Source organism: Tympanuchus pallidicinctus, unplaced genomic scaffold (genome assembly GCF_026119805.1).
Source record: "Tympanuchus pallidicinctus isolate F22 unplaced genomic scaffold, pur_lepc_1.0 scaffold40, whole genome shotgun sequence".
NCBI lineage: Eukaryota > Metazoa > Chordata > Aves > Galliformes > Phasianidae > Tympanuchus > Tympanuchus pallidicinctus.
The window spans coordinates 1,113,758-1,357,550 of record NW_026294759.1 but is presented as its reverse complement, the minus strand read 5'-3'; the positions used below and the strand labels follow the sequence as shown (position 1 = coordinate 1,357,550).

At 39.7% G+C, this 243,793-nt stretch overlaps 4 protein-coding genes and 1 long non-coding RNA gene across 6 annotated transcripts in view; 4 read left to right on the top strand and 1 right to left on the bottom strand.

The window, feature by feature from the left end:
* Positions 1-5,569: 5,569 nt before the first annotated feature.
* On the top strand, positions 5,570-142,422 carry MAN1A2 (mannosidase alpha class 1A member 2). The gene is made up of 13 exons (XM_052701638.1): positions 5,570-5,933; positions 41,525-41,780; positions 58,422-58,518; positions 76,398-76,516; positions 77,844-77,924; positions 93,786-93,880; positions 95,710-95,833; positions 96,250-96,343; positions 112,110-112,225; positions 118,632-118,851; positions 124,896-125,068; positions 134,317-134,432; positions 137,707-142,422. The coding sequence occupies exons 1-13, from the start codon at positions 5,626-5,628 to the stop codon at positions 137,837-137,839; spliced, it is 1,932 nt and encodes a 643-aa protein (XP_052557598.1). The 5' UTR covers positions 5,570-5,625; the 3' UTR covers positions 137,840-142,422.
* On the top strand, positions 11,089-21,717 carry LOC128089835 (uncharacterized). The gene is made up of 2 exons (XR_008210701.1): positions 11,089-16,287; positions 20,565-21,717. It is a non-coding gene; the product is annotated as an uncharacterized LOC128089835 (long non-coding RNA).
* Positions 142,423-152,310: 9,888 nt separating the features above from the next.
* LOC128089900 (late histone H2A.2.2-like) lies at positions 152,311-155,577 on the bottom strand. 2 transcript variants are annotated; one of them, XM_052701752.1, is made up of 3 exons: positions 155,395-155,577; positions 154,757-154,965; positions 152,311-153,569 (listed from the first exon to the last, which is right to left on the bottom strand). In XM_052701752.1, the coding sequence occupies exon 3, from the start codon at positions 152,894-152,896 to the stop codon at positions 152,360-152,362; it is 537 nt and encodes a 178-aa protein (XP_052557712.1). In that variant the 5' UTR covers positions 152,897-153,569; positions 154,757-154,965; positions 155,395-155,577; the 3' UTR covers positions 152,311-152,359. The 2 variants fall into 2 exon arrangements, with proteins under 2 accessions (XP_052557712.1, XP_052557711.1); XM_052701751.1 differs by lacking the exon at positions 155,395-155,577 and adding an exon at positions 155,124-155,376.
* Positions 155,578-169,450: 13,873 nt separating this feature from the next.
* On the top strand, positions 169,451-207,709 carry LOC128089847 (ovostatin-like). Its single transcript, XM_052701650.1, has 35 exons — positions 169,451-169,547; positions 171,083-171,266; positions 171,877-172,033; positions 173,381-173,433; positions 173,904-173,924; positions 176,574-176,742; positions 176,928-177,012; positions 177,708-177,825; positions 178,578-178,698; positions 178,940-179,049; positions 179,771-179,929; positions 181,513-181,740; positions 181,940-181,997; positions 183,197-183,342; positions 184,238-184,387; positions 185,244-185,414; positions 186,031-186,163; positions 187,964-188,051; positions 188,423-188,651; positions 189,238-189,364; positions 191,125-191,246; positions 191,891-191,942; positions 192,242-192,325; positions 193,256-193,432; positions 197,056-197,137; positions 198,007-198,163; positions 198,624-198,698; positions 199,960-200,125; positions 200,894-201,114; positions 201,626-201,841; positions 201,973-202,097; positions 202,385-202,475; positions 204,876-204,947; positions 205,250-205,352; positions 206,278-207,709. The coding sequence occupies exons 1-35, from the start codon at positions 169,483-169,485 to the stop codon at positions 206,328-206,330; spliced, it is 4,368 nt and encodes a 1,455-aa protein (XP_052557610.1). The 5' UTR covers positions 169,451-169,482; the 3' UTR covers positions 206,331-207,709.
* A 12,814-nt stretch (positions 207,710-220,523) lies between these two features.
* Positions 220,524-243,793, top strand: part of LOC128089848 (ovostatin-like) — a 34,691-nt gene continuing 11,421 nt past the window's right edge. Inside the window, 30 exon segments of the mRNA XM_052701651.1 lie at positions 220,524-220,549; positions 220,551-220,643; positions 221,141-221,324; positions 221,690-221,846; positions 222,685-222,737; positions 223,077-223,097; positions 224,060-224,228; positions 224,770-224,854; positions 225,421-225,532; positions 226,476-226,590; positions 226,804-226,913; positions 228,682-228,840; positions 229,251-229,478; positions 229,985-230,042; positions 230,547-230,692; positions 232,274-232,423; positions 233,890-234,060; positions 234,431-234,563; positions 235,180-235,276; positions 235,759-235,987; positions 237,295-237,418; positions 237,758-237,876; positions 238,334-238,385; positions 238,633-238,716; positions 239,332-239,508; positions 240,034-240,115; positions 240,555-240,711; positions 241,218-241,292; positions 242,775-242,940; positions 243,058-243,275. Of these exon segments, the coding sequence (XP_052557611.1) occupies positions 220,524-220,549; positions 220,551-220,643; positions 221,141-221,324; positions 221,690-221,846; positions 222,685-222,737; positions 223,077-223,097; positions 224,060-224,228; positions 224,770-224,854; positions 225,421-225,532; positions 226,476-226,590; positions 226,804-226,913; positions 228,682-228,840; positions 229,251-229,478; positions 229,985-230,042; positions 230,547-230,692; positions 232,274-232,423; positions 233,890-234,060; positions 234,431-234,563; positions 235,180-235,276; positions 235,759-235,987; positions 237,295-237,418; positions 237,758-237,876; positions 238,334-238,385; positions 238,633-238,716; positions 239,332-239,508; positions 240,034-240,115; positions 240,555-240,711; positions 241,218-241,292; positions 242,775-242,940; positions 243,058-243,275 (3,750 nt within the window).

Below are 243,793 nucleotides of genomic sequence, written 5' to 3'. Positions count from 1 at the left end.
AACTGCATTTCACACTCCCCTGTACCCACTAACAGATCTGGGCTAGAATTTTAAGTAAAAATATGAGCCTTTCAAACATGGTTTTTTTGATCTTCCACTGTTGAATATTGCCCATATCTCATTATGCCTCTGGCAATGAAAGACAGGTTTTTAATTATGTTTCTAAGGGGGTTCTGACTTTCTTTTACATACAATGTGGAAAATCTTTATCTTGACTTTAGTAACAAATTTGGCAACAGGAAACTCTAACCTATTTACTTAGAATACTCTCATCTCCATTATTGTAAAGATGTCTTAGTGATTCTATTTTTAGGACTGTGCAAATAGGGCATTAATCTTGCTTTGCTTTTAGAGCAGATTGTCTTTGAATGTAAAATGTCAGATGTGTGAGATTTGTGTCCATCTGCGCAATCAGCATGATTTTTATTTCCAGAGATTGCTTCAGTCATCGAGTCCCATCATCTGCAAACCCAGGGCACCATGCAGATGATGCATGTAAGTCATTATACATTTTCTTCCATGTGTTTAACAAGCTCCAATAATTTTAGGATGTTTCTTCCATGGCACTCTATATGCAACCATTTGGTTTCAAGGTCCTGAAACAATGCATTTTCTGATACTTGTTTCTAAGTGTATTTGGAAAGCTTATTTTCACTTCCTCAGCCAAAGAATGGCACTGCTGCTGCTGATCCCAACTCGCACTCTGAGACCTCACATTTTCTTTTACAACCCAATATTTGTGCCAGATCTGTACCTCTGTTCAGGAGTTATTGTGCCAGAGTTCAGTTTTCATAGCTGCAGATTTACTGGCAGAGTGTAAAGATCTTGCATGGTTCCAAAATTCTTTTTTGATGTGCAAGTTTCTTCATGCCTTAGGGAAGCACAGAAGAAAGCAAGGGAGTACTTGATACAGTAGAAAATGTGTGCTGGAGGCTGATACTATAGGAGGAGCTGGCATCTTAATAGTGAATCAGAAATGCTAAGAGAGAAGGATGTCATGTCAGCAAAGAATGGGAGGATGAGAAGTTTGAAGTAAAACAGCAAAGACAATTGCATGCAAAAAAAGAAAAAAATCTTTCTGTTAGCACTTTGAATGGAGCAGAAAAGTGCAAGACTGCCTTTGTGAGAAGCACACTCAAGGCCTATGGGGAAAAGTTTGGGTGAGGTGATGAAAGAGAAAAGCTGTGTCTTTGATATGTTACATAGAAAAAACTCAACAAGGTGTGATTCAGAGCATGGATATGAGGATATAGGGGCATTTCAGAGCAGAAGATCATGAATGGGCTATGAGCCTGAATTAAGAGAAAACTATATGCTCTACCTTGATCAAGTAAGGAAGTAGGAGAATAGGATTAGGGAAGTGTTAATCATCCTATAGCCACACTGAGGACAAACAAAGGCTAGCCTTCATCATGCAGGTATAAGGGTAAGTGGTGTTTAGAACAAAATGGGGTCTGAATTGAAGAGGTAGATTTGTGGAAAGACTATATAGAAATAACAGTAAAATATATATTTATGCACGTTCAACAGCACAGGGAGTATGCGTATAAAGAAAGATAATAGCCCAAACACAACATCCTGCGGAAAAGCTTGGCTGGAGTTTTTTCCAAAGCAATGATGATTGGAGGGATGAGATGAGAAATGTGAAAACAGAATCACAGGAACCATTAGAGACAAAATTTCACGAAAAGTCTGCTCTCTGGAGTCCAGTCACAGTCAGTTTGGATGCTATTTTGAGCTCTGTCAGATTGGCCACAGAACTTCGGGATCAGAGGAAAGCCTGAAAAATATTTGGGAAAAAGAAGCTTTGAAAATAATGACTGAAGACAGTGTGCCCAGATTGTGAGGCTTAACAGGACCTTTCTGACCATTTCAAGAGCAAGGAAAGAATATGAGAACATTGTCTGAGCCATCTGTACTGTCAAAGGAAAATCAGACTTATATTTTCTACCTTTAGGAAATGTGAACTATCCTATTAAGTCTCCAGAAATGTTGGCTTGAGGAAATTAAGTGACCTCAGTGCTGATGAGCAAGCATTTTTGTACTTCAAACTCCTGGTTACACAAGTAGTCAAAGATAACAAAGTGAATACTGGAAATTCCTGGTTCTTATGAAGACTTTTAAGTTTCAGCACAAGGCATTTATGAGAAAGTTCTGGGCATTTATGAAAAAACACAAATAGATGCAGAACCTATATATTGTATCACAAGCTTATGAAAACAACTAATTCAATATCATTCTATATTTAATGTTGTTCAGCTACAGACCAATGCTACTGCAGTGTGGAAAATCCCTGGCAGGTTTACAGGGATATGCATATTACCCAGTATGACAGAAACAAAGGATGAAAAACGACTTCTAGACTTTGGTGAGAGCAAGAAAGTAAAAGTATGCACAAAATTGAAGAAAAACTTCATCATAGTTTAGACACAGTTTAGACACAGATGCTTTAGAATTTGGAAAGGTCATCATAAACTCCGAAGCCTACAGAAATGTCATTTCCTCGCCATGAGCTAAACATGAAGAAACATTTTATAAAGAAATTGGAAGCTTCTGCTCAGTCTTTTAAAGACTACAAAGCAAAAGAAAAACTAGTAGCTGGCAGAGAAGATTGAAGTAAAGGCCAAAATGCTGGACAACAAAGGTCTTCATGGACTGATCTATTTTTTTCAGACTATAATAAGCAATTTAACAACTGAAGAGGGGAACATATGTGAAGATATATGGCTTCACCAGATCAAAGCTAGAAGACAGATGAAATGGCCAAAAGGCCAATTGAAACCTGTTGATCAACCACACTCATCCTGTATAACAACAAAAAAATGTTATCTTTAGATGCTGTGATAGTTGGAGTGCATCATTGTAGCTTTTACTGATCTTTTCATTTATGCTCTTTCTCTTGTATCTCTGTCTCTTCAATTTTTATTACCTCATAGCAGAATTTCACACTTTCTTCCCATTTTTGACTAGCATAAGATTAGTGACCAGAGTTCACCTGTCTGCTGCACGGATTTGTTATAGGTTCAGACAGTAAAAAACAGCAGAGAAAGCAAGAACATGAACTGATGGAAAAGTTTAGCTGGGTAAACATACTGGAAAGGCCATTCTCTATGGCACACTCTGCAAAAACTCTGCAGCAAGGTGTGGGTCAGAGCTTGGATGTGAGGACATAGGGAACTGACTTGAGAAGAAGAACTAGTCTCATGCAGAAGATGGCCTCCTTCACATTAATCAGTTAATTTCAGGTAATCTGAATGACAAGGTTTATCGATCTGGATATTTCTGACCCACGCTTATGCCACTACATCTGACCATTGCAGTTTTTCAATTAGCTGAGCTGCTTTCCTTGCCTGGAGTTGTCCCACCTCCTGTGGGATAATTTCCATGGTATACCAGACTGAGACCAGAAGCCGAGCATTATTGTTCATTAATGCAGCATGTCTTGCTTGACTTGGGATATTTTTTCATATGCCAACATAATTCCTCAACTTGGGATGCTGCTGCACACCAAAGTTTGAAGTCCTCTCCAGACCAGGTAACTGTACTTCTGCAGGCTGGGCCAGCCTCTCTGTCTCCTTGGCTGTGATTCAGCCCCTTTTGCTGAGCTCACTAAGCACAGCCCACTCAGCATAAACTGGAAATACTCAAGACTCCAGTGATCTTTGAAATCTAAAAACACCCTACTTTGAAAAGAGATGGAGTTGCACCTCATCTCCAAAAGTTATGGACTTGCTATTGCTCTTTTAGCTCCTCTGAATAAGGCCCTGCAGAGATCTTCTCCAGGCTTTTACCTCCCTATTGAGTTCTGCATGAAATCTTTCACAAGGAACTTGGATTTGTGCATGCATGCAGGCAGGGATGCATACCTGCACGGGGAAATAGGGTCATGTTTAGTATTTGTAGAAGATAACTCAGGTATATTTCCAATTTTGTTTCGGGAACTGAACGTTTTCCTTGCTAACTATATGGTTAAGTATTACAGTTGGTATTCCCATGTACAGAATCTTCATCTGATCCACAGATTATTACCTACAGAGGAGGTAATTTTATCATCTTTAAATGTTCTATTGTGGGTTTTGCAGGAAAAAAATATTTTGCATAGGAGCTGTCTGGCCAGTTTTGCAGAAAAGGACCTAAGAGTCCTGCTGGACACCAAGCTGAGCGTGAGCCAGGAATATGACCTCACTGCAAAGGCTAGTGGTTTTCTTGGCTGCTTGAGGCAGAGCACTGCCAGCAGGTCGAAGCAGGTGATCCCTCCCCTCTGTTCAGTGTTGGTGAGGCCACACCTGGAGTGCTGGATCCAGTTCTGGGTCCCCTGGTACAAAAGGGACATGGACATCCTCAAGAAGAGTCCAGAACAGAGCCACCAAGATGCTGAAGGGCCTGCAGCACCTCTCCTGTGGTAAGAGACTAAGAGAGGCTGTTCAGCCTGGAGGAGGCTCTGGAGTATCTCATCATCTACAAAGATCTGACAGGAGGATGCACAGAGGACAGATCCAGGTTCTTTTCAGTGTTGCTCCCTGCCAAGACACTGGGGCAATGTGCTCCTGCTGGGACACGGGAGGCTCCCTCTGAACGCCAGGAAGCACTTCTGTGCTGTGCAGATGATGGAGCACTGGCACAGGTTGCCCAGAGTGGCTGTGGGGTCTCCTCTTGGAGATCTCCAGAAGGCACCTGAAGGTGGGCCTGGGCACCTGTTGTGGGTGTCCCTGCTGGAGCACGGCGTGGGCCAGACTGTCCCACAGGGCTCTGCCAGCCCCAACCGTGTGACTGTAACTTTCTGCCCTCAGCAGAAACCTCAGCCCTCTCTCAGCACTCCTGCCCCACCATTCCCACTTGTCTGAAGCTTTCTAGTCTCTCGATGCGGCCCGGACAAAGGCGAACTCTGCCGCACACGCGCGGTGAGACACAAACACTCACACTCTGTGAGTCGCTATCCCAGAGACCATCAGAGACCCCCAAAAACCAACCGATCCCCGCACCCCACAGACAACCCCCCCAACACCAGACCCCGCCCGCCTCCTCTCCCTTCCCTTCGCTTCGCCTCCCCTCCCCTCCAGCCGAGGAGGCGGGCGGCGTTGGCCGGGACTTCCCGGAGTCCTCGCTTTCTTTATTGCGCTTGCGCCGCCTGCCGTCTTCGCGCAGGCGCAGGAGGGGCGTGGAGCGGGTCCGGAGTGCAATTGCGGCGACCGTACCGGCGCCGCTCGCCGTTCGCAGCGGGGCGGTGGGGATGAGCCTCTGCCCGGCCCGGTTCAGAAGGCGCGGGCAGAACGGCACCGCACGCCAGACCGGGCCCCTCGCAGCCCGCTCGCCGCCGCCAGCCCGGAGCGGGGTCGCCGCGGAGCTCGAGGAGCGGCGCTGAGCGGCGCTGAGCGGAACCGCCCGCTCGGGCCCTGTCGGGCGGCGGAGGAGCGGGAGCCGTCGGGGCGGCCAGGCCCTCGCTCCCCGCGCGGTAGTTGGTCGCGCTAGGGGGGCCGCGGCCCGGCGCCCGCGGGGAGGATGGTGAGGCCGGTGGCCGCCCCTGCGCCGGGCCGAGAGGCGACGGAGCCGAGGCGGGCCCGGGTCGGCCCCCGCCGGGGCTGAGGGGCTGCCGGGGCGCCCCGCAGCGCGGCCGTGAGCGGCAGGATGAGCGCTCCCGCCCTGCTGCCGCTGGCCGGGCGCAGGCTGCCCGCCCTCAACCTGGGCGCGTCGTCCTTCCCTCACCACAGGGCTACCCTGAGACTGTCGGAGAAATTCATCCTGCTCCTTATCCTGAGTGCCTTCATCACGCTGTGCTTCGGGGCGTTCTTCTTCCTGCCAGACTCCTCGAAGCACAAACGCTTTGACCTGGGGCTGGAGGACGTGCTCATCCCTCACGTGGACACCAGCAAGGGGGGCAAGCACCTGGGAGGCTTCCTGATCCACGGGCAGGGGCACGACGAGCACCGGCACAGGTGGGTGCCCGCGGGTTGCGGGGCTGGGCTGGGGGAGACCGCGGTACGGAGGGCTCCGGCTGTGGGCTTCTCATGTTCTTTACGCCTTCTCCTCTGAGAACGAAGTCCTCTTTTGTTTGGCGGATGGAAAAGTTAGGGCTGCTTATCGTGACTGGCGAGACTGTCGGGCTGTCAGCTGGAGACGTTTCGTCGATGTGGCTGTGAAAAGTAAGAGCCTTTCACATGTTTCCTGTGTCTTCTCAGCATGTAGTTTCTTAGTGCTATTCTGTCTGCCCTTATGTTCTCTGGATGAATGCAAACATATCTTTTTTTTTTCTTTTTTTTTTTTTTCCTCAAGGTGGTTTAAATTGTAGCCTGGCTAGTGAGGGCTGCAAGGATCTGAGCTCTTCTGCAGTGCCAGTGGTTATTTTCTCACTCTGGACCAGTAGTATCAGTCATGGGGGAAAATGTGTTTGTGTGTGGGGGAGTTACATTATGGTATTCGGAAAGGTAACTTATGTGACTTCAAAACTGCTTCATCTTTTCAATAAGTTTTACTTGCTTGCTCAACACATCAGCTTGTTGGTGGATAGTATAAATTGAAAAAAATCTGGTAAAGCCTCAGAGCTTCTGATTGAAATCTATCAACCTATGGTATGCAGGAGGATATTGAGATAGCGTAGAAGGCATAGCCATCTTTTTTGGCCCTTAAAATCCACTGTTATAATGTTATTCCAAGCAGTTGGAGATGTCTGCAGTTGAGTCTTCTTAATTGTGTTAGTATGAAGAAATCAGAAATAAAATAGTAGTTAACAGTACCAATGATCAACAGCATCCTGGTGGTAGCTTTTTGGGGCCACCTGAGGCTGCGTGCAGTGCAAATGTCTCAGTGTTCAAGACTGAGTTATGTGAAGCTGTCTTCAAAGCTGAGATTTCAAAACTTAAATGCGTGGTTTGCAGTATATTTGCTTCTAATACACTTTAATTGCTTAAATCACACCTTTGTGTAAGATCTCTCCTTATGCTAAGGGTGTGTAAAATATGGTAGCAATGGGTGATAGAGTATCTGCTTTTCAGTATTTCAATATAGTGGAATTTAAGGAAATGTTACTTATGCTGATAGTATTCTTTCGAGAATTATTTAAAATAAATCCAGTTGACATGATATTAGAATTTCTTGAAAGTTATTTTTGTAGATTAAAAGGGAGGGGTGTGATTGCCTCTTATTGAGAAAGGTCTACCTGAATGCTGTGATATTTTTCCTCATGCTACCTCTGCTGTTGGATGTCAGAGTTTATCATGAGCTCTTTCTTGCCGACTGAAAGGATATGGATGCTTAAAATTTAACAAGAACCTCTTTTGTATGTGATGTTAATTGTTGGTACGGTTAAATGTTGCACAAACCGTGGGCTTTAGTGGTCTCTAAATATACTGTTGAAGTTCTCATCTTTCACTGTTTTTTTTTCTAGTGATCTCATTTCTTAGTTTCCCCAGTCACGCTAGCACATACTGTCAAAATCAAATTTTAAAATAGAAGATGAAACAAAACGGTCAAAATTAGATTTTGAAATAGATGACAGATTAAATAAAAACGAATTCAGCAGCAGTTTTCCAAACTCCAGCTGTGGCTGTTGTATCTTATGTTGCCCAGTAGATGGGCCATAGAAAAAGGAGTTTGTTAATGCTGGCAGTTCTGAAGTGATGCTCCAGATTAACCTACTTATGTGGATTCTTTTCAGGGTAGCTTTTTAAGTGTGATTACTGACACTGTGAGAATATACAAGTTTTATTTCACAGATAGATAAACAAAATGTGCTTAGCTCTGGTAATAAGTTAAAAAACAGAGTCCAAATAAACATTAAAAGCAGTGGTTACTGTGTCATTGGTAGACTCCTCCTATAGTTCCTCTATAAGCTGTGAATATGTACTTTTCCCCACCCCCATCCAGAGTTGTCTCTGTCATGTGCAGGTTTTATGACTGCCTTTTGTGTTGCAATTGAGCAAAAATAGGTGCTATTCCTATTATTTAAGACCTGCAAGCCACTAGAAAACGTTAAGCATATCTTAACTGCTTAGAAATGCTTCCTACTTGCAGGACGCAGTGGGAACACTGCGTTTAGAGATTAGGTTATGTACTTTCCTTCTGGAGCAACTTCATTGGCTTGTTACCTGATAGTGTTATCAATAGATATTTGCTTGTGTGGGGTTGGCATGGTGACTGTTGTCCTGTAAAGCAACGCAATTGCCTGCTGACGTTTTCAGTGTTTACGTACTGCACCTGGATCCTAGGAATCTTGACAGTGTTCTTAGAAAGCAAAGGATCTTTTAGATAACTTAGTTCGGGATGAAGAACTTTGTTCAGCTTACCATCCAGGAGTAAAGCCAAACATCAACTTCTCTGTAGGTGTTACTTTTTGGATGGTACCAGGGAGTTGAAGCAAAAGATCAAGGTAAAATAACCTACTGGATTACTGCTCAATGTGTGCTCTGTAATGTAAAGCGTAATAATAAATTGATAACCTTTTTGCAAGAGCTGTGGGACTTGAGAAGGAACCGGATTAAGTGTCATTTATATGAGGTATGCACTTTATCATGAAGTGACAGGTGTGTTTGTTTAGTGGTTAAGGAAAGTTTATTTGGTGACAGTTGGTATTGATGCAACTGATATTTTTGGGTGTTGGAAGGACTGCAAGCTGGTGCTCATTTTTAGCTATATATTTCAGGGGAAGCTCTTTGCGTGTTCTTCCAGGCTAATATGTAGGGATATTGGAAAGGTTTGCATTGCAAGATCGTGCCCTGGAGAGGAAATGATGAGGACTTCTGAAGTTAAGCACATGCCTGTGCTTCTTAAAAATCCCCTTCATTTCCCCCGGATGAATTTCTCTCTGTTTCAAGTAGGATATTGCAGAAGTTCCGGAATCAGAGAGGTACAGCATTGAAGAAAACGACATCTTTGCCAGACAAACTTCTGTCATTCAAAATTTGGGAGAAATGATGGCTGTTTAACACCACGTGGCAAACTTATACATCTTCCTTGACACGCACACAAAAAAAACCCTCCACCAAAAAATAACAATAAAAAAACCCCAACAAATGTTTAAGTTGCTTCTCACTTAACAGTTTCTTTCCCACTATTTTAGGTAATTTATTCTTCAGTGCTGTCTGAAAAATAGCTAAAAACTAAAACATTATAGTTTCTTGGCATTAATGTAAACAAATGAGAATGCAGAGACCCTGTGATCTAAATATATTATATATTTAATCATAGAATCACAAGGTTGGAAATGACCTACAAGATCATCTAGTCCAACTGTCTCCTCATCACCATTGCCACAACTAAGAAAAAGTTCATCTTTAATAAGAAATTTGCAAAGCCTGTGTGTTGAGCTGATAAGTTGCTGTGTATTGCTTCAAGTCATGATTCCCGCCTGTGCTTAAAAGTAAGGATTGCTCTCTTGTCAGCAGCCTGATAACAGGTGCCAGTAACGCAGCTGACCACTGCTCTGCCTTGGCCTTGCTGTGTGAGTGGGTACACATCAGTCTAAATCCCACCTGTGACACTGCTCCTATGAAGCTAAGGTATATTGGCTTGTGTGTTACACAGAAGTGATAAGCTCAGCAGTTTGATGTGGCCAACAGTGGGTCAGCAGCTGGGTGGCAGTAGTTTTAAAAGCATTCTTTCAGTTCTTTGTTTTAAACTAAGACAGAAGGTTTAGGGTAGATATTAGGAGCAAGTTCTTTGCACAGAGGATGGTGACACACTGGAACAGGTTGCCCAAAGAGGTTGTGGATGCCCCATCCCTGGGGGCATTCAAGGGCAGGCTGGATGTGGCTCTGGACAGCCTGGTCTACTAGTTGAAACTAGATGATATGGTCCTTTTCAACCCAGGCCATTCTATGATTCTCTGATTCTTTGTTCTTGATTTCTGATTACTTCTAAAGGGCAGTAGCTGCTACTGCTGTACTTCTCAGTGGTGTAAGCAATAAAAGTGATTGTGAGGAACTTCTTTATGCATTGAAATCCTGCTACTGTTCTTAATTTGAAAGACTTAATGTGGTTCCTTTGGCTTCCCTTACCTTCTGTGGTCTATGTGGCTTAATTAGACATATAAGTGGGTAGAGGAGTAAACTTAACCTTTATTACTCAGTGTGATTTGTGTCTCTTGTCATCCTCTTCCTTGCCATCGAGAAATAGGTGCATAAAGCCAACTTCTGCTCTTCTCCCCCTATGTGTACTTGAGACACAGGTCATTAATGCAGTTACAGGTATTGAATGTTGTGATTCAGAGAACTTGCTTTTCCCTTGAAAATTCAGAAGCAGCTGCGGCCTCTGGGACTAAAGTCATAGTCCATCCACAGAATCACAGAATCACAGAATCACCTGGGTTGGAAGGGACCTCAAGGATCATGTAGTTCCAACCCCTCTGCCTAGCAGGGCCACCAAATGTACACATTCAGATCAGGTTGCCCAGGACCCCGTCCAACCTGGCCTTGAACACGACCAAGGACGGGGCATCCACAACCTCCCTGGGCAGCCTGTTCCAGGGCCTAACTACTCTCCTTGTGAAGAACTTACCCCTAACATCCAACCTAAATCTTTCCTCCTTCAACTTGGATCCATTTCCCCTAGTCCTGCTGTTGTCAGCCCTTCTGAAGAGTTTACTCCCCTCCTGGGTGTAGGTTCCCTTCAGGTATTGATAGGCTGCAATGAGGTCACCCCGCAGCCTTCTCTTCTCCAGGCTGAACAAGCCCAATTCCCTCAGCCTGTCCTCATAGGGGAGGTGCTCCAGCCCCCTGATCATCTTAGTCGCCCTCCTCTGGACCCTTTCCAAGATCTCTATGTCTTTCTTGTACTGAGGGCTCCACACCTGGACACAGTACTCCAGGTGGGGCCTCACAAGAGCCGAGTAGAGAGGGACAATCACCTCCCTCTCCCTGCTGACCACCCCTCTCCTGATGGAGCCCAGGATCCCATTTGCCTTTCGAGCTGCCAGAGCGCACTGCTGGCTCATGTTCAGTCTCTCGTCCATCAGGACTCCGAGGTCCTTCTCTGCCGAGCTGCTCTCAAGGACCACTCCTCCCAGCCTGTACGGGTGCCTGGGGTTCTTCCGGCCCAAATGCAAAACCTTGCACTTTGCCGTGTTGAACCTCATTAGGTTCACCCGAGCCCAGCCCATCCAGTTTCTCTTTACATGATGCTGAGCCTGTTGTCAGAACACATTGTGTAATGTTTCTACAGTATGGGAGTCAAGTGCAAGCTGAGGTGCTTTGTAGAGAAGAGAGGGCTCCCGGGGTGCAGGAGATGCAGGTCTTCCTGGTGACCCTGATGGAGCTGAAGAGCACAGGAAGAGTGAATTCCAGGTTAGGGGTCAGAAACATCTGTATTTCTAGCACAGAGAAGTTCTGTCTTCTCTGTCTTAACTAATAAAAGTTTTGCAAGAATGCAACTTTTGCTACTTTTTTTCAGTTGGAGCTTTTAATAGCCAGTGTTGAGAAGTGATGCTGGTGTTTGGAGACTTCCAGAAGTCTGTTTTCTTTAGATTTCTTCCCCCTTATAGCCTTAAACTTGATTTTTTCCTGAAGTTATACTGTGCGGTGGGAGAAGAGGTCCCCTCTTGTCTTATTTTGCAAGGTTGTGCTGAAATAAATGCATGTAGTAGGCTGAGAAATGCTTTCATCTTTGAATTACAAAATGCAAATTCTAGACCATCTGTATAGATGTCCTTCCTCCGCTCCCCCCCATCTGCTTAACAGCCTACATCAGATGTAGAATATTTCTTCGAGTTATCATGCTGTACTCCAGTTTGACAAAGCATTTCTTGCACCATGGAAGAGAGTTGAGAGCTTATTCTGCAGTTCTTATCCTTAAAAAGAAAGAAACAACACATTTTCTGTATTATCTATGCTTTGTATGCATCCTGGAAAATGATTAGGCGTGGGAAAACTGCAGAAAGCCTGCTTGCTGGATGTAGGCCAACTAGTGGGTGGGAGGCAGCAGCACTTTGGAATTTCATAGATGGAAATCTCCGAAGAATTGTAATGTGAATGTGGCTTTATGGCGTTTGCAGTGGTATAGGCAGTAGTAAGCAATGTGAGCATGGTGTGCCCAGAGAGTTCTTGCTTTTTTTTTTTTTTTTTTTTTTTTTTTTGTGACTACAATATATTAAATACAAATATTTCAGTGTTTCTCTGCTAGAAGTTGTAGGCTGTTGCTTCCTTAAAGCAAGTGTATGTAAATTTAATTACACCAAGACGTCACCAAATTTGTATGTGTGCATGATTTTGAAGCAATGGAATGGAATCTTAATATTGGCAAAAAAGAGGGAAGACCTTGGAAAATTTTACTGCTCTTTTTATCTTACTGCTTTCAGTTTAAGTAAGGGAAAGTTTGGCATTGCTCTGTACATGAAATGTTTGAGCACTACAGCATCGTATTTTCAGTTGATAATCCTTTTAGGAAGATTTCATTAATTCATAACTTATCTCTGAAATTTTGTGGAAGTATATGTTAATATTTTGCCTTAGAGATGGTTAGAATTTTTTTTTCCCCCTTTTTAAGTTCTTCCCCCAAGAAGCCTCTAAACTCCGAAATGTGATCAGGATCTACTTCACCATCCTGTACTGTTATTGTTATTTGAATGTTCAGAGACATTTGGTCTGATGCTTAGAGAGTTACTTCTCACAGCAAAGACAAAGTAGGAACTACAATGCACATGTTTATAGCTTGTGGGATTTGTTCTTTTGCCTTTATTTCCAGTTGTGGAGTCAAGTGAATGCTATAACATGTCTTAATTTGGCACTTCAACACTTCATTACTAAAATTTAGAGGGTGTTTTTGAAAGCTAATTGTTTTAGAAAACAGGAGTGTTCAACAAGCTAAAACTTGGGCAATGGGAGAAATAAATATCCCTTCCACACCTCCTTGAACTTTGAAATGAAAAGTCTGAGGGCTCTAAATGCCGCATATGATTTTAGCTTTTTCAAAGCGCCTGCGTTTACAATGTAATTGTATCCCTCTGATTTGATCTATATGACTTCTGTCTTTGAATTTTAGAATTCAACCAATAGCTTTTATTTTTTAGTACCTGACCAGGTTTATTGATGTTTCCAAAACATTTTGAGAAGATACACTATAGGCTATTTGTTAACCTTCTGTTCTATGTTGGAAGCTGTTCTTTAAGGCATCTAGCTTTTGGTCTTAAGCAAGTAATGTGTGTAACATTGTGCTGTAGGTTTACCTGTAGTGTTGACTCTCTTCTTTTGTTCAATCTTTTTTTCTATGGGAAGCAGATCAAAATAAATATCTATTTACTTGTGCATATCTAATTGCTAATTGTATGAAAGAGAGACTGTAATTAGAGACAGTGTTGAAAGGAAGAGCCCAAGAATCACCCATGAAGCCTGATTAGTTGTTGGTCAGTCTGTCTGGATGTGTTATAATGGTTGTAGGCAACATTGGTCCAGATAGCTGAAGGATACTAGCACATAAAGTGCTGGGCTATTTAAGTTCTGCTCCTTGCAGCGTTTGTTTGTCCAGATGCTGATTCTTATTTATGTTTCTGCCTTGTTGCCTTCAGTTTTTTGAATGTTTTTAAAGACGCTGACTCATGAACTAGATTACCTTGTAATATGGTATTCAGCTTAGTTTGATTAATATTTTATGTGCGTTCTTTTACTTGTTAGTTACCTTTTAAGCCACTGGAGGATGTTGTAAATGCTTCTCCAGCCTCTTGCCACGGCATCTCTGCTGAAGGTTACAGTGGACAGGGAGAAAGTCTGAGGTTTTCACCTGGCTTAATGTTATGCAGCCTGCTAAATATGCTGTAAACAAAGTTGTTTACAGCTTTAAGGGAGCACGTATGATGAAAGTATTTCCTTGCTGCAAAAAGACTTAAGAGCTCTTAAATATGATTATTAACAACTGCAAGAAAAAACGGTAATTCTCACATTTAATGTATGCTGTTAGCAACCAGCAAGGCATTGATAAGATCATGTTCATCACCGTTCAGGTTTAGCACTGTTTGTAGGCTAGAAAGGCATGTGAGGTTTACACAGGCAGGCTGCTTGGGAATGTTCTCCTTCTCCTTACTGCCTTTCTCCTGAAACTGGTGGCATGTTCAGACATCTGAAGTGTACAGTCAGGCCACTTATAGGCAGATGACTGTCAGTGAGTCACACTAATCCATTTCACTTTCTTGTGATACAATAAAGGGTAATTGCAAGGGTGAGGAAGCGACCTCATTTGTGAGAGAGGCATATCTCTTTAGTCTTGGGAATGGGAAGATCACGTTTGCTGTGTTAAGAGTAACTTAGAGAATATGCCATTTCCTCAGCATATTTTTCATGTTGCTATTATCTCCAGGAATTTACTGCATTTTCAGTATTTGCTATTTTCATTATAGAAGTCAGGGATGCTGCTTTTGCTCCAGAATACTTGCATTCTTACTGTAGTGCATGTAACGTTTAATGCAGATCTGTCTTTCTGGACCACGAGCTTCCTGCTTGTTTTCACTGTTTTCATTGCTTTGTGGAATTAGATATTATTGATGCTTTCAAATTAAGCTTGAAACAACACCTGCCACTAAACACCTAACCTTAATCTGAACTTGTGTGGGGTGGGAAAAGTCATGGGAGTGTGGTTTCTGAGGAAATAAGGAAGTTACCTTTCCTAGATAAGATATAGTCTCTTCTACCCCATCAGCCCTGTGTGGTACAGAGCCCCAGAAGTCTCGATTCTGTTGAATCCATGTTCTGCAGTCACGTTTTCTGGTATATAAATTCAGATGATCTTTTATTCTATATTCAGATGAACTTTTCTGCTGTTTTGGGAGATCAGAATACAAGAGCATAGGTCAAAATCTATGGAGATAAGAAATGGGGGATTCTGAACAAACATTAGTGGAGAAAATAATCTAGTGCATTAATACAATTTACTTAGATTTGCAGAATTTCACGGAATATTTTGTAAGTCTTTGTAAAACATTTGTGAGAAAAAATGGTGTGAACTAATTTGACAGAGAACCATGTTTCTAGTGACCTTTTAAATCTTTTGTTAATCAGGTTTATCTTGAAAGCACTGAAGACTGTTTTACTCTAAACATAATAATTGCAGATGATATGAGTATGTCTGTTTTCCCAGTGCTGTAATTGCAAATCCTTAGTCTCCTAAAGGCACCTGTTTTGCTGTCATCAATTTCTATTTGAGTGGAAAATGTTATCCAAATTATTAAATATCTCTTGGATTGAATCCTGAGCTGCAGTATACTATGATCTGGAGAAGAAAGTGCAGCAGAAGAATAAATAGTCTTCTCCATCATAGAACTTGGATTTTACAAAGGGGTAGCTTCATACAGTTAATTCAAGCTTGTATATTTTCTGAATAATTTCACATTCTAGACATTGAAATCCATGGCTGTTTAATGTCTTAATGAAATCTTTGAGGAAGCTACATTCCTGTCAACAGGGAAGTTGAAACAAAGGAGAGATTTTGCGGTTTATGAATTAAACAATTTTTTAAACTATATCCCTGTATCTAATACATTGCTCTATTTTAAATCAGTTATTAATCTGAGCTGTTACATATTGACATTAAACAGTTTAAACCAGCTAAGTTGCATCTACTAATTATACTAAATGAATCAGATCAGTAAGATGAGAATTTTGCCTAGTATAAACATCTTGTTTGTATGGAGGACTAGTAATTAACACTGTCGGATTGGAACTTAAGAGTTATTGCAATGCAGGAATATTCTTAATAGTGATTTGTTTGTTTGCTTTGAGTTTTCTATCTTCATCCTGAGACTGATACCTGTGGAAGCCTGCCAAGCTTTGTGTTGATCTCTGATACTAGGGCTGCTTTGAAAGTAATGCCTCCTATTTTGGCCAGTGGCATGCTGAGAGTGTTTTATAGTTCAGAATGAGCTCCATCAAATCTTGTTGTTATGCTCTTTGTATCTTTTATAGTTATATAAAGTATATAACTATACTTATAGTTTTATAGTTTTTATAGGAGGCATTATGTTCAGAATCATCTAGTATGTAAACTGCTCTATGATAATCAATTGGTAACCAGTTGTTGCCATTGTCACTTCAGTACTCGTGTGTGGAACTTTCAAACACAGCTAATGAGGTGATTGATAATTGTATTGGGAGTTTTTACGAAGAACTTCCACTGTAAATTATAAATTTGTTGCAGCTTTTTGGCCCTCAAGATCTTAAACGGAATGGGAATAATTCCAAGTGTCATGGTTTTGTGTTTTTTGGTTTTCGGTATTCCACATCATAACATCATGTGGGGCACTGGGACTTTAACTGAGTACCTGCCCAGAAGAGAAGAACTACATTCCCCAGGGGACTTGGCGGTCAGGGAGAGGAGGTTCAACTCCTGGCAAGGGCACCTGATGTGCTCTTTCTCGCCTACCCTTCCTCGTGGGCGCTGCTCGTTCTTCCTGCTGATCACCTGGACTGCGCATCTCACCTCAGCGTTGTGGTGAGGCCTATCCACCTTTTGGACATTCTCTCTCTCATTATATTTGATTTATTAGCTTCAATTCTGATTATATTGTATTATAGTGTGTTATCTTGCATTCCGATAATATATTTAGTAAATGAGTTTGTTTCTCCTCAGATCGGTGCCACTGTTTTTAATTATTTTGGGGTTCCCTGTTTCCCTTTTTCCGGAGGCGCGGATCTGTGGATCCCTCTGCCCTGCTCGTCACGAAACCGGGCCGAACCAGACCGTAAACCTTGACATTCTTGGTGGAGAATGCGGGCAAAGCTGCTTTTTAGATTTCTAGAACGAATCTCTCTCTGCTCTCGGAGAGCTTCGTTGGGAAAGTTTATCTTTTTCACCGGTGCTCACTGAAAACTTGACCTTGAAAGTCTAGGCATTCTGCCAGTGTTCTGGGATATTTGCAGACTTTGAGCACTGCTATCTTGCTTCTGTAAAGAGAGAAAAAACATAATGATTCTGCTTTCTCTTTTAAACCTGTTTGCAGAGGGAGCTGCTAATTTCATAGAACTTAGGATTTTTAAGCAGGCTCCCAGTCTCTCCTTTGAATCCTTTACACAGTTTTTGAATGCTCACCTGATCGCATTGTTAATCTCCCTGAATTTACTGTTCATCATTTCAGTCAGTTTTTGTATTTATTGTATTTTGAGGAAGCCTTCCCCAAAACCAGAGAATACTGAATGGCAGGGAGTGTGGAGAGGCTTGGGAGAGATTTTAGAGAGATGGACATCTTCGGTGTCATGGAACTTTACTCCTGAACACCTGAAAGACCCTGAGAGCTTAAGCATTTATTTGAGACAGGAATGTTGCGGCTCAGGCAGATCTGAGGAGGCACAAATGGTTTGGGGCCTGGCTAATGCTTATCGAGCCTTATTCAACAGTATCCTAAAGAGGGAGAGAGTTTGTGAAATTGAGAGTGTCTGAGAGCTGAAAGGGAGAATCTCCGAGCTGAGCGAGAGAGTCTCCAGGTTGAGAGAAAAGACCTCCAATCTGAGAGGGATATCCTCAGGTCTGAGAGAGATGCCCTCCAAATCGAGAGAGACTCCCTGCAATCCCAAAGAGAGAGTCTCCAGGCTGAAAAGGAGAGTTTCCAGGAGAGACTCCGAGCCAAGAGGGAGAATCTCCAGGTCCAGAGAGAGAGTCTTCTAGTTGAGAAACAGAGTCTCCAAATCCAAAGAAAGAGTCTCCAAGGCGAGACAGAGAATCTCTGGGTTGAGAAAGAGAGTCTCCTAGCCAGGAGAGAGAATCTCAAAACCTGGCAAGAGTGTCTCTGAGCTGAGGAAGAAAATCTCCAAGCCAAAGGGGAGAATCTCCGAGCTGAGAGAAGGAATCTCCAATCTCGACAAGATGCCTTCGAATCTGAGCGAGACTCCCTCTAATCCAAACTCGACACCATCTAATCTGAACTAAATAGTCGAACAAGACAGGCTCCAAGCAGAACTAGAGGGTGATTGTGTTGGAACTGACCAACCCGATCAACCACAGGAGGCACCACAATTGATGTCAGTCGCCCCCGTCAGAGGACGGAAAACGAAACAAATCTTGACTCAGTTAGAACAGAAGAAAGAGGAGGAAAGAGGTCCAGAGGAGTGGCTCCAAGGTCTAGGAGAAGCACCCCTGAGTCCAGGGGAGGGGCCCTCAGTAAGACCATGGTTACCAACGCCTACGAGGGCAACAGGAAGTCCTGACAGAGGAAGAGGTGAGCAAGATATTGTTACCCTTGTTGATCGATCTCTGAAAATGAATGAAATTCAAAGTCTGAGAAAAGACTTCTCACGTCACCCAGATGAGCCTATTGCCACTTGGTTACTTTGATGTTGGGCCAACAGGGCCAACAATGTGTGGCTAGATAGTAGAGAAGCTCGCCAGCTGGGTGGCATTGCTAGGGACTCAGCCATTGACAGAGGTGTTGGGATGTGCTAGAAGCAGGCCTTCACCCTCTGGAAGCAGATGTTGTTAGCCGTAAAAGAAAGATACCCCTTCAAAGATGATCTGATGCCTGAGAAAAAGAAATGGACTGATATAGAAAAAGGCATCAGTTATTTGAGAGAATATGCTGTGGTGGAAATGCTACATAGCCCTGATTTCATTCCTGATGATCCAGACCAAGAGCATGATCCTGAGAGAGTCAGGTGTACACCGAACATGTGGTGTACATTCACAAAGACTGCACCAGAAAGGTACGCCAGTACATTTGCAGCAATGTATGGCAGAGGGGAAAGAAGACCCCTTATAAATGAACTCATAAATAAACTTCAAGACTTTGAGTTACATTTAAGCCCTCTACGAGTTTGTGTTTCAGCCATTGCAAAGGTAGCTGGAAAGCTGAACAGAATGGAGAGCAAACAAGAAGATATCATAGACAAACTGTCTACTTGCCTAATGCTAATAGATCCATGGTGGTAACAGATACATCCAGTGGAGATCAGAATTCCCAAGGCAGCCTACTGGAGGGACTGATCAACTTGGTTTCCTTCCAGCCGGTGTCATCCAACGTCTCAGCTATCAAAAGGAGACGTCCTCCTGCTCGAGCAACTGACAACAGTAAGACCGAGTCACGTTTTGCCTTGTGGCATTACCTACGTGACCATGGAGAAGATATGAAGAAGTGGCATAAGCAACCTACTCCTGCACTTCAAGCACGGGTAAAAGAATTACAAGACAAATCAACCACCAAGGTGAACTTCTCCAAAAAGGTGATTGCTCCAGTTGCTGCAGACAATGGAGGTAACAAACAGAGGGGCCCTGCCCCCAGCCGGGGGGGGGAAAGGGATAATAGAGTATATTGGACTGTGTGGATTAGATGGCTTGGCACATCAGAACCACAGAAATATAAGGCCATGGTGGACACTGGTGCTCAGTGCACCCTAATGCCCTTGAGTCACCAAGGGACAAAATCAGTTTATATTCATGGGGTGACTGGGGGTTCCCAAGAGCTGACTGTTGGAGGCCGAAATCAGCCTCACTGGTAAAGACTGGAAAAAGCATCCTATCGTGACTGGTCCAGGGGCCCCATGTACACTTGGTATTGATTACCTCAGAAGGGGATATTTTAAGGATCCCAAAGGGTATCGATGGGCCTTTGCAATAGCTGCTGTAGACACAGAAGGTATTAAGCAGCTGTCTGTTCTGCGTGGCCTATCAGAAGATCCGTCTGCTGTGGGGTTGCTACGAGTGAAAGAGCAACAGGTACCGATAGCTACAAAAATGGTGCACAGGCAGCAGTACCGCACCAACAGGGATTCCTTGCTTCCCATTCATAAGTTGATTCGTCAACTAGAGAGTCAGGGAGTGATCAGCAAAACTCACTCACCTTTTAACAGCCCCATATGGCCAGTGCGTAAAGCCAGTGGAGAATGCAGGCTGACTGTGGACTACTGTGGCCTGAATGAAGTCACACCCCCACTGAGTGCTGCTGTGCCAGATATGTTACAACTCCAATATGAACTGGAGTCAAAAGCAGCCAAATGGTATGCCACTATTGACATTGCTAATGCCTTTTTCTCCATTCCTTTGGCCAAAGAATCTAGGCCACAGTTTGCTTTCACATGGAGGGGCGTTTCAGTATACCTAGAACCGTTTGCCCCAGGAGTGGAAACACAGCCCAACCATTTGCCATAGGCTGATCCAAGCTGCACTGAAACAGGGAGGTGCTCCTGAACACTTACAGTACATTGATGACATCATTGTGTGGGGCAACACAGCAAAGGAAGTTTTTGAGAAAGGAGAGCAAATAATCCAGATCCTTCTGTGTGCTGGTTTCGCTATTAAGCAAAGCAAAGTGAAAGGACCTGCCCAGGGACCTGGGTCCAGCTGATGAGTGATGCAGAGAAACGAGGATGTTCAGTGTGTACCACAAGGGAATTTGATGTTTGGGGGAGTGCAGTCAGTAATTCCATACATATATATAAGTTTGTGTGTGCATGTTTTTTTAATGTTTGGCAATTATTGTTTGTTTATATATATATTAAGCATGATGTACTGATGTAGAATAAGGAGTGGAATGTCATGGTTTTGTGATTTTTGGTTTTCGGTATTCCACATCATAACATCATGTGGGGCACTGGGACTTTAACTGAGTACCTGCCCAGAAGAGAAGAAGAACTACATTCCCCAGGGGACTTGGTGGTCAGGGAGGGGAGGTTCAACTCCTGGCAAGGTCACCTGATGTGCTCTTTCTCGCCTACCTTTCGTCGTGGGCGCTGCTCGTTCTCCCTGCTGATCACCTGGACTGCGCATCTCACCTCAGCGTTGTGGTGAGGCCTATCCACCTTTTGGACATTCTCTCTCTCATTATATTTGATTTATTAGCTTCAATTCTGATTATATTGTATTATAGTGTGTTATCTTGCATTCCGATAATATATTTAGTAAATGAGTTTGTTTCTCCTCAGATCGGTGCCACTGTTTTTAATTATTTTGGGGTTCCCTGTTTCCCTTTTTCCGGAGGCGTGGATCTGTGGATCCCTCTGCCCTGCTTGTCACGGAACTGGGCCGAACCAGACCGTAAACAGTTGACACCAAGAATTCATGGAAAAAAAAAAAAAGAGTCTTTGACAACAAACCAAAGCTAACCAAACTGGTGGAATGGAACCTGAAATCACTCTAGCTTTTACACAGCCTTGTGTTGGCACTGCAGCAGTTGATGGCTGCTTGCTGGCTAGAGCAGGTTTTGGGAACAGTTTACTGATGCACAAAGTAAAATCTAATGGTGATTTTTATTCCTGTGTGTGTTTCTGAACAAACAGAAATTGAAATTCACTATCGCTTCTGCATGTGAACCCCAGGCGCCTGGTTTACTGTGTTTTTTAATGTATCTGTAATTTCATATGTTTACTTTTTTTATAAATGACTTGATCACTAATTTTATTCAGATGGATGCGCTATTGTAGTTATACTTAGCAGTTTGCTTGACAGCCCTTTTCCCCTCCTTAAATGTGATTTACCCAGAATAGCATCTGGCCGTCACACTACAGTGGAACTAGATCATCCAGTCTACTGCTATTACAAAGAAAAATGAGGCTTGACACATTTGTGTCAATTTGGCTAGATCCCTGACTGATTATGCTCAATGAAATATGTGACGTTTCAAGTGGTCGTGTAATGTGCAGGAGCACTTGCAGGAGGAACATCGGGTGCTGCAAAGGAAATGCCACCTTTACTGGTTCTGAATGGCTCAAGTACTGCCATGAGTTACCTGATCAATTCTCGGTTCTTGTCCATTAAGGTATAAAGCAGTGCAAATTAAAAAAAAAAAAAAAAAAAAAAAAAAAAAATATATATATATATATAATATTTTATTTTTGTATTTTTTTAAATTGCTGAGGGTGATCCTGCAGAAATCTAAAATGCAGTTGAATTTAAAAGGAAGAAAGTCATTTCCTTGTTTTTGTTTTTGTTTTTTTTCCTATAACAGTTTTATTCAGCAAGTAAACTAGCAACCACCTCCAGTTCTAAAGTGAAGTGTGTAACTTTTGAGTAAGTCATAATTACTATGCCTTGGTTCCAGGAGGTCCTGGTTTGTTTTGAATCTTGCTGGCTTCATAGCATGAATTTTTTAGAAAAAAGCGAACTATGTAATGTTGTCTAATATTCTACTAAATGGAAAATGCAGAAACATAAAAGATTTTAAATACTCCCTAAATCTGATACATTGTTCTGTTTTTTTTTTTTTCCATCCGCCCTATTTCCACTCCTAAGGATAAATTCTGGATCTTGTAAAAACCCTAAGTCAGGCTCTTCCACTGTACCATGAGACATTGATTTAAGATGTGTCAGACACAGCCTCACCTTTCCAGCTTTCAGGTGGATTCAGTCACGGTTAACATAGAATGTCTTCTGAGATTTCAAAAACTTTATAATGGCCTCATGTTTTGCCAAGGGAGATTCAGTTTGGGTGTACTGCTTTTTCCAGAAGAGTGGTCAGGCACTGGAATGTGCTGCCCCAGGCAATGGTGAATTCACCAGCCCTGGAGGTTTTGAAGGAATGTTTAGATGTTGTGTTGAGGGAAACTGTTTAGTGAGAACCGGTGGTGATATGTGGGCAGTTGGACTGGATGATCTTGTAAGTCTTTTCTAACCTTGGTCATTCTGTGATAAATAAATGGCTAGAGCACCTGTCCTGTGATGACGGGCTGAAGGAGCTGGGATTGTTCAGCCTGGAGGAGAGAACAGTGAGGTCTCCCTGGAGTCACCTTCCAGCAGTTTGTGGGGGTAGACAGTGACAGGACAAGGGGGAATGGCTTTAAAATGAAAGAGGAGTAATTCAGCTCAGTGGAAAACTTTTGTTGGAATCTGATAAGGTGGTGAGGCTGAAACAAGCTGCCCAGAGAAGCTGTGGATGCTCTATCCCTGGTGATACTCAAGGCCAGGTTGGATGGGGCCCTGAACAGCCTGGTCTGGTGGGTGACAACCCTGGGCATGGCAGGGAGGTTGGAACTAGGTGGCTTTTAAAGTCCCTTCAAACACAAGCCGTTCTATGATTCTACGTCAGTCTGTTCAAAGAAACTTGTGGCAGGTAGTTTCTGTTCTTATGTTTTATTTTCAGTATCTGTTCTACCTTTCTTTTTTGTAAGTTGATCACTTATTTTTAGCCATCTGAACCTAGTGTTTTCAGTTTAGTGTTTCAGCAGTTGAAACAAAACAGGGCTATCCATGTGGCAAGTGTTACCCAATGGTTGAGTGGTTTGAAACATATGAAATAGCACCCACATCTCTTCTACCATGTGGAGCTGGGAAGGAAGATAGAAGAAGCTGGAAGAACGCCAGCCATGTTTGTCCCTTTCTTCCATGCAGTTTTTTAGATCAAGTGTCCTTTACCCATAGCCTGTAACAACCTTTTTCTTAAAGGCTAGATGTGGTGTCACCAGAGAAGTCTGGTGATAAGTGTCTAGTACTGACTCATTTTCTTCTAAAACATGAAGAAGGACTGAAGTTTAACCTTTGAGAAGCGTAAGTGAATAAAAGCCTCCATAAAAGTTAAGAAATTCTTAAGGAGGAAAGCTAAATGCGCTGTCAAAGCCTCTTTCTCAAATATTATGCTCTGTTGTTTCCTCCTCCTTTCCGGAATCCCAAACAATAGTAACTAGAAGTGATAGAATATTACAGACTCCACAAGATGGAATTAAGCTTCCATTTCTTAGTCTGGGAGCTTGATGTTCTGACATCTTTACTGGGAAATTGCTTCTAACTGATATTATTTCCATACATAATTGTGGCTGCGAGTGTATGACTTCTGTGAAAGCACTAGTCTTCAGAAATAGAGCCTTTATCTCTACAGCTGCTATGGATATGGTTTCAGCATCTTCTTGCATGCAGTTTCTTCATCCGGGAGATGCACAGCAGTTACTTCATGGCTAAGGCAGTCTGCCTAGCTATTTGGGCTGTTGAGGATTGGTGTGCTTACCAACTTGATGAGTCTCTGCCCGTGGAAAGGTGTAAGGTAGGAAAGCATTTGTTGCCTTTACTTCTTTGAGTGGGTTAATTCTTGATTTAGCTGAGCTGATGTATTCCAACTTTTTTTTTTTTTTTTTTTTTCCTGAGGATTTTATGTCTGTTTGTGTCAGTATTTTTCTCCAGAGTCAAGTTACTGTCTCAGCAATTTTGTTTGTTGTTTTTTTTTCTTCTTATATTTGGTGGCCTTTAGCTGTGAGAGTATCTTCTCATACCTTAACAATTGGATTTTGGTAGAATTGAGCCCAAGCTCACACTGTACCTTGGGTTATAGAGGAGTGAATCTCTTGGTTTAGTGATTTTTAGGACTGTATGCTTGTTTATTCTGTGCTGGTATGTTTCAAATTATTGGGTCTGAATTTGTCAAAATAAGCGTGATCTTGTTGCCTATAGCCAGTGAAGGGAGGAGTTATGGGTTGTTTTTGGTTTTGGAGTTTCCATTAGTCAAACAATGCCATCCTGAGTAATCTTCTTAATTATCTACTGCTATATTATGGATAGTATATCTGTTAAGGAAATGAAGGAGGTAAGAAAGTTGCCATAATCATTTGAGCTAATGAAACAGATTTTAATTTGATCTTTGATTCCAGCTATTTAACCTGCATTTTGTTGAGAATTTAGGAAATTGTATTTTGAAGAGGGTGAGGTGGAGGAAGAAATCTGACTTTTTATACTGGATCTGTATGTGACTGTAATAAGTAGAAAAAACAGAAGATAGCCACTGTATGAACAGTATGTAGTATACACAATCTGAAAAATCTGAGATGATTGTACTGATGAAGATTATTCAATGATCAAATTACCCAATTGGAATGACTTTTTATGCAATTGGGAAGTTGTTTTTCTCAGTGTGAAGCTTACTGCTTGCATTCTCTGCAATTATCCCATGTGGAAGGAAGCTCTGTTGCATAAATTATGGTGTGTCTTCATCCTTGGGGGTGTTCAGAAGCTGTCTGTATCTGAGCTGGCAACCTGCTGTGGATGGCCTTGGTTGAGCAAAGGTTAGACCAGATGACCTCTGCAGGGGTCTATGCCAACCTCAGGCATGTTGTTCTGTGATGAAGACTCTATTTGTGGTCTCTCTTGATTTGAAGGGGAGAAAAAGCTTCCCGTATTCATAAATGCACTAACTTTTGTGAGCACTGAGTTGTTACATATGATTTTATTTTTTCTAATGGGGAGTTGCTGATCCATTGTTGCTTTTCTGGCCTTTTGTAATAGAAAAAAAATCCCACCCAACTGTGTTTCTTGAATCACAACTATGTAGTTAATTAGCAGGGTGGATTTTTTTTAATGTAAAAACTTATTAAAAGCAACTGTAAAGCTAAGTAATTTGCCACACACCCTTGTCTTTCATCCTCTGGTTTATTGACAAGATTTAAAAACTTTTTGAATAGTAAGGTGTGGTTTTGTTCTATGGATCACTGCAAATTTGACAGTGTTGATTCTGTTTCATTGCTCTCTTTTATTATGGGTTTGACTGATTTGCCAAGTAGAAAGGTATAAAGATTTGCTATTCTACTAACCACTCCTAGAGGTGTGGGAGAACTTTCTATAGAGTGTTTACATTTTAATCAATCGGGTATAAGAAGTACATGCACACTGCAGTCTGTCTTCCTATGTAGAATCATTAGGATTGGAAGAGACCACTAAGATCATCTAGTCCAACCACCACCACCATGCCCACTGAAGCATGTCCTGCAGTGCCATATCTACCCACTTCTTGAAAACCGCCAGGGACAGTGACTCCACTACTTCCCTGGGCATCCTGTGCCAATGCACCACCTCTCACTTTCTGTAGGATATCTGAAGCGCTGTTGCTTCTGGGATGTACAGAGCAACTTTGAGTGAGTAAAACAGTGTTACGGAAATATGGCAGCTCAGGTTGGCAGAACATCTGTGTGAGGGTAGCTGCTTCTATAGCACTTTGCAGAACCTGCCAGAGGGATAGTGGTAGTGGTGAGAAGGAGCAGTTAATTTCATTATTTGTAAGCTGGTGGTGTGACCTGCACACAGCAGAATAAAAGGAGATGGGGTGGCTGTGAAATAGTGACTTTTGCTTTCTTTCCTTTTTTCCCAGGGTAGGAAAAGATGAACGTTCTCTGAGGCGTAGGAGAAGGTGGGCGTTAATTGAGGGAAGGTATCAGAGGCTTATGGGAGCGACAGTGGAGAAAGGAATCATTTGAAGCCAGTCCCTGCTTAGTAGGGCATAAATAAATCTTAGGGTAGTAGGGAGTTGGGTTATGGAATGGAGGAGGTAATGTCCTTGGGATAAACTCAAGGAGTGGAAACTAAATGTGATGATTGGGGAGGGAATGATGAGTTAATGGCTGTGTAAGCTTGTCTGCTCTGTATTACTTGAGATCCTTGAATATGCAATTCTGTAACGCTTGAAGCTCATATTGTGTTCTCCTGTGTGGTCAGCCTTTTAATCAGGCCTTGCTCTGAGAGCAATGTTTGGGCATTTGGCCAGCTAGAAGACCTGGTTTGGTGTGATCAGTGATTGGCTGAAGGAACTGGATTTGTATAGACTGGAAAAGGGAACGCTGTGGAGAGACCTCATTATGGCTTTCCAGTATTTAAGGAGTTTATAAACATGAGGGAAATCAACTTTTTTATATGGGTAGATAGTGATAGGACAAGGAGGAATGGTTTTAAACTAAAGGAAGGAAGATTTAGATTAGGTGTCAGGGGGAAGTTCATCACAGAGGGAGTGGTGAGGTGCTGGAACAGGTTGCACAGAGAGGCAGTGGATGCTCCACCCCAAAGGTGTTTAAGGCCAGGTTGGGTGGGGTCCTGGGGAATCTGGTCTAGTACTTGATCTAGCAGTTGGCAGCCCTGCCTATGGCAGGGGTTTGGAGCTTGATGATCCTTGAGGTCCCTTCCAACTCAAGCCGTTCTATGATTTTTCAGTTCAGTCTGGTCAGTTCAGCAAGTCTGACTTGCTTTCTGATCTCTTGAGAGCCTGCATAGTTGGTTTTGTAGGGCGACCAAGTCTCTGGGATGTAAAGTGGTTTGTGCAGAGATGATGATCCACACAAAGAATAGTTATTATATTAATTACCTAAAACAGCATTTGAGCTATTATTGTTGATCATATTACTAATACTGCAGTTCTATGTAAGCCGTGCTTAAATCCATGATGTACATGGATATGCAAGCATCATTCACATGCTGCTTGAACTAGTGCTACAAATAGCTCCTTTTCTTCTCAGTGCAGCAACACCAGAGAAGTTTCTGTATGCTGTTCGGAGCATGTTCCTATGCTGGTGGTGGGCAACTGGCTTTCATACATATGCTCTCACAGGTCTGTGTGTAGCTTCCTTTGCCGTCAGTATGCAATAAAGCCTGTGTCCTCCCCTGCTGGAAACTGGCTCAGTGGATAGGTCCTCTCTGAGACAGCCAGGAGAAGGTCCCAAAACTTAACCTGCCATGGCTTGTGCATGTGTTAGTGGTCTGTGAACTAGGAGTTGTGTGGGTTGTTCAATCAGTTCATTTGTCTTACCATGATTTTATTGAGTAGTTGTCAGCTTCCAGCAGACTCCCTGCCTTATTGCTGTTGGCAATTTAATTTCTTTTTCTTTGTTATGATCACCTTAAAGCTACAATGTGCACATTGGTGTCTGGCTGATCTTTTTAAGGGGAGGCTGTACAGACTTGCCCACAGAGGGAAGATTGCGCTTACTTCTTTCCCCATGTTAGCTTTGACTGTCATCTAACCCTACCACCAGCTAACTCAAGAAGCTAAATCCATGCAGAAAATCTCAGAACAAACCAGTGTCCAGGACAGCACTACCAAGCCCCAGGTAGTCTCCTGTGCTGAGTTCATCAGCCACTGACAAGTACCAGAGTTGGTGCAAGGTTGAGTAGAACTTTGTGCTTGGCAGTAGCCACGTATTAATCATCATAAATACAATGTGGAACTGTAGTCAGTACCACTTTTTACCCCTCTCTATCCACCTGCTGCAAGCTGACGTGTGATACCCTGTCAAGGTACTTTTCTCTTCCTCTGCTGTTGACCTGCATAGTAACTGATAGCAGGAGGTTGTCATCTTCTGTTACCTCAAATGTTATGGATGTAAAGCTCCAGCCTCACAGTCATGAATTACTGAGATGTTAAAATGACTGTCATACTTCTCAGTTATTGCTGCTTGTTAATAGATATAAATATGCATACACACATCTAATTGTGTACAGCAAGTATGTTTTGGCACCCTGTTTTTCCTTTCTAGAGTCTCACTCTCATTTCTTGAGATTACTTATTTTACACTTCAGAAAGTCAGGTGGATATTATTGCTCTGTGCAAGTGTTTTAGTTTTTCATATTGAATTAGTATTTTAAACTAAAGAAAACTTTCAATCTGATTTTAGCAAATTAAAATAAAATTTATTTTTATAAAAAACAAGTTAATACTGGTATGTCCCTCTCCTTGTTCTTAAATTTTAGGACGAGCTTGAAACATCTGTGTGGAGTATCATGGAATTGTAATTTGTCCTATTACATACAGAGAGTGAGGCTGTCCTAGTATATTAAGGATTTAATATGTTTATATTTAGCACTTCCCACTGCAAGGAATTCCTGCAGCTTCCTCTGTGACACTCATACATACTGGTTTCAGCAAGCCTTTGGTCTCTGCTGGAGGAGTGTTTTTAAGCTATGTCTTGTGAAGGTAAACAGGTGAAATCCTGTTTCTCTTTCAGCTTTTCTCTTATGTGTTGCCGCTTCTTCACAAAACATTAGGGAACCTTTGGTAGCATATTAATCAAAACTAATACCGCAGTGTTCTGTTATTGGGCTAAACTGCATGAATAAGAGCGTTCTGTAATTGATAAATGCGCTGATTCCTTCTTTTATCATGTGAGTATGAAGGACAAAAAAATTGAAATAAATAAAACTCCTGCTTTAAGACTGGTTCAGTTTCTGGGGACTGTTCGGGCCTTTTCAATCACACCTAAAGATCTTCCTCATGCCTCTAGAAACTCTTTCCAAATGTGAGAATGAGGATGCTGTCTGTATCGCTCTACATGTGGGTGATTAGAGTTAGTATGTTGTTGCTTTGTGCTCACTTCTGACTTCATCTCCTTCAAAATTTCCTGTACAAAACTGCCTTATGAGCCTGTTGTCCCATCTTGACATGTCTGTCAGGGGATGAAGCTAGTGGAGAGTGTGAAAGAGTAGCAGGTCAGTACAGTAGTGCTGATGGTGTAGTGCAAGCTTTCCAGAGCGCATACTGAAACAGTCACTGGTGCTTCACAAAAAAGGGACTCATGATTCATCTTCTTTAGGTGAAATGTTATGTAAGAATCACATTTAAAAAAAAAAAACAACACACAAACCAACTATGGCGTTTCACTCCAGAAAATGTTAAGTGGTGTAGGAGGTGCTGGTTATGCATGTGTGCATGAAACTTTAATGTGGCTCTACATGTGTAGGAGAGGGTGCAAATTAAGGTATAGTGGAAACCTGTAATCTTGTAGTTTCTTGGTTTTCAGGTGATGAGTCTGTTTTTAATCTAAAATTAGCATCTGAGTCTGACTAATCTTGGGATTCTGTTTAATGTGATATCAGGCAGCTTGAATAGATTTGTGGTTATGCTGGGAAAAAGTTTCCATCAAAGCAAGTTTGTCTTAATCATTCTGAAAAATGAGTGGTGCTTTTTTTTTTTTTTTTTTTTTTTTTTTTTAGAATAGAGAAAAGCAAACAGTGAGGATTGTAGCAAGTTGAGCTCTGTAAAACTTTGAACCTGATGTGGTGTGAATAATATTGCAGTGCTTTGTGTTTTGTGAGAACTTTTGTGATACAGACCTGATTATAGAATGCACCACTTTTTTCTTCTTTGTGTACTTGGCTTTGTGCCTTTTTAAGCTTATTTATGGGATGCTTATTTTTGACAGTAATAGCAAGCTGGCTGTAAAGTAATATTGAAAAACTTGATGCTGCGTAACAGAAAAGCTGTGGTTCCTTTTGTTTGAGAATATGTTTCAGTAACTGATCTGTGCTACTGACAACAGTGGGACTGCTGTGTCCATCCTGTATGTAAATGTGCTTTTTTGTAAAGATGTGTTTTTATTGGGAAACAGATGTTGCTCAGCTGTTGTATGAGAAACCAGTTATGTGTAGTTGCTTTCTCAGTGTCTTAGGACTGGCTATGTATCATTCTTTGATCTAACTCTTAAGTCTTGCAAATTGGAAAGAATCTGTTTGGTCTGGGGAAGAGGAGGCTGAGGACAGACCTTATTACTCTCTTCAAATACCTGAAAGGTGATTGCAGGGAGAGTGGGACTCGTCTCTTTTCACTGGTGACAGGAGGAGGGGAAATGGCCTTAAGTTGCACCAGGGTAAGTTTAGGTTGGATATCAGGAAGAGCTTCTTTACAGAAAGGGCTGTTAAGCACTGGAAAAGGTTCCCTGGGGATGTGGTTGAGTCACCATCCCTGAATGTGTTTAAAAACAGTTTGGATGTGGTGCTCAGGGACATGATTTGGCAGAGGGTTGTTAGAGCTAGGGTAGTATGGTTAGGTTGAGGTTGGAGTTAGTGATCTTGAAGGTCTTTTCCAACCTGAGTGATTCTATGATTCTAATCTAGCATGCAGGATGTTTGCCCATTCTGTGTTTAATAGTCTAAACACATTGCTATATATATATCTATATACATATACATATCTTTTGAAAAACCTGTGTGAGCTGATGCATCTAAACTTCAATAGCAACAGCTGGATAGCGGGTTAGAGTGAAAAATTCTGTAGTTTGACACCATTAATTGAAATAGACTTCTGCAGCTTAGAATTAATTGCTGCTAATATTTTGGTGCATTTTGTATCTTACGTCAAAATAATATGCATCCAGATGCTCATTTCTAACTTCTTTTCTGACCAAATTCTCTATTCCTATACCAGTTTCCTTTTTGGCTTTTCTTCTAGTCCATTGGAAATGAAAATGATATGCTCCAGTCAATATGGTGCTATGAAACAGGATGCTGTTTTATATTCTTACATAGAGCACATGGCAGCATTGCTCTGATTCGGGATTCTTGATAAAATACAAAGAATTCTTAACTTTCGAAGTTTTCTAGTAAGACTTAGACTTTTGAGTATTTTTTTAATGAGACTGATTCTTTAAAATATTTTTTATATTATTAACAAGTGTTTTGACTGAGCCTCTGCACAATCTTAATACGCCGCATTAGTAATTAGCTACAGCCATTAAATTCTTATATAGTGCCTGTCTTTTGATTATTTTTGTGTTGAGGCAGACCTAATTGCATTAAATTTTGCATCATACAAAGGAAAAGAATCTGAAGGAGAAGGTTTTTAATTGAGCTGTAATGGTTGAAAGCTACATTATTGTTGAACTTTATGCATCTGTTGTTTTTTCTAACCTTGCTTTTTTGAGTGACGAGATGCTGCACACAAAATAGTGAGTCTGCGTACACATTGTTGAAAGTGTGTAGTTTGTAATTTGTTTGTTCACTGGTGAAATATTTGTTAATTGCTGTTGAAATGGGAAAAAAAAACCAAAATTGTATATTCCTGCAACTGTTAATTTGGTTCTTCTGAAAAACCTGCATGAGCTGATGCATGAGGTTTCTTAGCTCTTAGAAATATTTAGCCACTATTATGAATGTAGTTGCTGGGAGCTGCTGTTTGCAGAAAATCTCTGCCTTTCTTCACCAAATGAAACTTTAGTAAATGGCTTTCTAGGCACCTGAAAGCTCTGTGATAGCCTATATGGTCAGCTTGAATTTGATCCCAATACAGTGGGATTTTCTGGCTTTTAGTTTTGCGGTGGGCTTGCTTTTTGTGCTTAAGGCATGTGCTTCAACTCACCAGCCCCTTCTGTGAGTTGTTCAGTCTGTTTTTAAAATTCTAAATATATTCTTCAAGAGTTTTATTTATTCTTACTCCAGAGCTGCTTCCAGAAGCACTGCCTAAATCACAAGAAGAAAAATAATTAAGTAGGGATAGAGAAAGAACAGCAAGCATTGGCCTTTAGTGATCAGCCATGGAAATGAGTGAATCTAACTAATAAGTGAAAATTGATCATCTTTTTTTTCTTTCCATCATGCCTATAGAAATATATACCACCAACTAACTCCATTAAAAATACATGGAAAGAAGGCAGAATAATTTAAGTGCAGTAGAGTTCTGGAAAACCGAAGAAATGCTAGAACATGGACAACTTAGACAATAGAAAAATTTCTGCTGTTGAACAGAAAATGTGGGAGGAAGATTAAAGGTTGCAGGTCATTTGACTTCAAGGTGAAACCCAGCTGTCTGCAAAGAAATGTCAGAGGCTGAGGTTTTGGCTTAGATGAGAGCAGGTCCAGAATGGGACGATGGCCCAGATTCTTGGTCCAAGAATCAAAAAATAAAAAGAACAAAAAAACCTAGCATTGATAGGAGGTGCTGGATTCTTCTGGGAACTGATGGCAAGACATGTGGTAATGGCTGTACCAGATGGGTTCAGACTGGGCATTAGGAAACATTCATTTACCGTGAGGATGGTCAAACACTGGAACAGGCTTTCAAGAGAGGTAGGTGGTGCCCCATGTCTGTCAGTGTTCAAGGGGAATTTGGACAGTGCCCTCATCAGTATGCCTTAACTTCTGGTTAGCCCTGATATGGTCAAGCAGTTGCAGTCAGTGGTTTCTGCAGGTCCATTCCAACTGCTGTCATTTATTGTTCACAAGTGAAAAGCTTGTTTGCAGGAAGCCTGTGTACAGTTTATGAGGTGTTATTTAAAACTAAAGGAAGGGAACACCTGTGTCAATGTCTCCTCTTCCTACCACAGCCCAAAGAATCTGATTCATGAAAGTGAGGAGAACTAGTGTTTAAAATGGGATCTGTATCACTGAAGAAAACCTAGGAAGCAAGCTGGCAGAGGATAGCTTGATATGAATAATAGTGAAGTAAAGACAGGAGAGATAGGAATGCAAAGGTTAAAGGGAAGTGCAGTGGAAAGACAAAAACTTCTGAGGAGAGGGGGTAAAGGGACTTGAATAAAGAAGCTCTCATTTGTGTTTGACAAACAGTACTCGTCATGTCCAAATATAACAATCTGCTAGAAATATCTTTCCTGTCACCTTTGTCTGAAAGGAGCCACTGAAGAAACCTGCACTTTTGGTTAATCTCTGGGCAGTGAGAAGCAGTAGATGTCTAACTAGTGTCCTTGCATGGCATGAAGCTGTGTTCTCCATACACTAGGAGAACATGGTGGGCTTGTAATGTGTGTGGATGTTATAAAATTGTATAGTCTATAGATATATATATTTAATATTTTTATATTATACATATATATTTATATATATAAAATTATTGCTGTAAGCCTAGAGGGAAAATAAAGTTCTGTACTTAGCAGGAAATGTTTTCGAGGCACTGAGTCAAAAAATTGTTGTCTACCCATATGCTGAGAATTCAAACAATAACAAAAGCGTTTGTTGTCTTGTGTTGGTAACCCAATGCTGTTCTTCTGTGTGTGGGAGAACAGTTGTTGGTGGCCAGTTTTCCCTACTTCACTCAATTTTCAGTTTGATTTCTTTAAAAATAGAGTCTTGACTCCTATAAACAAGCTTGAAAGCATCTTTGTTATGAATAATTGGTCTGTCAAACAAACAAACAAACAAAAAAAAAACAACCACAAAACAAAACAAAAAAACCCTGTTTTGTCACAGAAGATAGGAGAGACATTAACATTCATCGTGGTATGTGAAGTTTTAGTGACTGCTCTCTAGAAGGTGATACCTCATGCGTATTTGTTGTGTATTGTATCATTTGGTGATTCTGTTATCAAGCCTTACAATTTGTGACCACCTCTGAATGACATCTTGTCTGCTTGTGGAGACTGTACAATGCTCTTGCATAAGCAGCTGCAATAGTTAAGGAGAGTAATTGTTCAAAAAAAGTGCACCTGTTTCTGCTATGCCTTTGTTTCAATTCTTTGAAAAGGTAGATAAAGCAGGACAAGGGAAAATGGTTTTAAGTTGAAGGAGGGAAGATTTACGTTGGACGTCAGGGGGAAGTTCTTTATTATGAGAGCGGTGAGGTGCTGGAGCAGATTGCCCAGAGAGGTCGTGGATGCTCTGTCCCTGGAGGTGTTCAAGGCCAGACTGGATGGGGCCCTGGGCAGCCTGGTCTAGTATTAAATGGGGAGGTTGGTGGCTCTGCCCATGGTGGGGGAGCTGGAGCTTGATGATCCTTGAGGTCCCTTTTAACCTGGGCCATTCTGTTTGGTATCAAACTGTTGGGTCTCTTTATGGTTCTTTCTGGCCAAAAAAACAGTCTGATCCCCAGTCCTTTTGATATTGCTTGTTTTAAAGTTGCTACCAATGTAATTTCATGATATTTGGACCTCTCTATTGTTTGTAGGATAAGCTGTTGGGATCTAGTCTTATTCAACATCTTCATCAGTGACCTAGATGAAGGGATAGTATGTACCCTTGAAGTTTGCTGATGATACAAAGCTGGGAGGATGGCTGTCACAACAACAGGCTGTGCTGTCATTCAGGAGGACTTGGAGAGGCTGGAGTGTTGTGTGGAGAAGAACCTTTCAAGGCTCAACGAGGGCAAGTGTGGAGTCCTACACTTGGGAAGGATTAAGAGTGTGCATCAGTAGAAGTTAGGGGTTGACCTGCTGGACAGGAACTCTGCCGAGAAAGACCTCAGTGTGCTGGTAGACTACAGGATGACCATGAGCCAGCAGTTTGCCCTTGTGGCCAAGGTCAGTGGTATCCTGAGGTGCATTACAAAGATCATGGCCAGCGAGTTGAAGATGATGATCCTCCCTCTCTACTCAACTTTATTGAGGCTGCATCCGGAGAACTGAGCCCAGAGGAGGGCCACAAAGATGATTAAGGGCCTGGAACATCTCCCTTGTGAGGAAAGGCTAAGAGACCTGAACTGATCAGCCTGGGGAGGAGATGACTGAGGGAGAATCTCATCAGTGTTCATAGACATCTTAAGTGTGAGAGTCAAGTGGATGGGGCCAGGCTCTTTGTAGTGGAGCCCAGTGGCAGGACAAAGGGCAGTGGGTGTAAAGTGGGGACATATGTAGGAAATTCTGTCTTAGCATGAGGAAAAAAAATCATTAGTTTGAAGATGACAGAACACTGGAACAAGCTGGAGTCACTGTAGAGTCTCTTTCTCTGGAGATATTCAAAACCTGCTTGGATGCTTTCCTGTGTAACCCGTAGGGAACCTGCTTTAGCAAAGGAGTTGGAATAGGTGATATCCAGATGTCCCTTTCAACTGCTATCATTCAATGATTCTGTGTAGCCTTTGTAGCAGCTTTTGCTTTAAGTAAGTGTTTAGGCTATTTTTCTCAAATTACTCTATAGTGTTCTAGTTTGCTGACGTCCCCTGAGGCAGGGATGTTAGTTGGGTATGGAAACTATTTGATATGTTTTGATATGTGTTTATTTTGCAGTTGTTTCTAGTCTTTTTTAAACGAAGTGAGAATATGTTCTTTGGTCTTCCCTGAGGTCTCTCTGAGTATCTGAGTGCAATGATAATTGCACATATTAATTTTCTTATGCTGGATGGGAAGCTTGTTGGCATTTGGAATTGGAATGCCACTTTAGGGGTAGCAGGGAGTCTCAATTGGTCATGTTTCCAGTATTTTCTTCACAAGTTCATTGTGTTTTCACTTCCCTTGTATTGCTGAAGAACTCAGAAGAAATGTGATACTCATTTTTAGAGATGTTTTTCTTCCAATAAGGTCTTATACTTCAATATATTTGGTAAAATATATCTTCAGCTGGAACATGCAGTGACATTTCTAGCAGCTCAAGCTGTCCATCATTGGTAATTGCATAGTGAATATCTGTATGCATAAGAAGCTTTTTTTTCCATCCTTTGTAAATTCCCTCAAATACCTGTTGACTTTCTCCTTCATCTTACTGTTTTCATATCTTTGTCTCAAAATGTCACTTTCTGGAAGACTTTGGGCTGATCGCACAGTTAGTGCTAGAATTTTTCGTTTCTATTGAGTCTCTGCATGTTTTCGTTAAGCACTTAAGTATTCTGCTGAATGAATGAAGGAAAGAGTGCTGTAATTCCAACTTATTTAATGAATCTAATTGAATTACAGTGCTGTAGGAATCGCAGATTCTGTACGTTTACTTAGTGATAAAAGTGGTAACAGATGTGAGTTCTTGTTTTCTGAATTATAGCTGTTTCATGCAGCTTGAATCTGGAAGTAGGTGAGGATGCCAGAGTGATGGAGCTCTATATTATTACTGTTGGATTCAACACCAATTACTTGTCCTGGGACTGAAAATTACAGGGAAGGATAAAGACAGAATCTTCATGGTGCTTGGTCTTGGTAATGCAGACTTGTGATCTTGTACAAAGCGCATCACCACAGTGACATGTTTCCCTGAGTTAGATTCACTGTAAATACTCAGACATAGTTAATCTTCTACGCACATGCATGTTAACCCCAGGCTTTACCAAAAGGTCTTTTATCAGTGAGAAAAGTACGCTTATTTTAAAGCATCTTCTGCAAACTGGGTTAATGTGGATTTATAATGGACGTTCTTTTTATTAAGTCCCGAAAGACACACAGTTATCATTTTCTTATAAAAATTCACGTTTTTCAGTGAGGCTGATTCTTTGGAAAAAGAATTTAAATGTGTTAGCAAAACTATTAGTAGTTCTTGACAGAAGATAGGCTATTGCTGGTCTGCAGAAGCTGCGTTTTGAATAGGAGAAACATACTTACCAAATACATGAACTGCTCACTGAACATTTAAGAATCAAAACACTTTGGAAAAGCTTTCAGGACTACAGATTCTGGTTTCAGATTTAAAAACTGATACACATTTTCAGCTTCATCCATTACTGAAACAAGAGCATTGCTGCCACATTAGAGTATGAGCAGTTTTTATATAATTGCGAGACAGTTACTGTCTTCCACAAGCGGATCATGGATAATGTAAAAGTCTTTTTCTCTTTTTATGATAATGTTTAGCAACTCTGAAAGTTGTTTCTTTGTACTACATTTGAAGGAATGAAGAACTGTTAACTGTTCAGCAGTATTAATGAGATTGAATTTGATATAAAAAGAAGCTGAGTCATTTTACATTGTTTAAGTGAAATGTGAATGTGCTATGGATGATACTGATAAAAAAGGCTCAAGAACTTCAGTTTGAAAGCCTTTCAGTGAATGCATTCGTTAAAACATTGCATCATTTATCATTCTGAAATATAAGAAGGCAATAATGCTACTATTTTTCTTTTTTTAATGCAAGCCTAATCAGAAAAAAGAAGAAAAAACTAAGTGCTAATATGGCAGTTGGTGTAACAAAACATTTTGCTGAGAACATTCACATTATCAAGTGATGTCAGATTTCATTAAATTGAGAATTAAATGTGCGTTTAAAAAAAGACCTTGAGCTTTTGTGAACTGAAGACTGGAGCCAAGGGATGTATAAATTCTAACTTAAAAAATAGACTGGATATTTAGTGATAACAGTCCAGACTAGTACACTCGGAGTTTGAACTGTTAATTTCTGGAACTGAAAGTTGGATTTACTACACTTTGATGTAGAGAATCCTTAGGGAGATAGCTGCTAATAGTCATACACTTTCCTCAAAATGGAACAGTCCCCAGGAATTGGTATGATAGTATTAAACTAAATGATACAAATATTTATCTGAATTTGACAACTAGTATCCTTACGGACTGTTAAATAATGTGTGTTGCTAATATTGTGTAATTGCTTTATGAAGTGGAATCTCTAAATCTTCTAGGTATCTTTAGCTTAAGTTGACTTTTGAAAGTAGCTTTTAACAAAAACTGTAAATTGTTTAAAAATCAGAAAATGCAAGTTAATACATTAACATTTCATTGAAGTATTTCAGCATGCTTTGTATCATCTACGTGGAGTGATACTTTGGCCCGAATGTTCCTCTAAACATAAGCTTGCATTAACTAGTGCATTTCAAAACATAGTGGTCCTTACTTTACATCTCTTTTCTGTTATAAAATGTAGACTGTAATTGTTGCTTTAATACTTTAAGATTCCAGTTTCCAAAATGATGCATTTGAAGCATCAGGAAAAGTTGGTGACTTCTTGTTCTTCTCCTTTGGCTTCATCTATTTTGCACTAATTAAACTGGTCAGTTTGGCAGGTTCCACAGCAGGAGTGTAACGAGCTTCTTCCCGCTCTAGTCTGCTTGAGTGCCATTTTCTTCTTCACAGTGATGAAAATGTTGGTACTACTTAAATTTTGTCAAAGCCAACATTTTGGATTTATTTCCATTCTTAAACTGTTATGTGATCTGCTGTGTCCTTCTTAAGAAGCATGCTTAGTATGTAGTTCTGAAGGATACCTGCTGTACTTTCTTTTGGAAATCTGAATATTGATGTGCAGTAGCCGGATCATATTAATGAGGGTACTGTTTAGATCAGACCAGCTTTTAAACCAGTAAATGTGATTGTTTCATTCAGCCTTATCATTTTAGGGTAGCAGGTCAAGTTTCAGTCAATCAAGACTGATTTAACAGGTTGCTATGTATACCTCAGGAAAAGCACATCCTTAGACTAGTCTTAATTGTTGCTAAAATATTTTGATTTTTCATTTGTGGGCTGTTTTTCTGCCCCAGTTCAAATCATTCCAGTTCTGTAAATTATCTGGCAAAATCTTTAAATATAAAGTGCCTTGATTCCTCAGGTTTGAGATATGGCTTCTTGAATTTTTTAAATCCTTCCTGTAAGACACACATTATATTGGTACTTGAAACATCCCAGTAGTCATTATTAAAAATGCATTAGTCAGTTTAGAAAGAGCAGAATTACTTTCTTCTAAAACATGTAGGTTGCTCCAAAAGTAATGCCTTTTGTTTATATCAGTAGCAACTGCAACATATACAAAGAGAACAATAATACTGTTTGGTAGAACCAGTTCTCTGCTACAGAACTCTATTTCTAAACAAAGTCTACCACTAGCTATGTATTTTCATAAGCAATGATTAGGAGCCTGCATGCCATAGTCATTAAAAAAAGAAAGCAGCAGCAGAGATGATTTTTTTTTTTCCCCTTCCCCCTCACTTTCACACCTGATGTGTGGATGTTACTGCTAGGAAAATGTTGCCCATGTAGTCCATCTTTTATTGGCCCAAACAGGTGGAAGTCAGGAGGTGCCAAATTTGGACTATACTGTTAGTATGGTAGGACAGTCCAGCCAAAACTGGCAGTATGCTCCATGGTCGTCAAACTAGTATGGGGCCAGGCGTTATTGTCTGGTAAGAGAGAGGTTGTCTTCTCTGGCCTGACTCTGGAAATTTGTGCCTTCAGCTTAGTCAGTGGTGTGGTTTTGCAGTCAGAGTTGATGGATTCCAGGGAATCTAGAAAGCTCACTCTCTTCCTATTCTGAAAGACAGTGCATATCACTTTACTCACTGAAGGCTGCTGCTTGAATGTTTTCTTTGATGGGGAATTCACATAATCACTCTGCAGACTGCTGTTTTGAATCTGGTTAATAGTGGTGGCGTTATGTCTTGTCACTAGCAATTATGTGATCTAGAAAGCTGTCACCTTCAGCCTTGTGTTGGTTCAGTAGGTCCTGAAAAACTTGGATATGGTGTTCTTTCTGTTTCTGTGTCAGCATTTGTGGGACCCACCTGGCACAAGCCTTGTAGTGTTCCAAGATTGCCGCCATAGTTTCTGATGCATGAACGTTGGCTTCAATGCAGTTTCCTGGTAATAATCTGCTAATTTGCACAGATGAGCTGATTGAGGCACTCTTCATTTTGTGGTATAACAGCTGCACATGACTGGAACATGACTTGTCTTTCACATTGTTGTTCCCACTGCTAAAATGCACCACCCACTACATCATTGTGCTCACATCGACTATTTGGTCTCCATAAACATTTAGTAAGCATCAGTAGATGTCACTGAGTGTCATTTTTCCATGTGGAGGTGTTCAGTTCCACACCTTTGCTTCATTTGACACTTCCATGTCAGATTGCATTTTGTCAGACTGCCCCTCTGCTACTGTCTGCTACATGACAACAAAATGCAATGAAATACTGATGGGAAGGTTCAGGCTCTACTACTGTACCACCATCTGCCTCTGATGTTTGGGCAAACATAATAAAATAGGAGACATCACTTTCATAGCAGCCCTTGTATAAAACAACATATTGGCTTTATTCTTTGACTTCTTTTTGGTAAAGATGTAAAGAAGCAGTGTTCTGTAATCAACAGGACATGGTCTTGATGTATGAGCTTAATAAAAACTGTTTTGCTATGCTTTGAAAGCTTGGTGAAGTCTGTCCATATCCCTAAATATTGCAACATAAATATTCTAGCACAGCACCTCAATCTGATACTTTGATTGAATCTCTGGGATGTTACTAGTTTATAATAGATGCCAGATATTTTTAATGAGCTTTATAGGAAAAAAAGCCTTTTCTTTGTAAGTATATAATTGACAATTGTTGATCTAGTGTTTCTGTTTTCTCTGAATTTTGGATTGGCTTTTGATTGTCTTCTGTGAAGTGGTGTTTGCCCCCTTTTGTTGGGGGCAATACTTTTTCAGTGTGTTGAAAGAAGATGTGATTTAGGACAACTTCTAGAAGCTGTTAGGCCCTGGTTGGTATATCTGACTTGGTATTTCTGACTTGGTATGCTGCGTGCCATCTTTGCTTTCTGTTATTCACTATCTTCCTCCTTAATCTTTTTTGACGAATAAGCATTTTTGTCGAGTGTCAGAAGGAAGAGTATATTGTTTCAGTCCCCTCAACTGTCTTGTCTTACATAGTTATTGAACAACTCTGTATCCTTTTAAGTGTAAAATGATTGTGTTAAATTGGGAGTCTAATGTATATTTTTCCTTGCCTTGATGTATTTTTAGGTCTTTTTTCATTTGTCATTAGAATGACCTCTCAACACCAACTTTAAGACAGTAATCTTTATTTTTTTGTCTGAAACTCAACTTCTGTTGTTCATTAAAGATCACAATGGAAGATGTGTTTGAACAAGTTGTTGTTGGCTTCGGCAACAGTGATTTTCAAAGTCATACTTTACTAGAAGCCTGTATGTTCTTAAATTGCTTTATAATTCTCTGCCTTTAACTTGTGAGGTTTATAGACCATACTGTTTGGAATGAAAAACATCAAATAAAAGACAGAACATAACGTGTTGGGATCGCAGTTAATGCTGCGACTTCATTGCTCGTAAAGGGAGTAGTGCAGTTTTCTGTAGCCATTACTTCAGATCTTTACGTATGTACTTGTGTAGAAGGCGAGGAAGAACCCCTTTGATTATATCATTGATTATATTTGATTATTGATATATTGATTAATTGAATATTGATTATATTATTATATTTTTAATACCAATTGGTTGTTAGATGCTCTTATGCACACATCCTGTAACTGAAGTACAGGATGTAGGCCTTTTCACTTTCTAAATTCTTGAGTAGATGAGCAAAGGTGTAATTCAGAAAACTTTTCTCACAATGCTGTATAATGTGTACTACTTATCTTCTGAGATTCATTGCAAAAATAGTGTAGAAACTTGTCAGAATCACTAGAATTATTCCAAGTAAACCAACTTGGAATATGGCTTCACTTTTGAAGCTGCAATTTGTTTATAACCGATGTATTTTTTAGTAAAGAGTTGCTGACTAGCATTTGTGTCTCTAGAGAAGAAGAAGAGCGTCTGAGAAATAAGATCCGAGCAGATCATGAAAAAGCCCTGGAAGAGGCAAAGGAGAAATTGAAGAAATCGCGTGATGAGATTCAAGCTGAGATTCAGACTGAGAAGAACAAAGTAGTGCAAGAACTGAGAAAGAAAGACAGCAAGCCACTGCCCCCTGTTCCTTTACCAAATCTTATAGGGATAAACAGTGGAGAACCAGCAGACCCAGATATTCGAGAGAAGAGGAACAAAATCAAAGAGGTAAATACAACTTGTCTGGTAACAGTTATTTATACAGTATTCAGTTGTTGTTACATGAAACAATATAAGAAAAATAGGACTACAGATCTGCTTAATTAACAGTGAGTCAGAAGTATAAATCAAGTATTTTTTCATTTATCAAGACATTTTATTGCATTTTTTTCTGCTGTTAGTGTTTGTATTTCTTGGGATAACAATTTAAAAAAGTTAAGGATTTCTTGAATTAGGTATGGGGGTCAAAGTTTATCATTAACGAATGGAACAGGGGCAGTGTATTTGACTTTGTCAGGTTCCATTGAAAGCATATGGTCTTTTAGTGTGTCACAAGATAAATATTTAAAGTAGATGGGAAGATGGGGAAAAAATAACCTACTTCTAATATTTGTAAATTTGCCAAGTTAGTATTTGTTTTTCAAATTGAGTTTTAAGTCACTCCTAAAGATAGGAGTTTAAGTAAGTTGTCTCATTTACCTGTAAAATATTCAAACTAATATGTTGGCTTAAGCTTTTGATTATCTGGCAGCCTACACCACAGAATACTGATTCTAATCTTGTCCTTTTCACTTGTGACATTCATTGCAGTATTTTGCCTGGGTAATGCCAGTATCTTATTTACATCAGGCATTTTTCTGAGTCTGTATTTTTAATTAGTCTGACAGAAACATCATAGGCCCTTTTTTCTATCCTCTTCACATCCACCCCAGATCTTATTAGTTTTATGCCCCCAGGTCAGGTTTACAGACAAATGGTTCAGACCAGAAGTAGAGGGACACAAACTCTGTATGTAAAGAACATCTGGGACCTCAGGGCTCAGTTTCACTGAGTTTTGTAAGCTCATATAAATATGTCAGTCATAGAGCTGTCCTAGTTATAGAGAATTACCAAAGCTGGAGTATGTGACATGCAGTGGGTAGGTCACCCAAGTTCAAATTTTACTGTGGATATTAATGATGGCTACATGAAATACATTCTTAACAAGTAATAAGCAATTCTTTATGTCTGTGGAGTGGTTCATTATTTGAACCTACAGGTAGCAAATCCTTTCTGTAATTTTAACTGGAATTTACTGTAGTTAAATACATCTTGAGTTTGTCACTGATGTGTTTAATGGGTAGAAAAATAATTTGAGCAAGCACTGAACACAGCTAAAGATGATGAACTGGTCTAAGAAAACCCTGAAGTTCAGTTAGATCAAACCTAGGACTAGAGGGAAAACTGAAAATCAGAATAGTAATCTGTATTACTGAAGTTTTGTCAGCAGGTATACTTTGTGAGGAAACAATTGCTTCAAGTTAAAACAGATTTTCTTGCTGATAACAAAAAAAAGGGAACTTTGGACAGTTTTTTCTGATCTACACCTGAAGATGTAGCAATTTGTCTACATGGCTTAACTCTTGTGATTCTTGCCGTGTATCTCATGCTGTAGAAGGGTTTTTCTACTTTTTGTTCTAAGTGTGGAAAACATAAATGAGACGTTTTTTCTGCGTTGTTTATGGCTGCTATTATGGCATCTGAAGTGTGTAACTTTTATAGCCAGACCAAAGATTTCATGGAATTATGCTTTAATTAGGTAAGTACTTCAGTTAGGATATCATACCTTTCTACTGAGCGTTCTTCACCAGTGTGACTGTTGTGCTTGATAATTCTGGATTGTACTAGCATGACAAAGATTCTTTGTTGTGTGAGTTGCCTTCACTGAGTCTGTCTTGATACTGATGTTGGTATCCTTCATGCATCTGACAGTAGAATATAAAAATAGAAGGCCCATTAGTCAGAAAGGAACAATGAGTGCTGCTGAACCCAGTGTTGTTGCAGACTCACTTGCTTGGTGACTTCTGTACATACTTCAAGGTTTTGACATCTATGTGCAGTGCATATAATATGACTGAGATAAAACGTTGGCAAAGTACTATTTTGCCTGAAACCTGTTTTTGATATATCAGGTGCGTAAGTGGTTGCTGCAGTGATTCCAGAGATACAGTTCTACATGCTGAAATTTGTTACCATCATTACTCAGCTCGTCTCACTGTTTTTTTTGTTTTTTTTTGGTTTTTTTCCACAACCACTCTAGAGTAACATAAATGGTTTTTGTAGTTGAGATGCAGAAATAAGAACAAAAAAAAATCTAGGAGACAATGTCTCCACCGTAGGTAGACGTCTAGCTATGTAACACTTCTAACACACAGCATAGTTGCCTGGATTAAGATGAAAAAATTGCACAGGGAAGTGCCTTGTGCTACTGAGGCTGCCTGTCAAGCTTTGAAATGCCAGGTGTTCCTCAGGAGGCAGTTGGCTCTTGCCTTGCTTTATTTTGAATTGTCCTGATGCACGTTTTGTGAGCACAGCATTCCTCAAACAGCTTTAGGCTACTTGAATTCACAAAATGAATGAATTTATGCAACCTACTTCACCTAGTACCACGTGGTGAAAATGTAGAATAAACTAGCTGATGTAACAAGCATGTGGGTATTTGCAGTCGGGAGGCAGACTAGTTTCTATCACATTTACAGATGTAAAAATGTATTGCTTTTTCTTTTGAAATACCATTTTGGTGAAGTCTTTTTTACATATTGCTGTATAAAAAGGTTTGGTTTTGGCAATACTTCAATACTTTAAAACTTTTTCTTTCAGAAAAGCACGTGTGAATTAGGATTGTGGAATGCTGTTAAGAGTTTCATTAAGTATTTTGAAAGCTTTAAATAATAGGAATGTTTGCTAAGCACAGAGAGGGATGCTTCTTAAGATTGTGGAATAATCTAGAAGCAGATTCTGCGTCTCTTGCTTTTGAATTTTCTTGTTCAGTTTTGATATTTGTATTTAGTGTGTCACTCTTCTCAGTTGGAACTAATTCACAAAATTATATAAATTTGTACACTGGCTCATCTTGTGCAGTAACAATTTCGAGAATTCAAGTTCTTCTCAACTACTTACCATGAAAGCTTTGTAGTATTTTTCCAGTAAGTGGGTTGCTCTTCTGACTCTAAAAAAGTTAGTATTTTTAAATCAATGAAATCAATTTAAATCAATTTTAATGATAAACACATCTAAAAATGATTATTGTTGGTATTCTTTAACTTTGTGCTGTGTATTACAGTGATTTTTTTTATACTAATGTAAATGTTAAATAGTTTTGTAAAGGGGCAAGCGAGATTTGTCTCATCTTTCAGAAGATTTTAAGATATCTTTTCGAGGCTAATGCAGAGAAATTAGGAATATAACTGTTACTGAAAGTCGTTGGCTACCTTTCACAGTTAAATTAGACATAAATTGCATCGTGAGCACTAGGAGTTTGGGGTACTTAATTTCCATTATGTCCTTTGGATAGCGTTCAGAGTATTTTTGCTTCACTTAAATGTAATCATTATGGATGTTATTCTGGTTTTCAATGTGTTTTGGTTCTTTAAAGAGTTAAGTTTTTCCTTTGTCTGAGTAAATTCTTTTTTTAACAGTTGAAAACTCTATTCAGAATTCAGGTTTCTTTCATTTCAGACTAAGGCTAATTTCACAGTATTGCCTTGCTGCCAGCCTTCAATTAATACACTTGTTAAAATAGAGTATTTAATCCAATAACCCATTCAGATTATTCTGTATATACTTTATTCTAAACAGTGAAGTGCTTATTTTAATCAAGTCCATAAATGGCAGTTGTGAACTGTTGAAATTATGACCATATTAATTCTACATACAAACCTATATGTTTATATTACATACAGTTAATTTTACAAGGATGTAAAGAGTTGAGGAACGCTCATAGGAAGGTCAATAATTGGCTGTAAACACCGTTATGGATTCTATGACCAGGGATCCCCATTTGCAGATGAGCAAGGGAGAGAGGCTCCATTTTACTATGTGAGGTGAGGGTCTCTTTGTCAGCAGAATGGGTGACCTCAGAAGGAGGAGGAGGTAGAGAGAAAGCTACCAGCAGCTCACTGAGGGTGTGATGGACAGGGTTGATAAATGAAAGACCTGGGGCAGTATCACAAAGAGATCACAGAAGTGATGAAACAGGGATCTCTAGCAGGGATGTAAGCAAGGAAGTTTATACAAGACAGTCAGGAGAAATCTAAAAAGCCTCTACTGGGAAATTAGCATGCTGAAGTGTATCTTTGGGGTCCATGTACTGGAATGTACGCAGTGCAGTGAACAAACATAATGAAACAGTGACTTAGGTACAGCAGCAAGGCTGTAGTCTCCTCAGAATCAGGGAGACGTGGTTGGATGGCACCATGAGTGGAGTGTTCTGACAGAATTAAATGCTCTTTAGAAAAGGCTGACTGGGAAGATGAAGAGGTGTAGTTTCCCTTTGTGACACAGCAATTTAAATACATGGAGCTTTGCCTGGGGATGGATAATAAGCTGAGACATTTTTGGTAAGGAGTAAAGAGGAGATGAGGGTGATGCGTAGTGGGTATTACAGGCCACCTGACTGGGAGGAACAGGCAGATGAGACCACTGTAAACTTATTTGCAGACCCTCGGGGGGGGATGTTAGTCAGCCTGATATAGAATAATTTAGGTTGGAAAAGACCCATCAAGATCGTCAAGTCCAATTATAACAACACTACCAACTCCACTACTAAATCATGTTCCCAAGCATGACATCCACATGTTTGTTAAATACTCCCATAGATAGGGACCACCCACTTCCCTGGCCTGTTCTAATGCCTAACCAGTCTTTCCATGAAGAAACTGACATCTAACCTAAACCTCTCCATGCACAACTTGAGGCATTCTGTGCTGTTGTCATCTGACAAAAGAGACTGACACTGCACTGCAGCTTCCTTTCAGGTAATTGTAGAGGGCAAGATCTCCAGTCAGCCTCTTCTTCATGCTAACCCACTAACTTAACTCCTGTGACATCTTGTTTTCTAAAACCCTTCACTGGCTTTGTTACTTTTTCTCTGAATGCATTCCACAGCAACTCAGTCCTTCTTGTAGTGAGGGACCCAAAACAGAGCATAGTACTTAAGGTGTGATCTCACCAGTGCATAGTAGAGGAAAACAATCTCTTCCAAGTTTCAGGATACCACTGATCTTCTTGGCCACCTTGACACACTTCTGGGTCGTGTTCAGCTGGCTGCTGACCAGCAGCCCCAGGTCCTTTTCTGCTGGGAAACTTTTCAGCCACTCTTCTCCAAGCCTACAGTACTGCCTGGGGTGGTTGTGATCCAAATGTACCCTCTGACACATACCCTTATTGAATGCTATTCAGTTGGATGTGGTCCATTGATCTAGCCTACCAATATTCCTCTGAAAAGCCTTTTTACCCTTTCATAGCCTCATGGCGTAATTGTAGTTCTGAAATGCCTATTTCAAAGGTCATGAACTCTTTTTCTTCCTATATTCCAGAAGAAACTCTCTTCATCCAGGTCTGTTGTCTTCTCTGCTCAAGTGGGGCATCTTTCCTGTCAGTTCCCTCACTACTTGTCAGAAATTTGTACTCCATACATTCTGAGAATCTCCTAGTTCCCTTCTCAGCTGTATTGCATTTGGAAAGTTGGAGTCTCCCTTGAGAATGAGTGCTAGCAATCATGACATTTCTAGCTGCTTTTAGAATATTTTGCCTACTACTTCATCATCTTTGGGTGTCACAAATCTGTGGGTCCAGATGGGATCCACCTGAGAGTGCTGAAGGAGCTGGTAAACATGACTGCTAAGCTGTATCCTATCTGTCGGTGGATCTGGTCAAACAGAGAGTTCCCAGATGACTGAGTGAAAAATAGATGCAGAAGCAGAGGGAGTGGGGATGGGTGCCCTGGAAAGAATAATGGGATGCTATTGGGATGTGTTTTGACAGAGTCAAGAAAGCCAAATCACAGGTAGAATTGAACTTGACAAGGGATGTGAAAAACTACAAGAAGAGATTCTTTAAATACATTGGGCAAAAGAGAGTGTACCCCTAATAAATTAAAAAGGAGAGCTGGCCTCTTCAGACATGAAGAGGGTGAGGGTTCCAGTGTTTCACAGAGGGTGGTGGAGCACTGGAACAGGTTGCCCAAGGAGGTTGTGGATGCCCCATCCCTGGATGCATTCGGATGTGGCTCTGAGCAGCCTGGTCTAGTGGTTGGTGACCCTGCCTGTGGCAGCCTGGTTGAAATTAGATAATCATTATGGTTCTTTTCAACCTAGGCCATTCTCTGATTCTACGATATCATCCAAGTGATAGAGAAGCCGGTAGGAGAGATGTTCTGCTAGATCTTGTACCGACAAAGAGGGGCCTGTTAGGGATATGCAGATCAATGGCAGTTGACTTCAATGACTGTGAGATAGTGGAGTTGAGGATCTTGAAGGGAGAGAGCAGGTGAGAAGCAAAAAGCACAGTGATGGACTTCAGGAGAGCAGGCTATGGCCTCTTCAAGGATGTAATTACTGGAATCCCATGGCGTATAGCCCTAGAGAGAGAAGCCCAAGAAAGCTGGTTAGTATTCAAGGATCATCTCCTCCAAACTGAAGATGGATCCATCCTAACAAATAGGAAGTCCAGTGAAAATGTCAGGAAACTTGCTTGGATGCACAAGATGGACCTGGCCAAACTTGATCACAAGAAGAAGGCATACAGAAGGTGGAAGCAAAAGCAAGTAACTTGGAATTAATGCAGTGACACTGTCTGAAGATGTAAAGGTGAAATTAGGGAAGTGAAAGCCCAAATGAAATTGAGCAAGAGATGTCAAAGATGACTAGAAGGGCTAAATGAGATGGGAAGCCGGATTATATAAGAGATGGAAAGGACTGAGGAACTGAGTCTTCTTTGTCTTTCTTTACTAGTAAGGCTGGTCATCATGAATCCTAGGCTCAAAACGTCACAGAGAAAGACTGGAGCAAGGAAGACACTTCCTCACTGGAACAGGGTCAGGCCAGGGAATACTTAGAGTCTGGACATACATAAGTCTGTAAGCCCAAATATCATCACATGGGCTCATGAGTGAGGAGGGAGTTGGCTGGGCCCAGTCTGTTGGAGATCTTAATTAATGATTAGGTTGATAGGGCACGTCTGCTGCTGTCACAACTGGAAGGAGCGACTGGAACAACAGGGGGTTGGCTGTGCTGCCATTATGAGGGACCTGGACTTGTGCTCCATCCGGAGGCTGGAGAAATTGGCTGATAAGAACCTTTTTGAAGTTCAGAAGAAAGTGCAAAGCCCTGTGTTGATGGGGAACAGTCTTACGCTGGAGAGAACCCATTCACTGGTGGGCCATGAAGATGATTATCAGACTGGACCTCTCACAAGAGGGAATGCTGAGACAGCTGGGTCATCTAAACCTAGAGAAGGCTGAAGGGGTGGAATGGGAGTATTGAATTAATGTTTATAAATACTTGAAGGGAGGCACAGAGCCAAACTTCTTTTCCGTGATGCCCTGTGCCACCACAGAAAAAAGACAGTGAGCATAAACTAAAACACACTGAACCTTGCCTCTGAACATCAGGAAGCAATTCTGTACTGGGGAAGCACCTGCAAAGGTTGTTCAGAAGTTTTGGACTCTCCTCCTTAGGGATCTTCAGGAGCAGTCTAGACATGGGCCTGGTCTGTTTGCTCTCAGTAAGCCTGCGTGAGCAGGACTAGGTGACCTTTGGAGGTCCCTGTCAACCTCAGCTGTTCTGTGAAGTCTGTTGTCTAAGCCTGCCAGCTGAAAGGAAGCTTTACCAGAATGTAACAAATGTGCAGTTAAGTGAATGGAGTGAAATAGTTCTTGTGTTGTAGGCTTCAAAGATATATTGGCAAAGTCTAAGAGTCCTCTGGAGCTTTTGTTCTACTTGTCCTGTATTCATTGTGATACACAATCATGCAAGAAGGCAGTCCTAATTGTACCCTTTATTCATTAAAAGGTTGAGTATTGTTCAAAGTTGTGAAGTGAAGGAGATGCTGATTTTGCCTACGCTTGCTTCTTGAGCATTTTAAAAACTTTCTAAGCTTCATGACACAGGCTTGAAAGGAGATTTTTTTAATTGATATTTGAAAAGTTGTTTTTAATGCAGCAAGATTTTGATTCTGTTCCAAAAAGATGAGCAAGACATTTAAGCAAAAGTTGTTGCAAGCCATCGTCAAAGTGTGTCACCTCTGATCTCTGCATGTCCTTTTTAAAACATGACACCTGCAGAAGAAATCACTGTTCAGTTTGGATGCATCAAATGGGTCAGAAACAACACTTTGGTTGGGAAACCGAATGTCTGCCAGTGAAAGTGAACTTAATCTAGACTTCCATAAATCCATTCAAATCTTTGAGTGCATCTTATTTTAAAATGTGAATTCTAATATGGTACCTTATAGAGGACAGGTTTTTACTTAAGAGAGGAGAATTTAATATTAGTGGAGGAAATTTTGGAAATATTTTTATAATTGTACTGAGAAGATAAGTGATTAAAATGTGCTTTCATCATGGTCTTTGTTGCTCAAGAAACTCCTAACAATGTTGAGAAGTAACAGCTTTAAAAGTAGCAGAACAAATGGATTCCTATGGCTTTCTGACTGCCGTAGCCTTATGCCACTCACTGTTCCTCTCTCACACGTACATTGCTGTGAACTTCCTCTTGTCTTCTAATTTGACTGTATGAATTGCAATGTATTTTGTGTTTGGTTTGGAGCCACCTGTGTGCTAAATGCTGCCACACTGAAGAAATAAGGGAGTGGATTAAACTACCTTTCTCTCAGTTGGAGTTGTAATTTGTGTCTATCTTCCTTACAGAGACATTGATTTCCTTTTGTTTCTCAGAAAAATTAGAGGTCTGAAATAGCAGATTCCTCCAACTCTGTGAAATCAAGTTTGAGGTTAGACAATGGATTTGAAGAGTAGTTCACATGTGGCAAGTGGCAGAAATATAGACAGCGAGATTGCCTAAGTCTTATTCTCTTAAGAAATCAAATTTAGAAAAGTGGCAGTCCTGTATCTGAATTCTGTTTTGTGCACTTATTGAGAGAAGAGCTATGAAGAAAAAGTGCTTAATCATGTGGAGGTCTTTTTATACTGCATAACTCTTCTTTTCATAGTTAAACATTCATGGTTTCCATGCTAATCCCATTTATTTTTGTAACTGCGCTATTTCTGTTCTAGCTAAATTGCCTGTTTTCTGTGGAATTTCTTTCAGCAATTAAAAACAAATTGAATGAAATTGCTTTCAATATATTATTTTCATTTTCACAGTCACTTGGCATCTGTTTTTAGCAATGTTTCAGTATTTTGTTAAGATTTTTGCGTTGTATTTTATAGCTTGCTACATCTGCCTTTGATCACAATAAAAATGAACTACTACAAATACTACTACCTACCTTTTTCAGTATTTAAGATAACATTCCCTCTGTGTGTGTGAGTGCATATCTGTGTGTATGTTTTAGTAAGTGGCTCTGTTTCAACACTCCTGAAGTGCTCTGGATTCTCAAGTGTAATTCAACCTATTGAAAGCAGCTATGTTGGCTTTAAGCTAGCTTTGCTGTACTTTTTGATGATTGCCATCTCATTTTTGCTGAACGACATCTACATAAAGTCAAGGTGGACTCATTTTCATCATGACATAGTATAGCCTTTTGGCAAACTAATTTTCAATGACTATATCAGATTGAAAGTTGTTTGATCAGTTCTTTGGCCAGTATAGGTAAGTTTGGAATGTCCCTGTCGCAGATTTGTGTCTGTGCATGCTGGGTGATTGTATGGTATAAGAAAACTATTTTAAAGTCGTTTGTTTAAAATTATGCTTATGAGAAGTCTTGCAATTTGTTGTACTTAATCTGCTCAGGCAGGAGAAGGAAAATAAAACTTCTTATCTGTGTGGCTGGTGCAGTATTACAGCAGCGTGGCCTAGATAGCTTGCTTTGGTTGGTAACTTAAAGCGTCCACTACTTGAAGAATGCATGTGTGTTTGAGGACATTTAAAAAACAAATCAGTTCCTTCAATTTCTAGCAATTGCAGAATTATCTTGCCAATTGTACTGGTAGAAGAATGTTAAAAATTCAAGATATCTAAAAACAAAGTTATCTTCTTTCAGGCCATTGTGACAAAAAATGCTTTTCAACAATGAACACATCCACAGTATTTAAAATTTTTAAATGAGAAGTAAAAATCAAGGAAACAAATACTGTATTTCTCTGATACAGTCAGCCAAATGAAAATAAGCAAAACCCCAGGAAAGCTACTTGTTACAAGAACTGTTAGGTTTCTCTGAAATCTAATGGAACTTCTTGCTGTCTTTTACATTTTGAATTTTGTACTTCCTTTTTTTTCCTGTACTATGGAGATTTTCCTAGCAAAAATTGTGAGTTCTGGTTGGATGGAAAGTACAGTATGTTAGATTTCAGAAGACGTAGAGTACAAAGTGTTTTGCAGGTAGGAAACTCCGATTGGAAAGCAACAGTATCCTCTTAAACATGGTAAAAATTGTACTATCTGCTGGTCATTTTTGCAGGATTTCTTTTGTAGCCCTTTGTCTATTTCCCAGAGCAACATAAAATATAAGAACATTAAAAAATTGTTTGATATAAATACTTTGAGGCTATGTTTCTGAATTACTGTATATCAGTAACTTCATAAAATATCATTGTGTGAACTATTAGTAGTTGATCAGCCAACTCTTTTGTGGTGTGTTCAGCTAACACACTGACTATGTATGTATGCTTCTTCATTACCTGACACTTTCAACAATTAGTGTGTTCTGGGACTTGGATTCTTGGTCTGCATTGCTGGCATCTGTTCTTTTTTTCTGCTTATCAGTGGACTAGAAGGTGATTAAGAAAGTTTTTTTTTTTTTTTTTCTTAAAGGATTCAAAACAGGATCAAAGAACTACAGTCTCCTATGTTTGATGAATTAACTAACAGATCAACAGAAACCAAAAGAGGGAATAAAGTAGTTGAGCACACACCAAAGATTTTCAGTTTTTTTTTTTTTTTTTTTTTTTTTTTTTTAATGATGATCATGGTAATGAAAGAAGGAGACCTTATGGCCATATACATGATAAAAACATTTGGCAAGGTTCAGCTGTCGAACTGAATTAGGTAGTCTTGGGTTTGAGGATGATGTCTCTCTTTTGTCCTGGAGAAACTGGTTGACTGCAGGAAGCAGCTTTGTCAACACAGAAATTCAAAGTAGAAAACTGGAGCCTGACAGAAGAATTGCAGAAAAATCTAGTGGGATTGAATGATTAATCATGTAAAGATAAAATGATCCCCACTGGGACTGGGAGAGGATGAAATTAGAACTTGACACTTACTATGATAAGGTATGAGGTGATTTGTTTCCCACTTGAGAATTGAGAGCTTATTCTTTGGGAAGGTCACTCACAGCGCTTAATACCAGACCAAAAAAAAAAAAAAAAAGTGTTTCAGGAAGGGAAGATGAAATAGACAAAGTTCATTTGCTAGTGTTTGGACATAGCATCTTGTGTTCTTTGTGTAGTTCTAGTCTCTCAGTTTCAAAAAAGTGTGGTAAAACTGCTGAAAGTACAAGAATAAGCTGATGAAGATTGGTTAAATTGTCTGAAAAAGCAAGAGTGGAAGCACTGCTTTCTAGTGGCTGGTGTGCAGTTCTGTTACAAAGATAATCTGTGAGATTTCTGAACACAGGATTAGTTAAACCCGTACCTCTACCAGGTTCACTTGTTCTGTGTTAATAAAAACATAGAACAGATATCAAAAAAACAGATTCACTAGGTTAAAAAAAAAAATCAAAACACTTTTGGCTTTCTTACAGAAATTTGAGCAGTCAGTTCACTGCTGTAAACTTTCCACATTTGTGCCATTGACGTCTACTGTTTCAGTTCTTACCAAACTGCAGTATTGTGCCCTTGGTTCCATCAGATATCTTGGGCTTTGGGTCTTTTATGCATACAGTTAAGTTCTCCATTTTGCATTAATGTGATCGACGTTTTTGTTTTGATATAATAATGGATCTGTTGCTAGTTATATCAGAAAATGAAGACAGTTTTCTGTGTCTTAAAGCGTGTTCCAAGCAGATTTTTTTGCATGGCAGAGGTTTAAATGGATACTTTAGTTTCTGTTTAGGTAGAAATTTGTAGTTTTTGGAAGAATGAAATAATTATTTTTCTAATTATCTTCAAGCATCTGAGTATCAGTACATTGAAAAGATCATTCCTTTCTAGTCACAGCAATTCTCAACAAATTGTTTTATTTGCTTATTTCGTAGGACTAGGATTTAGTCTTTTAAGTTAAATCTCTACCCTGTTTGAGGAACTGAAAAGAGGCCTTAAGGAATAATAGTTCAAGCCAGACTGCTTCAGTGTACTGCAGTAGTGATGAGACTATCCAACAAGAGTCATTTCCGTTACTGTAATCTCCCTTTGTTGTTGAAAATATGATTTTGTTAAAAGACATCATTACAATTCTGCCTTTATGAAATACCAATTTCTTAGCAAGCACAATGGATAAGATCCGATGAACCAGGTGCATGTGCTCTAAAGTAAAAGGATCTAAGTATTTTGTATGTACAAAAGCAGTTTCATTTGAGACACATCCTGCTTTTTGCTGTTCTGGCAGCAGAGTCCAAATTAATCTTTTTGTAGAACTGTCATGCTGTACACGCTCTATTGCCTTGCTGACTTTGGATGCATCCTGTGATAAATATTTTTGAGACTGGTATGTAATGAACCTATTCTAATAGGATTTGTTTTCTGTCAAAAGAAGAATCGGTCGTCTGGAATTAATAGAACCAGTGAGATTCCATCAGTAATATGTTCATTCTCTGGTGGCCATATGATAAGATCTTTGTATTATATGCCATCAAATGCCAAGGGCTTACTATAAGCATGTTACTTATAGTTCCTGAGCCAAAGTAATATCCTCTGCTAGAGTTCTAGCAGTCAGAGGCGTGTCTTCTGCCATCTCCCACACTTCTGTTCCCAGTTAATATAGGTGTGTATCCTGTTACTACATCCGGCAGAAACACAAATCTTACGTTGTTACCAGATCTCTTGGTATATAATGCTTACAGATCTCAATATTCTGTACAAGAGCTGCGGGATTTCTCATGTATGCAGTTGTCTGCTCAGCTGATACGCTGAAGTCTTGGCTCAGTGGTAGACAAGGATATCACCTTCTTTACCAGAATACTTTGCAGTGTTTGTCTGGAACAAATTGGTTGATTTGCTAATGTGAAAATAATAAAAAGATCCTTGGAGAATTACAATTTCAGTTCCTTTGTTTCCTGTTTGGGAGAGGCAGAGGAGATATGGCAAACACCTGCTCATGTTTGTGCAAGTAGCCTATACTCTTCAAAATATAATTTCCTTTCTCAGAATGTTAGTCAGTACAGTCAACTATATCTTAGTCTCTCATGTTTGACAGTGCTTCTGTATCTTCTTAGGTTGCTTTTTCATCGATTGATTAATCTGGTGAAATTAGTTCCTTTAAGATGTCTATCTTACAATTTCTCTTAAGATGACATTCAGGTATCTTAGAAACTTAAAGATTTTTGAAACTTGCAGTGGTGTATACTTTATGCAATGTGTGTTGTTGTTTCCTCAGAACTAAGCGATCTGCTTACAAACTTTTTTTTTAAAACAAAATTATACCTTCTCCTCAGTTTCCCAGTAGGCGTAACAAATTGGAACAGTGAAATATTCCCTGATTAATATTCTGCCATGAGTAAACAACGTATTGCTCTTTCTTTTGGTCTTAGCCAATTTGTTATCTATGCTGATATTTGTCTACAATTTGTCTGAGACTTTTCCAGAGCTAAAATATCAGTAATGACTTGATTCTCAGTTGTGAAAAATGTCGTTGATGCATTTTAAGGTCTTAGAAGCTCATTCCCCCTTTTGTGGAAGAAGATTGGCTAAAGCTCCTGTTGTTTAGACATCCGTTATCAAACTTAGATACAGAGCTCAGTGGTAACTTTTAGCTCTACACTCTAGTGCTTTCTAAAAATACAAGCCTGTTTTTCTTCAAAGTAGTGTTTTCAGGACTTTATGTTCTGTGTGTGATTTTATGCACAATAATTCAGGAAGACCTTGACTGTCCTGTCCCATCCTTAAGTAGCCCCGTCTGATCTCGTCAGTGACCTTGCTTTAGTCTAGAGGTTGGAATAAAGACATTCTGAGGTCCCTTCCAGTCCGAGGGAAGCTGTGATTCTTGATTCTATCACCATAAGTTAATAAAAAGAAAAAGAATTGTTTGTTTCTGGATAATATTGGTAGGAACTCTCAGAGCTGTGCTATCCGTGATCGGCTTTTTTACTGTATTTAGTCATTCTGCAGTTTTCTTATGCTAGTAGAGGTTCTCTTTGACTGAGCCATCTTTGTTTGAGTAGCTGTTAATTATAGAGACATGTGCTTGTTAAACACTAAGGAATGTGTCAGTGCTGATGAAATGGCTCTTTTCTCCTCTTTTAGTGTTCTCTTTTTCTTACAAGTTCGTGCCCTGCTTGTATATCTCTGTTAAGTTCCAGGTTATCACCCAGGCATAAGTTGACTCCCTCCAAGCTCTTCTCCTGTCTCAGTCGATGTTCAGACAAATTATGGCTGCGTGGTTTGGATAGGGTTCTCATGATGGTTGTAGAGAGACAGTGACTTGTACTTTGCATCTCTCAGCAGCATGGATGCAGTTTGAAAGACTTATGTATACTGGATGTTGACTTCCAGTGAGTCCTAGACTTAGTGAGAGAAAAGAGCTGTTGTATGCCTTATGTTCGATAATGCTTATGAGCCAACATCTGCTTGTTGCTTAAGATTTTCTCTGGATATGGTGATGGATTAAAATAAGAATGCTACATTCTTGTAAATCATGCAGTTACTTGCTACAATATAATCAGTTTCTTAAGGGGTTAGCAAAGGTCTTTAAGTTGCATTAGTGTAGTTCTGTTTTTCTTTTTTTCCTTTCAGGGAGCTTTTGTCAAACTTTATGGAAATGATTATTTAATTTCTGTGCATTTTCTGGAGGTTTTTGTTTATTTGACAGTATTTTAATACCACTTTTAAAAGTCATAATAGAAAAATGAAATATGTACAGCACTGTGGATACAACTGCATGACTGTTAATTCAGGAGTCTTCTTCAGAATAAGTTTGTTCCTAACTTCCTTTTGTCTGGGGAAGTGTTTTTAAAGAATCAGATTTTTTCCTGTTATCTGTTCTGATCTGCTTATGGAGCTATTGGAGAGGGTTCAAAGGAGGGCCATGAAGACAATCGGAGGACTGAAGCACCTCTGTGTGAAGACAGGCTGAGGGAGCTGGGCTTGTTCAGCCTGGAGAAGAGAAGGCTGCAAGGAGACCTCATTGAGCCTTCCAGTATTTAAAAGGAGATTATAAACAGGAGAGGAATAAACTTTTTATATGGGTAGATAGTGTTAGGATGAGGAGAAATGGTTTTAAGCTCAAGGAGGGAAGATTTAGATTGGATGTCGGGGGAAGTTCTTCACAGAGAGAGCGATGAGGTGCTGGAACAGGCTGCCCGGAGAGGTCGTGGATGCTCCATCCCTGGAGGTGTTCAGAACCGGGTTGGATGGGGCCCTGAGCAGCCTGGTCTAGTACTAGATCTGTAGGTTGGCAGCCTTGCCTGTGTCAGGGTGTTGAAGCTTGATGATCTTTGAGGTCCATTCCAACCCAAGCCATTCTATAATTTAGGTAAGCAATATGATTATACTGCAGTTCTGTACTTTCAGTTTTACAGTTTTGTGGCTGCAGAATTTCAGCTGTATGCAAACAAAGAAATTATTGCTTAGCAGATGATATGTGCAACTAATAGCCTTGTGTAATGTATATTGGGATAATAATAGCAGGGTGGCAAAGTCTTTGGTGGCAGCAAATGAGAACAAGCTGAAACGCATCAGCTGCAGAGGTAAAGAACTACTTACCTTTGGAAAGTCTCAGGTAGGCAGGGATTTCCAGCAAGAGATGCTCTCACCCCCACTGCTAACCCTTAAATGAGGTCTGGGAGGGGCTGGATCCTGGCTCCACCCCTTCCAGTCACTCAGGTGCATCTTGTACCTCCACTTTCCTGGGTTGGCCCTGCCTTCCCAGTAGGTGCTCAATCACTGTTTCAGGCAGTGACTTAGAATTTCCATTGCACTGTGGACCAACAAGATTTTGGTGATTGTTTTTTTTTAGTAATGGAAACTTCTATTAAAAAGAAAATCTAATGGAAACAGATACTTCAGGAACAGTAAGCTGTAAATAAATTATCTACTGCATCATTCGTTATGCTTCCTAAAGATCAAAGCTTTTGCTGTTTGTCATGGTAGAGTCTGTTCCACAGTATATCTCTGTCAAGTGGGTGTTCCCAATAAGAAAACAAGAAGTACGATACCATTGTAAGATTATGCTGTTGCATCAGACTATGACTAAGCAAATAAATCCCTTTTGAGCTTCAGGTATTATTAGATTTTTTTCTTTCGGATAGCAGCTTAGGAGTTAGGCAGTATTTTTACTAATTCCTTAATGTCTGTGTATGTATTTAAGGCAAAGAAAATGGAAGTGAACTAATACAGAGCATCCTGTAACTCAAGTCAAATAGACTTCTGTTTTCAGAAAATGCTCGCAATATAGCGTTTGATTTCTTTAGCAAGCAGAAATAATGGCAAAATAATTATCAGTATGCTCTAATGAATAAGGAAGATGAAGTCTCAAATAAAGAATAAAATACTGTATTACTGTATTTTATGAAGTAGTTTCAGAATATAACTGAATCTTGGCTTTTTTCCTCTCTCAGATGATGAAGCATGCCTGGGACAATTATAGGCAATATGGATGGGGACATAATGAGCTCAAACCAATTGCCAGGAAAGGACATTCCACCAACATATTTGGTAGGCTATATTTTCTTTTCTTTTTTTTCCTTTCTTTTTTTTTTTTTTGGTCCATGCTGTCCTCCTTGAATGTCTATTCAAGCATTCTGTTTTAATATAAATCTTGAAATGTGGATCACAGAAGTGTGGTTCAGTGGCTAAATGGCTCTTCATTAAACTAGCTATTTGGGAGTAACCTATTCGTATTGTTGCAAAAGCAAAGTTGTGTCTGTGTGCTGTTAATTTTTCTGTATGTATATATATATATACAGCCAGCAGGTAGCATGGTCGTGATATTTGGGGATGCAGTTGATATAAATTTGCCTTAAAACATACAAACAAACAAAGCCCTCACCTCTTCTTGCTTAAATTTTCGTATTTGATTTTTTTGTAGAGGATTCAAAATAGTATGCATTCATCATGCTGAAAAGCTGCTTGCCACATGATGAATTTTTAAGTAGCTTTCAAAAGAGAAAAAAACTCGAGAAGATGAGGACTTGGTTACTTGATGTCTGACTTTTGGATTCTGAGTATGTGGATTGAACAAAAGAAGGCAAAGTTGGAAAATAGAGAAGTGTGGAGCTAGATGATGAGGAAATTCAAGGGATGAACTGAGATTATTTGAGTGATGAAGTGTGGATATAAGTATTACAAATGGTATTTTAAATAGTATAAAATATATGGAAGGTAAAGATAAAAAAAAAAATTGAATAGCCTGTGTTGCATGTGTGATCAGACTTATAACTAGATGGGCTTTTCTTCCTTAAAATCTCAGTGATCTGCAGCAGTGCTACTTTTGTTTTTTAATGTTAAGACAGAATAGGTAAGTTGTTATAGTAAAATAGCAAGGATTTTACTGATCTTCAGATGAGGAAATAGATCGATCCAGTTGTAATCCTTCTCCACAGCAGAGAGAACTGGGTGGACTTTAAGATTCCTTCTAACCTAAGCCATTCTGTGATTTGAAATGCATGCAATCTTTGTTTTTGTTTTTAATTTTCTTCTGGGGTTGATACTATGTTCATCTCTTCTGTGGTATCCAAGAAAGATAGAAACTTGTAATAACTACATTTTATGTCCAGAGTGAACGTGGTTGTACTGTGTATACTTTAAGTATGCTATTTATTTACTTGAAATCAAGGCTTTTATTGGTTTTTCAATAATGTAATAGGCTAATGACATTGTGTGAGGTTGGCTCTCATTGCAGTGGGTATTTATTTTAGTTATCCTGCTTTAGTACATGAATTTGTTGTTTGAAGACTATAGATATACAGATGAGGATTGTGTAAGTATCAGGTTTTCTGTGTTTAGTGGCAGAACCTAAAATAAATTATTTTGGCTTATACTGATATTTTGTTAGCGTTTTGTTTTCATCCTTAGGGGGAAAAATAAACTAATTCTGAGCAGAGTTAAGTAACTAGTTTTAAAAGTGTTTGCGCTGGATTTAGCCTAGATGGTGCTGATCACACAGTGATGTTTGGCTGTTGCTGAGTAATGAGTGTGTGCCCAGGGCTTGGCTGGGCCTCTCAGTTGGGGAAGAGGTGCTGCCAAGATGATCACAGAATTGTAGGGGCTGGAAGGGACCTCCAGAGATCATCGAGTCCAACTCCCCTGCCAAACCAGGTCGCACAGGTAGGCGTCCAGTCAAGACTTGAATATCTCCAGAGAAGGAGACTCCACAACCCCCCTGGGCAGCCTGTTGCAGTGCTGATGTGGGGCAGGGGGTGGTGCCAGGATAGGGGCCTGATTTAGGCCAGGGGACATCCCATACCATGTGGCACCATGTGGAAGGCTATCGCGCTGTGAGCTGTTAGCCATGGGCAACTGCTGCTTGGGGGTTGTGGGGCTACAGTCAGTAGGGATTGAGATGTTGTGCTGGCATCTGGCATTTTAGTTCTGTGTCAGTTGGCAGGTGGTGAGTAATTTCATTTCTGCTGTATCTATTGCTGTGTTGCTTTTCTGTTTTCATTTTCTGTCTCAGTAAATAGTTTTTATTGCAGCTCATGAGTTCTGTTTTGTTTCTAGTTTTTTCCCTCACTCACAGATGGGGAGGAGTGAGCATGTGGTGCTAAACTGGGGTTGGGTTAAACCACAGCAGGATTGTATCTGCTCTTTCTGCCCCTGCTTTCCTTATCTTTTTTTTTTTTATTTTTATTTTTATTTTTTGTTCTTGAAACCGTTCACACATCCTACCAATTATGTAATACTATTTATATCTAAGCTGTTTTTCATCAAATTGGTAAGCTTGATGAACTCCAGCCTTGAAAGAAACTGGAACAGAAGGGAGAGTTTTAACTAGCTACTCTCTCCTTCTGTCTCCTGCTCTCAGCAAATGAGCAAACAAAAACTGACAAAAAGCACCCACAAACCTACAGTGCATGGAAAGCTATTTAAATTCATAGGAGAATAATTTCATTTACTGGAGCAGCCCTACCAGCAGTCAGTTGAATGAGGATTGTTCAACTTTACTGTAAACAAATGGCTTGGAGTCTGGTTAATTCTTCATACACTGGAAGCTGTTTTGTTACACCTGGTGTGTACGATGTGAAAGGTGGGATCTGTTTTACTTTTCTGTGTCCCTGTATAAAGCAAATGGTTGGATCAGATGGAGCTGTCTAGGGTGAAGGTGAACAATTAGGCATGTTTAGGAGAAAAAAATGGGCAGAGTTTGAAGAGTGAAATAGAAATTTCAAAATGCTGTCAGAGCTGAGCATAACACAAGGAGATAATGTGAGGCTGCAGGGAGGAGCAGAGAGCATCAGGCTTTTGCTGTGACAGTCAGAAAGACATTTCTTAGGTTCCAGAGCTCTGTTTGGTCTTCTGAAGTAATTTCTCTTTGCTACCTTTTGCACATTGTCCATACTTGCATTTCTCCCAGGAAGAATCTCTTTGGAGGCATCCTGTGATTCAACTTGCTTTTTACCTGGCTGTATGTCATCAGCAAACCATGGCTTCCCTAGTATATTTTTTCCAGCTGCTAATGATTTTCAGTATTCAGCTACATGACCATGTAGTCCTTGCTGTAGAATTCATAAGGAATTCTATTCCTTAATTTGCTAAGGATGATTTTATGTCAACTTCCGTTTGCAACCCAGACTCTTTATGAAATTAGTTATTTTTTTCTTTATAGGAGGAGCAAACATTTTCTAATGTGTATGGTGCTGTATTTTAAAGTCATTTTGAATTGCAGTTTTACTCCTGGGGTGGAGCGAGGCTGGAAGACCTGCTACTTTACTTGTTTGGAAAACTTTTGCTTTGCAATTTTAGCACTGTTGTCTGAAAGGAGTTGTAGAATTCTCTCACTGATCAGGTCTCTGATGCTCTTGTTCCAGTTAACTGTCTCAGCTGATTCCATAAGTGCCGCTCCTTTTAAAATTCAGATGTTATCTTGTGCCATTTAATTTTTAGCTAAGTCATGCTATGATTGCTCTGTTCAAGGCAATCTCAGTGAAAAACTTTTCTGTAATGTGCTCAGGATGTATCAAGTCTAGAATAGAATCAAGTGTTATTGACTTGGTGGATTGTTGAGGAGAGGGAGAAAAACAACTGGTAGTTCTTGTACTAGGAATATCTAGGCTGTATTGTTACTGCTACTATGTTACCAACCCGTTACCTTTAAAACAGCATTCCCTGTAGTATTGCCTTTATAAAGCATTACAGAACTGTTTTTGAAGTCTGATGCTATTTTTAATAAAAGCTGCTCAGCAAATCTGTTTCTATTATTCTCTCAAAGATTATATGACCCAAATTACTTTCTGCCATTACTGCAGCCCGTCGTACTTCCTTCTCAGTTCCTAGCACATCTGTGACTTGTAAGAAAGCCTCCTGAGTTTGTTAGTTGACCTGCAGCTAGAATCTCTTGCTGGTCTTCTAGAGATGTCTGACCTTGGTGACTGTAAGCTGTCAAGGAGAGCCTGCTAGAAATGTTGCTTATCAAACTGTGTAGCCAGTCAGCTAAAATCTTAAATAGTGCCTTTCCAGTAATGGGGTCAAGTCATTAGGTGCCAGGTACTGCTTTTGAAAAGGAAATTGGGATTCTAAAGATATTTACATGTGGATAACAGAATAGGAACACTTATAGGTTCTGTGTTGGTGAAACACAGCTGATCTTGTGAAAATCTAAGATTTGTTGTTTATTTCTGCCCTCTAAGATAAAATAAGGTATGCAAATATACCAGAGAGGAAGGGTATAACATCTTTGCAGTTACTTTTGATTTGTAGATCTGCTGATGATTTTTTTGCAGCTTTTTTTTTTTTTAAATTATTTTTTTCCCCATTAAAAAAAAAAAAAAAAAAAAAAAGTAGTTTTAAGCAGCTTAAGATGCTGGATTAATTCGACAGCCTCACTGTGTCATTCTAGAGGTAGGGTTTTATGGGATCTTAATCAAGTTCTCATTAGAACACAAAGGGTGAGAAGAAAATACTGGTGGAAAATGATGCATGTAAGATGGTGGCAAATATGGCAAATGTTGATTTACTTTGGAAGGTTATCAGGTTTTAGCTAAAACCACAGCAGCTGCTGGTGTTTTGAGGTTGCCTTGTTTTGGTGTGATCTGGCCGCGTGCTATTTGAGGATGAGAATAACCATCTGAAATACGCTCTTTAAAAGTGGTTTGATCCTGCAGTTGTTTGGTGGCCCCGAGGTGAATATATTTACAGAAACACTGTTAAAATTGCTCAGTCCGGTTCAGAGATATTGTAGCTCCGTATCTGATGGTGTAGTTACTGAAGCACAGGCTTTGAAGACACTTTGTTGTGATTTTAATTGAACAGTTTATACTTAATGGGTTTGTATCAGTCTCCAGTTGTTATTCAGAGAAAAAAAAAAAAAAAGTTTGAGAAGCTAAACAACTAAATGAGAATTTGAATAAACTTGAATAAAAAAAAATAAGGAAAAAAGATCACAGTCCTTGGCAGCACAGAACATTGGCCTCAGAAATCGCTGGTTGTCATCTGACCTGATGCTTTTTGAAATGGGAGTTAAAAATATGCTTGTAGGTTTGGAGTAATTTTAACTAAGAATTAACTAATTTTAGCTAGGAATTAAGTGAGGGTATTTCATTTGTGAAATAGGTGTTAAGTCCTGCAAAACTATAAACATGTCCATAGTACTAGCAGTGCATCTCTAAACTTTGCATTTAGGCAGTTTTTGTCTAGAGATGAGCTGCACTATGTGAAGATGATGTGGTAATATATACACCTAAACATGAGTCTAGGTGTTTCAATAGTGTGAAAATAATAATGTTGAATTTTTAATTAGGAGGTGCTTGTATACAGGTATGCCCGTTGTCACCCACACGAAGTTAACAAAATTGTTACTTTGTGTTATGTCATGCTGGAAACTGTCTCCAGCACCTATGGTACTTCCTTGTTTCTTCTGTTCTTTTATCTCATGTGTCATGCAAGTGGACACTTTGATCTACAGTGTCTTCCAAATGTGTTTAAGATGTATTGTAGGGGAAACTGTAATCTGTGAAGTTGTGTTACAGTTGTATTTGCACTGTTGCAAATTATTGTATTACCTAGTAAAGCTTCAGTGCCACAGTGCAGTGCTGTATCTCTTTGTTAATACACAGCTAATACAGCTGTTGTATTTTATGAGGAATTTGTCTGGTGTGTTCTTTTTTCTTTAGTTTTGAAATAAATTTTTCTTTAGTTTTTCTTTAGTTTTGAAATAAAGTTTGGTCAATGTGTGCTTTAACAAGCAAGATACATTTAAAGCAAGCAACTTGAGGATTCTCATGGTATAGTTAGTAAGCTGATTTTTTTTTTTTTTTTAAACTTGTTAATTTACTGCTTGATTTCTGCCAATTCATTGCATGCATCCTCTTGCCTAGCTCAGTGTGCCAGCCCATCTCAGCCTCTGTTAGCAATAGAATGTCACTAGGCCTACTGTCTGCTACTGCTGCAGCAGCGTGGGAAGCTCTCATTGCTGATTTCTTTGTTGCTGAACCTCTGGGAACTGTCAGGGCGTTTCTCCATGGTGCCAGAGAGCAGGAGCAGCAGTGCTACCAAGGACCGTGGAGGAAATACATTCATTAGATTGTAAGGATGTGAGGCTGTTGCAAGAATAAGCTGACTCAGGCAAAGGAGTTTGTTTTTCCAGTACTTCTGACAAGTACAGGATAGCTTAGGAGATTCTGAGGTATAGAAAATGAGAGGTGGAATGCTTCTTGGTAGTGCTTTTACATGAAAATGCTTTTACAGACTTTTATTTTTTTTGTATTATACTAGAGAAATACTCGTTAGTTTACTGGACATTTTTGTTGTCTTTCATTATACTGGCTATTGAACTGCTTGAACCGGTCTGACATTGTCTGCTATACCACTCGATTTTCAAGGTCATACAACTGAGTGTCAGGTTTTGTAGGCCTTTTCTTTTTCTGTATTTTTAACTGCCATATAAGAAACAAATATGTAAAAATAATGAAAGCAAAACATTTTTACTGGGAGGAAACTTATCGATAAACTCAAAAAAGTGTATCACCCAAAGTACAACCTTTTGAAAATATGGTTAAAACCTTCTAATGTGTCTTCTGATTGTGAAAATCCTGTCAGTTCCTGCTCAATATCCATTTTGTGTGTGTACTTCAGCCTCTGAATCCATGTGGATGATAAAAAAAAAAAACAGTAAAGGCATTATGTATATATGTTAAGAAATTGATTCTTGGCTTCTTATTGGTTTTATGAAAAATAGTTGGTGAATAGTGTTTTTATCTTGACTCTACTTGCATAAATAACCTACCCATTATTTAATTATTTCATGGAAAACAAAAGGAGAAAAACTCCTCTCACGCTACTCTCTAGTAAAGAGAACTAATTGTACAATGCAAATTTCAGCCTGATCTCTGCATTTAAGAAAAATGTTAAAAGATCAAAAATCTATTCAATTGTAAAGTAAATGAAACTGGCCTTTGAACAGCCGAATGCAGCTGTGCAAAAGCAGTTATGAGAGACTACACTGAGACAGTGTTGAACATATGTACTGTGAATGTGTATTCTTTTTGCCCAGTAGCACATTTAGGAAGAAAAAGTTTTAAGAACATAATTCTCATGAATTACTGGCCTAATCTGGAATCAAAACGGTATTCTTATAATGCAAGAAAAGTTCCATCAGGTTGGATGAGAGATGAAATGTGATAATTACTCTTCCACTCTTCCAGTAGGTGCCTGGGAAAGAAATGTAAGAACAGGAAAAACATGTAGTAACTGGGTTTTTCTCTAAGTACTGTGTGAGTTCGTGTGATGTTACTGCTTCAGGAGCCAAAGGCAGTAAGTTTTAGTTAATAACTAGTAGTTTATTTTTCCATTACTTTGTCCATTCTGTTTTTGAGCCTATGCAAGCTTTAGGGTTCCCACAATGTCTTGTTAGAAGTGGTTCCACAGTTTTGATTCCACATTTTGAACTTTCCTGGTTTTGTACTATCTCCTTGTTGTATTAGGTGGCTGGCTTTGATATCAGAGCAGAACCTGAAGAAAGTATCCATTATTTCAATTTTTTTTTCCTTTTCATGAATTTGCCAAACTGTGTCCTCAATTGTCTTTCCTATGTGGAGAGTATTGGTATAAGCTGTTTCTCATACATGTGTTTTTCTATTGTACACGTTGCTATCTCTTTTCTCTATGTTTTTCAAGTTTTCCTACTATTTTGAGAGGAAGATTAGAATGCTTCATTACGTTTTGTTCCCTGTTTCTTTTTAAATTGTATTTTGTGTTTATTAGGCAGCCTCTGGAGTCTAGAAGCTCACAGCAGAGTGGCTGCTTTGTGGTGTCGTTACTTTTCAGTATCCTCATCCAGTGTGTTTAGCCAGTGTGTTTTTCCACATGATTTATTAATATATTGAATAGCATGTATCTAAGCATTCATCTCTGATCACACTGGTGATTTTTCTTGTAATGGTAATTGTAGATTTGTATGTGGTCTATTTCCTGTCTTTTAATCATTATTCATCTGTGGGAGAGCAATCTTCTCTTATCCTGGATGGTTTTTTTCTTAAGAGCCTTTGCTAAGAGATGTTTTCACGTATATACTTCACGTATATATTTTCTGTATATACTCTCCATCCAAAAGTTAATTGACTTCTAAAACACTGATGCTAACATACAACATTCTTTCACTGTAACTCTTGACTCTTCCTCAGTTCGTCTAATTTAGACCTGTCTTATGATGCTGTTAATCAGGCAAGCAGTGTTTTATAAATGTTATTTTGCTCCACTGTGGTAGAAGTGGTGTTTAGTCAGAGTATGGCTATTCTCTGAGACTTCCAAATGAATGCAGGTAGAATATGATCTGGCCATGCATTCCCTCTTATGCTGATGCCATAAAAAATAGCAATAGTTCACTAAGAACATTTTTTGAATGTTACTGCTGTTTTGTTAAATTGTGTGGCTTTGGATATCAAAGTATTTCACTGTGAGCAACCGCTGTTCTTCCTGTAATACAGTATTCCTGTGGAATGCTTTTCACCCAGTCTGTATTGATTCCTACCTTCTCCTTCCCACTGAACTCTTAACATAAAATCCCATGATATTATTCAGAAGATTGAAAATTCTGTCTTTAAAAAAATCTGTAATGAAATGCAGATGTGAAGTGAGATTAGAAAAACATGTCTTTATTTCTGTAATCTGCTTTATAGAATGATGAGGTACACCTCTATGTCAAATGGTTAAGGACAAAATTGCATCATATTGGAGTTCAGGACTCGGGATCATATAGAGAATTTTTATTCTCTCTAATACCACATACTTTCCTGTTTTTTTTTCTTACAAACCAAATGGTTTGCTCAGAAGGGAAAAAAAAGAAAGTGTTTTCCATTGGAAATCTTTGAATTTGTGTTTGTTTTGTCTTTGTAACAATCTAGATTGCTGGGCTGCTATTCCTAAATTTAGGCTCATCTCCTACCATTTGGAACTACAAACAGAGCATGCAGTAACAAATTAAATTAAGCCTATGGAATCTATTTTGGATGCTACTTCAATATTAAGTAAAAAAGCATGACAACTGAGTAAGGGAGTAGTTTTCCAAGTTTTAAAACTAAATACGGAAGGGACAGCATCACAAACATATGCACAAGATTGGAGGTCATTGTCAATGGAAGCCAGCTGTGAGGCAGCTGCAGCATTGTGATTGTGCCTAATGTATCTTTTATTTAATCACAGATTATTCATTCAAGGTTTTTTTGTTTTTGTTTTTTTTTTACCTGCCTGGTAAAATTATATGGGTACTAAAGTGAAATTAGCTCCTCTTTAACTGATTGAGAGAAAATTTGTAATGTGGTTTGGACCGAAGTGTGTAGGAATGGCCCAAACTGTGATTATGTAAAGATGAAAAAGCTTATGTGGCATCATGGCTTGAAGGTTCATTTTTTTGTGATGCTTTTCCCATTGCCTTTCTGGTAAAGAAATAAGTTTTGTTTACAATTATATATAGGAACTTGTATCTTTCCTGTCCTGGAAATCAGTATTTAGCTTGCCTTGTATGCAAGGTTTCTGCAGCTCTGTTTACATAACCGTACTCAAAACCAGGCAGCACTGTGCTGTCATATTTGCTGTCAGGTATCACAGCATTACCTTGTTTGCTGCTGGATTTAACTGACGGTATTCGAATTCTGTGTGCTTTTGAGCCATCATTCACGGATGCTCCTCTTTAGTTTTCCACTTCCTGACTTCTCAGAATTGCTCCAGATCTGTATTTTTGTTTAGCTTTGATTGTTTCTTGTGTGTAGCTCATTGTCCTCACCATTCACTTGCCCCTTATTCTGTCCTTTCTCATGCTCTTCCATCCTGTTGGATTCCTCCTTTGTACAAAATTTACTATTGTCTCCTCTACTTTAATATTTTCTTAATCCACAGCTTATTCTGATCTTCACACATTGCAGCCTTGTGGTTATCATTAGGTTTTGTTCTTCTGCTACCTTGTCTTGGAGTTCCAGCATTAATCTTAACTATAGTCTACACAGTTAGTTCTTTCCTTCTTCTGTTGATGCTAAAACTACAGTTTCGCCTTTATGATTAAAAATGAGATAACCCCAACAAAAGGACATAATGGTAGAAAAGCATAGAAAATTTAAATAGTGGAGTACTAACATGCGATGTCCTATTCAAATTTAGTTTTGAGAATATGCAGGCTTTGTACTAGACAGCCTGCATTCTACTTTTGAATTTTGATTTAAGCTGAAAGGCTAAGAGAGCAAAGCAAAGTAATTATGGGAAGTTCAGAGAAGATAAAGATATACTGTAGTATAATTCCAGGATTTAAAATTTGATTCTTAAGGTGACGGCTATTTAAGCAGCAGTTTGTTGATAGTATCCACCTGCAGGTCCACTTTACAGTGGATTCAAAGAACAACACACTTCAGTGTATTAGCATTCACTTCAGTGATTTATTCCTATTACTTTCTCATTTATAAAATAAAGGAAAGCTTTGTATCAATTATTTTATTTTGTTTATATGCTAAAATGCTTTAAGTGCCTGGCACAAAAGATTGGGAACTTCTTTTCATGTTGTCTATTATCAGCAAATTAACAGAACAAAGCAATCAACATGCTTAGTGTTTTGTTCTGCTTTTTTAATTAGTCTAAAATTTTTAAGACAATCTGTTTCTCTATGGATGCATAAAAGCTTATTTGTTGCATGTTATTGCTGAGCTGGAATTGTATGTTGATGTTTTATATGAAAAGCATTGTTTCATTGAGTAATTTTGAAACACTTGTTTTCAGAGTGGAATTAAACTCTGTTCAAAAGTTGAATTCATTTTCTTAAACATTATCTTGTACATTGTGACTCATTAAGATACTTTACAAGTTCTGTGCTTCAGTTGTGGCAGCTTTTTTGCCAGCGCCTCATTAGAGATAAAAAAAACTGGTGTGATAATTGCTTGCTTTTAATTTTTGTTGTTTATTTTTTCTACCAGGTCTGTAGTTGTCTATTGCATTGAGAAATCTTGCTGCTATAGTTTGGAAACTCAAGCTCTTTGAATCTTTTTTAGTAGAAATTCCAACCATGCTTTTGCTGGCCAGGCAAGAATATTAGTATTCATGTACTTATTTTTTTTAAGACTGTAATAACTCAATATTTAGTATCAGGCTAAGCTTACCTGGGAAGTGTTTTCACTCTAGTGCTAGGGATTAAAACACATCCCTGTATGAATAAAAAATAACAGTGCTAGTCTTACAGGTTCAGTGTATGCCAGAGTGTATGAACTTGAGACTTTGGATTTCCCCTTTTTTTTTTTCTGGAGTCATGGGGATGGAATAGGGAAAATCTGCTCTGTGTTTAGACCCATCCCAGCTATCAGGTTAGTATTGTACTGTACTGAAATCAGGCTCACTTGTCTGAGGCAAAATTTAACTTTGATTTATTCCTTCAAGACTTTGCTCCTCTTAGAGTTCTTTTACAGATTGATTTCCCTCAGTAAAACACGCTGTTAATAAAAAGTGTTCTGCACGGGTAGAAGTAGATTTTCCTTCTGATAGATGGAGTTTGGCCAGGGCCCTGGAAAGAAAACAAAAACAGAAATGAGAGAGAACTGGGTATTGGTCTCTGAGACAAATACTATTTCTGCTACAAAAGGTCAGTTTTGATTTTAAAGCTTTGTCCTTCAGAAGAATCATCCCATCATCTTGCTGCTTGAAAGTGAAAGCCTTGTCCTTATATCCAGATCTCTAGTCTCCGTACATCGCTAACTATATATTCCAGTTTTCTAATGCTAATGAAGAGAATCAGGCTTTCTGGAGTGGGACTTATTTCCATAGCTGGGGTGCATTGACATTGAGATAATTGTTGTTTGTGTGATACAAGGCAGTTACCTTCAATACCAGCCTAACCTCATGTTTTCCTAAAGGCAACTTCAACATTTCCCTTGGCTTTTATGTTTAATGGTGGCATCTATAGGTTGACCGTGTAAACAAGAATAAGAATCTTGTATGTTTCTGTCAGAGGTTTTAGAAAGTAATAAAACCCTACTTTGATTTTAAAGGAACTAATGGTGATTCCACTTTCCAGGTCTTTCATCTTTTCTTGTTAATCACAGACTCACAGAATAGTTTAGGTTAGAAGTGAACATAAAAATACCTATTTACACCTTCCCTTAAGAAAATATTTCTGTTTCAGTCATTGTGTAAGGTAGATGGGAGTGGTTACACATACTTTTTAGGCCTCTTGTATTTGACTTTCCTTGTAATGCCTTCATGGTAGTTTTTCTTTAGGCCTATCTCCTTGGCTTGCTTATTGCAGCCCTGCTTTGAAAGTGTGCATTTTGAGAACAAAGGCTCCTTTTTGAATGGTCTGCATTTCCTTAAGTCTGCGGCATCTATGGTCTGCCAGAACTGTTTCAGCAGTGCCACCTTTCTTTAGTACCTGGTGCAAATTCTTGGCTCAGGTAACAACTCTGCTAGGGAATTCCTGTAATTGGTCTTTGGCTAGCTCCGAAGTGTATTGTATCACCTGTGTGAGTGTGCAGCAGACACTAAAGGGGAAAGAAAAATAAATGTCACCTTTTGTAGTTGTTATTTGGAATCCGCTGGCTGTACAAATTCCAGCTTTGCTTTTTCTCGAATCTGGTCTCTTGGCGTGGTGGGCTAGCCCTGGTCAGCAGCTCAGTACCTCACAGCCCACACTCAGCACAAATGGGAATAGAAAAGGAACATCAAAAGTGAGTCAAGGTAAAGATATAACTAAACAGTGATGGAACGGCGAGAAGGTACAAGGAGTAAAAAGGCAATCGCTTGCCACCTCCCACAAGCAGACCCTTGCCCAGTAGAACGTAAAAGGATGGCTACCTGATAGACCTAGCCCCCCTGCACTCTTGTTGTACTGCTGAGTGTAACATTACATGGTATGGATATCCTTTTTCGTCAGTTTGGATTACCTGTCCTAGCTGTGTCCATCCCCAGCTTACTGATAGGTTGAGAAGAAAAGAGAAGAAGCCTCAGTGCTGTTCAAGCACTGCTTAGCAGTGGTCTGAACTCTGGTAGGTTGTCAGCTCTGTTCTTAGTCACTAATCGAAAACACAGCACTGTAGAGACTGCTTACAAAAAAAAATCACTTAATCTCAGCCATACCCAGGATACTGTCTTGCCCCTCAGCTTGAGCTAATAGAAGTCCCTGTGGAAATATTTTCCAGAAGTAATTGGATTTGTCTGTGATACCTCATTGAAGTAAATAATAGATATGAGTGACAGGTCAAATAATCAAAGTTTCTATGAAGTACCTGCTGGATGATTGCTTTTCAACCCAGGGTACATTACTGCAGCTTGCTGGCGAATAATTTATCATAGAATTATTTGAGGGGATCCTTAAAAGTCATCTAGTCCAACTCCTCTACCATGAACAGGGACATCTATGGCTAAATGAGGTTGCTCAGAGCTTGGTCCAGCCTGACTTTGAATGTCTCCAAGGACAGAGGATCATCTTGCTCCTTCTTTACATGATGTGTCATTTTTGAGGTCTCCTTTCAGTTAATGCACTTTCTTTAGTACCTCAGTGCTCGCAGTCCCTTCTCTTTCCACATAATAGACTAAGCATTGCATCTAGTATCAAGACTTCTAAATGTTTATACTTAACCTTTTGTTATAAAGAAAATAGGCTACTTATTGTCTTCATACACTTTTTGTCATGGAGCACATGACAATGATCTGTTTTCTCATAATCTGGTAGTCTCTTGTGAGACTTCAAAAAGCTGTAAAAAAAACCAGTTCTTCATCTAGCACTTCAGCATATTGAAAGAATTTTAGATAGAAAGGCCAATTTTCTTTTAATATCCCCACTGTTTACAAAGTCATATAATTTGCTAGATATTTCAGACTGTGGATTCATGTACTATCAAACAAGGGAGTTATTTGTCTCATCTCAGGAAACTGAAGTCTACTTAAATATAAACCTGACTTACAATTTGCAGTCCTTTTTTAGTAATACTCGTCCTTAATGAGCGTGCATGATTTGGTTAATAGTTGATGTATTTTGCAACTAGATTTCTTTCATTAGCTCATGATTAATGTTCTGTTTTATTTAGAAGAATGAACATTGCATTCATTTGATAAACTTCATTAAATGTGGAGCTCAAGCAACTAGAACTGTAATTATATGAAGAAGAGATTTCAAGAATTGACACTCGTAAAATCAAACTCTTCTCGAATTGGTTATTATCTTATGCATCGTGACCAACCGAGGCTTTGTACTGAACAGAGGCAGGCTCTGGAGGGAGTGCCTTCAGCTAGAAGTGTTATTATCTATTATGAATTAATTGTTTTATAGCCTTTTTCACTACAATGAGACATCTGCTCTCCGTGCATTCAGAGCAATATCACATCAGATTTGTAGAGGTAGTGGTAAGCATTGTATCCTCCTCTAACTTATTATTTATTTAGAGATTATTTAGAGTTGTTGATTACTTTTCAAACAACTCATGCAATTGAAGTCCATGAAGACTATCCTCTTCTTTAAAGCAAAAATGTATTGATCTTTACGTGGCGATGAAATATAAAAAGAAAGAACAAAAGAACAAAACTTTCCCCACATACTCTATTATAAATGGGAAAATGACTTCTGAGAGTTCAGGGTGAATGGTTTGCATCACCAATAGGAGGAATTATGGCTCCTGTCTGTTGTAGTCTGTTCTCACCATATTACTCTATGCAACTCTAGGGCAGGCCATTGAACTCTTACTTCAGTTTTTAGCTGTTGCTTTGCTGGTACTGTGCGTTTTAAGATGGAAGAAGATAGCCATGACAACCTCACTGCCTATTCTGGTTAGCTTGTGATCTGCAGCAGAAACAAGAATTGACCAGAAGCTTTTCACATTTAGGATCAAGTTAAGAATGACATTTCCCGCACACAAATACCTGGAGTCCTTCAAGAAAGAAACTGAGAGCAATTTGAATTTGAAATTCTGAGCCAAGCTACTGTAGCCCATGGATTGTTTTTAGTTGTACTTACCTTGCTATGTGGGACAGCTAAGGTGTGGGATTGTTATCCTCTGCAGTGGAATTCGGCACAGTGCTAGAGGTGTTTATTCTTACTGTGCTTGTGCACTACACTGAATTCATTTCATGTGAGGTATAGGTATGTGAGGGGCCAGGTTGTCAAAAGATATGTCCCTATGTCCTCCTGATGTACCCTCTGTTCTTGTAGACACAAGATTTCTGAAAAAGAAGTTTACATTTTGGATTCTTGCTTCTCAGTGGTGATTTGAGGGAAGAGTGGGATTTATGTGCCCAATTGACATTTAAGGAAGAAGTCTGGTTAGAGAACCTGTTGCAACATGTTATCTCTTGACTTTTTGAAATGTATTCCCCAAAAGCCTACAAAACAAGAGAGTGGTCTTCTCAGTCTTCCTCAAGAAAGATGTGCAAGGTTTTGCACTTAAGCCAGAGGAATCCCAGGCATCTATACAGACTGAAAGGAGCAGCAGGGAGCTGGACTTGTTTAGTACGGAGAAAAGAAGGCTGTGGATTGACCTAATTGCAGCTTTTCAGTACCTAAAGGGAGCCTACAAACAGGAAAGGAATCAGCTCTTTCAAAGGGTGGATAACAGCAGGACAAGGGGAAACAGTTTTAAGTTGAGGGAGGGAAGATTTAGGTTGGATATCAAGGGGAAGTTCTTTACTATGAGAGTGAGGTGCTGGAACAGGCTGCCCAGAGAGGTTGTGGATGCTCTGTCCCTGGAGGTGTTGAAGGCCAAGTTGGATGGGGCCCTAGGCAGTCTGATCTGGTATTAAATGGGGAGGTTGGTGGCCCTGCATGTGGCAGGGAGGTTGGAGATTCACGATCCTTGAGGTCCCTTCCAACCCTGGCCATTCTGTGATTATGTGATTCTATGTTCTGGTGAGCTGTTAGGATTAATTACTGTATCTGTAAGAAGAAAATGGAAAAATAAACTAAATCCATGTGAAATAGCAAACCGTGATCAGTAGATAAATGAAAATATTTTTGTATGTTGGAATATAGATGCTATACTTAAAGGAACTTTCTAAGAAATGGTTTATCTCTTCCATATAATCCAGAAATTACAACTGTATTGATTTATATCTCAGAAAGAGGCATTTGTCTCTACTGAAGGGAAGTGGCATGTATGAGTACAAGCAACTTTTCTTAGTAATGCTCTGTTGTGCTTTTGTGGGCCTAGGAAAGATAGGCATAAAAGAGGAGAGAAGCAGAAAGTCACACAAAGGAGATTCTGGAGTGCAGCCCAGAAAAAAAAAAAAAAAAAAAAATTAGAGTATGAACCTACACCTTAAATTGACTCTTGGGGGAAAAATGCTGAGAAGTCCTGTTTGTTCTGTTGAACTGTGTTTATTTCTGTGGTTGCAAACAATGGAGAAGATCTTACATGAAGGAGATTGTCAGTGTATTCCTATTTACTCAAACGTCTTGTGTACTTGGAATCATTTTCATTGTGGTTTAAATAAAACAACAGAAATTACTTTGAGTACCATAGCAGTGTTACACATTCTGACTTTACATCAGAACTATCTTGTCAGCTAGAACTGAAATTAGTCTTTCTGTTATGATCCAGTTGGCATCTCTCTGAAGTGAAAAATTAGAACACTGTCATACTGTGTGTATGGAACATTAAAAGTTAAGTGCATTCTGTAGCTCGCCCAAAAGCAACATTCCATCATGAGCAATGGATTTACATTACAGTACTTAAGCACTGGACTGAATTCATTTCCTGAGAGTTATAGGTGTGCCTAGTGGCTAACTTGTCAAAGGGTATGTCTTCTGATTAATCTTAAGAAATGTAGTGTATCCCAATCTGAACCTGAATACTCTAAACACAACACTGAGGTAAGGCTTTCTATATGTAGTTCAAATCCATTAAAGCAGATGCATGCTTATTTTTGAAGAAATTAGTTGGTGATTACGTTGTGAGCAAGATTATTGTGTTTAATTTATTATTAATCAGAGAATGAAATTAAGTTGTAATTAACAGTTACTGAGGTGTTTAGAAAAGTTACTATGGGGCTGTTGACTCACTTAAGTTGCTATTGTGCTGTAGGAATAAATGAATAAACAAACCAATCTTTAAGTAAATAAAATGCAGAAATGAATGAAGAGAAACAACCAGGTAGCAACAGTGCCCTGTAAATATTCAAACATAAAATAAATAAACCTGTAGTAATTCCTGTGTTCCTCCAGAAATGAAGATCTCTGCCATACAAGTGCAAGAGCTTAGACTGAGATGGCCTAAGAATGTTGGAGCTTGCTACTGTTCAGCTGTCTTCTTCTTACAAACTCAGGAGTTGCTCATTGATCAATTGCTTCTGTTTCAGATGGCATTTTAGGATAAAGCATTATTGATTTTCATTTGGCTTCAGATGTTCTTCTTCAATGATAATTACAGAATTCATTAGCATGTCAGAGTTTTGAGGCTCAGCAGAAAGTGAAAAGTCTTGGTGCTTTTGGTTTATCTGTCAAGCCAAGCCAAGGCACCCTGCTTGTCCATCAGTACTTTCAGGCTCTGAGTAGCTTCCATAACTGCAAAACCATTCAGTAGTAAATGGGAAATGCAAGACATAGAGGCATATACAAATTGCTTTGTCTTTTGTGTGTATATTTTTTGAACTCTTTCGTCCTAGAATTCCTAGTAGTATTTGAAGCAGGATACTTTGCTGTCCTTTGTGTCAAAGAAGAGTTACTCACGTTCAAGTTATGAAAACAGATAAGGGATTTTTTTCTGTCTCTTGTTGTCTTTTCTTCCCAGAGTCCAAACTGTGTCAGAGAACTAAAGCTTTGAAAGAGGTGTGATCCTCTTATGTTGCTGTTAATTCCTTGCTCAATTTGGCTATTCCTTGTACTGTCATCTTTTAGTAACTTTGTTTTGCAGCTGCTTGGGTTATTATGCTTGTGATGTTCAAGAAAAGTAATCATCATTTATAACAGAAATCCTTTTTGTGTGTAGGAAACTCACAAATGGGTGCTACCATAGTAGATGCACTGGATACTCTTTATATAATGGGGCTTCATGATGAATTCCGAGAAGGACAAGAATGGATTGACAAGAATCTTGATTTCAGTGTGGTGAGTAGAACTTATCCTATTATTTCTCTAGTCCTTTTCTTGGTATTCTGCCTTGAAGGCAGAATGAAGAAGTCTTTCAGTTGGAATTTGCATCTGAAGTTCAGATGCAAACTTTAATGAATTTCTCAGTTTCTGACTTGATATTTTAAAAAACAAACAAACAAACCCACAACAGAACACCTTTCAAACTCCAGTTATAACTAAAGATACATCTACTATTGTCAAAGTACAAATATAGTTAGAGAATGAAAGAAAAGTGATCAATAAGAATCAGTAGGTCCTCGACAGAAGAAATTAATACAGAAGAAATAAGGCTTTACTAGGTTGTAGTAGCTGGAGCTACTAAGTAGTAACTGAGTTGTGAAAGAGGATTTATCCCCAGAGAATGGAACATTGATATTCAGTCAAAATTGAGCAAATGCTTCTTGTTATCCTCATACTAAATCTACATTTCAGAAAGGATTGTTTTTGTTTTGTTTTGTTTGTTTTAGTACATTTGCTCTCTGGCAAACGTGAAAGAAATTCTACTTAGTATATTTTTTTTAGTTAGTGCCAAATAATTATTCAGTCTAAAATTGAAGATGCTAAATACATCAGAGATGGTGTAGACATAATGGTGCCATCATAAATGTGTAATAAATTAACTACTATAGCTTTCATGTTGTGAGGCTGTCTCTATGAATTTGCAGAATTAATTTATGATTTAGGTGGAATAAATTTACATGTCGCACTGGGGGTTAAATTACAGCTTGCTATGTAATGAAGATTAACAAGTTGCCTTAAATATGGAGGGCTTGAATATGGCTCAAAGTTGCGTTTTTTTTTAAAGTTATTATTTCCCACCATCCCCAGACAGCTTCAATTGCACTTTGTAGTGATAATATGATCAGAGAAGAAGATAAAAGCTAATTCAATTTTTAAAAATCAATTGAACATGGAACTGACATTATCATTGCGTCATGAAGAACACGGGAATTTCAATATGGATTTAGGTAGTGAAATAGTTGGTTTGGGACGTAAAATCATTCAATCATCTAGGTTGGAAAAGGCGTAGAAGATCCTGAAGTCCAGCCAACAAGATGACTTCCCAAACCCCATTACCAAACCATGTCCCTCAGTGCCATGTCCAGGAATAGAGATTCCACCAGTTCTCTGGGAAACCCACTCCAGTGTCGACCCCTTTTCCACTGGGGAATTCTTCTTTTTACCAATCTAAACTGGCCCTATCACAACTTAAGACTGTCTACTTATGTCCCAGTTGCCATGGTGACATTTTTTTCATTGATTAGAGGGGTGGTTAATGACTTACTTTTTCTTCATGTTCCAGAATTCTGAAGTATCTGTTTTTGAAGTCAATATTCGCTTCATTGGAGGCCTTCTAGCAGCGTACTACCTTTCAGGCCAAGAGGTAAGGATACTAGAAAGCATCTGTGAAATGTAATATGTTTTAACAAGTAAAGTTTGCATATGAAGAATTTTTTTTAGGATCTTGGTGTATCTGTAGTTTGGAAACTAATTTCACAGTAATGAGTTGTACAGAGTTTCTTAAAATCTTTAAAACTTGTTTCTGTACAGATGTAAGCTGAATTAGGGTACCTTGTTAGAACTTGGAAACTTCTTTTATTGAATGTTTTCAAAAGAAGTTCACTTCAGTAAACATCAAACTGAAATGTCAAGTCCCTGTTCTATACTGCCAAAAATAACTTGTTCTGATAGTCTGTAACTCCACAAAGGTAGAAATAATCATTTTTGTTACTTGTCTTGCAAAGATAGAGGTTTGCTTCATGAAAGTGGTACAACAATCTCCTTACTATTTTCTTGGTAACAAACAGAAATATCAAGCCAATTTCATCCCAGTTTTAGCACATATTAAGAAAGATTGGAGGCTTACACTTTTGAATGCTTATCCAAAGGCATGCTTGTATTCAAGGCATGCACATACCCAAAGACTTGCAATCATGGACGACTTTGGTCTTTCAATAACATTATGATTTCATGTCCCATTACTTCCCATATTTTCACAAAACTGGAGCCTGACCCAACTTACAGATTAACTCATAGCTCTTCTCACATTTTAACAGCTAGCTGTCTTTTGATCTGTTCTCTGTGTCTTTGATTTTATTTTTATTACTGGACATTCTGTAGTCCACTGCCTGAGATGTTAGGCTTCCAGCTATTTCACAGTATTTCACAGATTAAGGTTTTATACACTTCCAGGTATCCAGGTATTCTTTCCATTTGTTTAGGGGACCACCATGTGAATGTATTAGCAAGTACTCAGGAATTTGTCCACAAGTCTAACAGTAGCTGGGAGAAACCGTGTATTTGATGTCAGTTTAAGTCTTTGGCATCATGCTGGGACACATGAACTTTCCTGTTAGGAGTGACTTTGCTTTGGAAGAAGAGCATAGAGACACAACACAAATCCGGTGGGGATCTTGAAAAGAATGTTAAGTTCATTTTTCAAGTATTTACTCTTCAGCCTTCTTGTCCACGTTCTCCAAGAGCTGTGTCTGCAGGGGGATAAGTTTCAAGCAGTCCTTTCTGTTGCACTGATTTGTGGTCTGTTAGAGGGAGCCTGAAGGAAAAGAGAAGCATGGAATGTTGCTGCTCCATTTCTCTTATAGTGACTTAAGAATTGAGCTTACCTTCATGACAGTGAGCCTTTCTCTGCCTCCAGAATCTGTCAGGCTTAGTTCTTACAGCAGTTTCCTAGGAGCTCAGTACTTTACTCTAGAGATATGACCCAGTGTGGCAAATCAACCTTTAAAACTGATTGCTGTGGCACCTCCTCAGGGAGACAGTCTTCATAGCAGCTTTTGCTTGTGCCAGTGCACATTGAAATTCCAGCCTATTTACTTTACCTTGACAAAAGGCATAAAAATCCCTGAATGATTATCCCAAATATTTACTTGAGGCAAGTGCTGAATTTCATCTACATCAGCAATATTAACCCACCAGTTTTCTTCTGAAGACCTTCAGAATGCAAGCTTTCTTATGCTGTCAGACGTAAGCCAAGTTGTTTAATGAAAAGTAGTCTCAGCTGCTTGTGGTTTTCAATTTGTACCAGGGAGCAGTTGCAACAGCTAAGTTGCGGAACTGTTGCAAGGAGTCGTGATTCCTACTTCAGTGTAAGTGATCTCAGCAGCATGGTGAGGAATTCTTCCTTTCTAGAAATTTTTATTTCTGTCACTTGGACCTCAGATCACATTAAGTACTATGTGATCACTGAAATCTTCAAGCATTGAGCAGCAGAGCGGTGCCACAACGCTTTTCAGCTAGGAATGTTGATCTTGTCTCTGGATAACTTAAACTAGAGCATACCCTTGGAGTCATTTACTGTGAACATGAACAACCTCAGAGGAAGAGCAGCAATCACCAATAACTGGATTATTTGGATAAATCAGTAAATACCCTGGAACTAGCACCTTAACAAAATGCTTTTGCCCCATTGTGTAGATGAGTGTAGCCAAAACTGAATGCTTTGTCTGCATTTTGAGGCTGGGTGTTCTCTTAAATTGTTGCTGCTGAGCTGACTATTGTCTTTTTAAAATATTTTTATGGCATCAGTCTCACCAGTGGATTTTAAACACTTCACAATGTGTCAAAGAACATTTCTGTTAAGCGATCATATATATATATTGTCTCCATTTTCTAATGCAAGAACTCATAAATAAATGTTCAGGCTGCATTTATTTCAAAAAATTTGACATGTAGGACTGCTGCTGGTACTTTAGAGACTACTTGGTTTGCCAAGTTGGATAATTTCTCTGCAGTATATCAGCATGAATGAGATGAGCAAAGAAACTTGAGTCTTTCCAATAATTGAGCCCAGCAGGCAAATATATTCCTCTGATGAGAACTTCTTGGGAGTTACTCCTTTCCCAGCTAAACTACTGAAAACATCTTTTAGATACAATTTTTCAACCTGATCTTCTCCCTTCTATCTTACAAGAAGGGAAGGAATTCATCAGCTCTGGTTTGGGGAATGCCTTATTTCTCTTTATAACCACATTCAAACGTGATGAGACCGTTTTCTGTCACAGAGAAGACAGGCAAGTCTGATCCAAGTATTTGGTGTTTTGCATGATTAGCTTATGAAAGTGTAAATGGGCTTATTCCTCTAAGGGAAGTCTTTCTCCAGTGGTAGGGTATCCTTCATGTGTTCATCAAGCTATCATTTATTTGCTCATATTCCCTTCCTAGCCCATTTTATTGTTTCAGTATATCAGTATGGTTTATCTGTTTGCTTTTCTCCACTGTATGTAGAGGACAGTTGTGCTTGATAGAATTTTATCAGTTTATCAGCTGTAGTGCTAGATATTGGTCATAGCATTTAAATATAGCTATTAGTTTAGATGGAGGTGTCCCATTTACTGCTTAACCATTACTTAAAAATATATATATATTTAGCTTAACTAGTAGCGTGGCCCTGTGGTCTCCATGGTGTATTTCAGGTATCACATTACAGGTCTTGATTAGATCATGCTCAGATGTGATCGTGGTTTTAATGATGCTGTTTACTGTTGATAGTATGCCTATTCTTTTCCATGTGTCAAGTGAGGTAAATGGAGGTAAAATGCATAATGGCTTGTTATCTAAATTGACCAGGCTGTTTCTCAGTAATGCCTGGAACAGTCCTGTAACTTCTGGAGCCACCATCTTCATTATGCTTGAGAGATGACTGTGATACGTTTGATAATATAACAGAAACAGAAATGAAATGTTAATTTTGCCTTCTTCCGAATAAACACTGGATGTGCCAGCTTAGGATCGAAATCGACTTTATCTAAATGTTAAAAGAAAAAAAACAACAAACTAGCATCAAGTAAAGAAAACAAGGCAAATATTATTTAGTGACTGTTGTATGGTGGTGGCAGGAGGATACTAATGCCGTTATGGCATTGTTACTGTCTACTGCTGATTTATCAGTACAATAAAGTAGTAGCTTACAGATTTATTTTTGAAAAAAGTTATTTCCTTATGGCATTTGCAGTGTGAAAAAGATTAATGATTTATTGTGTTTAGCAATACCAGCCTTATATATAAACTCTTCCTTTATATGATTGTTTTTATGGCTTTTATAAACACTATGAAAATGACACATCTTTCTGGGCAAAATGATTTAATGTGTGTGGGTAAATTCAACCTGAAATCTGTCATCTGAAGAGCAAAGGCTGTTATGTACCCAATACTCTATTAACAAGTAATCAAAATAACCTGTTCTGGGTTTTTTTTCCCGCCAGTAAACTGACAGCCAATGTCTCTTGTGTTCAGGAAAATTCTTTAATAAAAATACATTATATATGTGAGTGGATACTCCTAACAACTGACTAACATATATATATAGTATAAGTCTTTATAAGCAAGACGGTATTTCTTTTTGTGAGCTAGTTTTATGTGTCTAACTGTATCTGAAAAAGAAAGTACTTATATTAAATTTGTCAGAAGTTAAAAACTCGAAGAAGATGACAGCATTATGTACATCTCGTCCAATAAAGATTTGCAGGTTATTGCTATGGGATGAGCTACTTACTCATAAGTGTCCAGGACAACTCAAGGTATAACTCAGCCCTAACAACATGAAAAGTTTTTTTTTTTTTTTTACCCTTAAAGCATTACCATGCCTAAATGCAGTTTGTAATCATTTCACAATTTCTGTTTATTTGTTTACATTTTCTTGACTGTCAATTTTTAGTTAGCCTAATAATGTATTGCTGCATGTTACTACAGCGTAGCACCAGTAGATGTGGAAAAGAGGAGAAAACTTAAGTCATAGCATTTTGTTTCCTCTGCTGTAGGTTGATTGGAAGCAGGTTTGCTCATTGGTATAATGTGCTTTAAAGCTGTGAAATTAAAGGATAAGCTGTTTTAACGATAGGAAGTATGTTAACTGTGTAATAATAGCCACTCTTAAAGTTTGGATTGTGTTCACCGAAAGGGTTATACAGATCATTTGTCACTACTTGAATCATAGAATCGCAAGGTTGGAAACGACCTGCAAGATCTCGTCTAGTCCAACCATCCTCCGATTCCTATTAGTACCACAAGCTACTAAACCATATTTCATAGCTCCTCATCCAGGCGCCTCTTGAACACTGCCAGGGATGGCGACTCCACCACCTTCCTGGGCAGCCATTCCAGTGCCTGACCACTCTGAGAGAAAAAGTTTCTCCTCATGTCCAGCTTGCATGCTGAGTATTTCCTGATGGTCATGTCTATTAGTTTTTTTCTCCGTCTTCAGTAGTGTAGCAGTCATACTGATGCTGATGGACACTGCTTTCAGCAAGCACGGTGTCTGAACCTTTCTTAATGTTCATTTACTAGCAGTACTGTTGGTAGTATAAAACACTAATTTCTACCTGCCAAGTTTCCTCTGCTAGCTTCTGCACTAAGGGTTTTTACAATTGGTTTCATTTTGAGAGGAAGTTGGGATTCTTTTTGGTCAGTTGAGATCACAGTTGTTTTTGTTGTTGTTGTTGTTGTTGTTTCAAGCTGCTCTTTTCACTCTAAGACAAAAATAAAATTCAACTCCAGACATGATCACATTTTAGCACAAGGCATCTTTGACTGGTTTTACATTTTGGAACTTGTTTACAGTCAGTGCTTTAGATTTCCATCTTTAAAAAGGGATTTGAATATTGGCTTAGAGAAGAGCAGATACTAAGAGAAACAAATGCCATGAATGTTACAAAGACAAAAAACCAGTAAAAACCAGCAAAACATTACTCAGAAAAGTCATTGCCTCTTAGAATGTGTGATAAAGACGAACTTTTCAAATCCATTAGGTATCAAGAGATTGCTAAGCCAAATGTTTACTGTATGAGAATTTATTAATTGGAAAACCAGCAAGTATCTTCACAGAAATGACTAAGAAGCTCTCTGTCCTAGTAAAATTCATTTTTTTCTAATTCAAAATGTAACATTTCAAATAAATGCTTAAGCTGAAACAATGTATATTCAAAAAAGGCCACTTAAACTGACCTAGGCATCTGTGAATCAGTCCATTTTCACTCTTCCTCTCCAGCCTTAAGGACTGAGTTAACAGAAAATGAGGTCATCAAGCTAATAGACATTTCATAATAAAATTATTCTCATAACAGTGTATAGCTGTATATTGATTTGCTAATGTTGAAATGACAAGTAAGTAGAAAACTATTGAAATTAAGTCGGTTGATAATTTTGACCTGTTACAAATTTTTAATGTTGCCAGTGATGTAGATTCTGGCTGTTAGTTATAAGGAAATAAGGAAACTAAACGAAAAGTAACCCACAGCAATAACCAGTGTTGACCAGATGAGCAGAACAGTGGAATGTGTTTTGAGAGGCTGTGACTTTGAAGATGAGGAACTCACCTCAGCTTGAATTTGAGCTTTTGATATGAAATCCTGTCACAAAAAGCCTGTAAGCATTTGGATTTATGAGGTTTGAAGATGAAGAGGAATTTATTTCTGTTTAAGACATTAATAAAAGTTCATTGTTATGCTATAAAGTTACTGGTAGTAGTGTTTTAAAAAGGATATATAAAAGCATCAGAAATAATAGAAAAATCATGAAAAGGTACAGAAATCTTCTGGATGCATCAATAGTCAGTATATGGGAGAAATGTTTCACTCTGGCAGCAAGTAGTATTTAAAGTTAAGTTGGTATTTATGCTTAGTCTGTTTATTTATACAAAAGATGAGATCACTGCTCTGAGCCTTTCTGATTTTTGATTACAAGATTGAAAGAAGAAAATCCTTGTCTTTTTCTTCTACAAGAAGATGCACAAATTTTTCTGCAGGAATGTAGGGTATTTCTGTTACCGTTTTCCAAAATAAATGTGGTTGGTTTTTTTTTGTTTTGTTTTGTTTTGTTTTTTTTTTTCCTTCCAAGTGCCTTGCAGAATTTATGCAACCATAAGATTTTTTACTTAATAATTCATGGCTCATAGCTTGTGCTTACCACCTTTTTTTTAATAATTTGTATGTATTAGCAGTAGTTAAACTAAATACATCTGTAAATCTTTTGAAAACAAACCAGTTCATCCATTTAAAAAAAGCAAACACAGCAAAATACTATTTAGTCACTTTCATGTGCAATGTAAGGAAGTATATCTGACATTGTGTAAACTATATGTTTTGTAAATGTAAAAGCAATGTGATTTTTTGTATGCTTTTTTTTTTTTTTTCCAGAGTGTGATTTTTGCACTGTAATCTGTCACATCGTACCAATGGGAGGAGGAAGTGTACATAGTATGAGTGTACATGGATGAAATTGCATATTGTTTCACACTGTTTCTTGTAAATGCAAATAAGTCTAAGGAGGACTGAGTCATTTCTACCAAAGTCTAAGGAGGAAATCAAAATTGATTTCAAATTGAAAGCTTGGCAGCACATTGAAGAGAAACGAGAGTCAGGAATAAAAGTAGGAACTGAATCAGTATAAGCACAGCTGAAGAATGAAAGAGATGACATGATAGACAGAAATATAGGAGAAATGAAGAAGGTATTTTACATGAGCAGAGTATGTATCGAGAGCAAATGTTGCCAGAAAAGAGCCAATGATTTATAACAGGAGATGGTAGATGTCTTTTGTTGCATGGAAAGGACTCTCATTAATTACTTTACCTCAGAACTGTTTTAAGTTTCCTAATACATTGTTTCCTTTCTAGAATTTGCAGAGGTAATGGATTATCTCTGATTGAGACTTTTAGGACCACAATATAGCCTGTTTCTCTGCTCTGTAGAACAATTGGTAGTAGCAAAATGTTTTTGCTTGCGGATTAAAACATACTCCATCAAGATAGGGTCATACCGTTTACTTTACCTGGGTACCTTTATCTAGAAAGAGATCTTAAGTGACACATATTTTAGGATCAGTTCTAGATCAGAAGAATCTTCTCTGCTGATGAGGAACCGTTCTGCAATTGTTTCTGTGATTCCCACTTGAGATAAAATCTGGCAAAGGAGATCAAGGATAATAAGAAAGGCTTTTTTGAGTATGTCAGTAGTAAAATGATGACTAGTGATTGTGTGGGTCTGCTACTGAATGAAGTGAGTGTCCTAGAAGCAGGGAATACTGAGAAGGCAGAGATACTGAATGCCTTGTTTGCATTAGTCTTTAATACTATGACTGCCCCTCAGTAATCCCAGGACCTGAAGGTAAGAGTCTGGGGAATGGAATACTTCTGTTTGGTTTAGATGGGTCTGATCAGAGAGCCTTTGGTCAAACAACGCATACAAATCTGTGGGTCCCCATGGGATGCACCCATGTGTGCTGAGGGAGGTGGTAGAAATGATTGGTAAACCTCTCTTTATAATCTTTGAAAGTCTTGGAGAACAGGAGAGGTCCCTGAAAACTGGAGGATGGCCAGTGTCACAAGTCTTCAAAAAGGGTTTGAAGGGTGATCCAGGCAACTGCAGGCCAGTCAGCCTCATCTCCGTCCCTGGAAAGTTGATGGAACAACTTGTTCTGGAACCAGGCTTTTGAAAGAAAAAGTTATAAGAGGTAGTTAACATGGATCACCAAAGCAAAATTGTGCTTGACCAACATAATAGATTTCTGTGATGTCATCACTGGCTAGATGGGGAGAGAGCAGTGGATGTTGTGCTCCTTGATTTCAGCAAGGCATTTGACACTGACTCCCACAGCATCTTTGTAAGGAAGCTTAGAAAATGTGAGATGAGTGGACAGTGAGGTGGATTGAGAACTGTCTGACTGACAGATCTCAAGAGAGTTGTGATCGGTGGCATAAGTCTAGTTGGAGGTCTGTAACTAGCAGTGTTCGCCAGAGGTTGATACTGGGGTCTAATCTTGTTCAATTTCTTCATCAGTGACTTGGATGAGGGGATAGCGTCCTCTTTGAGCAAGTCTGTAGATGATATGAAGCTGGGAGGAGTGGCTGACATGACAGAAGGCTGTACTGCCATTCAGCAAGACCTGGACAGACAAGAGAGTTGGGCAGAGATGAACCTGATGAGGTTCAGCAGAGCTAATGTAGAGTCTTGCACGTGGGGAGAAATAACTGTATGCATCGGTACTAATTATGGGCTGACCTTCTGGAGAATACCTCTGAAGAGAAGGATCTAGGTGTCCTGATGGACAACAGTTTAGCCATGAGCCATCAGCGTGCCCTAGTGGTCATGAAGGGCAATGGTATCCTAGGTGCATTAAAAAGAGTATGTCCAGCAGGTTGAGGCCAGTCTGGAGTACTGTATCCAGCTCTGGGCTCCTCAGTTCAAGAAAGACAGGAAACTGTTAGAGAGAGCCTAGAGGAGGGCCAGAAAGATGATTAAGGGTCTGGAGCACCTCCCATACAAGGAAAGGCTGAGAGACCTAGGACTCTTCAGTCTGAAGAAGGCTGGGAGGGGATCTCATCACATCTCTATAAACAGTTAAAGTACAGGAGTCAGGTCAACGGGGCAGACTTTTCAGGGGCAAACAGCAGTAGAACTCGGGGCAACAGGCAGAAACTGTAATGCTGGAAGTTCTGTACTAGCTCAAGGAAGAACTGTCAGAGTGACAGAGGACTGGAACGGGCTGTCTGAAGAGGCTGTGGAATCTCATTCTCAGAAGATATTGAAAACCTACCTGGCTAGTTTCCTGTGTAACTTACTCTAGGGAACCTGCTTTAGCATGTGGGTTGGAATAGATGGTCTCCAGGGGTCCCTTCTGACTCCTACAATTCTATGACTGTGGTACTTGTGTTTCTTGTTCCTGATTTCTTTCATGGTCTCTTGTTATTACCTTCTATGCTCTTGTCTCCATTCATTTTTCTGTCATTCATCCCCTCCTACCTTTTACTTCTTTTCTTCTGCTCTTAATCATGCCCTTTAATGTATTTTCACTGTTACATCAGCTTGTGTGAGTTGGGAGACAGGAAGCCCCATCTGGTACCACTTTGGCTTTGCTGCTGGTAAAGCTCTGTGCTTCCCTTCGATGATTCTTGTTTTGATCCCTAATAACTATCCAGATACGTTTTATCATCCATATTCTGCTTTTTTGCTCTAAAACAATCTATCTTGCTGCTTGCAACTTCTGGGGGGACTTTTAAGCAGACATTTTCTGTACCCTCACGTCTGATTCCCTGAGCTACAGAAGGTCTCAGCAAGAAGAAATCGTTTGAATGGTAGGTGTTTTAGAAGCCCACTTGCATCTTTAAAGCATGCATGGTTAGGTGTGAGTGATTCTTCTTGGCAAGTTGTGCAAATTCAGGATTGTTACTTCTAGAAGGTAACTAATCTGTCACATTAGTATGCGTAAACTTACAGCAAAGAACTCAGTTAAGACAAGAAGGAATAATAGAGAAAAAAATATTTCCTGGGCTGAAAGTAATTTCCTTATAATAATAGAAAATTAATAGAAGAGAGTTAACTCAAAACAGCCAGTTCCTGGCTCACCTAGACAGTTTGTTATATCTTTCTGGAATTATCTGATTTCGGAGGTATTTATATGCCAAATCCTTATAGCATTTGTTCTGTGATGTTGACAGACTGGTATAAAGTACCTCAGATATGAAGACTCTTTAAAAATGGACAGAATTTAACTTTGAAACCAGTGCCAAGGAAGTGAACAGAAATTATGCACTTTAACTACATGGGTACTGTTAACTAGTGCCAGGTAGTTTAAATGCGATTAGCTGGTTTTACAGTGCATGCCAATTTTTTTACACTTGGATCTTTTAGAGCAAAAATTTCAGATACTTCTAGCAAGTTAGTTATGCACAAAACTTTCAATGGAGATTTTTCATAAATATCAGTAGTATGAAACCACTAGTTCATAGGATGCCAGAGTCAACACTAACTAGATTCCTCATGTCTATTGTCCAGGAAAACAGCTTTGGAAAACTCTAACAAAAGATAGTGTCATTTGGACATTCTGTTTGCAAATTCTTAGGTGTTGGTAGAAAACTGCAGTAGTGTAAATTATGTTATATTGAAGAAGCAGTATTTGAACATATTGTTGCTTTGTAAAATATAAATATGTAAAGTTGTACCAAATTATGTCTTATCTGGATTTAATTGATGTAGTTTTATGCATTTGTTTTTTCTGCTCATTTTTAGATTGAGTGGATTTATATGATAAAACAAGAAAAGCGTCTAAGCACCTAAGGCACTACCACCATGGTAGTTTTCCTGCGTTGTCTTTTGCATCCAGGCTGATGTGATATTATGTTGATATGATAGGTAGATTCTTGCCATCTCTTTTGCCAATCCTTTTTTTTTTTTTTTTTTTAATACTAAACACAGAAACATGACATTTTTATCTCATAACTGTCTATAGCATCTTGGAAAGAAGAGATCTGAGGAATCACAGAATCACAGAATCACCCGGGTTGGAAGGGACCTCAAGGATCATGTAGTTCCAACCCCCCTGCCTAACAGGGACACCAAACATCCACATTTAGACCAGGTTGCCCAGGACCCCGTCCAACCTGGCCTTGAACACGTCCAAGGACGGGGCATCCACAACCTCCCTGGGCAGCCTGTTCCAGGGCCTAACCACTCTCCTTGTGAAGAACTTCCCCCTAACATCCAACCTAAATCTTCCCTCCTTCAACTTGGATCCATTTCCCCTAGTCCTGCTGTTGTCAGCCCTTTTGAACAGTTTGCTCCCCTCCTGGGTGTAGGTTCCCTTCAGGTATTGATAGGCTGCAATGAGGTCACCCCGCAGCCTTCTCTTCTCCAGGCTGAACAAGCCCAACTCCCTCCAAAGGGTGGTATCCAGTGGCACAAAGTCCAGTTGGAGGCCAGTAACTATTATTGGTGTACCCGAGGGGTCAGTGCTGGATTCAGTTCTATTCAACATTTTCATTAATGATTTGGATCTGTTGAGAGAACCCTCAATAAGTTTGCAGATAGTACAAAACCGGGAGGCATGGCTGATTCGTCAGAGGGTCATGCCACTATCCAGAGGGACCTGGAGAAGCTGGAGAAATGGGCTGGCTGGAACCTTGAGCAGTTCAACAGCTGCATAACTGTGGGAAGTGATTTTCCCCTCTGCTCAGCAGTGGTAAGACCACTCCTGAGGTGCTGGAACCAGTTCTGGGCTCCCCAGTATAGGATAGATGTTGGCATACTGAATCTAACAAAAGACTGTGAAGATGTTTAAAGGACAGGAGGATCTCTTTTATGAAGAAACGCTAAGTGTGTTGAAACTGTTTAACCAGGAGAAATGCTCTGGGGAATCTCTTTCATAATATAAATAAAAAATTACATTAAATATAAATACCTGTATATAGATATGAAGGAAGCATACAAAGAAGACAGAGCCAATTTAAGTTATAGTCTAGTTTCAAGTTGATTCCTGTATTTTTCACTCTTAGACTTCTGAGATGGGTTTGAGTTTTTCATTTCCATGTTAATTTTTTTTCTGTTACAATTGAGCAATTAAAATAAATTTGCAGAGCATCCCCTTGTAGGACAAGTCTTCTCCTGTCTAAAAACTTTGTGTGTTAGAAATGCTAAGTCTTGTTTGTCAAGTGCTTGGTAATCATTGTAACTCACAAGAGACAGTGAAAGGCTCTTGGCTAGATTCATGTTTTAACAATATCTGTAAATAGTCCTTTGTTGAACATGTGCTGTGAATCAATATACTCATGTAATTCAGTATCTTCTCACCACTGTACATATTGTAGTTTTTAACTGCCTTGCTCAATTTCATATAAATGCAAATCTATTTTATCCAGGACAAATTCTAGGTGTTACAGACTTCACTAGTTGTTACTCATATACATCTATAAAATATAGCTAAAGTGCATTCCCACTTCTATTTCATCCTATGATACCTTAAATGTTACCTGAATCTTATTGCACCTCCCTCTTGTCATGAGAGGCCTTTCTCATTTTATCTGTGGTATTGATGAGAAGCAAATATTTTAAAAAGGAACATATTTCTTCATTTCTGGTTAGCAGGATACCACTACTTGCAGTGGGGAACTCCCTAGGAATATTTTAAAATTTGGGTGTTCTCTGTCTGAAATGCGGGGATGTTGTATGTCTTTGGAATTTAAAACTGCTCACTTGGCATATGTGCATTTTCTTTCTAAGTGGCATGGCATATATGTAAACAGGCAGTAAAACTTATTAAGACTTATTAAAGGAGTTACCTTTCTTTTTGCAGCAACACTGCTCATCTTGGTTTTCAGCATTAAATTGCTCCGCTGGCCTGTATTGCTATTCATGCAGCAAGTTGCCTAACAGGCATGTTGGATTTTAAATGGGTGGTTAGGTACAAAAAGACTACAAAGAGTTTAGTACTGCAAACTGAATTCTGAAGGTAGAAAAATAACTGTTTTAGATCAGGTCAAGATTTTAGATTGGGCCAAGCATTATTCTTGAGGGTCTGAATGTAGTCTTGCTGTTGGATACTCCCTTTCTTAACTGCATTAAGTATTTGAATGGATCTGTGTTATCATCTGACTTCATGCTTGTTTTTATTCTTCACATCTGCAGAAAACACAGTTATTTCATTTTTCCGTGTATTGGCCTTGTATGTACTGAGAAGTTGCTATCTTGTGTCTTCTCTTGAACGTCATTCTCTAGACTAAGTAACCACAATTCTTTCACCATTTTATGTTTTCAAGGCGTCTTTTATATTTTTTAAATATTTTTTTGTATTTGCTGTATGATAAGTAATCATGCTGTCTGCTGTCATTAGGTTATTTAGAAGTTAAAGCCTAATGCATTTACGCCTGCTCTTGTGTCTAAAACTTAGTAATAGAAGCTATTTTAATTAGCTCAGCAGAGCTATGTTATCCAGAAGTGCTGAGATATTCATAGCACTCTTGGTGCTATGTACCAGGAAGTACCCTAATATAAAGTAATGGTCTGTCGGTGGTTAATTCAAGGGTTTACTTTAATGAAAAAGGTAAACAAAGGTACAATTTTACTCACTGGTGCTAAATCAGTAGTACTTAGAATCCTCAGCTCAACAGAGGTAAAAGGAATCTGTCTCTAATCACAGCAAGTTTTCAACAGGTACTATTGATGCCACTGTCTGAGCAAGCAGTCGCAACTTTCTACTGACTGACTGGCTTTTGAATTTCTCACATGCTGAAATGACTGGCACAGTATTTCCTTCCCTGCCCTTGTTTGTATTCATTAACAGGTAGCTCATCTCAGCCTGCTCTTTATGTACAATTTCTAAAAAACTGCTTCCAAAACCATGTTTTTTTTTTCCCTAAATTGTTGTAGCATGTTTCAAATTGAGCAAAAGCTGTATAATATTACTTAAATAGAGAAATTATTTTAGTGGGGATGTTTCTAGGAGCATTCTCCCACTGAACATTCTTGCCATAATGTTTCAAAATCCTTTATTAATGAGCATAATAGAAACACACAGTCATATGTGTGGAGTTTCCAAAGGGTGCAGGATCCAAAAATGGAAGATAAAGAAATTCATGCCAGAAATGTCTTCCCAAACTTTGTAATGTCTAAGAGGAATTTGTAATTCAGTTATGAAGTAAGCATCAAAGTGGCTCTGCATTAGGGATGTTAACTTACTTCAGGTGATTGTAGTGGCTCTGTCTGGTCTTGACCCATCCAGCATCTAAAAATCTAAAATTTCTGCCTGCATTTTTGATATGCATTTATAGATTCAAAGAAGGTAATCTGTATGTATTTGGGCTGAAACATATCTTTTATTTCTCTTCAGGGCTTCTCTTTTCCCAATTACCGTAGATTCTACCTATACAGTCCCTCTTATTTATAATATGCCTTCCTATTTTCACTTGGTCCTTTATTCAAAGTTAGAGCATTTTATGAATTTTAAGTTTCTGCATTTTCTCAAAGACTGTCTCTTGCCAGTGTTGTTGCTGAAAAGCAGTCAAGCCACACTGCTTCTGTTGCTTCACATTTCCATCAAATTCCATTCTGATGATTCCAATATCCTCTTTTTCAGTTTAGACATACTTCATCCATAAACTCTTTAAACTCATCTTTAGACTATCTGTGTAGAAGTCTTTTCTTGGCTCATTACTTTCAGATCCACTTCCATCTCTCCATAGCCTACTGCATCAACTACAGTTAGATGTCACCGTTAATATTCCTTTTTGTCTATTGCATGTCTTACTAGTCATCTTCTAAAATATTTCAGATATTCATCTTTTCTTACCTTCGTATGAAAAATGAGAAGGTCTTGATTGCTTACTTTTCAGATTCCCCAGTTTACATTTTTTCTTTTCTTCCTCTACTCTTCATAAAAGGGAAGAATATTTTTTATCAGTTCAACAGAACTGTCTTTCAGATTTACCTAAAGCTTTTATTTCTCTTGATTATAGAATATTGATGTGGTAGTTAGTAACTGTGGGGTGTTTTTTCGCGTGTCCACGATGCTTAAGTTACTTAGGGCAACAGTAGCTCCTTTTGTTAAAATGTTTGTGCAGCATTTGTAACTGATAAATAATGTTGTCTCCCAATAAGGAAGATACTTCCAGAGAATATTCACATTGAGTTAATTGTAATGTATGCTAGCAAGTGCCATGCTAGCTGGCAAAAACAGTTTTATGTTACTGGCATTGGCATCTGCCAAATATGCCTTCTTGGAAAAGATTCTTCCTACAAGCTTGGAAGGATTTTTTCCCATCTACTCATTTAGCTCATAAACGTTAGATTCTAAATAAAGGTATTACAGGTTTATGCTCTTATACGGACATGAGTAACAACACTGGAAAGTAAAAGTCATTTTGTCCTGTCAATAAATTGCATTCGTAGTCAGACTTGAGAGGAAATATTAAGCCTTTTAAAATTTTTGTAATGTATTATCAATGAAAGAAGAGTTTTGGGAAACTGTGTATGTGTCATTTTGCTTTGACAGTGTTCATAAAAAGTTAGCAGCTCTGCCTGTATTAAGCATATCATTAATAGGATTGTAAGTTTGTAAATTAAAATCACTTTTGTGTTATGTGGGAGAATTCTCTTTCGCTTTTTGCTTCAAAAGTGAGTATATTTTAAAGATTGCTTTAGATAGCACTTGAAATAATATTGGTGGAAAGAGTTGGGGGGAGGATTGATACCCCTCTTTCGTAGGAATATAAGCAGTGTTGCTGGTGAGCATGGAAGCAGAGACATTAAAATGACAAGTCTTCTTTTCATGTTCAAATTTTAGTGGTGTTCATGAAATGAGCAAGTGAAAATAAATGAAAAGTTCAATTTTTTTTCTTTTTTTTTCTTCATTGTAACGCTTTTCTTATATAAAGAAGTGGGTGGGACAAGGAAATTTCCATCTTTATAGTTCTTGGAGATAAATCAGAATTTATAACTGTCTGCAATTGATCCTACTATCTTAGGTTTTCAAGATCAAAGCAGTGCAGCTGGCAGGAAAACTTCTTCCAGCCTTCAACACGCCTACGGGTATACCATGGGCAATGGTAAATCTGAAAAGGTAATGAGTTTTCTTTTGTGGGGAAGTGTTTTTCTCAACCTTCCCTAACTTGAAAAAACGGCATATGCTATTAGTAATTCTAAGTAGTACAATTGTAGAAGATGGTGACAAGTTGTTATTCCTGGCACTTAAAGATAACTTTAATAGATTTCAGACCATCCTACTTCATTAACTGTAATAAATCGTGACCATTAATATTTTTCCTAATTCTAACTCAGAATTCAGCATGCTGTTAGACCATATTATGGCATATGTTGTCCTAGAGCTTAAACATTAATTCTTTAGTCATTATAAACCATGCTCCTACGAAAAACAGAACTGTTTGGAGGCCACAATTGAATTTACTGGGTTTTATGCTCTTTGTGAGCTGTGTGTTACTTTCAGAAATCTCAAAATGTTTGAGGAAGTATTAATTTATTTTGCAGTTCAGCTGTATCAAGGCGAATGTGCAGATATCCACTATAGTCAGGGGATATGGCTGGGCTCCTATAGGTGGCTGTTCAGAGTACACTGAACTTAGATTGCCTCGTGGAACAAAATTACTAATTTGTCTTGTATTGCTTGTTCAGTGCTGAGTTTTTCCTCAAATTTTGAAAGCACTTTTTGACACAAGGCATTTTTTATATTTTTATTACTGAGACATCAGAACTTTCTTGTTAATTACTGCTGGCGCTGTATCCGCCTCCTGGTATCGTACAGAGCCTGCTGGCATCGCAACAGAAAATACAGTAGCTGGCATGCAGTGAAGCAGTGACAGTGGTGTATGTATGTGTGAACACTTGTCATGAGGCTGACATGCAATAGAAGTAAGGACCCGATAGAAGGATTTGAAAAATGAGTGACTTGTATTTTATTAGTTTTTGTATTTTTAATGTTCATTTTCTTTCTTTGTGAGAGATAAACCAAAGAAAAACTGCAGGCTATAATTTTATTTCTGTAGTCTTTCAGCAGTGGTTACTGCATTTTTGAAGGTATTCTGTCTCAGGTGAGAACTGTAATTTCTGCTCTGTTACTGATGTTTTTTGTTTACATTTTTATTCTTTCTAATTTATAATAAAAGGAATATAAAGACATTGCTATCTGATAGTAGTTTTACTGATAAGTGATCTCTTATTTGAGAGAAAGAACCAATAATCTCCAGGAAAATATGGTTAACTTCACAAGTTAAAGGACTCAATTCTGGAAGGTGGTGAAAACTCGTGAATCAAATTAAACCAGAGGTAATTTAGGAGTTATGACTTACTGAGATGTCTTTGAGTGCAAAAGATTTATGGTATAATGCAGTCTGTTGATTCCTTGTGCCAGTCTGAGGAATTCACAATATTCTGCTTGCTATAGATGTACAGTTTTCCTATGTAGACACAGATAAGGCTCACTCCCATCTTACTGAACCATCAAATATTGACATTAAACGTATCCCTCACAAGTAAGGATAAGCAGATATTTGACAGAACAAGGAAGCAAATTCTGCCACATTCGGTAGTATACTCATCTGGTATTTGCTTTTGATTCTTGTTCTTAGGGATATGGAATGAATAAATGACAATTGAGATAGGGCTCATTATTAAGGCATTGAATCAATGTGTTGATGCACAGAATTACAATCACAGGTCTTTTTGTTGATGAACATATATTTTTTTTTTCCAAGAAGATCTCACCAACTAACCAACCACTCAATCATGCCACAACTCCTGTAATCTTAAGCATTATTATTTTGCTGTTACCTTTTTAATTTGCTGTTGTACTTGTTACTAGCATTCTGTATGGTAATTCTGATTATTTTTTTTTGTTCTTTTTTCTGATTTTCATACATATTTCTTGAACCTCAGCGGTGTGGGTCGGAACTGGGGCTGGGCTTCTGCAGGCAGCAGCATCCTTGCTGAGTTTGGTACTCTACATATGGAATTTGTCCACCTAAGCTATTTAACAGGAGACCCGGTATATTACAACAAGGTGGGTCTCAAATTTAGTTTTTTCAGTCATACAAGTGATTTTTATGCTGTTTCATCATAAATTGCATTAAAGGAAATTGCCTTTTGTACAACATTTTGTAACGTACTGTAATCTAACTGCATTTTAAGTAACAAGTAAATTCTTTCTTATGAAGCAGATTGACTTTTTGAAATACAAATTTTACAGCAAAAGTTCTTCATTTCTTTCAACAAGCACTTAAAAATCATAACTTTAAAAGATGTTTGTGTGTCAACACTTTAAAAGCAAAAAATAAAAAATAAAAAGAGGAAGCTCCCAAGAGAGCTCTTCAGATAAAATTAAGAAAATATATGTCTGAAAAGAAAAATATTAGATTTAACAGTATGCAGAGCAGATTGAAGTTGTTAGTGGTGATCCTGATTCTTGATTTAATTTAGGTCATGCACATTCGGAAGTTACTCCAAAAAATGGATCGTCCTAATGGACTTTATCCAAATTATTTGAACCCAAGAACAGGCCGGTGGGGTCAGCGTAAGTACTCTTATTTTATTCATTCATAATTAAAATTCTATTTCTTTGTTGCTGAGTTGGAGATTAGAAAATTTATTCTGTAGGGCGTGAGTAGCACAGCTTGAAAACATGAAATCTAGATGAATTAATTGGACTTGCAATTTTCTGAAACCAATTTTTACCAGTCATGCTCTTTGAATTAATGTAACTTGATTTTATGTGTTATGTTCTGAAAGCGACTTTCTAAGAAATCCAGTGCATATCTTTTAGTTCCATTACTTGGTAATATCTTCATTTAAACAGAATGAGAGGGAAAAGCAGCTTCCTTTGTTTTGATTTGGTTCCTGTTTTTCTTCTGCAAGTTATCTGGTTATTGGATTATCCTTTGTAGGATTAGCATTAGGTACTCTTTATAGGTGATTGAGGAAGTATCATGTTTGTGGTGGTTAAATTTGAAGTCTTTCACTTGGATGAATATGAGGATTTTCAAGTGATATTAGGGACTGAAATTTTTAAAAATAATTCTTCTCAGTGGCAATGAATATGAAGTGACATATAAGCATAGAATATCTTGAGCTAGAAGGGACCCACCAGGATCATTGAGTCCAAGCCCTGGCTCCACACAGGAGCACCCAGGTTCTGATAGAATTTTCCAAGCACTCCTTGACCTCTTGTCAAATTGGGGCCTTGCCTGCTACCTTGGTGAACTGTTACAGAGCCCCACTGCCCTCTGGTGAAGAACCTTTTCCTAACCCTCAATCTGACCGTCCTCTGATGCAGCTCCATGCTGTTCCCTCAGGCCCTGTTGTTGTCACAAGAGAGCAGAGATTAAAACCTGCCAGTTCTGGTATGAAAATTTAAAAAAAAAAAAAAAAAAAAAAAAAAGGCAAGCTTATATTGCATATATTGCATATATTGCTGACAATTTAGGCAGAGAAGGAGAACACAAAGACATGGATACAATCCTGATTTTTTTCCTTGAACCTTTGTTTTTTTCCAAGAAAGGTTGAATGGTTTAGTGCTTTTGTAGTGGGTGTAATGAAGAGAGTTCTTTTTCCTCAAGGCTTCTGTTCCTTCATCTTTTATGAATATAAGTTTATTTAGAAAAAACAAGGAAAATGGTCTATTTTTGTCTTGTTTGACATCATAGACAGGTTTTGGTGACTTCAGTGGTTGGCTGTAAATAACCCGTTTAACATGCTCTGGCTTGCAAACTGAGAATTTGCTTCTGACTGAATCTGGTTTATGAGGGAAATGAATACAGCTATTATTGCAGTGACTGTGTGTAGATTTGTCTAATTTGATTGTTAAGATCAAAATTCTCCTCAGAGTGCATTAAGTGCATTAGCAGCACTTTTTGAAATGAATTTATAGATTACTGAGATAAATTCCTGAGACATCTAGGCTTGCCAGTGCATCCAGAAAAACAAGTGAGTGAATACAAATAGTCATGTATAAAATGCATAGGGAATGAAACACTGGACTTACAAGCTGGAACATCTGAGACTGAGATGGAAATTTCTTCCTTCTTATTCCCTTACAGAAATTGTATCCTGCATCACAGAAATTGGTTAAGTAAGAGTGATGCCTTCATGCATAGAATTTCAGTTTGCTAGAGGACTCATGTTGGAGCCCATACTATGGTTGCTGACCTTCTCACATTGTTATTATGGGCAAGGAAAATTTTTACATCTTCCTCAGAAGATAATTTCAAAGAGCATTGTGTTTAGCTTGTTATATACCATAGTACTGGAAAGACAGAGACAATGGAAAGCATACATTTTCTTTCAGCTTCTGGAAGAATAGCCCTTTTTGTATTTTTTCTGTGACCTTTAGTTTGATACAACTTTATCAAATTACAAATTACTTTCTACAGTTTCTTAAAATTATTTCAGAACTCTGTTGACCTAGATACATGTAACTCTTGTTTCTGACCTTTCTGGGCTTTCTTGTACCATTATTTCTTTTCCTTTTAACATTTTTCTTCTCTTCAGACTTGGATCAGTTTTATTTAGGTTTTTTGTTAATCTGTGCAGTATTCCAAGTAAGTCATGAAGAGTGTGAAATAGGTAGAATTAATCTGTCACGTACATAAATAGACTGTGTAAGAAATGTGGCAATTTGTTGTTTTTTTTTTCCAGTCTCTTCCCCTTACATACAAGACTTTTTCATACTGATATCTAAAATTTGTTTGAAGTAACTCCTTAGCATATGTAAGATCTTACACCATACTACTTCAGAATCCGAATGTTATGTTGTCCACCAGAACCTTACATAATATGAATTTTAATTCACAAATAGAAAGTTTATATCTCAGCTGCTGGTGTAGGGAAATCAGAGTAATAAAATTTGGTGTGAGATCCTATGGAAGGGGAAAGTGATATTTGTTTACGAAATCATAAAGTAAGCTGATTTTTACCTGCACGCTCTCATTATTTTAAAACTTAATTCAGTCTTGCTGACAGATACCAAGATATATCTGAGTTGTCTGGACTCAAAGAACAAGACAGTGGCTATCCAGTCATCTAGGGTTCCTAAATGATAATGAAGAACTAGTTTTTGGCCTAAGGGTCAACAATTGTTGTGGAGCTTTTATTTTCCTCGAAGACTTTCTGATTTTATCCCATATAGATCTTGCCTATGTTGTTGAATCAGATCTGTTTTTCCACACTTAAACTTTTTCTAAACATATATCCGTAATTTTTCTCTTATTGGGATTAGAGGACGGGGAGTGGTATCTGTGATATGCTGCAACCTTTTCAGAATCTTCTAATGTTAGGATGCTGCTGATGAGTTATTTGTGCTGTGGTGTGATTTACCAGAGAGCAGGCTTTTCAGTCTTGATATAAGCAACACACTCCTGAATTTCATTGCTAGGAAGTGGTGCTCTAGGAACAGTGTCCTGAGACAAGCCATTCTTTTTAATGTCTTGTTCCATTTGCTTCTTTTGGTACTCATGAAGACATTCAATTTCATTCATAATTCACTCATACGAGTCAATTATTTTGGTACAATTACCTAATATAATCAGTGAAGTAAGTGTCTATAACTATTTACACTTTCACCAAGGAGATGACTACAGCTTCAGGTACTTACAAGTTGAGCTGTATAGTGTCATAAATCCAATCTATAGCTATGCCTTTGTAATGTTTATATTTTTATAAGTATAAATTTCCATATTTAATGCATTTCACTTTTCACTTGAGGAACAGTTTTGGTGACAGATTCCCTTCTCTTTCTACTGTTTCTTTTCATCATTTCTTTGCATTTGAATGCCATAAAACCTCATCCTAAAATTTGCCAGGTAAATGACTTACTGGTCACTTTTTCATCTTGGCTTTCCAGCGAAACTACTTTGTAAGGTAGCAGTGTGTCTGGTCCTTAGTTCTGCGTAGCAGGGAGTTTGTTATACCCAGGGTGAAAAAGCTGTCACAGGCAGGCTAAATATTTGTGTAAAAGCTTATAATGTGCTGGTATTACAGCATGAGTGGCACAGTAGACAGCTTTTGAATGGGTTCATTTCAGGAATTGTCATCTTGCTGGGGCTTTTGCTGGAAAGCAGGACTGCAATGCCCACAGGTATGTTGGCAGCTTCAGCTTTTAATTATGAACTATAAGGTGATGGTCCAGTAGAAACAAGTGATTTACATTACTTCTGTCTTGAGGTTCTAGTTTCTTTAAAATCTGAAATAAAAATAGATAGCAGGAAGTATATTCAAGCTTCTCATCTTAACATTCAGTTAGCTTTATTAGCTTTGTTTTTCAATTGTAAGCAATTTGTTTGGTGAAGGCATCAGAACATCATACAGAGGATTTGGATGATTCTCAACAGCTATACCAGTGCTTCCTAGAGAAGCCTTCTATTCAGGTAGAATGTCTATAATTTTGATTAAAAACAAGAGATTACAGAATTACAGAAATTACTTTGTGCTAAAGAAAAACTTTTTTTTAATGAAATGTTGAGTAAATTTAATCCTGGTGTACATTTTTAAACAAGTTAGATGGGAATGCCAACTAAAACAGCAATAGAAAGAAAATGGCAGTCTGCATCAGTTATTGGCAAGTAACAAAATGCCATTTCTATTTGCCATTTCTATAAATTGTGCATTCTTTCCTTCTGCTTTTCACTGCTGATAATACCGTATTACATTTCATCTGGTTCCAACGTTTCTTCCTTTTCTCCTGAAAAGGATCTGAAATCACTCTAGGTTTATATCTCAAATACTGGAACAGATCTTTGTTTAGAGTTACTTGTGTTGATTCTAAAAGTTTTGTCAGTTCTGGTAAAATTATTTTTTAGACAGTATATGGCTTCCATATGTGTGAGTATGAGGAAAAAATACATCTTGTATGCTAGCCTTCTGTGTTCAGTGATGTAAGAGCACATAACAAGTTACTGTAAAGTAAGCCAGTATCCGAATTTATGGCATATGAGCTGGGTGTTGTTGTTAGAAATGGCCAGTACTAAAATTATGCCAGTGGAAAGCTGATTTGCTGAATAATCAGACAGCTAGCTGTTGTGCAGTGCTCTGGTCATGTACCATTACCTAATACAAACCCTTTTAGACAGATTTGCAAGAGGCTCAAGTAAAAAGCCCACTGAAAGGCACTCTGTCATCTGGTGTACAGGGATTTAGCAATGTAGTATCAGACCATATCTGTCTATTTAATGCACTAAATTTAAATGCTTTCTTTCATACGTAAAGCTATGACTGTCATATAAATAAAAGTAAGGGAATTCAGACAGGTGTTTAACCAGCCTTAGCACCTTCTGTTTTCTCACTCTCTTGCATTCTCTGCTTTGGTTGCACAGAATTAGAAGCTCTCAAGGTGTTCAGATGGGAGAAATTTATGTTCTCTGCTTTGTGATTGAGCTGTAGGCTGTCTTATAAATAAGACAAAGCAAATTTCTTTGTGGATGTGTTATTTCAATTTAAGTGGTGGTCTTTCATTTTCAACAACAAATGTTTAAATTAAGTCAAAATAAGCAGTTTTAATTTTAAAATAGGAGGGCTGATCCAAAAGTAATGCCTCCTATTTTATTATGTTGGCCCATGACATCATAGGTGGATGTTGGTGGTATGGCAGTAGAGACTGAACTTGGCCATCAATATTCCATTAGATTCTGTTGCCATGTGACAGATGTCAGCAGAGAGGCAGTCTGACATAGAAATGCAGATGAAGCAGAGGTGTGTAATTGAATTCCTAGATGCAGAAAAAAAGGGCACTGACATTCATTGATGATACTGGAATGTTTGTGGAGACCAAACAGTGGATGTGAGCGCTGTGAGGTAGTGGGTGGTGCATTTCAGCAGTGGCAGCAGTGACCGTGAGTCACTTCTGCTGGTGGAGATTTTTTGTTTGTGCGGACTTTTGTTCATCACTGAAGAAAATGCATAGCTAATGATGGTGACTGTGTTGCAAAATAGTGTGTCTGAGAATGTGCTTTTACAATAATGTTATTGTGATCTTTGTATCTGTTATAGTTTCCATGGAAATAAATAGAAGGCACTACTTTCAGAGCAGCCTGATTTTTATTTGGAGATGGCCTCCATGGGCTTAATTGAGTTGGATCAGATTTACATTTTCTTTAAAATATTGCCATTTTAACATGTAGGAAAAGCCATGAAAACTATTTTGAATTATCTTCATTATATCTGCACAAATAATGGGTCCTAAATTTTTTTTGCCTGCCTGTAGGGCTGGATTTAGACTAATGCTCTCAAGCTGACCTGGATAATTACCTGAACTACTTCATTTAAACTCTTGTAGGTAGTAGGCAAACCATGAGTTATACACCCTTTCTATTTTCATTTCTGATATGAACTGTATTAAATGTACACACGCCTACATTTATTCGTCAGAATCTAAAAGAAAACTGAGAGAAGAACATGTCTCATATAAGGTCTGTAGTACACTTTGTGTGAAAGAAACCCTTTGTGTTAAGAAACTACCACATTCATCAGGCTCTCCACCTAGTGACTGCTCCTTCCTAGCTGTTGAAGCCCAGCCCTGTGCATTTTGGTAGCCCGGAGGTATCTCTGTCTCAGTCCAGGTTGTGGCAGCTGCTAAGCCAGTACATGTTCCCCGGCTTTGAGCCTGAGCATGTAGCACCCACAGATAGCACTCAATGTAGTAAGTATAGATGGCAAAGTCTGTGACCTGTGGCCTGGTTGCAAATGTTTACACCACACAGCAATCACTTGTGGGATAGTGAGTGAGATGGGACAAATATCGGTGAAGAAAAAGATTTCATAAAAAAGGGTACACTGCTCATTGGGTACCTCAGGTCTGCAGACAGGCACTTTTAACCCACCCAGTCTTCCATTTCTTCTTGCCGCTCCCCAGTCTGATTTTTCTCTTTGTCTGCTTTTGGCCCTCCCCTTAACATCCAATTGTGAATTTTGCATTAAGTCACAAAGCCTTTATGCTGTCCCATCTTTTGCACAGCCCAACAGTCTCCTCAAATCTCATATTAATGATAGCCACATTTCTCCCGTATCAGTGTAATATTCAACTTAATTCTCCAGGGCTTTGTCTGAGTAGAATCTTTATGAGCTCATCAATCAAGGACCTGAAGAGTTACAACCAGCTTGTTTACAGTTTCCTTATTTGTTATTTCCTTTGTATTCAGTAGTACTTAACCAGATCATTTGACAAAGATAGTTTTTTCACATTGTAGGTATCCCCACTTGTTAAGTGAAGGATAGGGGAAGATCTGTTTAAAATATGAGTGGCTTTCTTGAGTGCAAACTTTCCCTTCTGCTGCAGAGACTGAGAAGTAAGTGACTGCTTGAATTTGCATTATCTGGACTTTCAGTGTTAAAAATAAGCCAGAGAGCCATTTTTTTCAGTCTTTATCTCTACTTCTGGGAGATTAAAAAACCTGCAATTTGTAAGGTAAAATGGATAATACGGAAGAATGAAATAGTCTTTCAAAAGATTAAAGGAAATATAAATCTAAAAATATAATTGTATAAATTAACAAGTTAATATGTTAGTTATGCCTAGTGAAAAAGATGGTAAAAGTAGAAAATCTCTGTCTTTGCCAATTGAAGCTTTTAATGTTCCCCTTTATGAAATTATTTTATTTTATTTTTTTTTCTTATTTATTTACTAGATGCCTTTCTTAGGCATAGTGGTCTATTAAATAATATTCCAACAATTAAAAAATGCTCAAGAATACCAAGAGGAGTGAAAAAACAAATTTGGAAATGTAGTGTCAAGCCCTGGCAAAGCATCTATCACCTAAAAGGAAATGAAAATCATTGTCAAGTAGGCCTGTATTTTTAAAAAAATATATTTTGCAATTTTTTTTCACTTTGGATTGTTGGACGGTAGTTTTTAGTGCTTTAAACCTTGGGTGATTTTTTTTCCACTTGAAAAAGGAAAAGATTTTCTTTCTAAGGCATAAATGATTCAGAATTAAAATCTTTTATTGAAGAAGTAGTTTCCAGCTTGACTTAATTTCTGCACATTTATTTGATTTAGCAAGAAGATTTCATTTTTTATCTGTTACTGAAACATCAGTTAAAAAACTGAAGATGTGCTGTGTATGTGATGGTTAATGTGGGGACTGGATGCAGGCATTTTTGATTTGAGTTTTGTTTTTGTTGTTTGTTTTCAAACAACAGCAGTTTCAAATCTGCTTTCAGTTCAGTACATTATGAACAAATAAAAATGCAGCATGTTTTCTAGACTTCCAATAGCAGATGTATATACCAGTTGCAGATGAGGTGAGACTGGTTCTTTGCTGTTTAATTTTCTATGCTATCCTGGCATATTTCCTAACTTTTTCTTACTAAAACATTCTGTCTTCTCCTGTATTTTTAGGAATATGCATGTGTTATGAATACAAAATAATCTATGTAATCTCTGATGGGAAATTCTCCTTGCCCTTTTATTTTACAACCATATACCAACGTAATTAACTGTGTTCCAAGAAAAGACTGCATTCAAATTAGATTATTCATTAGAAGTCGAGAACAAGTTAATCCATTAAAACTTTGTTTTAATGAAATACAGCAGAGTGGTTCATTACAAGGAATATGTTTTTATAAGTCTGCAAGGTTAAGATATTTTGCTGTTCTGTTCATTAAAAAACCTAAACAAATATAAGCTCTGTTTATTGAAAATTCTGGGGTCCAGTATCTGTATGAATTATGAATTATATATTCAAAGAATGTGTGTATAAAGAATTCCTAAAGATTTGTATACAGTGTAACCAGGTTATAAAAGTGCCTGGATGCACTGATGTGTAATGAACTGAGTATTTTATTTTGCTGTACTACCAAACTACAGTTTTATACCATGCTATTGATGGGGAGTGCATCAGTATCTAGAACATGTGGTTTGTCCTCTAGCAGCTGTAATTAACATTTGTTTTCTTCACTTTTAATCAGTTTGTATAAATAGAATCCAGCACGCCTTACGATACCACCTGATATTCTTGAGTGTCAGATTGCTGACCTAGAAAACAGCTAATTTAAAATGACTGGGGACTAACAGTGTTATGTTTTGACACCTATTCTGTAAGTTCTTAAAGTCAGAGCTCCTTTGGAATCTGGTATCTCTTGAGTAATTGTTTCTTGTACTAGAGTCTCCTGATATCTAAACTGTTTTCGAGCCAATCTTAACTCATTCATTTCCTATCAAATAAGAGAGTCTGTGCAAATGACTGTTTTCAGTTAAGTCAGAATTGTTTTCAAGAAGAGTAATAGAGTTCAGGTGATACGTAATAGTGCATTTCTTTTCCTTATGTCTTCTACAAGTGAGAGTTTGCATTCTGAGCTATGTGGGAAGATGTACCTTCTGATGGTTGTATAAGAAATACTTACAGTTTGGTGACAAGTGGGGGGAGAAAGTCTGCTTTTACTCTGGATGAAGAATGCATTTCCCTGATGTGTACTTTATGATTTAAAAGTTCTGTTAGGAATTGCCATGGTGCAGAAAAGTAAAATACCCCCTCATCTTGGAGATCTGCATGAAGATATTGCAGATCTTTCATCTGTAGCTTCCAAACTCTTCCACTGCAATGTTCTGTCTGCCTCAAGCTGATCATTTATGTTTTTTGTTTTTGTTTTGTTTTGTTTTGTTTTGTAAGAGCTTTGACAAAAGTGCTTCAACCATTTCTAAATGAAGTTAGAGGTGCAATATTGTTATGCCCTGATTAAAGTTTGGGTTTTTTTTCCTAAGTACAGTTAAGAACCTCAAAAATCATCCTGTTTTGGATATTAAGTGTTTAAGAGAATTGTGTGTTCTAGGACTGCTGGAGGAAAAAAACACCCATATTTTTTCAAGCCTCTGAAAAATATTTATGTCTACTTTCTCCATATGGAGTTTTTAGAGTTCAGCTGCTGAGTTCCCTAGAGTTGTGTGTGCAGAGCATTCGTCATCACACATCCCCAGGCTGGGAAAGCTGAGCTGGTCTTTTCCTCTTGCTTGAATCTGTTGTGACACCAGGCAGTAGAACAGAAAGTAATGTATGCTCAGCTGTCTTCTAATTTCTGAATCTCTGGCATTGCATTTTTAAATATGCTTTTTGAATATGGGTCTTTTATGTGGTAATCTGCATGTTTTTAGAAAAATTCTCATGCTGGTAACATGTTCCTTAGTGATAAATAATTCATATCTAACTAAAAATTGCACCTCCACCTCCTTTTATTGAGGCTGCCTCCACTACAGTTAATTTTGCAATTTTAGGTCATCCATTATGGCTGAGGTTGAATTTCCACTGTGGATTGCAGCAACTGCAGTTTCTAGAGCTTCAGCTTTCTGGATTAAAAGATTAGAAAGGAAACTTGGACCTATTTAGAGCAGCTCAGGGACGCTAAGCCCAACTACATAAAATAAAGATTGACCTGAAATTTTATCAGAGCTACTCAGAAGATAAGCAGAAGAGCAATTGTTTAAAAGTTTTCTATGTAAAAAAAGGGATCTCCTGTAGATTATGCTTTCTGTAAGGTCAACTGATACCAGAACAACTAATGGCAATGGGATGTGTAAATTTCCTAATGAAAGTTCATATTAGCTAAATCACTTCACTGCTCCCCTCAGACAGTTGTCTATTGCACGCTGAAAATCCTTTCCTAACTTATTACAACAATTCTTTGTCAAAGACAGGATGTTAGGAGGATCAGCCTTGCCTTTTATCACTTTGTCCTTTATTACAAAGTAGTTCAGTAATATTACTCTTTTGGTTAAAATGAATCAAGAGTTTGTCCATCTTGGCATTGCCAGTCTGTTGCCTGTTGTGTTACATGCAGACTTAAGTCAGTTTTTCTTATGCTTCAGAGTTGTAATTAATATTTCCTTTTATAAGACTTGAATTTCTTTTACAGGTTTCCAAATTTCCAGTTCTTTGCTTTTTTTCCCCCCTAACTCTATGTATTTTAAAATACTATCTTAAATACTGTGTTTAGATGCAAATTCATAAATTGAAATACTATCATTTTAGCTGATCCTCATCTCCAGCTGCTTGTGCTTACATGCTGGTACAGTATTTGGCTCACAAAATATACTTCTCAGCTTTTATGTTGTCTTCCTCACTCCAGCTGCAATAATAGTGAAAGCTTTATGACTGCAAAGGCAGTGCAGGAAGAGGGGATCAGGAAGGGGCATGGAAATTGCTCTGTGCTGCTACAGTGCCAAAGCATCATCTAGATACTGGGGCCACCCTATCTGTTTTGCGTAATGTCTTGTTTTTAATACAGCACTTGGCTTAGTTTATTCCTGTGCATTGCCAGGAAATGACAGTTGTACAATTCAGGCACAAAGAGAGGGTTTAGCAAATCATGAACTGTTTTTAATTTGCCTCATTAAACGGCCATCAACTGCATCAAGCCATCTGTTTAAAAATAATCTACACATATTTTGTTTGCACTTGAGAGCATGTAGACCTTCATTAGAACAGATTTTATTATTAATGGTATCTTTAGGGGGCTTTATGTTATTGTAGGAAATATCTCACTGCTTGCACCAAACTTTTCCCATAAACAAAAGGAGGAGTCACATGTTGTTACCTTGCAGTCTTGCTGTCCTAACTGTATATCTGGGAAGCACTGCAGTTTGTTTATAAACCAGCTCTGAAGGAAGTTATTTGCATCCGTTAGGTAGATCTGGGTGTAAGAAATGAGAACAAGTTGAGTGAATGCACAGTGTCTGGGTTACCTAATTTGGATTAAAAAAGAGTCCCAGAATTTCATCCAGATAAATTATAGTGTCTCAGATGTGGTTGAGATTAGAAAGCCCTACTGTTTCAGCCTTGGAGAGCTATCCGAGGGAGAACACTATACTTGATCTGTCTCTTCCTGCTTATGTACCTGCAGAACCCCTTCTTGTTATTTTACACATTTCTTACCAGGTTCAGCTCTATCTGTGCCTTGGCTTTCCTAATTTTCTTTCTCCACACATGGGCAATGTCCCTATATTCCTCCCAGGCTACACAACCCTGCTTCCACTTCCCGTACGTTTCTTCCTTTTCCCTTGTTTAAGCTGCAGGTCCTCGCTCAGCCATGCCAGTTGCCTGCCTCCTCTGCTCAGTTTCTTCTGCTGGGAGATTGAGAACTCTTGCACTCTAGAAGGGTATCCTTAAAGAGCTGCCAGCTCTGTTCTATACCTATGCCCTTAAGGACAGTTTTCCAGGAGATCCCACACAACAGTTCCTTGAGCAGCTGGAATTTTGCTCTCCTGAAGTTCAGGGTCTTTTTGCCAGGCCTGCTTTCCTCCAGATCACAAACTCCAGCAGGGCATGGTCACTACAACCCAGGCTGCCTCCAGTCTTAACCTCTCTAATGCTCTCCTTCTCATTGGTGAGCACCAGGTTCAGTAAGGCTTCACCTCAGGTCAGTCCATCTAATACCTGGACCAGGAATTTATCCCCAGCAAACTCCAGGAATCTCCTGGATTGTCTGCCACCACCATGCCACTATCCCAGCAGATATCCAGGTGGTTGAAATCCCCCATCAGGACAAGAGCCCATGAGCACAACAATCTCCTGCAGTTGGAAGTGTGGATGGAGCAAACTTGTCATTGAATTCCTTCGTGTGGAAACGGTTGTGCCGGTTGACATGAACTGACATTGGCTGAACCAAACAGTGGGTATGAGTCCTGTGAGTATGTTTTAGCAGTGGTGATAGTGACAGTGTCACCTCTGCTGGTACAGATTTTGACGAGTGTGGCATGCAGGTTCTTGTTCATCGCTAGAGAAAATGCACAGCTAATGGTGGTGACTGTTAAAAAGTAGTATTTTGTCGCTGAGAACGTGCTCTATCAAATAATGTTATCGTGCTCTTTGTATCCGTTGTAGTCTCCATGGAGATATATAGAAAGCATTACTTTTGGAGTGACCTATATAATTGCATTTGGTTGCAAACGTTGATTATATTCTTTGCAACTGCCCCTACTACCCTTAGAATAAGAATTCCCAAGGAATTCTTGGCTGGAATCACTTCCCTTTTGAAAAAGATCATCTGGGCCTACTTTAAGAATGAAAAGGGGGTGAGGGGAAGGATGTAAAAATCTTAATTTATCTTTGTTTTGAAAAAAGTGATCTAAAAATGTATACTTGTCATTGAATAGAATATGTGGTTTCTGTCATATTGGATATGCCTTCACGCTTCTGTTCTCTTTGCTATATTTGTCTTATATGAAAGAATTTTCCTTCAGGATTTCATTGTAAAATAGCTTTTTACACTAAAAAACTTTAAATGACATAGAGCTGATTACATAATTCTTATAGACCACATATGTGAAAAATTAGATCCATGTTCAAATTTGCAAAATACTTAAACTTTTTAAGCATAATACCTTCAAAGCCATCTAACTGAAGAGTAGTGCCAAGTCTCTATCACAAACTCTTTTATTCAAATCACGACCTCTGTGTTTTGTTCTCTGGATTGGCATGCAAGGTTAGGGCTGATTAAAAAACTTACAAATATCTTATGTGCAAAACATGTTTATGAGTAAAACATTTTGAGCTGAGCTGAATTAAATGTCTGAGTCTGAGTTCTGGCTCAAAGAGCAGAAGAGATAACCACTGTGGACCACACAACAATAAGTTTTGGTAGGGAGCTATCTGTGTAGGACAGAATGATACGTGATATCCCAAATCCACATCTGTGTTTTTAAAGGATCTTGAAAAATATTGCTTTGGCATTTCCATGCTAAATGAGAGAAGCTTGTCATGAAAAGTTGTTTAATTTTCAGTCATTTCTATTTATCATCCTTACATCCTCAGTGCAGCAAATTCTGCTTTGGCAGCTTCTTATTACCCAGAAGATGATCTCAGGATGATATTGCCAGGAGCGCAGCTAACACAGCTTGTAGGAATGGGAAAAATTGCTGCTCTTAAACATCATCTTTCCCTTTCCTGCTGCAGATGAGATGGCACAGAATGAGCTTGCCCTTTCTGACAGATCTTCCCTGAGGTCTAGCTGTGAATGGCACCAGCTAGGAGTGGTGGAGCCTGGTGTTTAATCCAGGAAGGAGCTTTGAAAACAGATGGTAGTTGTGATGCTTGCAAAATGGCAATAAGCAAAGACCTGTTGCAGGGAGCTGAGGCACTCCGGAACTCCTCACTTTACAGTGTTTTTGTCTCTCTGCTTGAACGGGAGGAGAATCTGCACTTGAGAAACTTGCACAGCTCTGTGCTATGAACACACGAAGGTGGTGCAAAAGAGGCGGCTTTGGAGGTGGCTCTGTGCTGTGTCTCCTGATGCCACTGGCTCCTGCGTTCCTTGTGCTTTTCAGCCAAGACAAGAAGGAATGTGGAGGAGGAGGAGAGCTGCTGGCCAGGACAGTTCTCAAATGACTGTCTGAAGAAGCAGGAGTGAAACAGGGAGCATTTCTTGTAATTGATTTTGGGAAGTCTCTTGGGACATGGATTTCCCACTTGAAGAAGGGATTGTTTCCCACTCATCTTCCTGTTCTTGTGCCCTGGATCCAGCTGGAGAGAAATGCTGCTCAGAGACGGTAGCAGCCCTGTTGTGACATCTGTGAGGGACACCTGGTGCACTAGCTGCACTGGCAGCAGCCTTTGAAGTGACAGAACTTGGCTGAAGAGGAGGCAGATGTAGTTTTATGCTGCATCTCAGTTGAAGGCAGTCCCTTGAGTAGTGCTGAGAAGAGCTGTAACTTTGAAGTCCTGAGACGATTTGTTTATTTTACTCTGACAACCATGGACCCTTAGTTCTCCTGTCTCTGTGAGAGCGTAATCGTTCCTTGAAGGAGTAATTTCTGGTGCTTGGACCTGAGGAAGAAAATGACTCATTGCCTGAATGCCCTCTTACAGCTTAGAACTAGAAAACTGATTGTTTTTACTTAAATCACAGAATACTTGGGTATGAAAATCTCAGAGGTGCTGGGATGAGAAAAAAAGGGGTATGAAATTATTTTCCCCAAACTCACAACCGAAACACGTGGGAAAGCTAACAGGCTTTCTGTTTGCCTCTACTTATGTTCAGAAATCCTTGAGTAATTAGCAAAGGAGTTGAAGGGCAGCAAGAAAAATTAGGTAAAAGCGTCTACCTGCTCTGAATTTCTGCTTGTAACTCTGGAGACAAGGAAGCATGCAGGGCATAGCAGTGCTTGCAGTAAAAAATGGGAGAGCTCTGATTTTCTTTTACACCTTTATCCCAGAAAGTTTGTAAATAATATTGCTTTTCTGAGGAAGTTTGAAAGGAAATATTGCATCTTTATTTATGTATTTGTTTTTCCCATACAGCGAAATGGGAATTGCATGATTATAACAACTGTGCATAGGGCAGTGGATTTCTGACATTGTGACAAAGTCATTCTTAAATGTTTCCTCACTCGGTAGTGAGCAGACTAGAACTTCTGATACCAGCTGCTATACTGAAAATGAAGAGGCTATGTGCTGTTCTGCTTGGAAATGCTTATTAAATCTCAGAGATCATAACAGTTTTTGAAAGAAGTGTGTGCACTGAGAGAGTGCTCACCTAGGTTGGAACAGGAGCTCCGAAACACTGTCAGACCATCAGTAAGCTTCATGTGAGAAGGATGTGTGATGTCACCCAGACAGAAAACATAGGTACTTCTCAGGTTGTCTGTCAGCACAGAGTTGCATGTGACGCTACTTGTGAAATGTCATCTCTGCAAGAATGGAAGAAGGTGGCAAAAAGTTATCTGTGCATTAGGAGATCTAGGTTATGTGGTGCTGAATTCAAGTAGTCAGGCAGCCTTGCAGTGTAGCACATGATGTGGCTGCTCAAGCCTAGAGAAACAGAGAAGGGCTTGTGGTGTGCAAGGAGGAATTTAAATTAGAGCATTTACTTTGAGAAATTCATTAGTCTGTTAAGTAACTGTTCTGTTGGAAGTAAAAATCTCCTGGAAAAATTAGATTCCTTTTAGTTCATGGTGATTTATAGCCAGCCACATGGCCTAATTGCATCCTGGATACTGAGCTCTTACACTTTAGTATATATACACGCATACACACATATAATATGTACAACCCTAGCAGCAAAACAGTTAGGTGCTGTGGAATGAAGTAAAAACTTTGGTTAAATTAAATTAAATTTCTGACATAAGGTACAGTCTGTGTAGACAACAAGTAGTGGGCATGGAAAATTACCCTGCCTCCTATGAGTATTCAGATCTATGAAAAAAGTTGGAAGGGAATACATTACAGCCTTGTTCTAGTAAATAGGCTTAAAATAATGATAATTCTACAGTGATATATATTCAAATGAAAGCTTATGTTTTAAGTAAATGAAAGGTGTTATTATATAAGCTCTTCAATTTTTCTTTACCTCTTTTCTTCCTGCAGATCACACGTCTGTGGGCGGGCTGGGAGACAGTTTTTATGAATATTTATTGAAAGCCTGGCTTATGTCAGACAAAACGGACACAGAAGCAAGAAAAATGTACGACGATGCCATTGAGGTGATTATAATTCATTGAGTTTTCCTGTATAGTAGAATTAAAAAGCATATTTAAAGATTGAAAAAAAAAAAACACCGAACAACATATAGGACTTGTTTTGATTATGTAAGCTTTTTCCCTGAGTAATTCAGAAAATATTATTGTGAAATATATCTGATGCAAATTGCTGTGCTAAAAACGTCAGCTCATCCAAAGTGTTACAATGGAATAATCCAAAGAACATTTTATTGGAAATAACTATTAATGTAAGATGGAAATAACTATTAATGTAAGATGTACAAGGTGACCAAGTTTTTGTTTGGTTGGTTGGTTTTTAATCCCAGGTTCAGAGTAATTCAAAAAATTAAAAGTGCTGATTTGTTTTATTCTTCAAATTGTATTCTAAAATGTTTAGATGTTATATTTGATATTTATCTTATAAAATACAATTCATACCTCTTCCTTGCTCTATCAATCTTTTGTAATATGGTCTTGTTTGTTCTCACAAATCAAGTAGTGCCAGCCCAAGGGGACCAGAGGCAGTTCTGGGGGATTTTGGGTAGGGACTTTTTTGTAATGCCTCTGAGCTTTATGATGCATGACTATTCTTCCTCAGTGTGCTCATACACAGGTGTCTTATTTTGTCGGGCTCACTTGTACCTATATATGTCCACGTACTTAAGCTACAGTTAAGAATACAGAATATTATATAACTATAATAATATTATATGATAATAATAGTTAATACAGGTAAGAATAACAGAGAATGACAGTGAAGCTAGCTTCAGTTGAGTTAGCTGTGGTGCAAACAGCAGCAGGGATTGTGTGATCTTGTCCACATGCAGATTGATACTTGCTGCCAAACCTATTCCAATCTCTGTGCATGTCGTGTTGCTTTCAACACAAGCCTTCAAAGCTCAGTTACAGTGCAGGCAGTTTCCTAAAGAAAAATCTCTGTTCTTAATGTTCTGAAAATTCACATTTTAAAAAATAAATGTAATGAAATTCCAGTTGCTTTGAAACTGTAATGTCTTATTTCAGACCTGAATTTCATCAGCTTTGGCTTTCAAGTACTTGAACTTTTTTACACTGTTTTAAAGGATTATCCTATTACGTAGCTGTTACCAACAAAAGTATGAGGCAGGCCCTTCCGAAAGGGATGCATGATATCCTTTTATGTCACATTATAAAACAGTTCTTCCAGACTTTCAATAACTTCTTAAGCTCTAAGTATTTTCCAGTGTCTTTATTTCTGTGGAGGCAAGAATTAGATATGTAGTTTCTGTAATGGTTCTGCTAATTCTAATAACTACCTGGTTTCTTCCTAGTTTCTCCTCTTCACCCAGCTCTTTACTCAAGAGCTGTGTTTGCATTCTTAACCTTTGCATCCCACTCTCATCCATTTCCTAGTTGGTTATATTCTGAAGTTTGTTATAGTATTTTGATTTACTGCTCTCCTGCTGTGATTTACATTCCCAATTCCCTGATGTGTGACCTTATACTTATCTCTGTTAAAACACAATAGTTCAAGTGAAACCTATTTTATCACTTTTTCTGTATGACTTTATAGGGCCTTATCACTATCTGTATCACTGTCTATACCTGCATCACTTTTTGTGTCATTTGCAAGTTTTTCTCACATGTTTTTCTTGTAGATTACTGGTAGAAATGCTGCCTGCCATTGAATAAAATCATCCTTTCAGAATCTTTATAGAATGAGGATTTTTTTACAATTTCTTTTGAACTGTTCTGGTAGCCTGGTTTAGCATTAAATGTGGAGGTTGGTGGCCCTGCATGTGGCAGGGGGGTTGGAGATTAATGATCCTTGAGGTCCCTTCCAACCCTGGCCATTCTGCCATTCTATCAGTCCAGCTATTAATCCACTTTGTACGTGCTGCCTAGATTTTGTTTAGGACCAATGTTTTGTACAATACCAAAGAAACTCCTAATATTCTTAATGATATCAGTATGCAATTGTCAATCAATCATTTATTTTTTCAAACTACATAACTAATTTTATATGGTTCTTTCGGTAACCTTTTAAAATACTGTTACATCATCAATTATTTCTCAGTCTTTATGAATTTTGTTAGCTTTCCAGGGTTTGCATAAATCAGTGTTAATAACTCAAAGCAGTAGCTGAATTCTTTCAGAAGTTTTAGATGCAGATTCTTTTGTGTCCTCTGGGATTTAAAATGGCTGTTTAGCTTTTAACATCTGTTGTGGTTACTGTTTAAATATTTTATTCTGGCGCTTAGATGCTGGACACTTGAAAATTAGAGAACATAAACTTTGATTCTCTTTGATGTATGTCCAGTCTCACAAATATTTTATGTGGGCAAATCTCTGTCTTTTTGAGACACAGCAAAGCAAATTTGGAACTAGAAAGGATAGTGTGCATAGGAGGGAGAAAGAGCCAAACTATTCCTGCTTCCTAAGTGATATGACCTGCATTGCATCAGAATGTTTTCCCTTTGGCTTTCTCTCAGCCAACCCCAGCAGTGCACATTTGAGTCTACATGAGCAATACTGATTTATATGTTTTGGAATATCCTTTTGGATCAGACTTTGTAATTATTTCAAGTCCTACTCAATACTGAAAGAGACATGCAAGGAGTCAGAATGCAAAGAGACATGGAAAGAGTCAGGGTTTTGTCTTACATAATTAAATTTTGAATTTTGAATTAAAATCTCCAATTATTTTCAGAGCCAATTCCTTCACTCTTCTTTTACTGTTGCCTGTACCGTAGTTCTTCCTTCACAGATAATATTTCTTATTGTTTGTTTTTCAAAACATCGAGCCAAGTTTTGGTGTCGTTTATACAAACAGAAGGGGAAGGGTGTAAAATACATTCTTCCTACTCATAGTACAGGGTTGGAAATGTTCTCAGCACCCACCAGACTAAAAGAGGGTATCTGTTCTGCCACACTGCACTCCCTTAGCTTATATAATGAAGAGTGTAGAAGATATAACACCACACCCTCCCTCTCAGGTCTTGCTGAGACATCCCATCCCTTGAGATACTGAGAGGAAGAAAGATGATAATCACACATGTTTTTCAAATGCTATGTTTCCCAATCCATGCCATATAAAGTCTTAGCCAAGTCACCACATAGTTCATAGCAGAAGTGTGAACAAATTCTGTTCTCTACAACCTCTACGTGTTCCTATAACATGAGTATAGCCTTCTACTGCAGAGTATGCATCTTTTCAGTGGCCTGCTGTGTAGATTCACAGAAATTGTGAAATTCATTGAGAATTTTTTGTGGTGATAAATGCTGAGGATGAACTTACTTGCATTCAACATCATCATGTGGACTTTGTATGCAGCCTGGCTTAAAGTACATTCTCCTCCTCACATTGGCTGGAGGTGCGGAAGCTTCCTTTTGATCTGTTCGCTTTGACTGCTCTAAGCTGCTAGATTCACATTGATCTACGCTCTTTGTTATTGCACAGCATCAGATACCCAAAAGAAGAATCCAGCAGTGTGTTCAGCTATCAACAACATAGCAAGTTCTGTTCCACGACAGCCCAGAGAATGCAGTTTTTTTGCAATAGTAGAGTCACATACAGTAGGAACATCAGAGAACATTCAGTGTTTACATCTGAGATAATTGTTTTTGTCGTTTCACAGATGAAAGAGAACCTATTTACAACAGTTAATCTCACGTCTCTGGTGTAAATAAATGTTTTCCTTGGAAGCTTAAGTACACGTGTCCACTCTAGAGCATATGTGCTCATTGTGGTCAGGCTGGATGCTATTGCCTTGCAGTACCTACAGGAGTTTTCTGTGGCCCTGGCCATCCAGCCAAGGGTACAAATGTCAGATCTCTTCCAACCTTCTGAAACTTTTCTAATCTAATAGGATCAGTACTCCTGCAATGCCCAGGTGTTCATTTTTAATTTCTATAAATATTAGTTGTCCTTTTTAGGTTGTTGAATAGTGCAGTATTTTGAGAGGATTGTATTTATTTTCTTGTTGAAAGTGCTTGTTTTGCTACTCTGAAGATGGTACTTCATTATTAGCTAGCTAATATATAGCTAGTATAAAATCTTCAAAGCTCTCTTGTTCACTTAAGAAAACAATGTCTTCCTCAAAAAATGGTGCCTCAAGTTTTATGTACTATATGATCATAGAAGTCCTATCATCTTCTCCTCTACATCATTTTTGCCGCAATCTTTTGCCTCGGTCCAGGACAATTGAATCAGTGCAGCTATAGCTATACATCTTAGCATCATCTTCAGCACCTCCTATCTTTCCTGTGCCAATACTTTCAGGATAGGTGAGGTTTTTTAACAGTTAACTGCACCAGGCATTCTGGCAGTAGAAGCTACAATAGTGTAGCAGTCCTCAATACCAATTTGCATGATTGTTGCACTTTGCAGCCATCAGTTCCTCCTCAGTCACTTATTTCTGCATTCTTTTCACTGGATCCTGCCATGAGCACAAAATTCAGATCTGTCAGTAGTATTAGTGAAGAAATGAACCCAAGATGACTGCAGATCAGCATTTCTCTTTCATTACTTTCAGAATACATGGACTCAGCAGAGGATAGTAGAGGAATTTTACCATCCAAATGATAAGGACCAAGTAAGACGTGGAGCACTGCCATATTATTATACTGTCATCTCCCTGTAATCCTCTGCTTTTATCTAGGGCATACACTTCAGACACATAGGGACTATGAGAGCTGTGTTGGCAGCATAGCTGAGGTAGATTCCAAGCATTCTCACAATTTGGAAAAGTTGCCGCTAGCATTGCAGAATCTCAAGACAAGAACCTGCTCAGAAAACAAAACAAAACAAAACAAAAAAAACATGTACAGCTGTTTCCAATTACTATTTATTTATATAATTGTCTTTCCTGAATGAGGCTCCTAACCTTGGAATTCTGTCCTTTATGATAATAACTTCAAGAATTCTTTTTGGTGTTTTTTTGGCTGCTGGTGGTTGTTGTTTGTTTGCTTTAAAAAGCCATTGGGAAATTTTTGAAGAAAACATTGGAAGACTGTCAGACATTGTTTCAGTCCCTGGATAGTCCAAATAGTGCTGAGTTGAATAAAGCTGCTTTAGCAGCCCTATGGTACTTCAACAACATTAAAATAAATAAATAAAAGTTAACTTGGAGTATCTGTTGTCACAGCTATTTCACAGTTTACTTTAAAATCTGAATTATAAGATGTTAACTGATTAATCCATGTATTTGTTACCTGAATCATGGTAACAGCAAGCAGTAGATACTAGTGATACTACTGTGTGCAGCAGACGTGACCTCCATGTCCAACATAATCCCTGTAGTTATTAAATGCAACATCCTCTTTCTGTGTGGTTTCAGTATATCTCAGCACCTTTGGGCTGTATTATGCTGTAGGCATCAGAAAAGCAGCAGAGAGGAGTAATGATTCACTTCTATAATAGATCTTGAAAATGAGGAGGAGAGTAATAAATGCCTTTTTTATGTCACTTTAATCCTTTGACTCTAATAAGCATTAGAGTATTCTGACCAGAGCTTCCACGCACTTTGGAGGAAGTTGTGAGCCTATCAGATTGTTACAAAAGAGATTTTTAGAAAAAAGGTAGAAATAATGTCTCTGTGACAAAGAAGATATTTATGATGGACTCAAACTGTAACAACATTCTAGTTACAGAACAAGAACTATATAATGCTAAAGAGAGTCAGTACTGCAATAGATGATGGAGGTTATCATTGTCTTTGAAAGAGGCTAAATACTTTTTTTTTCCATGTAGTTAGCAAACTTTCCATGGAATTTGCAAACTTTGGCAAGTTACATCAGCTCTTTTCCAAACAGTGTCAAAAGAGTGCCATTTATAAATCATAGGCAAGAATATACACAGGTACAAAAGTGCAAAAGAACAAGCAGTTCTTTAGTGCTTCTTTGTGAGCAGCTGCACAAACTCTCACCCATTCTTTGACCACGTGCAGTCAAAAAGCTGCTGTGGAGAGGCTAAAAGGAAGCTGGAGCATTCTTTTCAGTTTCTATTAAAGGCTGACTAGGAGTACAGGTGCTGCATTTGCATACATTGCTGACAGAAAATATCCAGCAAATTTGTGTGAATACACACAAACTATGTGGTAGAACAGATATTTACTTCTCATAGGTAACAAGTAGATGAGCAGTCAAGTGAACCATAGAATGTGTTTAATTTTCACATAAAATTGTTGTGTCATCTGTGTTGTGACTTTCCTGTGACATGTCTCATAAACGTAATTTAGTAAGTAGGGTATTTTTTGCATTCACTGAAATTATATTCTTAAAACTGTTTGTTCATGTGGTGCTCAAAAGTATGTTTGATAAAAGAAAGATGTTTTTGATTTGAAAACAGTACTTTATTCTTTTAAGAAGTGTTAGTATGTAAAATTTGCATTCAAAGCATTATTTGAAAGTTCTTTTATTCTTCTTGTAGGCCATAGAAAAACACCTAATCAGAAAGTCCAATGGAGGACTGACCTTCATTGGAGAGTGGAAGAATGGACACCTTGAGAGAAAGATGGGCCATTTGACCTGTTTTGCAGGAGGAATGTTTGCCCTTGGAGCAGATGGTTCCCGAGATGACAAAGCTGGACATTACTTGCAACTTGGAGCTGAAATTGCACATACTTGTCATGAGTCATATGACAGAACAAGTAAGATACATTGCTAGTTATTTCAGTAGCTGAATATAGAAATTGTTGAAATTATTTCTAAGAGTTGTTATGGACTTATTCCTTTTCTAGTATGCGCTGTTTTTATACCAGTGTAATTGTCTTAATGTCAATTGTATTTACTTCTCATCTCCATCATGGTGAGTAAATGTGAAATCTTCCTGTATGTTTGCCCCTATTTTTGCATCACTTGTCAACAATATGCAATGTGGGTGCAGGGATGAAGGGAGTTTTTCATTTCATATATGTTATTCTTACAGTTCTGTAGAGTGAGAAATTTGTGAAAGCAATTTCAACTGATTTTAGTAATAATACATTCTGGCTAAGTACAATTAGAGTAGAGTGGATGGAGATAACTGTGCAAATTGTGCGATGATCAAAGACCTGGCTAATAACAAAGCAGTTGGGCAGGAAATTTCTCAAGTTAGTCTTTTGGATCATGTTCTCTTTTTTTTTTTTGTCTTTAAAGTGACCTTGATGCATAAAGTTGGAGTGTGCTATTTACACTTACTATGGGTATAAAATCGAAAGACAATTAAAACTCAGGAGTCTTAGGATAATAAACAGGAAGACCTTGACTGGACTGTGAGAAGGAAGAAGTTAATAGAAAAAAGACCAGGAGCTCTTTCTGTAAATTGGGAGTTGAAAAACGCTAGTGAAGCCTTAGCCTGCATCAGGTGAAGAATTTTCAACAGAGATAAGAGAATATTAACACTGCCTTAGAAGACATGTATAATTTGTCATCCAGAATACTCTGTACAAACCTGATTCTGAAGCAGAGGAACGCAGAGAAGGACCAACAAAATGATAAGAGTGACAAACCTCTTATCTTACAGTAAGAAAAGAAGTTGGCCTACTTAGATGAGAAAAGTAATATCCAAGAAAATAATAAATTTGTTGTCATATCAGTGGATAAACACTAAAAAGAAATACAGCTATTTTAAGCTAAAAGTAACACGGCTGCATAAAGAGCAAGAATTTGTATGCTTGCTGTGAATAAATATAGCCTAGAAATTGAAAATGTGGCCATCTGAGAAGTGAGCTTCTAAAATAATGTCCTTGTAGAAGTGGTGGGAACTACTCATAGCAGTTTTAAGATGAGAATTCATGTATTTATTCCCAAGGATTACATAGTGTTGTTATAATGTTGCCTTCAAAAAACAAACAAACAAAAAAACACAGAAAAACCCCAAGGATGCTAAGGAAAAAGATAGGAGATAATATTGCAGGTGTTGTTGCTTTTTGAAAACTTGCATTAAAATTTTTAAATCAGACACTTAAGAATTGATAATGCTAAATTTACAGCTGCAAGTGCTACCCTTGTTTTTCTGTGTTTGTTTTTTTTTCCTTCAGATTTTTATTCTGTACCCTAAGTAAGTCAGAAGACAGAGGGATAAAACTTTTGGTTACATATTTAATGACTGTGTAAGAACACATGCAAGGAATAAACTGAAAGTTGTACAGACAGCTGTGAATTTGCAGTGTCCTAGTTTTCTTTTGTTCAGTCCTACAGTCTCAGTAGTTTTTCTGCCCTGATTTTTCTGAGAAAATAATGATCCGCTATGTGTGAAATGTCAACAACTTCTTAACGCTTTAACAGCAGAATTTAGACATAATTGTACATAGTAATGTGAGAACTAACTGGTTACAGAAAAAGACTCTCTTTTGGAGGACAGATAGTTGTCCTCGTTCAGCTGATAGATTTACTTTTGAGTCAGCATAGGCAAATTTTCTCTTTCGTATAGACTTGGGAGAGCTTTTGCCCCATTTGGTGTCCTAGAGGAGACAGCAAGGCTCTGAGGCTGTGTACTGAGGACAGAGCTTTCTTCTTTGGGTAGACCAGAACTCTCCTTTCCCTTGTTATAAACAGAAGTATGTGCCTGGTCTTACTATATTTTAGTGTTGAGATACTACGTTATGAAGCAGCCTAAGTTTATGTAAGGGGCAAGTATTAAAGAACTGCTGTTCCAAGATCCAGTCTTAGCAAAATCAAAGCAGAATTTCAAAGAACAAAAGCACTTACAAAAGAGTGCTTACAAAGAACAGTTACAAAGAACAAAAGCATGGAAGGACATTATATTGCCAACTGTCAGTATGCTATTGTGCTTATGGCAGTATAAAAGCAAGCTTAGAAAAAAGAAAATTCAGTACTACAGATGGCATCAGGCAAACAAAATTCTGTATTTTCTGCAGTCTGTCTTTATGGTAGAATTATCATATCATGAAATTCCATCTCCTGAAATTCTGTTTTGAAATCATGCTTTCCATATTTTACGGAAACAAACAGGAGATTCTTGATCGCATAACAAGTGATTTAGCGCCAAGATTTCTGTGTAATATTATTTCAGATAGATTCCACTGGAGCAGTTCTTGGTCTGAGCAGATTTTACCACTGCAATAGTAAGTAAAATGATCTTGCAGTGACAGCACACCTGCTTATTTGGCACTGAAGTGATTTTATGAGCCTTCTTACTTACTGGAATATTTTAAGACAGTAATAGTATCCTCTCAAGCTGCTTTTCCGCTCTCATACTTACTCTGTATCTTCAGGCAAATTCTTTGACCCTGTGTGAGACAAAGTATTTGTCATGTCTTCATCCTTCTTTAACAAAACAGGGTAATATATCCCTTATTCTTAATTTAATTCTGTCTCTATTCTTATTTACTTGCCTTTGGAACTGAAGTTATCACAACTGATGTAAAAATCACCCAGACTTTCATCATTTCTAAGACCATCCCTATGGTCCCTTGGATTCATTTGTTCCTGTTGATGGCTTCTAAAGACCCTTGAGGTGAGAAAGGCCATTTTGAAGCCCCCTCCATTCTCTTGTTTACCTCTTGACTTCAAGCATTCTGTTGCTAGCCAGTTTTTTCTTTCTCAGCAGCAGATCTTGGTATTTAGGAGTTCTTGCTCCTTCAGTGCAGGCATGTAAGGCCATGGTCTCCCAGCTGTGACAGGTGGAAGAGTATCTTGTGTTTCAAGAATCCCACACACCGTAGCTGGTCTACAATGCTCCCCAATGTACTCTAACTTATTCTCCAACTGAAATACTTTGTCTTGCATCCTTAAACTTATGATAAAAAGGTGTATGGTTTACCATTAGTCATTTGGAGAAGATTGAGGACCACCCTGTAGATAATAAAGCATCCTGCTTTTTCACCTCTTTACTGATGAAGAAAATTGACTTTCTTTCCATTTTGGCAACAGTGATCACTTTCCCATGTAACCAGAAAAAGTTGCCACATGATCACAGTTTTGGACAGTGATACATACTGACTGACTTGCCTTAGAGCTAGCCTCACTGGAACAAGAGCTTTCTCCTGATGTTTTGAGTGTTCAGTCCCCTAGATTGTGTTAGTGATCCCATGCAGAATTTTTGGATGCTTACAGTGAATTACTGAGGCTTGCTGAAGATTTTAGAACTTTTTTTTTTTTTTTTAACTTGATAGGAAGTGTAACACAAGGATACCATCAGCTTTGGGACAGACTGTTGGTGGTGTCTGCCAAGTCTCCCAGCCTCTAAATAAGACCAACCTCAGATCTGTGAAGCTGCCCTATAGAGTCCACAGCCTACTGCACCTACAAGTCCTGCTGGATAAAGCAAAGAAATTCAGTCTCAGGCCATGAGACCATCTCTGTCTCTCTGCATAAAGCCAACAATTGGTGGTTGCTGCTGCTTTAGTCAGTATAAGTCAGTGTGAAGATGCATAGCTTTTTCACAGCATCACATGTGGAGGAAGGATGTAATTCCATTTTGAACTTATAAGATCTGTGCGTTCATATGTAATCTCAGTTCAGATTTGCGATGCTGGGGAACATCCCACCTCTACAGAGAGGAGAACTAATGTCTCTTAAATTTAAGAATGCCTTATTTCATATTTCAATCAAAAATTATAGTAGAATTGGTAGGCCAATTCCAGTTCAAAAGTCAGTTGTTTGGTCTCTGTATAGATCTCATTTCCATAAGGTGTCTGGCCATCGTATTCACCCAAGTTAGTGAAAGTATTTGTTTTTATTACCCTGGAGACTGATTAACTGAAAACATGTTAATCATTACCATCAAGTTAGCTTTGAACAGTTAAAATACGTTGCCATCTTGCAGTTTTTTAGGAGCAAATCGGAAATGACTAGCAGACTTACCTCTTTGGAAAAATTTGCTATTTGCATGCTGTTTTCTCAAGTTGTTTTTGAAGTCTCATTGTTCAAATATAAGTCGGTCTGTTTACTTGATGGTCTTCTATTACACTGCTTGTTACAAGTTTTGCCTTAATCCTTCATGGTGTTACTCCATCATTTGTATTCCCTTTCTGATCAGATTGCATTCTTTCAGCAATAAGTTATCCATTTCATCTCTTATGATGCTGTCTGTGCCATAGTGCTGATTAGTACAGAGAAGTGGAAAGTCCTGTAACTTTTCCTGTTGTATTTCAATCAGCATTATGTCCCAATGACAGTTAGCATTTACATTCACATGGACAGTAATGGATTTATGTTGGAACATAGTCGCTCTGATAAACTGATTCACCTCTCAGTGTTCTCCAAGACTTTCAGACTCCTGAGTTGTAGGCTGGAAAAATGACTGAGGAGCTCAGGCTCTTTCTAAGATCTTTGAAAATCCCTGTAGATTCTATTCAAGGTGATGCTCAACCTAGCAATCCCTGTGAGTTGCCTTTCTGACTCACTGGAAGAAGCTGATGGCCTTTGGAAGATGAAGGTGGAGTATACAGGCATGATTCTGATCTGTCTCTGAGCCATGGAGTAGTGCTACCTGAGTCCACGTTCTCTGGGCATATATATTCCACACGTACTTTGGCTTCATACTTGATCTGCTTTTTTTCTTTACCATAAGCTGTTGATAGATTATTGCTGCAGTCATCCTAAATCTCCCATCCTTTGGCAGAAGATTTCAAGATTTTTCTGTAGTTGGGTGTGCTGTCAAGAAGGCCTATGAAAAAATAATTTCAGATCTCAGATATAAGATGGTGAGCTCTTAACTGACAACATTATGAAAATGCCAACTCTGTGTATCGATCAGGAAGAACAAACTGAGAAGAAACAAAAGAGAGAGCATTATTATGTAGCTATATTAATCTTGCCGGTACATTTAGTTCAAACTAGTCTACACATTTCAATAGCACTGTAGTTGGGTTGGAAGAGTTGCAGATAGCCCTGGGAGGAAAATTAAAGGTACAGAATAATTTCCATTAAAGGAACAACTGAATCAGATAGGATTCTTTCATATGGAAAATAAATGTTTTATGAAATGACAGATTTGCAAAATCACCAGGGGATTGGAAACGTTGGGTGAGAATCAGTTGTTCACTCTCTTCTCCAGCAGGAGAGCTAGGGACTATTGAATAGATCTAGTATCAACCAAGCTGAAAATAGACCTCCAGCTGCTGGCACTGTGCCGTTACGTCTTCCTTTATGGGCAGAAGCAGCAAATCCCTTTGTTTAGAGATTCATTTTCAGATGTGGCTAAGTTTCCATTGACTAGTTGTAAACATTTTACTAGAGGATTGGATTCCCTTAGGAAGCACATGAGCTTTGGTGGCCTGACAGCACTACCCTAAACCAAGAGTTTGAATGAGATAGCTTATTTGGGGTGGTGACATCTGTTTTTGTTGTAAGATCTTTTCCAGCTGTGCTGGGTAGGATGAAAAGGCAGTAAAATAGCTGTTGACCCTTTTGTTTCTTTTGCTGTTCAAGAATTGATATCAGTCACTTCAATTTTATCCCATAACTGAATATATTAATGTGTTCATATTCTTTGTGTTTCGTTAGTTTTCAAGAGGATTAGTGTATGCCTGTAAAGATAGGTAGTTTTCTCCAGGAATTGGATAAGTTCATAAGAAAAGTCCTCAAGAATAGGAAATATTTATGAGACTGCTTGAAGATGAGCTAATTCCTGCTTCTCTCACATGCCTGGGATGTAGCAGCCTGATAACCACCCTTCCTCCTATAGTTTGTCAGGAGTAAAAATGTTTCTTTTTTTTAATTTTTTTTTTCTCTCTTTGCTCTGCAGCATTAAAGCTGGGTCCAGAAGCATTCAAATTTGATGGTGGTGTAGAGGCAGTGGCAGTGCGTCAGAATGAGAAGTATTATATCCTAAGACCAGAGGTGATTGAGACCTACTGGTATATGTGGAGATTCACACACGATCCCAAGTACAGGCAGTGGGGCTGGGAGGCAACACAGGTAACTATTTATTATCTGTCAGCAAATTAATTCCACTTATTTTCCTTTTGTAGCTGAAACACTTCAAGTAATTTATTTTCACAAGTCTCAGTAAACTGGCATATATATGGAAGAGTGTGTTGTTATTCCTGGTTGGGTTTTTTGTTTCTTGTTTTTTGTTTTTTCCGACTACTGAAACAAACAGTAGAAAGGCATGTTCAGCATTGTACAGCTGGTGAGCTTCAGGCTTGGAATACGAGTTACTGATCATGAGTCCTACTGTAGTCAGTGGTCCTCAGCCCTCAAGAGAAGTAATTTATACTGGGAAACAAAAATGTATTATAAATAACTGTTAAATATGTATTAGCGCTCGTTTACTTTAAAATACACTGCTGTTCTTAATGTTTCTTCTTGGTCTACTGTTAAAACTCAGATGGACTGTAGACTGGATAGCATGTAAACATGTGAGTTGGTATCATGGGTTTTTCCTTTCATACTTGTCTAAATGGAAGGAAATCAGATTGCCAATCATGTTTTATTACTCAATTATAGTGAAAAAATCCAGCATTACAAGAAGCAGACCATGAAGGAAAGTGAATAAGCAGTAATACCTAAGGCAGAACTTAAACATTTTTGCAAAGGTGTTTTAGAGATTGTTACTCCCTTGTATGGATGCCTTGCTGGATTTGAATCTGATTGTTATATATCCGAACCAAATTCCTGAGTGTGAAAATGTTCTTGAGTCTTTCTCATTGAAAATGCTTGCACTGGTCTATGAAAGCACAGAGCTTTATACTAAAAATTTGAATCTCTGTGTTTGCGCCCTTCTCTCATTCATCCATCGTATGTAGATGTCTGATAGTTATAGGCTGGTCATATGAGTAACAAGACATCATTTTCATATGACAATATACTATTCTAATTGTAAAAATTATTTATAATCTTGGAAAGATTTCTCACTTTGTATACTTCCTGGAGCTGAACAGCGATCCTTTTCTGATCTCTTATTTCTCACTGCTTCCACCTGCTGGTCTATCCCGGGGTCATGCAAAACTATATTGCTTTCCCAGCAGTTTTCTGGTTCTCTTCAAGGTTTGAGCAGCCAGTGGGCCACTACAACTCCTCCACTTTGTTGCTATAGCTCCAGAAGTCTTTGGAAACATACCTCAAAGCCATTTTCTAACATTAGAATAAACATTTAAGGTAACAAGATGCTAATTTACTGTAGCTGGGCAGATAAGATGAGGAAAGAGCCAGGGAAGAGAGGATTCAAGAGCCTGCAAAAACTTTAATCTGCATGTCAGAACCAGTTTAGCAAGAGAAGGAAGAGATCCAGAAAAAAGTACTTGAAGCTAATGCTGATCTGTTGAGAAGGCAGGTTCAGGGTATTTAGCTTGGCTCATATATATGCTTTCCTCAATTTAGTTGTAATAACATAGAAGAATCATAGTATTTTAAGACAATGCCTTAGTCTTGGTTAGGTTTTGTCTTGTAGACTGTTTGGTTATCACTAGCATCATATTATTCTGCACAGTACATCGCATTTTTATTCTAAAATTCATTGTCACTATCTCTAAAATATGTCATATCAGCATCAACACTAAGCGATATCTTCTCTGCTGCCTGAGCTATAAATGTGTCTAATGTGACAAAGAAATGGATTTAGTAACCTACCCCTTGCTAGTTGTATGCAACAAATGCCTGCTGATCTAACACCAGCTCTTGTCAGAAGCTGTGACTCTGTGATCCAAGATGAGATTATGACTTGTGTAGTAAGTTAAAGAATATACAAATACAAAATTTTTCAAGACAGGATCTGTCTTTATAGTGCAGTGCAGAGCTTTTGTTACACTTTCTCCATCTTGTTCTCATATTTTCGTTCCTACTAATGCTTTCAAACAAAACCCCTTCTTCTTCCTCTGTCTCCAGATTTCTGTATGTGTAGGGCAGGAATTTATTTTATCTTAAGGCATCTGCATTGAAGTTGTGTAAATCAAGCACTCATGGTGTATCTTCCTCTGTCCCTATAGATTTTCTGCTTACTTCCTCAGTAGTTTTTTTATCTGATATAACTGTAGAATGTTTCTGAACTCTTCATAAATGTTTTTGTCTACCTCTCCCTCCCACAATTAGTTTTTCTTTCCCTCACCATAATACTAACAGAGGAGCTTGGGAAGTTTTCTGCTCCTTTCTGTTCCCTGCATAGAGATAATAAGTTCTTGTTTTCCTCCTCACGCCTACACACTGCTTTCTCTGCTTCCATGCCTCACACAGTTCTGGCTGTGCTTGTTCCTCCATTTGTAAATAATCTGGTATAATACACAGAATGGTTAGCTTGCTGCTTTTGTGTAACACAGTCTTTATTCACTTTTCTGTTGCTTTATGACAACTGAATATACTTTGAAATCTGTATTATATAGTTCTCATGGCAATTTTTTTTTTCTCATAAGAATTTTAATAGGTGCTTTGCACTTCAGGGGAGAACAGAACTGTAGGGGTCAGAAGGGACCTCTAGAGATCTCCTATTCCAGCCTACCTGCTAAAGCAGTTTCCCTAGAGTAAATAACACAGGAACACATTGAGATGGGTTTTGAATATCTCCAAAAAAGGAGACTCCATGACTTCTCTGGACAGCCTGTGCCAGTGCTCAAAGTAAAGAAGTTTTTCTTCATTTTCAGATGGAACTTTCTATGTGCCAATTTGTGCTCCTTGTCCTGTTGCTGGGTGCTGTTGAAATGAATCTGGTCGTATTCACTTGATTCCCATCCATTAGATATTTATAAACAATGATGAAATCCCTTCCCAGTATCCTCCAGGCTGAACAGTTGCAGGTCTCTCAACCTTTCCTTAAAAAAAAAAAAAAAAAAAAGACACTGCAGGCCCTTAATTGTCTTTGTGGCCCTGTACTGGATGATTTCCAGTAGTTCCCTGTCTTTTTTGAGCTGTGGAGCCCAGAATTGGGCACAGTGCTCCAAATGTGGTCTCACCAGGGCAGAGTAGTGGAAATGGATCACGTCCATCAACTGCTGGCCATGCTCTTCTTAATGAACCCCAGGACACCATTTGCTTTCTTGGCCATGAGGGTACACCGCTGTCTCATGGCCAACCTCTTGTCCACCGGGACACCCAGATCCTTCTCTGCAGAGCTCAAAATGAATTTTTTTTCAGAATGTGAAACTGTCTTTTTTTTTCCTTTTTTTGTTCCATTGAACCTAAAGTTTGTTGACTGAGTTCTTGGTGATCACCTTTACTTGCTTCTTTGAATTGATGAATACCTGCCTGTCCTCAGAAGGACTGAGAGAACTGGGATCTAGTCTAGAGGCAAGTACAATTTTAGTTCCAAAAAAACCTTGATCTTGTCACAGGCCCTGAAATTTCACATGGCATTGTTTTTGAGCCCAGAAATATGTATTTGGCACGAGTACCATATTGCAATTTTTTCTTTTCTACTATTGATTTGAATAAGTGGAAAACCTAATTTCTCTGGTAGTTTGTTGCATTATTTAATTATTTATGCTGTTAAAAAGATATGCCCTATTTCCCTTCTGAATTTTTCTAGTTCCCTATGGCAATCATTGCACTTTCCTATGATTCCGTGTACCATATCAAAATGTGTTTTATTGCCTATGGTTTCTTTCCAGTTTTCACGGATTATAATAAGCCTGCTACTGGATTGTCTTAAGAAATTGTACTTTCTCCTGCTGTAAAGCATTTTCTCCAAATGTCTGCACCCACCTCAGATGTTCATCCTGCTTTTTTAAAAACGAAATCTGAAATGGTGTATTCCAGTTTTTGTCTTTATCAACAGCCCTATGCAAAATTAAAACTACATGCCTGCTTCTGTTTGCTACCCCTGTGTGTGTACTTGTCTCAGCATCCTAGGAGGAACTCATACTAACTTGTCTCTGGTGGCCACTGGATTCTTTTAAGCGTCTACTTTCCAGACTAATCTGGTTCTGTACTCCCTTTATTCTTGGTTAGGATTTTGTACCTGGCCACACAAAACTCATTTTGTTAGGGCTCCAGTTAGCCCCAGATTACACTGACTGCTGTTATTCACCTATATATCATATTTGCCATCAGCAGTTATACAGTGATTTACTGAAAATTAAGGTGTGACCCCTTATTGAATCTCTGTAAAAAGCAACCTATCCAGTGATGGGTCCGCATTTCCAGTTCACTGTTAAATCACTGTTGGTCACTTTTAATTAAGAAAATGATATTGGTAAGGTATAGTGATATTTTCTTCTTATCATTATGTGTTATGATACAATCTCAATTGCTTTAAAAACATTTCTTATACCTTTGCAGTTTCCTTTACTACTTTTTACTACTTTACTACTTTGATTTCATTCTTTGAAGTCTACCAGTTTGCTAAGAATGATGGTTTCTGTAAAAACCATACTTACCAGTGTCAGTTGTCCTCCTGTTCTTTTATATGCATTTATTTGTGTTTCCAAAATTGTTTGGAACTTTAGATCTGCTATCTTATATTTATCCAGTCAGCTTGCTTCTGGATAATAGCATTCCTTTGATACTCTTCCAGTCCTCCAGGACTTCCATGTGGTCTAAGGTGCAGTAAAAATTAAAAATTAGCATTGTTTTGTTGAGTGTATGGGAACCATTATGTCTTGGCCTGAACCAGTGATTGGGCCTTATCAGGGCCTTGCTTCTCACGAATGAAGAGGACCCTGAGCAGTCAGACCCCTATGGCCCTGACAATGTTGGAAAAGAGAATTCTAAAAAATCTGAACTAGAGGCTCTGGTAGAACTGAACCCTCTAGAAATTCAGCCAGTAGTCATTAAAAAGACAAAACAAAACAACAACAAGAAAATCCAAGAAAGACCTAAGGAGGTACCACCCAAAGAGTGGCTTCTTCCCCAGTCTATGATGCATTTACTGCATGCCCGTATATGGCTACTGAATTGGTGGACTTGGTCCAGTGATTCCAGCAAAGGTCAAGGGAAAGTATCCTGGCCTAGCTGTTGAGACTATGAGATATGGGAGCCAAAAGTGTTGTGATAAATGAGAAATTTCAAACTGGCCTCTATCATGACACAGCCAGCACTTAGGCAAAGACTATATACCACTGTCATACACAAAGAGGAAAATCATTCCTTAATTCAGTTGGTTATAGTAGCCTGTGAACTGATGTGACCTAATAAAACAGATACACCCACCCATAGTGGTTTATGGAATTCTATGGTAGAGCTCCAGAACATCTGGGAGCAAGGTATGAGGGAAGCCATCTGTGAGGACACTTTAAGAGTCATTTTGTGTATTTGATCTCACCCTGTCTGCTAAATTAGATGTACACATAAACTGGGAAGGGTTTGGTTGGGGTTTGTGGCAGCATCAGGGTTCTGTCCTGCGCGCCTGATCTCAGTTTTGGCATGGAGCAGAAGAAAGGTATAGCTTGATTATAACCCAGGAACTGAGTGACTGTGCATTGTACATCTGCACAGATAGATGAGCAGTCTTCTGAGGACTTGCAGTTTGGATTGCTCAGTGAGCTGCTCAGGATCAGACTATCTGTGTTCAACCAACCTGAGGCAGAGACATGTGGTCTGATATCTGGAATGTGGCAACGAACAGTATATATACTCATGCAATCGCCAGGGAATGTTGGACCAATACATTGGCTCAGATAAGGTAGCCAGGTCTGCCAGCAGATAACATTGCCCCATCACTACATAAGAAGTTGTGATCTACTGGGCAGGAGACAACATGGGAAGCAGTAAAAGCATGGGGGCTGCCCATTCAAATGTCAGATATTGTCCAGGCATGTCAAGAATGAGAAGCATACTCCAGGGTACAACTGAGTCCTTTGCCAGAAACAACAGTGCATCACACTGAAGGGCATCATCCGTTGTACAGATTGCAGGTCTTCTACATAGGCCCCCTCCCTCAATCTGAAGGGGCCAGATGTGTCTTGAACTACGTTGACACAGTAAGTGGATTAGTGCAGGACTATCCAGAGCTAAAAGCAAATCAAGCCTGAGCAAATCAAGGTAATAACTAAATGAATGGTAGCATAAAGACTCCTCAAGTCATCCAAAGTGACCAGTGAACAACAGTACGAAAGTGGGCTGAGGAAAACAACATCAAATGGTTGTTCCATCTGCCTTGCAATCTGATGGGAGCAGGCCTGGTACAGCAGTATAATAGCATTCTAAGTGCCACTCAGAAGTCCGATTCTCAGTCCTTGCAGAGGTGGACTGAGAGACTGCACAAAATGCTGAAAGACATGAATGAAAGACTCAGAGATGGCAGCACCCTGCATGTTACAAACAACTTGGGGCTCACCGTAGAGGATCCAAATTATGGGAAACGATATACGATTGAAATCCCAAGTGAGAACAATATGCAGTGTTCTGCTTGTTGCCCATGAGAATTTAGAACCTGGAATCCACATAGTAAGATGGCCTTGGGAAGTGCAAGTTGGGCCAAAACTGTAGAGACTGCTCGCACCATGGGGAAGATTATTAGAAGGGGAAGGAATGGTAACACGGCAAGTAATTGGGACATGGCCATCAGAAATTATAAAACACCCCAATTTTCATGGTGAATGGGACCCTGATTGTATCCCTTTGATAGATCAGAACCCCCTGCTTTGGTACCTGATATAATTATTCAGCTGTCAATATCAGGTTAAAGGGTGTGGTATAAAAGGCCTCAACATAGAATCATAGAATCCTTAGAGTTGGAAGAGATCTCTTAGGGCCATCTAGTCCAACTGTCCTGCAATGAACAGAGACATACACAGATCAGGTTGCCCAGGGCCTATTCCAGCATCACCTTGGAAGTCTCTAGGGATGGGCATCGATCACCTTTCTGGGCAACCTGTTCCAGTGCCTTACCACTCTCATTGTAAAAGTCTTTTTCCTCATACACAACCTAAATCTCCCCTCTTTGAGCTTGAAACCATTTCCCTTTGTTCTGTCACCATACAGACCCTGCTGAAGAGTCTGTCCCATTTCTTACCTGTAGCTGTCCCTTAAGATATTAAAACTCCACTATAAGGTCTTCTCCAAGCCTTCTCCAGGCTGAACAGCCCCAACTCTCTCTCAGCCTGTTGTTGTAGGAGAGGTGTTCCATTCTGTGAATCATTTTTGTGGCCCTTCTCTGGACATGCTCCAACAGGTCCACATCTCTCCTGTACTGAAGACTCCACATCTGGACACAGTACTCCAGGTGAGGTCTTGCCAGCACAGAATAGAGGAGCAGGATCACCTCCATCACCCTGCTGGCCACACTTCCTTTGATGCAGCCCAAAATACATTCGGCTTTCTGGGCTGTGAGGGCACGTGACTGGCTCATGTTCAGCTCCCCATCTTCCCATGCCCCCAGGTCCTTTTCAGCAGGGCTGTACTCAATCCTTTCGTCCTCCAGCTTGAATTCATACTGCATGTTGCCTTCACCCAGGTACAAGACCTTGACTTCAGATTTACTGAACATTGTGAGCTTCTCCTGGGCAAGATTCTCCTATCTGAGCACAGTTTGATGATGACAGAATTGTAACCATCCAAACATTCTCCACACACTCCACACACAAACATTGTCACACTCCAGAGCAGAGATAAGCGTGCATTCTGCACCATTATTTAAAAAAATGAAATAATTGCAAGAGGATGCAGGTTATTTCCTATGTAGAAACCCAAAGTTCTTTAGCTCATGTTTATTTGTATGACACTTGCCTAGCAGCTTGTAGGTCTTGCAAGGAGGAATGAGAAAGTAGTTCTGTAAATCACATGAGCATTATTTCTTCAGAAGTCAAGAAATTCAATTTTTCCTTTTTTGTTTTTCCTCCCTTTGGCTACCATGCAGTAGCCAGCATCACTTATGATGTGTAAGAACATGCAAAGAGACTGTCATGAGTTTGATACTCCTGGGTTAGACATACAATTTTATCTCCAGACTGTAGAAAGAACTTGGTCAGCCTGTATCTTAAAATGTGAATATTCTCAGTATAGTCCTAGATTGCAACAGTAACTAGATTAGAACAGAATTCATGCAGACACTTTCTTCTTATGTGCTCAAACCCCAACAAAAAAGGAAATGTTTCCATCCAAAACTACAGGAAGCTTCACTTAAAATAAGGAAATACGTTGTGAATTACACTTGCTCAGAAACAAAGGAAATCCAGGCCTAGAGCTGCGTGGAGAGAAGCTTCATGCAAACTAATGGGCCAAATCATAGATTAATGAAGTACAGGGAGCTGTGTTCAGTAGTTGGTAATGACACATAGCCTAAGCCGAGCAGTTTCCTTCATCACTCTACCTTTTCTGTCCCCACATGAAACTGTTAAAAGAGCAGTTATCTGCTGAGGACATACCACCAAAACAGCGGGGAGGCAGAAACAATCTGCAAATCATTTCACTGTCATAGCTTTGGGGCTGGTTTTAGCAGCTAATATCCTGGCATGCTGTAAGATTATGTTTGTCAGCCAAATGATGAGTGTAAGGAGCTGCTCTGCACTACTGATGCATTCTTCCCTGTCTCCTCCTCTTCCAGCATGATTTTTCCTGCACTGTGTTGGAGCTGGTTAGCAAGCTGGTTTGTGAATCCAGAATCCATTGGCCCCTCTCTGCCTGAAATGCTGATTGGTTTAAAGTTGATGCTTTAAACATAAAGAACTGTTTTGAAGTCTGGCACATGAGCTGACTTGTGTTTCAACTGTATAAGGGGGAAAGAGAGAAGCATTTATTGGAGATGGAATTGTATGGAGGAAGAGGTAGCTGGAAGAGTACGTAAGATGAAATCAGTGCTTCCCTAAATATTAGTACTGTATTTAATCCCTAACTTCAGAAAGTCTCTGTGACTAGTTACAAATCACAGTCCTGTAACTCTTCAAACTCTCCCAGCTGCAAAATTCAGGAGTGTTTGTCATCTTCCTACACTCCCCATAGCCCATGTTATCTTAACTGAGCAATGAATGTTCTGCACAATGTTACATACAAGCAGCTATGCAAGCTTAAAGTTGAAGTCTGCTGAGGCTGTGTGCTCCCATCAGTATCAGCGAACAGTGAGTGAATACCTTTTTCTAGCTTCTAGTTGTTTGCCAAATGTCGTTAGTAGCCTTGGAAGAATTTTACTTTTCTATGTGTTCAGTCCTCATTTATTAACTTATTTTCCCAATCCACATCATCATCTGACATAACTACAGAGTGGAAAGAATTTCCTCCTTTATTGATCAATCGTGTTATTTTGGTGTTTTCAAATTTTATTTTACAATTGAATTGCCTTTTTTTAACCTCCCTTTTTGCAGGCAATTGACAAGTATTGCCGAGTTAGTGGTGGCTTCTCTGGCGTCAAGGATGTCTACTCATCATCTCCTACATATGACGACGTACAGCAGAGCTTTTTCCTTGCTGAAACATTGAAGTAAGCTGTTTTCACTCTTGTATGTTCCTGTAAAAGCTAGCATGTGTTTTTACAAGAATATGTTGACTAAACAAATAATCTCTTGTCATTTCCAGGGTGGTTTGGTCTTTTTTTTTTTTCCCCCAGCTTTCAGGTCCAAGGTTAGCCTATTTTCCCAGAAGAAAATACAAATAGATTTTCTAATACAACAAGCTTATGCTGAGGGAGTGTTCATTTTTGAGACTTTAATTTGATTTCTGGCATCACAATAGGGAAAGTATCTCCTTTTTAGAAAGCACTCTTTGTAAAAGACATTTTTTAGATGCAGTGACCTATTTTATACAAGTGTGTGCTATATATACTCTGCTACTGTAGAACCTATTTCTCCTGTATGTGCCACTGCAATGGAGTAAACTTGAAAAAACATCCTCTGTGCCCTTGAATTATTTTTCTGTATTTCTCCTACAGCATGCCTTTCTAGAATGTTTTTTGTTGGAAGCAAGAATATCAGGCATATTTTATAGTCTTTTATGTACTTCCAATTTTAGAATATTTAAAATGTTTTTTTAATTCAGTCAAGTCAGCAGAACATCTTCAGTCAGTTATGCGGAGACTTATGCACTCTACTGTATAGTCAGTTCAAGGTAAAGTGTCTGAAGTTTCTTTTTTATAACAAAAAAAAGTTATTCTGCACTGTGCTAGAACATTTAACCACCTTTAACTTGCGGAGTTGTTGCTTACAGTAAGAAATACATATAAAGTTAAGAATATGTAAAGAAGTCTATTATTAAGAGATCGCTTTTTAGGCCTGAGCCAGCTTATCATTGCTACTCATCTCTTCCATTATGATGCAGACTTGCTGTCGAGAGCAGTCTTTTGTCTCACAGTTGTGATCACACTGGGGTTTCGCCCATAAAGCAGTATCTCCAGGGTGTGATTATTTCTTGACAGTTATATAAGTGAACTTGGTAATGCACTTCTAGCATTGAGATCTACCATTGTTTAATGTAGGGTATCTTTCTGAAATCTTGTGAATTGTCTACTTTTGGAAGAAAAGTGCCTGAGCTATTATTCCCTACTCCTTCATCACTTCTGCATAACAGTTTGCAGAACATTGGTTATTTCCATGGACAGAAGCCACTTGGCAGTATGAATGTGGCTAGAGATGCTATTAGAAGCCTGTTGTCTCTGCTTAAGTATCCATGCCAAGGAGTGTATAATCAATGAATATTAAGATGTTATAATTACAAAATAAACAAGAGAGTTAGGCAAAGCAGATTTTGTTCAAAAGAGAATAGATAGAAAGCTTACCTGTATCCTGGGCTCACATACAAAACTCCAGCAGAGTAGATCTCCAGAAGAGATCCTTCCCCACTGGTAACCAGCTCTTAAATGGGTCTAAGAAAGGTGGAGCCAGGGTCTGCTCGTGGCAGTACAGCTGAATTGCCTTCACCTGTGCTCCCAAGGCTGACTCATTGCTCGCCTCAGGTGATCGGTCAGAGGTTCCCATACAAAGAGAAAGTACCTATGTTATTGCAAAAACCTGTCAGCAGTGAGGACTTTCAGTCTTTACAACTCAGTGATATGAAGAACAACAAACAAAAACAAAAATTGTAATAATGTGTCAGCCTAGTATGGCTTGTAGGTTTTTCAGAGTGAAGTGGTTATTTTCTGTTATTAAAAATGGTAATAATTTTTGTTATTTTACAGTATTTACTGGGTTTTAGTGACAGTTTCTGACTGAGAAGATTTGTTTGAGTTACTGGGAGCTCAAAATGCTCCCAGGGAAAAAATAGATCCTGACAGTCGCAGAGCTGATGCATACTTCAGGCACCATGACGTGTCTCACTTGTGTGAAAGGACTCCAAGTTCATCACATCTGAGAGAAGGATATGGTCATTGTGTCCTGCAGTTGAATAATCCCTACCAGACTTCTCTCAATGGTCACAGTACTTTGTTTCCCTTTATTGTCATTACAAAAAGAAAGTGAGCCTCTTTCTTCTGTCATCTTTGTTAATTATATTTATTTATTTACTCCTTTGAGTTAATTTTCTACAGCCTAAAAGCTATACTCCCAAAGAGGGGCAATATTTCAAACATGTCCTGCTGGTTACACAGAGCTTCTTGAGGAGCTGATTCTGTGTCATCCATCTACCTATAAAAGCCAAATCAGAGAGAGGATGAAGTCTGCTCCTGTGGGGCTTCTGTGGTGACAGGACTGACCTTTGAAGTATTGTCAGAATCCTGTCTAGATCTTTCATCAAAAGGAGATCTGAAAGTTCACTGGTGTTTCACTCAGTAACTGGATATTCTGAAGGATAAGCAGTGACATTTGACTGTAGACAGTGGGAATATACAGAACTCACATTCTGGATGTGACAAAGCCCACTGATGGGAGTGACAACTCTTCCTTGTCCCGTGCTGCAAGACCTCACGTTGGTGGAATAGTAGGAAATCAGGCTGAAACAGAAGTTGAGAGGTCCTATATCACAGTGATATTAAGCTTAGCTTGCATGAACACAATCAGGTTTTCTGGGAGAAGGGAACTGCCTTTGGAATTATAGCATTTGAGTTTGGAAGACTTTACAAAGATCTCTGCTGCCAGTGTCCTCTTACAATGATAGCATAACCACATTCAAAATTGTGTATTAAGAGAAAAGGAAACAAGAGAGAATCTTTACACATATGTCCAGAAATGTAACATCATTACATGCTTTATTTGCACTGTGTTTCTTTTTAATGTACAACATTTATGGATCTTCTCTGCAAGCATATTGGCACATTTCCTCCTACCAGAAGCTGCTGATGACTGCCCCGCATGGTGATGACAAATCAAATATCTGGCATGGCTTAGTGGCTTCTTCTCTGCTTCCTCTGAATATTTGATTTGATTTGAATGAAATAGTCTTTTCCAAGTGGGTTTGCTCAATTGAAACCAGTTTTTTGCCTACTTCTGCTCTGCTCCCCAGCCTCCAAAATCCTTGTGCTTGATGTCTTGATGTCTGTATTATATTATACACCTTGGAAAGGAGTCTTGAAAAATAGAAGTTACTTGGAAAAATTAAAATGCTGTCTTTGTAACAAGTTTTTCATTGTAGGGCTTGCCTGTGATAAAAATGACTCTTCAGATCATTATAATGGGGAAAGTTGTGTGAGTGCTATAAAAAGACTGAAAGCAAATAACTTGTTTATGGCTTTAGCTGTTGACTGGTGGGGCATGCAGCTGCTATGGTGCCCCAGTGTCTGTTGCTCAACTTTAATACCCACCATTTTTCTTCTCTGTTTTGATATCTAGGTATTTGTATCTGCTTTTCTCCAACGATGACCTTCTCCCGTTAGACAACTGGGTTTTTAACACAGAAGCTCATCCCCTGCCTGTTTTACATTTAGCAAACACCACACTTTCAGGAAATCCTGCTTATCGATAAAATCAGCTCTAAGAAGAGGAAGAGAGACTTTTCAGCTGTTTTGTTTACATGGATCAACTGAGACTTTAAGCAGGAGAGGAGATGGACACTTGATAAATCTTGACTTCTGAGTCAAGTACAGGCGTGAGAAACAAAGCTCTTCGACATATAGATGAGTAAAACTGAAACAAAGTTCTGTTTTATATATGACCAAAACACAGGTGTGGTATTTGCAGGACAGAGACTTCAAGTGCTTTGAACCCTAGCAAGAAATGGAATCTACTGTCTAAAATAATGCAGCAGCGTGAGGAAGAAGAGCCTTTCCTGTTTAGGGACAGGAACTTGCAGCTGCTGCTGTTGGCTGTTTTAAGGCACAGCATACCAGTCATCTCTTCAGTTCGGGTGGGTTCCAAATACTTTGATTCTTTTTCTTTTTCTTTTTGTTTGATGATGGCATGAACAAAGCAACAACAAAAAGCAACATCACTGCACCAGCAGCATCAGGATTTGAATTTTTTTCTGTACCTGTCTGAATTTTCTAAGGAACATCAGTTTGCCCAGACTGGCAGCCATTCTTGGGGCCTTCAAACTATAAAAACTAAACTATAAGAGCTATTACTTTCTCATTTTCCTTTTCAAAGCAGTGTTGAAGGTTCTGTGTTGTGTGCTCACACTCAAAAAAGCAATGAATAAGCATTTGGTTTGTAGTTTGCTGTCAACAACAAAGGCTTAGCTCATTTTGCAAGTTGTGGTTAGAGTGTGGAGCATAACACTGGGGTGGGATAAGAGACTAAGCGTTCTTTCTTCATAAATCCCATCACGTGGGAAGTCCACATTTTCTTGTTTTTCTTGTTTCTTCTGGTCAAGTTTGCAAAGATAAAAACTTGAGAACGGTCTCATAACTTATATAGCAAGGTACAGGATACGACATTTAAAAGTGCTTCCCTTCAACTAAGCAGCAGGAGTTTGTTGTTTTATGTTTTTCCACGCAATTTGGATTTTTCCTGAACATTAATTTCACTCTTTGGGTAATATTCACAGAACCTTATTTGAAGGTTTGAAATCCTATCTTATCATATTTCTGTGTATGACAGAAGCCAAGAACTGCCTTTGATTTAGTTTAGAAAACTCCTTTCCGTTTGGGTGACCTGCAACAGTGCAAAGCCAACGTGATTGTCTTTGAAAACAACATCTCTTACACATGAGTGGAAAAAGAAACTGCAGATTCTCTTCAATTAGTTGATAAGAAATGAGATGCTGTTTCCTTTTTTTTTTTTTTCCCTTGAGTACTCAAAGGCTGGAGTAGTTCAAATACTTTGAAATTGGGCTGGACAGTATCAGTTGAGCCGCAGTCTTCACAATTTTTGCTAAAGGAAATTTAGCCTTTTCAAGTATCTCTTCATTGATCAATATTTTTTTTTTTAGTGTTGTTCCAGAATCCTTACAGCTTGCATAATTATTTTTACTCCCCCTTATAGCTCTCACATCCGTTTGCCACGGTGACTGGCATTTGTGCTGGAAAAGAGCAGTGAGGTGCTTCTTTCCCTCCTAATTTATGCATGGGTTAAATCTTTCAAGAATTCTGATTGTCTTCAAACTCAAGTGAGTGAATGAATTGTCTTTAGTGAACTACAGCAGTGCAGCACCATGTCTAGAGGGACTGAATACCCTCTCCCCCTAAAGAATGTTTATATATGAAATTTCGTATATAAAAACCTTTTCCCAATATCACATTATAATTTTTCTGACTATACATTGAAATAGGATTTCCCATAGTATTTTTCCTCACTTCTCTTTGACAGTAATTTATACATAGCATTTTTTCCTAGGTCAAGTGATTATTTCTATCAGACTCTGTCCTCCAGACTGTCGCTTTGGTTTGAGAGGAGGAAGACACAGACCTTAGAAAACAATCTGATATCAACATTTTTGCCTTCATACCAATTACTTAGTTATTGTATTTGCAGCAGTATCTTAAAAATAATTTGAGAGCTGATAAAGTAATTGATGTAGTAAATAATACTGATTCAAGCAATTGTTAAGTGAGAAGTATCTTAGTAAATGGTTTCTTCTTATTAGTTGCACATTAATTAATTTCTTTTAAATCTCTCTAAGTAACAAGTAGAAATAAGGAAGATAGATTCCTCTGTTGTTTTTTCTTTCTTTTTTTTTTTTTTTAAGAGTGAGAGAAAAAGCACTTTCCATCCTAGGCTGTCGTCATACACCTCCTGATAAATGCAGATGTAGAATGGCTGCCAGTCTGTTCAGAGAAAAAATTCTGTCGGAGTCCCAGAAACAGCAAATTTCTTACCATTATTGGGTGCTCTGCCACATCCCCCATGTGAACTTATGTGAACACACCCCTCATGTGAAGAGTTACTATTCAAATTAATTTCTCCTTGAATCCCAGTGTGTTAATTCACTGCCACAAGAATGCTTGAATTGAGGACCTAAGCCATTTCATGTTATGGGATGGAATTTTTCTCAGTACAGTACTGCTATTTCTTCTTTGTGTAGACAAGCAGCAGGTACCAAATAAAGGATATTTGTTTCTCATTTTCCAGTTAGCCCAAAGTTTGTCAGTTTCTACTCCAACACTCTTTAAAAGGCAAACTTTCCTTTTCCTACAGAAGCTACAGATCTCCATCTATTCAAAATAGATATCTCCGTCTATTCAGAATAATGTGTTTTATGGACTTACTGCTGTGTCACTCTTAAATCTCTCCATCTTGAGATTATCTAGAGCAAGCCGAAAGTTTGGAGATAATGGATTTTCACTGAGGCATGTGTAGACACTAAACACGGATCTGGAAACTTCTGTCTAAGTGACGTGCCCTTAGTCAGAGTCCTTCACAAAGGTTTTGATCTGCTTAATGGAATTATGTGTGGCTCACAGTTCAGACTCTGGGTTTTCCCTCAGTTTTCCCTTTGGGTGTATAAGGTATGGGTAGAGTATTATCACTTTCATTCTGTTGCTTCTGTCTTACATACTTACATGAAGGTAGAGTGTGAATTTAAGCACAAAATGGCTTTCTAGTCCTAGTTGTTTCTGAATCTTGCACCGTATTCTCTAACAAAACAGTCCTCATTTTCTTTAGGTAGATGTCCCATTTTAGCAATTTCTGCAATGCCTTCTCCTCTTACAGGATGAAGTAAAGGAGAGAAAATCATGTACACTTTTGGCACACTGGATTTGGGCAAGAGCCTGGAAACCCCAGAATTGTCAATATCCTGTTTGCATGCAGTCAAAACAAGGATGCTGAGTTCTTTTCTGAATCCAAGACACAAACTTGCCTATTGGTCAGGATCTGCCAGCAGTACATTTTTTTCTAACACTTTACAGCCTGACAGAAGCCAAATTTATGCACTGGCCACTGTGGAGCTCTGTGTGTCCTGCAGTCCAGAAGTGAATGTCTTAGCCTTGTCTTCTAAGAATAAAACCTTTGATATACTGGGTGTTCATTTTGCTGCACAACGTGGTCCTTAAAGTGGAATGCTTAAAAAGAACGTGCAATATTCTGAGTAACCTGGAGCAAGGAGAAAAGCAGATAGTGTAATTCCCTGTGGCATTCACACCTTTGAAGCTTCTTTAGCCCTCTACTCCGAATTTGCAAATGACCATTTTTTACCTTTCGGTCACTGAGATATTCTCACCTGGAGCTCTACGATATTTGAATGTCCAGTATCTGGAGTTTTGAAAAGTGAAAGCAATTACATGCTCCCTATAATACCATCCTGTAAGATTAAAAGTATATGTTTCATTGATTTATAACTAAGCTGTATCTAACTGTCCTCATTGATACTCTCTTCTGTCCCTGAGGAAATGTATGGTATTATAAACCTTCATAATGTGACTCTTTCTTGTTTGAATGGAGAGATAGATAATAGCATTAACATTGAAAGGATCAACAATGTAATCTAGCACCCACAGAAAATGAGGAGGCAGCTTGCATCTCAGGGCAGTAGTAACAGGCTTTTGGCAAATTGTGCCTGTTACATACATTACTAAGTAGTCCGTGTTTTTAAGGGGACAAATTACAAGGAGGCTTCTTGTTACCAGAGAAAAATGCAAGCAAGCTCTTGATCCACGTTGTAGCTCAGAGATCTGTTTAGCCTAAGCCTTCCCTGTTTTGCTCCTTGAATTCTGAGAAACAGTCTTCTGACTCAAGAGCTTGGGTTGCCATACAAAGAGGAAGCCAAAGCTTTGTTGCAAGTTCTGTGCATACAGCTGTAGCAGAGATGAACAACACTAGCTGCTAAGGCTGTCGGCCCACTCTGACAAACTGCTCTGTAATTGCCTGGAAAAGTTGAGAATCACCGAAATCGAAAAAGAAAGCCTGGCTCATCACGGTGAATTGTTGCCTTTAATCCTAATTGCCTGGTGGAAGTTGGTTTTGCATTCTGCCTTTATTCTTGCTTTGTTTGACAGATTACTTTTCCTCCAAAATAACAAAAGGGCAAGAGTCTTTCTTTTGATGTGGAAACCTTCTGGCTGCCTCTGACCTGGAATCCTGCATATGTACTTTTTACAGATTAAAAATAATATTGTATATAAAAAAAAAAACGAAAAAAAGATTGAATAAAGAATGTCTTTAAGTGAAAAAGTTGGTCTTGTGTCCTTTGCCTGCACTAGCAAGCTGCTGTAGCACTGGACTGTGAAACTCATCCTGTTCCACAAGCTGGTTGGTGTTGTAGCTTTTCAATCCCCTGCAGCTCTTCTGGGGACTTTGTCACCTCGAGCACGTATCAAAACCTACTACTGCAGAATTAAATCCTGCTACCCCTTCCTTTCAACATGTAACTGTAGTGCTCAGGTTTTTCTCAAAATGTAACTGAACCTACAACATTTTGAGGCTACTTCTGTGTGCCACTGTGAAAGCCACCAAATCTCACAAAACTTTGAGCTTCCTACCATTTTGTTACATTTGGATCACTAAAATATTCAAGATCCTTAGTGATCAGGTCAGAAGACACAGGGAGATGAGCAGTGGCACTAAATAACCTGTATTTGGTTGAAAACCTTGCTTTTCATGATAACAAATAGCCAGTGAATCAGCAATTAACTCGTCAGTTTGTCCTTACGTTTAAAGGAAGGTCTTAATTGTATGAATGTTGTTTGTAGGGAAATGGGTATGAAGGAAATCTGCTCCAAGTGACTGATTTCCCCCTGTACCTCCTAATTCACCAGAACTGCCTGTAAATAACTAAATTTGCTTTCTGATTCACATTAGCTGCAGATAATCCCTGCTGTCTGACATCACCCTTACTGCTCATGTGCAGTACCTTGTTTTCACGGTGTGCCATGACTGCCATCCTGTGCATCTTATTCAGTGCTCCATACCCAGTACACCACCTTGGCAAGGTGCTTCTGACTCAAGATGCAGAGTCCTCCTCACTACTGTGTCGAATTATTTCCATAATCAGTCTGTGGCACACAGTCTGAGCCACCAAGCCCTAACTCTGCCACCTTCTTTAGTAGCAACAAGCTCTCTAGCTGTTCCGATACCACTTCTGAAAGTGCCAAAGGCTTTTTTACTGTACTTGTGGCTCTTCTAACAGGATCCTGTCCCTTGTGGTTGCACTGTGTTGCCTCTGCCACTTCAGTAGCAAAGTGCTTCATCCCTTTGCTTCTGCCTCTTCTGAAACACTGTCTTTGCACCTCCTTTATCAAAGCAAGCTTCTCTCTTTCATTTCTCCTTTGGCTCTCTGCCAGGATATCACCATAGCCTCTTCCTTGCAATCTGGCTGTGTGTGTTCCCTCCCGGAGACCACACGCCTTGCCTTGCCTATGCATATTAATTAGCCATACTTTAAAATCCTGAAATTAATACGTAATGGGTTATTTTTAGCCTTCATCTTGGAGCTCTTCCCAGTTCAGTTTGCTCAGTGCAAAGCCACAGACGTGCTGTGTGCCCTGGAAAAGGAAGGTATTCTTGTGCCAGTTCGCATGTGAGATGTTTGATGTTGAAGGTTTGCAGTGGTGTAGTGGTGTGCTTTGCTTTTTTTTTTTTTTTAAATTGAAGAGCAAGTCTGTTTTGTCAAAAATATTTGAGGCTGAGCAAACTCCCATGTGAAAGGGTTTGAGGAGAGTATTTGTTCATACAACCAAACTCCTCACAGGTAAGAATTTGGGGAAGAAATCCGGGAGGAAGAAGAAAAGCACCACGTGTTGTTGTGTAACAACAGTTTCACTGTTTTCTTTCTTGTATGGCTTCCGTTGTACAAGTAGCTGCAGGCAACAGGCATGTCTATTAGGATGCAAATCAGAAAGAATGACTTGTTGCCTAAGATAATGGTATAAGGTGTTGAAATTGGGATCATTTAGATGTTCCATGTGAATTACGTTACTTTTTGTACTGTACAGCACAAAAGTATATGTCTGCATGCCCATTTCTTCACCAATCCATGTTGAAGCTTCAGGAGGAAAATGTCCCAGAGAAGATGTGTGAGATAGATGCAGCTGGCTGCTACACCCTACACAACTGTGTTTCAGGAGGTGAGGTGTAGGAAGACTGTGTGGGTTTGCTCATACAGACAAATAGACCCATTCCTACTTGGCATCTAGATTATGCCTGGCACTCATGTCTCCCTCTGAAAGAGATTCTGCTTTAACTGTCTGAGGCTACAAAACGTATTTTGAGGGAAAAAAAAAATTCAATGAAGATGTAGAATTTGGGGATATCAAAGACAAAAGTTTTTAGATTAAGCAGATACAGAACTTTTTACAACATAAATTGCTTTCCAGGTAAAGAATGTATGGTACATTTCATATATATCTTCAGTAATGTATGCAGTACTGTGCCTTGATGAACCCGAGTATGACTTTGAACAGTAGAGCTACCCAGTGAAAAAGTAACTGGATAACAAAGATACAACAAAGTATAAAGTAGAGAAGGAAACTTCTAGATGTATTCATGAATTTATCTAAATGCTGGTCTTGGGATAAATCTTGTGTAATGACAAGAATTTGTTTATGGTAGAAGAAAATTAGGCGTAATTATCAATAAAGAAGAAGAAGAATCAGGTAATCTCAAGGCCTAGAGTAGCTGAGGACTGGAGAAATTCAAAAAGTCAAATGCAAACTTACTCTTCCATGATCTTCAAATAAAACTTTTTGCTGTAGTTTGGGATGTTGTTAATCTAATGTCATTAACAGTGAGAAAGTTCTGAATATACATTCAGCTATAATTATTCTGATCATCAGTGCAAGGTGAAACAAAGCAAGTGAAAATAAAAGAATGGTTGTGTTGGGTCACATCTGAGGTCTGCCTAGCATCTTGTCTCCACACTAAGAGCAAATTCCTAGGGAAGAGCAGGAAACAGTATGGATTGATACCTCACCAATGTACCCTAAAATGATCTGCAACTCCCTGAGCCACAGGTGGCGTCCTTGTATTTAGTAGCTCCTGATGCTGGGGTGAGTTTTATTCATAGGAGTTAGTTTTATTCATAGGAGTCTATTATTGAATTTGTGGAAATTATTTGAGTGAAGATCCTTACCTATGTAAAGCTGGTATGCATCAAAGAGGTATTTCTGATGAAATGTAGAAAGTATCACTACTGTACAAAGCCTGATGAACATCTGAGGTACAGTGTATTGTTCTGACTGTTCACGTTTAAAAGTGCCGTCTCTGTGGAACAGGGACAAGATAGGAGTATTTAGGAGTTTGTATCAAGAGAGGTGAGAAGAGTTTAAGATGACAAAATGGGGATAACTGCTGTCCACAGCACATCACATTGCTGATCATCTTGTGGGGGGCAGGAGGAAGGGGCGTGGAAAAGAACAAGCACACAAATTGATACATGGAGTATCTGAATGAATTAGAAAATTGAAAAAGATTTCTGATTACATCCTAGAATTAGAAAACTTGTTTATCTACTGAAGAAAAGGATGATGCTGTGTGTTTGCTTGCAATTTCAGGGACCTGAGACATGGAAATAGGAGGTCTCTACCTGTCCTACATACTGAGGTCCTTCCTGAGCTTTGTATCCAGGGCTCAATTTACAGAAGCCCTTTCCTTTGTATTGTCATCTGTTTCCAGTGCTGTACAAGTGTGAAATGCCAATGGATTAGAGAAGAAGCCTTGCTTTTCTACAAGGGTGGCAGTAATTCGTTCACATTTGCTGTGTCGCTTGGATAATTATGAATAGAAAATCACCGAAATACTTGCTACTACAGCTTTCTAATGTGGCTGTCTATTAAGTTTTCACTGCTGGATTTACCATCAGTAAAAGTTTGCAAAGTATTGAAACCCAGGACACCAACCTCTTTTATGTAAAGATTTGTTGTCAAACAAACAAGGAAAAAGGAATACAGTGCTAAATAGAAAAGAGTGGCACAGAACAGAATAATATACTTTTCCACTGCAGAGTCCATTGTGCAGTAATTGTTGCACAGCAAAACAGATTGAGATCATCTGTATCCAAATGCTCTCCAAGGTAATGTCTGTTGCATATGCTTATGTTATTTTTTGCCCTTATTTGTACATCTGGACTTCTATTATCAGTTCTTTCTGCCCTTAATTTGGTTGCATATCTTGTTATTGCTTGAGGCGCGTTATGTCTATGGATTATTGCTATACTAATTACCTTTTATGTCAAGGGGTTACCCTGACAGTTCTCTGACATCTTTGCAAGCAGACTCTTAGATCTGCACACAGTTATGCATAACAGAGTTACATATTTAGCATACTTTAGCTAAGCAAATAATTTCAAAGAAGCAATACATTATTGCTGTTAGTGTGCTTACATCTCAGAACCAGCATTACTTGGGCAGTGACTGACATCAAACTATAACCTGCTAAAACCTAATCCCAATCTTCTGTAAACTGAGACACTGCATTCCTACTGTGTCAGAGCAATGTCAGCTTTTCAGGTTTTTACTCATTTTTCGCATCCAAAATGATTATTTCCTCCAGGAAAAAAAACAAAACAAAACAAAAAAAAAACAACTTTGAACACTGCCAGTCATCAATTTGTAGGATCATCTACTTTCCTGGGATGCAGATTCAGTGGATTCAGTGACAAAGAAAAATGTACTGCCACATCCAGGAGACACTGTTGCATTGATTTTTATTAACTTCAATAATACACAAATACTTCTTTCCCAGGTGTATGGTCTAAGAAAATATTTTTATACACTGTCTCTGATTTCCTGCAGTTCCTGCTCGTCCTATGTCTTGATAGAGTAAAAGTCTGTGGGGAAAAGGTCAGCCTCTTCACTGACCAGGCTGCACAGCCCTGCAAGTGTTCCCTCTAGACTGATTATACTCAGGGCAAGATGCTTGTTAGCAGCACCAGAAGGATGCTTAGAGCCTAAGTCCATGGTTTTTCCCTGCAGTAAAAATTTCTCTGCCAGCTTGATCTGTTTAGAAAGAATGTTGATGTGGCTGGGCTTATCTGCTGCTGGTACCACCTTGCTCAGCACTGCTCACTGCCGTACTCTGTATTCAAAACATATCTGGGATAGTCAGCCTGTCTGAGTCAGGCTGCAAGAAATGTGAGATTACCTCTAAATAATATGTTTGAAGTGTGTTTTATTTCCATATCTTTGGTTGTTTGTGGGGTTTTTGTGTGTGTGTGTGTTTTGTTTTGTTATTTTGTTTTAATCTTTTGTCTAGTTCATTATTTGCATAGTTTAATATTTCAAAGCCCTTTTTTTCCCTTTAGCTCCAGAGTGATGAAAAAATATCCTTAAAAATGAAAGGACATCAAAATTTGACAGATGTCCCAATCTGGCAAAGCTTCTAGAACTTGATACCAGCACCATAAAATAATCAGAAGTGGGAACTGCTGCTTTAATCTTGCCCTGAGCACTGCTACAAATGCTCAAGTAAGGCTCAGGTATTTTTGGAAAGGAAACTTATTAAGATTAGTTAGAGATAGACAAGGATCTATTTTCCCAAGACACATCAGGTGATTACTCCTGTTGCCTGCTGTGGTTCAAACACTCAGTTTGCAACACCCTGTTTTACTGGAGTGGCTCATAGTAACCAAGGACAAAACAATATTGAATAATACAACATCCAAGTAAAATGTGCTACAATGTAATTGTGAGTCCCACAGTTGATTGTGCGTTCTTAGCCTACTATTAATATGTATGTTTTTATTTTTCCTCTCCCAAATGAATTATGAATAGGGCTCATACACTTAGCCTCGACTTGTGGGTTTAATCCCATGGACAGTGGGAGTCATCAACCTACTCGTGTGCCCTTCCCACCTCTTGCACACCTCAGTCTGTTCACCGTAGAGGCACAGTGAGAAACAATGCAGGACTTGATGCCTTGCAAACCCTGCTCAGCCTCAACTAAAACAATGCTCTGTTATCAGCGTTAGCTTGGCCACAGATCTGAAGCATTGCACCACACAAACTGCTGTGAAGACAATGAACTCCCTCCCAGCTAATTCCAGTGCGCTCCATCACCTCCAGCACTTCCACCACTCACTGCAGGAGTACTGGAGGAAGAAGGGAGGAATCTGTGGGTTTGGTTTGCGGGTTTTTTTTGCTTTGGATTCTGTACTCCATATCTGTTTCTACAGAGAGGGTTTGGCAGATTCTTGCAGACTGTCTCAGTTGTGCTTTAGTTGCTCTGTCATCACAGCTAAATATAGCATTACTCCCATTTGAGCAGTCTTTAGAGAACGAACGAGAGACATCCGAATGTTAAACAAGCAAGCTGTCTCACAGACACAGGAAGCCTTGGCATGGCTGTCTGGGAAGGAGAGTGATCAGAAGAGTGATCAGAAGCACAGCACGCAGCAGAAGCTCTAGAGATGGTTGTGCCGTGATCTCTGTCTGTGGAGCAGAGGCCTGGCCAGGTCTGTATTTACACTGGCCTTGCACAGGCTTTTTCTTGAAGCAGCTGCATCGAGCCATTCAGCAAAAGCTACTCTGTGAAATTTGGATCTGAAAGAGGAGTTGCAAAGCACCCAAAAACGTCAGCGGGACAGGAGATGAGATGTAGCCATTAGGCTGAGGGAGGTTGTCGTCCCCTTCTATTCCACTTGTGTCAGACCTCACCTACAGCACTGTTTTAAGCCCTGGGACCTCAGCATGAAAAAAAAAGTGAAACTGTTTGAAGGGAGTCCAGAGAAGGCAGAGAAAGTGGCTAGATGGCTAGAGCACCTCTGCTGCAAAGAAAGTCTGATAGAGATGGGGTTATTTAGCTTAGAGAAGAGAAGGCTCTGGCTTTCTCATTGTGCCCTTCCAGGACCTACTGGAAAGATGGAGAGGGACTCATTATCAGAGTGCAGTGAGAGGACAGGGATAGTTTTTTTTTCTTTAAGCAAAAAGAAGGTAGGTTTCGATTAGACATTATGAAGCAATGTTTTCTCTCAGTCAGTGGAGAACTCTGTGGAGAACTGATTTAACTCCACAGAAGCACTGCCATGGGTTGTCCAGAGAACATATGGGTGCCCATTCCCTGGAGGTGTTCAAGGTCTAGTTGGATGGGGCCCTGGGCGTCCTGATTTGTGGGTGGCAGACCTGCCCATGGCAGTGGCCTTGGAACTGGGTAGGCTTTGTCGTCCCTACCAACTGAAGCCATTCAGTCATTCTATGAATGCTTGCATTTGTATTGGGCTTGATATACTGAACACGCCTTCAGCTTTGTTCACTTGAGTCAACTGTTACTAGCAGCCAGCAGCCAGCACCAGCAACCTGGCTCTGTGTTATTTGTGAGAAAAGTGCAGACTTGATCAATTCAGAATTGCGGTCAGAATATTAGATTGGACTCCGCAGAGTAAAGGGAAATGCTCGCTAAGGGTACCATCTAGTGGTACTAACTAGAGGCAAGGACTTACAGAGGCAGCAGATTTAGAGACTGTAAATGAGAGGTGGGCCTGTCCTTCATGGGCAAATAATTCTTACCCAGAACTATTCCGCATCTCAGAACCCTGTTAGGCAGCGAACAGACTTGTATTTACCAGTCTTCCAAAGAAATTGTATGCAACATGAATAAAATTAAGTGGCCTTGGACCGATCACTTCTTAGACTTTGACAGCTGAAGCTAGCACAGAAGCAAAGCAGGAACACACTGGGTGTTTCTCCCACCTTTGTGCATTGTGCAGTTGTTAGCAAGCAGATGAGGGAGGGATGACTGTTGTTGATAAAGAATGTTTTTCCTGATGCAGGATCGATATGGCCTCATTTTGGTCAATTCTGGAGCCTGGGCTTCGGAACAAGTGGAATGCAAAACATGGCGCAGTGAGGTACAGTGGTAATGATTGTATAAAAGCGTAATTATTTCTCTAGAGTAAACTCCAGAAGGACTCTTTGTGGGTACATGACACAAAACAATGAAAATGAAGCAGCTGCGATGGGAACAGAGAGGAAAGGGGAGCAGTGGTGCAAGGATGCTGGGATGACAGCAGCTCTTGCTTCCTAACAGCAGTTGGGGTCCTGGTGCTGCTTCCTGCTGTGGGGCACCTCCCTGCTCCAGCGAGGGTAGGGGCTGCCTGGGGGCACAGCATCCTGGGGGCAAGTGCATCTTGCCTGCTGTCCCCCACTGGCAATGACGATGCAGTGATGCAGCTGGGTGCTGCTGGAGGTTGTGAGCAAGGAATGGCAGAAGCTGCACAACAGTGTGATGTTCTCTGTCCTGCTAAAAGCGGTGTCAGTGGGACACAGCATGTGGCGAAACCCCCCAGTGCCCCCAACCCAGTTCTCTGTCCCCCGGGGCCCCGCTCAGCTTTTGAGCCCCTGTTTGTCCCCCAGCTCTTGGCTGAGGCTGAGGTTTCCCTGGGTGATGCTGCTTGGATGGGGGCTGCACATTGGCAGTGCATGAAATCTCTTGCAGGTAGGGGAAGACCAGAAGCTCCATACCCCTCCAGCCTGCTTTCCAGGATACAAAGAAGAGCAGAACATCTCAGGTGAGCCAGATTTTTTATTTTCCAGGTGCTCCTGCAGATATGCTAGCTGCTTTGTGCACGGCTTGTCTTCTTACACGTTCTTCAAAAGGATAAGAAGTAGGGAGGATGATGAAAAAGCAGACCATAATGCAGAGCTACCTGTGGAGGAAAAAAAAAAAAGGATGCGAGGAGAAGGGAGCCCTCCACCTGAGGAGGGGACCCCGTGCGTGGAGGAGAGATGGGGCTTAGGGTTCCCCTTGCATATGGGTGGAGCTGGAGTGCCCTCCGCCTGGTGTCAACGGTTGACAGGCTGGTTCGGCCCAGTTCCGTGTCCAATGTCATGCTTTTATGATTTTTGGCTATCAGTATTCCACACCATAACATCATGTAAAGCGCTGGGGGTTTTGACTTCTGATGCTCAAGTTCTGAATGTTTGTCTGACAGAGAAGAACTCTTTTGCACTAGAAAGACTTGTGAAAAAATGCTTCTTTGCACCTTTTAGTGAAGTTCTAAGTGAAAGAGCAACACGATATGCTTAATGGACTCAAGTGATGCCGTTACAGAGGACATTTTGGAGTGACACTGTGCACAGGTATTCTGGCTCTGACCATTGAGCACTAATACGGTTTCATGGATGTAGATTTCCTATCAGTGTATCACCACAGAAAACTTGCTTTGATGTGGCACTATGAAAGCCAGTTACGCTTAGTTATGCTAAGCTTAGGCTTTAAGAAAACCAGGAATACTGGAAGACTTGCTGGAGAAGACAAGCATTTGCAACACTGTGATCAGAGCAATCACCACAGTGGTTATGGGGCCGTTCACTGACAGCTGAGGCAGAACTGAACCCCATCTCTCTCACAGCGTATACCTTTGTCCTTGACTGGTTTGGTATATTTGGGGAGAACCCAAGAAAGGTATGGTACCTTCTGTACGTCACATCTCACTGTGGTTGTTCTGCACTTCAAGTGTACTTCCACAATCTGCACAAGGACCCCTCCTATCCCTGTCCACCTCCACTCTTTCTCCCCTTCTCCCTCTCCTTCTCTATCTCCGTCTCCTTCTCTCTCCCTTCCTTCACCACTCTCTCTGTCTCTGCCTCGCTCTCCTTTTCCCTTTCCCTATTCTGTCTCACCCTTCCTCCCTCACTCTCCTTGTCCCTCCCTCTCATTCCCTCTATCTCTGTCCCTCTCTCCCCCACACCTCCTTTCTATTCCTCTCTCCCTGCTTTTTCCTCTCTCCGTCTCTCTTCCTGTCCTTCTCCCCTTCTCCCCCTCCCTCCCTATCTCCCTCTCCCTTCTTCTCTTTCTCTGGAAGTCATGCTTAGCCTCCTGTACAGGAACCATCCGCATAGGGAAGGCAAAGCAGCAGGAAGGCCCTGGAGGCTCAGCTGCTGGCAAAATGGCAGAAGGCCGTCAGGGGTCCTAAGCAAGTCTTCTACAGGATCTTCCCCACTGTGACACTACCAGGTGTCACTGTTTAACAAACCAGTCCACTGGCAGGGTGCCTTCTGCCCCTGTGTGACAGGCAGTTGTGGTCCCTTGGCCTTGCTCTCCCTATGTTGTTGCTTAACACCTGCAAGGCATGCTCCAGCACAATATGGTAGTGCAAGGACTTTTATTCAACTGTTATAGACCATTTGGCGAATGAGACAGCCCTTGCCATGCCCATCTAGGACAGGAGTTTCTGCTTTCACTTGACAGTGACAGCAGCAGTGGCGCGAGCAGGTGCAGCCTGTCGCCTGTGGCTTCTCTTCCTCCTCTTAGTCTGCTTCCTTTTGGAGGGTGAGGCCATCCGCTGGCTTTGCGGGACAGCCCTGCCACGGCGCTTGGGCCCACTTCCCAGAAGGTGCTTGAGTACAGAGCTGCTCTTCACAGCCATCTGCAAGTGGCATGGAGAGATGCACTGTTGGTTGCTCTTCTTAGAAATCCTCCCAGCCACGTCCATGGTCTTGTGCGTCACCCACTGTAGCACAGCAGCCAGGTAGACAGGAGCGCTGGCTCCAAAGCGTTCAGCAAACTGACCTCTGCGTAGCTGCCTGTCTGTGCGGCTCACAGGGAAGAGCAGCCCAGCCCGGGAGGAGCGGGAGGAGCGACTCTTTTTGGCCTTTGCTTCCCGGCTGGTGGAAGGCTCCCCAGAGCACGTCGCCTCAGGCTCCCTCTTTTGCTCGGGCACAGTGCAGACCCCCTCTGCTTCGGGTGTGCTGCTTCCTCCCATAGGTCTCTCCATGCTGCACAACCCGATCTTCCCGTGCCTCTGTCTGCCTTTCCTGCCTCCTCTTGATGTATTTGCTGGCCCTTGCTGATGTTTTCTGTCTGTTGTGTCCCTACCAGCCCAGTATAGAGGTGTTTGTGGCAGGGTGGCCCCACGTGCTCTGGCAAGGATCTCCCCACGCTGGCCGAGTTTCCCTCAGGAAGGGGTTCAGCTCAGGTCTCCTCCACTGCACGGTGAGACCCTTCACTCACCAGCCCAGTGGGAACCAGAGCACCTCTTGTGTGCTGGAACCTCTTCTGTGATCGCACCTCCCTGCTTGTGACATCATCCCCGTTGGCCCTGCCACTTGGAATGAGCTCAGGGATGGCCTCTGCACCCACCTTCTCCCATTTTCCCATGTCAGTGCCTTTCCCAGTGTATAACTGTACAATGCCAAGTGACAACGCTAATAGTTAAAGCGAATTCTGAACTCTCCTCTACCCTTAATTTTTTTTTTCTAATTATCCACTGCCAGCATTCCGGGGGGCAAAGAAGAGCGGAACACCTCAGGTGAGCCAAATTTTTTATTTTCCAGGTGTTCCTGCAGACGTGCCAGCTGCGTTCTGTTCGACTTGTCTTCTTAATCATTGTTCAACAGGAGAAGAAGTAGTGAGGATGATGAAAACGGCAGACCATAATGCACAGCCTCCTGTGGACGAAAAAAAAAAGGATGCCAGGAGAAGGGAGTGCTTCTCCCAGTGGAGGTGAGATGGGGCTTAGCCCTTGAGTTTTCGAGGGTTCCCCTTGCGAGCAAGTGAATGTGATTCTGTGAGTCTGTGATTCTGTGATTCTGTGAAACTGGGATGCCCTCCGGCTGGGGAGGGGACCCTGTGCGTGCAGGAGGGATGGGGCTTAGCTCTGAAGTTTTCGAGGGATCCCCATGTGTGCAGGTGCAGCTCGGGTGCCCTCTGGCTGGGGAGGGGACCCCGTGCGTGGAGGTGGGATGGGGCTTAGCTCTGAAGTTTTCAAGAGATCCCCATGCGTGCGGGCGAGGCTGGGGTGCCCTCCGGCTGGGGAGGGGACCCCATGCATGCAGGTGGGATGGGGCTTAGCCCTCGAGTTTTCGAGGGATCCCCTTGTGTGTCGGCACGGCTGGGGTCCCTCCACTTGGTGTCAATGGTTTACTGCCTCTTTGGCCCGGTTCCGTGACCCATGTCATTGTTTTATGACTTTTGGCTATCAGTATTACACACGGTAACATCGTGTAATGCACTGGGGGTTTTATTTGTAATGCTCAGTTCCAAATATTTGTCCGACAGAGGAGAACTACTTTTCCCGAGGTGGCTGTGCGGTCAGCAAGGAGATATAACTGTATGCAAGGTCACCTCATCCTTCTTCTTTCTATGCTCTTCTTCACCTGCATCAACTCCAAAGCAATTGAAAACAGCAGCAACAATCCGACGTCAAGCAATGTCGTTTAGCAATCAGCAAAATACAATGAGAGAGATAGAGAGTTTGTCAGGTAGGTAGGTCTTGTCACAACGCTGAGGTGTAGGTCCAGTTCAGTTGAGCAGATGGATAACAGCAAACGGCAAATTGCAAATGGAGAAGTGCAGATGGAATAGAGCAGGCAAAGAAGAAAGATCAGGTGACCTTGCACACAGTTATATCTCCTCGCTGACCGCAAAGCCTCCTTGGGAAATGTAGTTCTTCTCCGTCAGACAAATATTCAGAACTGAGCATTAAAAGTGAAACCCCCAGTGCATTACATGATGTTATGGTGTGGAATACTGATAGCCAAAAGTCATAAAACTGTGACACCTGGGGAGGGGACCCCGTGCGTGGGGAACAGCCCCTGGTGAAGGGGTCTCTCCCCTGAGTGCGTGCCTGTGGTACCTGGTGCTTGTCGCATTTTCAGGCGCTCTGGCTGCTCCGTAGCTGAGGTGGTCTCGCTGCTCTTTGGCCTGTGTCTCTGCTAGCCTCTTCTTGCCCGCCTGCTGGCTGCGGCCATGTACACCTATCCGAGGCTGAGCTTCTCCCTGCCGTTGTGCTTTGCTTTCAAGATCTCTTGTTTCACAAGCTCTCTCTGTTCAGCTCTGTTATATCTAGGTGGGAAGAAATATAATCACCAGTTATTTTCTTGCAACTTCTGTGGTTCTGCATCTTTCTTTCAGAAAGCCCACTCCCTCCCATGTTTATTTTCTGTTAGCTGTCGGTTACAATCTTGCCCGTACTGACAAAATTCTGGTTTTACCACACTTACTTTTTCAGGAAGCTGTACGTTTGCAGAAGCTGGCACAGCTTTCCATGAAAAAGAGCGCAGGAGGAGGAACGCGGGACGGAGATTAGGCTCGGCCTCTCGGCGCCGTGCCCCAGCGTCGCGTCTTCTGTCGCTCAACGGCCGAAGCAGACGGGCGGCGACGAAAGCTGCCGGCTGCCTTAATGCCGGAGGCAGTGCCGGCACTCGGGAGGACGGCAGAGCCCGGCGCTGCTCGGCTCGAAGCGCTCCCGGCCCGCCCGGCCCGTTTCCCCACCTGGCAGCGCGGCGTCGGCTCGGCTCCGGGTGCAGCAGGCAGCCGTGCTTAGCGGCGTCACGGCAAGCAAGCCGCTAGCAACGGCACGCGTTCCAACGGGCTGCCACCCGCACAGCGCCCGCCCCAGCCGCGCGCCGCCGCGACAACGGCTGCCTGCCCTCCTCCTCGCCGCTCCTCCTCTGCCTCCCCCTCGCTCGGCCGCGGCCGCGGCCGGAGCTGCCCGAGGGAGCGAGGAGGTGCGGGCCGGGGCGGGGCGGGGCGGAGCGGGGAGGTGCGGGGCCGCGGCCGTCGGTACCTCCCGGGGCTCCGTCCGCAGCGCCGATCCGGGCTGCGATCCGGGCTGCGTCCGGGGCGCCGGCCTGCGGGCACGGCACCGCCATCCCCGGCTGTGGCCGGTTTTGTCCTCCCGTGATATTGGTTTAGCAATAAAGCAACTTGGATAATGACTATTCAAATAGCGTCATTATTCCCTTAGGGCAAACCGCAGAAGGACTCTTTGTGGGTCGGGGCTGGACATGGCAGTGTGAGACTTTCGCAGCCGTAATGGTTCTGTGATTCTACCATTCCTTTTGAAGTGCGGGTTTACTCCTTGAAGTACCAAACTGCAGCTACAGAGAACACAATAACGCTTCTCCATTCAAGGCTGCTCTTCAAGGATGCCTTTCAGAGAGCACTAGAGCTGTCAGGATCCTTGTATTTCTCAGGTCCCTGAACTCTGCATCCCTAAACCTCTGCGTGGAGACTGGGGGAGTAAATCCCCTCCTTCCCCTTCCCGCCCACTATAAGAGCAGTGCAAGTGATGCAGTGTATACTTGCCTTTGTATTGGGCTTGATATACTGAACACACCTTCAGCTTTGTTCACTTGAGTCTACTTCTTGCAGTTACCAGCAGCCAGCGCCAGCATCCTGGCCCTGTACTGTTCGTGAGAAAAGTGCAGACTTGATCAATTCAGAAACGTTGCAGTTGAGTATTAAACTGGACTTCGCAGAGGTAGGGGAAATGCTCGCTAAGGGTACCATCTAGTGGTAGTAAGAGGCAAAGACTTACAGAGGCAGCGGATTTCGATTCTGTAAAGCAAATGCCAACCCTATCGAGAAGCTGCTCATCAGCTCGCTCCTGTTCAAACAGATGATGCCACTGAGCAGGACTAGGATGAGATCAACGGCACGCGTTCTAACTGTCTGCCACCCGCACAGCGCCCGCCCCAGCCGCGCGCCGCCCCGGCAACGGCTTCCTGCCCTCCTCCTCGTGCCTCCTCCTCTGCCTCCCCCTCGCTCGGCGGCGGCCGCGGCCGGAGCTGCCCGAGGGAGCGGGGAGGTGCGGGGCGGCGGCCGTCGGTACCTCCCGGGGCTCCGTCCGCAGCGCCGATCCGTGCTGCGCCTTTCAAAGCGGCGTCCGGGGCCCCGGCCTGCGGGCACGGCACCGCGATCCCCTGCCCTCGGGCTTCGTAGCGGTCCCGAGCTGAGTGCTGGCCGGGCTGGAGCGGGATGGCATCCGTGGGTAAGGACAGCACAGCCTGGCGTGGCTGCTCCGTGTGTATTCTCACACAAATAAAGGGATTTCTTGATACCTCTGGAAGTGTTCATGGCAGCCTGATGAAATACAGAGGCTGTTTCTGTCAAAGATGGTGGTTGCTTTCCATCCTTTCAGACTACCTCTAGGGAAGACCATGAATCAAGGCCTCTGATATACACGATGGTCTCTTGAGCAACAGACAGTTCTTAACTTAATGTTTGGATGGCAATATCCTAAACTTACATTGGATTTTATTTCCTAGATTTCCTTAGCATATACTGATAAACAGAAACCTACCTCTACAAGTAATAGTCAATATTCCTCAGATTATACTATCCAAGCAGCTCAGGTGAAAGACTAAATTTGGCAGGAGTTTTCTTATGCAACAACAGAACTTGAAAAAATGTTCTTGATTTTCCACAAAGATCTTCTGCCTATTAAGGATATCACTAGTGTATAACTGTTGGGAAGATAGAAGTCTGAAACTTTGCTTTTGCCTCAGCTCGCATAGAACGGAGTCCACTTATTTGTCAAAAAGTAGGTTCAGAGTAAGTAAAAAGCACTACAGGGAGACAGCAGCAGTGCTGCTTCTCTGAAAAGAAAGCTGGAACCTGAACACTTGCTCCGCGAAAACAAAATCCCATCCAATCTGGGGCATAAGAGTTAAGACTTCCTCTTCTACTAATCATTCTGGAAAACAAACAAACAAACAAACAAGCAAGAACCATAACTCTGTTGACGCCCTCAGTTATGGTTTTGAGGAAAAACTTTGCCACACGCGAACATCTGATACCTCTAGATGCCCTAACAAGCAGAAGGTGGCAGCAGGTTCTCACTGAGAGCACCCATGGACAGCTCATTTCCTTTATGAGATTCCCAGTGGCTGATGTCTATTCTACAGGCAGTTATAAGTAGGATACATGGAAGAAGAAAATGCTTATTTTAAAAATTCATTGCCTTCTCTCTCACATAAATACATCAGGTCAGGGAATGCTAACACTCTGGCCTCAAAGATAGTGACTTCTGCACTCAAACTTCTAACCAATTTGCTTTGTCTTTCGCTTTATTTTTCTTTCTATCTATCTGTCTTTTTTTTTTTTTTTTTTTTTTTTTTTTTTTTTTTAGCATTTTCCCCACACTAAAACCACAGAGAGATCTCTTACAACGTTAAGGTTAAGTGCTCTTAGTGTTCCTCCCAGGAGCAGATGGATATGATGACACTTTCGAGATGTCAGAATTTCAGCCCCCTTTCATGGAGGAGACAGCACTGTGAAGCTACACAGATTGTGTTCCAAGATTTTCTTGCCTTACTGCCTTGCTCTTTCTATGGTCAGCTGCATAAAATGTCTCTTAAAGTATGGCTAGGTGAATTACGTTCTAGATCCATTTTAAGTGTAAACAACCACATAAAGCTGAAAATGGATTGACCAAGAGTTGAAAGGCTGGAGAGCAGCCCTATGGAACAGGATCTGGGGATTCTGGTTGACAGAAAGTTGAATCTGAATCAGCAGTGTGCCCTGACAACCAAAAAGGCCAATTCTGCCCTGGGGTGAATCAAACCCAGCAGCACAGTGAGATGGACGAGGGAAGGGATTATCCTGCTCTGTGCTGGTGCAGCTTCACCTCAAGCCACTGTGCTCAAATTTGGGTGCCACAGTATCAGAAGGACATAATACTACTAGAGGGTGCCCAGAGGAAGCCTGTGAAGATGAGCAAGATGAGATGTACAGAGACCCAGATGTATGAAGACTGGCTGAGGCCATTGGTTTGTTCAGCCTAGAGAAGAGAAGACTGAAAGCAAGCATCATGGTGGCCTACAGCTTCCTTGCAAGGGGAATGGAGGGGCATGCAGGCAGGCTTTTCTCTCAGGCAATGAATTACAGAATCACAGAATGGCCAGGGTTGGAAGGGACCTCAGCATCTCTCTTGTGCAGCAATACTGTTCCTTTCCAGATTACCGAGACACACATACCTTGGCACTTGTAGGTATGAAAGAAAAATGAGTTTTGCTTAAGACAGAAGTCTTCTTCCACTTCCAGAAGGATTCACATTCAGCTTTCCTATAACAAATATAGCAGAAATCATATTATTTTTAATATATCTGGGGAGCAAAGCATAAAATTTTAGAGTACAGCTTCTAGTCAGTAAGTTTATCTTGTTTTCTTTGAATTTTCAATTTCATTCTACACCTCTGCAGTTGCTTTCATTTTAAAAAGCTACTCCTCCATGTGTACATTTATAAATTAAGACTGATTCTTTTCTGGAAGAAAACTAAGAATAATCTAGTGCGTCCATCTTTACTACTTTCATTTTACCTATGTTTCCCATCAGTTCCCCCTGCTGCAGCACCCAAGATTCCACACACCAGAAAAGCTCAGAAAGATGATGTAAAGGTGAGCCGAATAAATAAATAACAGGAAACATCTCCTAAAAGCACGCATTAATACAAGGTTAAAAAGCCTTGATCTCTAGTAGAGATCCTTTGATCTTTACTAGTTTTGATTTAGTTTTAGATTCCAGCTAATTCCAGGTGGTGTAAAGCACGCAGATGTATGAACATTCCTACTTGAATCCTGAAAAAATATGCCCTTTTTTTCATCTGAAAGTGAAACGAGCAGAATTAAAGTCCCAAATAAGCCACTGAGATTCAGGCACAATGTAGATTTGTCACATATCCAAATTCTTGTTATACTACAAGATGCCCATTCGCTTTGTCTCCAGCAGTCAAGGGTCCCAGTACCTCTACTTCAACCAGCTCAGCTGAGACTGCAAACCCAGACTACTTCATTAGCAGTTCTCAGTGTCTGTCTGCCAAGAGATACTTGGAGGAGTCCTTGGCAGTACAAGACTAGCTCTGCCCTAACTTGTCCTGCAAACAGCTGCTTTAGATGGGAGTGGTACACATGCATGTCTCCTGCCAAGATTTTTTCACAAGTGCATTCAGAAAGCTGGAGACCAAGGGCAGCAGTTTCTGGAATGATGGAATGTCTGCGGTGCCCACCTCCCTTTTCAAATGAACCCATGCCACTTAAAAATTTTCTCTCTAAGAGTCTGCTAGAATCTCAAAAGTGAAGCAGTTGCTAGATAAATGCCACACATGCCTACTTATGTCTTTGGATGAACGGTCTCTTATTCAAATAGGAAGAATATTTTGAGAATGGGAAAGTTGGGAAATTGTATTTGCTTTGTCTTAGAGCCGATGAGGAAGAGAGAAGGCCAATAAAGGTAGAGCAAAATCAATACCTATGAATATTTCCACCCAGTTAGAATCAACGTCAGCAATCGCAGTTAGACTGATCTCTGAAAATACCTGGCGCACATTATTCCAGTGAGTCCTGTTATCATTCTTATGGTGGCTTGGCCCTGGCACAAAAATAGGCAGACTTTATACATTAACATAACCTTCTCATCCTGAAAGGTGAGCAAGGAAAAAGGATGTTTCTTGGCTGATGTTTCAAACTGTAACAGGCAGTCCCTCCCTCACCTCAACTTCAGCATGTCCTTCCTCATCCTGTTAGGTTTTGTCATTTTTTTCAGAAACTGATGTCAATATATGCTGTTGGTCAAGGTAATAACTAAAATTTCTTACACTGAAATTTCATACAAAACACTGTCTTTTAATTAACCACATGCTGTGCAGACTAGCTCCATGGATACAGAAAGGTTAGTCACCTCTGTTACCGCTCTCCCAGTTTGACGCAGAACTGTATAATTTGACTTGGAACAGGCTTTTTTTAGAGCAATGTTTGAATGTTCAAAAAGCTAAGATGTGCAGGATGTTGCTTGTGAGATCAACCAGTCTTACGGACATACCAGTCTGCTTCTAATGCTCTAATTCCTGTGTGAATGAGTCTTACTCAGGATTGCCTTCTGAAAAGCAGCCTATGCTGTTCAGGATTGAGAAAATAAAAAGCTGTCTGAAATGCAAATGTTTCACAATATTTCAGAAATATTCCACAACTTCAAATCCTGTTGTGGTTCATTTCCATCACTCAGAGAGGAGGCGAGATCTCTACAATCAAAAGCTACCAGCTCAGAATGTATCATATATTTGAGTGTGGTATGCTCACGCTGCAGTTCCTTTTCAGGATTATTTGAAACCAAAGACTATTTTAATGTCCCCCAACAGTAAAATCCCAGTTCCACTCTATTAGGAGTATTTGTAGGTAGCAGTGTCTTTGAAACCTGCCTTGTCGGGAGTACAGAAGCAGCTCGTTGATGACTGGAACAAAGCAAAAGGATGTGGTGTTTGTTTTGTTCAGTGCTCATGTGGAAAAACAGGTCTGTCTCACCTAATATTTGTCCCTCTTGGGTAAGGTAGAACAAAGCCTTTCTTGTCCACTTTGAGATCAGGATAACAGAAATCTATCTTCATGGGAGAGAAAAACCTTCTCATAATTAGGGAAGCTTCCAACATGACCACTTGTCACCTGAGGACAAACATAACCCCTATCTACTGCTGGCGTCATTTCTGCAGGTGCTATCAAATCATTGTGAAACTTAGCAAATAACATCACTGCAAGAATATTCTTCTTTCGCTCAGTTCAACCTAGGGCAAATACTTCTCTGTTGTACAAAGAGACAGCATAAGGAAAAAAGACATGGTCTGTGTCTGAGCAGCACCAAACTGTGTGTAATTCAGTAACCAAGTAAGTGTAATTCAGGTGTCAGTCAGAACCCTCCCAAAGATCAAGCAGCAGAACAGTGGAACAACCTCCCTTTGCTGGATGATGATACTTTACAATCATGACAAAGAAAACTCAGGTGAGCAGTTTTGTCACAGGAATATCGTTTCAAAGCAATCATGTATGCCAAATGCAGGAAAAACGAAAGGCAAAGGCAGGCCCTGGAGACTGCAACATACGAAACAGCTTTACTTTCAGCAGATTATAGACAGCATTTCTTTTGTTTATTTATAAAACACTGTCATTTTTAGATAACTGGCTATTTTAATAAAAATTTAAAACAGGAGAGAATTGAAAACTCAGGATAGATGATCCAGGAGTTTGAGAAGTGTGCCCCTTTCCACCCATTTTGTAGTGCTGAGCATGCTGGAATTACCTTGATCCTCTTGCACTTCTTCTCTAGCTCATTGAGACTGCAATTTCAATCAGTGCCACATGTCATCTAATTGTCAACTAGTGCTACTTGTTGAAAACAGCTACAGTGACTTGGACACACGCTCTCACAGTTGGTGTCTAAAGATCAGAGCTCAACTGACTGATACGTTCTTGCTCTTTAGCAGGGTGAGGAGATTGAACTCTCAATCACAACTCTATCATTAAATCCCTTGGAAGTCATATTTACAGCATCTTTTTGCTGCATATTAAACATATCAATGAAGGAGACATTACTCAAAGTGTACTTTGAATCAGACAAACCATCATCCCAACCATATTCCTCACTGCCAGCCCAGGGCTGGTAGCTTTCCCGTAGCTTATTTTCCCATAGCAGTCTTGGCAGCCCAGCCCAGGGTCACCAGGGGGCCTGGCCTGGAGAGGAACTTATTGGGCTGTTCCACTGGGATTTGCCCTCTCAGCTCTCCTCAGCAACCAAGGACCAGTTAGGGAAGGACAGTGCTGCAAGGCCAGGGGTTCAATCAACAGTTCAATCAACAGCTCCCTTCAGCAGCAGATGAGTTACAGAGACTTTGACTCCATGCACTGCTGCTACGGCAAAGCATGAGCTTCTCCATTCTTCTGGTTGAAAAGCTTTGCCCATTGCTTCTACATCAATGCAATGCAGGGAGGTTTCTGGTGTCATGGCCTTGCTGAGCAAGTCTTCAAGCAGCTCCTGGAGTCCCTGAGACATAGGTTGTCAACTGCCCAGCTCCAGCCTGCTGACAGCAGGTATGCCCACAGTCACATCCACCAACTTTCTGCCTATTCATCTCCTCCCTTTTGTCAGTATATTTTCTCGTCTACCTCCTCTTAATGAAAAGCATTTAAGCATTTGTCTTCAGCATTTGCCAGTATTTGTTTTTGACACAGCGTTTGTTGCTGGAGCATATATTCTGTGACAGCTTTCCATTTATTTTCCCTTTGCTTCCTCTTTACTTGTCCACGCATCTCATGACACGCCTGTGGCCCGCCACTCCCAGTTCCTGGCAGTTGCAGGATGTCATCCAGAGAGCTGTGCATTATAGCTTCTTCATTACTGAGTAGTCATCCCCAGACTGTGAAAACTGTAATCATTTTCTGAAATTAGGCTATCCCTGCACATTCTATAGGGGTGGTTTGGCACTGCTATCCAAAAGCTTGAGGGGAATGCCTACTGTTGCAGCACCATCTCTGTACTAGCTCTGCCTTAGACTGTGGTAGGAGGGCCTCATTCCTCTCTGACCAGGACAGTCCTGAGTTATGCAGCAGGACTAATTCTCATGTTCCCTTGAGGACTGCAATTTTTGTTTCCTCCTATGCAGCCTGAAAGAACAAAAGGCAGATGGATAACCCCACAAAAGTGCAATCCAGGATTATAATGGTTATGCTGAAGATGGCATTCATGGTAGCTTGGGAAATCATACAGTGCCCAGTGTCGTTGGGGTGGTAAGGACTTATTCCTTCAGTTGTAGAATGTGCTTTTACTGTCTGACTCTTGTCATAGAGTCTCTGAATTCAGTACTTTTTTTCCACGGCAGCCATAGACTCCAAGAATACCGGAAGGTGATACTGTCTGTTATAAGATTCTTCAGATTTTCCTTCAGTTGTCAATGCCCCTAAGCAGCTGCCTTCAGCAGCCTACAAGTATTAATAAATTCTTTAGATTTATCCTTGGGAGTACAGAGACTGAAATGCTGGTGCTTCTGTTTTCCTTTCTTCTTAGTAAGGCATGAGTTTACATGGAAGTGGATTGCAAATCATGTAGCATGCTTTCTATTTTTTTTTTTTTTTTAATTTGGTCACAATCTTGCAATACTTTTTCTTTCAAGGTATTGTATTATACAGAAACCACACTCTGGAACATACTTTGTGCGGTGGTCATTGTATCTGTATTTTGCACATAAAACCAAAAAGTGAACTCTCACCTTTTGCCTCAGTAGTCACAGAAGCACAGAGCTATGTAACTTGGATCAATTTCTATTTTTCCTGCTATTTTGGGTTAATTTTCCGGTTTCACTGAATCCCATACAACTGCCATACACTTACCATTTCCTGAGACAGGTAATTCATGTCTTTGATATCTTCTTTTCTGAAATATCATCCCTAATCTATATACAGATCCTTCTGCTTGTGTTTGAATCTAAATATACCTTATATTGGATACATTGTGCAAAATATTTCTTAAAGAGGTCAGAATCTGACATCCCAGCAGAAGTGAAATTATTGCAGCATCTTGTTCCTGGGTACAACCAGAAGTGAAGTTTGTTATTTCCAGTACACATGCAAACAGACTCATGCACCACAATTGCACATATGCAGATGCATAGATGGCTGCTACACAGATCTACACAGAGGCACAGAATGCTCTCATGAACACAAACAGCAACAACAACCTCCCACCCACTTTGTCTTTGTCTGAGTAGGTTGAAAGTTTGCTAGCAGAAAACACATATGCATCTGTGTACTCAGGGGGCACCTCCAACAGCTTGACTCAGACAATCAGTCTGTCCAGCAGTTGCCCCTAGTCTCTTACTTTCTTGGTAGGTAGATATATGAATCTCCAAGGCTAAGCCCCTCATCTGATGCTGGTACGGACCTTCACACAAACACACACACACACACATGCATACAGCTGACTAGAACTCCTCCTTGTCCCTCCAGTAGCAGGCTCTGATTACAACCTGAGGCACACACACACTCTTGCACGCACACACAGACACATACACAGGGTTGTCTGACCCATGGTGCCACTGCAGTCGCTGTCACACAGACTCCCTTGCACACATCTAAAATGGAAGAAGATGGAAAAGAGTTAGAAATTGAATTTAATAGTAAGTGGAGAATGACTGTGCTGGTCAGGCACAGAGAAAGGCCAGACAATTATACTGGCCAGTCAGAGATTTGCATAGTACATAGGACAGGACTTCTTAATTCCAAACTCCTGTACTTTCCTATGCTCTCTCCTCCCCAAACCACCCCAGATCCTGGGGCTAAGACCAGTAGCCCAGCTGAAGTGCATCTACACCAATGCATGCAGCGTGGCCAACAAACAGGAGGAGCTAGAAGCCATTGTGCTGCAGGAAAACTATGTCTTGGTCAACATCACCAAAAAAGTGGTGGGAGCATCCTCGTGACTGGAGCGCTGCAGTGAAGGACTCTAAGCTCTTTAGAAGGGATAGGCAAAGAAGGGGGAGTGGGGGTAGGGAGGGTGGGGATTCTCTTTGTTAGGGAATGCTTTCATGTTGCAGATCTCATTGCTGGGAATTGATAAGGTCAAGTCCTATGGGTAGAATCAGAGGGAAGGCCAACAAAGCTGACATCCTGGCAGAAGTCTGTTATAGACCACCTCACAAGGATGAAAACACAGATGAAGCATTCTTTGAGCAGCTGGCAGAAATCTCTCATTTGCTAGCCCTTGTTCTCACGGAGGACTTCAACATGCCTGACATGTGCTGGAGGTAGCATACAGCAGAAAGGAAGAAATCTAGGAGGTTTCTGTAGTGTGTGGAAAACGACTTTTTGAAACAGCTGGTAAGAGAGCGTAGCATGGGAAGCAATGTGCTAGACCTGCTGTTTATAGAAAAGGACTAGGAGACATGGTGCTCAGAAGCTGCTTTGAGCATAGTGGCTACGAAATGATAGAGTTCTCTATTCTTGGTGAAGACAGGAGTGGGGTCAGCAAAACTGCTACCTTGGAATTCTGGAGGGTGGACTTTGAACTGTTTAGGACATTGGTTGGGAGAATTCCTTGGAAGTCAGTCCTGATAGTCAAAGGGGTCCGGAAAGGCTGGACGTTCCTCAAGAAGGAAATCTCCAAGGTGCAGGAGCAGGCTGCACCCCTGTATCATAAGATGAGCTGGCAGGGAAGACTGGCCTGGATGAACAGGGAGCTTTTGCTGAGATTTTTGGTATTATTATTTAATTCCTTTTACTCATGATTTTTCTCTGCAGCAGAACTGTTTTACATAAATGAGACAAGAAAGTAACTTCTCACAAAGGAATTAATCCTGTTCAAATTGCCCAGTTTTCTAGGTTCTAGGTGATCGGAGAAAGGGAAACATTACTCCCATTTTTAAGAAAGGGGGAAAAGATAACCCAGGGAACTACAGGTTGGTGAGCCTGATGTCTGTGCTTGGGAAGATCATGGAGCAGATCCTCCTAGAAGTTACATTAAGGCACATATGAGACAAAGAGGTGATCTGAGACAACCAGTATGGTTTTGCCAAGGGAAAATCATGCCTGGCCAATCTGTTGGCCTTCTTTGATGGAGTGACAGCATCGGTGGACAGGGGAAGGGTGATGGATGTCATCTACTGGACTTCTGCAAAGCCTTTGACATGGTCCCTCACCACATCCTTCCCTCTAAATTGGAGAGGTATGGATTAGAAGGAAGTACTTAGCTGGATTAAAAATTGGTTGGCTGCTTCCAGCCACAGGGTTGTGATCAACGAACGGTTCTATGTCTAGACGGAGGCCGGTCACAAGTGGTGTTCCCCAAGGGTTGGTCTTGGGACCAGTGCTCCTCAACATCATTATTAATGACATAGATGATGGAATTGAGTGCACCCTTAGCAAACCAAGCTGAGAGGTGCAGTTGATACAGTTGGGGGAAGGGAAGAATCACACAGAATCACAGAATTGTAGGGGTTGGAAGGGACCTCCAGAGATCATGGAGTCTAACCCCCATCCAACCCCCTTCCCCATCCGGGGAAGGCATCCACAGGGACCAGGACAGGCCCATTTGAACCTAATGAGATTCAACAAGGTCAAAGTGCAAGTTGTTGCACTTGAGCTAGGGTAATCCCAGGTGTTTATATAGGCTGGGTGAAGAACCCCTTGAGAGCAGCCCTGTGGAGAAGGACTTGGAGTCCTGGTGGACAAGAAGCTGGACATGAGCCAGCAGTGTGCAATTGCAGCTGGGAAGGCCAACTATATCCTGGGCTGCATGAAAAAAGGGGTGGCCAGCAGGGAGAGGGAGGTGATTGTCCTTCTCTACTCAGCTCTTGTGAGGCTCCATCTGCAGTACTGTGTCCAGGCCTGGAGCCCTCAGCACAAGAAAGACACAGAGCTCTTGGAACGAGTCCAGAGGAGGAGAACTGAGATGATCAGAAGGCTGGAGCACCTCTCCTATGAAGAAAAGTTAAGGGAAATGGGCTCGTTTAGCTTAGAGAAGAGAAGGCTCCAGGGAGACCTCATTGTGGCCTTTCAGTACTTGAAGGGAGCTCATTAGCAGGAGAGAGAATGACAGTTTACATGGGTTGATAGTGATAGGACATGGGGGAATGGTTTTAAACGAAAATGTGCTAAGGGCTCGCTGAAGGTGAGCTTCTGGAACAATTTGTACCACAGTCCCAGAACTGATTTCCACTTCCTTCTCTTTCCTTCAGTCCTTTGTGCCTACTGCTTAGTGGCTATGGCCTATTTGAAATAATACAGGGAGTGTGAGGCATTTCAAAGCTGTAAACACAAACTTAGGCAAACTGCTCCTAGCTGTATTCTGTCCTGATTGCAGCCAATGCAGCTGCTTTCCTCATAGCATGTTTGCTTTGTGTGCACATTTGCCATGCAGCCTTATCACATTAATGACAAGCCATTCTGGGAAGATTTGTGCAATATTTTTTACTAGCAGCGCAGTAGCAATAAACAGTAGCTCCAGCAATAACTTAGGCATTTTTGCTCGTGTCCTCGCTTGGTAATCATAAGTCTTCTGGGAAAGTTGTGTAGGTAAGAAGTTAGACAGGAGTAGTTTGAAGTATTACTTATGCTGACAGAAATAACACGTATGACCAAATCATTAGCATAAATGTATTAGATTAAGAGAAGTAAACATGATAGTCTGTCTTCAACAGTCCTACAGCCATTTTTACAACGTTACTATAACAATTTTCATTTCCTTCTCTATATTCCTTACTACTGAGATAATTGTAGGCCCACTCTACATTGACTAAGTCTTTTTTTCAGCACCCCTATATCTTTTCTTTGTCCCTAATTGCTTTAACATTATACTCAGCTTTCCCTTCCTTTTCATCACCTGCTTGGTTGAGGAAGAGGAAGGGAAACTCTTGCTTCCCATAGGCTGCAGTTACTCACATGTTGATCAGCCACTTTGCTTTTTTTGTATTGTTTTCTTTCTTTTTTAAAGCGAAGTATAAATGCAGTCTACTACCACTACAGATAATTTAGTTTTCTATGTTCAGGCTATATTAGCAAGAAGGTAGTTATCACAGGATAGAAATTGGCACTTCTCGTTTACTCAGCAATTGTGAAATCAGAGATGAAGTCCTATGTCCAGGATTTGCTCCCTGGTACAAGAAAAGCAACGGCAGATAGGCAGAGGAAGGTCAACAGAATAGCTGGTGGCTGGAACAAAGACAACATCTGAGACAGTTTGGTTTAACTCAGCCTAAATTAAAAAAGGCTAAGAGGAAGTATAGTTGCAGTCTTCCACCATGTAAAGTTGGTTTATAGAAAAGACAGATTCTTCTCCAGGGTGCGCACGGAAAGGACAAGAAGCAATGGACATAAGATATAGTAAAATAAATTCTGATTTAAGGCAAGAAAATTTTTTCAAACGATGGATGGTGAAGCATGGAAGCAGATGTCCAGAGCTTATGTGGACTCTTCATCCTTGAGATATTCAAAACCTGATTGGACCTGCTTTGAAGACAGCCATACTTTAAATGAAATCTTGAACCAAACAATGTCAACAGGTTCTTTTCAGTTTAAATTAATTAATGATTTCATAACTTCATTATTCTTTCTCAGTCATACTTACTTAAACTTCACCAAAAGACTTAAAAGTTATTTAATAGAAACTGCAAAGCTGGAGGGAAAAGGTGACTGACAAACACATGAGCGAACAAACAAAATAAATTTGTAGGAGTCCTTTTCCTACAGGTATACTTGTCCTACCAAAAAATGGTAGACAACTAGCAAACACCATTCCTTGCTGAATGATACTGTGTTCAGTAACAAAACCAGATTAGGTTTAGGAGTTTTCTTCTGGACCATACTGAATGCAGATACGGTCTAATTCTGTATTATTACTACCCAGATCCCAGTGCAGGCATACAATCACACTGTTACGGTTACTCCTGTTCGGTGAGATATTTCTAGGTAAGATCTTCACAATACAAGGAAATACTTTAGCAATATTAAGAATTAACATGCTGAAGCATTAAGCAAACTTGAGACAATGACATGATAATCAGAGAGGTAAGCAGCAGTAAAACAAATGGACAGGAACCGGTTTGACTAGCTCTGAAATCTATCTGAAGTATGAGAGTTCACCTAAGCTGTTTGAGAATGTGAGAATAGGTGGGAGAGAGGAAGATGAACCTATGCAAATTTTATGTATTATCTTCTGTTAGAACGTGACGGAAGCTGTGGAGGAGGAGCGTCATTTCAGGACAGTTTAAAAGCCAGAGGAAAGTCTGTCCATTTGATATAAAACTCTCTTCTTCAAGGACAGAGATGTGGTCAAGGATTCTTCTGAGTGTTGTCACCTTGAGCTGGATTGTCGCAGTGTCTTCTGAACTGTAAGAGAATATACCTTGTGCTTTTATGACATAATAGATAAGTTTGTTTCACTTCAGTTAATTTATTCTGGGACATTGCTCTGTAATGTGCTGATTTTGAAATGCGTTTGAAATGAAAATATCTAATACTGAAGCGTGATTTGAAATGATGATCTCCATTACAAAGCTTCTGCAAAATCTGAGTGACAGAAACCTGGAACTGGAGTAGGTTAAGTCTGAAGTGCATGGGTAAGACTGGGAGGAGATTCAAGGCTAGGTTAGCAAGTGATGATCAGGTTTGGAATGCACTGGAAATACATAGAGAGCATGGCATATGAGGAGGTCCTCGAGACAAATACTGGCTGGTAGCAGGGAGCTATGCTGAACTGTAAATCTGTTACTGTTATTCTTAATGTTATTGTTACACCTGCTGTGCTGTGGATGCTTATAAAGCACTGTCAGGGTGGATGGCTTTATGAAAACTGAAAATTTCAGTCGCAGTTTTCAAAAATACACCAACTTGAAAGCTTAAGTCCCCTTCTCAAAAGTGCTGAAAGGAAACACTGTGAAAGTCAGATGCTTCTGCTTTCTCAGATACACTCTTGGTTTCATTAAACTTACTTTTGGTGTTTGCATATCATACAGTCTAACTTAGGCAAGTGAAAATAACAGTAAGTATAATATTAATAAGCAAAGCTAGGAAGGGAAAAAGGGAAGGGATCATATGACCCAGAAAATTTTGTGTGATTCATGCACACCAAACTCATCAATTCTGTTATACATTATTTGGAAAGACTAGTTTGGACATCAGAGAACAATAAGCCAGCAACAGAAACTTAGTCAAATATAGCAAATATCTAGAAATGTTTTTTTCAGAGGAAGAGTTTGGAGAACAAAGGCTGCACTAATTATAGAGGGCATCATATCTAAAAATATCTAATGGAAGAAAAAAGCAAAGAGAAAAACAGAAAAGCAATAGAGCGTGCAGGTTAGATTGAATATGGAAAATTTCCTGGAATATCCTGTATTTTGCATTATGCTGACTGCCTTATGATATTTTCGTTCTTATCTGGAGGGAGAGTTATCCAGAGAAAAAGAACTTAAAAAATTACTGCAACAATTAACTAATATTTTTGCCAATGATTTAAAAAAAATTGTCATTCTTTTTTATGGGAGGTTCCAGAGGGTTAAGTATACACACAAGTTGTCAGAAGATAAGTATATTTATGCCTTTTAAGTGATTAGACATAATTTTAACTGGAAATGTCTAGATACCTGTAGTGAAAAGATGCAATATCATGCTGGATAAGAGACTGCATAAAATGATGCCAGTCCTTCAGCTTACAAAGAGCAATAAGGAACAGAAATGTGTCATCATTTGTACTTGGAATATTATCCAAAATTAATTGAAATAAATGGAAATCCTCCCAGTGGTTTGAGCGAGTCTTGGCCTAAGTCCCACATCTTCTTTCACATGTATAGTATTTCTATGATATTTTCCTCTCTTGTCTGCCCTCACCTTCCTCCGTGACTGATCTGTTCTCATCTTCTTGCAGTCAATATGTGCTGCTGGTGCCAACCGTGGTGCGGAGCAACTCTCCACAGACTGCTTGTGTGCAGTTTCAGAGTCTCCGTGAGCCTCTGTCTCTGAGTGTTGTTCTGGAATACAGCAATATACAGACAACTCTCTTCGAGGATTTTGTGACAAAAAATGATTATTTCACGTGCTGCGACTTCAAGGTATTTTCTTTTTTTTTTTTTTTGAGAACACTGCAGAGGATGTAGAGGCTGGAAATATTTCTGAGTGCCACTGTCTTTGTCAATGATGGAAAGAATGTAAAGAGCAGTCCTGGAATATGACATAAAAAAGATAACTTAATGAAAAAGCTGTCAATAGAGAGAGGAAAAAGAAAGCCATGTGGTCTATATGAGGGTGCTGGAAAATGGCTTTCCATCTTCATTCAGAAATAGAAAAATTCTTTTGATTGCTGTCCCAGGTGCATGCCTTTTCTGTGACTCTGCAAAATCAGAACAGGTATGACAAAAAAATAGCCAAGATTAAGTCTTCTAGAATAGGGCTGGGAATCTTCCCTGTAGGCAGGTAGCTACAGGAGATGATGAAATGCTTAGGACAGAACATAGTTTAAAATCTTGTTGCCTGATGACAGATTAAAGGATTTCCCAGAGCATAGATTCCCAAATGCTCTGTCACTGGCAAATGTGAGTTTTCCCATGACTTTGCAGGAGCTGTTAATGATTCATTTGACAGTCAACTAAAGAACCTGGAGCAGCAGGGTACCTCAGCATGCCTCATTTACCACTTTTTTTCTGGGGTTTTGTTTCTCTCCAGGTTCCTCCTGCTACTTCTGATCCCCTGGCATTCATATCCTTCTCTGCCAAAGGCAACACAGTCAACGTAACTGAGAGAAGATCAGTGGCGATTGAGAATGTGCATAACACTCTCTTCATCCAGACAGACAAGCCTATCTACAAACCAGGGCAAAAAGGTTGCTGGGGAGCTGGAGTCAGCTAGTGAACTAGGAAACTGAGTGCAAGAGTGGGTCAAGAGTAACAAACACTTCTCTTGTGGAGGAAAATTCTGCAGACTGCAGTAGCAGTGTTTAGCATATTGTGCATAATTGTCATTAGATAGTGTATGTTGTCTGACAATGACTTTATCAAAAGTCTATGAAAAATAGAATCAATTCATCAAACTGCCAGAAATGAGTAGAGTTCATTTGTCTTTTCTAAGTTAATTTCGTTTACAGAATCTTGAGTTCTGTTGGGTTTACTGATGTCAGTCATGTAAAGAATATCCTTAAAAATACAGAAAATAGGTTAAGCTTGGAATTAATAAAAATAGATACAGCATATAGTTTCCTGTCAACAGCTCTCTACACTTCACTGCTGATCTAATTCATAAAGCCGATTTCACTACAATATTTAAATAATAACTATCTGTGGTTTGGTTAGTTATATCTTTAGTATAATCATGTTTCAGTGCTTCACAAGGTTTACAGTGAGATAAAGACACTTTCTTCCCCGGCTTTCATTTTTTCATTGAATTGATTTGTAAAGATAGTTTCTGAGGAAATGCTCCGAAGTACTGAGTCCTTAAAATGTTGGTCAGTATTAAAGACAATTCAGATAGTAAGCTTCTTTTCTTTTCTTTTCTTTTCTTTTCTTTTCTTTTCTTTTCTTTTCTTTTCTTTTCTTTTCTTTTCTTTTCTTTTCTTTTCTTTTCTTTTCTTTTCTTTTCTTTTCTTTTCTTTTCTTTTCTTTTCTTTTCTTTTCTTTTCTTTTCTTTTCTTTTCTTTTCTTTTCTTTTCTTTTCTTTTCTTTTCTTTTCTTTTCTTTTCTTTTCTTTTCTTTTCTTTTCTTCTTCTCTTCCCTTCCCTTCCCTTCCCTTCCCTTCCCTTCCCTTCCCTTCCCTTCCCTTCCCTTCCCTTCCCTTCCCTTCCCTTCCCTTCCCTTCCCTTCCCTTCCCTTCCCTTCCCTTCCCTTCCCTTCCCTTCCCTTCCCTTCCCTTCCCTTCCCTTCCCTTCCCTTCCCTTCCCTTCCCTTCCCTTCCCTTCCCTTCCCTTCCCTTCCCTTCCCTTCCCTTCCCTTCCCTTCCCTTCCCTTCCCTTCCCTTCCCTTCCCTTCCCTTCCCTTCCCTTCCCTTCCCTTCCCTTCCCTTCTCTTTTTTTTCTTTGTCACTATCTAAAATAATCAAGTTCTTTCTAACACTCCAGTTCTCTGAGGACTCATTAGTTCTTCCTAAAAGCCTGCACAAATTTTGTTTCAGTCATACGCTGGGATGAACTTACCACTACAAAAGTTAATGATTCTCTTTTGTCCTACATCTTTTCCAGTGATGTTTCGTGTGGTCACTTTGGATAGCCAGTTCAGACCTGTTCAGGAGACAGTAAGTAAGAGCAATAGTCAAGATTTTTTGAGCATGACTTTGGAATACTCTTCATAGAGACTCCCTCACTTGTATGTTGAGTAAAAGGGAGCTGGAATTGTCCCCAGTGTTCTTAGAGAACTGCTGTAATTTCGTACTCTATCCCTTTCCTGCCTTTATAGAAGGCAAGGTTTCTGAAAGCACTCCTGGAAATCTCTGAGTGCTCAGATTTTGTGGTCATTTCTCTTCAAATGCCCCTGATATGTAGAAAGAGATTGGATTTCTTTATGTAAAAGATAGATTCATAAACAGGTTGTATCCTAAAATTATCTCTGAAATTACAGACATGAATTTCAAATTGTTTCCTTAAGCCAGTTTTCAGCATTCAGAGGGATTCAACCGGTATTTTTCAAAGTCCACAGTTGATTTCTTTATGCTTTGATAACTTTTTCTTTTTTCTCTCTCTCTCTTTTTTTTTTTTTCTCCTCCAGTATCCCCGAATCATCATTAAGGTAAGAGATGCACTGTCGTTAAAGTGACAGTTTCTTTGGAAATGCCAATGCTGTCATTTCCAAAACATGATTTTCTCATTTGCCTTTTGAAGTGCATGTTCCTCACTGATTCTACTGTCAATATTAGGCATCCAGAACAAGTGAAATTGATGTGTCCAGTTCTGGGCTCTTCAGTTCAAGAAAGACAGAAACTACTGGAGAGAGTTCAGGAGAACTACGAAGATTATTAGGGGCCTAGAATCTTTCCCTTATGAGGAAAGGCTAAGAGACCTGAGATTGTTCAGCCTGGAGGAGATCGAGAGGGGATGTTATCAACACTCATATCTAAAGGGCAAGCGTTGAGAGGATGGGTCCGGCCTCTTTTTGGTGATATCCAGTGAAAGGAAATGGGTAACAGCCACCAACTGAAATATAGGAAATTCCATATGAAAGTGAGAAATACCTTATTTACTTTGAGAATGACAGAGTACTGGAACAAGCTGCCCAGGGAAGCTGTGGATTTTCTTTCTGCGCAAATATTCAAAACCCATCTGGATGCTTTCCTCTGTAACCTACTGTAGGGAACCTGCAGGGGGGTTGGATAAGATGATCTCCAAAGGTCCCTTCCAACTCTTACAATTCTGTGACTCTGTGATTCGCATCTTCATTTAGGAAATGTATCAGACATTGAGTGTAGCAGAAGACTCACAGAAAAGTGTTCCAAGATGATACCATCTCTAGTATGCAAGAACTGTGCTTTCAGATGCCTGTCACTACATGAAATTCATTCATAACTAATCCTTTGCAAGGGTGTTTAACAGAATTGTAAAGAAAATACAAATCATTTATTCTTACTAGCAGTGTAGCAGTTTCAAGAATTACAGTACGGTCTATTGTCTGAGTCAGACATTACTGTTACTGTTACAACTGATTTGTTACAATTTTGACACGGAACATTTTATTCCAGAGTTTCTGGAACTTAACACTGATATATTCCAGCATGACTTAGCATCTTTTGAGCAGCCCTGTGAAGAAGGACTTGTGGGTCCTGGTGAACAAGAAGCTGGACATGAGCCAGCAGTGTGCAATTGCAGCTGGTAAGGCCAACTATATCCTGGGCTGCATGAAAAAAGGGGTGGCCAGCAGGGAGAGGGAGGTGATTGTCCTCTTCTACTCAGCTCTTGTGAGGCTCCATCTGCAGTACTGTGTCCAGGCCTGGAGCCCCCAGCACAAGAAAAACACAGAGCTCTTGGAACGAGTCCGGAGGAGGAGAACTGAGACGATCAGAAGGCTGGAGCATCTCTCCTATGAAGAAGAGTTGAGGGAACTTGGTTTGTTTAGCTTAGAGAAGACTTCATTGTGGCCTTTCAGTACTTGAAGGGAGCTCATTAGCAGGAGAGAGAATGACAGTTTACATGGGTTGATAGTGATAGGACATGGGGGAATGGTTTTAAACGAAAACAGAGGAGATTTGGTTAGATATTAGGAGGAAGTTTTTGACTCAGAGGATGGTGAAGCACTGGAATGGGTTGCCCAAGGAGGTTGTGGATGCCCCATAGCTGAAGGCATTCAAGGCCAGGCTGGATGTGGCTCTGGGCAGCCTGGTCTGATGGTTGGCAACCCTGCTTGTGGCAGGAGGTTGAAACTAGATGATCTTTGAGGTCCTTTTCAACCCATGCCATTCTATGATTCTATGGTATGATTCTGTGATGGAAAATGTAGTTGTAAAGCATAGTGGTAGAAAAAACATTGTCCCATTCACTGTGTTAACCTGGATAGAAAATAAATATGCCCTGCTGCACAGGTTACTTCTCAAATAATTTTAACAATTAGACAAACCACAGAATCAAACAGAATTTTTGGTTTATGATTTCTTTATTATTTGCTTACATACTTAATTTGCAGCTTCAAATCCAGACCCTTCTGTCTTTACAACCCTGTCTTTACATAATCTCTTCCATTTGTTTTCACAACACTTTCCCCGTTGTGCCACAGCAAAGTGTACATGCAGGTGCTGGCATGTTTAGACATAGCTCCTCTGAGTGTCATTATCCGACAAAGACTCATCCAGAGCACATAATCTAAAGACAAAGAGCAGGAGGAGTCAGCAGAACTGGAGGTGTTAGTTGGAGATGGCAAAAAGTTGTTTCTTTTGTTAGGATTCAAACATGGGTGTTTAGTACTTGTGTTGGTAGGACTGCAGCAAATTCAAATATTAAATAGAGTCATCTGCATATAGGCAAAAAAGAGTCTCTTTCTGAAAATGTCATCTTCTGCTAGAAGCAAGGCAAACATTAAGTCGGTGTTCAGCATTTCATTTCAAGGGGGGCCAGCATAATGTTCCCATTTGACATAAGGAAGAACTGAATCAAAAATACTCGTACTAGAAGAGTTTCAGATAAGCAACCTGAATCATAATCAGATACTATTCATGGATGATCTGAGATCATCTGGCAGTGTAGATAATTTTCAGGTAAACATAGACTTGGGACTGTTTAAGGCACAAAGAGATCTGGAAAACTAATGGTAAGTCATATCACGCATGCCATCCGCTCAGACTCACATTCATTCAGTAAAACATTAAACCAGTACACCAGGACAGAAAATTTAAAATAAGCCAAGAAAAAGGGTGAGAAAAGTTTTGACACTTCTCTTTCTCCCACTCCCCAGGACCCAGAGCAAAATCAGATCTTCCAGTGGTTGGATGTATCATCTATGCATGGCATTATCCAGCTTTCATTCCCATTAATCGAGGAGCCAATTCTAGGGTCCTATCATATCATTGTGGAGAAGAAGTCAGGGGATAAGGAGCATGAATACTTCACAGTGGAGGAATATGGTAAGCAAGCACTGTGAACTTCCCCAAAGGCTGGCTCTGTCTAAGTCTGATACGAGCTATGAGTGCAGAGCTTAAGTGCTTTGAAATCTCCAATTCTTTTTAATTTTTTTTTTTACTGTTTTCCTCTTATGCACCTGTCCATGGTATACTACTGCTGATCAGTCATATTCACCTTGTATTCACAGTTCTGCCAAAGTTTGAAGTGACAACTAGCATGCCCAGGAGGATCTCTTTCTTTGATGAAGAAATCAGGGTGAATGTTTGTGCCTTGTAAGTATAAGAGCTGAGAATAACGTGTAAACAAGAAACACAGGAAAGAGGATAGTGTGAAATGCTGTGAAATAGGGAGCCACTACTGATTAGTGTATAGACTAGAGCAATTTATTTAGCTATGACTTCCATGACATGAAAAATAATGATAACTCTGCTTCATAGCAGAATTAGAATTTTGTGAGTTTGTGTGTCTTAACAGTCTGAAGGTATTAAGTGGTATAAACTTGCTAGCTGTTGATTTTATTATTACAGAGAAGGCGAGAAATAGTAGAGGACTATCATTAAGATTTCTGTGTGACACTGCCAAGGGGCAGGGTAGCGTAAGCCTGAGAAACAAGGACTGCCATACATCTTGCTTCATGTAAGGCAATAATAAGAAAAAAAAAAAATCAAGCAGAAGGAAATGATATCCCAAACATAAGCCCAACATCCCTGTCCAGCTTCAGACCTTAAAGAATGAGTCAACCAAGACAATGGTAAGGTAGGTTTTTTAAAGTCAAAGTCTGCCTAAAAATAATTGAGGAGAATTCAGGTAGGACTAACATGTTCTAATTCCCAGCTACTTTTCTGTTTGTACTCTTGGATCCTAAGGGGTTTAGAGTCTGCACCGCTTTGCAATCTTTCCTGGTTTCATGCTAAGTTCCCTTTTACAGTTGGTAATTATTGGATTCTTATGTCTCATCCTCTACTAGGTACACTTACGGCCAACCAGTGCAAGGGATTGCCCGAATCAATGTGTGTCAGCAACACTTTTATAATCCACGATGTCAGCAAAGCCAGAAACCAACCTGTGAAGCTGTCACTGGATTGGTATGATACAGGGCTATGCCCTTCTTCCCAGTGAACTTTACCACTGAACACATAGCGCAAAGTTTGGAGAACACATTTGTTTCCTGGAGAAGATGAGACAGATAATCCCAGAGGCATATTTTTCTCACTGTTTCACAGACAATTCTGAAAGAACATGAATGTAGTTTTTATCAGTGACCTCATTAGAAGAATGGTTTTTGCCCCTTCTCCTCAAGAAAGCAGGAGAAGAGAAATTATTTTTCATAAGAAATCTGAGTTCTATCTCAGAAGAGCCAGCAGGAGAGAGGAGAGCTTATAAAACTATGAATACGTGATCATTCCTGAAACACTGGATGTGTGTACTTGCCAAGGATAATCAGCTGGCCTCTATTGGGAGTCTTTGAGGATAGTGTTAAATTGATATTTGATTTCTCATCTAGATCAGATTCAAAGTATTTTAAAGAACTAAGCTCCTATCAGAGAGCTCATTCATCATGCAAAACGTGCTTAAGAAGGGATGTGAGTACAGAGGGAAGGGAGGAGAAAGGATTTCTTGTGTGTGGGTGTATGAGTTTTCCAACAATGAACTGGGAAAGGAGCCAAAGAGTAAGATGTTTAATAGAAGAGGAGAGCAAGTAGGTGATAAAAACTAAAGGAAATGCAAGCAGAGGCATGAAGCTCTTCAGAGACCCACTAATACAAGCTTAGGAGCTTGTATTTGTTTTTCCAAATCTTGAGAAAAACAAGTATTCCTCTTTTTGCTCCTTTTTCAGCTGGAAAACAATGGTTGTCTCAGCACTGTTGTCTCCACCAAAACTTTTCAGTTGTACCGCAGCTATACCAGGATGTATGCCAGCTTAAACATAGAAACCATCATCACTGAAAATGGGACAGGTAATACTAAGTGAAAACTGGGAAGTAGCTAAACTGGAAGTACCCTAAATCTCACAGGTGATACCTCTTCGGAGGAATCTCCTGGATTCTGATGTTTTCATCAAATAATGAACAACTACCATTTTATCTGTGTAGCTCTCTGTACAGAAAATCACATCTCCATACAGCTTTTCAAAAGAGACTGTTCTCTGCACATTTTTGATTTCTGCTTCCTTCCCTTTCTTCTGGGTGTGTCTCACAGGTATCCAGATGAAAAACTACGACTATGTTGCAGTCAGCCAAGAAAATGACAGAGTGATGTTCAGGAACATGGATCAGTACTACAGGAGGGGAATTCCTTACTTTGGTGAGGTGAGTAGCTGAGAATATACAGTAGAGCAGAACTTGAGGTCCAGCAGGATCTCTATATTGCCCTTTTTGTAGCCGTCCCTTACCCTGTACTAACAGCTTTCATCAATGTCACACGAACATGACTGCTTCATACATCTGTCACTGTTAGAAGCTTCTAGAGCAAATCAGAAAATGATACCCTAATTCCTACTGTGTAAGGGAGTCTTTTTAGCAGTGATTAGAGAATGACTGAGAAATTAGTAAGTGAAAGGCCACAATGGTGAGACAGGTATGCAAAAAACTATGCTCACAACAGCAGTGCCTAAGCTGAAGGTAGAATTTACCCTACATGGTATCACATCGTCCTGTGGATGTGTACTTAAAACAGTGTAACTGCTGGAACACATCCAAATTCTTCCCAACCTGTACACCCAATATAAACCCTGGCACAGAAGGAAAAATGAAATTTACAGCATTCTCCTGATTCAGAGTGCAGAAGGAAGGTAGTGTCTGGATCTCAAAAGACAGGAGGTGTTACCGAGCCCTGTGTTACACATTTGCCTCTTAAATATCCATGCATTTCACTCTTGAGTTCTACTCTCTCTGCAGATGTCCATAGTGGTTAAGTTACTGTTCTCTGGTGAGCAGAACATTTATCATCCTTTTCATTTTGGGTGTTTTTTTTTGTTTGTTTGTTTGTTTGTTTTTTAACCTGAAACTCCTGTGTATTCTTTCTGTTTAGATCACTGTGACAAATGCAGATGGCAAGCCTGTTGCCAATAGGGTTGTTGTGCTAGAGGTCAATGGAGAATACCAGGCCAACTATACCACTGATGAGAATGGCACGGCAGCCTTTTCCCTTGACACATCCAACTTCTTTAATCCCAGTGTTAAACTGAGAGTAAGTATAAGCTCTAGTCTAATTCCTGAAAAATTTCTTCAGCAGAAAGAAGAATCAGAAGCAAGCAGTGGATGCTGACAGGTTTATTTTGGATGAGAAAAACAGGCAATTAGCTCAGCAACACATACAACCTCTGTGAAACTATTACGAGAAAACTCTAATGCCTGAGAAGCAGAAGATGTACCTCAAGTGTGATCTTCAGCACCACTCTATTTTTTTTTCTCAGCTCTGTAGCCTTTTCTGCAGTCATCTTCCTTCTTTTAATTTCATGAACTAGAGAACCTTTCTCAAAGCCTGCTTGCTTTCCTGACCCAGCCTGGGTGCATGCCAGCCTGCTTCCCTACATTTCTGCTGACACTCATGTCCATTATCATGACATGGTCTTCCCCAAGTTATCATGTGTTTTCTCTGGTGCTATGGGAATAGATGAGAAAAAGCAGGCTGTTTGAGAACAAGGCAGTTCCAAATCACATTAAGTTTTAACAACCTGTCTCAAACTAATAAGAATCTAAAATAACCTCCCTAATATACTGTGACATAGATCATAGAATCATCAAACACCAAGGTGGCAAAAGACATCCAAGATCATCCAGTCCGACCATCCACTACCACCACTATTTCCTCGTTAAACCATGTCTCTTAATACAACATCTAAGCATTCCTTGAACTCCAGAGACAGTGACTCCACCACCTGTCTGGCAGCCTGTCCCAGTGCCTGACCACTCTTTTGGAGAAGCTTTTCCTAATGTCCATCCTGAATCTCCCCTGGTAAAACTTTGAGGCCATTCCCTCTAGTCCTACTGTTAGTTACCTGAGGGAAGAGGCTGACCCCCACCTCACTACAACCTCCTTTCAGATAGTTGTAGAGAGTTCTCCAGACTAAACAATCTTAGCTCCCTCAGCCACTCCCCAGAAGATTTGTGCTTCAGATCCCATGCCAGCTTCATTGCCCTTTCCTGGACATGCTCCAGACCCTCAGTGTCTTTCTTATAGTGAGGGGCCGAAAACTGAACACAGTACTCAAGTTGTGTCCTCTCCAGTGCTGAGTGTAGAGGGATGATCACTTCCTTACTCCTGCTGGCAACATTATTTCTGATACCAGCCAGGATGTCATTGGCTCTCTTGGCCACCTGGGCACGCTAATGACTCATCTTCAGCTGAGTGTTCACCAACATCCCCAGGTAGTTTCCTCTACGCAGTTTTCCAGCCACTCTATCCCAAGCTTGTAGTGTTGCTTAGAGTTATTATGGCCAAAGTGCAAAAGCTGGCACTCCATCTTATTGAAGTTCATCTCATTTGCCTCAGCCTAGTGGTCCAGCTTATCCAGATCCCTCTGTAGGACCTTGCTACTCCCAGGCAGATGGATACTTTCACCCAGCTCGGTGTCATCTGAACGTGAATATATTGTGTCCCGCAATCCCCACACTGTGGACAACTGAAATACAAGTTTTTCACACCAGCCTCAAAAAATTTGTTTTCCAGCAAAGTATTTTAGAGGGAAGATGCTTTTGCCTCTCACTTACCTGCTGGTCTTTTAATTTCCACTTTGTTGATTCCTTGTATATACTTCTCCTGTATCATAGGCCACACAAGCACCAGATGACTGTGCAGATTTCTTTATGTGGAGAAATGATCATGAGTCCCAAGCCTTATTCTTTGTTCATCGTTTCTACTCACGGACCAACAGCTTTGTGAGAATTGAGCCAGTGAAGGAGAAACTAAGCTGTGGCCAGCAGAGAATGATTAATATTCAGTATGTCCTGGGTAGAAAGGGCTACAAAAATGCCACCCACACAGACTTCTACTATGTGGTACGTATTATTACGTCAGTTTCCAAAACATATATTTTCTTCCACCTTTTCTTGAACGCTAAATAAGGCAGAAGTGTTCAGATCAGCCAGTGGCTACAAATCACAGCTTGATTCAAGCCCGTCAGAATACCACTCAATACCAGTGATTTTGTGGGAGAAGGTGCTTTTGATTCTATCTTGTGATTTTTTCTATTCCTAGGTGATGGCAAAGGGAAAAATTGTTCTCAGCGGACAAAAGCAAGTGAGAATCACTCATGGTAAGTTCTGGACTGTATCAATACTGTTTCTTCAGAGCATCATTCCTATCACCAGAACAGTAGTAGCTCATATAAGATGAGACAAAAGCAGGGAACTGTTGCTAAATAGGTATTAATTCTTAAACATCTTTCACCACTCACATTATTATTTGCTTTTAATGCTGCTCCTAACAATAATCAAAATCGTCTTTTGAGTTGAGAGGTGAAAACCTTGTTGCGACTGAACAGGAGGAATGTAATCATTTTTTGTATTATTTTTTATTTATTTCAAAGAGTATTTAAGGTTTCAGATGTTCTGTGACATCCGAGTCTTCACCAATCAGAAGACCAAAAATTTCAAAATAATAAGTGCCTCATTTGACACAACAATTAGATGCTTAGAATTCATCAAAGCTTCAGAAGATTCCAAATACCATGAATGATTCAGCAAACTGAATTCCATTTTTTCATTAAAAAAATGTACTTTCTTGCAGAACCAGGTGTTCAGTAAGAGACTTAAGTAAGTCTCACTCCTACTTACTCCTATGACTTATTTAGTATTGGCCATCTTCTGTCTTTCTCCGGGTATCTGTGCACTATGGCTGCACAGCATGTGCTTGCGTACAGTTTACAGAGGGACATCTATTCATCAAAAGGCAGCCTTGTCATAAAATTCTCCCTTCATTAAAAAAATATCTTGAGGCTATGTGGTCTCTCCATATATCTGTGACTAACCAAAAGCAAGATGCGTGTTAGAATGTGACTTTACAAAAAAAGATAAAGCTTAGTTTCCTGTCTCTGCTCTAGTAGTTGCCATCTGTATTAACAGGAACTTCATAATTCCTGATGTTAAGAGAACACTGCCTTAGCTTAGGTAATTGGTTTATTTAATCTGGTGTAGAAGGAACAAGGTTTGAGCTACAAAGGCAAAGCATTGCTCTTCCTGTAGCAATCACATACAGATTTTCCTATCCAAATTCTGCTCAGCTTAGCTCCCTCTCTGCAAAACACCCTGCTCTCAGCATTGTCTAGTTGGCATCTGGTACGTTGTTGATGGGAATTTTTCCTGAGCCACTGAGAAATTAATCTCCCAGTAGCCAGCATCCCTTTTTTAATGGTGCAGATAGGTTATGAACAAATATGTTGTCCTTCCACCAACGCCAAGGCTTATCTAATCTCTTTTGTTGGCTTTTCCTCTCCTGTTCCATGTACCTTCCCAGCTCCCTGGGGTACTTTTGCCATTACACTGACTGTCACTGAGAAGCTCACCCCCAGTGCCAGATTGTTGCTCTATACGGTTCATCCTAATGGAGAGATAGTGGCTGACAGCTCTTGGATACACAGTGATATATGCTTCAAAAACAAGGTGAAACTTTTGTTTTCTTATCAAGGGCTATATTTGCTAGAATCATAGAATTGTAGAATCTCTCAGGTTGGAAAAGACCTTAAAGATCATCGAGTCCAACCATGACCTAACCATACTACCCTAACTCTTATGATCCTCCACTAAATTGTGTCCCTGAGCACCACATCCAAATGGTTTTTAAACACATTTAGGGACGGTGACTCAATCATCTCCCTGGGGAGCCTATTCCAGTGCTTAACAACCCTTTCTGTAAGTAAGTTTTTCCTGATATCCAACCTAAACTTACCCTCAAGCAACTTCAGACCATTTCCCCTTGTCCTGTCATCAGTGAGAAGAGATCAACCCCGCTCTTACTGTAAGCACCTTTCGGGCATTGGAAGAGAGCAGTGCGGTCTCTTTCCCCAGACTAAGCAGCCCCAGTTCCTCCAGTTTCTCCTCGTAGGGCATATTCTCCAAGCCCTTCACATATGTTGCTGCCCTTCTTTGGACCTGCTCTAGCACCTCAACGTCCTTGCTAGTTTTCTTTCTTTTTTTTTTTTTTTTTTTTTTTTTTTTTTTTTTTTGTGAGTGAAAAGGCAGGAAATTACTTCATCACAAAAACTGCACTCAGGTTGGTGTTTAGGAATGAAAACAATACAGGCATGCCTGATAACACAAGAATCTGTCCCTGGCATTCACACATATACTCAAACTCACGCTAAGCTGTCAGGAAATGATTTGGGGATTATGTGGCTATGAATTTTTGCAGAACAGAGATTCAGAAGGACTGTTAGGCAACAGGAACTTTGCCCAACAGAGAACGGTATTAATGTCAGTGAAAGGTGAGATTTAGATATACTTGTCAAGCTAATTCTCCTAATTTCTATTTTATTGTTTTCAATTTATTCATTTCCAGCTCCAGTTTGAGTTCTCCGAGAAGCAGGCTCTCCCAGGCTCTAAAATCAACATCCGCCTTGAAGCTGCTGCCAACTCCTATTGTGCCTTGCGAGCTGTAGATCAGAGTGTCTTCCTTCTTCAGCCTGAGCGAGAGCTATCTGCTGAGAGTGTAAGCCACATGCCCAGCCCTGTGTTCTTTTAATCTAGGGACATCCAGAATGACAATTCCTATGCCCACCTAATATCTCTTCTGCTGGCTATGTATTTTTTTTTTTTTTCTATGTAAACAGACATTTCCATGATTTAAAAAAAGAAATATTAGCTGTATACTTCAAAGATGATGGTGAAATATTTACTTTTAGAAAGCATAGCAGTGTTAAACAGAGTATGACTAATGTAAAACTTTGACAGTACCTGAGAGTGGCTCAAACAGGCCTTAGACACAGAAAAAAAAGCTGCAAATATCAGCTAGCAACTTGTCGGACTCAAATCTTCTCTCTGCAAAACTCAGCAGTGTCTCTTCATGCTCTTTGTTCAAGTTCACCCTACAAAAGCCATCACAACTCATAAAAAGAGGGATAGAGTCTAGACCTTCTTGCATAACATCAGCCAAATTGCTTATTCATCTGTGTAGGCATTGCTAGCTAAACCCATAATACTACATGGGACTGTTCACATGCCACCATAACTACTGAATACAAATGAGAAAGGAGCATGGGAAGAAACAAATCCTTGTGATTAAAATCATATATATACATACACTATGCATATGTAGTGCTTCTGAAAAAAAAAAATAAATAAGCTGATATCCTGCTTTAAGAGAGGCAGTTTTGTCTTGAAGCAGGAGAGTGGATATGTGCTGCGCAATGAGGATGACAGAAGGAGCTGCACTGCAAACAGACCGGTTTTCAGTGAACTTTCTCCTTTTTCACTCTACAGCCATGAAAGATTTTCATGGTGTGACAGAATTTTGCACCAGCCTGGGACATTTCCTTGTTTTTACATCAGTTGTTCTCACCTCCCAGGTGTACTACCGGCTTCATTTGAGTGATTTGTATGGCTATTATTATGATGGACTCAACCTGCAAGATGACCAGCCAGAGGAATGTACCCCAGTCAAAACCACTTTTTTTGAAGGCTTGTACTATGAACCTGTCAATGTCAGCCATGATGGTGATGTCTACAGGATTTTCATGGTATGTGTTCTGGCTTTTTTTTTGGTTTTTTTTTTTTTTTTTTTCCCCCCCCTCAAATGTTCCAGAAGAATTCATTCACACTAGCATTCAGCTTACTAAGGTGGTTTTGATCCCTCGACTGCCTTCGCTCTTGAGTCATCCAATTTCTACCATCTGATATCCACCTCTTACTCAGGAAGAGTGAGAATCACTACTTGATATGTTCATTGGAATCCAGTCCATACTTCAGTAGATGATTCTTAAACAGGACCATTAACTTTGTTCACAACCTCAGGCATTCCTAGTAAAGCTCTGAGTATATTATGCACACTTTCCTGATACACTTTTCTCCACTCTCACTCATCCTATGAGTTTGTAACTTACTCTGCCCAGTTGCAAAAGACCTGACATGAGCACCACCAGTACTACTTGTGACAAAACAACAGTTGTCACTACCTGCAATACATGCAATACAGCATGTGCCTGTAGCAGAAGAATAACATGACATTCAGAGTTGAAAGGCTGGAATGTGAGAAGTGAGGAGAGAAATGAATGATGTTAACTCAGATAGGAGATGTGGCATGTATTTGTAGCTACTGCATGCACCAAGTGACATGATCAATTCTTTTACATGCAGGAGATGGGCCTGAAGGTCTTCACCAACTCCATGCTACGGAAGCCAGTTCTGTGCAATGAAGACAAGTTGGATCAGGAAGATAATCCTATCTATTTGGATCATAGTGCTAGTGGTGGCAGTGCCTTTGGCAAAGGTAAAAGAATCAGAAAATCGTAGAATGCCTTGGGTTGGAAGGGACCTCAGGGATCATCAAATTTCCCACAGACAGGCAGGGCCACCAACCCTCCAGACCTCTGATCATCTTTGTGGCCCTCGTCTGGACCTTCTTCAATAGCTCCACATCTTTTCTGCAGTGGGGGTTCCAGACCTGGACACAGTACTCCAGATGGGCCTCATGAGGGCAGAGTAGGCAATCACCTCCCTGTCCCTGCTGGCCACCCCTCTTCTGATGGAGTCCAGGATACTATTGGCCTTCCAAGCTGCAAGAGCACGTTGCTGGCACAACATTCAGTTATTCATTCACCAGGACCCCCAGGTCCTTACCCACAAGCTACTTTCAAGGAGTCCTCCTAGCTTGTATAGGTATCTGTGATTACTTCGACCAAAGTGCAAAATCTTGCATTTACTATGTTGAACTTAACAAGGCTCATGTGGGCCCAACTTTTGAGTTTGTTGAGGTCCTTCTTGATGTCATCCCTCCCTTCTAGTGTGTCAATCACGTCACTCAGCTTGGTGTCATCAGCAAACTTGCTGAGGGTGCACTCAAGCTCATCATTGATGAAGATGTTGAAAAGCACTTGTCCCAAAACAGAAGATTCATGCTGTGTCTCCATTTCCAGTATGCCTGGTCTTCAAAACTTGCGCATATAGAAAATAATGGACAGCATGTTAAGGCTTTAGGGAACAGATCTCTGTCTCACATTTTGTCTCTAGTAATCTTTTGCTGACAGTACTCACAGAATTACAATCAGTTCTCTCCCTCTTAGGTATAGGAGGATGCATGTGGAAAAGAGAATTACTTTCCTAAACTGATATTAGTTTTTTAGTGTTTCCCCCTTGCACAACTCACAATTCAATCATACATTTTAAGTGAAATACTAATGTGGAAATATTATGCAAATTAATTATATTAAGAACTCACACAGCACCTAACATACTTCACACATAATCTTGAAAGCATTTATAAATCAGCAAGATTTAAGAAAACAATCCTCCAAGTTAGATTTTAATCAACAAAATAACTAGAGTTCACAGATATTTGTATGGTCATTACTATGATACAGCAAACAAGCCTGAGGAAATCTGTGGCACTCTGAATTGATTGTTTGACACCACAACTGAGGCCATGAAATCATAGAACTAAGTCCTAGGTTCCTAGTCTTGGTCTGTGTAATGAATACACAGGTGTTATAATTAAGAAATATACAAGAGAGCCTGGCTAAACAGGTTGTTATACCAAAACAAATAGGTAAAGAGCCTACCCTTCTCCTGGGCTCACTGGAAAACTCCCAAAGGAGATCCTTCCCCACGAGTAGTCAGCTCTTAAATGGGGTCTAGGAGAGATGGAGCCAGGCTCCACCCCTTCTGGCAGCACAGGTGAATTGCCTTCACCTGCACTTCTAGGGCTGACTCATTGCTTACCTCAGGTGATCAATCAGAGGTTCAAGCCATGATTCAGAAGTTTCCATACAGTCCTGTTGTTTGGCTTTCCAACGGAATGAAAATTCAGTTCCAGTTTATTTATCTGGACAGGGTAAAATTATTGAGTTATAAGGGGGAATTTTTAAAGCAATATATACTGTTAGCCCATTTGCAAATTGTAGAGATGTAGTGATAGAGGAGAAACTAAAATCCCTTACTAATTAGGTGATGTGTCTTTCACTGGAGGAAAAGCTGAATTGTATTGTGAAATGCCTAGATTCTCAAATATTTTCCTATGGGAAGAGAGAACAGATAGTACATTTTTTTTCTTTGTTCTCATAATCTTCCCTAGAACTTTCAAAGATTACTGCTGCTGGTGCTGTTCACACTGTTAGGAAATACTTTCCTGAGACCTGGATTTGGGACCTGGTTCACACAAAGTGAGTATTTTCACCTTCGCTTCTTATCTCTTATGTGGATATTTGAGTTGTTGCTGAGATGAATGCTGGAGGATAGAACATTAATCCAAATATATTGGTTCTGATCTGCATGCTTGGACATTGTGGCATTTAAACAAATGTTATTTCTAAATTTAAAAAGTCAAGTATTTTTCCAAGTGCTTTTTAACACATAATTCATCAACACCTTCATCTTTACCTCCAATTTCATAATTTCTTTTAAATATGGAGGAGAATCCTAAAGAAACTGAGATGAGAAGTCTGAAGTATTAACTCTGTTATGGGCCTATTCTGTAAGTTGCTCTGACAATTCCAAATATCATTTCTCATTCAGATTTTCTTGTTTTCCTCAGTTCTACTGGAGAAGCTAATATCTGCTACACCATCCCTGATACTATCACAGAATGGAAAGCCAGTGCTTTCTGTTTGCAGGATGATGCTGGGTTTGGCATCTCCTCACCTGTTTCACTGACAGCATTTCAGCCATTCTTTGTGGATCTTGCCTTGCCATACTCCGTCATTCGAGGGGAAAGAATTAATTTAATAGCCAACATCTTCAACTACCTTGACAAGTGCATCCAGGTACATCAAATTCCCTTTCAATTTCTGTCCGGTTTGCCTCTTCCCCAGAGTTCCCAGAATTGTTTTTCTGTCCTGCATATTGCATTAAAAATGCAGAAACAAGTACTCTGCTGACACAGTACTCTCTCAGCCTCTCTGACAGGATCCATTGCTGCATCATTAGGATAGTGTGGCCAATGATCACTATGACTGGTACAAAGAAGATAAGAACCTGCTTCTTATCACTAAATAGTTCAGTTATTTTTGCTCCTGAGAGAGAAATTTGAACAGAGAATGTGGGTATTTTGCTCTCCCAAATAATATGTACCGAGTATGAAGCATATAGCAGAAAATCATAAGAAAATGTGACTGATAAAATGAGCACAGACGTCTTGGCATGCTTCTGTATGCAGCTAGTAACAGCAGGTACAAATTAGATAGGTTTGCTATTTCCTCAAACAAACGTCCCTTTCTTATTTCCAGGTACTATCTTACAGAATCAGATGACATGGTTTCACCAGCAAGTGACATTTTCCTGTGCCCTGAAGCATAAATTCAGGGGCAGCCTACTTCGTTTGTAATTTTTCTCTTTCTCTCTGCATCTCAGATCAGTGCCATACTGGCAGAGTCAAGTGACTACAAGGTGGAAGTCCTTTCACCAGAAGTAAACACAGCAAGGGTGTGTGCCAATGAAAGAAAAACTTATATTTGGGCTGCTAGGCTCCTCAGTCTTGGTAATTCTGTCTTTTGATCACCCTAATTCATCTCAATTTTATCTTTCAACTTTTGTCATTTCACTTGTTAATGAAGGATCAATAATCCACAGGCAGGCATTTCTGGACAACTCCACTACGTAAATCTAGTATTGGACTTTCGCTAAAGCTCCCCTATGCATGGATATATGCACTGAATAAGTAGCTATTTGTTCTGGTGTTTTATCTCTTCTAATTTCAGTAGTTTATCTCTTGTCTATTTTAGGAAGAATTGTTCACTTGCCTTGTCATGCTTGGAATACCGTCAGGACTTCATGAGGCTGTAATAATTCAGTTGACAATCTTATTATCGAATCAATTCTATTCAGTAAGAATGAATGAGTGAAGAGGACATTGCTCCTCCCTAGTTTAACCCAGTTGTGTTAATTTACACTATCTTTGAGTCAGCATTGTCTTCAAAAGAAGCATTTACAGCAGCTTGCATGTGCTAGTACATTAAAAATTGAAGTATAAAAAAACTTTAGCAAAAATTCTTCTGAACATGAGCAACAGATAAACCTTTTCTTTAAAATGTTTCTAAATCAGTGTGACTGATTTCCTTCAAACTCAGTGGAAAATTTATAGTAAGACAAGAAGAGGATAAGCAGTGAAATAGTGCTACAAAGCTGAAAAAAATAAAGCTGTGGTCTCTCTAACATTTTGTCCCAAAAGGAAAACTCCTTTGGATCTCCTATTTGCAACGACTTCAGGGGTAAAATGAGCAGTGCCTGTCAAGCTGCTCACTCCAGAGTTGTTCTGGTGTGTTGCAGCAGCACTGAGGCTGCTCTTAAGCATTGCCTTCAGTTAATGAATTCTGTCTGAAGGAAAGAGGCAGCGGCGCATGCTGTATTGCATGTATTGCAAATATTGCAACACTGCCCCTAGGCCAGAGAGAGATAACAAAAGGTCAAGAAGAGGTAGAAACTGTTAGTGAGTACTGTCAGTTGTTTGGCATTCATCAGTATTTCATTCCTTGTACTGGACCCTGTCATAGTTTCAGCTGGGAAGGAATTGTTTTCTTCGTAGTGTCTGGCATGATGCTATGTTTTGGTTCTAGGAGAAAAACAATGTGATAACACACCATTGTTTATAGTTGCCTGCTAAGCAGTATTGTATAGAGCCAAAGCCACTTATAGTGAAGGGCTCAAGGAGCTGGGAGGAAATAGCTGACTTAAATTGGCCAAAGGGGTATTCCATGGCATATGACATCATGCAGAAGGAGCAGTGAAGGTGATGGGTGATGATCTTTTCTCCCACTGCTCAGGGGACTAGCTGGGCATCCGCCAGATATTGGTGAGAAACTGCTTGTACACCATTTGTTATATACATACATATACGTGTGTATATATATGTATATAACATGTTATATATAGGGTATAGAATATATTGTATAGTGTGTGTATATATATAGTCCTAACTATTTTCCTTCTCCTTTTCTCTATCTTAGTAAATAGTTTTATCTCAACCCATGAGTTCTGCTTTGTTCTTTTGATTCTCTCCCCCATCCCACTGGGAAGGGGAGGAGTGAGCTAATGACTGTGTGGTGCTGAGCCTCTAGGCAACTGTTCCTTGCCATCCTTGGAGAGATGTGGAGCTTTAACTAAATTTGTTTCTACTAAGCTGCCTTTAGAGAGATACATTTGTCAACAGACCACAAGACTAGAAGGAGGCAATGAAAGCCAGAGGTAACTATAGACACAGAAAATAACTTTCTTTTCTTGAACTGGTGGTTGGCTCTCCAGGCGAGGTGAAATTCACAATTACTGCTGAAGCCAAACTGAATACTAAAGCTGCCAAAAATAGCACAATAGCAGAAGAGGAGACAATTCGCACGGACACCCTGACTCAAATGCTACTAGTTGAGGTACAATACAGGATTTTCATGTACTCCCTGTTTTTTTGGAAATTCAGTTCTCTTACCTATGATCTGGAAGATATTAGCTGATGTTAAGAGACAAGAAAGCTGACACAGATGGAGATGTGTACAGTAGATTTCTCCATATGAAGCTGAGAGTGGAATTCAGAACAATTTGGCATCCACTGTTCTTTCTAGAACAAAGAGCATAAATGCCCTAAACTCTCTGGATGTCATTGTGAAGAAGGAACCATGCAGAGGGGAAGAGATTCCATTCCTTATCTACATGTGCATTTTGCCTGTGATTGTAATACTGGGGAGAGGAGGGCAGATATGAAAGGAATGAGATTTGTCTTGAGCATCCTAGAGTAGAAGAGACACAATTCTCCCCAAGTCCTCCTCAGAGGCTGGAAATGCCTATTTTATATATGCTTTCTAAGAAAGATAGTGCTCTGCACAGGCTGTGATGTAATAATGAGAGTAAGACATGGACGATGAGATATTCTAATGGAGATAAGGCAGAACTGGGTACAGGGGGATGCACCCTCTGGATAGCTACGTGTATGTAATACCTTACACTATTTAATTGTTTCTGGTTTCATGGTGATGTTTTTTTTTTTTTAATTCTCTCTGACCTGTCTGCAATCAAACAGCCTGAAGGTGTTAAAAAAGAATTGACTCAGAGCTCCCTCATCTGTACAAAAGGTAAGGCAAGTTTATTCATTGAATCCAGGAAATCAGTAGAAAGAATTCACTGCTTTGTTGTTTTGGTCCTATGAAATCAGAGACCCTTCCAGAGGAGGAAGAATGGTCTCAGGGTTGAGGAGATGAGATGGGCTACAGCTCAGGATTTTCAAAAATACCTCAGACTCATTGGGCATGGACTCTTCAGCAGTTTCATTATCAAAACAGCAAATAGTAATTCTAACTGTAGTCATGCTTAGAAAGTAAAAACTTCCAGAAAAATGATATTTTCAACAATTACTGTTATGTTTTCTTGTTAGGCACAACAGTTTCTGAACCAGTGCTTCTCAACCTGCCAACAAATGTAGTGCAGGGATCAGCCAGAGTTTATTTTTCTGTCATTGGTAAGTGTAACACCTAGACTACAACTGAAAGTGAAGTATTTTTTTCCTCCTGTGTGGCTTCCAGTGCTATCATGTATACCTATGCAAAACTAAAATAAATTTGAGGTGAATCTTCATCTTGATTTTAAACAAATATTTCCTACTTTCTGAAATGAACAACCATCTTTCTTTGTCAAAATTCTCTCCTATTGTATCAAAAAAGGATAGAACAAAACAGTAAAGTTATTTCCATTTATATTTCATTTCAGATAATATTGCGTTAGCTATCCTGTTCTGTGCAGTAAAACTGAAAAGTAAGCAAAAGCAGACTTCTTGAAAAAAAATTCACATTGTTTTGATTTCTTCGATAGAAGACTTCAAAAATATGCTGACTGCATAATTCAAATTATGCTTTTGCATAATGAAAAACATTTGTCTGTTCACAAATATCTGTAGAATGAGACTTTCATATCCCAATCTGACCTACTAATCTTAAACTCATTAAGAATAAAAGTTCTTCTTAATGAAAAGTTTATGAGATTCTGAATGCAGACTGCTTTCTAAAAACAGTTGTTTTCCGTGCCAGAGACAGTGTGGAATGTACTGGTACTGTGGAATACAGCATATGTAGCCCATCAGCAACATATGATCAACTGTCATTTTCACATATGCACACCAAAAAGGAAGCATGCTGGAAAAGCTAGGGAATACTAACTCAGAAGGGTTGATAGCTGATTCTCAGAAATCATTCCAGTCAGTATCAGTGCTCGGTTCCTTCTTAAATTTACAGTTTCTCAGGTGCCCAGCATCAAAATCAAAAATCATAATATTCTTTGACTGCTGTGATTATTATGGACTCAAAGGCAATGGAGTAATGTAACATAAAGCAATGTATAAAGCTGTGTAATAAAAAATAAGCTTGACCTAACCACTCGTATCTTTAATTCTCAGGAGACATTTTGGGTACAGCCTTAAGGAACATGGAAAACCTCCTCCATATGCCTTATGGCTGTGGAGAACAGAACATGGCCTTGTTCACACCCAACATCTATGTCCTGGATTATCTGAATAAGACTGGGCAGCTGACTGAAGAGATTAGAGTCAAGAGTACTGGATATTTAACCACAGGTGACAGCCTTTCACATTCTTTCATCTAGTATTGTGCTTAAACTTTGGAGCTCTAATTGGTGAACGCAGATCTCTGAATTCTAGCACCACATGTGCTAGACTTTGAGGAGATCAGCTCCAGAGCAGAGAGTTGCACAAAGGTCCTCTCCCAGCAAAATGACGTTTAAAACTGCAAAATCAGAAGTGTAGTGGCTGTAACAAGAGGCAGCTCTGAGACAACGCAGACAGAACCAGGAGGAACAGCAGCACTATAAAAGTCAAGACAACCTCAAAGACTTCCTATAGAAACTGGTTTCAGAGCGTAGGCTCGTGCCAGAGGCCTTTGCCAGCGAGGCAAAACCACAGTGAAAACCGCTAACTCAAGAACCCTAGAGCCTCTGGGGAGAGGCAGCTATAATACAGCATGGGTGGAGCCAGGAGAGACGGCGGAATCTGCCCACATGTACAAAGGCAGCCCCTAGGAGCACTAGTGACTAGGAGCAGGCAGATAGGGTATGGTGTGGCAGTAGGGAATGTTGCGGCACTGTGCAAGGCAGTTTGCTCAGGAAGAGCAAATAGACAGAGCCAGCACCCTTGGGCTAGAGAGGTAGATTCAAAAGGGGATTATTGCCTTCTAGGTACAGGGCTATCCTGTGATTGGAGTATGGGATTAACGTCCCCAGAGAATAGAGACCCTAGTCAAGGTATCCACCCGATGGAAAGCGAGGAAAGATGCCAAAACTCAGCTTGATCTCTAAGGCAAGCATACGGTCATCCAGGCCTCCAGCTGCACGGAGTGCCTGAGCCTTTCTCTGACATCCTTTGGCAGCCGTGAGAGCAGCTGTGTGAGGTGTGAATGGGTGGATAATTTGTTCAGCATAGTGGAGAGGTTATGAGATGAAATATATAAGTTTAGAAGTGTCATGGGGACCAAGAGGACTGAGCAGAGGAACTACATTGCCCTTGCAAAAACAGGTCTACCACGGAAGAAGGCAGAAGATCCAAAGAAGACTGTATCCTATCACTCTGAGGCTGAACTCAAAGAAAGGAAAGGAAAGGAAAGAAAAGCTGGAAGAAAATCTGTTCTCAGAACTGCAGAACTCATTCACTCTAAACCCCCAAGTGCTTCTGTATAACAGTACAAGGTTCTGGATACAGAATGCCTGTCTTTGGGTGTTAACAGCCCATTTACACTGGAGGAATAAATAAAATCAAAACAAAAAAAGCCTTCCACCATTATCAAGGCTACGTCTTCAAAGAAGAAAAGGAGGTTATTAGTTATAGAGAGCTCTTGCCTGCAGAGAACTGAATGCCCAATACTCTAAGCATATCTCCTTCTTAGAGAAGTCATCTTAGAGAAGTCTCTATGGGGCTCAGGTGAAGGATATAATGAGATAATTACCTAGCCTGGTATGGCCAACATCACTGCTTTTCCACTTGGAAAGTGATGAAACGCTACATGCAATTCAAAGGCCATCAAAAGGGACTTCAGGGCTTTGGAACATCAGTTGAAGGAACTGATGGCACAGATAATCTTCTGTTCTGGGTAACAAAAAAGAAAATGAAAGATCCTATTGATAAACAGCTGGCTTTGTGACTGCCTCTGCTAGAACTTTGGGTTTTTTGAAAGTGGAGCGGCCTATATGGCACCAGGCTTGCAGGAGCTAGATAGGATTATCCTTTCTCAAAGGGGGAAGATGGTTCTTGGCAAAAAGCTGTCAGGGCTCATTGTTAGGGGGAGGGGGGCTATAGTGAGCCTGCCCATGATAAGCTGTGGGACAGCATAGTTAGGTTAGAGGAACTGGGTGCTAGTGGGGGCTGTCAACCTGCTGCACGCTTGAGACCTTGTGGTGATGAAAGCAAGAGGAAGACTCGAGGTAGGTAATTAAAAGGAATTAAGGAGTTATCCTCAAAGAAATTGACAAGACTGGCTGCCCAGCTGATATGCCTGTACACTGATGCAAGAATGGTTTTTACAGCTACATCAACGAGAAAAGGAAAGTCCAAGAGATACAGGACAATCCAATACAGGACAGCTTAGTAACAACGAACAGGGAGAAAGTTGAGGCAATCGACAATTTTCCTCATTCTCCACTAATGATAGGTTTTCGTACAACCCTTGCGTAGATGAGTCAAAAGGTGAGGACTTGGAGAGCAATGCCCCTCCTGCTGTAAGTGAAAATCAGGTTCATAACACAGAAGAAACCTGAACACCCATATATTTATGGATCCAGTGAGATGTGTCCCAGAGTCCTGAGGGAATTTGCTGATATAGTTGCCAGGCCTCTCTCCATGATATTTGAAGAATGATGGTGGTCAAGTGAAGTGCCTGATAGCTTTTTTTTTCTTAAAAAACAAAACAAAACAAAAACAAAAACAAAAAACATCCATTTTTCAGAAAGGTTGACCCAGGAAACTACTGACTTCTGTACCAGGGAAGATCCTCTTGGGAGCTATGCTAAAGCACGTGGAAGAGAGGGAAGTGATGCAAGAAAACTAGCATGACTTCACCAAGAACAAATCCTCATTGACCAACTTAGTGGTCTTCTGTGATGGACTATATCAGTGGAAAAAGGAAGAGCTGCTTATGTTATCTATTGGGCCTTCAGTACGGCCTTTGTCACAGTCTTCCCATAAAGTCCTGCTCTCCAAATCGGAGAGATGTGGGTGGGATGGACTGACCATTCAATGGATGAGGAACCAGCTGCAAGATCGCACCCAGAGGATAGTAGTCAATGAATCAATGTCTGGATAGAGATCGGTGACAAGTGGTGTCCCTCAGGAATCTGTACTGGGAATAATGCACTTGAGTATCTTCATCAAGTATATTGATAGTGGGATTGAGAGCACCATCAACAAGTTTGCCAGTGACACCAAACCTGTGTGGTACAATTGATATGAATGGGAAATGGGATGCCATCCAGAGAGACCTAGACATGCTTGAGCAGTGGGCTCAGGAGAACTTAATGAGATTCAACAGATTCAAGTGCAAAGCATTGAAACTGGGTTACTACAACCTTCACTATTAATGGAAGCTGGGGGATGAAGCATAGCACTGCTGAAAAGGACTTTGGGTTTCTCATGGATTGCAAGCTGGGCATCAGCCAAAGAGAAGGCTTCAGGGAGACTAGACAGAAGCCTTTCATTATCTAAAGGAGATATAAGAAAGAAAAGGGCAGATTCTTGGGAGCCTTCAAGGGAAATGGTTTCAAACTAGAAGAGAGGTTTAGATTTGATATAAGGAAAAGGGTTTTTTTGTTTTGTTTTGTTTTGTTTTGTTTTGTTTTGTTTTGTTTTTTTTTACAATAACAGTAGTGAGCCACTGGAACAGGTTGCCCAGAAAGATGGTGGATGTCCTGTCTTTGGAAGCATTCAAGGTTAGGCTGAATGCGGCTCTGAGCAACCTGTCCTGTTTCCTGCAGGGGCATTGGACTAGATGTTATTTAAGTGTCCCTTTCACCTCAAGTCTGTGATTCTATATATTGCACAGAAGCCTGTGATGGCAGCAAGCCAAAGAAGCATTTAGTACTGTCAGGAGCATAAGTGGCTAGAATCTTAGTGTTAAAACACAGTGTGCTTCTGTTGAATAACGACCATAACTAGTTCTTATCTCTGATAAGAAAACATCTTTATTGTATTTTCAGGATACCAGAAACAGCTGTCGTACAAACACCAGGATGGCTCCTACAGCTCCTTTGGGACACGAGACAAGGAAGGAAATGTGTGGTAAATGATGACACTTTCTATTTCCCTAGTTCAGAATCTTTAGGCTTTGAAACGTTTCTGGTGATTCTTATTTTTAATGGACTAAATGGACATAGTTCAGTTAATTTGGATCTCCCACTAAGAGAGATGTGAGTAAAACTGGAGATGTTGCAACAGAATGACAATAAGATGATCAGGGTCTGGAGCACATAATGCTCAAGGAGAGACTGAAAGAATTGAATTTGTTCATCCCATAGAATGGGAGGCTAATGGATACCAGCCTTCTACCACTTAGATCAGGGCTGTAGAAAAGACAGTCAAACTCTTGTCAGAGGTGCACAGAGTAAGGAAAACAATTTTTCTGTATGCAAACTGCAGCAAGGAAAGCTGGATAGAATTAAAACAAATCTTGCCTAGAAGAAGGGTGTAGCATTTAAGCAGGTGCCCAGAGAGGGTGTAGAAAATTCAGTTTCTGCAGATTTTTGCCATGCAGCAGGGCAAGACACTGAGCAATCTGACTGAGCTTTGATGCTGATCCTAGTTTAAGCAGGTGATGGAACTGGAGACTTCTAGAAGTCCCTTCCTACCCAGTTTATTTTATAATAGTGTTGGTTAAAGTAAGAAATTACTACCATCAATCATCAAGCTGTGTCTATGCTTTACTCCAGCTCTGAAAGAAAGGTTTCAGTGCAGTAATGGAGAAATCTCAGGTCAGTTTGTAATACCAGAATTTAAACTATTTATTTAAAATGTACAAAACACTTGTTTCTTTTACCACAGGCATTATGGATTTCATTCTATGTCCATTTCTATTCGTATCCAGTTACTGGTATACCTTCTCTTAATCTTGTTCACACTTTATGTGCTTTCTGATTCTGGTTAACCTGTAGGCTCACTGCCTTTGTATACAAGTCATTTGCACAAGCAAGACGGTACATCTACATTGATGAAAACGTCCAGTCTCAAACTCTGATCTGGCTGGCAAGAAAGCAGAAGGCAGATGGCTGCTTTGAAAATGCTGAGTCACACTTCAACAATGCTTTGAAGGTAATTGAGTTCAGTATACTTTCAAACTTCCAGTCCTGCCATTGGTATCGATTTGGATAATTTCAGCTAGACACAGGCTAATCACCAGACCCATAACTCTCCCATTCTCTGATGTCTGTTATAAAAGCAGGGCATGAGTATTGCCTCCCATTGATGATGAGGTAGAAACAAATAGAATTTTCTAAGTTAGACACCTCAGGTTTTTTTTTCCACCACTGCATTTAACTGCAGGCTATACAAGATATTATATGCTTTATTACATGTGTAAAGCCAAGAAAAAGCACGCTTTTGGCTTTATCCTGACTGAACTCTCTTTTTCTTGTGCACACAGGGAGACAGAAATTGATTCTGATGTCTGTTCTAACTATTATGTAAACTATCATTAAAATCCCATCTTTTTGTTTTCTAGGACACATGTACTGACTTTTTTTTTTTTTTTGCTTGTGGCTTTTTTCTTCAGGGTGGTGAAGAAGGTGAATACTCACTTACAGCATACATTGTGGCAGCATTGCTGGAGGCTGGACACTCTGTTCAGGTAGGTAGTTGATGCAGTTGTCCTTTTTTTTCAGTTTGGTCAGCCGCACGTCAAGCAATGAACAAGTCTTTGTACTCACATGAATTTATTTTTAATGTCTTAAATTCTTGTGCAGTATGGTCAGCTCAGGAATCTGTTTCCAGAACCCTGCAGTTGCCATAAGCATGGTTATTTGTTCAATTTGTATGGATTCATCTGATCGCATAGAATCCCTGAGGAATCCAGTTGTGATAAACAGTAGTAGTCTATATGCATGCATCATCCATACTGGGTTTACCTACCCCATTCAGAGTTCATTCTGAAATTCACTCTGGATTTGCCCAGTCCCAAATCCAAGATATCCAAATCTCCAGTTCTACAGATCATCTCTGTACATTTAGATCCATGTTGTGTGTCATTGTTAAAAATGAAAGGAAATTATGAGCTACTGGTTGGAATACTTACTAGGTGTGGGAGAGTGAGAACTGAGTTTTGTTCTCTGTAATGTACTTCTTGAATATCTTTGAGACCTTGACCCGATTCTTTGTTCTTCTGTAAAACAGGGATGATTATAATTGTTCGCATTCTTACAAAAGTGTTCTAAGCATGCTGAGTTTTACAAGGGCCTCAGATACTGTGGGATGGGACACAATTTATGTACTTAAGGTAGACAAGACAAACACATTGTGCAGCACTGAATAGTTCTGCTCCTTTGAGGGCTTAGTTCCCAATATCTTTTATAAGAAGCTCCAAAGCCTGGTGCCAACCTCTATAAGTGAGACTGCATAGACAACTGCTACTATGGTTATTAGTGTGCTGGTGATATACCTAAGCTGAACCAGGGCTCACAAAGATAATCTGTAGGGATAAAAGGTTGAAGAGTTATCTTGATAGCTATAGCTTGCAAATGAGTAATTTGCACCCATATGAGAGAGCTTGCTTCATTATGACTTTACAGTACACTTTACAGAACTCTGTAAAACTGATCCCACTTTCTAGATGAAGCAATCAAATGTCGAAGGGTTCTCTTGCAAAAGATCATCTCACAAGTCAGGAGAAGGAACAATACTCTGTTAGTTCTCCAAATGAAAGTAGAAACAAACTAGCACTGCTGCAATATCATATTTTAAAAGAGATACATTGTAGGCCCCTAGATGTAGAACTGATTATGTATATTTTAGAGTAAAGAATCATATGGTAGCTTGAGAAGTGATGAAGGTCTTTAAAGGGAAGCTGAGACACGAACCGGAGTACCTGATGACTCTACTGTATTTTGTCCTAGCATCCTGTGGTTTGGAATGGCATGAACTGTTTGGAGACTGCATTTAGCAATGGGGTCCACAACCTGTATAACCATGCCCTCTTTGCCTACGTTTATGGCTTAGCTGACAAACAGGAAAGGTACCAATACTTTCTTGAAAAGCTGGACGAAAGAGCTACAAAAAAAGGTGAGTGCAATATGGCCATGGTGCAAACAATAAAGCTGATGGCCTGGTGTAAGTTATTCTCACGTACCTATTTCTCTCTCATGCTGTTCCCCTCCCATTTCATGTCAGAATTTATTTCTATGAACTTCTCTCTCTGTCTTTTGGCCTCACTATGGATTGAGCTGTGGACTGATGTTCTTAGAATAGTTAAATAATCTAGATGGGAAAAGACCTCAGGAAGCCTCCCCAGTCCAACATTATGGAAGACTGCATCTAGTTTTCCCATTAGCCTTCTCTTCTACATGCTCAATTAGTTAATTTTACTGTGTCATATACTCCAGCTCATTACCATTTTGGCATCCTTCTGCTGCACTGCTTTCATGTCATAGAATCATAGAATAGCTTAGGTTGGAAGAGACCCCAGGGATCATCAGGTTCCATTACCCCTGCCACAGGCAAGATCACCAACCTCCAGATCTGGTAATAGAACAGGCTGCCCAGGGCTCCATCCTGCCTGGCCTTCAAAACCTCTAGGACGGGGCATCCCCCATTTTTACTTGTACTGCTCCCTTTTATTAATTTCCTTTCTGTTTTCTTTTCCTCCTTGAAACTGACACTCATACAGCTTAGAACATCACAAGCTAAAAAACCCTTTTAGATAAAGGAAGGGTGGGAATTGTATGCCTGTCTCCCATGTGTAGTGAATTAACTAGCAAGTATTTTTTTTTAACGCTTTTTGCATTGTTGGGTTTTTTTGTTTGTTTGTTTTTATTGTTGTCCTTTTTTCAGGTGGTTCAGTTTACTGGCAGAGAGAAAATAAGCCACCAACAGAACATTTCCATGCTTTCTATTCCCGTGCTCCTTCTGCTGAGATTGAAATGACCAGCTATGTGCTTCTGGCTATGCTCAACAAAGCTGAACTCACATCAGATGACTTATCATATATCTCTCGCATTGTGTACTGGCTTGTGAAACAACAGAACCCATATGGGGGTTTCTCCTCCAGCCAGGTGACAACTGGGTGTGGTAAAGAGAATACCTTTCGGGAATAGTGCAGCCTGCAAGGTGGATGACATTTCTTCCTCACTGTACATTCAGTTGAACAGTATTTCATAAGTGGTGCCTACATAAGTCTTGTTAGAGCACATTGAGCTCTTTCTTGGCAGCTCCATTAATATATATGTGTGTGTGTGTGTATAAAAATATATACATACATATAAATATATACATATAAATATACATTTTTAGTATTATATATATATATATGTATATGTATATTAGAAAATAGCAATTCATCTGATTTTCAAGTTAGCAGAAGACAAAAGTAACTGTTGATAGAGCATTAATCCTGGGATAATTCATGCCCGTTGCTCCAGAACTTGTAGCCTCTCTCCTTGTCTCTTTACAAATTCCTCCAGCATTTATGTGCACTGACAAAGGAAGATAGCAGCTTTGCTAATCTCATGTACTATTTCACAGCTGGATATCTACCTAATTAAGGATAATATTTTTTCTTTTCAGGACACTGTTGTTGCCCTCCAAGCTTTAGCCCAGTATGGATACCTCACCTTCACTAAGGAAAGTCATAATACAGTTAAGGTCAACTTCATGGAAATCCCCAAGACGGCTTTCCAGGTGAATGACAAGAACCGCTTCTTACTGCAGCAAACTTCTCTACCCATTGTTCCAGGGAATTACAGTGTGGAAGTGTATGGCACTGGCTGTGTCTATATGCAGGTAAATAAGCTGGAAACTCACCACCATCCTACTGAGGACTAAGCAGGAGTCATCTCTGCCTCATTCCCTTCTGTACCTCATGGCAAAGCCACTAGAATCTGTGACCATCTCACACTTTTCCTCTCTTTTAGACAACCCTGAGATACAACATCCATTTACCAAAGAAAGCTGCAGGATTTTTTCTCTCTGTAGAGTCAGCCAATGTGTCCTGCACAAGCAACTTCCCACCAAAGTTTGACCTTGTCTTCTCTGCCAGGTAACTTCCTTTTACTGATCTACCCTTTTGCATTTCAGTTTGGTGAAGCATCTCAGGAAGGATTTAAGTATAGACAGTTAAGTGCTACTGCGCAGGAAGACAAACAGGACAATATCCTGAAACACTTCTGTCCTTCATTGCTAAATTTTTCCTATATGCTATACATCACTGGGACACCAGGACGATCCAATAAAAAGATTATCTGAGTTGTCTATGAGTTGGAGCTGAAGATGTCTTTCAGTGGTCTCCTCTCCAACTGCAGATTAACAGAACTTTTCTCATTTCAGTTACACAGGAAATCGTAATGTCTCTAACATGGCTATTATTGATGTGAAGATGCTCTCAGGATTTAATCCCGATAGAACTTCCCTGAAAAAGGTAAAGAATGAGAGCAAAATGAATAGTAAACCCTAGAAATATAGGAAACTGATAAAAATATGTCTGATCAGTAAGTTGTGGTCCCATGGGACTTCTACAAAAAGCCTCTGTCTTCTGTCAACCTCTGTGTCAGACTTGCAGCTGCTCATCGAATGAAAACAAGTCTGTTAGGAGCTGCCAAGTCCAGTAGCCTGAAAGAGGTGAAAATGTTGTTGCCATGTCCAGCCAATACTAAGGCTAAAGATGTATTTCCAGTAGGTACACATGGACACAACAGACATATACAACTGTATTCATATACGCAGCTGATCATACAGATCAGCTGAGACAGAAAAGAGCATTTATACAAACATATTTAGCCCAGATGAACTTACCATCTTCCCCTTTCTGTCTGATCAAGATGAAAGATCATCCATGGAAAATATATTTTCTACACATGCATAAATGCAATGTGGTTCTCTCTAGTAGCTGGCTCCAGTTCAGTCTGACCAATAGCTGCCCTTGAACTCTTGGTCTGACACAAATTGCCTTATGTTGACACCTGCATTTATATATATATGCACCCTTGAGGCCCTGTGCACCTACACATATGTATAGTGGATAACTCCATCAATTGGCCTTAGACATACTGATTCGGAGGGGTTTGGATCCCATTTTCCCAGTTGTTTTACTAAGACATACACACATACAAGCACACAGAGATTGGTTTCTCTGCTAGCTAGTCCAGGTGACTGGTCTGACCAATATGTGGATCTCAAGAACCTACTGGTTTCTCCAGTGACAGGTTCAGAAATCCTCATAGGTCAAATCCTGTTTTCTTCAGCATTGGCTCATACTTACGCCTGCTTCCATATTGGGCTGCCAAGCCACATAGTGTACTCTCACACTACTCCATCTTTATATCCACCAGCAATCTCACACTCATTTACACACCTGCACACCCTTTACATGCACTCTGGACTACTGGAACCCCATGCGTATATTCCTCTTTGATTCGTGTTCCCTTCTTCAGCATCTAGTAGTCTGGGCATACACAGAGAACAGAAAGTCCCTCACCAAGGAAAAAAGTTTGAGTTTAATAAGAATGCAGGACAGATTGCAGTGATCTTAGAGAAGATGCTGTCAGACAAGTGTACCTGTTTAAATGCAACTGGCCTCTTTTGTCCTATTTTCCTTCTATTTCCCCATACTTATTCCTCCCAGTCTAACTTCATCCCTTCCTTCGTTACTTCTTTCCCTGAACATTCCATAATAATTCTTTCTCAACCTCCAGTACCCCATACTCAGTCCCATGCCCCTGCAGCATTCTCTTCTTAGTCTGCAAGGTGATCCAGCAATTTTCTGTTATTGATTCCTCTAGTATGCCTCACTCCTGCATGGTGGGGCTGCTCACTCTTTTCTCCATTCCTTTGCACTCCTTTGTGTTTGTGGATATGATTATTTAATCACACAGCCCAATAGAATCCAGATATGAAGAACTTCTGCTGTAGTTGAGTAAATGAGCATTTTACAAGTTTAGCTCTTTGATTTGTTTATTTGTTCCTATACACACAGTTTAAAGGGTAGAAAAGAAGCAGGTATTCCTCCTCCTTCATCTGTAAGTTTGGTCACGATGTTGGTAACAGTGCAGAGAATATTGTTGATAACTGAATTTTACGTTCTGGAGTGATTTAGGCTTTATAACAGATATATCATCTTCAAGTCATGAAACTTACCCCACGAAGTTGATAAAAATAAGAATGCAATTTATTGTACAATTTTCTCATAGTGTGGTGCATTGGTGCATTTAAAACCAATGATTATTCAGGTTTGAATTCCTCCCCTGCCTCTGGAACTGTAAGAAATTCTTTGTAAGATTTTTTGCACTGAGATGTTATACTGTTTCACACCCTACCCTTTGCATCCACATGGGAAAAATGAATGGTTTTAATATTTGGAACATTTTATTTTCATGCATTTTCATAGTAAAATAATTTTTATCATACTGTTTTCTACAAATTTTAAATTTGGGGTTTTTTAAATTACGTAATGCACTGAAAAATGAGTCATTTTGACCTGTAGAAATGATCATGCAATCCTAAATTTTTACTGAAATGAGACAACTCTCAAGTTGATAATAAGAGAAATACATACCAAATCTGACTAGTAAATCAGGATATATTTTTTTTTCACTGGTGATTTAATTGTACTTGCCATCTTGTGAAAAGTCAACTTTTTGGTTTTTTTTATTTTGGTCACAAAGTGTCGTGGTGGCACAACTGGAGAATGGCAGCCACTTCAGACATATTTTCCTCAGAATTTTTGTAATCATTTTTTATTTATTATTAATTATTAATCAATTAATACTCCTCCTTGGCAAGTTACCTATGCTGAAATTGATATAATTTGTTTTATTTATAGCTTCAATACCAACCTTCTGTTGTGGATCATGTAGACATCAAGAATGACCACATCTTCTTCTACCTTCAAAAGGTAGGTTTGGAGGTATTTTCTTTGGTTTTGTTAAACTGGAAGTTTAAAATAGGCTCCCAAATAGCAAAAAATGTCATCAGAAGCAGATTAGGAATATGAAAAAGAAAAGAGCAAAGAAGTTTTGCAACAAAACTTATTTAGTAACAGCATTTAAACAGTTATTTGATTTGACATGAAGTTCACAATCTTGAGAGGGCTGTAGAATGGCACTTTGTCACCCACTCTGACACAAAAACGCAACTGAACCTTACGCGTGGGAACAGACATGAAAAGTCTGCATCTTTTTGTCTTGCCATTTCCAGCTCTCCCAGAAAGAAGTCAACTTCTCCTTCAGTGTAGAACAAAGTCTGCCTGTGTCAGATATCAAGCCAGCACCAGTACATATTTATGATTACTACGAAACAGGTAGGTGACCTCTATAGACTTTAAAAACCTGTGAAATCGAGGTATTTATTTCAGCATTTCCTAGGTGAGGACAGTGGATTTTCCTTCACTGCTTCTGTGCAAGCGTCTGTTTATGTTTCTGCATTTGCAGCTTTTATTCCTCTTTGTTAGAGAGCAAACTAGCAATTTTTCTGCTTTATGTTGCTGGACTGCAAGGAGTTTGCAGAAGGATAGAAAGAAGCTGTCCCCCATCTTTTCATTTCTTGCTTCATTTAGGCATAAAGCAGATAAGAAAGTGGTGTGTCATGATTTGCTTTCTAGTAAACTACATATAGAAAGAAGTGTGGTTCCACTTTCCCCAGCCTGGACATGATAATAACACAAAGGCAGCAGTGTTCCCAACTTCCCCAAAATAGCTTGTCTCATATTTTTAACATTGCCATAATAGGCTGTGGTCAAAGAACTATTCTGGATTTTATAGCTTAAGTAGGAATGACAATTCTATTGAACTCAGCAGGAGTTTAAGCACCTAGAATATGAAATGACCTCCTTTCTATGTCCAGCCTCAAGGAACTATAAATGCATCAGACATTACCAACTGTGACAGATTTGTTATCAAAACTGTGCTTTGAGTTCCATAAGCTTTTCTGAACATTGGTATAACTTCTCAGCAGAATAGCAGTAATATCCAGAGAATTCTTCCCGAATGCCTATTCAGCCACCTTATCTATATTTCATGTGGTCACAACAATGATGCATCTTAACAAACATTGTCAGAGGAGTGCATTATGCACTGACCATGTAAACCTGCAAGTGAGCACCTTGAAACTGGAAAAACACCACAAAATCTATCAAATGTTTTCTGATTCAGCATGGTACACATGGACTGGGGTCAGAATGATTTCTTACTTTAATACAACTGTCAGATCTCTTTTTTTCTTTCCAGATGAATATGCCTTTGCAGAATATAAAACACCTTGCTCCCCACCTTCCAACTGAAATCAGATATGTGCCAGAAGTAATGGGATAGAAGATATCAGGCAAACATTTGTAGAGGAAGAAGATAAGAGACTTGGTTATTTCTGATGAGGGCAATGGAAAGCATGTAGAGGAATAAGGAATAAGCAAATCCCAACTTTCAGTCTTTTAAATTGACTTATACTGACCCAGGCACCAAAAAAACCAAAACCAAAAGCAAAAAACCTTTGGATCAGTGTGGATCATAAACTCTAAATAATGTGGGTTTCCTAATAGGAGAGGGTCTGTGCAGCCATCCACCTTTTTGGAAATATATGCCATAATTTCAGTGGCAGCTTTATGTAGAAGAAAACTCCTGAAACATGCATTCTTGGCTACAGATTCCTCTTAAGAAACCTAACATTTGGGGAAAAATCTGCTGCTGCTGTTTTTTGTGGGTTTTTTTTTGTTTTGTTTTGTTTTGTTTTTTTTTTTTGTTTGTTTGTTTTTTGCTTTTTCTATTCATCCTGTGGAAAGACTCAAGAAATGACATTGATTTCCACGTTTTTCTGTGATTGAACTTGGGGAGTATTTCTTGCAGATGTTAAATTTCTGGTCATAGGAAGACAACTTTTACACAGTTTTTGCTTCCAACTACAAAGATCATCTCCAGTTTAATATCTCATATTTTACTGTTCCTTGAAATAAAATGTTCTGATTGGTAATACTGTTTTTCTCAGTCATCACTCTTTGTTGTGTGGGTGCTATACGATTTTTCATTAAATAAAAACTCACACCATTCATAGGCCAACCATTGACATCTTGACACCAGTGACATCTTGCGACACAAAGTATCGAGGCTTTGGCTTCTGTGATGGAAACTTTATTGCCAAAGCGTGATAGTGTAGAAGAAAACAGAGATGCAACACAGGAAGTCTTTTGAGAATGTTTTAGGGAGGAACAGTGAATTTGTGTTTGGAGAGAGAAAAATGAGAGCCACAGGGAACTTAAGATGAGGCAGGGGTGAACTACAAGAGATTTCCTGTCATGTTTTCTTCATTTAATGAATGAGTACAGCGGACAGCCACACAATGTGGCTACTGCCCCTCACTGTCTACGGTAACCAGAAATGACCTTTGTCCTGACTATCCCACACTGGTGAAAGGACATAGCGTATCCATAACAATGTGAGTATAAATCTGCCAGTTGAATTATATCACTGAAGTATATCACAGGGTGCCAAACACTGACTTGCTGAATGCAGTTTTCTGCAAGTCCAGACCTGCGATAGGGTTTGTGTCCTTCAGCATGGGCTGGATTATTACAGCTTTCTTTGATTTAGTCCATGGTTGTCCAACCTTTTGACTTGCCTGGGCCACATATAAAATATATAATAAACTTAATGTATATAAGTAACAAAACTTATTTTTTAATGTCATTTTTATTAAAATATATGAACAGGGAGGAAAAAACCATGAAACTAGTGGGATATTTGACCTTGTTTTTGTGAAACTAATGCTTCAGGCTGGTTTGATGGCAGTGCTTGCCATATCTAGTGAGTTCTTAAGGTGTTTGTCAGAGATTTTTGAAGAACTATTGCTCTTCCCATTCTTCATTCTTGACAATAATTCTTCTCAAATGTATATACTGCCAAATATGATGACATGAATAAGGTGTGACTGTGAAGCAAGGGGTATATTTTTTTCTGGTAAGACAGAGATTATGAAAGTCTGGTAAAGAAATATGACCAAATTTTCGTTGAGTTGAATGTCTGATTGCAACTCTGTACATTCCATGTGTAAAATTACAAGTATGTGTTTATGTTGACTGAAAATGGAGTTCCAAATATTAAAAAAAAAAAAAGACTATTTTTGAAATCTTAAAACCTATTCTGAAATTTCTTTGCCAAAGCAGAAAGCACAGCTATGTATTTTTCACTGTTTGCAGGACTGTGTTCAGCCAATGCATGAAATTGTTTGCCATAACTTGACTTTGCCATTATTTAATTTCAAACACTGTTATAGTCTGAAATATAACACAGATAAGGTGATTTTTACCTTGAAGATTCTTGTTTAATTCATTTAAATGAGCAGTCAAATCCACCAAAAATTCTAAATCTGTAAGCTATTTTTAACCTTCACATTCTGGCACAAATTTTCCTTTTGGTTTCATAAAGGACTTGATGTCACTTTGCATAGTTTTTTTTTTCTAGCATTTTATACTGACTTAACCACCTTCCTTCAGAAAAGTAAATGATGACCCCCAAATCAGAATTCAAACTTATAAGGAACGCTTAGAGTTGGTGATGATTCCATTCCTTTGACTTCGTGAAATTCGCAGCTGCGATGACTATTTGCATGACATTATCCATTGTTAAAGCTTTTGGACATAAATTTTCCTGATGTCAGATGCAGTGATATTTCATCAAACAAGAGCTACCAGTGCTAACTGCATCATCTCCTATTGATTTTATAAATCTCTCTTTTTTTACCAATCATTACCACAGCACCATCAGTAGCTATACCAGATACATTGACAAAGGTTAAAGGAAATTGTTTTACTTTACTTTTTTACTGCTTCATACAATTCAAGAGATTCAGTTATGTTCTTCAGTGGCACCAAAGAAACCATTTCTTCAATGACACTATATTCATTATCAATATCTCTAATGAAAATGGCAAGTTGAGCCATATCTGTAGCATCTATCTAGAGATGAAATCATCTGTCACCAAAGCATAAAATTTGGAATTAGCAGCTTTAGTCTCCAATTCTTTTTTTCAATAGATTTTCCTGTTTTTTCTCAGTGTGCCTGACTTATACTCTGGCTAGACAAACTGATTCTAGAAAAATCTGTTTGTTTTTGTTTTGTTTTTATCAGGACACATTACACCTGTTGTACTTTCCAATACATTGTTTAACAAATTCACCATAAGGAAATAGTGGGTTTTTGTTTGTTTGTTTGTTTGTTTTTTGGTTTATTTGTTTTTGCAATCAGATTTGCTGTCACCTAACTAGTTTTTATAACAGAGTCTATTTGAGGTTTGATTTTTTTAAAGAAGACTTTGTTGAGCCGAGATGTTTTTCCGGTTCATGTTTCTAAATATAATATTTTCTCGAATTGTAATCTATGAAAACTGACGCGATTTCCTTGCCAATTAAGCACAGTGCCATAATATTTTTCGGCACTGCCCTCCGCTCCCCACGTCTCGAAGTCGGGCCGGGCCGCTTGCCGCCGCAGAGCTGCTGCCGTGACGATGTGGCAGCAGGGGGCGCGGTCCGCAGTGAGAGCTGAGCTGAGCCGCAAGCATCCGGAAAGGTGCGGGTTGTATGCGCCTGGTTTAGCCAAACCTAATACGCTTCATTATAAGCCTTGCCTGTGTGATTTAGGTGATTTGGGGGTGGGGGTGTGTGTGCAGTAACTTTTCTTGCATTGGACAGCACTAGGAAGAAAGCAGGAAAAGATGTACTATCCAATTCAGTAACAGCAATTTACTTTCTTATAGCCCTGCAATAAACACTGAAAGGCCATCTCCTTGGGGCCCTCTCTTGTGCAGGCTGAAGATCTCTAGCTCTCTCAGCTTGTCCTCATAGGGAAGGTGTTCCATCCTTTGCATCATTTTTGCATCCTTTCTTGGGATGTACTTCAAGAGGTTCATGTCTCTCCTATATGGAGGACTCCACATCTGGATGCAGTACTCTGGGTGAGGTCTTACCAGCACAGAGCAGAGAGGCAGGATCACCTCCCTTGACCTGCTGGCCACATATATTTTTATATAGCCCAGGATATGGCTGGTTTTCTGCTCAGCTCCCTTGGACTTGAGGGCGGTTTCCCAGTGGGCTGGGGCAATCCCAGGTGTTTTTACAGACTGGATGAAGAACCCCTTGAGAGCAGCCCTGTGGAGAAGGACTTGAGGGTCCTTGTGGATGAGAAGCTGAATTTGAGCCAGCAGTGTGTGCTTGTAGCCTAGAAGATCATCTGGATCCTTTTCAAGTATGATGGAGAGCAGTTCAACAACCACATCAGCCAGCTCCTTTAGGACTCTGGTTGCGTGCCATCTGGCCCAGTAGACTTGTGTATATTCAGTCTCATGAGACGGCCTCAGACTTATTCTGCTGCTACAGTGGGGGGATTTACTCCCTCATTTCCAACCTAGAGGCCCAGGGATGAGAGCTTCAGGGACATGAGAAATACAAGAATCCAGGATTTCAGTGAAGGCAGAAGCAAAAAAATCATTTAGTACTTCAGCCTTCTCCATGTCTGTCACAGCCAGTTCTCCTTTCTCATTTACTAAATGAGATAAGCTCTCTTTGGTCTGCTTCTTCTGGCCAATGTATCTATAGAATCCCCTATTGTTATTTTTAACATCCCTTGCCAAGTTTGGTTATCCTGTACCTTGGCTTTCCTAAACCCCTCTCTGCCAGTCTGGACAGCAAAAAATATGGAACACTTCACAAATTGCATGTCAACGACTGATAAAGTCAGCAGTGTGGATGGAGCACTGGAATGTTTTCTGAATACCTTTGGCAGAAGTTTATGTAAGGGCTGTCCTCTTCATATTATCAAAGGCTGGATCACATAAAACTAGAGAAACAAGAATTACCCCAGATTATTTTATTTAGATTAGTTTTCAGTGTCTGTTTTTTAAGTATCACTTAGTCATCCTAGACTACATAAATATAAAAGGTGCTCAGATCAAGCTAGTCCATGTCCTCATTGTTTGGTTGAGGTAGAAAAGTAGGAGTGTAATTTGAACAATGCCAAGTCACTGAAACTTCTCCCAACATTCACATCCAAGCAAAACAAGCATCAGTAAGAACTGAAAAAAAACCTCATAGGACAACAATGAAAAAAGTCATGATAGTTAGCTCAGCCAAAAGGTTTTAACTTCTGAAAAGTCAAAGAAAAAATGCACTGAATTTACAGTATCTGCTAATGATAAAATTCAGAAGGGTGCTGCTATACTCACTGCACTCATGCACATAATCTCTTTTTTTTTTTTAATAGTTATAGGATAGCACCATTGTATCAGATCTTTCAGAAACTATCTGTCAGAGGAATTTGGGATGCTAAGCTGTAAGAGTCACCAACTAAGAAAATAATTTTTAGTACTTTACAGTTTTTAATACAAAAAGCATAACATAGCTGGATCCAAGTTGAAGGAGGGAAGATTTAGGTTGGATGTTAGGGGGAAGTTCTTCACAAGGAGAGTAGTTAGGCCCTGGAACGGGCTGCCCAGGGAGGTTGTGGATGCCCCGTCCTTGGACGTGTTCAAGGCCAGGTTGGACGGGGTCCTGGGCAACCTGATCTGAATGTGTACGTTTGGTGGCCCTGCTAGGCAGGGGGGTTGGAACTACATGATCCTTGAGGTCCCTTCCAACCCAGGTGATTCTGTGATTCTGTGATCTGTGGTAGCTAAAATGAGTGCAGAGGGCAGTTATAAGGGAAAGGACCCATGCTATAGATTAAGGATTATGATAAAAATAATCCTCTATTTTACATTTTGTGACTTGAGGAGCTTTCTTCTGTCGTTAGCTCTCCCTACAGAGAGGAACACTTGAACAATCACTGAACACGGTGGAATGAAGGAAATTCTTTAACTAACTAGAGTGTCATTCTCTTGCTGTCTCAGTGAGTAGCTAAGTGTGTTTAGCATGCAAAGACTTAACAACAGAGAGCCTGACAATTTGACAACCTTCAGAAGTTAGCTGTCTTGTTTTCTTACTTTATTTTAGTTTAAAAGATGCTCCAGAACCTTAAGTATAACGTGAATCAAACTTTAATTTTCACTGTAAGAAAAGGTTACCCACTTACTCCCACTTTTTCCAGCAGGTCATATAGGATCCATATGATGGAATCCACATGTAGGGATAAGAGTTTCTGGAGATTTTTCTCAGAAGTGTGAACAGCTAGGCCTTTGGCACTTGGCAGAATATCTATACATTTTATGTAAAGCAAATTGCTTGTGCTCTCCTGAGGCGACAGGATGTAGAGGTGACATTATATGTGGATGTAACTCTTCAGTTACTCACTTATCTTGACTTAGTGCTCTCCAGGAGATGGTTTTGCCAAGTACTGGTAGTTTATTAGTGCAGCTTTAAAAAATATCTACCACTTTAAAAGGAAAACAATGCAACAGGGACTTACTCTGACTCACTGTCTAAAGCTGACTTGTTATCCTTTATCCTAACTAATATGACTTGAATGCTTAGAAAGATAACAGAAGTTAATGAAGAGTAATAGCTCTTCTTCATGGCAATTTATTCCAACTTGTTCTGTACAGTGCTCAGCAGTTCAGCTACAGCGTATATTCCATTGGAGAGCAAGGAGAAATATTTGGGAAATTAATACCAAAAACTTCCAGGCATAAGATTAGGTTGTGGAAGGCACAAATACAGGCTCCCTCTGGGAGGTATCCTTGAAGCAGCACAATTATATCAGGTAACATAAGTGTATTATTCCACTGCCAAATAGATAACAATAAGAGATAAGAAAGAGAAAGCAGCAGGGTCTGAGTAGCCTTTGCATACCTCCCATGATGCATCTGGAACAAGTTCAATTTCTGGGATGTCATGGTGGAGAGGAAAACTCATTGAAATAAAACAGATTTGAAAGCTAGATATTGGTCAATGGCAAAGGCTTGAAGTGGTTCCTGTATATCATAAGGGATGAGGGTCTGGAAAGCAGTTGGAACCCATGCCCTGAGAAGCACACTGTGAATGCAGGGAATAACAAGCATACGCAGCAAGGCTGATCAGAGCACTGCATCAATATCAGCACCACCAAAAAAGGGCGGAGAGTCTTAGTAATTGAGGAATTCCTGCTGGGAGGCACTGAGGCTCCTATTTCCAGGGGCGCATGTTAGAGATCATATGTAAAAGATATGGAGATAGGCTGTACTGCAGCTCATTAAACTCGAAGACCACTATCCTTTTATTGTCATTCAGGCTGGGTCCCAGGATGCTGCAATGAGGAAACTAAAAAAGTGTATAAAAGGACTTTACATCACTTGGAAAGGTGTTGAAGGGATCAGGGGGGCAGGTAGTGTTCTCCTCTGTCCTCCTGATGGTGAGCTGGGGCCCAGAAAGAAGGAGGAGAACAAGTCAGGTAAATGACTAGCTGAGGGAGTGGTGTCTTGATCAAGTCTTTGGGTATTTCTATGTTGGGGAGGCCTTTGAGAAATTGGGTATGTGAGCTTCTGATGGACTTCGCCTGAGCAAGTGTGGCACAAGTGTTCTGGGGAGCAAGCTCCCTGAATTGATTATCAGGACTTTACACAAGGTTCAAAGTGGAAAGGAAAGGGAGTTAGATGTGACAGAGAAGGCCTGCAGGATGCTGTCACTATTGTTACTGTTGGAGATTGCAGGGAATAACCTCTGAGTTTTCCCATAGGATTGTGCAAGGGCTCCTCAGAGAAGGTCATGCTGCCAATATCCTTTCCAAAATCTTCTTATATCCCTCTAGGTGTAACAGCACCTGCTGCTTCCCTGAAGTGCCTGTATACCAATATGCATAGCATGGGAAATGAACAGGATGAGCTGTAAATCTGTGTACAGTTGCAGGGTCAGCTTGCATGACTGGAATGCTGTCATGGAGGGCTATGTCCTTTTTAGGAAAGACAGGCTGGGGAAGTGAAGTAGAGGAATTGCCCCTTATGTGAGAGAGCAACTAGAATGTATCAAGCTCCACCTGGGGGAGGGTGAAAAGTGTGGAGAGCTTGTGGGTGAGAATTAAGGGGCAGACTGGTATGGGTGACACCATTGTGAGGCCGTACTACAGGTCACCAGATCAGGAGGAGGAAGTTGATGAGGCCTTCTACAAGCAGCTGGAAGTAAGCTCACAATCCCAAGCACTGGTTCTCATGGGAGTCTTTAACTATCCAGACACTCATTTGGCAAGTAACACTGTCAGGCACCTGCAGTCCAGACAGTTCCTGAAATGTCTTGAAGATACAAAATATGTCTTGAAGATACAAAATGTGTTGAAGATAATTTTCTGATGCAGGTTTTGGAGGCACCAACAAGGCAAGGAGTGCTTCTGGACCTTGTTCTTACTAACAGGGATGGGTCTGTTAGGGATGTAAAGGTTAGGGGCAGCTTGGGATACAGCAATCATGAGATGGTGGAGTCCAAGATCTTGAGTGGCAAAAAGGTAAGGCAAAAAGTAGGATTGCTACTCTGGACTTTCGGAGAGCCAACTTTGACCTTTTCCAGGACCTACTTGCAGGTATCTCATGGGTGAGGGTGATGGAGCACTGGAACAGGCTGCCCAGAGATATAATGGAGTCTCCTTCTCTGCAGATATTCAAGACCCATCTGGATGCTTACCTATACAGGCTGCTTTGGTGATTTCTTTGGTGTGGGAGTTGGAATTGATGATTTCTAGAGGTCCCTTCCAACCCCCACAATACTATGATTTTGTGATCATAAAGGGACTGTAGTCTCCAACACATTATGTTATCAAGCAGCTAAGACAGACCCTTAAATTCCGCTCATTTTTCGCGTTGGAACCAAAGCGATATAATGACTAAATATAAAACAGAAGAAAGAAATTTCAGCATCTGCTCCTAAAGATAGAAGTCTAATTTCTTGGATTTGTCTTCTATGAAGTCTTGGTTTTGAAAACACCATTTGATGACCCTGAAGTGACTGCACCAATATTCACACCCCTCTGCTAGAACAACCAGATAGCATCCTAAAAATGGAAAAAAATGTCTGAGAAATGAAGCTGAAAGCCTGGCAAAGTGATATTTCATTTTGTGAAGCTACAAAGCTGAATTCAAGTGGGCGTATTTGAAGAAGCATTTAAAGACATTCTTACTACACTGTTTGCTTTTCACAGATCAGGTTTCTGCTCAGAGGAATGCTGGAGATCTGTTATGTCAATAACATCCACAATTTCATAAAAAGGCTTTAGGGATACAATTAAATCAGTCAAGCCTCTGTAGGTTTTGTACTTGATGGACGAGATCTCAAAGTGAAGCAAAAGTCCTGGGTCTTCCCTCTCAAATTCAGCAAAGAAGGAAGCCCAGCCATGGAAGGGTACTCCACTGTGAAATAGTGGAGGGAAGGAGAAAGTAACAACAGGAACTAACCAAGAATTCTGAACACTTACACATTAAAACTATTGTTACTATGTGTTTGTGAGGCATTTTGCAGAAGAAAATGAGGAGTCAGGTTTTCCAAAAAGTAAAGAAAAGTCATGCCAATTTGAGGGCCTCAAGCATCTAGTTCTTTCTACATGGAACAGTCAGGAGTTGCCAACTCAACTCAAAGCAACTCAACCTATATACAGATTGCAGAAGTTAGGGCTCAGAAGACAGGGGAGTTGTGTGTGGTGATGAAGTATGAATGAGTTCATAGATACATAGAACGATGATCACCAGACTGGTCAGACATAATTTACCCTTGGTGAAGTTAGGCTGGCTGTCACACAGATCACCTTCTCATCTTGCCTTAATACAGCTTCCAGGAGGATCTGTTCCATGATCTTCCTAGCCTCAGATGTGACACTCACTGACCTGTTGTTTCCCAGATTTTCCTTTCTCTTTTTCTAAAAACTTTTTCCAGTCACCAGGGACTTCACCTAACACTCATGACTTTTTGAATATGATGAAGAGTGACTTAGGATTTTCCTAACAAGGTGAGATGTCAGAGAATGTGTTTGGCGGTGTTTATCATGCTGAAGAGGGCTATTTTAGTTTCGTGTATTCTGCTAGCCAGGAGAGTGAAATATATGGAAAAATCACGTGCAACTTGTGTCAGCTTTTTTGTAAACAAGGTCTCTCAGTACCAGCCATGAGCCGAATGCTAGTATGGGAGTTTTAGAGAAGAGGTGCACAGTCGACTCATTGTCTCACTAGAGAATAGGGATTAACTAGCTGTGGTTTTGGAATTATATGTCAAAAAATTCCCATATTTATATATGTCATTAAGTATTTTCTTTCCTTCTCCCTCTAATAGAATCTTTGTTCACATTTATGTTAGGGATGAACTTACTATGTACCAGGTATTTTATGAGGGACGTATGCAGTTGTTTTATTAGTAAAGTCTCTGTGTCTGAACCCAACTATTGCTGACGCTGCCTGTCAAGTTCAAGCAGAAGGTGTTAAATAACTCTTGGTCCTGTACATGTAAGGAGAGCAGTGAAACAGCAAAGTCATCCCTAATCAAGCGCTGGCTAACATGGTAGCCTGACTGTACTACTGTGTGTATAGCTTAGCCCAAGTTCTTTCAGGTAAACTGTGTGTATGTAGGAAACAATTTCTTTTTTAAACCTGTATTCACCCCCATGCTTATGCAGCTGTAGTGTCAATAATCAGCATCTAACTCTACCCAACTTTGACAGGCATGTTTACCAGGACTGCAAGGACATAGGAAGGACAAGCAAGTAAGACTGTCATCTTACTACTTCAGCTCATACACAGCTATTTCTGCTCAGACCTAGACTTCATTACACAAAGAGATATGAAAATACTGAACTCACCAGCACTCATGTGAGTTACAGCTGTGACAGACTCCTTGCAGCTGCTTGACTATCACATACCACTGCCTCCACTGCCTCCTCTAAGAGTGTAAATGCAGACCACTGAAATAAACTGTTACAGTCTTTCCTTCACTGCATTTTGTTGAGGTAAGCTCTGTCACATATCACTGTCAACTCTTACTCTTCGTCCAAGGATTTATACATTTTTGGTAATGAGCTCACCACCCCATTAACTAGCTTTGCTGATGAGAACTTTCCCAGACCAAACATCACTTAGAACAATGAAAGAAATACTCTATACTTGACTGGAGAGATTATTGGTCAAACAAGACTTTACCTGCAGTTAGAATATTTCAGCATTGTTCCCCAGCCACCTGGGCCAAACCAAGCATTTCGACCTTTACTCTCTTAATCAAATCGTTATGATCTAATCTGCTTGGAAAAAGTTTTATAGGAAGCAGTCATAGACACATATCAGTGCTTTACAATTTATTTTCACAGCTCCAACAACTAAGTTTCTCTATGCTGATCGTCCTTTGAATGCTTCAGTGAAAAAAGAAAGAGAAGAGAAGAGAAGAGAAGAGAAGAGAAGAGAAGAGAAGAGAAGAGAAGAGAAGAGAAGAGAAGAGAAGAGAAGAGAAGAGAAGAGAAGAGAAGAGAAGAGAAGAGAAGAGAAGAGAAGAGAAGAGAAGAGAAGAGAAGAGAAGAGAAGAGAAGAGAAGAGAAGAAAGGAAGAGAAAGGAAGAGAAAGGAAGAGAAAGGAAGAGAAAGGAAAGGAAAGGAAAGGAAAGGAAAGGAAAGGAAAGGAAAGGAAAGGAAAGGAAAGGAAAGGAAAGGAAAGGAAAGGAAAGGAAAGGAAAGGAAAGGAAAGGAAAGGAAAGGAAAGGAAAGGAAAGGAAAGGAAAGGAAAGGAAAGGAAAGGAAAGGAAAGAGAACAATAACAACAATAAAGACCCAACAACTACACAGAGCTCCAGAGACTACTGGATTTTTCTAAAGCCGAATTGTTACTCTCATACGAAAAAAAAAAAATAAAAAAATAGGGCTCTTTACAGTAATAATAACGAATGAAAATTGAGGTCAGATCATTCCTTGACACAGAAGTCATTGTGACCAAACCTCCATGAAAAGAATTTTACAGTTCATAGAATCACAGAATGGTTGATGTTGAAAGAGAGTTCTGGAAGGCATTTTGTCCAAGCCCCCTGCACAAGCAGGGACAAGCAGAGCAGGCTGCCCAAGACCGGGTCGAGGTGACTTTTGAAATTCTCCACACAACTGCCCTGGGAATCATGTGCCAGTGCTCTGAATAGCAGACTATTATTACCAGAGTTGGGTAGTATCACTATAGTATACAATATTAAGGCAGTTTTTATTAGCAAAGATAACTTTTTAGTGATAAAAAATATCCAGCACCTCAAATAATGCAACTTGCATATGTACAGGTGAGTCAAACAGAATGGATAGGGTTTGAAGAACAAATAGGTATAGTTAAAAAAAGAGAAAAAGAAAAAAGTGTGACAACAATGATTTTGTATATATTTATCTTGAAAATTATCCTTTTGTTGTATCAAGTGGAATGTTGTTTGATTTATGTTAATGCTTATAACCAAGATGATGAGTTGGCCTTTTGCTTTCTTTATTGTGATGAAGTTTAATAGCTACCATTTTCTCATTCAAGGTACTTGACTATGAGCATGTAAGTCCATAATACTGTTTTCTGGATAATTTCATAACTAGATTTCCCTTTTCTGTTATGGTTAGCAGAGAGTTTAAACTAGCATAGTGAATCCAACCTATATGTGGGCAAAAAAAGTTCACTGTAACAGAAAGTTACAATTTTCACAGCTACCCTGCCCATCTATACAATATTTGAACATCACCTAACTCATTTGGCACTTTATTTAAACTTAAAATTAGTTTCTGGAAACTTCTCTCTGCATAAACACCTGGACTGGATTGAGTAACAAATAGTAACAGAATAGGCCTGTTTGGGGTGAGTATTTCATTATGTTGCAATACATCATTACCTGAGAAAGTCAGAAAGAGTAAGAATACACAATATTTGTTAGCTACTTATTTTAAAATGTCAACATGAAGCCTTTGTCAGTGAATTTCTATTCTTGACAGATCGTGGTGTGGGTATCATGTGGTGGAGAAAACTGTTCAGAAGCTTGATTCTAAGTGAAGCTCCTGAACTGTTTGCATCTGATAGTGACAGGACAAGTAGGAATGGTTTTAAACTAAGAGTGGGAAGATTTAGGTTGGATGTTAGGATGAAATTTTCCACTCTGAGGGTAGTGAGACACTAGTACAAGTTGCCCAGAGAAGCTGTTGATGCCCCATTCCTGGAGATGTTCAAGGCCAGGTTGGATGGGGGCCTGGGCAATCTGATACAGTGAAAAGTGGGAAAAGAGGCAGAGAGGATGGAACTGGAAGGTTTTTAAGGTCCTTTCCAGCCCAAACCACTCTGTAGTTTTATGATTCTATGAACTGTTAAGAATGGTTGAGATCCTCTTCAATAAAAATGACAGGGAGCTGGGCTTTCATAGCAGAATGTCACTGTGTTGTCTGTGGTCTAAGCAACCACAAATGTGATAAGGAAATCTGGCTGACAACTGGCTACTCTGCCCTGTTTCATTTTCATATGATTTGATACTTCTTCAAAAATTTACAGGCATGAAGGAAGACATTTTCATAGTTGTCAGGGTGGCATATGTTACCATTCCCTGCATCATACTCCAGCAGTAAACAAGAAGAGTTAGTTGCACCTTTTTTTTCAGGAGAAAATTATGCTTCTATGAAGATGCTCTGCCTTTGATATATAGACCTAGCTTCAGGTCTATAAAATTAACCATGCTGCTAACATGCAATGAAGTTTGGCACTTCTGGAATCCTCTCTGCCTTTTGCTCACATGCTTCCCCCGGACATTGGAAGAAATGAACAGAAGGAATGTGAAAAGACTTGGTTGAGATAAAGACAGATTATTAAGAAAAGCAAAAATACCCACACAAAAGTGAAGAAAAAAAAGAGGAATTTACTCTTTAGTTCCTTCTGGCTAAGTGCTCAACTTACTGTCTTTTGGATGGAGGAGGAGAGAGAGCAAATCTTGACAGTGGGCAAGTATAAAGTAGAACCCTGTGGAACTAAAACATTTGTGGATGGATTCATCAGCTGGCTATTTTCAAGCTGAAATAAACAACACTGCAAAGTGCTTAATGGCATCTTCAATATACTAAATATTCTAAATCTCTTCAATATTCTAAATATGTGCAAAGGAAGTGAAAAGAGAAACCACTACATTATTTAATCAGAATTAGGTGTCAAAGTATAGGAAGTCAGTTTATTTTACTCAGACTGTGAACCCAGGAGGTAAATTAACAAGAACGATGAGGTGAACTCTCAAAATATTAATGTAATTTGACAGATCACTTCTGTTTTAGGTCCCTTTATGCTTTTCTGTTCCAAATATCATCATAAGAGCAGAAGCCCCTCACCAGGAAAATATGACTGCTAAGAACATTCAAAGAACCACTGTAAAATCTTGCCATCTGAAGACAGTGAACTGGTTTAGGTTGCAGTGGAGTTAGGGGAGGTTCTTCAAGGAAGGACAGACAAGGATCTCCACCCCTTGCTGCAATTATAAATGCACTAGCATTTAAAGAAAGAGTCAGGGAGGAGTTGAAGGGCCAACTCCTTTCCTCTGAAGCTCTCAGTGAGGAATGCTGCAAAGCTGTTAAACTAATAGGCAATGCATTGTTTCCTCGGAAGATAAATTCTCTTTCTTCTGTCTAACAGTAAGAAAAATGTGGTTGAAGTTTCTTCTGGCTATTCTTCTCCTGCATGCAACAGCTGGAAAGGAACCTGAGCCGTAAGAACTACCGTATTATTATTAGTAGTACTAAGAACTAGTAAGTTTTTGAAGACAAGTCTAGTTGATGCCATTACTTCTACTCTAAATATTAAATACTGTGAAACCTCATCTTTCATATTTGGACAATTAAGTTAAACTGGAATGTGAATGTCAAGTGAATAGCTCTCATTTAATACCAAGTAGACCTTTTGCCTATTGCAGAACTTTCATAGAAATGGATGTTCATGCTCAGGAAGGACAGTAGCAGTAGTAGTAGCAATATAATTTTAGTAATAAGCTGAAGGGTAAGAGTGATGGGTGCTGGTAGAGTTGTATGGGGAACCCAGGGCTGGGATTGTTGGATGCTGAAAAGGAAGAGTAACGGGCGTTGGGAAGAATGTCCAATATTTATTCCAAACAAAGTAATGAGTGTTGAACAATACAAATATTTTGTTTCTTCCTGTTGAGGCTCCACTCTCCACAAGATTGATTACTGTGGTGTTTGTATCTTGCAGGCAATATGTCCTAATGGTGCCTGCTGTTCTCCAAAGTGACTCTCCAAGTCAGGTTTGCCTGCAGTTCTTCAACCTCAATCAAACAGTATCTGTCAGAGTCATCCTGGAGTATGGTACCGTTAACAGCACTATTTTTGAGAAAAACACAACGGCAAACAGTGGTCTACAGTGCTTGAACTTCACGGTAAATTAATTTGAATTCAAGTCCCAATGGAAAAGTCAAAGTTGTTGTAATAGCTAATGTAAGAAGTCTACAGGAAATATAAGGAAGGGCAAGAAAGATAGAACAAGAATTAGCAAAGAGAAACAAGCACTGGAAGGAAAAAAACACACTGAATTAAAAAGGAAGTAGAGGAGAGATGCGGTGACAAAAACGGAGAGATTTTTAATTGACAGAAGAAAAGAGAAAGATTCAAGAAAGATGTATCAAGTGATGGGAGTGAGTTAGATTTCTCTTTTTAGCTGTTCAGCCCATAGATAGAAGTGTTCCACAAAGTCTGGGGAAATTGACTTCAAGACTAACATCCTCCACTTTTTCTGTTTCCTCAGATTCCTCCTGTCATTTCTGTCCCATTGGCTTTCATTTCCTTCACAGCCAAGGGCACAACTTTTGACCTGAAAGAGAGGCGGTCAGTGATGATTTGGAACATGGAGAGCTTTGTCTTTGTGCAGACAGACAAACCCATCTACAAACCAGGACAGAGTGGTGAATATTTATTTAGTTCATAGCACAAGAACATTGTAGAAAACACTGACAGACTATTTCTTTCCAGAGGTCAGCCAAATAGCATAATAGACTGGATCAGCTATATTTTAATTATGGATGAGTATTACCTTAATAAACAGCATGAAGGAAAGAAATTGGTGCCACAAAGGTGTCCTACAAACATAGCCTGGTTATTTCTCAGATTATTTGGCTGGGAGGTGGGAAAATAGATTACATTAAATGCTGAAAACATAATGCTTTTTAAGGATATTTTTGAGGCATGTTTTTTGTTTTTCATTATGAAGTAATTCATCATTTTCCTTTTAGTTTTCTCTAGTAAAGTAAAAAAATCTGAAATCCTGTAGAAGAGATGAGAACAAAGTGCACTAACAAGAATTAGGCTGCATTAGAAAAACAATGTCAGTTTATCTAGCCACCAGCATATTTGAGGCTGTCAAATATGCAAAGCAACAAACTTCACTTTGAGGTGGTATACTAGAGAGAAATAAATTTGTCTACTTAATGCAGACAGACACTAAATTAATTGTGCTTCTCACTTGAGAGTGTGTGATCTGCATAGCAGTGCAGCCATTCCTTTTCTCTGAGGTTAAGCAAATTTTCATGTGAAATTACGAGAATACAATGCTGGCAGAAGTGCATTCTGCAAAGTCTCTACAAAGTAGGATTCTTTTGCCTCCAGATGCATTTTATTATCTACATCCTGTGCAAGTTGGGTTGTTAGAAGAACCGATGAAACTAGAAGTGATAATGAGTGCAGAAACTCATGCTCAACTAAATAAACTGGTTAATTCTAATGCCTTGTTCTTTGTCTTTCCAGTGATGTTTCGTGTCGTTGCTCTGGATTTCAATTTTAAACCTGTTCAAGAGATGGTAGGTGATCTGAAATACCCCTCTGTATTTAAATGGAGAAATATAAGGGAAAATATGTACTGTGAATGTTTATCTTACCAGAGGCATTACTAATTCTACGTACTCAATGCTCCTGGATAGCACTAAATCCAGTATGATTGGAATCTGCCCCAGCATCTTCATTTCATCAGTTTTCTTTATGTAATCTGATTGAAGTTGAGCTACTACGTAAGCTGATTGTAATAAGAGATGACTATCACTGTTATTATTATTAGTTAGGTATTTCTCACAGTCTTGGGGGGAATAATAAATTGTGTTTGTTCAGATATCTAATCTCTTCTCCCACTTTTTTCCTTTCAGTACCCTTTGATTGCAATTCAGGTAAGAGATTTTTTCTCTTTGTTATATATCATGCTTATAAAGATAAAATCTAGAGCACATATGCTTACACTGGTATGCACACGTTTATACACAGTCAAATCTTACTCCTAAGCACACTGGCAGAAATTAACAGAAACTGTAAATTTCCAGGATACTTTCAAGCAAACTTTACTAACACAGAAAACGTATCTACTTTCATCTCAGCAGTCTTAAAAGTCAAACTGTTCTTGTGCCTGACTTTGATCCTACTCGACTCCCATCAGTTTGTTCAACTTGTTTGGAAGTAAATAATCCCATAACCTCCTGAAAACTATGAACAAATATAGGCAGTGGATAAAATTAGTAGCTATAGTGGTGCTGCCATGGCTTTTTGCAGTGGTTTCTAAATAGCAAGCATAGCCCACAGCTAGACAATATTCCTGAAAGATTTTGTTATACCTAATCCTTTTGTCTACATTGAATCATAAATATTTGGATCTTCACAGGTTGTTTTTGTTTGTTTGTTTGTTTGTTTGTTTCAGTCCCTAGTTTAAAGAGTTCAAGGAAATGCTGTGAATGAGTGTTCTTTAACCAGACTAGCATAAAATACACTTGAGGAAAATGACACCTCACTGGCATCTGAAAAAAAAAGCTAGGCTGCAGGGGAAGCATAAAGGATGGATTTTCTCTCCTTCAACATGAAGCCAGAAAATATATGCTTAAGAGTGGAGAAGAAAAGTATAGTGTAACTTTTTCTGATCATTGAAGCTAATAAACAGACACAACAAAGGATAGTTTAATCTGAAATCAATAGATGAGAATCTAGCAACATTAATAACAAGTACAAGGTATTTGCATTAAATAACTTCCTCAGTTAGTAAAAGCAGCTTGGTCTATTTGCTTCATTTTTTTCTGGTTTTGTTAGCTAATTGCAGAAGATTTCAAATGCAAACAAACTGTGGATTTATATTTTTTCCCCTCAGGATCCACAAAGCAACAGGATCTTTCAGTGGCAAAATGTGACATCAGAGATTAACATTGTCCAGATTGAATTCCCACTAGCTGAAGAGCCTATACTAGGAAACTACAAAATTATAGTAACAAAGAAATCAGGAGAGAAAACAAATCATTCATTCCTTGTGGAGGAATACGGTAAATGCTACCTTCTGGTTTTAAATCAGAGTAGAAAACATGAATAGAGATAAATCTTCATCAAGTAATCCTTTTGATTGGTAACACTTTAAACAGCTCTCTAGCAAATATAACACCATATAGCTGTCATTAAAAACTGGAGAGAGAAAGAAGAAAAGAGACAGAGAAAAAAGATTAACCATTTTGCACAGATTCAGCTGGGAAAAGAATCTGCATAACAGATCAATGAACTGATGGAAAAATCCATTGTGACGATGTAACCTTCTTGCAGCCTGGTCCATCAGCTTTCCTGGCCAAAGCTGGGCAGCCAAAGCTTCTAGACATCACAGAATTCACCATTCATAAGTTTTGACTTTTCTTCACAGCTTTCAAAAAACAGCTACATTAGTCTTCACGTGTCATATTGCTTCTGAGGCATATTGACCCCCCAGTTTTGAGCTGGTATTCCATCTCTGACTAATGTTATAACCTCATTCTCTATTTTATCTCAACCTGCAAGTTGACAATAATGCCAGTGTTGGTTTATTGTTGTTTGTTGTAGTGTTGCCAAAATTTGATGTTACATTCACTGCACCAGAAAGTCTTACAGTCATGGATTCAGAATTGACAGTGAAAATCTGCGCAGTGTAAGTACCAAGTGCAGGATATGGTTGGCTTCCTAGGCTGTGAGTGTGCACTGCTGGCTCATGTCCAGCTTGCCATTCACCCATACTCCTAAGTCCTTTTCAGCAGTGTTGTTCTCCATTCTTTCATCCCCCAGCTTGTAATGATAGTGGGGATTGCCATGACCCAGGCACAAGATCTCATAATTTATTATAGAAGGCTGAAGTCTTGAACCACTTGCAGTTACGAGAAGATTCATTTTGATCTCAATAAGTCTAGGACTTCACTCTAAGATAAACAGTGGAGAAAACAGTCATAATTTAGTAGTAATTTTTGACCACCAATCTTATAGATGTATTTATTTTGACATTTACGGCATAGCTTTGGTTTGTGAGTGAAGTAAAACTTACCAGTTTTTCAACTTCACATTTGTATTACCCTTCTGGAAGGAGAATCAGGAAAATGCCTGTGAAATTACTCCAGTCCCTGGCTTGCCAGGTCACTGGTCATCCTGGGTCTATTCCTGAACAGGTTAATTTAAGTCAGTTTTTCAAGCATCGTCTCATAGATCCATTTCTTCTTCTCCCAGGTACACCTACGGCCAGCCTGTTGAGGGGAAAGTCCAGCTCAGTGTGTGCAGGGATTTTGATTCATATGGGAGGTGCAAGAAAAGCCCAGTTTGTCAATCATTTACCAAAGATGTATGATGCATAATTATTGTTCTTTATGCTTGCTCTCTCCTCAGTGCTACTGCATCTCTTCCTTTGCTGGCAGCACTTTTTTTTTTCTTTCATTGTTGCTTTACTTTACTCTATTCATCTATTTGCTTCCAGGAACTCAGAGCATTTAATTATCTTCTTGGTTTTAGGCCTGATGAAGTACAGACATGTTCTTTCTCAGTTTCCCACCTGAAATGTGCATAATGATCCTGTCCTGTATAATAATTTTGAAAGTAATGAGAGAATACTGCCTTTTGAAAGCTTTGGAAAATTTTCCTCTTGACAGCAGAGAACTGATAAAATTCAGTAAACAATTTTTGCCCATTTTCACTCTGCTGTGGAAGGCCTGTCATTTATCAGGTAGAATAAGTGATCTGTGGATGTAGGAAGTATACAGACCCAAGAACTTTACTTTCATTTGTCTCACTGATTAAATATCATTGTAAGCAGAGATGATCTGTGTTCATTCAATACTATGCAACACTGTGTTTCTAAGACAGTGTACTAAGAAATTAAAAAGTAATGGAAAGAAAAGAGAACATGCAATGTGCTCACGATTGATTCTGGATGCATCAGTATTCTCCCAGACTCCCCAGAGTCAAGAGCTGCCTGACAGGGAGAGTAAGATAGAACAACTATTTGCAAGAGTTTCTTGGTCTCCTCTCCTGTCAAAACTGATGGGAGTGTCATTCATCTCCCACTGTTTCCAGGCAATGCTGGACACTTCATAAGACAGAAAAAATGGGAGTTTGATGGACTTATGAATGCAGCATGCTGTCCTGGATCATAGGTGTAAGGCAATGTCACAAGAAGCACAAGACTTCAGTAATGGTTAAAGACATCAGTAAATAATGGTCTTGTATATTACCAATATCTTTTATAAGCTGTGATTCTTGTAACAGGATTAGTTTTCTTCACTTTCCAGCTGGATACAGATGGCTGCCTCTCCCAAGTTCTCAGCTCCAAGGTTTTTGAACTAAATCGCGTTGGTTACAAGAGGAATCTTGATGTGAAAGCCACTGTCACAGAGAAAGGAACAGGTAATCCCTTCTTCACAATCTGTAACAACAATAGTGGTATGATCAAAAAAGAAAGGAAGGAGTATTCAACTCTTGTTTTTTGAGCACAAAGATATATTTTTGAAGAAGGATGTCCATTTTTATAAGCATATTTCCATGCAAATGTTAAGTCTGATGAAGATACAAGATGCAAGACAAAGTGCATTTTCCTTTGACTCTGGGCATGTCTTACAGGTCTGCAACTTACAGCTACTCAGTCTATTTCCATAACTCAAGTGATGAGCAGTTTACAGTTTGAGAATGTGGATCATCACTACAGAAGAGGAATTCCTTATTTTGGACAGGTAAATGAGAGCATAAAGAGATTGTACTGAAGATGACTGAGAGTAAATAACAAGATAACAGTGATGGGAAAGACTGGGAAATTATTTTGGGGAACTGTTTTCTCCATAGGCTTCTTTCTTTACATATACAATGCCCTATCAGTACTTCTGAATACAGATGAGTATAAGATTGTCTGGGTTTGTGTCTGCCCGAAATACTTTGGATCAAAACAATCCATTAATCAGCATATTTCTAGCTTGTATTTTCAACTTGATGTAAATCACTGCTTCTCTCTTCAGAAGCGACAAATAAAAATGGAGAAAAAAAAAAGAAGTAAAAATACTGGGATATGGTGGAAGACAGAGTGAAAGAAATTTTACTTAAGAAAAAAAAGAAAGGAATTAACAACAGTTTCTGCTTCTAAAAGCCTTTTCATTATTTTATGTTTAATGACAAATCCCACATCACTCTCAGTGATTTAAAGGGTAGATATAAATCTATCTTTCTTCCACTTACATCCAGTTCAGATTTTTTATTTTCAATGAGGAAAGGCTTAGGGGTCATTTTATCAGTGGCACTGAAAGGAAGGAAGTGATTGTTCTTTAAGGAATTTTTCTCCTCTGGTAGATGTTCATATGACTTTCTCATTTGTTCTCCACTCCCACCCCATTCTTCAGAGTGCTGTGCATCTCCCTTACAATTACTTACCAGAGGAGAGTGGCTCAACACGCTCCCTGGTGCGATGTACCACAATCAATTCATGAAATACACACATTTCCCCACATGCTAAATGTTGAATGTAGAAAGACATATGGTAGGAGGCTGGGATGCCTCCATCTCAGAGACAAAATTCTTTTCAATTACAATCATTTGGCATTTTCTTTGCTTCTGTGGAAGAAAAAAAAAAAAAGAAACAAAAAACATAGAACTTAAGATCAATGCAGCTGCCATAAAAAAACTTTCTCAAAATGCATCCCTTCCTGATCCTGTACTTGTTTCATCTCATGCCATTTGCAATTCTCCCCCAGCACTAGGAAATATTTTTTTTTCTATGTTATATGCCTTCACTTTTGTTGCATTCAGTTCACTGAAGTCAACGTTTATCTAAATGACTTTTAGTTCGCTATTTGCATGTATACTTCAGAGGTAATTTCTCTTTGCTCCATATCTGGACAGCAAGGTTAATCAGTATATTTAACATATCGTTACTCCTTCTGCTCTTTTTTGTTGTTGTTGTTGCTTGTTTGCTTTTAATACAAATGAATGCTCATTTCAAGCAACCCAAAATTTATTGAATTGTTTCTGACACCTCTTATTTCTTTGTTTAATTCTTTGTTTAACATGTTTAATAATTTCTTTGTTTAATAAATAGAACAGATAGTGGAGAAAAAATGAGAAAAATGTTCAGATCAATGATATGAAGAAAAAGTCTTCAGACTTGGAAAGTAACAGCATCAGAAACTAAGAAAGGAAAAAACAGAGAAAAGTAATTGTATATTTAAACTGGAAATGTATAGTCAGGAAGGAGTGATGTTTAAAGAGATGAGACTTAAGAAATTCTTGCTTCTCATTCAGTGATGCAACAGCTGCTGAGGAAGCTCCTTTTGCATGCATTAGGTAGCAGCCTAGTAGCCAGACAGTGAAGATAAACATTTTTCTTAAGTATTAATTGGAAGGGAAGAGAAAAAAACTATTCTGTTCTGTGGAGAAAGAATGGCTGTAAGTTATGCATATCTATTCATAGATATCTAACAATATAAACATATTTGTCATTTTCTTCTCCTATAGATCAAGCTGGTAGACAAAGACAACTCTCCTATTTCCAATAAAGTTATCCAGCTATTTGTTAATAACAAGAACACAAACAACTTCACCACTGATGTTAATGGTATTGCTTCGTTTAGCATTGACACATCCAAAATGTTTGATCCTGAGCTTAGTCTGAAAGTGAGTACAGAACAAGATGGGAGGGGAGGGAAGGAGAGGGATAGGATGGCAGAGAGGGAGAGGGAGATGGAAACGGAGACAGAGAAAACTGATCTTAAACTGAACTCCAAAAGATGGGATGAGGTTTGTATTCTGGTAATAAAATGTGATTTGTCTTACTTCATGTTCTAGAGTTCTCAAAAAAAAAAAAGCCATAAAAGAAGTGAGGAAAGTACCTGAGTTGTTGCAATGCAATGTCTTGCTGCAAGGCTGCAAGATCATTGTGCTACTTCTTCCTTACCTGTTTTGGTTTACATGTGATTCTTAAATTTGTGGATTCTGTGAAATAATCTTTCTGATGTACGTGACAATGATTTCCCTAGTGAGCTATGCTTGTTTTCCTTTTCTTCCCTTCTACCTCTCCTAATCAGGCAATATACAAAACCAGTGACCAGTGCCATTCTGAAGGCTGGATAGAGCCTTCCTACCCAGATGCATCTCTCTCTGTCCAGCGTTTGTACTCCTGGACTAGCAGTTTTGTGAGGATTGATCCACTGTGGAAAGACATGAGCTGTGGGCAGAAGAGGATGATCACTGTGTACTATATCTTGAACACAGAAGGATATGAGAAAACCAGTATCGTGAACTTCTACTATGTGGTGAGTATAGGTTTATTGCAGTTCCACTGAAAGGGCTTTACCAGGAATTTATCTGGCAGTCCACCTACAGCAGTTATGGTAGTGAGCTCTTTTGGTTTCTGGAAGCCACTTCAATGACCAGTAACCTAAGATCAGAAACAGTACCAAGCTGACTTAGAAAAACTACTTAATCGGGCAAAATAATCTAGATATCTGGCCAGGTTACTTAATGTTATAGCAAGTAGCCACCTTTAACCATTTTTATACTGTCTTAGGCCATGGTTCATTTCCCTTCTGTTCAATAAACTCTTTTTCCTTGCCCTACTCCCTTCCATCATTTTTTCTTCTGCTTTCTGGCCAGTGGCAGCAGTAGTGGCAGCATCTAGCATGCCTTATGGCTGATATTTAAACATTTGCCATGCCAATGTGCACGTATCAATTGTCATGTTGATGCATGTTGAATTTGATTGTCACTTTCTTCTTCCAATCTTTAATAATCCATAAACGTATTGCTATTTTCTTTACAGGGCATGGCAAAAGGCAAGATTGTCCTCACAGGGGAAATTAAAGTTAATATCCAGGCTGGTAAGTTAAATTGTCATCATCACGTTTCTGCATTTAAGAAATAAATGGGTAAACTGGAGAACTGGGGACCAAGACAACATTTCTTGGATGTGCACAGCAGCTATGGAATGGCTGTATTCCTTTTCACCAATGCATGTGTGCATGATTCTATCACTACCACTAAGAGCAAAATAAAATCAGGTGTAGTTCAGAAACCAGTGTCAGGTGAGTCAAGATGCAGTGTCACGTAAAGATCTTCCCGAAGGATTAGGGAGGGAATGCAGTGTCTGGTCTGGGGGGCTGTCTGGCCACGTGTTCAAACTCACAGTAAATCTGAAGGCATCTGGATCTAAACTCTGACATGTCACCTCCTGGCCAGTATCCGTTACTCCAGGATTTTTCACTTTATAGTCCAACTGCAGATTGTTCCATGGACTGGTACAGATGCATGTCTGTCTATATGGTAGCTACAAGAGCAGACCTTCATGTTTGTCTCTGTATTAGTCTCTTCTTCTCAAATAACAGATCGAAACGGCACTTTCATGATTCCACTTGTGGTCAGTGAGAAAATGGCTCCAGCCCTTCGGTTGCTTGTATATATGTTACACCCTGCCAAGGAGCTGGTAGCAGACAGTGTCCGACTTCCAATCGAGAAGTGCTTCAAAAACAAGGTGAGAAGTGCTAAGAATTTGGCTGTTGCCAAATAAATACAAATCCTTTGTGCACACATTTATTTCTTCTTCATTCTTCTTTTTTTCTCTTTGGCCTTGTATCTTTTCTTTACCTCCACCTATCCTCATTGCCAAAAGGTAAATCCTCTAAAATTAAAATCTACTTTTCTGAAAACACACTACACTCAAATTCTACCAGCTTCTCTAAAACTATACTAGCGTCCTATATAGTTTGGAGTGCCTGTTTTTTAACCATAAAAATGTGTTTTAGTCTTACTCCACTTTACAGTGTAATCTAATTTTTTACACTTTTTCTGATGAATAAAAATGCAGTTTATGCTTACCACAATTAAATACACAGGTTGCTCCAAAAGTAATGTCTCCTATTTATCTCTATGGAAACTACGACAGATACAAAGAGCACAATAACATGGTCTGACATAACAATAATATTCTCAGCTACAATATATAGTCACCACCACTAGTTATGCATTTTCACCGGCAAAGAACAAAATTCTGCACGCCACAGTCATTAAAATATGCACAGTCATCTGGAACATGGTTTGTCTTTCATGCCATTTCAGCTACTGCTGAAATGCACCACCCACTGCCTCACTGTGCTAACAACCAATCTTCAGTCTCCATAAACATTCAAGTAAGTATTGATGAATGTCAGTGGGTGCAATTATTTCACCTGGAGGAATTCAGTGATTCACAATTGCTTCATATGCACTTGCACATCAAATGTCACTTTGTTGGACAGCCACTCCACTGCCATCTGTCACAGGACAACAAAATGTAACAAAAGACTGGTGGGAACATTCAGCCTCTACTGCCATACCACCTACATCTGCTTCTGAGGTTGTGAGTCAACATAATAAAATAAGAGACATTACTTTCAGGACAGCCCTCATACATACAGGAGAAAAAGTTGTTTTTTTGGTTTTTTGGTTTTTTTTTTTCCCCTCCTTTTAGAAAAACCTGGACACTGATTTTGAATTGAGATTTCAATTTTAAGGTTTTTCTTATCTTTTGTTCTTGAAAGCTAAAAGATATTCAAACATGAAACAAACGATCAAGAAGATAAAACAAGTGGGTCTAAGCAAAAGTTTTCATTTATCTCGTGATCTCCAACTACTACTTTTTCCCTCTTATCTAAAACAAGTATCAAGTTCTTTTTTTTGCTTTGAAAAAATTCAAAACAAGATTATTTGCACTGTAATTTTTAAGGCAGTACAAACTTGTAGTAAAAATATGATTTGCTCATTGTAGTTCTTATCACATGCAGTCAAGCGTTATAATAAGATTTTGTTTGACATAAGCAGCAGCAGAATCACATTTTATTTTAAATAACTTCAGGTAGGCCTCATTTAAGTTACCGCAACGTAGGAATCTAAGTGTGCTTATTGCCTAAGCCTCCATTATAGCTGAGGCTTGGTTAACAGAGGCAGTGGAGACCAACACCCTCTAGTAAGACCCACGGTGCTTCAACAGAAGAACCTTACATTATTCTTCTCAACATCCAGAGAAGCCTTAAGCAGTAAGGATTAGCCACACCAACATGTGTTTGATAAATTTCAGGTCCAGTTGCAATTCTCTGGAAAGCAGATGCTCACCACTTCCAATGTCAGTTTAGAGATTGAAGCTGCTGCTAATTCTTTCTGTGCTGTGAGGGCAGTGGATAAAAGCGTGCTGCTTCTGAAGACTGAGACAGAGTTGTCTGCAGAAACAGTAAGTTACCCAAACAAGTACATTTTCTCCTTCCTTGCAATATTGTTTTATTCTCTATTACAGTTTCTTCACTAGAGATTGTTAGCATGTATTGGACATCCCCCAGTATTTACATGTGCTGGTCATAATAATATGTACATAATATGTAGACTTCATTTCTTAGCAGTCAGATGTCCTGTAAAGGACATAGGATTTGATTTAAGCAGTGACTCTAGGACTTGCATAGTCATTTGGGAAGCTTCAGGAGACAATCACAAGTCAATAAGCATGCCACACGGAGACAGCTTTATCCTGGGTACTGTACCCTCTGAAAGATGCAGGACAAGAAAAGACTTGAGAAAGACTAAAATTCCAAATTGAAGGTGGAAGCCTCAGCTTACTTTGCAGATAGCAGTCCCATGATCCTTATGCTCTGTAAGAATCACAGAACCTCACATAGAATATACACATTTGGAAGGGACCTCTGTGAAATTTATCCAGTCCAACACATTTCTCAAACAGGATCATCTATAGCTGGTTGCCTAGGACCACGTACAGATGACTTTTGAATGTTTCCAAGAAGAGAACTCCACAGCTTCTCTGGGCAACCTGTCTCAGCGCTCCATCACCAGCACACTTCAAAATTGCTTCCTGATGTAGAGAGGGAATAACTTGTATTCCAATTTGTGCCCATTGCTTCTTGTCATAGCAATAGGCACTGCTAAAAAGATCCTGTCTCTGTCCTCATTGCACCCTCATTTCAGGTAATTATTTACATTAATGTGATATCTCTGAGTCTATTCTTCCCTAGACTAAACAGTCCTGGCTGTGAAATGCTCATCTTTGTGACAGTTTGTTGCAGTCTCTCCAGCAGCTCTTCCATCTCTCTTGTACTGAGGAGCCCACATTTAGTTCCAGCATACCAGGTGTGGCCTCTCCAGTGCTGAGTGGAGGGAAAGAGTCATCTCCCTCAACCTGCTGGATACTATCCTCCTAATGTTGCCCAGTAAACAATGGGAATTTGTACGTTTGTTGACTCTTGTCCATCAGGACTCCAGATCCTTCTCTGAGAAGCTGCTTTCCAGCTGATTGACCTTATGCATATATTGATGCTTGGAATTATTCTTCCCCAGGGACAGGACTTTGCATTTCTCCTTTTTTCAGGTTCATTACTCTCCTGTAGCGCTGTTTCTCTGGCCTGCAGATATTCCTCTGGATGGCATCAAACTAGTGGAGGGCACACTCCCATCATCAGATTATTAATGAAGATATTAAACAGGGCTGGATCCAGTATTGACCTCTGGGGTACACATTAGTTACTGTTCTTTGTTCTCACCAGTGATCACCACCTTATGGGCCTGGCTGTTGAAGAGTTTTCAGTTCAAGTAACAGAGCATGATTTCAAACAGGCAAGCATCTCAGCGCTGGTAATTGCCAGCACATGACTATGTAATCAAAATCAATCTTTGTGTTTCCTTCCCTCACAGATATACAACTTGCATCCTATTCAAGACCTACAAGGCTATATATTCAATGGGTTCAATCTAGAAGATGATCCGCAAGACCCCTGCATCTCACCTGATAACATCTTTCACAAAGGCTTATATTACAGACCTCTAACTTCTGGATTAGGCCCAGATGTATATCAGTTCCTCAGGGTAAATATCCTACACATAATTTAAATCTGTTGAAGTGAGTTTCTACTTTCCGTTGGATTTGATGATCTTTAGGGTCTTTTCCAACCTTGGCAATTCTATGATTCTATGGTTCTACTTATGTAGTAGTTTTACAATTTTTGCAATGCTCTTAGCAGAACTCATATGTGGAAAATTCTCTGAATTGACACCCACTCTAAATTGATTCTGATTCTGACTCTGTGATTTTCCATTGTGCCCAGAACTCCCAAAAGTCTGCATATAAGTCTTTGGGCTTTTATGTGGTGGAAAGGTAGTAATGGGAAGAGGGAGGAATAAAATAAACCTCAGCTGCAATATGGTTATGGCTGACACCAAAATGTATTTTTCACAGGATATGGGCATGAAATTTTTTACCAACTCAAAGATTCGTCAACCAGTTGTGTGTACTAGTGGAACAGGAAGACCTCCATCATATTTCTTGAATGCAGGATTCACAGCTTCTACACACCACGTCAAATTATCAGGTAGTATAGGGGATAGGTAAGCGATTTTATTTTTCTCTTAAAAAAATAGGATTCTTTTTTGAACAGACATGGACAGTCCTCACAAATCTCCTTTGTCAGTGTTCAGCATTCAGAACTGTTCTTTTGAATACTATGGCTCAGAATGAGATGGCTTACTATAACAAGTACCCAAAAAACACTTTCAGGCCTACACTTCTGATTCATATCCAGTGTAATACTGGGAAGTGTTGGCAACTGGGAGAGTGTCAAACAAAAGTGATACTGTTGACAGTGATTCCTTTCTTTCCAGAGGTTACTGAAGAGACAGTGCATCAGTGTGGCCATCACACAGATTTGAGAGCCAAGTGTTCTGAATCCTAGGTCTTATGCTCATGTTTGGAGACCAGGAGCAGTTCAATAAATGCTTTCTTTTCTTAGTAATGTAAGATTATACCAAATTCATGAACACATTAGTGACATTAATTAATACTTGAATGGAAATACCTCTAGTTTCCAGTAGAAAGGGGGTGAACACTAATTATTGTTTGTACTTGCTCATGCAAATCAAAGCTTGTCCTTTCTGGGAGTCTTTACTACATGAATGAGGACTAACTAAATTCCCACTGTCTCTTAACAGCTGAAGTAGCTAGAGAAGAACATGTGAAGAGACACATCCTTGACACTGTTAGGGAATTCTTCCCTGAAACTTGGATTTGGGATATTGTCCTAATAAAGTGAGTACTGCTTCTTCTCTCTCTTTGCTGTACTTTAAAAGTTACTAAATGTCCATATATTCTCCTGCATTATTGTAACTTCTTGCCACCTCTTCTTACTATTTGACATGGAAGAACCATGTTTTTCAGTCTTCTTCTGACCACCCGCCCTCCCTACAATATTAACCAAAACATCTATTTCCACAATGTGTATACTATGAGTCATACTCCCTATGAAGAGAAACCTCTGTTTCTCAAAACATTGGTCTGCAAAGCAAGGAATCTGAGTTTTCTTTCCAAAGTCAGGGAAATGATGGGCAGAAGAACTTCCACACTGACTTCTCTGAGAAGACTTGGATGGTAAGTTCTGTGAGGGCTTGGATGTGGGATTTCTACACACAGAACAGTGATAGCATTCATCCTGAAAACTTAGAGTTTCTACAGAAAAGTAAGTTATATGAAAATTCATCTGTCCAAACCCATTCTTTGTACATTCCCACCAGCTCTACTGGAAAAGCTAGTGTCTCATACACCATCCCTGACACTGTCACTGAATGGAAGGCCAGTGCCTTCTGTGTGGAAGAATTGGCTGGATTTGGTATATCTGTGCCTGCTACCCTGACAGCCTTCCAGCCTTTCTTTGTGGACTTCACCTTGCCATACTCCATCATTCATGGAGAAGATTTCCTGCTTAGAGCCAATGTCTTTAACTACCTCAATCACTGTATTAAGGTACGTACATCTGCCCACGATTTTAATCCCTATTCCACCTCCAAGCATTCTGCAGGCTTTGTAATCTGGAAAAACAAGCAAACAGACAGACAAACAATCAAACAAAAAAAAGTATCAAAATGATGGATGCAAATGACTGGATCTGCCTCTGCTTGATTGAGGCACTGCTCCTTCTATCTAATGATAGACTGAATTTGTCCTACACTACTACAAAACTGGAGGAGATCTATGTGAACTATGTCTAGGATGTTTGTACAAATACCTGTCTTCTGAGACCTAAGAAGAAAGGGAACAGTGCTTTGTGGATTATCATTCACTTTTCAATGTTGTGTAAGCCATCACGTTTTATTGGGGTCCTTTTTTAAGGATATGTGGTGTTGTGAAGGAATGAAGTGCTTGTACCTCCCAAATAGAAGTGTATAGGAAGAGCAACAAGTGAAGAACAGAAAAAACTTTGTTCCCTGGGACAAAGGTTCTCTAAAGCAGGGAGTATCAAAGTCCCAGTACTTCACCCAAAAGAGTGTACGTGCAGCTGGAGAATATTGGTCTCAGACAGTGGTTGTCTGTGCTCTCAGTGCTCTGTACTTTCCAGGTAAAATGTCTCCAGACCACAGGTGCACTGTATCTCTACACTGAAGGAGCTTACACACACTTGAAGAAAGAAAAGCAGAGATCTTCTCTTTGATTTCTTGTTTGTTATGCTGAATCCTAAAACGAGAGACAAGCACAAATTCTAGACTTCTTTTGCTTAATTTATCTGCTGAAAATCAGCTCTCTGGTCTCAAAAGGAGACTGTCACAAAAGGATGAAACATCAAGACACATCTTAGTCATTTTTTTTTCAAATAGTTAATAGTTTGACTAGGGAAAAAAAAAAAAAAAAAAAAAAAAAGCCTAGGGCTTTAAACAGCCTATTAAAAAAATTTGTCAATTATTGAGGCTTTCATCTCTTCACCTTGTTCTTCAACAGCAACGAAAACATAACCAAACATTAAATGATATCTTCCTTTGCAAATTAGTCAGCACAGGGTCAACTGGACATAGTTCCACATCCTGATCCAGAAACAGATATATGTATAGGGTATTTAATATCTTAGTGGAGAATGTCAAGAGGAGCAGAAGAGGACACTGCCAAAGTTGCATCTGATAGATGATTCACCTGTATGCCATTATCCCAGGCTTTCAATCTGCTTTACACTGTTAATACTTGACATAAGTACAGTTGATCCACCCACTCTCAAACAATAAAGCACCATTTTTCTATGGTATAAAATCTTTATCACACCATATTCCTCTCTCTGTTCTCAGATTAATGTTTTGCTGTCAGAATCCCTTGATTATGAGGCAAAACTCATCTCCCCAAAGGATGATGGATGTGTATGTACCAAAAAAAGAAAGTCCTATGTCTGGAATATTTCCCCCAAAGGAATTGGTAAGTGGCTTGGAATCTATCTGGTTTCCTAGGACTGTTACTAAGCAGTTTATACCTCATCTGTAAACCTAATTCTTTTCCAACCTGGATAATTTTGTCTACCCCTATTCCAGCTGTCCAGGCCAAAAAGCCCCTCCAGAAATGCAGGGTATTTATCATTTCAATTTTTAGAGATCAGTTCTCTTCCCATATGTCTCACCTGGAGTGATTGATCATTCATTGTGCTACACTACTTACTCTACTATTCTATAGATAATCATTATCAGATGCAATTTCTCACTTTAACCATAAATCTTCTTGACAGAGGTCAATTTTCCCTCTTTTCTGCTACTATTTAAGGCGAAGTATTATTCAGCATTACGGCTGAGACCAGTAATGATGAAGCTTGTGAAGAAGAAGCACTTAGGAACATCAGTATTGACTACAGGGACACCCAGATCAGGACATTGTTGATTGAGGTACTGCTGACAGCACTTCTTGTTTGCCCTGTACTTCCTACCATGAGAAAAGGAAATTGCAACAAAAATACAAAAAGGAAGCAAAAGTTATTCTGGTTCCTTAACAAACTTCCTGTTTGGCTCCACACTCATCTGACTGGGACAGGGTTGGGCTGTTCAATCTAATTTTAAGTCCACACCCATCTGATGTCCTCTTCCATGAGGATCACTGGGTGTTGGTAAGTGCACATCTTCCTCATACAGAGGAGAAGCTGGAAACGAGGGACTTTATCTGATTGGAACTCACCTTTTGTACTAGCCATAACAAGTATGAACCTGTAAGCTATGGCTGCTTCTGTACAGCCATGTTATGATGGAGGAGGATGAGGCTGACGATGAATACTCTTGTCACTGCTTTGTTTCTCTATGCTTTGTTCTCATCTGCTGCATATGACTCTTCTTCCCATCACCATTCCAGCCTGAAGGCATAAGAAGGGAAGAGACCCAGAACTCCTTGATCTGCATGAAAGGTAAACGCTCAATATACTTGGGAAGGGAAAGGGAAAGGGAAAGGGAAAGGGAAAGGGAAAGGGAAAGGGAAAGGGAAAGGGAAAGGGAAAGGGAAAGGGAAAGGGAAAGGGAAAGGGAAAGAGAAAGGGAAAGGGAAAGGGAAAGGGAAAGGGAAAGGGAAAGGGAAAGGGAGGGGAGTGCTTGTTACCTGCTGTAACAAATGTTCTACACAAATATCCACAATATACTTAATATTTTTCTCTACAGATGGTGTCATTACTCAAGATGTTGTAATAGATCTACCTACAAATGTGGTAGAAGGATCACCCAGAGCTTCCTTTTCTGTTGTTGGTAAACATAAAATTAATGAAACATGAAGAAAACTTTAAACTATGAAATGAAAGCTTAGTTGTGACTTTTCTTTCTTCCTGTGGGAAATCTTGAGCAAACAGATTGATTCTTATCTTGCCCAGCAATGTTCTCTGCTGCATCTAAAAATCAGTGACATCCTTATTCACATTTCTGTTTAAACTTACTGCATTTGAATGTTTTGCCCACAGGTAGCACAGTTCTGAGTGTGCTACCAGACTCATGCCCATAAGATTTTCTTCCACTCACCCGTGTACAAACTAGAGATGCTAATGGAAACTTTTTGGTCTTGTAGTGGCCTTGGTTTTATTATTTTAAATAGACATCAAGTGTCTGCTTAAAGCGGCACTAAAATAGGTAGTATTTCTGGAATGGGCAATTTAATCTAAGCGAGAAAAGACAGGGCAGGAATTTATTTGTTGGCTTGATAAGCAGAACAGAACAAATCACTCAGAAAATACGGAGAACTTCAGGCTTTCTAACAGAGGTTTTCTAGCCCAGCCAGGTATTCCATGGCTCACTCTACTGAGTGAAAATTGTTGTATGTTTCTGTGGCCATGAGTTGTGCTAATTCCCCTGGCATGTTTTCTTCACCAGGTGACATCATGGGCACTGCCATGCAGAACCTGCAGCAGCTCCTTCTCATGCCATTTGGCAATGGGGAACAGAACATGGTCCTTTTTGCACCAAATATCTATGTACTGGATTATCTGGACAAGACAAGACAGCTGAGTAAAGATGTAAAATCCAAGACCGTTGGATACTTAGTGAGCGGTGAGAGTTTTGTGCATCTTTTTACAATGTGTGCTGAATTACTATTGGGGCCTAGTGAGCAGAAGCAGTAGCATGGCTATTCAAGCAGTATGGCACTGATGCTGTAGCTCAGCTCAGAGATCCACTGCCTTGCTTTTTTTTTCTTTCCTTCTCCTGCTCTACCTAAACTTGGTCATCATGTTTCCTTCGAGGTTCCATCTTTAAGTCCCTTCCTTCTCTTCCACACAAGCACAGCATCTGCCTTAATCCTGTCAGTTTAGGTGGAGCACAGAGCTGACATGCACTACCTATTCTGTGACTCAATGTTCCTACAGGACAGGACATTGTGTAGACAGGATGTCTACACTTAAGCTTCTTCAAAGCTTTTCCACTCTATGGCAGACAAATTTCACCTTTTCATGTTTTCCCATTGTGGTTCCATGTAAATCCAATGGAAAATAGAATTAGAAGTTTTTTTTGTTTGTTTGCTTGTTTGCTTGTTTTGTTTTTTAATTAGATAACATTTTCTCTTTCACATTCTTTCAGGCTACCAGAAGCAGCTATCATACAAACATCCTGATGGATCCTACAGCACGTTTGGCATTAGAGATAAAGAAGGGAACACCTGGTGAGTGACTGGGAGCAGAAATGGCTTAGAAATGAATTTGCATTGAAATCACATAGTGTAGGTAAAAGACACCTTTGCTAGCTGAATCAGGTGTACAGAGCTCGCTAGGAGTGAAACTCTAAGTACTAAGTGAAATGGCTTTCCAGCTCCTATCAGAGCACATACTGATAGTAGGTAGACTAAAAACTTGATTCCTGCACCTCATTTCTCCTATGGAACCCAATGCATTGCAGTGCTTTGCAGGATCAGCCTCAGAATGTGCTAGTGTTCCTCTATGGATTCTAACTAGACACAATTCTTTTTGGTACCCTTCCTTTGAGAAGTACACAAGAAAGCAAGTCACCAACTTGTTGGCTGTAATTATTCAGACTTATGTCTAGCATGAGTGAAAAGGCTGACTTTTTCTAGATCAGCTCACAGCTTCATGGTTCCCTTGCAGGCTCACTGCCTTTGTGTACAAATCATTTGCAGAAGCTAGTCGCTTCATATTTATTGATGACAATGTCCAGGTTCAAACCCTGATGTGGCTGGCAAGAAAACAGAAGACAGATGGCTGCTTCCAAAGTGCTGGGATACTTGTCAATGATGCCTTGAAGGTGATAAAGAATTACTTTTGTTAAATTTATGCTCTTATCATTAAGATCCTCTCTCATTACTACCAAAACATATACTTTCCTCTAAATGCTATACTCTTCTCTGCCTAGGGATACTTCTCCACATCTTACAGTAATTATTTCCAGACCAGTCAGCTTCCTCACTCTCTTTTACATATCTTGCACCTGCAAGAGGATTACAGGACAGGATTAGAGGAGAGGATTCCTTAAGGGAATTTGTGTTTTCTGAGGATTTTTTATTGCTGCTGATGGTAGTTCGTTGGCTGTTGTTGATGAGGATTTTTTTTTTTTTTTAATATATATATATGCTTAAATAGTAATGGGCTTTTCTTAACTTATGAGCTATCTCTGCTATGTATGTATTTTCCTTTATTTTTGGGTTGCGTGTAGAAACAGCCACATTCTTCAGCTGGGATATGGCAACTCATATTTGAAAGCTTTTCATTCATGCTATTCACTGGTAATTCCTCTCTCCATATCCTTTTCAGGGAGGAGTAGATAATGAGCTGTCGCTTTCTGCCTATATCACCATTGCCTTACTGGAGGCTGGGCATTCTATGTCGGTAAGGCCGCCTTTCATTACTGCTATTCATCTGGAATTAGTTCCCAGCTGTTACTTTGTATTCTGTACCTGCTACAGATAGTCCTAGAGAAAGACAAAGAGATGGAGAGAGAAAGTTCTCAGTTAACATTACCCTGCTTTCAATGACACTGTTCACCTTCACTTAAAAAATCTTCCTAGGGAGTAGCACACACACCACGGCTTAGCCTCAAATATGACTTAGTCAAGAAAATAAAGCATTACAGATAAATTTGTAAAATCCAAATGGAACTAAAAGCCATACTGGGAAAAGGAAGATCCACCAGAGTGGAAAGCAGATTTATCCTTCTTTGAAAGTGACTTCTAGTACAAAGGAGAGCACAGCTGAGATGTTAGACTTCAGTATACCAGTTTCTCTGCCTCTAGTTTGTCGTGTACTTTTTGAGAAACTTCCTGATTAAGAAGAACATTAATGAAGACATGGAGTCCAACAGTAAATTTCTTTCACTTAATGTAAACCAATGAGAACTGCTCCAGAAGTAATGCCTCCTATTTTATTATGCTGGTTCATGAAACCAGAGGTGGGATGTTGGTGATATAGTGATAGAATTTGAACATTCCTGCTAATATTCCATCAAATTTTATTGCTATGCAACATATGGAAGCAGATGGGCAGTTTGATGAAATGAGATCTGACATGGAAGTATGTGTGAAGCAAAGGTGTGCTACTGAATTCCTCCATGCAGAAAAAATTGTGCCCATTGACATCCATCAATGCTTGCTGAACATTTATGAAGACCAAAGAGTGAATGTGAGCTCAGTGAGGCAATGGGTTGTGTTTTCAGCAGTGGTAACAGCAGCAGTGGGTCATCTCAGCTGGTACAAATTTTTATCAGTATGGTATGCAGGCTGTTGTTCATCACTGGCAAAAGTCATAGCTAACAGTGGTGACTATGTTGAAAATTAGTGTTTTGTAGCTGAGAACTTGCTTCTTCAAATAATGTTATTGTGGCTGTTGTAGTTTCAATGAAAATAAATCGGAGGCATTATTTTCAACACAACCTGTGTAGTACAACTCCACAGAACTGAATTAAAATTTCAGTAGAGTCACTGAGGATAGAGACTATTCTAAAAATATTAGAATTGTTCAAGTCAACAGACTCTTAATTACAAAAGTACAGTGTGAATTGTTACCACAGAGGTAAGCAGAAGGAATTAGATGTGAAAGAAGCAGAGAAGTCTTCTGTTTATCCACCTACATCTTCAGGAACACACTGAAAATCTGCTCTAATTGTATGGAATTTCAGTCTGAAATCCTTCCTTAAAGAGTCATGTATTCTCTCTCCCAAGGTTATTATACAAACTTAAGTTTTATTGCCATGATGATGACAGGATGAACAAGAGGTTTAAAGACACTTTAGATCTAGTGAGGACAACTGTTCAGAATTGAGACACATGTTGTTTTGGTTGTTGTTTTTATTTATTTGCTTGTTTGTTTTTGAAGTACACAGTAATCCGAAATGCCTTTTATTGTCTGGAGACTGCATCTGAGAAAAATGTCAGTGACATTTATACTCAGGCGCTTGTGACCTATGCCTTCTGCTTAGCTGGCAAGGCAGAAATATGTGAATCATTCCTTAGAGAACTACAGAAATCAGCAAAGGAAGTTGGTGAGTTTCAGCCACATCAGGATTTGGGGAGGTGGGAAGATGGAATACATTTTACTGGTGGCATGCACCTTGACAATATTCCGTTCTCATTGCTTTTCACCCTCTTTGTTTATTCAGATGGTTCAAAGTACTGGGAGCAGAAGCAGAGATCCCCACCTGAAAAATCCCACCTCTTAGATCATGTTCCATCAACTGAGGTTGAGATCACCAGCTACGTGCTGTTGGCATTGCTCTACAAACCCAATCGCAATCAAGAGGATCTCACAAAGGCCTCAGCAATTGTGCAGTGGATTATCAGGCAACAGAATCCCTACGGAGGTTTCTCTTCCACACAGGTGCATAAACTCCCATCCCCCAGTTGGTCTTAGGAACTGGGACACTCTTGTCAGTGAGGCTATGACTAGTTTTATTTCTCTCTTGTATCTTGCTTTCATGTATATAGAGACCAAGTCTTTTTCTTAGTGAGTCCTAAAACCTTTATTATTATTATTATTATTTTATTTTCCCTTCTTAACTATACCTAAGTTAAATACATAAAGGAGTAATTGGACTAGTAAGAAATCCAGATATTCATGTTAGCAGTAAACCTAAAAAAACCCTCTTATTACCAGGTCTTAATTGCTATATGACCAAGAGGTTCTCTGCAGTCCCTAGGAAACCCATGCATTTTCACTTGAAATATCTTATTGAGATGTGCTCCAGTGCTCATATTTTGTACTCTGAAACCTTTATAATTAATAGAGATATTTCCTTCACACTAAAATATGCACATCAGAAGGAAATGCCTCCTTCTATGTGGGAAACTTGGAATCATATACAAGTTCAGGGTTTTTTTAATCAGGTCAAAGTGGCT

Bases quoted from the DNA above. Each gene is read 5' to 3' on its own strand.
- LOC128089847 (XM_052701650.1), top strand. From the start codon at position 169,483: ATGTGGTCAAGGATTCTTCTGAGTGTTGTCACCTTGAGCTGGATTGTC. The intron at 202,098-202,384 runs GTAACTTCCTTT...TTCTCATTTCAG, and splicing joins GACCTTGTCTTCTCTGCCAG to TTACACAGGAAATCGTAATG. The intron at 205,353-206,277 runs GTAGGTGACCTC...TTTTCTTTCCAG, and splicing joins TTATGATTACTACGAAACAG to ATGAATATGCCTTTGCAGAA.
- MAN1A2 (XM_052701638.1), top strand. From the start codon at position 5,626: ATGAGCGCTCCCGCCCTGCTGCCGCTGGCCGGGCGCAGGCTGCCCGCC. The intron at 93,881-95,709 runs GTAATGAGTTTT...CTTGAACCTCAG, and splicing joins GCAATGGTAAATCTGAAAAG to CGGTGTGGGTCGGAACTGGG. The intron at 112,226-118,631 runs GTGATTATAATT...TTCTTCTTGTAG, and splicing joins TGTACGACGATGCCATTGAG to GCCATAGAAAAACACCTAAT.
- LOC128089900 (XM_052701752.1), bottom strand. From the start codon at position 152,896: ATGGAGAGACCTATGGGAGGAAGCAGCACACCCGAAGCAGAGGGGGTC.